The sequence below is a fragment of the Balaenoptera borealis genome (genome assembly GCF_965194805.1).
Source record: "Balaenoptera borealis genome assembly, chromosome: 10".
NCBI lineage: Eukaryota > Metazoa > Chordata > Mammalia > Artiodactyla > Balaenopteridae > Balaenoptera > Balaenoptera borealis.
Window position 1 is genome coordinate 92,917,553 of NC_138874.1, and position 221,069 is coordinate 93,138,621.

Genomic DNA, 221,069 nt, shown 5'->3' on the forward strand with positions numbered 1-221,069 from the left:
GTTGTGACAGTGTAAAGCCCTACACATTGAAAGTGGTGATGTAATATGGCCTTGGCTAAGTTACTGAGCTGTGTTCCCTACTGTGTTTAAAATGATTTTTAAAAAAGGAAAAAAAAAAGCCTCACCTCGTAGTCCTGTACCAAAAAACTTTCCATGAAAAAACTGAGGCCTATTTAAGTGCTATAAATTTAGCCATTAATCATGCTAGACTATATTTCCTTTAAGAGAAAGTCAAATTGATATCACTAAGTCAAACCTACGCCCACGGCCTTCCCTGGTGGCGCAGAGGTTAAGAATCCGCCTGCCAATGCAGGGGTCACGGGTTCAAGCCCTGGTCCGGGAAGATCCCACATGCCGTGGAGCAACTAAGCCCGTGAGCCACAACTACTGAGCCTGTGCTCTAGAGCCCGCTCGCCTAGAGCCTGTGCTCCGCAACAAGAGAAGCCACCTCAGTGAGAGGCCTGTGCACTGCAACGAAGAGTAGCCCCCGCTTGCTGCAACTACAGAAAGCTCGCGTGCTGCAACAAATACCCAACACAGCCAAAAACAAATAATTAATTAATTAAAAAAAAAAAAAAAAACACCTAAACCCACTTGAAGACCAGCAGTTACTATAGTTGTGCTACAGGAAGGGGTCAAAGTCAGTATTAGAAATATTATACTTTATTGAATTCTAGAGCAGCTAATCTACCCTCCCGTGTCGACAAATGACAGTAAGAATGGAAGAAACATATGAAGGTTAAAGTAAGAGTCTACACCACTGTGAAAAATGTTGTAACAACTTTCACTGTTCTGTGAGGCAGTTGTAATACCTTAAAGTAGACAGTGATGATGCATTCTTGTTCTGAACAACAAGAAGAGACTTTACTTGGGATTCTGAAGTGAACTTATCCACGTTGATTGTGCCCTCTGTTTTTGTAAAGGTTCTGGCTTACAAAGCCCTCTTAAGCTTGAATTTGAAATACAGCAAGAGGATACAGAAGGCTGCAATGGGGTGGCATGAGCCACACTATATGGCCCACACTAATGAATTTTACTCCGTTATGGTGTAATATAAGAAGGAGGTTCTCTTCTTTTCGGGTGGCTTGCTCCTTTGTCCTCTTTCAGCTGAATTCTTTCTATAGATTTATCCCAGATGAGAAAAAGACTATGTTTTTGGATAATAAGCATTTTTGCTATCAATCGAAAACATGTAGAAGTGGATGAAGACTTCTGCCTCAAAATGAAATTGCTGCAGTCCATTCCAGACCAGCCCTACAGCAAGTAGAGAACACTTCTGCTAAGCCACTGACAGCAGCCTGACTGGAGTCACTGAGGACACTTAAAAGCTTGTAAAGGAACCTTGACCTTAACAGAAGACTACATTTGATAATGGAAATAATATATTTCTCCACTAATATACAATACTTATGCAATGCACTGAAAAAGATGGATTTTGGAATAAGAGCACAATTTGTACCATAACAACGTTTTTGGATCACCTCTTCCCATTGTCTTCCTTGCTCCACTCTGAGACCCTTCACCACCCTTAGTGTATCTGGATACACTAGGACATACTGATGATGAAACAAGACAAGGAAACAGTGTCACAAGCCACGATGGAGCCCGCTGCATGCAGTTCAGCCCAGCTTTACCCTTACTTTCCTCCAGTACAGACTCCATTACAATTCTGAACCATCTGCAAAGAGTGCAGACACACAAAACTAAAACAAGTATCTCCCTATGATTAGAGTATTTTAAAGTCTTCAGAAACTTTCCAGATGTACCTTTGATGGAGCCCCCCCACCCCCCACTAGGACCCCCACAGGGACATCCTTTGCTCCTGTGAGTCCTGCCAGAACTTGTTTAATGGGCGCTCAGAGTTTTGATTTTCCTCCTCATTCTTCCTCTTCCTCTTCTTCCTCTTCATCATCATCTTCATCATGGCAATGTGTAATTTCCTGGGGGGCCAGTGGGAAGAGGTTGGGGGGCTTAATCTCACTAATCGACCGTGTCAACTGGTGCCGTTTGTAGTCGGTATCTTTGAAATCCACTGATGTACGGTTCCGGGTTGCAAGGGGGGACTCCATCTCATTGATATCTACATGTGTGTGTTCCACTGTTGACTCATGAGGCATCTACAACAAAGTCAGAGGTTCAGAAAGCAGGCAGAACAAAACAGCTGTCTCCCAGATCCTAATCCCTCTGCCTTTGTTAGATGGCTGTACAGAAGCACCTATAATGGACCAGAGGCCGAGCCAATTCAGATACTGAAGTATCTTCCTAGAACTTCCTAGAGCTGCCTATCCTCTTTTCTCTCCTACTCAAAACTGTGCCCACATTGTATACTATAGCCTGAAACTGGATAAGATGGGAGAGAAGAGATTATTATTTCCTATTTATTTCACAGCAAAAAAGTCTGGAAATATAGATCAGTATTAGAATATAGGAATTTAAAACTACACTTCTCTCATTTAGCACTAATAACAGAGGAAAGTCTTCACCATTCAAACAACTTTTAAACCAAGTCGTTTTCAAAGTAAAGTTAAGCTCTGTAACATTCTATCTTGATCATACTTTCTCAAAAACTCCTTTTTGTGCAACCATGTAACCTGGCTATGGGCTTTGCACATTAGAAAGAAATGATCTAAACTTTCCTGTGCCATGCCAGATAGCTAGTGGCAGATCTTGGCCTTAACAGCATTAAGATAACAGCATTATCTTAACTGCAAATGGTAGCCTTAGGCTATATAACTCACCAAGACGTGGGCAGCTCTGAAGAGGTAGCTGAACGGGTAATACAGCAGATTAATGAAAGATGCTGCATAGAGATCAGCATAGCGCATCACCTGACTGGCAAAGAGGGTCTGCCGGGAGCCACTGCGAAACAGGCTTCCCATCATCCCGTAGCACATGTCCATGTCATGAGTTACTTTCTAAAGCAAAGAACAAGATTAAGGCTCAGCTCATTCGATAAATATTTACTGAACCCTGGCTATGTGCCACTCCCTGTATAATATCAGAAATACAGAAATCACTTAGAGTTTATTTTCGAAGTTTTCTCCCAAATCCCATTTGGATACCTTAATACGTCTCTGGATGGAGCTAATGTCTGGGCGCTCATTGCTGCTGCTGTCAAGGTGCCTGGAGACAAGAAAAATCCAGTGAAAATCTCCAGAAAGGAAGTCTCTTACATCTAAGTGACTCCTGAAGAGGTAGATGGTTTTTAGGGAAGAAATTTTTAGGGTTAGGAAACTTACTTGTAGAGTTCAGCCAAGAAAATATCCAAGCTCTGAAGCTCTTCGAAAAGTGCTAAAGTTTGGAAGAAAAAGGAAAATGTTTTAAGTAAATCAAAAAGCATCTAGTTTTTAACTGTTGCTACAACTAAAGTAAAAGGTTGCAGATATGACTGAAAAGTAAAGCCATAGGTGAGTGTGTAAAATGACTTCCTTCCACCACCTTCGGGAAAACCCACTGACACTGCTTGGAATCTGGCAGCAGATGACGCCAGCATTTCCTCTTTAACTGCCTTTCCTCCTACTTAAAACCACCCAGTACATACAACTTTCCTAACTGGATGCTGATTCTGAGCTTATAAAGTGCCAATTCATACCCCATCTCAAGTGTGTCAGCAAAGCAAGTGTTAACAGTTCCATCTTTAGATAAAAGAATGAGTCACAAGTCCAGAAAACAGAACCAAATCAACTAGATTTCTAAAATTCTATAGGTGGAAAGTTGAAAATGTAGATGAAAGGCTAGCCAGAAAATCCCACCAAGAAGTACAAACAATAGCAACGGCCACTATACGTTGCATGCTTTCTGTGTGTTCTAGCCTTTCTCAACCCGGGTTCCCCAACGAGAATCAAACCATGATGTGTCCAATGTATATAACAAATCTTTATCTACCATCTTTGGGAGAACCGAGAGTCATTCAAATCATTTTTGTCTGTTCTGTGGTTCAGATGAGGAGCCTCGGTTGAGAAGGGTTGTTACTTCTATCACCTTTATGCAGGCATTGCCTCAGATAAGTCTCAGCAGCTTTATGAGAGTAGGTGTTACCCTCATTTTCACATTTGAGGTACTAAGGCACAGGGTGTTTCAGTAACCTGCCTGAGGGCTGAAGATAGTAAGTGGTGGAGCCAGGGTCACTACCTGCGGCAGGACCTTCCGCCACACTGTGAGCTATGCTAGCTAGGACTGGCTGGAGAACTTGTGTGTGTCAAACCTCTTTACATAACTAGCGTCAAAGCTCAATTCAGTGCAGAGTATAGCTCAGTTCAGAGAATGCCTCATACTCTACTTCTCAGAAGAGCAAATAAAAAAAATACCAGGTGATCAGCACTCAGAGCCATCAATGCCCCAGAATCACAGCTATGAGCTGGTAGCAGAGAGACTGGAACGAGCAGGCATGGCTGAACAAATAAGGGACTGCAGAGGTAAGCAGCGTCCACTTTCCGTTGCTACTGTAACATAACTCAGACCAGTAATATTCTAAACTTTAAAGGGATTCAAGAAGAAGGCTGAACAAGATAACCTCTCAAAATTCTGGACTTCTGTGAAATATCTGGCTATAGGAGAAGGAGGTATCCAAATATAAGGCCCCATCTTTTGACCACCTCTGACCCCCTGCATACAAAGTAATGGTTCATCAAAGAGGACTGATTCATAGCTGGCCATTCTGATATAAACTAGCTATGTCAAAGATTTATAAAGTAAGAATAATGGCTCCTTACAACTCTTATCAGTCCAGACATGCAGCTCCTGTGCAAGTTCAGGAATCACCAAAAAAGTTCGCCACCCTTGCCGTTTCTTTGATTTTAAAATGTCCCCAAAAATGTGATCTCCAATATATAAAATGTCTTTGCCCTTGGCTCCCAACAGATCACAGATTGTATCAGATGAACCTGAAACAATGGAACAAACAATGAGAAAACAATAAATGTCTCCATATTAAAAACCAGCATTCCGAGTACCATAACCATTAAATACAGATTAATTTTATTCTTTTAACTATGTGAGGAACACACTAAAAAAAGGGCGTACCTTTCTTAAAGACAAAGACTCACCATTGTCTTTTTTCATCAACCTTTTTAGTGCCTCTAAGACAACGCCTTTAGCTCCACTATGCTCACCAGAGCTCTTGATCACCAAACCCAAGAGCAACAAAACTACACGTCTCAGCTTTAGGGAACATTACCACTGCCATTTCTCATCACAGATCTGCCATTAGGTTGGCTTTGTTCCACTGCTTCTCATTCCAACAAAATACACATCTGTGTCCACAGGGGCTCCTAAAAACCCCTAGAGGACCCCTTGGGAACCACCCGACATGATTCCAGACACTGAGAAAATGCCTCAAATAGGCAAAAGGAGGATTGGAAAAAACTGATCCTTTTAGTGAAAATCAAAGGTTCACTAGGACATACTGACCACTTCTCAAAACCTTTCTCCCTGACTCCTATTGTATTAGTAGGTGATTGAAGTGTTTACCATCAGGAGACGATATCTTTAGAATTCTAAACAGTATATGTGGCACTGTGCCAGGAGGACACCAAAGTTTTCACATGAGGTCTGAGCAAAGACTTACACTAAATAAAGGGAAGTCTGTGACTCACCCCCAGAGTAGACAATGCCATGCTGTAAGGGGCCCGTGTAGGTACCAATCTTCAGCTTACCAGTTTTCTGTGAGAAAAGAACATGGACTTTGTAATGCTTTATCCTTCTATCACAATCTCCACCCAAAATGCTACTTGGCTAGGCAGCCAAATGAATGTCACTTTTGAATTATATTCATTTGAATTATTCTGCTATATCGATTAAGACCAAACTCTTAGATTAACTTCAAAAGAGAGATATGGCCAATAAGTTAAAAATACCTGTTTCCTTAGGGGGAGTAGGAGTGGGGGAAAGGAGGAACATGAAGGGTAATTGCTCGCAGATAGACCTTCCTCTCAACTTACAGTATCCACCTGACGCAGTACTGTGCCTTCTCCAAAAAAGAGTGGTTTCCGTGCGTCCACCAAGATCAGGTCAAAGTAGGACTGCCATGGTCGGTGGGAGCTCCCAGGCTGATAAGAGAGAAACAGCAAAAGCCGAAACATCACTCCTAACCTTAAAGCACTCATGTTTCATCTCAATCAGATGAATGTAGAAATACTAAGTATAACCAGAAAATCCCACTATTTTATTAAAAACATATTGTGGCTTATTATAAGCCACATCCTTTTGGAAGCAGGCAAAGTAAAAATATAAATAATGACTCTAACCTCTATATTTTAAATCGTTTCACCTACTTATTATTTCAAGCAATATAATGTATGAAAGAAAGTGTGCTCACACTCTAAAAATGGGCTATAAGAGGCTCAAAGGGGCTAAGGAGAGTTGCAAAACAAATATGTAAGAGACAGACAGGTTAAGAAAGAGGCAGATTAGCATCAGAACTGAAGTATACAACTGACGTGGAACTATTAGCAGATTTCATCGGTTATGTTCTCAGAATGATGGTTTCAGGTGCATGCTGGTCTTTGGCTTATATGGCAGGCTAATCAGCACTAATGTAGAAGGTATGCCCCTTAACATTACTTCCATCCTGAACTGGAACCATGGCATTAACCTTTTAAGGTCAAGCCAAAGAGCACTGCCATTACTCTGTTTTTAGGTGATCTCAAAACAGTTATTTATGACATTTATTCAAAGAAGCCTAGTGACTAAATTGCAATGAATATTCCTTAAATCTAAATATGGCCATACTACAGGAATGAAGACTTCTCTGCTAAGTATCAAGGTTAGCTGTTCTTTTGGCACAGAACTCAGCAATAACTAACAGCAGAATCTAGACGTTTGCAAGAATATATACATTTTCTCTCTTTCTTTTAATTACATTATCTTCTTCAACCTGAAAATTCCTTTATTTGCCACACAAATGTAACAATTCTGTATAGAATTTCTTGGGCATAAAAATTATTCTGATCCCATCCTACTAAATACCACATGAATCTCTTTTATTTCTGTCTACCAAGTTTTCAAACTGCTAGCAACTTTAAATTACAGTAGCTCCTGGCATTACTTTTTTTTTTAAATATTTATTTATTTTTGGCTGCACTGGGTCTTCGTTGCTGTGCACAGGCTTTCTCTAGTTGCAGGAAGAGGGGGCTACTCTTTGCTGTGGTGCACGGGCTTCTCATTGCCGTGGCTTCTCTTGTTGCAGAGCATGGGCTCTAGGCGCGCGGGTTTCAGTAGTTGTGGCGCACGGGCTCTAGAGCGCAGGCCCAGTAGCTGTGGCGCATGGGCTTAGCTGCTCCGTGGCATGTGGGATCTTCCCGGACCAGGGCTCGAACCCGTGTCCCCTGCATTGGCAGGCGGATTCTTAACCACTGCACCACCAGGGAAGCCCGACATTACTTCTAATATTAATGATTTCTGGATGGCTCCTGACCAATTCCTTACCCTCAACATTCCAGGATATTAAATGCATTCATTGTTACTAAAGCAACAGTCTATTAAGTTACATAGAGTACCTTGGGGCCATGTGGGAAATCAAACAGGTAAGTCATAATTTTCTGGAAAAAAAAAATCCAACATAAGGTCCATATACTACTTCTGCAAGAGATATATGACACCTAAATAAATCACACACAAGCTTTTTATAAGACATGTCTTTTTCAATACAAGATTCATCACATTCTTGTTCCCTCTAAAGTTTATGAAATCATGGCAGTGGAAGCCAGAAATGAATGCTTCATCATAGCAAACAAATGCAAGCTTCTGACATTCTCAGTAGAACACAGACTTCTAGATTTTTTTGTACAGATTCACATCCATATATTCCTATCCAGTTCTCCTAGTGGACTGGAACACATATTTGGAGGTAAGGGGTATCTGAGATAAGGGTGTAGAGATAACTAATGACTCACATGGAAAGAATATACCTTGGCCCTCTTACTACTGTTCCTAGACCAACCAAGCCAACTTACTTGCTTACTTCAAATCACCAAATTTCAAAATGAACATTTTACATCAAGAGGACTGGGGAGTGCTGAGCTTCTGGCTAGTACTGGGAACTTGTAACTGTCTTAGCAAAAGTAACATGATAAGGAGTTAAATCATCTTTTCTATATGCTTTAATCATGGCAAAATTTTTTTTTAAGTTAAGAGGTAGTAAATTTTGATGGCTAAGAGTCAAAACATCTTAGCACCATCTATTTCTGTCTGGCCCCCCAACAGCAGGGAGGGCACATATGTACACATGTGCAATAACAAAGGGCGTAACTTCTTCAGTTTTAGAAATGAAGCACAAAGAGACAACGAAGACATTTTAATCAGCACAAACGTTTTAAATAACCCCAAAGAGAAAACCTTCAAGTAGCCAATTGTAATCAGGGAAAATAGTCAAAAGAAATATTTAGAAAAATTTGAGAACCACTCTGATGTATGCTATATTATTTTTGCTTTTTTCATTCTGCTTTCAAAATGAAATGGCAATGAAATACCCTCACTTAATAAACTATCTTCCTCATTATAGTCACGGTTCTTCAGTCCTAAATAATTCCTTTGTATAAATAAACAAATATGAATATTAAGCACTTACATCTGTGTATTTATAGTCACTGTTGGTGGCAAGAAATACTTTCCCTACTTCATTCATCCGGCTTAGAAGCAAAGGCAGTTTTCCCTGAAATATAATTATGATGATGAGTGAAACACTAAAACACACAGCTATTCCTCCACTTATGTTGGGGTTATGTCCCGATAATACACCAAACATGACAGCTGGCCAAGCCTACCTTAAACGTGCTGAGAACAAACACTGGCCTACAGTTGGGCAAAATCATCGAACACAAAGCCTATTTTATAATAAAGTGGTTGAATATCTCATGTAATTTATTGAATACTGTACTGAAAGTGAAAAGTAGAATGGATGTTATCAGTTGTCTACCCCCGTGATTGCACGGCTGACTGGGAGCTGTAGCTCACTGCTGCTGCCCAGCATCACGAGAGTATCGTAGGGCGTATCCCTAGCCTGGGAAAAGATCAAAATTCAAAATTCCACATACAGTTTCTACTGAATGTGTATTGCTTTCACACCATCGTAAAGTCAAAAAATCTTAAGTTGGGGACCATCTGTATATATTCATTTACACTGTGGAGTAGTTAGACACTGGACTTTTGTCCACTGAAATAGGAATAGGGGATGCCCTTTAAGGGATGGTTGGTTGGTTGGTTTCAGAATTTTGCATTTAGAAGACCACATTGTAACTGCATGAATTAAGTATCATATATGTAGTGTATACATGGTGTATATATAATAGATTTATATATAAAATATATAAATGATTATATGCCTATTAAAAACATATCTCTAACTTCCTCATTATGTCTGCCTCAGGAAAGAGTTTAAATTACCTTGTAATCTCTAAAAGTAAGTGAATTAAGTGTGTTAGAGATGAGGATAAGCTGATTTTTAAACATCATCAGCTAAATACTCTATGGAAAGTATTAGATACGGCTTCACTGTGTATACTTTTATTTTATGAAATACCTTGCAGAAATGACATGATGTGTCATGATGCAACCTAGAAATGTCCAGACCCACCTGCAGATACATGAGGAAATTCTAACTCCTGATGTGACCAGAAAGAAAAACAGCCTTTCCTTCTCTCACAGTAAATAGCTTCCTTCACTTAAATCCTCCTGAACCCCTCAGTGTTCTTTCTTGAAACAACAATCATGGGAGTGGGAGTGGACGGGAAATAGGAGGTACAAAGAATGAAAACAATAAGAAATCTTTACCAAAGAACTTTGAGAAAATAATTGCATTCTACTTTTACTCTGTAAGAAAAGGAAGAAGTATCTCATCTCAGTGCTGTGTGTGTCTGTGTGTACTTTTTATTTTGAAATAATTTCAGACTTACAGAAAAGTTGTGAAAATAGTACAGAGGGTTTCTATATATTCTTTATCCAGCTTCCCTCAATATTAACATCTTAACCCCAGTATAATGATCAAAACTAAGAAATTAACATTGGCACAATGCTTTTAACTAAACTACAGATGTTTAAATATTTTATTAGGTTTTCCACTAATGTCTTTTGAAGTATTTTAAAGCTTTCCTCATTATTCCTTGTTGATAGGTTAAAGACAATTTAAATAACAGTCACACATATGTACATTTTTTAGATGATCTAGCACTGTGGTTATGATTCAGGATACATTTAGGTGTGACTTTACTACTTATTAACTGTATGAACTTGGGCAAGTTATTTAAGTCCCCAGTTTCTTCATCTATAAAGCAGAGGTAACAGTAACTAACTCACAGTTATATGGAAGATTAAATGGGATAACGAATGTAATCACTTAGCACAGTGATGTGCGCAAAGTAGCCACTCTAGCTGCTGTTATTGTAATTAGAGCTAAAAGGGCAAATGAAATACTGGGTCTTCTTGCCCAATAACAAACAAGAAAAACTAAAACCCATGCTCCGGCTGAAAACTCTTGGTGATTATACTCGGAGTGTGTTAAACTGCCACGACAGAGAAATATCTTCTCTTGTCCATTTCATTATAAATAAGCTTGTTATTAATTTCCCTAATAGGTAAAGGAAGCTATCATGCAGATCTATTTTTCCCTTTATTACTTACATCTTTGACTACATACTTCTCAAGATTTTCAACTGTCTTTTCCTTAAGGGAACCCTAGAGAAAGAAAAAAGGAAGCAAGAAGAGAACAAAATCAATTTTTAAGTTTATTATAAAAACTGTGACTACTGTCAGCCTAAATGCATTTCTTAACTATTTCCAGAAAAGTAGATAAACTAAACAAGGCCAGGATAAAGTGGCAGATGTGATATGCTGCAACTCCACCTCCAAAATGTATTTAAAATATAAAACTATTTTTATTTTAAACTAGAAATCAAAAGGCATTTCATATTTTATTCAGCACAATTTATAATAAATGTAAACATAATATTACTTAGTTAATGTTACTGGCCAAGTGGGAGGTTATTTGGAAAAAACAAATGGACCATGATCATTCTGAAAGGATATGGTAAGTATAATCCTAATGCTAAAATCTCTTCCAGTAAGTTTGGGAAATGCAAACTGAAATAAGATCTAGAAGCCAAGCACCACCACTGAGGAAAGACCGGCATTACCTCTGTAAGCAGGACAGCCAAAGACAAGGACAGAAGTATTCTAGACAGCTATCACCAGAGGCAAATTCCCCCCTCCTTGTTTTTAACAGATGAACAATTCTGCTCTATTTGCACTTGGAAAGTTAATGTCAGACCATAAAAAACACATGCCAGGCAGTGAGCAGGTGAAGAAGCAGCTCCTAGGTACCTTGTAATGAACCCAGTCAACTGCATCTCTTACATCCTGGAACATACTCCGGTAAGACATGAAGAGGTCCCCATCTTTAAATCCTGTTTCACAGCTACAGAAAGATAAAAAGAACATGACAGGGAATCCAAAAGAGGGTAAATAAAATGAATATCAAACATTGCCCAGGGGACCCAAAGGTTCCATTGTCACATAATAAAGGCCATGTGGCTAATTTGGAAAATAATTACTCCCTAATGAAAACCCATTCTGACCACCAGAGGTGACTGCAGTGTTCAATGGAATACAATAACTGTGAACAGATACAAAGTGGTAGAAGAATATACTGAATGGAAGCTAAAAGGCCAGTCCCAAAAATATCAGGTCCTTTATCACTTTTAAGAAACAGGTTCCCATCAAAGAAACATTTAAAATTGGTAATTTAGGTTCTCTCCACCCTCACTTTTCTGACATTGTCTCTAGGTACTAAGGTATTGTCTATTTTCTGTTTATCTTAGTGACTTAGTGCTCCACCAAATTTAGTGCCTTGAAGTGGATAAGGCCTAAAGAGGATAAGTTTGCAAACTCTGGCACATACGGCTGAACTTACAATTCTCCCTAGAAAGGAAAGGATAACTTTTTCAAGACTTAAGCAAAATTTTACTTCAGGGAGGATAAACAGTATTTACTCCTCAATTAAATCTTGCTGGGCCTGAGAATGAAACTAAATTACCATCCCTGAATGGCTCCTGGGTAGCTGCTGTGAAATGAGTTGGGGGGTTTTAGTGCAATTCTGCTTGGACAGATAATCATCACACAAACCTCCCACTCAGTTGTCACAATTAGCACCTCTGCTGGCCGTCTTCATTCCCAGGAGAAGCCAATCAGAAGTGGTCCCTTCCAAACATGGCTGCAGCACACTGGCAAGGAGAGGGCCGTGTGGGAGGTGAGAGCCTGCATGGAGCTGCTGGTGCTGTCCCATCTCTCAGGCTGGCAATGTGGCATCTTTCACTAGCACTAAATTCACTTCAGAAAAGCAGAAAAGACCTGCAGTGGCCAGTTCTCTAAAACCCTGTACATTAATTTTTTAAAAAAATCAATTGGAAAAAGAAAATTATAGTATATACATACCTGGTATATCTGGGACAATTAGTAAAAAAATCTACTAGGCAGGCCAACAGGTAGGTCTCTGAAAAATGAAGAATAGATATTCATAAGCTAGAAGTGAGATAATGAAATTGTTTCATTATGTCCTTGTGCAAAGACAAACGATTATGGAAAGAAGGAAAGGCATCAGTATATATAAGCATAGAATGAGCATAGAATATATAATATATAATATATAAGCAAAGAATGAGTCTACCTGGTAGGTTGAATAGTGTGTTCAGAATGTAAAATCTTTCAGTGTCATCTCGTTGAATAAATTTATTTGGATACTGCTCTCTAGTTTCTGGTCTGAAAGAAAAAATTTTTAATTAACTGACATTCAAAAATAACGTTATAACTCTGAGACATATTCATCATTCAAAAATTAATTCAGGGGCTTCCCTGGTGGCACAGTGGTTGAGAATCTGCCTGCCAATGCGGGGGACACGGGTTCGAGCCCTGGTCTGGGAAGATCCCACATGCCGCGGAGCAACTGGGCCCGTGAACCACAATTACTGAGCCTGCGCGTCTGGAGCCTGTGCTCCGCAACGAGAGAGGCCGCGATAGTGAGAGGCCCGTGCACCGCGATGAAGAGTGGCCCCCGCTTGCCACAGCTGGAGAAAGCCCTGGCACAGAAACGAAGACCCAACACAACCATAAATAAAATAAATAAATAAAATTAAAAAAAAAAAATTAATTCAGATATTTTGGTGGCTATGTGCAAGGCAGGGTTCCAAATAATACACATGGCAGGACTTCCCTGGTGGCGCAGTGGATAGGACTCCGTGCTCCCAATACAGGGTGCCTGGGTTCTATCCCTGGTCGGGGAACTAGATTCCACATGCATGCTGCAACTAAGTAAGGGTTCGCATGCCACAGCTAAGGAGCCCTGGAGCTGCAACTAAGGAGTCCCCGTACTGCAACCAAGACCTGGCGCAACCAAATAAAAAAATAAATAAATATAAACAAAAAACAAAAAACATGGGTAGCTCTGAAAAGGAAGAAGCTTGGTTTCAGCCCCTAAAAAGTTCTCAGTCTGATAAGGGAGGTGAGTCACATACACAAACAATTATAACAAGGTAAAAAAATCACAACTACAAGCAAGGTGCGAGGAGCTATGAGAAAACCGAAGAAGGGGAGACCATTTCAACTTAAGGGGTAGAGAGAAGTGAATGTGGGAATGTGGAGAGGAAAATCTTGGAAGAATTCATGAAAATGGTAGCATATGAGCTGGTCCTTGAAAGCTAGATAGACGAAACCAGAAAGTAGTCTGAGAAAGGGGAACAGAGAAAAATAAAGCTAGAAAGACTAATTGAGGCAATTATGCTATTGTTTTTGTACTTCATTCAGGGGCAACAGTGCCACTGACAGTTTTGGGGTTTTTTTGGCTGCACTGGGTCTTTGTTGCTGCCTGCAGGCTTTTCTCTAGTTGCCGCAAGCGGGGGCTACTCTTCGTTGCAGTGCGTGGGCTTCTCATTGCAGTGGCTTCTCTTGTTGCAGAGCACGGACTCCAGATGCGCAGGCTTCAGTAGTTGTGGCTCATGGGCTCTAGAGTGCAGGCTCAGTAGCTGTGGCACATGGCGTAGCTGCTCTGCGGCATGTGGGATCTTCCTGGACCAGGGCTCGAACCCGTGCCCCCTGCACTGGCAGGCGATTCTTAACCACTGCGCCACCAGGGAAGTCCCCACTGACAGTTTTTAAGCAGAAGGATAAAACCATCAGAGCTGAATTGTAAAAATATTAAATTAGTAGGAGTTTTAGGATACAAGGGAGGAAGAAATGTGATGTGTTGCAAAAATGGCTACAAATTCTTCCTATCCTTTTGTAATGTGACTTTGCAGTTTTTCCAATTAAGAGGCTCAGTCTATTTCTCCATCCTTGAATACAGGCTTGAATGGCAGCAAATGGGATCCAAGCAGAGACTTGGAAAACACTTGTGTATTGGGGCTTGCTTACTCTTGCTGCACTTGGAACTCTGAGACTGCTATGTGAATGCGAGTGAGATAACCTGCTGGAGGATAAAAGGTTACATGCAGAAATGAGATGCCCCAGCCAACAGGCTGCCAACTGCCAGACATGTGAGTGAGGCCATTCTAGATCAGCTGAGCAATCCCAGAATTGCCCAGCTGACTCTCAGAATTTTGAGCTAAATCAAATGGCCATTGTTTTAAGCCACTAAGTTTTGAAGTACTTTATTATGCAGCAAAAACTAACTGACACAGAGACAGAGGCCTGGGAGATCAGGGGATTACTGTAGTAGTCCAGTTGAGAGCAGGAGGGGCATGTCCTAGAGTGGGCGCAAAGGAAATTAAAGAGAAGAATTATTCAAGAGAGATTGCCAAGGTAAAATGAACAAGACAAGGCAACTGATCGGATGTGGTAGATGAGGAACACGAGAGCCAAAGATGACGATGCTCACACTAAGGTGTCTCCGAGAGGGTGGTGGTACCATCAACAGAATCATGAAAACTAGATAAAAAGTAGATACAAGAGGAATTTTATTTTGGATATGTTACTCTAAAAGTAAATATTTTTACAGGCAATTAGAAACAAAGGTCAAGAACTTAAAATAGAGATTCAAACTTGAGAGGTAGCCGGGATCATCTCTGCACAGGTAATAAATGAAGTCAGGAAGACTATTAGAGCAGAAGAGGCCACTTAAGAGTGCAGAGAAAGAAGAGCAGACTGAGACTAGATCCATGGAGGACATTCAGAGTTTAAAAGAAAAAGCCAGTGAAAATAAACAGAAGTTAGAGATGCATGAGAACCTTGAAGAGTGAAATAAAACACTGCAAGAAGAGGAAGGGGAGAGTATTAATAAAAATATTACAGAGAGGGTGGGATAGGGAGGGTGGGAGGGAGACACAAAAGGGAGGAGATATGGGGATATATGTATATGTATAGCTGATTCACTTTGTTATAAAGCAGAAACTAACACACCATTGTAAAGCAATTATACTCAAATAAAGATGTTTAAAATATATATATATTACAGAGAAACCAAAAGGGAGAAAAACTAAAATATAAAAATGCACAGTCCTCACAGTGAAATATGAAGATTAACTATTTTGAATAAAGGACACCAAATTTAAAGTTCATACTCAGAATAACTTGGGTAAATTCCTGCTTGTGTTTGTTAACTACAAATGGGCATAAACTCTAGTTAGGGATATAAAATCACATTAGCTCCCTGTCTTAGTCACCCTTCTGAAATAAGTGTTCCCAATAAAGAATAACTTTATGGAATAGCATATCTTCTAGCCTTCCAAGATTTTCTGTAATGAAAATTAAGGCAGAAGGGAATAGTAATTTATGCTTTCCTCAGTCAGGTTTAGTAAGATGACATTTTCATCATTAAAGAATAATTCCTTTACCTAAATATAGTTATTTATTAGGCAATTAGAACCCAAACAGACTTATAAATACAGTTAGAGATTACATTTTGTTTACTATATTTGTTTTTTTGGGGTTTTTTTGTTCTTTTTTTAATTTTACTTTTGGCTGCGTTGGGTCTTCGTTGCTGCACATGGGCTTTCTCTAGTTGCGGCGAGCAGAGGCTACTCTTCATTGCGGGGCGCGGGCTCCTCATTGCAGTGGCTTCTCTTGTTGCAGAGCACGGGCTCTAGGCATGCGGGCTTCAGTAGTTGTGGCACGCGGGCTCTAGAGCACAGGCTCAGTAGTTGTGGTGCACAGGCTTAGTTGCTCTGCGGCATGTGGGATCTTCCCGGACCAGGGCTTGAACCCATGTCCCCTGCATTGGCAGGCAGATTCTTAACCACTGCATCACCAGGGAAGCCCCTACTATATTTGTTTTCTTTTTTTTTTTTAAACGTTTGGCCGCGCCTCACGGCTTGCGGGACCTTAGTTCCCCGACCAGGGATCAAACCTGCACACTTGGCAGTGAAAGTACGGAGTCCTAACCACTGGACCGCCAGGGAATTCCCTACATTTTGTTTAAATTAAGTGTCAAGTCATGCTAGTATACATTTAAAATAAAAATTAATTCATAGGGAGGTAATGTATCATAAAGGAAGGGATGCTAGACTTGGAGTTGGGAAGAAAAGTTATAATACAGTACTGCTAACTATCTGTGACCCATAGAATAAAGATTTGATCTCAATATTATCCTAGTCTAAAACTTTAAAAGCCTTTACCATTGTCTGAAAAGAGGCTCCAACTCAATTGGCAAGGCATATAAGGTGATGCTTGCTGGAGCCCTAATTTTCCTTCCAACCTTGTCCACCACTATACTTCAATAATTATCTCCCTTTCCCTCCATCTTCATTCTGTCCTTCTCCATGGACTTTTTTTTTTTATTTAACTCTAAAGACTGTACAGTGCTAAGTACTGTTTGAATGATTCTGCATTTACTCATAAATGACTTATTTCTGAAACAATATTAAATGTATTTCCAAAGGAGCTTTTTGGAAACTTTATTGGCTTATTTGGGGGGGAAGAAAGGAGGTCTATGGATCTTGAGTTAGTAAATCTAATTATAGTACTAATATATAGAATTTCTTCTCTTCCTTTTCTTCTCTGACTACACCCCTATGCAGTAACACAAAAGTCCATTTCAGACGTTCATAAATAGAACCTTGGTTCATCATCATTGGGATTCTGAATTGTAGTGACAATATCTATACATAAAATAGCTTGGGTTTTTAGTACTATTTGCAGTCACTTCACATTCTAAATCCTGCCTTTTGATATTCATGAACTTGAACAAACCCCTCACGAGAGGAACAGTAAAAGGAAGATAGATATAACCACTGGCCTAACCAGATATGTCAAGGTAGGGTGTCCACTTCATACAGTTCTCACTTGGAAATTGTACACTTGGAAATTGTTTAGCCTGTGTAATGCCAGCTGAAGAGTCTTGTGACATATGATTCAATTCCAAATAGGGCATTGCTGTGACCTCAGATTTAAAGGAAACTCTGGTACAGTTTGTTAGTTTGTGTCTCTTATCACAAAATGTATTTACCAAAAAGACACTGTCTCTTTAACAATTTCATTGTAGACTGTGGTTTTTACTACTTTGCTATTGAACATAAATTACAGACTGACACTTAATCCATTTTGATTTTAAGAGTTGCTGTGATCCTAATACAGTGTCAGTAGTAAATTAGGTAATATAACAGTAGAGAAAATATATACTGTAATTGTAAAGCCACAATTATAGAAACTGTCATATTGTGGCATTGTGATTTTTAAAGAAAAAATTGAGATGTTTCACAAAAAAACACTAGATACTAAATTTTATCTGCTGTTTATTACTAGGGTGATAAGTCCAAATTAGTAAGAATAGTGGAAATATTCTAATTATGAAAATAAAACGTATCCTTATTTGTTTTAAATAGTGTCACTCTGTATTCATTTTTAACCCCATGTTTTAAAAAATTTTAACCACATGATCAAATACCTGAAGGTACTCATTGTAATATAAAAAATAATGTATTAGCTGTTAAAAATCTCAGTCATTTACATTGCTGTAGTTTTAAATTTTTCAAAGCACTTTTACATACATACCTCTTCTGAGCAGCTACCTGAGAACTGTATTACAAAGGAGAAAATAAAAATCTTAGAATTTCAAATAAGTCAAAGCCACTACAGTTCTTTTTGGGCAAGTTTCAAGATTAGCTTTGTTGTATGCTATATAATTAGAAGGCACTAATTTAAACAAAATGTAACTGCTAACTATATTTATAAGTCAGTTTGGGTCCTCACTGCCTAATAAATAATTGTTAAGTATCCTTATGTAAAGGAATTGATCTTTAACGATGAGGGAATAGGAAAGTATACTGTATTTGGGGAGACAATATCATCTTCATATTGTTTGACTATAAAAACACGAGAAAGAGGTTAAAGGTTCTTTGTACTCACCCCCTTATGAAGTTAAATCCATGTGCACAGACCAAGAGGTTTCCATAGGCATCAACTTTCAAAAGATTTCCGTACAGTGTATCAAAGACAAGCCCCCTATGTAAAAATGAAGACATCACCAATCATGCAAAGTAATAACGGCAATAATCTAATGGAGTATTTACTCCATCACCACAAACCAACCCTCACCTTATTCAGGTTTTATGGCAGCTCAAGTATGTCCCCAAACAATATAACTCTAAAGGCTAAAGTGAGTGAATAAAATCTTAAAAATGAATCTCAGAACAACTAACAAATATTTACTCTGTCCAGATAAATAATCACAACTGTTTTATGTGAGAAATAAGAGCTTAATCAAACAAGGTGTAAACAATAGTTCCTCTTAATACAGCTGGTTCTATCCTACAACAGAGTCTCTCTTAATTTCCTTGGACAACTGAGCTGCCTTATATTTCCCTCTGTTACATGTTGTATATGCGACATGTATGATGGCATCTCAAAATAAGCATCATCTTTCTTTTTTTTTTAAAAGAGTTTTTTGGTGTGGACCAATTTTAAAGTCTTCTATTGAATCTGTTACAATATTGCTTCTGTTTTATGTTTTGTTTTTTTGGCCATGAGGCATGTGGTATTTTAGCTCCCCGACAAGGGATTGAACCCACACCCCCTGCATTGGAAGGCGAAGTCCCAACCACTGGACCGCCAGGGAAGTCCCAGCATCATCTTTCTTAATGTCAAATCTTTCTTATCAAATCCAGGAATGCAAACTGCCAAGAAGCCTCCTGATTACCAAGTTAAATATATTAGCAAAACATGTAACTGCTCTCCAACAGCATAAGAGAAGAGCATCTGCGATTACTGCCCATCAATTTTAATAATCCCTCTTCTTTATCATAAATGGATCTTCTTTAATAACAATAAACTAAGTTCAAAGTTCAAGTCAGGAACACAAAATATATGGTGTACATGAAAGGTTTCATGGTCATTTCAGAATCAGCACCAACCAAAAACAAACAAAAAACACAAAAACCCCCCAAAGAATCTTTTGATATTTTGTTGTTTTTTTTGTTTGTTTGGGGGAAGTTTTTTGGTTGAGGATGCATTTGGAATTATTAATTTTGGGGACAGAAGGAGGAGTCTTAATCCAAAAATAATCTTGAAAACTTACCTGGTAGGGAATGTAGAATCATATGCAAAGCTGAGCAGCTCCTGAGGATATCCGATAGAAACTAATCTCTCCACGGTAAGCTCAAAGCCAAGGGACTCATACTCCGGGGACTTGTACACTGCACAAAGAGGAGGTTCTCATTAAAAGAACAGCCACTTAAAATAGAAGGCAAATGAGCGAATTTCTACTTTCCCAATTCCTCTCTCCTCCTAAATCTGCAATTTTTCTTCGTTTCCTTCAAACTCCATGTTTTGTACCGCCCTGAGTAATCACAGAACTCAACTGTCAGTCTGTGGAAATAGGTCATATTATAGTAGGAGGAGCAGCAACAAGATAAATTATCAGGCATTTCAGAAGAGTTCCTTCATTCTTAGGAAACCTAATCCAAAAATTTTTTCCTCTTTATTCTTTCATGCCCACAATCTAAAGGCAGGCAGGATAATGTAATATGCACAGCTGTGATATTAACCATGAGAATATAATTAATATAAAACTAGATAGGTCTATGTATGTTGAAGTCCTCACTGTTGTGCATGATTGGTGTAGGAATCCTTCAAAATTAGTTGTTGTTTTTTTCTTTTTTTTAAGACCGGTCTATTTTTAGAATTCCTATCTGGCTTAGTGGTTACTTTAAACTCCTTCTCCAATCAGCATGATTCCATTTGTTAGGATTTACTTGTTTTCTTTATCAGCCCTGACAATGTCATAGCCATCAAAATTGCATTTTGCAAATTATTAGTGCTAAAACAACCATAAGAAGACATGTCTGAGATAGGAAAATCTGGATATGAATTGGGAATTAGACATTGAAGAATTATAACTCATTTTATTAGACCTGATTATGGAAGAATGAGTATGTGCAAGTATATATATAAAATATATATACCTCCTTATCTGCCAAAGAAGAAGAATGAGTTTTTTACAGGTGAAATAAAATGGATTTTGGAATATGGGGGTTTCTCTCTAATATTATATATCTGAAGTTTTCTATAATGAAAAATCTTTTCAGAATCATCATTGCAGTTTAGTATAAAGAAAATGTTGCTCCTTTAAACAGGTTTCTTCCAAATGAAAGATGTAGGTAGGCAACCATCCATCAGTCTCTAGGGTGGGTAAGCCATATTAAAAATAAAAATAAAAAGACCTGCAATCTTGCTAAATGCCAAATGAGGATTAAAAAACACCCCCAAACATCCTATTCTTTTGTCTCAAAATAATTAAACTATTATTATTATTATAGTTCTACTTATAATTAACATATATAGCCTATGGCTCAAACTGATTCTTCATTGCAATTAGTCTGCCTATCCAAGTTAGTGCTAATGTTTTAATGAGTATGATTCAACTTTCCCTTTCCAAAAACAATCCTTTAGAATATTTCTGGAAATACATAAAAGAAAACAGCAATAGTGGTTTCCTCCACAGACGGGAACTGAGTGACTAAGAGGGGAAGGAAGAAGACTTTCATGTACCTTCTTCTGTACCTTTAAAACTTGTAACATATTAATGTATTATCTATTCTTTTTAATTAAATTGAAATTTTAAAAAAACAAGGTGAGATTTTAAAATCCTTTAATAAACATCTGTCATATTTATAAGCCTCAAAATTTTAAGGTCCTTTAGGAGATGCTTAAGTCTCATCTCACCAGAACAATGCCAAAAGAAGCTGTCATTTTGTCTGTGGTCTCAGGGGTAATAATAATTTAAGGCTAATGCTAACCCTGGCTAACATTTTCAAAACTGGCTATATTTTTGTCCTCCCCTCAATTCCAGCCCCATCCTCACCCATCCCTGCCCACAAAATTTTTTGAATCCTCAAGTGTGGAATTCTTAAATTTGAATGATGTACACTGTGGTAAAGGAAGTGCTATATATTCATACATGCTAACAGAATAAGAGCTGGTGTATTATCATAAAACCAGGAAAGCCTGGTATCCATTGATGTCAATTTGAATTATTTTGAGAGTATAAAAGAATATCTCACCCCACCCCATGCTTCCACCTCAATTGAAAGTGAATTTCATTTTGACAAAATATTCATAAAACAAAAATTACTTCTCAGTCCTAACAAAGCCCCACTTATGTCAAACAATATTTAATGGAACAAAATTCCAGTATAGCTCAGTAATTTGGATAATCCATTGACATTCATTCTCATAGGATTTGGCCCATATAAAATGTTTTCAATTATTAATTTTTCAGAAAGATAATTTGCTGGATATGCCTTAAGAATGGGAGACAGAAACAAATTAAACACCCTCCACCCAGGCTCGCCCCTAAATGAATAATTTTCCCTAGTTAGGGAAGTGATGGAGTAATAGTGATTAAAATCTATTTCTATGAGGCAATTCAGATTGAAACCCAAATCAATTTATTCAGAATTTTTGGTGAAAAAAAATGTGTGAGGGCAGAGATCTCAATTCCCCATTTTGCCACCATAAAGAATAGAATAACAGAAAATAAAACACTATACTCTTGTCACATTGTGTTTATTCCAAGGCAGAACTTCCTAGTGTTCAACTGAGATGACTTTCTAGAAATTCCACCTACAGAAATAAATACTTTAAATTTCCTTTCTCTCAATGAGTTTAGGGTGCTTCCAAAAAATACAGTGTATTTTCCCCATTTGCTAACTTGAAGTTACACAGCATGTAGAAACATCAGCTGAAGCCAGAATTTCGGTCTCCCTGAGTCTCATCCAAAGCTTTCTGTGGTGGCATATAGTGCCACTGTTAAAAATGAATTTCTAGATTAAGTAGGCCATCAAAATTTAAGCTTGGGTGTTGAAACACACTACTCTCCCTCCAATTTCTTTCAACTAGTCCAAAATAAACTGCTCTAATCACAGGTGGGAATGGATTTAGCAAAGAGAGTCCAAGTTCCACTCTGACAACACTATCTATTTCACTAAGCTCTATATTAATCAGTAAGACCTACAAGGTATTGACATTTTCTCATAAGCTTCCTGGATAATCATTTCAGTAACACGAACTCCCAGGTCATTAAATCAGCTGCTAGAGAACTGTACAGTACAACCAGGGCTGGAGAAGCAGAATTGCAGCTGCACAGAGCATGAATCTAGATGTTTTGTTCTAAGTGTCCCTTGGGAATAATCACAATTTGTTCTGACCTGGTGGTAAAAATGACAATTCCTGAACCCTACAAAGTACCATCATGCCTTAGATAGATAGATAGATAGATAGATAGCAAAATTTCTTTTTTAATCAACCAGGCCCTTCAAAGCCAGCCTGGACATCTGCGGGGAATCATATATATCACCTCAGACTAGAGCTCTATATGCCTCTCCACAGCTGCAAAGGCTCTAATTACAATTTCTCTGGCAAAACTGGCAAGTAAATGATGCACAGCTTCAAACTCAGTTCTCACAACTGACTTTCCAAAACACTGCCAATAGCTTCAAGAGTAAACACAGCCTCACACATTCACTGCTTATTTCTTTTTCAAGAAGGTCCTCAGGCCTATTCTAATTTACCCAATATCCAAAGACAAAGGAAGAGGTTATTTTAAGGGCCAGAGTCCAAAAAAGAGGACTGCTTCAGGCACCAGGGCAGCACACAGTGTTCTCAGGTTACGTAACCAGACTATAAAGAGAACAACCAAAGCTTTGAAAGCTGAAGCTACTGAGAGCATTTAAAGATATTCTTTACTCCATAATCTGCGAGGGAAAAACATTTCTTCAAAAAATATCAACTGCATGTTGTGGGGATGAAAGTTGTGGGCTGTTTTGAGTAGATTTTGTTCATACAAGATAGAATCTGGATTAGAGGAGACAGTCCCTTTGGGTGAGCCGAAAACTTTCTGCAGGGAAGTCTGGAATTCTCATGCACTTTTTACCTTTGCCACCAAGACACACTGTGTAGTAGTTTATAGATTTTAGACAAAGGAAGGGCAAACCTCTACAGAGGTTCCAGCCTAGCAGAATGCTGCTGCCAAAATGAGAACTCACATGAGGCAGATGCAGATGCAGAGTGTGTCACTCCAGTCTTGAAGGAGTTACACTGGCACTCCTGTTAAAAAACAAAACAAAGCAACAAAACAAAACAAAAACAAAAACTGGTTTTAAAACTGTTGTGATGGGCTGGAACAGAGAGATACCATTTGGAAATTGGTATTAATAGGAGTTACTGCCTCCTATTTAGAAGCCTCTGACCATCACTTAAATTCATCTAATTAGCCATAGCAAAACAAGGGTATTGAAGATAAGCTTAAGTATTATACATTATTTAACTTTTCTGGTACCCTGAGCCTGGAATACAAGCCAAGTCTGATCCTGAAATGTTAAGTCAAAAGACAAACAGAAAAATAAATTTCTTTTGTCTTAGTTTATTTTTTCTAGCACATTTCAGGTTTATATGATAGAAACTGAATGCAACTGGTAAACAGCGTTTAAAATTGAACTATAGTAAGTGAAACAGACTAATAAAGGATACAAGAATAAACCAGAGCAGTCTCATCTTACTTTTAAGTACCCATTTAAACTAAGTCTACCTGTACCTATCTACCTACTTTTCTACCCTTCTAACACCTAAATTTGTAATCTTGATAAAGATGAAAACCAACCTCACCCTACTAAAAATCTAACCAGATGTCTAAATATGAAATAGAGGGTAAAAATTTTATTTTGATTCTGTGAGTGTATATTTGCCCTCAGTAAATGGAGTCATACTACTCTACTTTCATAAAGTTAAAGAAACTACCTAGTCTAGTAAGATAACTGACTTGAAGATACATAAATCCTTTCAAGATATTGATACTTTTAAGATATGAATTATGTTTAACTTTATAGGGCGTCATCTTTCCTAGAGACATTTAGGTTTTTGAAAACATATGGTTAGATTTCTCCAACTTCTGGATTTTTTGTGAAAGGGAGATGGTACTAAATAGAAGAGCAAAAATGACTAAATACAATGTTGAAAATTTCTAAAAACATTACAACTAGGAGAAACCAGCACTACCAATCACACTATGAAAAGCAAAAATCCAACCCAACCACTCAAGAATAGTTATTTGCTTTTATGCTATGAATGTGATCAACATCAATGTTCTCTATTTATTTAGGCTAAGTGATCTTAGCTCTCTGAGACTGTAACTAGGAAAGATAATAATTCACATTTTCATTAAGGAAACTTTAAATCTTTCCATTCCCATATAAACAGACACCAGAGGACTTTTTCTACTTTTCACAACTATTTGAAAACCCCAACACAATATCACAGACATAGTCAAAATTTTTCTCTCTAACCTAAGAGACCATAAATGATCTAAAAAAAGATATTGAAAAATTCTAAAAACTACCTCAATTTTAATTTACCTAAAATACAAAAGCTAGATACCATTTAACACTTTCAGTAATATAAAATAAAACCAACTCCCACATGGCTAGACATGTAAATAAGTAAACAAATAGAGTCTGGAAGACTGCCAGTCTCAATTTATTGCAAAAGCAAAATTAAATGGTAATTAAAAGATTTGTTTTAAAAATTACCAAGAGTACTAAAAGAATGTTTATTTTAAAATAAAATGAAAAAAATTACCTAACTCAAAATTTTCCCTCTGAGAACCTGTATGCTTACTAGGAATGTGTATTTCGGCTATTGTTTTCAACTTAAAAAGTGGAAAACTGAAAATTATTGAAATAACTTTAAAAATTCTCTTTAACCAAAGAAGCTGCTTGTAATTAAAAAAAAAAGAAAGAAATAGCTAGTATATAATTTTTCCCCCAAATAAGAACAGATCATCACACTCAAATGCCTGTACTAAAGTTAGAATAATGTAACAGACATTTGGATGCCTACTGTCTACAGGTACTAGATGCTAAGAACAGAAAACAAAATAACTCATGGTCTTTGGCCTGAAGGAGCTTGTCATGCGCTACAGGGATATACAATTAGATATTTATAATAAATTTTAGAAGATCCACAATACAATGTGACTAAGGAGGTACAGAGGGACAGAAACGGGGCCAATTAACCCAGCCCAAGAAGTCTTCTTAAAAAATATGTATGGGACTTACCTGGTGGCGCAGTGGTTAAGAATCCGCCTGCCAGTGGAGGGGACATGGGTTCAAGACCTGGTCCAGGAAGATCCCACATGCCGTGGAACAACTGAGCCCATGTGCCACAACTACTGAGCCTGTGCTCTAGAGCCCGCGAGCCACAACTACTGAGCCCGAGTGCCACAACTACTGAAGCCTGCGCACCTAGAGCCCGTGCTCTGCAACGAGAAGCCAATGCAATGAGAAGCCCGCGCACTGCAATGAAGAGTAGCCCCTGCTCGCCGCAACTAGAGAAAGCCCTCGTGCAGCAACAAAGACCCAACACAGCCAAAAACAAAATAAATAAATAAATCTATTAAAAATATATATATATATATGTATCATTTACTCAGGCTTATACGGATAATTCATTTTTATAACCAGCATCTCAAGGTACTATAAGGTTTACCAAACTTTCTGAAACTCAGATTCAGGTAATATGTTCCAAACACCTCTATCACAGTCAGGCAAGTTAATTAATGTGAGAAATGGTCTAAGTGTTGGTACATGTCTTGGCCTAAAGGGGGAAGTAGCTGTCAGATGTAGCTGACTCCCCGGTGGGAATGAGAGCCAATTGTTGCCATTTATGTGATAACAACCAGCCCAGATTTTTATACTTGGAATCTCCCAATTTTTAACTACTGACTCAATTTAAAAAACCAACAAACTCCATTTGAGCCAAACTATGGGTCTGTGGTCTGAGGTGTGCCCATGGGCCACTGGTGTGCAACCTCTAATGTATACTTTAGATTAGATACTTCCACATAAGTTCTCCATCTAACTGAAATGGTTTGACTGTCCTCTTCAAAGAGCCTTTTTTTTTTTTTTTGCTGTGCCGCACAGCTTGTGGGATCTTATTGATACTTCCCTGACCAGGGATCGAACCCAGGCCCTCAGCAGTAAGAGCACGGAGTCCTAACCACTGGACTGCCAGGGAATTCCCCTCCTCAAAAAGTCTTAAAGAAATAGAATTTAAGTACTTAATGAATTGGAAATCCAGGTGGAAAAATTCATTCTTCAACAACCACAGAGTATCCTAGATAATGTTGTTGTTCTATTCACCTCAAGGAAAAATTGAGGCGGTGGATAAAAAAAATTTAGGAAATAAAGGAACCGTTATGTAGTCACTTAATTTGGTCCCCTACCACAATGCTGTAACAATTATGCCATAACAATTGTAATTATCTGAATCTGATTCTTTCATATGACTGTGAAATCAAACAAATGTTCCCAGTGATTTAAAGAATCACAATCACCTCATGATCTGCCTAGGTAACCAACTATTAGAGTTCCCTGACCCAGCAGGTTTTATCCATTACGTTTAACCTAAATCTTCCCTACACAGCTTAACTCTATAATCATTTGTCTTGTTCTCAGTGGCCATTATCCCCATGATAAAGCAAACATTCAGAGAATGTGTAAGCAGAAAAGAAATAATGAATCAAAGATAGCTATTATGTTAGGACTATTTTGAAAACAAGTTTATCCATGTTGAAAATGGCATGGGATATTAAAACAAAAAAGATTCATTTTAGTAATTTTACTGATGCAACTAATATTACATGACATTTAATCACACAAAAAATCTGGCTTACATTTGAATGCTTTTATGCCTAGCAATGGAAAACAAAGACCATAAACACTGGTAATGAATTATTTCTATCACTCACTGTGTAATATGGAGGACATGGAATTGGGTTTTATTAAGAAATCATTTGAATTTCCTAATGATCTAGAAACAAACCATATATTACTGCAATTCAGAGGATGAATCTAAAATTAGTGAAAACTCTACTGGGATACAGAAATGACATAAAGGAAATCAAAGCTTAGAAACTAAGTGTAGATAAATAAATAAATAGGCTGCCTAAAAGTAATGTATAAACCTAACACAGGTAATATATAATATAAATATATATCTAAAAATAACAGCCTTGAGAGTATTTATCTCAACTAATACAAAGAACTTTAATCCCCAAGAAGATAATACACTGGAGTATTATTTCTTTTTTAATTCTTCCCTAACATACAGAGACCACTTCAAAAGTATGCTTGGCTGGGGAAATCGTATTTCATTTCTTGAGGGAGGTAGTGTAAGAAATTCTTAAGTTTAAGAAAAAGCAGTAAGAGGAGCTAAAATAAAGATTATATTCTCAAATGGAAATGAAAAGACTAAAAAGAGACCTTAAAATTTAAACGCCCTTTTAAAAATAAAATCACTTTGTTGGTATTTGGTCAGTTTTCCCCACCTGATTTTTAAATTTAACTTTATTAAGGATATTTTTTAATTATACACAAAAGTAGATAGAATATTAAATGAGCTACTTTAAACCCATTAACAATTATCACTATTTTGGATTCTTGTTTCCTCTACCCTCGCTGATTTATTCTTTCCCAATTGAGTAATTTTATCAGATGAAAAAGTTTTTTAACTGATCGATAACAGAATATTTAAATAGCACACAAGTATCATATATATGCACCTACAGAATTATTTCATTACCTAGATCAGGTGATCCTTTAATTAAACTGCTTAAAAATCCTTCCCATTTAGAGGCCAATGTAATACCAGAATAGTCTTTTTATCAGCAATAAGTTATAATAAAAGCCTTCCAAATTAAGGATTGCTCAGAAATATTTTAACTATACTATGGCTATCAATTTTATAGTCTTGATGAGAAAACCAGTTCTACCAAAAGCACTGATCTTCTGGCATGATAGTACTGGCTTAGTACTACCATGCATTAAAACTCTTAGGAGGGACTTCGCTGGTGGCCCAGTAGTTAAGAATCTGCCTGCCAGTGAAGGGGACATGGGTTTGATCCCTGATCTGGGAAGATCCCACATGCCGCGGAGCAACTAAGCCTGTGCGCCACAACTACTGAGCCTGCGCTCTAAAGCCCATGAGCCAAGACTACTGAGCCTGCTGCCAAAACTACTAAAGCCCGCGCTCCTAGAGCCCGTGATCCGCAACAAGAGAAGCCACAGCAAGGAGAAGCCCGCGCACCAAAACAAAGAGAAGTCCGGCTCGCCGCAATTAGAGAAAACCTGCGGCCCTCCCTGCAACCAAAAAAAAAAAAAAAAAACTCTTAGGAAATCAGAGTTAACACATAGGCTGATATGTTGGGCTAAAGAAAACAGAAGTGTAAACATGTGAGAAAATTTTTATATTAGGGATGCCATCAAAAATAGCTTAGTTAAAAAGAGGATAGCTTTGTTCAGTTAAAGAAACAAACTAATAAAGAAGTATTTCTACCTAAGGATCAATGAATCTATTCCTAAGTAAGTTCTCTCTAAATGACAACTACCCCAAAACAACAGAAAAATAAACCAAAAACCTCCAAAACAGAACAATCCTGAAGTGAAAACAATCAAACTGTATTATGCCTTTTATTTTTTCCCCACCCTCTCCCCAAATAATACCTTTTAAAAGCAAATGTAATAAAATTTACCATCCAAGTGAGCCTTCTCCCATTCAAAATAATCACTTCTGAGGTAATATATATTGATACTTATTCCAGTAATGCAATCATTACTCAAAACATATCTGAAATTCTTCTTTCAAAATTACTTTCAGAGTCAACAGCACACTGTTCTAGATATATATCCTCCCTGGTGGCATATTTTCATCAACAGATGATGAATTTAATTTAAGGTGTGGGGGGCAGTTATTGAAAGCAACCAGCGACTAAGAGGGGAATTCGAGAAGGGTTAAAAAACAGGTGTGACTACTTGAAGTAATGAAGCAGGTTTTCTTGTGGGTTTATAAACTGGCTGTGGAAACAATTCCAAAGGAATTCCTAAAATTCTAAGAAATGACAGAGGTATTGCAGTAAGTTTTCCCTAATAAGGTGACTTTATGAAGGATAATATCTATTTGGCAGCATATTTTCTTATGGGCTTTCTTTTATAAAATTAGTCTTTTGACCCATTTTATATGTGTTTAATTTTGCAAGTCACCTCAAATCTCTTTTGAGGATTTACATAAAAGTAAACTTTATTGCTTTATAGGTAGCAAACCTTCCAGCTATGTAAACCCATTCAACCATAGGCCTGTGAAGTTCAGCTTATTCTAACTGGATCCTTGATACAAATCACTGATTGGACTCGAATACTAAATTATCACTTTTCATCTTCACAATTCTCTTTTTTGGGTTGAGTCCTTATAATATATTCTAATTAGATTTTTATTTTGCTTAGTTTTATGAGGCTGTTTTCCAATTTACTTTTATTGGTAATTTTATCAACCACCATCCCTGTTTTTTTCTTTTATGGAAAGGGATCATCTCTTTTTGAAAAGGTTTCCCCCCCTTTTATCTGTTACCCTAGTTTCTCTGTTCACTCAGCTTATCCTCTTATTCTACTGTTTCAGAAAAACAAGAAACAAAAAACCCATTCAAAAGTTCTTTTAAGAAAAAAGATCTAAAAAATAAAAAAAAAAAAAGAAAAAGATCACTAAGGGGGGATAATGAATGCATTTCACTTACCGAACTACACCTATTTTTATATTCCTTTAATCTTCAACTGTGAACATTAGATCCATTCACAAACTGATAAACCCCTCAAGAATAAGTCAGAGGACACACAGGTTAATAACCTTCACTGACTTGTACGCCATCATTCACTAACACAAAAACCTCCTGCACATAGACAATCTGTTTGGAGGGCTGTGGAGTACGGTAATGTGCAAGTTCTACATTTTCCAAGTTATGAGAAGGATGCTCTGACTACTATCTCATGACCTAGGACAATGAGAATTTCTCTGGCCTTTTTGATTATCTTCCTTTTGGTTATCTTCCTTGGTTTGTACAAAAAACTTTTCAGGAAATGCATTCCTTTAAGAGACCCTGTTGTCATACTAAGAACTTCAAACAGATCCATCCAGTTTATACACTATCCACAGTAAGTTCAATTCAGCTGATGTTCCATATTAATTTAATTCATCACTATTGCAAGGAGCCTCATCTTTCTTTAAGGAGAGATGTTGAAGCAGAGACATAAAAGTTTACATTGTCATATGTTTCATTTTTTTAAAAAGTGTTCTTGGGACTTCCCTGGTGGCACAGTATTTGGGAATCCGCCTGCCAATGCAGGGGACACGGGTTTGAGCCCTGGTCTGGGAAGATCCCACATGCCATGGAGCAACTAAGCCCGTGCACCACAACTACTGAAGCTCGCAGGCCTAGAGCCCGTGCTCCTCAACAAGAGAAGCAGCCACCTCAATGAGAAGCCCACGCACCACAACGAAGAGTAGCCCCCACTCACCGCAACTAGAAAAAGCCCGTGTGCAGCAACGAAGACCCAACGCAGCCAAAATTAAATAAATAAAATTTAAAAAATATATATAGAAATAAAAAAATAAAAATAAGTGTTCTCTCTGCATATATGGTCAAATGATTTTTGACAAGAATGTCTAGCCTATTCAGCAAGGAAAGAGCAATCTTTTCAACGGTGTTGAGAAAACTAGATGTCCACATGTGAAAGAATGAAGTTAGACCCTTACCTTATAACCACACACAAAAATTAACTCAAAATGGATCAAAGATCTAAATATTAAGAGCTAAAAACATAAAACACTTAGAACATTTTCATTATATTGGATTTACCAATATAATGAAATATTTCATTACATTTCAATGTATTTCATTATATTTCATTACATTGGATTTGGCAATGACCTCTTGGATGTGAAATCAGCAAAACCACAGGCAACAGAAGAAAAAATAGATAAATTAGACTTCATCAAAATTAAAAACTTTTCTGCTTCAAAAGACACTATCAAGAGAGTGAAAAAACAACACACAGAATGAGAGACAATATTTGCAAATCATATACCTGAAAAGGGATTAACATCTAGAATATTTAAAGAGCTCCTGCAACTCAACAACTACAACAAAACAAACAACCCATTTAAAAACTGGACAAAGGACTTTAAATAGATATTTCTCCAAATAAGATATACAAATGGCTAATAGGCACATGAAAGATGCTCAACATCACCAGCCATTAGGGAAATGTAAATCAAAAACCATAATGAGATACCACTTCACACCCATTAGGAAGACTATTATCAAAACAAAAACAACAACAAAAACCTGAAAATAACAAGTGTTGGCCAGGATATGGAGAAATTGGAACCCTCCTGCATGGCTGATGGGACTGTAAAATGGTGCAGCCACTGTGCAAAACAGTGTGGCAGTCCCTCAAAAAGTTAAACATAGAATTACCATGTGATCCAGCAATTCCATTCCAGGGTATAGACCTAGAAAAACTGAAAGCAAGGACTTAAGCAGACACTTGTACACCAATGTTCATAGCAGCATTAGTCACAGTGGCCAAAAGGTGGAAGCATTCAAAGTATCCACTGACAGATGATGGATAAACAAAATGTGTTATATAAATATAATGGAATATTATTCAGCCTTAGAAAGGAATGAAATTCTGAGATATGCTACAACATGGATGAAATTTGAAAACATTATGACAAGACATATAAGCCAGACATAAAAAGACAAATATTCTATGACTCTACTATTTATATGAAATATACAGAATAGGTAAATTCACAGAGACAGAAAGTATACTAGAGGTTATAGGGACCGAAGGGAAGAGGAAATGGGGAGTTATTGCTTAATGGGTACAGAGTTTCTGTTTGGGATGATGAAAAAGTTCTGGAAATGGATAGTGGTGAAGGTTGCACAACACTGTGGATGTATTTAATGTCACTCAATTATACGCTTAAAAATGAAGAAATAGTAAATTTTATGTTATGAATATTTTACCACAAAAAAAAAAGGGAAGAAAAAAGTGCTCTACCTTGTTTGAGATGTCTTCAGTGACAGTACACCAATACTATATAATACTTGTTACTTTAATTGTTTTTCCTCACCCCTTTAAATGCCTCTAATGCCAATAAGTTTGGTAGGAATATACAATTGCTGACAGAAACATGATCTGAGTGCTCTGGACTTTAGTCCAAGTAAATACACCATGCAAAAAAATGTTCATTTAAATGTCAAGTGAATTGAGTCAATTCCAGTTAACAATAAAACAAGATCAGAGTGCATCTACTATGCCTGAGAGGATAGGATGAGAGATCAAAAGTCCTGAGATGCTTCTGCTAGTAGCAGATTTACCAAAACCAAGGACTAGTTTCTCTTAATTTCTTCCTTGATATTCCTAATAGCTTTATTCTATCTTCTCTCCCCACTTTAGGCTTGTTAATGAGAAGTGCTTAGCTTTGGCATAATTAAATTTCATCCCCAGCGGCTAATGACATGGCCTAGAAAGGAGAGGAGGACAGAAAAATTCAAAAGGAGTCTAAAATATATTTTCAATCCCTCCCAAGATTTTTTAATTGAAAATAAGCATAATTTTATAATTCTAAAAATAGAATACAGTATTTATACAGTACTCTTAAGGCTTCATTCCTTTAAGATTGCTTCTAAAAATTAAAGAAAGAAAAACTGCGTAAAACTATAGTAGTCCCCCCTTTATCTTTGGTGAATTCGTTCCAAGAGCCCCGGTGGATGCCTGAAACCGTAGACAGTACCAAACCTTACATATACTATGTTTTTTCCTATACATACATATCTCTGATAAAGCTTAATTTATAAATTAGGCACAGTAAGAGATGAACAATCATAACTAATAATAAAATAGAATAATTATAACAATATACTGTAATAAAAGTTATGCACACTCTCTCAAAATATCTTATTGTACATATTTAATGCCTTTTCCATCTTAACTAAGCACTCATCACACAAACGGTGGCCAGACTTTTGTAGTTTGAGGTGACAGCAGAACTAGCACGAGTTTCTATTTCCTTCTTCACAATTTCGCAAATATTCATTCTTACTGTAGATCTCAGTAACCTCAGCATGATTGTTTTCTTTCCTTATGAAGTTGAGAACTTTCACTTTTTCACTCAAAGGAAGCATTTAAAGGCTTCTCTTCAGCAAATATGAATTGCCAGCATCACTACTCTTGCTCTTTGGGGCCATTAATAAAAAAAAAAATAAAGGTCACTTGAACACAAGCATTGTGATATCATGACAGTTGAGCTAATAACTGAGAGGGCTATTAGATGACTAACAGGGAGGATACACGGGACAAAGGGATGATTCACATTCTGGGTGGGATGGAGCAGGAAGGTGCGAGATTCCATCGTGCTACTCAGAACAGCGTGCAATTTAAAACTTATGAATTGCTTATTTCTGGAATATTCCATTAAAAAAAATTTTTTTTTCTGACCACAGTTGACTGTGGGTAAATGAAACCATGGAAAGTGAAAGTGTAGGTAAGAGGCAACTACTATATCTGCAGTCTAAGAATGAGGATTACATTTAAATAGATACAAGAGCAAGATGGATTTCGCCCTAGGGAGAATTCCTATTTTGGGAACAAAACGAAGGATGATCTTTTATGCTTAAGAGTTTTTTTCTCTTATTAAGTTATCATCTAGAGGTAAGTAAATAATTTCTATACCTCTGATAGCTGGGAGCAGCATGAGAAATGGAAACTGACCTGGGTTTAAATTTTAGCTATGAGTCTTAAGCCAATGTACAAGCTACATACAGGTCAATTTACCTGTTGACTTGGTGGCCTTATATGTAAAATGGAGCTAGTAATCCCTACTTCAGAGGGTTGATATGAGGATTAAAAGCTATGCTGTACATAAAGTACATTTTCTAGCTCATAATAATACATGCTTAATAAATGTTTATTCTCTTCCTCCTGACAATTTTTCAGAAAAGATGGGGGAGACTAGACACTGCCCATGGCATCCACTATTTCTGAAATGGTAACAGAAATAAGGAACTTATTACTGGACTTAAATGGCTCAGAACCTGAAGGTGTTGAAGTTGGTAAAATATTGGAATGTGTCTCTTTGGGATCTTTGAGCCCAAGAGGGGAAACAAACAAACAAACAAAACAAACAAACAAAAAAACCACCAGACTTCTTAATTGAAAAAAGAAAAATCAAGATGATTTCCTAAATGAACCAAGTTAGAAATAGTAATACATTGTCATAATCCTAAACCAAGAGTCACTCTGTATTTGTGAAGGGCATTAAGTAAATATTAACAAATCTTCCCCCCACCCAAAAATGTTGTACTACTCTCCCTTAGGGTAAAACCTTCCGAAAACTTAACAATTCTACATATATAATTTTGATGTTAATTCCATGGAACTTACTGCATGTTTAAGTCTTTCATGCACCTGCAAAGGTCAACTAGTTCTTTCCACTTAAAAGAGTCTTATTGTTTCAAAAAAGCAAATAACTCCCCTTGCATTTATTAGAAGCATATCAGTGATATCTTTGTCATAAAGTAAAATTTTTTAATTTAAGTAAGGATCCTTTCTCAGAAATCTATTCCTTCAGCATGATCCTGCTAAGAAATAACCCTTCACTGAAAACACTGCTTTATTTCTACGGAAACATAATCTGATGCCAAATACCCCGTCATTAAAAATTTACTCAGAAAAGAACTTTAACTTTCTGTTAAGTTTGTGATCATTTGCAATACTTAAGAAGAAAATTCAAAAGAATGATTAAATATTCCACTACCATCTGTTTAGCACTCCAGGTTTTCCCACAAGATATAGGAGTACAAATGAGTTTAATATTGACACTTTTCTCCTTAGAGTTTCCCTACACTCAAGTTCAGTATATTAATATTTTGGTATCACCAGTCAGAGCAAGAAAACTACTTTCATTGCATTTATCATTTTATATACATTATTCCATTCAAACCTTATACCAATAGTTTATCCCTATACTCACTCTTTCCTTCTTTTTGGATTAAATGAAGGAACTGAGACTCAGGGAGGCTAAGTAACATGTTGGTGGCCAAGAGCTAGTACAAGGTAGAGCTGGGATCCAAACCCAAGTCTATCACACTCTGAGGTTTCTTCTTCTTCTCCAACCACATAAGCCTCTAAGGTAAAGATGAAAAACAAGACTGGGCCTAAACTCAGAGTGTTATGGGACTTATCCCTCAAAACAGAAAGAGGGTTATTCTGGCTTTTTTTTTTTAATCACTTTTTTATACCCAGATTACTCTCACTTAACAGCTACTGACTAGCATTTTGCTTGTTAAAGAAACCACATTTTGTAGATTAGCAGTCTGTCAGAAAGTGATGATCTGTAACTGTGAGGAGGTGATGTAAGTACATTATGTCACTCATTTAATCACGAAAGATTTTCTTATTTGAAACCTCAGCAATAAATTTCTGGGTATAATATTATAAAACTAAGTAACAGAATACTAAGAGTAATGGAAACCACAGGTCTTTTTATGCCTATATGCCACTTGAAAAATAAACAAGCACTAAACCTTAAAAACTCCAATCCTCCTTTTGTTTTCTATTTTCACTCTTCTGTCCACTCTTAGTAACAACAAATTCAGCAACATAACATTTTTAGGAGTCCTCTATGCAAACAAAATCAAAGAAACAAAATTCACAAATAGTATAGATTGGTCCCTTCATTCTGTGGAGAGGGAGTAATTGGGTTAAAAACAACTTTCTTGCTCTCTGACAAGTCCAAAGACCTAATCTTAGGTCGACTATCAAGACCTTTTTTGGCTTGATTTGTCCTGGAGAATGCACTTACAAGTCTGATCCATCTGTCTGTCCCACTTAAGCACAAAAAGGCTAAAGATCACTCTCAGAAAAAGACCACAAACAAATTCTGAGGTCTAGAAAGGACCTACACTAGGGCAACTTAATAAAATAGGAAACCAGAGCACTCAACAGGTCTAATTAAGGGGAAGAGAAGCCAAGGGAAAAGAAAAACACTTATCTGCAGAGGAAGCCAAAAATGCAAAGGACCAGTTTCTAATATACATCATGTGGAAAGAATGTTGATAAAGTAATTGGGGTGAGAGAGGAATTATAAATAGGCCTAATAGGTACTTTTTATTTAAAACTTAGTCCACCATTAGTCAGTGGCAAAGCTAATATACAAGACTAAGTATGACCTAGATTCTAAACATTGACTTTCATATATAAACTCATCTGTACTTAGTAGAAAAACTGGTTATACCATAATTAACGTACATAATCCCATTAGAGAAATAAAGTGTTAATCTACAGTATTACAGAGATGGAGCTAAATAAATACGAATACTGGCATTAATTCTCTAGGCAGATTTCAGGATTAAAACTGATTTAGGTCCAAAAGTTTTTTGTTTGGGAGTTTTAATTTTTATCTTATATAAAAATGTCAATCTTACATAGATATCCTGCAAATAAACTAATAAAAACAAAAATGTATAGCTTGCTTTAATTATAGGGATAGCTGATGATAAAGGGATCTTCTCTAAAAAACTGTGCTATGAGGCTGACATTCAGATCAGATGAAGATAATGAGGTTCCCATCAGAATGGATTTGATACTGAGCACTGTGATTCACTTCATTCAGGGGAATAAATGTACCAAACTGTAAGCAAAATCATAAAATTTTTAAAAATTAATATAAGTAAGGCCATCAATTTCTCTTTTAATAAACTAAACAAACAAACAAACAAACAAAAAACGCCACAACTTAACTTCATTCTACCAAAGGTCCATATAATTTACTTTTGGAAAATTACAAGTTTGGAATAATTATATACATACAGCTTAACATTCTTAGAGTCCATGTATGTATTCTTGCCTCAATTATCCTCTTCCTTATTTATTAATGACAAATCAAAGTTTTAAATGATTATTCATCACTAAATCTATCAACCCCAACATTTGACATGAAGAACATGAGGATTATTCAAAGCCAATTTTCTTACCTATCAATATGAATTAAAGGTGAAAAATCAGAGCTAACCCAAACCATGACACCCCTCCTCCCAAAGAAGGTCTCCTGTGGCCATTTTCTAGACCAAAAACAGAACTGTATCCTTATGAAAATAGCTTAAGTCTCCACAATTAGACCCCATTCCCAACACTTTCTATGAAAAAGACATGTATATTTCAAACATTTGTAAACAGGGGAAAAGAAACTTTGAGAAAACCTATGTAACTGTTTTCTGAGAAGAAATTTAGGCAAAGTTTACAGCGTGATAAGGTAGGACCTGAGCTGGTAACCACCCTCTCTCACTGAATGTACCAATCCAAAACATGACTGCCATTTGAGATGTGATGTCCTATCCAGACACTTCAGAAGCATCAATCCTAGTCTTACTATCAATTTCACTACATTCTAACTCTGAAAACTAGTAATCCATCTATGCTGTAAATGATAACTCTGTATCACTCAAAATATTGTTTGCCAGAATAGCCAATTCATAGATTATGCTAATAGCAATTTTAGAGCATATCTAATAATTTCATTTCATATAAAATGAACATTTATTGGCTTGTTCCTTCCCCCAATAAAAAAAAGCAAATGGTTATTGAATGTCTTCTCTAGTTAGGAATAGTATACAAGAGAGTAGCTATTTATTGTAACTGCTACTATTTATTAAGCACTTAATATACACTGAAATTATACTGAAAAAAAGGGTAAAACAACCAATTCCCTAATCCCCCGAACTCTGAAGTCAAAATATACAGGGGGAAAAAAATTGAAAGAAAGTGCATTGTGCCACATTTCATTCTGCACAAAGAATCAGCATTTTCCAGTAACACCTGAAGCAAGAAAGTAGGCCAACAACATAAAAAATGTTAACGGTGCTAAGAGTTAGAATACAGAAGCAAAACAATCAAACTTAAAAATTATCATCAGAAATAAAAATGGTTAATGCCTAGGTCCTAATAAAAAATATAAACCAAATAAAGATAATGATGTCTGGAATATCTGGATAATACTTTATTAATTTTATAAGTAACTACCTTTTTTTTTTAACTACTGTTTTTACAGTTAACAATTATCATAAAAGCAGGTTGTAACCTCAGAGTTATAAATAATTACTTTAAAATCACCTTGGGGCTTCCATGGTGGCACAGTGGTTGAGAATCCGCCTACTAATGCAGGGGACACAGGTTCGAGCCCTGGTCTGGGAGGATCCCACATGCGGCGGAGCAACTGGGCCCGTGAGCCACAATTACTGAGCCTGCGCATCTGGAGCCTGTGCTCCGCAACAAGAGAGGCCGCGATAGTGAGAGGCCCGCGCACCGTGATGAAGAGTGGCCCCCGCTTGCCGCAACTAGAGAAAGCCCTCGCACAGAAACGAAGACCCAACACAACCATAAATAAATAAATAAAATTTAAAATCACCTTTAAATTTAAATCTTCCTCATCCTCATGCACTCACTGAAACCAAAAGGTGGTTCTTTGGGGGAGGACTGATAACATAGATAAACCTCTGGCTAGATTGCTGAAGGAAAAAAAAAAAAAAAAGGCACAAATTACCAGTATCAGGAATGAAAACAGGAACATTACTACAGATCCTACAGACATCAAAAGAATAATAAAAAAAATTATGAATAATTTGATGCCAATAAATTTTAAACTTAGATGAAATGGCACAAATTATCAAAATTAATCCAAGAAGAAATAGAAACTGACTTGCCCTATATCTATGTTTAAAAGTTGAATGTAGGGCTTCCCTGGTGGCACAGTGGTTGAGAATCTGCCTGCTAATGCAGGGGACATGGGTTTGAGCCCTGGTCTGGGAAGATCCCACATGCCACAGAGCAACTAGGCCCATGAGCCACAACTACTGAGCCTGCGCCTCTGGAGCCTGTGCTCCGCAACAAGAGAGGCCATGATAGTGACAGGCCCGCGCACTGCGATGAAGAGTAGCCCCCACTTGCCACAACTAGAGAAAGCCCTTGCACAGAAACGAAGACCCAACACAGCCAAAAATTAATTAATTAATTTAAAAAAAAAAAAAAAAAGCTTCTTTCCTTCTGCCCCCCCTAAAAAAAAAAAAAAAAGTTGAATGTATAATTTGAAACCTTCCCACAAAAAGATAACTCCAGGCCTACATGGTTTCACTCCTATCAAATATTTAAGGAAAAAATAATACCAATCCTACCCAAGATTTCCAAAAATAAGAAAATGAAATGGGGGAATTCCCTGGCAGTCCAGTGGTTAGGACTCTGTGCTCTTACTGAGGAGGGCCCAGGTTCGATCCCTGGTTGGGGAACTAAAATCCCACAAGCTGCGAGGCACTGCCAAAATGCAAACAAACAAAAAAAAAAAAGAAAAGAAAAAGGGAAAGCGAAATGGTTTCCAACTCAGTATATGAGGTCAGCATTAACCTAAACCAAAATTAGACAGACATTACAAGAAAACTATCAACTAATAACCCTCACGAACAGAATGCAAAAATCCTCAACAAAATATTGGCAAATCAAATTTGCCAATAAAAAAAAAAAAAAGGTACATGACCAAGAAGGATTTATTCCAGGAATGCAAAATTGGTTTAACATTCAGAAATCAATCAATGCCATTCACCCTTTTAACAGACTAAAATAGAAAAACCATATGATCATCTCAATTGAGGCAGAAAAATATTTGATGAAATTTGGCACCCATTCATGTTAAAAAAAAAAAAAAACTCTCAGAAAACTAAGAATAAAAGGGAACTTCCTCAACCTAACAAAAATCATCTACAAAAAACCTGCAACCAACATCATACTTAATAGTGAAAAACTAAACATTCTCTCCTTAAGATCAAGAACACCCAAGGAGGTCAATTCTCAACACCTCTATTCAACATGGTATTATGGTTTTAGTCAGTGCAATGGGGCCAAATTTTTTTTTAATAAGCTATATATAGATTGGAAAGGAAAAAGTAAATTATTTGCAGACCATATGATCATATATGTAGATAATTCTAAGGAATCTACAAAAGAGCTCCTAGAACTATTGAATAATAAACAAATTAAGCAAGTCACAGGACACAAAAATAAGCTGCATTTCCAAATGAAAATGACAAAAAAATAGAAAATGAAGTTTAAAACACCATTTACAACTACATAAAAATATGAAATACTTAACAAATGAATTTGACAAAATATGTATAAGACCTTTACACCAATTATCACAAAAAAAATTGCTAAAAGATAAGAAAGAAGATTAGGTAAATGGAATGATGTATTAACGTTCATGGGCTGGAAGATTCTATGTAGTTAAGATGTCAATTTTCCACAAAGGGAACAAGGGATCAAGACAATCCTAATCAAGATCCCACCGGGCTGTTTTGAAAAAGTGATAAGCTTATTCTAAAATTTATACAGTAATGTGAAGGACCTAGAATATCAAAACAATTCGAGAAAAGAATAAAGTTAGAGGACTTAACACTACCTGACTTCAAGACTAACTATAAAACCCACAATAATCAATCAAGACCATGTGATATTCACTTAGACCAATGGAATAGAATGTCAATAGACATACCAACACATATTGGTCAATATATTCAGAAGGTATATATCTGACAAAGGACCAGTATTCAGAATATATAAAGAACTTCTATAGCTTGAAAATAAAAAGACAAACAACCCAATTAAACCATGCACATTGGAACAGGCACTTCACAAAAGAAATACAAATAGCTAATAAGTACATGAAGATTTTCAACATCACTAGTTAACAGAGAAATACGAAGTAAAATCACAGTGAAATAACACTACATATTCACTATAATGGCTAAATTCAAAGGACTGACAATGTCAAGTGTAAACAAGGAGTGAAGCAACTAGAAATCGCATGTTTGCCGAGTAGAAATTTAAAACGGTATCACTACTTTGAAAAACCATTTGTCAGTTCCCTACAAGGTAAACATAATCTGGCAATTACACTCCTAAGTATTTTCCCAGGAAAGAAATAAAAATATATATCCACAAAAAGACTTGTACACCACCAATGTTCTTAACAGTTTTACTCACAATAGCCCCAAACTGGAAACAACCCAAATGCTCATCAACAGATAAAAGGATAAACAAATTGCAGTATAAAAACAAAGGACTACTACTTGGCCTCCCCTCCAAAAAAAAAAGTAAAGTTTAAAGAGAAAGGAGAATTTCATAATTTTGACTGGTTAACATCCCTAGTAGTAAGACCTATCAACATTATGTACCCCTGGTATCATGCTCTAAGAAGGGCACATCACTTCTGTGGTATTCTTCCCAAATATGCATAATACTTCAATCTATTCATGAAGAAACATCAGACAAACCCGAATTGTGAAATATGCTACAAAAATACCTAACCAGTACTCTTTAAAGTGTCAAAGCAATGAAAGACGTAGGAAGTGTCACAGAAGAGACAACGGATATATGACAACTAAATGCAATGTGAGATTCTGGTTTGGATCTTGGATTGGAATAAAGGACTTTAGTGTAAAAACTGAATAAAGTCTATAGTTCAATTAACAGTACTGTACTAATGTTAATTTCTTAGTTTTTATAATTGTACTACAGTCAACCATGGTCAAGTAAGATGTTACTATTAGGAGAGACTAAAGGCAAACTCTTATTTTTGCAGCTCTTCCAAAGGTCTAAAAATATTTGAAAATAAAAAGTTTAAAAAGTTAGGGGTAAAAAAAGAATGAACTGCCTACTGACAGACACACATGAATAAATCACGAAAAAAATTATGCTAAGCAAAAGAAGCCAGAAACAAGAGTACATTAGAATATGATTCCATTTACATGAAATTCTGGAAAGGTAAAATTAATCTGTAGTGACAAAAAGCTCTGAGGCAAAGAGTGGGGCCGGAGAGAGAAGTAACTTCAAAAAGGCAGTGAGGGAACTTTCTGGAGTGATGGAAATATTCTATATCTTGATTGTGGCAGTGGTTACACAGGTGTATACATTTTATCAAACTCAATCTATATACTTAAAATGCATGTATTTTATTGTATGTAACTTATTCCTCAATACAGTTTATTAAAATTTTAAAAATAAGTTCATATTTGAAAGTATTTAACTTGAATTATTAGTGTATATTTTATACTGGGTAAACTAAAATACTATGATTGATTCTTAAACTGATATATTAAAACTTATGCACCCAAATTGTTCATTCAATAAATATTTACTGGGCAACTACTATATGTCAGGCTTTAGGCAACACAAAGGATATAAATGTGAAAAAGAAAGCCCTTACCCTTGAGGAATTCACAGGCCAAAGGGGAGGCATGCAAATGAACAAAAGCTGCAAGTGACATACAAATTGCTCTGGGGAATGATATAGCAAGGTGTCAGGATTGCACAGAGAAGGCAATGTCTCAGAAAAGTCTTCAGAAAGAATACAGGCCCTTTCCATGAATTCACCCTGTGAGGCTATTACACTTATTTCAGGGATATTTATCGAAGCTTTCAAAAAACACTTCTTTTAGTCTTGTCTCTCTACTTCATGGCATATTTTTCTGACGAAAAGTCCTTAGCACTTCAAGGGTGCAGTTTGTTTGTTAAAATTACCAAAAGTTATTCACAGACAAATTTAATGAATACTATTCTGGAAAACAGGTGACAGGTATGAAGTCAATAAACTTGTTTTCCTACATGCTTTATGAAGTGAAGGCAATACCACAGGGTAGTACCAATGTTTTTCATCCAACATAGAACTGTTGGAAGAATATATAGTCTCTCAAGGGGGCTACTTTAAAGAGCTTTGCCCTTTTGAGTGCTTAAGTCTTGGTTTGTTTGGGGGGGGTACTTATTACTTTGAAATTATACCTCACTATAAACTGTCAATATTCAAAATAATAATTTAAATTTATTATATACATATATATCATATACATATATAAACACGATGCTTAAGTTTGAATCGTAGTTCAGCTATATCACAGCTAAATGTTTTGAGACAAAGTCCTTAAAAAATCAGCATCTGCTGTAAAATGAAGACAATAATAGTAGTATCTGCCTCATAGGATTTTGTAAATATTAAGTAAGTGATGTGAATGAGATAATCTACGTACTAAATGAAATAACCTATGTAAAACACTTAGAACAGGGCTTGGCATATAATAAGCACTTAATAAATGTTAATAATTATTGTTACGTATAAGCAAAGTATATTAGTGTCTAGACTAAGAGTAAGCATTAAAATATAAAGTGGGATTACAAAAAAAAAAGCATATAAAAAGAAGAAACTGTAAGGTAGCTTTAAAGTTTAGAAACTAAGATTCAGTGACTTTTTTGTTAAACAAGAGAATTCTTTTTTAAATTATTCTATGGGAATATACATTTATCTCAATGTTCAGTAACAAAATGTGCCAGGCACATTACAGGTTTCCAATAAATACTTATTGAATTGAACTACTTCAATACAGTGAGACTGTCTTAATAACCAAAAAAAAAAAAGTTTGTCACGTTTCAGCCCCATTAACTTCTACTTCTGCTTTAGTTAATATCCCTTTCAGCTGCCAAACTACCTTGCCATTCTTTTCCCTGAAGAGTAGAATTCTAGAAAGGAGAGAAAATGCAAGATTTTCTCCCAATTTGGACAGCAAGATCTACATTGAGAAAGTATAGCGCTTCGAACTGCTTTCTGACAAGTATACCTAAAAGTGTCTGTGTCCAATTAGGAAAATATAAAAGAATCTAACTGCTGCAAAAACAGCTTTAAGGCAATAGAATACCAAATAAATAACAAAAAATATAGAGGGAAGAAAGAGAAATTCAAACCAAGTCAGTGTATATTTTCAATACAGAACTTGTTTGGTAAAATATCATACCCACATATATGTGGCAAGTACCTATAAACTACATGTGTTCATTTTTGTACATTTATATTATTCACTTATATTTGTAGCCTAAATTGAACATCAAATTGAGATTTGTCTAATTTGAGATGATATAAACCTTCTAATAATGTTATATAAAGTTTCTGAACATAAGTAAACTAATACATCTTAATGTTTTTGTGTACTTAAAGACAGTATTTTTTAGAGAAAATTTCTGAAAGATTCTTTTCTGAGTGTCACAGTTGTCTACATGTGCGTGTACATACATATATGCACATGTGCTCAACTCAGTTCTTCATCCCTACTTTTCTTTTTAGTTTTTTTTTAACTGAAGTACAGTTAGTTGATTTACAATGTTGTGTTAGTTTCAGGTGTACAGCAAAGTGATTCAGTTATATATATATATATATATTCTTTTTCAGATTCTTTTCCATTATAGGTTACTACAAGATATTGAATACAGACTATAGTTCCCTGTGCTATACAGTTGATCCTTGTTCATCCCTACTCCTTCTTAAATTAAATGACATTTTTGTCAGACTGCAAATATTTTAATAAAAACTTCATAAGTTCTGAACAGATGTTGCAACTATTGGCTAGTACATTGAGTATTTCAAATATATCTCAGAGATATGAAGGGAAAAACAGCAGAATGCGGGTGTTTAAGGTCTATTTGATAATGAACAAAGTAATAGCTCTAGTTTTTAAAAAGTCTTTACATAGTACATGTGCAATCACTTCAATAGAAAATCAACACATTTTTCATTTGTCTTAAGAAAATATTAAAAATTTTAACTGATAAACATTTACCGGTGGTAGAGAGATACAAAATTCCATCCTTGAAGAAAAGCTTAATAGAGTAAAAGTCAAAAGTGCCCAAATATACACATTAATGTATAATTTCATCATATTTCTTACCAGGGTCTCTAAAATAATTTAGCACTTGTTCTACCTATCTCTACAATCTAGATTTCAAGGACATCTGGTAATTTCAATATTCACAAATCTCAATGAAAGAGATTGAGCTAAATACATGACTGGCAGCTAAATATATGACTACGTCAACAAGTGTTTATTGAATGGCCTACTGTGTTATATCCAAAGTAGTAGTTCTTAAGCAATCAGAAAGTGCTACTTACCAGCAAGTGTATAATCCATATCAAAACCAAAACACTTTATTTTTTCCATGGCTAAACTTCGGTTCACAAACACCCTAAAGAAAGGAGTAAAAAATGATATCTCAGTTAACACTGAAACAACAAAAAAAATTAAGTTCAATGGAATTATTGGGCTCTCTTTCTAGAATTCATTTAAATACCAATATTAAGATTCATAATATAAATTATTCAAGTCCTCCTTATACCATAAGTGACATCAGATATTATACAAAAGTACGTAAATTTCCTTATTGTGTCTTGATTTTAATGATGCCATGTACTCAAGTTTTCAGAGAATCAGCTCTCCTTTTCTAAGTCAGACCCCATAAAATAAGCTTATTTCTGAGATTTTATAATTCATTCACTCATTCATTTATAATTTATTTAATAAACAGAGGTTCATTTAAAGCCTACCACATGCCAGACACTAAAGACACAAATATAAACAGATTCATGTGACAAATACTTACTGAATGCCTATTATATGCCAGATACTGTGATATGACAGAGAACAAAAGAATACCTGCCCTCATGGAACTTATATTTTAACTTACAATCTCTATCCTTGAGGAATTCAGCATAGCAGAAGAGAGACTTATAAGCAAATAATTATAGCAATTCAATAAATGCTATAAAATAACATGCAGGAGAGAAAACAAGTTGTTTAGAGACCAGATGAGATATCTGAGCTGATTTTAACAATTAGTAGAAGTTTTCCAGTAGGACAAAGCAAGAAGGGCATTCCAGACAGAATGACAAAGGAAAGACAGGGTTTGTAATGAACCAAAAAACATTTACTGAGGCTGGAGCTGGGTTTTCTTTGGTTTTACTTTTGTTTGTTTTTGCAAACAGAAGTTTTCCAGAGGAGAAGGGAAAGAGGCAACAAAGGTTATGAAGGTAAAAAAGGATAGCAAGGGTCAAATTAATGAACACTTTGTATGTCACATTAGAGAGTTTGGACTTTATCCTGCAGGCAAGAACAAATTATCAGATTTTGATGAAATGAAATAATCAGATTCAAATTTCAGAAAGATCGCCATGAAGACACAGAGAAAACTAAACATATAATAGTAATGGTGGATCATCACCATGACGGTGCTTGCGGTAAGTTTTAATCATCTCTGAAAATAAGGATACCTCTCCATCTGATCCCAAAGTATGGTGGCCAAAATTACTGAACGGTTTATCCTCTTATTACCAAACCTCTTCTTTGCCTTCATTTCATAAGTAGCTATAAGAAATGAGAATGCTACAAATCACCCAGGAAACGTGGTAGAAATAAAGATACCTGGGCTGGGCTTCCCGTATTAACAATATAGGTCAGTAGTCTCCAAAGAGGAGTGACTGCACCTGGGGATACAGAAGACTCCACTGGGATACAGAAGAAAATATTACAGCTTCTACTCAAATTTATCTCATCATTTTAAAATGTCTAATTTGTGTATGTTTTCTACTACATACAAGTAAGAATAGTAGTATAGATAATTTATAAATAAGCACACACAGGGATGAATGCTCCATATTTTAACTGTGAAATACTCAAGAGTTTGGAAACCACTAATCTAGATAATGACTTTTTAAAAAAACTCTTCACCAACTCAAATATTACTGTTTTAAACTTTAATAGAAAACTTTTCCTCTCATCTCAGAATGTATGCACCAATTTTATTATTTTTTTAACTTTTTATTTTATATTCGAGTATAGGCAATTGACGATGTTGTGATAGTTTCAGATGCACAGCAAAGGGACTCAGCCATACATATGCATGTATCCATTCTCCCCCAAACTCCCCTCCCATCCAGGCTGCCACATAACACTGAGCAGAGTTCCCTGATATGCACCAACTTTAAATGCAGACAAATAATCAAATATTTGCTTAAAAATATTTTAACAGGGGACTTAAAAATCAATAGGTCCTTGAATTCAGAAATGTTATCTTCTAAAAAATATGAAAATCATTTCTTACCTCATAGTGCGCTATGCACACTAGATTAGCTTTATAAAACTCTTAGTTCTTGAGAGAGATGTTATATAAAACATCTACACTTTCTTTCCCTAAGAAAACCTGGTATTCTGTAAAATCAACATTTACTTTGATTAGATTAATAATGGATGGGAGGGGAAGAGTAGGGAATAGCTGAAAGATACAGGGAACTAGAGGATAAATGACACCTACCCAAATCTTAAAAAAAAAAAAAAAAAACCCAAACTCCAACTATATCACCATGACCCTTCTACCACTTCATCAAACTTCACTCTATTTCTACTGATTGGAGGATCTACTTTATTATCACCTTTTTCCAGTTATATAAATCCTTATGAAGGCACAAGAGGGAAAAGACACCGAGTAATGGTTTTAACTCTAGAAACACACTGAAGCTCAGGCTTTTCAAACACACTCTCAATTCAGGCTAGGGGGCCAACTGGATCAAATCCTTGATCAGAGCCCAAACAGCTGACATGCCTAAAATATTCTATGGGAATTCAGGCAGGAACAGACTGGGAAGATTTTTCTATCCAGGAGAGATATATGTGGAGCCACATAATAAAAGAAACAGCTTTGATTCTGATAGAAGAATGATGCAAGCTGGTTTTAGGCACAGCTACAATCACAGAAAAAAAAGATACTTTGCTAGTATCACTCAATCACTGATAAAGGTAGAAAGAAACTATCAACAGACCCAGCTAGATAGCTTACCCGTTTCTTTCTCGTCCAGAAGAGAGGTTAAGCCTGTATTCCTTTTCATATTTTTTAAGGATATAGAGATCATAATGTACCTTAGGTATTATCCACAGAAACTCTGGGAATGATATATATCAGGAATAAGAAAATCTGTTTTTTCTGTGAAAATAATCGTTGCTAAATATCCATCAAATCACACTCTTTCCTTGTTGACTAACTGGTCACTTTATTCAATCAACACATTTGTTGAATGCTTATTACAAAGCAAGTACCATTTTATGACATATATCCTAGAAGCTGTCCTTCAGGAAGTAGCTAAAACTAGCAAAGACTTTCTAGATGTCTAAAATTAGAAAATAACACATTTTTCTATGAAACCAAATATCCTTTATCTTTTCATTTTCATTTAAAATAAGTACCCTCACCCACAGAAGCAACTCCTGAATTTAAAAAACAATCACTCCTGTCTCCCCATCTAATTTACTCCTATTATGAAACAAAAAGAAAAACCTCACATATATTCTCATCTCTCCTTTTCTTTCCCTAATTTATGCTACAACATGGGAGATGGGGGCAATAGGGAATTAAATCTAATTCGTACCTGAATATCTAAAGTGCATAAGCAAAGCTATGATGACAAAATGGAACAGCTGCATTATAGAGAACTGTAGTAATATATATGCTATGATTTACAAAGATAATAAACATCCAAATGCTGAAAGTATGCACTGACTTCAGCAGAGAGGCAGCCTTGAGCCAGAAATACCACGTCTCCAGAACATAGTCTTAAAGAGAAACTGATCTCTTGGCCTCAAACTAATAACTATTCTTTACTATTATAATAAAAGAAAGTGTTAGGTACTATATCAATTAAAAGACTGGCTCACTGTTCCACCACACATTTAAAACGAAAATATCATATCTGCTTGGGGAATCCAAAAATTTCTATTGGTCCCAGGACCTTGACTGTATCTTTGTCAATGCCAGTCAACTTGTGTCACTTTTCTAAATTATTAACCAGTGGAACATACTCCACCTCTATCTTCAAGAGCCTGGATGTATTTGTGAAACTAACTTTCCGAAGCTTGCTTTAAATAAAGCACAAAGTTGCCACCCTAGAAAGCATGACTGAACTAAAAGCATCCAACCTTAAAATGCAATTATCAGCCAGAAATTCCTACATACTAAGTCATTTGCAAGATATAGATTTGAGCATTAAAACAAGAGACACAATCTTTAGGAGACAGACCCATAAACACTATAAAACCAGGCACAGACTTCAACACAAAGACAAATGTAACAGTTTTTACTATCATATAACACTGCAGTAAGGCATAAAACTTGAAGAAATGCTATCCAAATAAATATAGATATTAATAAAAAGAAATAGGACTATTAACATAACGTGCTTTAAGAACAGGGATCTAGAATTCTTACACTTAAGGAACATGAACATGCAATTTACTAAATTTGGAATTTTGTAAATAGCAAGCTCTTAATGGTTTTGAGATATAACTCATAATTCAAAGCAGTATTACCTCATCTGTCACTGGTTGCCGTTCTGCAAAGTGTGAAACTATCAGAGTCAACTAGTTCTTGAAGTCACATAACAAAATTCTTCTTCAAGACCCTAGTATAATTTTTTGTGTGTGACTTTAACCTTACTTGAAAAAGACTGTTTTAGTCTGAACCAGGCCCCCTCAACAGCATGTATCTTCTGAGACGGTGTTGGAGAAAACACCTCTGTGTCTAATTTAACTTGTCATTGGATATCACTGTTGCTCCACACAAATCCATTTGGAATAGAATTTCTTTGGCACTGGTGAACTTTATCCCTAGCTCCTCCCCCTGCCTAAGAGTCACAAGTTCCTGGCCAAAGGCCCAATAACAGTTACTGCAACAATAAATGAGAATAAGGATACAAGTAAAAAATCTTCCTAGGCATGTTTTGGTTATAGGTTTGTGTAATTATATTACTCAAAGTTTGTTACAATCAAAGAAAAGAAAAAGTTACAATGCTTTTTGGAGAGTGCCAAATTTAGATTACCAACCAAATGGTGCGTGGGTGTGTGTGTGTTAATTAACAGAAAAATGCTATAATGTGAAGTTTTGTTGAAAACCTAATTTAGTATCTTTTCTCCCCAACTAGTTTCTATTTCTGCTATGGCACTCTCATTTTCCCCTCAAGCCTAAAATCTAGGTAACATCTTTTGATTCTTTCCTCTCCCTCAAATCCATATCATCTCACTTGCCTTCATTTAAATTTCCAAATGTCTCTAATCCAGATCTTCCATTCAACTTAAACTGCTAACAATTTGTCCAGGTCCTCATTAACTCTCCAGCAATCATCTCTCAATTGCTCTGCCTGCACACTAATGCCAAATTAATTGCTTTGAAGTAGTGCTACTCAAAGTGTGGTCCACAGACTAATGCTGGTTTGTGAAGTATTGTTACTAATTCAAGAAATTGCAAGTATTTAGAAACTTCTATAGCAATTCGACAAAAAAATTTTGTTTGTTGAACACAGTAACAAAAAATGTATACTTACATTTTATGTTTTCATTTTTCTAGTAATTCATTTTTATTATAAGTGTATCAATTTGAAACAACAGAATTAAAAAAAAAACTGGTCCTCTAACATACATGAGAAGTACTGTCCTAATGCCCAGCTCTATAATCACCTACTTAATAACCTTTAGACATTCCTCACTACCTACCACCAGACTAATATATTGCAAACTTTTATATCTTCAAGGAGTTCAAAGCCTTGGAAAGATGGAGATCTTTCCAAAATCAGTTTTATCTCATGTTGCTCCACATCACGCACCATTTGCTCTAATAATCAAAATGAACTACTTGTTATTTCCTAAAAGTGCCCTGAGGTTTTGCTTATACTGTTCCCCATACCTGAAATGACCTTCTCAGTTATCTCCATCTTATTTTTCAAGACCCAGCAATTTCAAGTGATTTCTTTAAGAAACTATTCTGGCCATGCCAGAGAACTATATAACAGTGATGCCTCTGGGTCTCAGATTACTTTTTTAGTTAATGAAAGAGATTTCACCAACAACTAAAATTCTATAAAGTTGTGATCCGTGTGAGCAGTATGAATATTCAAAATCATTAATTTCTATATTTTATCATATACATAAAGTATGTGTTTAATTCTCTTATTCTTTACTGGATTATAAACTTTGAGGCCAGGATTTATTGCCTTCCCAAAAACTAGCATAGGGCCTGGTAAAGACCGGACACAGTATTTAACAGAACTAAAAATTAAATTTAAACTAAAACCTTAATAGCAATTAGTGGTTGCCAGAGGCTGTGGGGGAGAGGGAATGGGGAGTTTCCCTCGGGGGATAATAAAAATGTTCTAAAATGAGAGAGTGCTGTTGGTTGCACAACTCTTGTGAATATACTAAAACCACTGAACTGTACTCTTTAAAGGGTGAACTGAATGGTATGTGAACTATATCTCAATAAAGCTGTTCTTTAAAAAAACATAATGGCAAGACCTCATTCTGCCTTTATGTCTCCATTCTTCAGTAAAAGAATGTTAGTGATTAAAAAAAAAAAAGGTAAAAACTTTCTAATTTATGAAATGGATTCTTAAAAATTCAAAGTTTAAATACCATGGATATACAGACACAACAAGAAATTTTAGACTAGATTATAGAAACAAAAGTCATTTAAGCATAAGTTTTTGTCTTCATAAATTTCCAGCCAATAACTTCTTACTAATTTGTCTGAATATTTTCTCTGAGGATCATCCTCAGGGGGGATACATTTTGTTTATCAGATTATACCATGAAAATAGTACCCTGTACTTTGAAAGTCTGAACAAGCATATTATCATTTCTAAAATAATATGTGAATTAATTATAATATTAATTTTTCTCAAATACTCAATATAAATAAGTTCCAGTGAAAAGAAGAGAATGTGGAGGCATGCACAGAACAAAATTAAGGATGATTAAAATTTAAGATGCCATCAATTGTAAAACTCACCCATATCATATGTCACTAGCAAAGGGCAAGGGGGGTGGGTGGGAGGGATGCCCAAGAAAAGTCAGCCTCATAAAGCTAGGATTATCAAAGGGCAATACCCATAATACAAGGAAAAAGGAGAAATAAATCTGCAACAAAGAAAAAGCATATAAGGACATTTGTACATCTCAGCCTTGACAGTGAGTCCAAGGAAGGGGAAAATCCTCCCCCTGAGAATTTGAACAATTAAGTCAGGTAGGTTTGTGGTCTGAATTTACACTACTAGGGTGGTTAATATTGCCCCTAAGTGACTGAGAGAAATTAAATCCTTTCTAGAAGAACTCAACTTAATTCTAGGTGGTATATTGCTAGATGTAGCCCAAATTCAGAGATGTCTAAATGTGAAAAAAAATGTGTATCTTAAAAGCGATAAAAGACTAAGAGTAGTGATCATGCTATCTTTCCCCCAAAGACTTCAAAGCATACTTTAAGGAGATCTCTCTCTTTAAGAAACAGACATTAAAATTCCCTTCACCTTCAATCTCAAATGAAGAAACTGCAGTAATGAGAGCAGAATGGTGGGGAATAAAAAAGAGGACTAACAAATGAAGAATACATAAATTAAGGGAGAAACCAGAAACAATGTCAGTACTTCTGAAAATAAATTTACTGTTCTAAAATCTCAGTTGAATTAAAAACAGGTTTTTCCAACCTTTTTTTCCTATTTCCCCCTAAACTCTTTACTTTCTCTCCCCAATTCTTTAAAATTAAAACCAGTGTATAGAAGATCATTTATAAAATGCAGCAAAATATTAAGGTTGAATTCTGTGGGATAAAGAAAGATTAGAGAAGAAAATATATTTATCCATGTTATCATTAGGCCAAATTAACAAGTGTACTGACTGTACCTATAATGGAAAAGAGAGGTCAAAATCTAGAATTTAAAATAAAAGCAAATGCCAAAACTGATTCTGGCCTCTCATCTAAAGGACAATAGCTCTAGTAATAAAAGGCTTTCTAACAGCTTTAGAAGACTAGAGTTCAATCATGACACTGAAAGGAGAATGCATTTTTCCTTGCATTACACATCCTAGAGCACCTGTATCTTCCCAAATATATTTCCCTGAATATACATAAACAATAACTGTTTTATTTACAAAATTTAAAATAAACAAGTTGAGGTATATACTTTATTGAGGTATAATTTACTTAAAGTGAAATTCACCCACTTTAAGTGAGAAGTTTGGTGAGTTTTGGCAATTGTATACACTCATGTAACAACTACCCCAATCAACCCAAAATATTCCCTCATGTCCTTCTGCAATACCCTCCCCAACCCACGGCCCCAGACTACCGCTGATCTATGCCTTCTGCCACTAGAGCTTTCAGATAAATGGAATCAAACACAGTGTAGTCTGTGTCTGGTCATTTTTCTTAGCACAATACTTCTGAGGCTCATTCATGTTGTTAGATGTATCAAAAATTAGTTCTGAATTCCCTGGTGGCACAGTGGTTGGGAGTCCACCTGCCAATCCAGGGGACACGGGTTCGAGCCCTGGTCCGGGGGGATCCCGCATACCGTGAAGCAGCTCGGCCCATGCGCGCCACAGCTGCTGAGCCTGCGCTCTGGAGCCCAAGGGTCACAACTGTTAAGCCCGTGAGCCATGACTGCTGCGGCCCACGTGCCTGGAGCCCGTGCTCCACAACGAGAAGCCACTATGATGAGAGGCCCACGCACTGCAGCGAAGAGTGGCCCCCGTTCTCCACAACTGCAGAGAGCCCATGCGCAGCAGCAAAGACCCAACACAGCCATCCATAAATAAATAAATTAATTAAAAAAAAATTTGTTTAAAAAAAATTAGTTCTTTTATTCCTGAGTAGTATTCCATTGCATGGATATACCACAATTTGTTTACCCATTCAGTTAATGCATATTTTGAGTTGTTCCCAGTTTTTGGCTATTGTAAATAATGATGCTATGAACACTCATGTACAAATCTGTGTGGGTATACGCTTTCATTTCTCTTGGAGTAAATACCTAGAAGTGGACTCATTAGCTCATTAGTAAGTGTATGTTTAACTTTAAAAGACATTGCCAAAATGTTTTTTTATTTTGCATTCTCATGCAAAATGCGTGAGAATTCCAGTTGCTCCACTGTCAGTGTTTTTAATTTTAGTCATTCTAGTGGGTCTGCAGTGATATATCACTGTAGTTTTAATTTGTATTTCCCTAATGACTAATAATGTAGAGCATCTTTTCAAGTGCTTATTGGCCATGTCTTTTTGTGTGAAGAACCATTTATAAACTGGGTTGTTTGCCTCATTATCATGTTATAAGAATTCTTCATATATTTTGGATAAAATAAGTCCTCTATCAGATACATATGTATTGAGAATATTTTCCCCCAGTCTATGGCTTGCCCTTTCATTTTCCTAACATTGTCTTTCAAAAAGCAGAGGGTTTTAAAAAAATTTTGATGAAGCTCAATTAATTTTGTCTTCCATGTTTTTATTTTTTTATGTATTTTTTCTGAGAAGTCTTTACCTAATTCACAAACATTTTCACCTACACTTTACTTTTAACTTTATATTTAGGTCTATGATCCTTTTTGTGTTATTTTTTATATATGGTTGAGGCAAAGGTTGAGGTTCATTTTTTTCTATATGAATGGTTAGTTGTTTCAGCACATCTGTTACAAAGACTAACCTTTTGCCATTGAATTACCATAGCCTCATTACTGAAAATCAATTGACTATATATATGTGGGTCTACAAATTCCCTATTAGGTTTCATGATCTATATATATTTATCCTTACACTAATACCACACTATCTTGATTACCATAGGTTTACATAAGGCTCAAGTATAATTTTTGATGATTTAACTCTACTAACAATCCTTTCCCATTACTATTAGGGAAATATTTTATAGATATCAAAATATCACACATACCAAAATTCTGAATATAAGAATTCTTTTCATCCCAAAGTAGAAGATTTATCCATTTATTTCTAAAGGTAGCAAAGGAAAATAAAAGCTAACTCATTTCATATATATGATCCATGCATTTCAAATGCACTTGTTCATTACCTATTCAGGCAGTACAAGAACTGCCCCATGGGCCCCTGGAAATAAATCTAAAAGAATATCTCAGGCCTTATGGTGTCCTCTGACTTATACAGAGCCCTTTCTAACTAACCAATTCTAGCATATGCTTTACCATAGGGGAGAAAGTAGTACTAATTTTGACTGCATCTAGAAATATAGTTCTTCTTAAATCTATAAACCAGCTTTATAAACAACCCCTTGTACAAGCCTGACAAATATTACCAGCATCCATGATAATATTTATCATAAAAATTGTTTAACAAAAACTGCAAATTTGTAGCCAGTACTGGAAGGAAAGAAAACATACAAACCTGAAGAGGCAGTCCTCTCATAATTTTCACATTTAAAGAAACCTTAAAATTCTAGTGATGTCATGAGAGGTCTAAAAATAATACAGAATTATTTATACCCATGGCTGTTCTCTTTAACCAATAATGAGGTTTTAAAATAGCAGTAAAATGGGCCAATTTTATTCTGCTCATAATCAATACATGATTAGATTAAAATAAATTCTAAACACGAGGCTCTGAAACTATTTCAAAATTTCTATTAGAAAAAAGAAATAGAAAAAAATTAAGAGCTTCAAGAAAATAAAAATTTAAATTGCACTGTATTTTTAAAGATTTATTTTTGAGGGAATCTATGTCCTATGTGATCAAAGGGAATGTCTCTCTAAAATTAACCAGGTCTAGTTATGCTTGAAGGCTAGAAATGAGATAATTAACAGTAGGCAGCTATTAACTGACATGTCACCTATTATAGTGGTCACAAAAAGAATATCAATAATAATTCAGACTCTGAAACATAAGAGAAAATAATATAAAGACAATAAAAAAACCTAACACAGAACTATTTTATATTGCAAAATAAAGAGGAATAGGGGATTCCACTTGAAATTATTGTTTGTCTACACTGCCCAGAAAGAAAACAAAATCACTGGCTGCTTTTCAATCTTTCACACCATTTTCTAAAGGTACAAATTATTTTAAAATGCATTTGAATTTTTAAACTTCATTGATTTCTATGTAAAATTCTTTGGTAAGATACTACTGCTTGCTTCCAATCTTCATAAACACTTTCTACTGAAAAACAAAATGAGTTTACCACAGGGTAAACAGGGTGCTTATATCTCACTAAATTTCTATTAAGATCATCCATCCTCAGTGCAGTCTTTCAAAATAGCAACAGTAACTTTGCAGCAGATTACATGTGAAACACTAACAATGTAAACTTTCCGCTGAATTTCTTTCAATCTCTCACCCCCCATCTCCACTCTCAGACTGGTAGCACTGCTTATTAATCTCCCAATTCACTCAGATGACTAGAACATCTCTTCACTGAGAAAAATGAGAAGAAAAGAATAATAAACTCACTTACCCTTCCTTAGACATTCTCAAAGATCTACTTCCTCTGGAAGAGAATACAGGATCAACAAACAAGCTTCACTGATCTCTAGAGAACTGTAGCTCATTTGTTAAAGCACAGAGAACTCAGGCCCTGAGAGGCCCAACAAATTTGGGCATGATGCCGAACCCTAACCAGGCAATATCTCAGAGACCAATATCCTCAGCTTTAAATACTTGAAAACCAAAGAATAATAGGAAAAAATTGGAGAGCAGGAAAAATAACTAATGGTCTGTGTGTAAGACTGGCCAGTTTAGGAAGGAGACAATCCAAATGGTAAGTTCCCGTAAGAGACAGGAATCGTTACTGGCAAACACACAGAAAAAGCAAATTTACCCCCTAATGAGGCCCGCCAACAGTACGCAAACAATGTGAGTTTCACAGAAGGGAGCAGCCCTACTCAGTCCAAATCATTTAGTTTACTCTGGGAGAAAAAAACAAACAAACAAACAAAAAACCAACATAATACATAATACTATGTTTTAATTATCAGTTTAGTTATTTCCTCCCCTTAGAAAATGAACAATGTGAACTACAAGAGAAGGAAGTATTTATGTGCCGATCATATTACAGGAGGAACCTAAAGTATTTCCACACTGTGGTCTTTTTTCTGATCATTAACTGCTTTTAAGGAAAACATCTGTGTTCACATATATTTTACCCAAACGTCTGAAAATTTCAGCCCATGTGAAAAGAAATTTACAGATCTTTGGCATGTGGGGATATACCCAGAACATTCTAAAAGTTAATTTCAAATCTTAGAGCAAGCTGAAGTTCGAAAGAAAAACATCTGCAACATTCCTGCCTCCTGACCAATATAATGCATAGGGATTATGCAACAGGGGAAGAAATAAACAAGTGTGCTAAAGTCTAAGAACACTGATATGGCAAATAAATCCATCTATTGATGATTCAAATTAAAAATAAAATATATATACCTTAAAGAAATACTAGTTGAATTTAAATTTTAACTTTAAAAAACTTTATCTTTAAATAGTATCTAAATATCTTACCATAAAGGTTTCTATTAGTTACTAAAATGTTTAAATAGTCACCAAGTAACTAAAAGCACTACTAAATACTATAAATTCAAACTAAAATTATTTTCAGTGTATTTAGAAAAACAGTATGGTGTAATGGAAACAGAACGAGCACGGGAGCAACTAGGTTTGAATTCAGCTTTCTGGCTGAATAAGTTAATTAACCTAAGCCTGAGATTTTTCATCTATAGAAGACAGATAACATCTGGTAGGGTTGTTGTCTGTCATTGGTAAGCACTCAAAGAACTACTGTAACTTGGGGGGTTGGGGTACAGGGAAAGCAACTCGACTGTCAAGCATTATCTCACCAAAATATCTCTTGAGAAATACATTTTAAAAATCCAATTCTCAAATTATACATGAATAAGGACTTTCACTATCCTCAAACCAAATTCCATAAATACAAGAATACAAACTGAATATGGAAAAATGATCTAATCCCTGAGAGTGCCAACTTCCCATGGCTTCCCTGTATTTCCAGCTTGTGGCATCACAGCTCAGTGTGGTGGAAATAAATGTAATTACTATTTTAAGACTTTACTACTTGTAAAGAGAAAGGAAAACAAAAATCTCACTTGAACGGAAGGTATGCACACTTATATGAGCTTCCTGTGCAAAAGAGACTGCACTGTCTAGCTATTTCAAACTCATATATTTAAGAAATATTTACTAAATATCTACATGCCAGTGCCTGGTACCAGTAATACAGAAACAAACATGACAGTCCTTGATTTTAAGGGGTTCCAAGTCTAATGGAGGAGACCCACTCAAAATCTGTGAAAAAGTCGTGTGTAATTGTAGTATTAGAGATATGCACAACAGAGAGGTGCATCTATATTCTCCCGACTCAGTCTTACTGAAAGACAGGATGCCCAAGTTGTTGTTGTTAAACTGACACTGTGCTAAGCACTTTATATATTTATTATCTCATTTAATCTTCAAATAACTCTATGAGGTAGAAATTATTCCAATTTCACAGATGACAAAACAAAGTTTACAGCAGTTAAATACTGTGATTCTAAAGAAATTAAACGAAATAATCCAAAATGTTAACCCAAGGCCCAGGTTCCTAACCACCACACTAAAAAGATTAGCAGGTGTTAATCAGACTAAGAGGAAAAGAGAGGTGGAGAACATTCCAACAGAAGGGAAACTATGAATGAAAAGCAGAGTGACACAGACATTATGATGTGTGGAAAAAACCTAGATTTAATTCAGAGTTGATGGAATACAGAGTTTGAGGAAGGGAGCTGCTCAAGATGAAAGTGCAAAGGAAAGGATCAGTCCTCACAGGGCCTTAAATGCTATATTAATGGGCTTAGAATTTATCCCATAGCATGCTGGATGTGATGCCACTAAAGGTCTTAAGCAGGGTGATAAACATGATTAACAAAGCAGATCTGAAGAGGACAAGGCTAAAGGCAGGGAGACCTAATGGGGGTTACTTTTGTAAACCACAACAGTGATGACCAGAGCCTGTACTAGCACCATCAGGAATGAAAAGAACAGGCCAGAATCTAGAAAGATTAGGAGGCTGTATTAAAGTGCACACGTGTGCATGTGTGTTTAAATGTATTGAAAGGGGACTAGAAGAATGATCTCCAAACTACTGACAGTGTTCATCTATGACAAAGAGGGCTGGGGGGTGAAAGGGTAGATGAAGGGGAATGTTCATATTTTACTCTATATATTTCTGTATTCCTGAATATTGCACAATAAGAATTTATTTGTGTATTACCTAAATAATTTCAAACACTTTAAAAAAATAATTAAGAGATTAAAATTTGGGATTGATGATTGTATTACTCTCCATTTCTTGGATCTATGGTAGTTACATTCCGAGATGGTTTGACTTCCTAATGGGAATAGTAACAATTACAATTGTCTTTAAAAAAGCTTTGAAAAGGAAGTGGTTGGATACAGAGCCAGGAAACTTCAGGTGTTTTTGATTCTTAAACCAAGTTCATTAAGATTTAAATGTTTAATATATAACTGGAAATATAAAAAGTAACAGAGCATATTTGAAAAAAGATTCCAAAATGAAATTCTGAAGAAACTAAAAAATCATAAAAACTAAAATTAAAAATGTGATGAATACAAAAAATCTACAAACAATAAATGCTGGAGAGGGTGTGGAGAAAAGGGAACCCTCTTGCACTGTTGGTGGGAATGTAAATTGATACAGCCACTATGGAGAACAGTATGGAGGTTCCTTAAAAAACTAAAAATAGAACTACCATATGACCCAGCAATCCCACTACTGGGCATATACCCTGAGAAAACCATAATTCAAAAAGAGTCAGGTACCACAATGTTCATTGCAGCACTATTTACAATAGCCAGGACACGGAAGCAACCTAAGTGTCCATGGACAGATGAATGGATAAAGAAGATGTGGCACATATATACAATGGAATATTACTCCACCATAAAAAGAAACGAAATTGAGTTATTTTTAGTGAGGTGGATGGACCTAGAGTCTGTCATACAAAGTGAAGTAAGTCAGAAAGAGAAAAACAAATACCGTATGCTAACACATATATATGGAATCTAAAAACAAAAAAGTGGTTCTGAAGAACCTAGGGGCAGGACAGGAATAAAGACGCAGACATAGAGAATGGACTTGAGGATACAGGGAGGGGGAAGGGTAAGCTGGGAAGAAGTGAGAAAGTGGCAATGACATATATACAGTACCAAATGTAAAACAGATAGCTAGGGGCCTCCCTCGTGGCGCAGTGGTTAAGAATCTGCTTGCCAATGCAGGGGACACGGGTTCGAGCCCTGGTCCAGGAAGATCCCACATGCTGCGGAGCAACTAAGCCCATGCACCACAACTACTGAGCCTCTGCACCTAGAGCCTGTGCTCCCAACAAGAGAAGCCACCACAATGAGAAGCCTGCGCACTGCAACGAAGAGTAACCCCCGCTTGCGGCAACTAGAGAAAGCCCGTGCACAGCAATGAAGACCCAACGCAGCCAAAAATAAAAATAAATTAAATTAAATAAATTTAAAAAATAAAAATAAAAAAAATAAAAAATAAAACAGATAGCTAGTGGGAAGAAGCTGCATAGCACAGAGAGATCAGCTCGGTGCGTTGTGACCACCTAGAGGGGTGGGATAGGGAGGGTGGGAGGGAGACGCAAGAGGGAGGGGATATGGGGATACATGTATACGTATAGCTGATTCACTTTGTTATACAGCAGAAACTAACACAACAATGTAAAGCAATTATACTCCAATAAAGATGTTAAAAAAAACAGTGATGAACAGATTCAGGTCAGACCCAACCAAAAAGAGAATTAGTGAACTGGAAGGTAGCTCAGGAAAAACCTTCCAGAATGTAACATGGAGAGAAAAAAGGATGGAAAATATGAAAGAAAGGATATGAGAAGAGAGGAACACAGTGCCAAAGTCTAACATATGCTTATTAGAGTTCAGAAGGAGAGGAGAAAGAGAATGGAGCAAGGACAACACATGAAAAGATAATGACTGAGAATTTATAAACCAATTAAACACAAGCATAGAATCAAAAACTCCAATGACTCCCAAGCATGATAAATAAAAAGAAATCCAAAGTTTATTACCTACCAATTTTGGGAGGAATATTAGTGAGAGTGACATTTCTGATAGGCCTTTTGCATACTTTTGACTTTTGAGAGCATATTACTATTATATATAATAATATAGTTGACCCTTGAAAAAGGAGGGTGTTGGGGCACCAAACCCCACAGAGTCGAAAATCCACATATAACTCTGCAGTCAGCCCTCTATTTCCTTGGTTCTGCAAACTAGGAATAGAAAGGGACCTCAAACTAGGGATAGAAAAGAACTTCCTCACATGGAAACAACCTAAATGCCCATCAACAGATGAATGGATAAAGAAGATGTAGTATGTATATACAATGGAATATTACTCAGCCATAAAAAGGTACGAAATTGGGTCATTTGTAGAGATGTAGATGGACCTAGAGACTGTCATACAGAGTGAAGTAGGTCAGAAAGAGAAAAATATCATATATTAATGCATATATGTGGAACCTGAAAAAATTGGTATAGACCATCTTATTTACAAAGCAGAAACAGAGAACAAACATATGGATACCAAGGGGGGAGAGGGGGTGGGATGAACTGGGAGATTGGGATTGACATATACACACTATTGATACTATGTATAAAATAGATAACTAATGAGAACCTACTATATAGCACAGGGAACTCTACTCAGCACTCTGTGGTGACCTAAATGGGAAGGAAATCCAAAAAAGGGGGGATATGCGTATATGTATAGCTGACTCACTTTGCTGTACAGTAGAAACTAACACAACATTGTAAAGCAACTATACTCCAATAAAAATTTTAAAAAGTAAAGAAAAGAACTTCCTCAACCTGATAAAGGGCAGCTATGAAAACCCTGCAGCTACCATCAAACTTAATCATTAAAGACTGCAACCTTGGGACTTCCCTGGTGGCACAGTGGTTAAGAATCCGCCTGCCAATGCAGGGGACACAGATTCAATCCCTGGTTCGGGAAGATCCCACATGCCGCGGAGCAAATAAGCCCGTGCGCCTCAACTACTGAGCCCACACACCACAACTACTGAGCCCATGTGCCACAACTACTGAGCCTCTGCTCTAGAGCCCATGAGCCACAACTACTGAGCCCGCGTGTTGCAACTACTGAAGCCCGCGCGCCTAGAGCCCGTGCTCCACAACAAGAGAAGGCACCACAATGAGAAGCCCGCGCACTGCAACGAAGAGTAGCCCCCACTCGCCGCAACTAGACAAAGACCGCGCGCAGCAACAAAGACACAACGCAGTCAAAAAAAAAAAGACTGCAATCTTTCTTCCTAAGATGAGGCAAAAGAAAAGGATGTCCACTCTCATTAGTTTTATTTAGCACGGTACTGGACATTCTAGCCAAGGCAATCAGGCAAGAAAAGGGGCCTCCAAACTGGAAAAGAAGAAGTAAAACTATCCTTATTTGCAGATGACATGATCTTATATATAGAAATCCCTAAAGAATACATACACATACACACACACACACACACACACACAATTAGAGCTAATAAACAAATCTGGCAAAGTTGCAGGATATAAGATCAATATGCAAAAACCAGTTGTATTTCCATAAACTAGCAATGTACCATCCAAAAATAAAATTAAGAAAACAATTCCATTTACTATAGCACCAGAAATCATAGACAAATTAGAAATGAACTTAACAAAAGTAGTGTTAAGACTTATATACTGATAACTACAAAAACTGTTGAAAGTGATTAAAGAAGGTCTAAACAAATGTAAAGACATCCCATGTACATCAATCGGAACACTTGATATTGTTGAGATGATGATACTCCTCAAACTGATATACAGAGTCAATGCACTCCCTATCGAAATCCCAGTTGGCTTTTTCACAGAAACTGACAAGCTGATCCTAAAATTCTTATGTATATAGAAGGTCCCCAGAATAGTCAAAACAATTTTGAAAAGGAAGGAAAAACTAACTGGAGGACTCACATCACAATTTCAAAACTTAATACAAAACTGTAGCAATTAAGACTGTGTAGTACTGACATGAGGATAGATAAACAGACCAATGGAATACAATGGGGAGGCCAGAAAGAAACACATATATCTATGGCTAACTGATTTTTGACAAGAGTATCAAGATAATTTAATGTGGAAACAATACTCTTTTTCAGCAGAGTTAAGATAACTGGATATTCACGTGCAAAAGAATGAATTTAAACCCCTATCTTGCACCATATACAAAAATTAACTCAGAACGTATCCAAAACCTAAATATAAAACATGAAACTATAAAACTCTCAAAGGAAAATATCGGTGTAAATTTTTGTGACCGTAGGTTAAGCAATGATTTCTTAAACATGATAACAAAAGCACAAGCAACAAAAACCATAGATAAATTGGACTTCATCAGTATTAAAAAACATTTGTCCTTCAAATGACATTACCAAGAAGGTGAAAAGACAACCCACAGAATGGGAGAAAATGTCTGAAAATCATATACCAGACAAAGGTTTAGTATCTAGAAAACATGAAGAACTTATACAACTCAATAATAAAAAAAAAAACTCAATTAAGAAATGGGCAAAGGATCTGAAGAGATATTTCTCGAAAGAAGATATACAAATGGCCAATAAGAGCATAAAAAGATGCTCAACATCATTAATCATAAGGGAAATGCACATCAAAATCGCAATGAGATACCACCACACACTAGGATGGGCTATAGTAATTTTTAAAAACCCACTAACAATAGCAAGTGTTATTTTGAAGGGCGTAGAGAAATTGGAAGCCACAAACATTGTTGAAGGGAATGAAAAAGATGCATTTGTACTGGAAAACAGTTTGATAATGCTTCAGTAAGTTAAACTTAAAGTTACCATATGACCCAGCAAATTCTACTGCTAGATATATAATCCCCAACACTGAAAACATGTCCACACAAAATGTATACACAAATGTTTGAAGTAGCATTACTCATACCAGCCAAAATGTGGAAACAATCCAAATATTAAGCAACAGATGAACAGATAAAACAAAATGTGGTATATTCAGACAATGTAATATCATTCAGCCATTAAAGGAATTAAGTATTGGCTCATGCTACAATATGGATGAACCCTGAAAACATTAATTGAAAGAGATAGAAAGAAAAAAAGCCACATATTTTATGATTCAATTTATATGAAATGTCCAGAATAGGTAATTCCATAGAGACAGAAAGTTGATTAGTGGCTGTCAGGGATTGAGGAGAGAAGGGAATGGGGAGTAACTAATAATGAGTGTGGGGTTTCTTTTTGGAGTGATGAAAATGTTCTGGAATTAGATAGTGGTGATGGTTACATAACTCTCGATATACTAAAACCCACTGAATTGTATATTCAATAGTGTTCCTTTTTCTGAGTTATATTTCATTGTGTGGATTTACTGCATTTTATTTATGCATTCACCCATTAAAGGATATTTGGGTTGTCCCTTGTTTGAGGCAATTATAGACTGATATACTATAAACATTATTCATGTACAGTTTTTTGTGTGAGCATAAAGTTTTCCTTTATCTAGGGCAAGTATCTAGGAGTAAGATCTCTGGGTCATTGGCTAAGGGTCTCTAACTTTATAAGAAATTACCAAACTGTTTAGCAGAGTAGCTGCAGCAATGTATCAGAGCTCCAACTGCTCCACATCCTTGACAGCACTTGGTATCGGCAGTATTTTTTATTTCAGCCACTGTAATAGGCATATACAATGTGGTTTTAATTTGTATTCCCTAATGGCTAGTGATGTTACAAATATGCGTGTATGCCATCCATATATCCTCTGTAGTGACATGTCAGTCTTTTGCCCATTTCTTCATTGGGTTGTTTTCATATTATTGAATTTTAAAAGTTGTTTTTTTTTTTTATTCTGAATACAAGTTCTTTATCAGATATGTGATTTACAAGTATTTTCTCAGTCTGTAGCTAAAAACTGAAAAAAGCCCAAAGGTCCATTAACAGAAAATGAATAAACAAACTGTGGTATAATGATACAATGGAATGCCAGATAGTAATAAAAAGAACAAATTACTGATATACACAAAAACATGGACGAATCTCTCAGACATTACACTGAATAAAAGAAGCCATATCCAAAAGAATCCTTGAGGGAGATCCCTGGTGACCGAGTGGTTAGGATTAGGCACTGTCACTGCCATGGCCCAGGTTCAATCCCTGGTCAGGGAACTGAGATCCCTCAGGCTGCGTGACACAGCAAAGCAAAGCAACACACACACACACACACACACACACACACACACACACAAGAATCCTTGAAGGTGAAATACACTATCTAAATATGATTAACATTTCCTCAGCCTGAGTTTCTTACTGCAGGATTTCATTAAATCAAAGACCTGCTATCATTTATTCTTTCTCTTCCTTGATGCCGCCACCACCACTACTTCCTGTTTTATTTTACTCTTAGGTATATTGTTTTGGGAAGAAGCATAGAGGGAACGGTGGCAGAGAAACAAATTGAGCATGTTTTAGGATCCAGCATCTTCTTTTGAACAATAAAGTTTAGAGAATTTGTATTCCATAAAGTAGTATCACTGCTCATTATAAAGCGTACTTGTATCTAGAACAGACAATACCTATGATGTAAGAAAAGGTATGTCACTGACAGAATTTTTTCAATTCATCTTTTTATGTTGAGATAATTGTAGATTCACATGCAGTAGTAAGAAATAATACAGAGAGATTCCCTACACTCTTCACCCAGTTTCCCCCCAGTGGGAACATCTTGCATAAACATAGTACAATATCAAAATATCACAACCAGGAAACTGACATTGACACAATCCACCAACCAGATTTCACCAGTTTTACATGCACTCATTTGTGTGTGTGTAGACTCATGTAATCACCACTCGAGTCAAGATAAAAAACAGTTCCATCACAAGGATTCCTTGTACAACTTTTTATAGCTACACCCACCTCCCACCACCCAAGCCAATCCCTAACCCCTGGCAACCACTACTCTTTTCCCAATCTCCATAATTTTGTCATTTCAGGAATGTTATAGACATGGAATCATACAGTAAGTAACCTTTTGAGATTTGCTTTATTAACTCAGCATAGTTTACTTGAGCTGTACTAAAGTTGTGTGTATCAATAGTTAATTCGCTTTTATTGCTGAAGAGTATTCCATCGATCAAATGTTTTGGGTCAAAATAAATAAAAATTTTAAATCTTATCAATTCCTGAATCCCCATTTGTCATTCCTTAGGAATATGAAACTCTAACCAAAGCATTAGAATGATATACTAACAAAAATATTTAGTACAGTTCTGATACTCTACCTCACTCTTCTTTTTTTTTAAACATTTTTTAAAAATTTATTTATTTTATTTATTTATTTTTGGCTGCGTTTGGTCTTCATTGCTGCACGCGGGCTTTCTCTAGTTGCGGCGAGCAGGGGCTACTCTTCGCTGCGGTGCGCAGGCTTTTCACTACCGTGGCTTCTCTTGTTGCGGAGCACGGGCTCTCGGCACGTGGGCTTCAGTAGTTGTGGCACGCGGGCTCTAGAGCGCAGGCTCAGCAGCCGTGGCACATGGGCTTAGCTGCTCCGCAGCCTGTGGGATCTTCCCAGACCAGGGCTCGAACCCGTGTCCCCTGCATTGGCAGGCGGATTCTTAACCACTGCACCACCAGGGAAGCCCCTCACTCTTCTTATTCTGACAAGATGTATGTACATTATTTAAGGATGGCTCCTTGGCATTCCTGAGGACCTATATTTCCATGTGATTTTCAATTTATAATATGGCTACAGAAATGTTAACAATTTATCCATTTGAATATTTGAAACCATACTGAAATGGCAGGTTAATTCGGCTTGATTGATGACACAACTAAAAAGCTGAATGACATTCATGTGCTATCCATAAGTGGTTGACAAAAAAATTAAAATTTATCAACCTGTACTCTTTGCATAAAACCTGATACCTACTTTTTTTTAAACATCTTTATTGAAGTATAATTGCTTTAAAATGGTGTGTTAGTTTCTGCTTTATAACAAAGTGAATCAGTTATACATATACATATGTTCCCATATCTCTTCCCTCTTGCATCTCCCTCCCTCCCACCCTCCCCATCCCACCCCTCTAGGTGGTCACAAAGCACCGAGCTGATCTCCCTGTGCTATGCGGCTGCTTCCCACTAGCTATCTATTTTACGTTTGGTAGTGTATATATGTCCATGACACTCTCTCACCCTGTCACATCTCACCCCTCCCCCTCCCCATATCCTCAAGTCCATTCTCTAGTAGGTCTGTGTCTTTATTCCGGTCTTGCCACTAGGTTCTTCATGGCCTTTTTTTTTTTTTCCCTTAGATTCCATATATATGTGTTAGCATACTGCTGATACCTACTTTTAATTTGAGGTTAAAAAAAAAACCATAAACATTTCTACTTCTACTAGTGTGCCAAGCTATAGGTACTAAAAAATAATTTTATATATGTATGCAAATTCCTTTTTATTACTTAAACATATATAATAAACTTATTTTGACTGGAGAATTATTATTCAAAAGATTTAAATAAATACTGGTATGAAGGCCAAAATTTCAATTTAAAAAAATAATTTCAGATAAATATATAAAGAACCTTAAAGACAAAGTAACTGCAGTGCCTTTCAAAATAAGGCAAGGGAGGGTGGGATGAATTGGGACATTGGGATTGACATATATACACTACTATGTATAAAATAGATAACTAATGAGAACCTACTGTATAGCACAGGGAACTCTGTGGTGACCTAAATGGGAAGGAAATCCAAAAAAGAGGCGATAAACGTATACATATAGCTGATTCACTTTGTTGCTGTACAGTAGAAACTAACACAACATTGTAAAGCAACTATACTCCAATAAAAATTAATTTAAAAAAATAAAAATAAAAAAAATAAGGCAAAAGACTGGATAACCAAAAATTCACAAGCCCAATTACTTACCAAATTTCAGTTCAACATGATAAAAACCACTGATCAATTCATAAGCTGTGTTCATAAAGAAAGAGCAAATTCATATACAAAAATTCTTTCGTACTGTAATCATTGAAACTTTAAAAGGATAAAACCAAATACCTGACCTCAGCATCCTGGACACTGTCAACAGGGAAAGCAGATGAAAATTCTAATTGTTCCATTCCTGGATATGGTAGATACAAACTGTGATCTGTACTCATCACTATCAGATTTTAAACAGGATACTATTTAAGAGCTAAGTGTCTAACCTGCCTCCTTCAAGCGACAGTAACATATGAGCAGCTCAGCCTGTCTCTGACCATACACCAAAACATATTCCAAAGAAGGGTTTGGCCTGATGATTAGCTCCAGCCTAGAAGACTCAACAACCATAATAAGGAAATGGAAGAAGAACAAGTCATACATTCTGAAGGCCAGTTTCTTAATAGTGACATATGACCATTATTTCCATATTGAAACTTAGAAGACCAATATTAAGCAAGAAAAAAAGCTAGAAGTTAGATATTTATTTACTTAATTAAAAATATTTAGCTTCTTCTAAAAGGGAATTCAAAAGTATCACATACAATGTACAGTTATGATAAATGATCATCATAGCCTGCCTAATTTAACCAATGATAAATTACCAACCCCAATAAATGTCTTTAATAAAAAGCCCTGGAATAGAACACTCTACAAATTGACTTAACTAGAAAACTAAAACAAATTTCTTTTAAATGCTTTCTATTTAAAAATTTTAATTAACAAAAGCAAATACTTGCAAGAGTTCAGGAACCTAATTTTTTATATTAAAAGGAAATTCTGCAATATGCTACATCATGGATGAACCTTGAAGACATCATGCTAAGTGAAACAAGCCAGTCACAAAAAGACCAATACTGTATGATTCCATTTATATGAGGTACTTAGGGTGGCCAAAATCATCAAGACAGAAAGATAAAGGTGGTTAGTTGCCAAGGGCTGGGGTGAGGGGAGAATGGAAAGTTATTGCTCAGTAGATGTAAGGTTTCAATTTTACAAAATGAAAAGAGTTGTGGGGATGGACAGTGGTGATAACTACATAACAATGTGAATGTATTTAATACTACTGAACTGTATACTTAAAAGCAGTTAAGATGGCAAATTTTATGGTATGTGTACTTTATTAAAATTCTATTTTAGTAAAAAATAGGGGGAAAATAGGGGGAAAAATAGAAAAAAGGGGGGGAAGTTTTAAATGACTTAAGAATTCAAACCCTTCAAGATGCTTTTTCTATTCTTTCTATTATTTCAGATTGCACTCTACTATATGAAGAATGTAGGGTACAGAGCCTGTCCAGAATCTTCCAGGAAGTATCATTCTAAATGAGTCAGAAGTGCTCTCAGGCTGTGAAATATTAAATACAATGAGGACACTTGATGTTTCCTAGATGATCTCTCTTCATTGCATAATTCTAGCCCTTGTTTCCACTGATAAATATGTTACATCACAACCAAATGTATACTTCATGAATATAAAGACTGAGCAAATAATTGAACAGAAAGTATACAACACCTCTACATTTTATCTCTTCCAAATGCATATGTTATGTGTTTTATTTATACATACACACATAAACACTCTGTTTTACACCTTTAATTCCCATGCACATCTAGCAACACGTCTCACACACTGCAGAGGATCATTGGTACCCACTGATTGATTCTGAGTCTTCATATCTTAATGGGAACCTGAAATGTTTTTACTCTTTCCGGTTTAAGAAAAAACAGCAGCCTAAAATCTAGAAATGCTACATAGTCAGCAAATGTTTCTGCTTAATAGAGTTAAATCAATTTGTTATGGAATACTTTGTTTCCTTCACATAAACACATTCACCAGAGAACTGCCACCAAGGTGAAATCACAACCTGCTGGGCCAGTGACTGGGAGTTTATTCAGTAAATGCTCAGCTTGTTTTCACTTGTGGATCAGTTGATTAAAGACTCTTACATGCAGTGTGTATCATAAGCTCCCAAGTAAGCAATTATTAATTAGCAATTATTAAGTTCAAAGCAACAAACATTTATTGAGCATAGAATTTTTAAAGCTAGAAGAAGACTTAAAGATCTTCCTCTTTAATCTTATCATTTTATAGCTAAAGAAATCACCACCCAGAGAGGCTAACTGGTCTCCCCAGGATCACAACAAAACCTGAACCCAGCTCTTCCAACTCTGACTCCAACTGTTTACTCCTTTTCCATTGCTTAGAAAAAATTTCAGAGACAGCATTATAAACTTATATTTTGTCATCTTCACTATGTTCCTAGGTCCAATGTATCATAAATATACAATGTATCTGATTCCTAGACATTTACATTTTTAAAGTAGATGACTTGTGTATATTTCCTTTTGATCTTGATTATTTAAATTATGTACAAATATTCAATATAAATGTTTTGGCTACTTGAAATATACTACTAATATAAATATGGCTTATTTTTCTTTCTGGTAGATTTGTACCACTAAGTGATCAAAATAGAAAACTTATGGGGGCCTAAAACAAGGTAAATGGGTACTGCCTACAGTGGGACGGACTGGAGATTCCACCTTGCCAAGACAGAGATTTCTTGTCAGCTCCTGTGCTTAATTTAGTTCATACTGAGCTCAGGACTATGTGAAATATAAATATGCATTAAATGAAACTGACAAGAAAGGACAGTTTATAATGCATGAAGCTGTTGTTCAACAAATACTGGATGGTAAGAGAACATAAAACCCTTTTGACCAAACCGAACCAAGAATGTAGAAGTAATGGGTGTTCCCAATGAACATAACAAGCAAACAGAAAAACCAGAATAAAAGATTTGGAATTTGGAAAAGGCAGTACCCATGTTTTAAACTCAGAGTACAAAAATTAGCACTTTTTGTGGGGTTCAGGATTCATCCTTTGCATCCTTCTAAGAATGTGACACCAGCTGGCAGACAGGTGTGTTTTTCACCTAAAAGTGATAAAAGTTTGTGTATATCATAAATTAAATGATTTGAATACAAACCTTTTTGCTTTTGGAAGTCAGTTTTTAATTTTTCATCTTGATCTCTCTCTTGATATAAGTTTCCAAAATTTTATTCTTTAGTACAAGTAGTATTTACAACGTTTGTTCTTACATTAATTTTTTTCTTAATGTAAGCATTAATGAACTGGAAAAAATGCTACCTAGTGACCTACCATCCAGGAAATATCACCAACCTACTTTAAAAACCAACTAGTGATGCAATAATTAACTTTCAAGATAGTCAATATCAAGTAACTATTTTCTTCAAAATATTAATGCTTACTGAAGCACTAAAATGTTACCTAATTCTGACCTAGCTTTCCTACACAAAGAATGGAATCAGAATTATTTTTTTGTCTGCTTACAAGAACTTATCTGTATAAACTAGTTTAACCATCCCAGAACAGATGAGTAATTATGAGTTGTTGTAGACTTCCTGGAGTTCCTAGGCAACGTTTTTGCACTACCAGTACACCAGCATTTCCACTTTTCCTGGATTTCCCAGGACAGAGGCAGAGACAGTACTACTAGGGCCCAGATCTTTCTATCCTACAAGTATAAACTTCTAATTTCTGTCTAAAACCAAATGATTCCTAATTGCAGTATCTACTTCCAAGTATCTCAGTCACTAAAGATTCAGGTAGCTATTAAGATTTAGAAGCAGTCATTTAACTGAATCTATTAAAACTGGCAAATGAATTGAAAATACTTACTTTTTAAACTTTTAAAGGAAAAATGATTTATGGAAAATATTAAAGTCTTAAATCAATATAAGAAAACACTGCTAACACCCAGAATTATCCACATTCAATGTAATGCAGTCATCAGTAGGCACAATTCTAAAACTATTTAAAAACTATAATCAGTTTGTGGCAAATGGCAACTAAAAACTGCATTATTGAGAGGGCAGACAGCACAAGCAAGAAGAACTACAATGCTTCAGCCTGTGGAACAAACACCACATTCACAGAAAGACAGACAAGATGAAAAGGCAGAGGGCATTGTACCAGATGAAGGAACAAGATAAAACCCCAGAAAAACAACTAAATGAAGTGGAGATAGGCAACATTCCAGAAAAAGAATTCAGAATAATGATAGTGAAGATGATGCAGGACCTTGGAAAAAGAATGGAGGCAAAAATCGAGAAGATGCAAGAAATGTTTAACACGGCTTCCCTGGTGGTGCAGTGGTTGAGAGTCTGCCTGCCAATGCAGGGGACACGGGTTCAAGCCCTGGTCTGGGAAGATCCCACATGCCACGGAGCAACTGGGCCCGTGAGCCACAACTACTGAGCCTGCGCGTCTGGAGCCTGTGCTCCACAACAAGAGAGCCCGCGATAGTGAGAGGCCCGCGCACCGCGATGAAGAGTGGCCCCTGCTTGCCGCAACTAGAGAAAGCCCTCACACAGAAACGAAGACCCAACACAGCCAATAAATAAATAAATAAATTTAAAATGTATTTTCAAAAATAAAAAATTAATTAAAAAAAAAAAAAGAAATGTTTAACAAAGACCTAGAAGAATAAAAGAACAAACAGAAATGAAAAATACAATAGCTGAAATGAAAAATACACTAGAAGGAATCAATAGCAGAATAACTGAGGCAGAAGAACAGATAATTGACCAGGAAGACAGAATGGTGGAATTCACTGCTGCGGAAGAGAATAAAGAAAAAAGAATGAAAAGAAATGAAGACAGCCTAAGAGACCTCTGGGACAACATTAAATGCAACAACATTCACATTATAGGGGTCCCAGAAGGAGAAGAGAGAGAGAAAGGACCGGAGAAAATATTTGAAGAGATTATAGTTAAAAACTTCCCTAACATGGGAAAGGAAATAGCCACCCAAGTCCAGGAAGTGCAGAGAGTCCCATACAGGATAAACCCAAGGAGAAACACACCAAGACACATAGTAATCAAACTGGCAAAAATTAAAGACAAAGAAAAATCATTGAAAGCAGCAAGGGAAAAACCACAAGTAACATACAAGGGAACTCCCATAAGGTTAACAGCTGATTGCTCAGCAGAAACTCTACAAGCCAGAAGGGAGTGGCATGATATACTTAAAGTGATGAAAGGGAAGAACCTACAACCAAGATGACTCTACACGGCAAGGATCTCATTCAGATCCAATGGAGAAATCAAAAGCTTTACAGACAAGAAAAAGCTAAGAGAATTCAGCACCACCAAACCAGCTCTACAACAAATGCTAAAGGAACTTCTCTAAGTAGGAAACACAAGAGAAGAAAAGGACCTACAAAAACAAACCCAAAACAATTAAGAAAATGTTCATAGGAACATACATATCAATAATTACCTTAAACGTGAATGGATTAAATGCTCCAACCAAAAGACACAGGCTCACTAAATAGATACAAAAACAAGACCCATCTATATGCTGTCTACAAGAGACCCACTTCAGACCTAGGGACACATACAGACTGAAAGTGAGGGGATGGAAAAAGATATACCATGCAAATGGAAATCAAAAGAAAGCTGCAGTAGCTATACTCATATCAGATAAAATAGACTTTAAAATAAAGAATGTTACAAGATACAAGGAGGGACACTACATAATGATCCAGGGATCAATCCAAGAAGAAGATATAACAATTATAAATATATATGCACCCAACATAGGAACACCTCAATACATAAGGCAACTGCTAACAGCTACAAAGGAGGAAATCGACAGTAACACAATAATACTGGAGGACTTTAACACCTCATTTACAACAACGGACAGATCATCCAAACAGAAAATTAATAAGGAAACACAAGCTTTAAATGACACAGTAGACCAGATAGATTGAATTGATATTTATAGGACATTCCATCCAAAAACAGCAGATTACACTTTCTTCTCAAGTGAGCATGGAACATTCTCCAGGATACATCACATCTTGGGTCAGAAATCAAGCCTCAGCAAATTCAAGAAAACTGAAATCATATCAAGCACTTTTCTGACCACAACGCTATGAGATTAGAAATCAATTACAGGGAAAAAAAACGTAAAAAACACAAACACATGGAGGCTAAACAATACGTTACTAAATAACCAAGAGATCACTGAAGAAATCAAAGAGGAAATCAAAAAATACCTAGAGACAAATGACAATGAAAACATGATGATCCAAAACCTATGCGATGCAGCAAAAGCAGTTTTAAGAGGGAAGTTTATAGCTATACAAGCCTACCTTAAGAAACAACAAACATCTCAAACAATCTAACCTTACACCTAAAGGAACTAGAGAAAGAAGAACAAACAAAACCCAAAGTTAGCAGAAGGAAAGAAATCATAAAGATCAGAGCAGAAATAAATGAAATAGAAACAAAGAAAACAATAGCAAAGATCAATAAAACTAAAAGCTGGTTCTTTGAGAAGATAAACAAAATTGATAAACCATTAGCCAGACTCATCAAGAAAAAGAGGGAGAGGACTCAAATCAATAAAATTAGAAATGAAAACAGAGAAGTTACAACAGACACCAAAGAAATACAAAGCATCCTAAGAGACTACTACAAGCAACTCTATGCCAATAAAATGGACAACCTGGAAGAAATGGACAAATTCTTAGAAAGGTATAACCTTCCAAGACTGAACCAGGAAGAAATAGAAAATATGAACAGACCAACCACAAGTAATGAAATTGAAACTGTGATTAAAAATCTTCCAACAAACAAAAGTCCAGGACCAGATGGCTTCACAGGTGAATTCTATCAAACACTTAGAGAAGAGCTAACACCCATCTTTCTCAAACTCTTCCAAAAATTGCGGAGGAAGGAACACTCCGAAACTCATTCTATGAGGCCACCATCACCCTGATACCAGAACCAGACCAAGATACTACAAAAAAAGAAAATTACAGACCAATATCACTGATGAATATAGATGCAAAAATCCTCAACAAAATACTAACAAACAGAATCCAACACATTAAAAGGATCATACACCATGATCAAGTGGGATTTATACCAGGGATGCAAGGATTCTTCAATATACGCAAATCAATCAATGTGATACACCATATTAACAAACTGAAGAATAAAAACCATATGATCATCTCAATAGATGCAGAAAAAGCTTTTGACAAAATTCAACACCCATTTATGATAAAAACTCTCCAGAAAGTGGGCATAGAGGGAACCTACCTCAACATAATAAAGGCCATATACAACAAACCCACAGCAAACATCATTCTCAATGGTGAAAAGCTGAAAGCATTTCCTCTAAGATCAGGAACAAGACAAGGATGTCCACTCTCGCCACTCTTATTCAACATAGTTTTGGAAGTCCTAGCCACGGCAATCAGGGAAGAAAAAGAAATAAAAGGAATACAAACTGGAAAAGAAGGAGTAAAACTGTCACTGTTTGCAGATGACATAATACTATACATAGACAATCCTAAAGATGCCACCAGAAAACTACTAGAGCTAATCAATGAATTTGGTAAAGTTGCAGGATGCAAAATTAATGCACAGAAATCTCTTGCATTCCTATACACAAATGATGAAAAATCTGAAGAGAAATTAAGGAAACACTCCCATTTACCACTGCAATGAAAAGAATAAAGTACCTAGGAATAAACCTACCTAGGGAAACAAAAGACCTGTATGCAGAAAACTAGAAGACACTGATGAAAGAAATTAAAGATGATACCAACAGATGGAGAGATATACCATGTTCTTGGATTGGAAGAATCAATATTGTGAAAATGACTATACTACCCAAAGCAATCTACACATTCAATGCAATCCCTATCAAATTACCAATGGCATTTTTTATGGAACTAGAACAAATCATCTTAAAATTTGTATGGAGACACAAAAGACCCCGAATAGCCAAAGCAGTCTTGAGGGAAAAAACGGAGCTGGAGGAATCAGACTCCCTGACTTCAGACTATACTACAAAGCCACAGTAATCAAGACAATATGGTCCTGGCACAAAAACAGAAATATAGATCAATGGAACAGGATAGAAAGCCCAGAGATAAACCCACACACCTATGGTCAACTAATCTATGACAAAGGAGGCAAGGATATACAATGGAGAAAAGACAGTGTCTTCAATAAGTGGTGCTCGGAGAACTGGACAGCTTCATGTAAAAGAATGAAATTAGAACACTCCCTAACACCATACACAAAAATAAACTCAAAATGGATTAGAAACCTAAATGTAAGACCAGACACTATAAAACTCTTAGAGGAAAACATAGGAAGAACACTCTTTGACATAAATCACAACAAGATCTTTTTTGATCCACCTCCTAGAGTAATGAGAATAAAAACAAAAATAAACAAATGGAACCTAATGAAACTTAAAACCTTTTGCAAAGCAAAGGAAACTACAAACAAGACGAAAAGACAACCCTCAGAATGGGAGAAAATATTTGCAAACGAATCAACGGACAAAAGATTAATCTCTAAAATATATAAACAGCTCATGCAGCTCAATATTTAAAAAACAAACAACCCAATCCAAAAATGGGCAGAAGACCTAAATAGACATTTTCCAAAGAAGACATATGGATGGTCAAGAAGCACATGAAAAGCTACTCAACATCACTAATTATTAGAGAAATGCAAATCAAAACTACAGTGAGGTATCACCTCACACCAGTTAGAATAGGCATCATCAGAAAATCTACAAACAACAAATGCTAGAGAGGGTGTGGAGAAAAGGGAACCCTCTTGCACTGTTGGTGGGAATGTAAATTGATACAGCCACTATGGAGAACAGTATGGAGGTTCCCTAAAAAACTAAAAATAGAATTACCATATGACCCAGCAATCCCATTACTGGGCATATACCCAGAGAAAAGCATAATCCAAAAAGACACATGCACCCCAATGTTCACTGCAGCACTATTTACAATAGCCAGGACATGGAAGCAACCTAAATGCCCATCGAAAGACGAATGGATAAAGAAGATGTGGTACATATATACAATGGAATATTACTCGGCCATAAAAAGGAACGAAATTGTGTCATTTGTAGAGACGTGGATGGATCTAGAGTCTGTCATACAGAGTGAATTAAGTCAGAAAGAGAAAAACAAATATTGTATATTAACGCATATATGTGGAACCTAGAAAAATGGTACAGATGAACCGGTTTGCAGGGCAGAAATTGAGACACAGATGTAGAGAACAAATGTATGGACACCAAGGGGGGGAAAGTGGAGGGGGGGGTGTGATGAATTGGGAGATCGGGATTGACATATACACACTAATATGTATAAAATGGATAACTAATAAGAACCTGCTGTATAAAAAAATAAAATTCAAAAATTCAAAAAAAAAAAAAAAGAAAGTGCCTGTTTCCCCGTATCTATACTAATACCTAATCTTTTGAATCTTTGACATTTGTGATAAATTAAAAATATATCTCATTTAAAAACAAAAAAAACAGAAAAAAACAAACTTCATTATTCATAACTAAAGCACAATTTTCTAGCAGCTGAAGACTTTCTGCTCTTAAGGACTTTTATTAGTAGATATAAGAAGCAGAAAGAATTTTTTTAAAAAAGCAGCAGCAGTGTGGTTGTAAAATTCTGGCAATAAAATTCTGGACTTTGGACAGGGTTTGAACCATGAACCAGCTATGTGATCTAGAGTAAATTGCCTAACTACTCTGCACGTTAATTTCATCATCCGTAAAATGAAGATATTATACGCCCACTTTATAGAGCTGTTTTGAGGATTAAATAGACAAAATACTTACCGATGATAAGCTTCTCGTCGATACTTTTTCAGGGCATGTTTATCCATGTTAGCAGGCATATCTGCTGCATTTTGTAACCGATCACTCCAGGAAGTTGTCATTTTATTTTATTTGTATGCTCAATTCTAGAAAAGAAAATCAGTAATTTAGTAGATTAACATTAGCATCTGTATATTGATACCAGAATTTTTTAAAAAATTAGTAAAACTCTAGCTTGCAAATTGTCTGATATAACTATTTAAATATATTGAATATGGAAATATACTGAAAAATTAAACTAACACTTCTAAACTATGTAAATTTAGGAAAATAATTTCATATAGTAATTTCTATCCAGAACGATCATATATAACACCTTCAAAAAATTAAGAATGATTGCCAGTAATAATTTACTTTAATCCTAGATTCTAGAAAAGGGGCTGAGACCACAGACATGTGAAAATATATAATTTTCAGTTAATGTATGTTCAAAGTATGTAAAGTAAGCAACCTTTTAATTCTGATAAACATACTAAACTCAATCAATGGTAGTACAAATATGTATGAGTATTTGACTTCTAATTATATTATGCTTTTATATTTTTCTATGATAAATTATCTTGCAGCTAGTACTACAGACTGAACTAGAAGAAGCAATAAACTAAAACATTTCATCTCATTAGAATAAACATCTAAAACGAGGTGAGCAGATAAGTGTCTTTACTGTATTTTTACTATAGGCACTGATACAGGTTTCACTTCTATTTTTGCAGTTTTCATCTGCAGCTTTAAATAAGGATGAAAAATAACCTTTTAGAGTTAAGAAGTTTATTAACATTTTATTAAAATACCAATGTTTGTGAAAACATCTGCATTCTAATTTATTTCCGATTTTGAAAATGCTAACATTGTTTATGACATTATGTCAATTTTAAAGTAAGCCATCTTTGTAGCTTTTTAAAATAATAATTTATTGAGGTGAAATTCACATAAGAAAACTAACCATTTTAAAGTAAATCAAGGACTTCCCTGGTGGCGCAGTGGTTAAGAATCCGCCTCCCAATGCAGGGGACACAGGTTCAAGCCCTGGTCCGGGAAGATCCCACATGCCGTGGAGCAGCTAAGCCCATATGCCACAACTACTGAGCCTGCGCTCTAGAGCCTGCAAGCCACAACTACTGAAGCCCGCACGCCTAGAGCCCGTGCTCCACAACAAGAGAAGCCACTGCAACGAGAAGCCCACGCGCTGCAACGAAGAGTAGCCCTCGCTCACTGCAACTAGAGAAAGCCTGCATACAGCAACGAAGACCCAATGCAGCCAAAAATAATAAACAAATAAAATTAAATTAAAAAAAAAAGTAAGTCAATGGCATTTAGTATGTTCATAATATAGTGCAACCACCACCTCTATCTAGTTCCAAAATACTTCTGTCACTCCAAAGTAAAACCCTTTACCCATTAAGCAGTTTCTCCCCATTCTCCCCACCCCATGGCCACCCCAATCCCACTTCTGCCTCTTTGGGTTTATCTATTCTGGATATTTCATATAAACAGAATCATATAGTATGTGAGTTTTTGTATCTGGCTTCTTTCATTTAGCATGTTTTCTAGCTTCATCCATGTTGCATCATGTTTCAGATACTTCCTTCCTTTCTATGGCTGAATAATAAATATTCCACTGTGTGCATGTACCACAATTTGTTTATCTCTTCATCCGCTGATAGACATTTGGACTATTTCCACCTTTTGGCTACTGTGAATAGTACTGCTATGAACATGTACGAACAATGTATTTACTTGAGTACCAGTTTTCAATTCTTTTGGATATATATTTAGGTCTGTAATGTTTCTGAAGTAATCAAGATTTCCAAACACTGTTTAGATAACAAAAGTACTGGCACTTGCAAAAGACTCTAGTTAAGGGACTTCCCTGGCAGTCCAATGGTTAAGACTCCATGCTTCCACTGCAGGGGGCACAGATGCGATCCCTGGTAGCGGAACTAAGACCCCACATAACTTTTTTTTTTTTTTAATCAGTCATCAATTTTATACACATCACTGTATACATGTCAATCCCAATCGCCCAATTCAGCACACTACCATCCCCACCCCATCACAGTTTTCCCCCCTTGGTGTAGGACCCCACATAACTTAAGAGAAGTTATTTGCTAGGCCACTATAACTGAATCTAGATATACTATGGGTTTTTTTTTTTTAATTCATGTAGCAAATCCAGACTATTTTGTGGACCAAAAAAGGGTGAAATTTTGAAAAGTACAGAATTACAATGGAACTTCAATGGTTTTCAGTGGGGGGAGGAGTGGAGGTTGAGGGAAGGACCAGGACTATATCTTACATAAGTTTAAATAAGACTCAGAAATGAAATTTGTATTCTATGATGAATTAAGAGAAATCAGAATAGTCATGCCATTAAAGAAAAACTTTAACTTGAGCTCTACTGCAATTATAGTCCATATAATAGGAAATAAATTTTGTTTATTTATTGTTAAGGCCTTAAGTGAACTCCAACTTTTAAAAAATCTCTAATAGTATTCACAAAAGTCTACCTCTTTTTATTGTTAAAAAGTTAAGGAGGGATTCCTGGGTGGCGCAGCGGTTAAGAATCCCCCCGCCAATACAGGGGAAGCGGGTTCGATCCCTGGTCTGGGAAGATCCCACATGCTGTGGACCAACTAAGCTCATGGGTCATAACTACTGAGCCTGCACTCTAGAGCCCGCAAGCCACAACTACTGAGCCCGCATGTCACGACTACTGAAGCCCGCACGCCTGGAGCCCGTGCTCCACAACAAGAGAAGCCACCACAATGAGAAGCCTGCGCACCGAAACGAAGAGGAGCCCCCACTCGATGCAACTAGAGAAAGCCCATGCACAGCAATGAAGACCCAACACGGACATAAATAAATTAAAAAAAAAAAAGGGACTTCCCTGGTGGCGCAGTGGTTGAGAATCTGCCTGCCACTGCAGGGGACATGGGTTTGAGCCCTGGTCTGGGAAGATCCCATAGGCCACGAAGCAACTAAGCCCATGTGCCACAACTATTGAGCCTGCGCTCTAGAGCCTGTGAGCCACAACTACTGGAGCTGGCATGCCACAACTAGTGAAGCCCGCATGCCTGGAGCCCAAATTGGAAAAAATTAAAGACAAAGAAAAATTATTGAAAGCAGCAAGGGAAAAACCACAAATAACATACAAGGGAACTCCCATAAGGTTAACAGCTCATTGCTCAGCAGAAACTCTACAAGCCAGAAGGGAGTGGCATGATATACTTAAAGTGATGAAAGGGAAGAACCTACAACCAAGATGACTCTACCTGGCAAGGATCTCATTCAGATTCGATGGAGAAATCAAAAGCTTTACAGACAAGAAAAAGCTAAGAGAATTCAGCACCACCAAACCAGCTCTACAACAAATGCTAAAGGAACTTATTCTAAGTGGGAAACACAAGAGAAGAAAAGGACCTACAAAAACAAACCCAAAACAATTAAGAAAATGGTCATAGGAACATACATATCGATAATTACCTTAGACGTGAATGGATTAAATGCTCCAACCAAAAGACACAGGTTTGCTGAATGGATACAAAAACAAAACCCACCTATATGCTGTCTACAAGAGACCCACTTCAGACCTAGGGACACATTCAGACTGAAAGTGAGGGGATTGAAAAAGATATTCCATGCAAATGGAAATCAAAAGAAAGCTGGAGTAGCTATACTCATATCAGATAAAATAAACTTTAAAATAAAGAATGTTACAAAAGACAAGGAAGGACACTACATAATGATCAACGGATCAATCCAAGAAGAAGATATAACAATTATAAATATATATGCACCCAACATAGGAGCACCTCAATACCTAAGACAACTGCTAACAGCTATAAAAGAGGAAATCGACAGTAACACAATAATAGTGGGGGACTTTAACACCTCACTTACACCAATAGACAGATCATCCAAAATGAAAATAAATAAGGAAACAGAAGGTTTAAATGACACAATAGACCAGACAAATTGAATTGATATTTATAGGACATTCCATCCAAAAACAGCAGATTACACTTTCTTCTCAAGTGAGCACGGAACATTCTCCAGGATACATCACATCCTGGGTCACAAATCAAGCCTCAGTAAATTTAAGAAAATTGAAATCATATCAAGCACCTTTTCCGACCACAATGCTATGAGATTAGAAATGAATTACAAGGGGCTTCCTTGGTGGCGTAGTGGTTAAGAATCTGCCTGACAATGCAGAGGACAAGGGTTCGAGCCCTGGTCTGGGAAGACCCCACATGCTGCGAAGCAACTAAGCCCGTGAGCCACAACCACTGAGCCTGTGCTCCACAACAAGAGAGGCCACAACAATGAGAAGCCCGCGCACCACAGTGAAGAGTGGCCCCCGCTCACCGCAACTAGAGAGGGCCTGCGCACAGAAACGAAGACCCAACACAGCCAAAACTAAATAAATTAGTTAATTAATTAAAAAAAAAAGATGTGTACTCAAGGACAAAGATTTAATAAAATTATTGAAAAAAAAACAAATTAATTACAGGGAAAAAAAACATAAAAAACACAAACACATGGAGGCTAAACAATACGTTACTAAATAACCATGAGATCACTGAAGAAATCAAAGAGGAAATCAAAAAATACCTAGAGACAAATGACAATGAAAACACGACGATCCAAAACCTATGCGATGCAGCAAAAGCAGTTCTAAGAGGGAAGTTGATAGCTATATAAGCCTACCTCAAGAAAGAAGAAAGATCTCAAATAAACAATCTAACCTTACACCTAAAGGAACTAGAGAAAGAAGAACAAACAAAACCCAAAGTTAGCAGAAGGAAAGAAATCATAAAGATCAGAGCAGAAATAAATGAAATAGAAACAAAAAAAAATAATAGCAAAGATCAATAAAACTAAAAGCTGGTTCTTTGAGAAGATAAACAAGATTGATAAACCATTAGCCAGACTCATCAAGAAAAAGAGGGAGAGGACTCAAATCAATAAAATCAGAAATGAAAAAGGAGAAGTTACAACAGACACCAAAGAAATACAAAGCATCCTAAGAGACTACTACAAGCAACTCTATGCCAATAAAATGGACAACCTGGAAGAAATGGACAAATTCTTAGAAAGGTATAACCTTCCAAGACTGAACCAGGAAGAAATAGAAAATATGAACAGACCAACCACAAGTAATGAAATTGAAACTGTGATTAAAAATCTTCCAACAAACAAAAGTCCAGGACCAGATGGCTTCACAGGTGAATTCTATCAAACACTTAGAGAAGAGCTAACACCCGTCTTTCTCAAACTCTTCCAAAAATTGCGGAGGAAGGAACACTCCGAAACTCATTCTATGAGGCCACCATCACCCTGATACCAGAACCAGACCAAGATACTACAAAAAAAGAAAATTACAGACCAATATCACTGATGAATATAGATGCAAAAATCCTCAACAAAATACTAACAAACAGAATCCAACACATTAAAAGGATCATACACCATGATCAAGTGGGATTTATACCAGGGATGCAAGGATTCTTCAATATATGCAAATCAATCAATGTGATACACCATATTAACAAATTGAAGAATAAAAACCATATGATCATCTCAGTAGATGCAGAAAAAGCTTTTGACAAAATTCAACACCCATTTATGATAAAAACTCTCCAGAAAGTGGGCATAGAGGGAACCTACCTCAACATAATAAAGGCCATATACAACAAACCCACAGCAAACATCATTCTCAATGGTGAAAAGCTGAAAGCATTTCCTCTAAGATCAGGAACAAGACAAGGATGTCCACTCTCGCCACTCTTATTCAACATAGTTTTGGAAGTCCTAGCCACGGCAATCAGAGAAGAAAAAGAAATAAAAGGAATACAAACTGTAAAAGAAATACAAACTGGAAAAGAAGAAGTAAAACTGTCACTGTTTGCAGATGACATGATATTATACATAGACAATCCTAAAAATGCCACCAGAAAACTACTAGAGCTAATCAATGAATTTGGTAAAGTTGCAGGATGCAAAATTAATGCACAGAAATCTCTTGCATTCCTATACACTAATGATGAAAAATCTGAAAGAGAAATTAGGGAAACACTCCCATTTACCTCTGCAACAAAAAGAATAAAATACCTAGGAATAAAAAAAAAAAATTAGCAGCATTCAAAGGAAAAGGAAACTATGATACATAATGAGGAGAAAAATCAACTGAAGCAGGGACTCCCCTGGTGGTCCAGTGGTAAAGAATCCACCTTACAATGCAGGGGACACGGTTTTGATCCCTGGTCAGGGAATTAAAATCCCACATGCCATGGGGCAACTAAGCCCACATGCCACAACTACCGAGCTGGCGTGCCTCAACTACACCCCACGTACCACAAACTACAGAGCCCACGCGCCCTGGAGGCTGCGTGCCACAACTAGAGAAGCCTGTGCACCACAATGAAGAGCCCGCACACCTTAATGAAAGATCCCACATGTCTCAATGAAGATCCCTCGTGCCTCAACTAAGACCTGACGCAGCCAAAAATAAATAAAATAAATAAATAATAAATGAATAAATCTTTAAAAAAAAAACCAACTGAAGCAAACCCACAAATGACACAGATGAGAGAATACTCAAAGACACTAAGTTATTATAATTGAACAAAATTCAATATATAATATGCAATTCAAATAATATGTCATTCAATATATAATTGATAATTGAATGTATTTCATATGTTCAAAAAACTAGAAGACTGAAAATGTTAAGTACAGGCATGAAAAGTCTTTTTAAAAGACCCAACTCAAACATCTAGAAGCGACAACCACAATCTGAGATGAGAAATACACTGAATAGATTAATGACAGATTAGACTTTAAAGAAAACATTAGTAACTTGAAGACATAGCAATAGAAACTATCCAAATTAAAACAGATCAGTGACCTATGCAACAGTTTCAAGTGTATTCTGATTTCTAATATATGCATAATTGGAGTCCACAAAAGAAAAGAGAAAGGGAGAAGACAGAAAAATTATTTAAAGAAATAGTGGGGGAAAATTTCCAAACTTAATGAAAACTATAAATCTACAGGTCCAAGAAAACTCAGCAAACCCCAAGCACACAAAACAAGAAAACTACACCAAGGCACATCAAAATCAAATTACTTAAAAGGAGTGATAAAGAAAAAATATTAAAGAAGCAGCTAGAGAAAGAAGACATCATACAGAGCAGAAAAAAACAAATTCCTCATCTGAAGCAGTGAAGCCAGAGAAAAGTGGAGAAACACCTTTAAAGAACTGAAAGAAAGTGTCAACCTAGAATTCTTTCCCTGACAAAAACATCCTTCAGAAATAAAGACTTCTTCAGATGTACAAAAGCTGAAAGAATTAATCACCAGCAGACTCTAAAAGAAATTTTAAAGGAAGTCCTTCAGGTAAGAGGAAAACAATACCAGATGGAAATCAGTCTACACAAAGGAATGGGTAACTATAAAAGATTTTTCCCTACTATTAAGTCTTTCTAAAAGATAACTGTTTGAAGCAAAAGAAACAGTAATATATTGTTAGGTTTATAACATATATAGAACTAAAATATGTGACAGTAATAACCCAAAGGTGGGTAAGAAGAGAACAGAAGTATACTACTTTGACTCCTATAGTACACAGGAAGTAGTATACCAGTTGAAAGCAGACTGTGATAAGGCAAAAATGCATACTATACACCCTAAAACAATCACCACAGTAACAAAGTTATAGCTAATAAGGCAACAAAAGAGATAAAATGGAAACAAGAAATAATCAACCCAAAATATGAGATAAAAAGAGAAAAAGGAAACAACAAAGTAAACAAAAAAATAGCAAGGTGGTAGAATTTTACTCAACCATATTTTAAAACTTACACTATGTTTTAAATATTTACCCCAATCCAAAAAAAAAAAAAAAAAAAAGCTGTAGGACCTAAATATAAGACATGACACCACAAAACTCCCAGAAGAGAACATATGCAAAACATTCTCTGACATAAATTGTACCAATGTTTTCTTAGGTCAGTCTCGAAGGCAATAAAAATAAAAGCAAAAATAAACAAGTGGGACCCAATCAAACTTATAAGCTTTTGAACAGCAAAGGAAATCATAAACAAAATGAAAAGACAACCTACAGACTGGGAGAAAATATTTGCAAATGATGCGACCAACAAGGCCTTAATTTCCGAAGTATATAAACAGCTCATACAACTCAATAACAACAACAACAAAAATAACCCAATCAAAAAATAGGTGGAAGACCTAAATAGACATTTCTTCAAAGAAAACATACAGATGGTCGATAGGCACATGAAAAGATGCTCAACATCGCTAATTATTAGAAAAATGCAAATCAAAACTACAATGAGGTATCACCTCACACCAGTCAGAATGCCCATCATTTAGAAGTCTACAAATAACAAATGTTGGAAAGGGTGTGGAAAAAAGGGAACCCTCCTACACTGTTGGTGGGAATGTAAACTGGTGCACCCAGTATGGAAAACAGTATGGAGGTTCCTTAAAAAAACTAAATCTAGGACTTCCCTGGTGGCACAGTGGTTAAGGATCCGCCTGCCAATGCAGGGACACAGGTTCAAGCCCTAGTCTGGGAAGATCCCACATGCCACGGATCAACTGATCCCATGCGCCACAAGTACTGAGCCTGCGCTCTAGAGTCCGTGAGCCACACTACTGAGCCCACATGCCACAACTACTGAAGCCCACACACCTAGAGCCCATGCTCTGCAACAAAGACAAGCCACCGCAGTGAGAAGCCTGCGCACTGCAACGAAGAGTAGCCCACACTCGCTGCAACAACAGAAAGCCTGCGTGCAGCAACAAAGACCCAATGCAGCCAAAAATAAATAAATAAATTTATATTAAAAAAAAAAACAACAACACGAAAAATAGGGAATTCCCTGGTGGTCCAGTGGTTGGGACTCCACGCTTTCAATGACAAGGACGCGGGTTCAATCCCTGGTCGGGGAACTAGGATCATGCATGTCACACGGTGTGGTCAAAAAATAAATAAAATGGTTAACATAAGTAAGCAAGTAAATAAATAAATAAATAAAGTCTGTCCTCCATCCTGAGGTTTAAAAAAAAATAAACAGAAAACTAAAAATAGAGTTGCCATATGATCCAGCAATCCCACTCCTGGGCATATCTCCAGAGAAAGCTGTAATTCAAAAAGATACATGCACCTCAACGTTCATAGCAGCACTATTTACAACAGCCAAGACAAGGAAGCAACGTAAATGTCCATTGACAGATGACTAGATAAAGAAAATGTTGCATATATATATACAATAGGATACTAGCCATAAAAAAATTAAATAATGCCATGTGCAGCAACATGGATGGACCTGGAGATTATCATACTAAATGAAGTTAAGTCAGAAAGAGAAAGACAAACACCATATGCTATCACTAATATGTGTAATCTAAAATATGATACAAATGAACTTATTTACAAAACAGAAACAGACTCACATAGAAAACAAACTTGAGGTTACCGGAAAGGGGATGGGAGCAGGATAAATTAGAAATTTGGGATTAGCAGATATAAACTACTATATATAAAATAGGTAAACAACAAGGTCCTACTATATAGCACAGGGAACTATATTCAATATCCCATAATAAACCATAATGGAAAAGATGAAAAAGAAAAAATATATATATTTATATATATATAAAACAATCACTTTGCTGTACATCAGAAACTAACACAACATTGTAAATCAACTATACTCTAATAAAAAAAATGTTTAAGTTGGCATGGTTACATTAATATTAGACAAAGTATACTTCAGATCAAAGAATATTACCAGGTTTAAGGAAGCCCATTTCTTAATGATAAACAGGTCAATTTATCAAGAAGACATAATAATCATAAATGCTTATGTATATCTAATAACAGAGCTTCAAAATACATGAAGCAAAAACTTGTAGAACTGCAAGGAGGAAGTGACAAAACCACAATTATAGCTGGAGATTTCAGTAATATTTCAATAACTGATAGAACAAGTGGACAGGATGTCCGTTAAGAATAGAAAAGACTTGACCAACATTATCATCCAACTTGACCTACCTGACATTCATAAAACAGTCCACCCAACAACCACAGAATACACATTCTTTTCAAGTGCACATGGAACATTTACCAAAATAGATCATGTTCTGGGTCATAAAACAAGTCTCAATAAATTGAAATTGAAAAAGAATCAAGTCTTACAAAGTATGTTCACTGGCCACAATGAAATTAAATTAGCTATAAATACAGAAAGATATCTGGAAAATCCCCAAATACCTGCAAATAAATGAACACACTTCTATATAACCCAAGGGTCAAAGAAGAAATCAAAGGAGAAATTAGAAATTATTTTGAACTGACTCAAAATGAAAATACAACATTATTAAAATGTGTGAGGACTTTCCTTGGTGCGCAGTGTTTAAGAATCCATCTGCCAATGCAGGGGACACGGGCTCGAACCCTGGTCCAGGAAGATCCCACATGCCGAGGAGCAACTAAGCCCGTGCGCCACAACTACTGAGCCTGTGCTCTAGAACCCACGAGCCACAACTGCTGAGTCCACACACCACAACTACTGAAGCCCATGCTCCTGGAGCCTGTGCTCCACAACAAGAGAAGCCACAGCAATGAGAAGCCTGCGCACCACAATGAAGAGTAGCCCCCTCTCGCCACAACTAGAGAAAGCCCATGCACAGCAACGAAGACCCAACACAGCCAAAAAAAAAATTTTTTTTAATTAAAAATAAAATTTGTGAGAAGGGAATCAAAACAGTTCACTAAAAACATCAACTAAACACAAAAGGCGGCAATAAATGGAGGAAATGGGGAACAAAAAGGGTTTAAGTCATTCAGAAAACAAATAGCAAAATGGCAAAAATAAGTCCTTCCTTATTAGTAATTACTTTGAAGGCAAAGTTTCACAGAAAGGATTAAAAAGACATGATCCACCTATATGCTGTCTACAAGAGACTCACTTCATATCCAAAGACACAAATTGGTTTTAAGTGGAAGGACAGGAAAAGACATTCTATGCAAATAGTAAGCAAACAGAACTGGAGTGGCTACACTACTATCATGCAAAATAGACTTAAAAAAAAATTTTTATTTATTTATTTTTGACTGTGTTGGGTCTTCCTTGCCGCACGCGGGCTCTCTCTAGTTGCAGCGAGCAGGGGCTACTCTTTGTTCAGGTGCACAGGCTTCTCCTTGTGGTGGCTTCTCTTGTTGCAGAGCACGGGTTCTAGGCGTGCGGGCTTCAGTAGTTAGTTGTGGCTTGCAGGCTCTAGAGTGCAGGCTCAGTAGTCGTGGCACATGGGCTTAGTTGCTCCATGGCATGTGGGATCTTCCCAGACCAGGACTCAAACCCATGTCCCCTGCATTGGCAGGTGGATTCTTAATGACTGTGCCACCAGGGAAGTCCCACAAAATAGACTTTTAAGTAAAAAAAAAAACAAAACTGTTACAAGAGACAAAGAGATGCATTATATACTAACAAAAGGGTCAATTTGCTAAGAAGATATAGCAATTACAAACATAAATGCACCCAACAAAAGAGCCTCAAAATACATGAAGCAAACACTGACAAAATTGAAGGGGGAAATAGTTGGAAACTATTCCCAACTATAGTGGGAAATAGTTAGGGACTTCAATACCTCACTTCCAACAATAGATAGAACATTTAAAACTAATATTGATAACGATATACAGGGCTTGAACAAGTATAAACTAACTAGACCTAGGAGACATATATAGACCACTCCACCCAACAACAGAATATACATTCTTCTCAAGTGCACATGGAACATTATCCAGGATAGACCATATGTTCAACCATAAAATAAGTCTTAATAAATGTTTAGGGACTTCCCTGGTGGTGCAGTGGTTAAGAATCTACCTGCTGGGCTTCCCTGGTGGCGCAGTGGTTGAGAGTCTGCCTGCCAATGCAGGGGACACGGGTTCGAGCCCTGGTCTGGGAAGATCCCACGTCGCGGAGCAAATGGGCCCATGAGCCACAACTACTGAGCCTGCGCGTCTGGAGCCTGTGCTCCGCAACAAGAGAGGCCACGATAGTGAGAGGCCCGCGCACCGCGATGAAGAGTGGCCCCTGCTTGCCGCAACTAGAGAAAGCCCTCGCACAGAAACGAAGACCCAACACAGCCAAAAATAATAAATAAATAAATAAATAAATAATTTTTAAAAAAACTAAAAAATAAGAATTTATGTCCCCTTTAAAAAAAAAAAAATGAATCCACCTGCCAATGCAGGGGACATGGGTTCAAGCCCTGGTCTGGGAAGATCCTACATGCCGTGGAGCAACTAAGCCCATGTACCACAACTACTGAGCCTGCACTCTAGAGCCCACGAGCCACAACTACTGAGCCCGCGTGCCACGACTACTGAAGCCTGCGCACCTAGAGCCCGCGCTGCGCAACGAGAAGCCACCGCAATGAGAAGCCCGTGCACTGCAACGAAGAGTAGCCCCTGCTCTCCACAACTAGAGAAAGCCCGTACGCAGCAACGAAGACCCAATGCAGCCAAAAATAAATTAATTAAATTAATAAATTTATTAAATAAATAAATGTTTAAAAAATTGAAATCATACAAAGTATCTTCTTCTATTGTAATGGAATAAAGCTAGAAGTCAATAAGATTAGGAAAACTACAAAATTCACAAATATGTGGAAGTTAATCAACACACTCTTAAACAACCAACAGGGTCAAAGAAGAAATCACAAGGAAAACTAGAAAATAGTTAAGAGACAAAAGAAAACAAAAACACAAAACACTAAAAACTTATGAGATACAGGGAAGGCCGTACGTACTCAGAGGAAAATTTACAGCTGTAAATGCCTTCATTAAAAAAGAAGAAACATCTCAAATCAATAACCTAACTTTATACCTGGAGGAACTAGAATGGCAAAAAAAAGATGAACAAACTAAGCCCAAGCCCAGCAGAAGGAAGGTAATAATAACAATTAGGGAAGAAATAAATAAAATAGAGAATAAATAAACACAGAATCAATGAAACCAAACGTTCATTCTTTGAAATGACCAACAAAATTGACAAAACCTTAGCTAGAATGACTAGGAAACAGAGATAAGATGCAAATAACTAGAATCAGATGAAAGCAGGGAAATTATTACTGATCACACAGAAATAAAAATCAAATCCAACAATATTTTAAAAGAATAATACAACCAAGTGGAGTCAATCCCAGGAATGCAGAGATGATCTAACATGCTAAAATCAGTCAACGTATTAGCCGACTTAAAAAAAAAAGGAACAAGAAAAACTGTATGATCATCTCAATAGATATAGAAAAAGTATAAGACAAAATTCGACATGCTTTACTGATAAAAACTCTCAGCAAACTAGTTATAAAGGTAACTTCCTTAGTATGATAAAGTGCATCTACCAAAAACCTACAGGTAACATCATACTAAAAAGATGAAAGACTGAATGTTTTCCCCCTAAAATCAGGAAAAAAGATGTACAGTCTCACCACTTCTACTCAAAGTTGTACTGGAGGTTCTATCCTAGCCAGTACCATCAGGCACCTCTCAGCATATACAAAAATTAATTCAAAATGCACTGTAGGCCTAAATGTAAAATCTAAGACTATAAAACTTCTAGGAGAAAACATAAGAGAAAGTCTTTGTGAGCTTTGGGTTAGTCAAAATTTCCTAGTTCCAAAACCTAAAGCACAAAGGATAAAAGAAAAAAAGTTGATAAATTAGATTCCATCAAAATGTAAAACTTCTGCTCTTCGTAAGATACCAAAAAGAGGAGGAAAAAACAAGCTACAACAGAAGAGACAAATTCTCAGCCTCATGGAGCCTACATCTTAGTGGAGGAGTAAGACAGTAACCAAACACACTGTGCCAGGTAGTGGTAAGTGGTATATGGTATAGGTAAAACAAATAAGGTGAAGAGATAAAGAATGACAATAATATTGTAGGAAAACCTTGGAAGGTATCTATAAGGAAATAATATTTATTCAGAGACCTCAGTAAAGTGAGGGGATGATAGACAAAATAAAACAAACAATAAATCAACTTACTACTAGGCTGGCATTACAAGTCATGTTAATCTGTTTTGCACATTATGGTTTATACGTATATGAGTGATGCAAAAACATTTTACTCCCTTAGGAAGTTTAAATATTGTCTCTTCAATCTTGTTTGTACACTTAACTTGTCCCTCTTCATGGCTAACAGAGGAATATAAACAAAACAAAATTGTATTTTCATATTATGTTTCCATTAAAATGTTTTCTATCACTCTTTGGTAGGAAAAGCAGAGGAGATAAGCTACAGTCTGAGGGAAAATATTTGCAAATCACAAGTCCGATAAAAGAACATGTATCCAGGGGCTTCCCTGGTGGCGCAGTGGTTGAGAATCTGCCTGCCAATGCAGGGGACACGGGTTCGAGCCCTGGTCTGGGAAGATCCCACATGCCACAGAGCGACTAAGCCCATGAGCCACAATTACTGAGCCTGCGCGTCTGGAGCCTGTGCTCCGCAACGGGAGAGGCCGCAACGGTGAGAGACCCGCACACCGCGATGAAGAGTGGCCCCCGCTTGCCGCAACTGGAGAAAGCCCTCGCACAGAAACGAAGACCCAACACAGCCAAAAATAAATATAAATAAATTAAAAAAAAAAAAAAGAACATGTATCCAGAACATATACAGAACTCTCAAAACACAAGACAAAGAATCCAATTATTAAAATATGGGCAAAGTGTTTGAATAGACACTTCATCAAAAAAGATATATAGATGGCAAATAAAGACATGAAATGATACTCAACATCATTTATCACCAGGGAAATGCAAATTACAACCATAACGAGATTCTACTACATGCCTATTAGAATGTTTAAAATTAAAAAGTCTGACCAGGGACTTCCCTGGCGGTCCAGTGGCTAGGACTCCGCACTTCCACTGCAGGGGCCACGGGTTCAATCCTGGTCGGAGAACTAAGATCCCGTGTGCTGTGAGGTGCAGCCAAAAAAAAAAAAAAAAAGACTGACCATGCCAAATTTGATGAGGATAAAGAGCAACTAGAACTCCAATACACTGCTGGTGAGAATATAAAAATGGTACAAGCACTCTGGAAAACAATTTGCCATTTCAGTTTTTTTTTTTTTGACGTGCTGCTGGTCTTGCAGGATCTCAGTTTCCTGACCAGGGATTCAACCAGACCCATGAAGTTAAAGCCCGGAATCCTAACCATTAGGCCACCAGGGAACTCCCATCATTTCTTTAAAAGTTAAATGTAACATCTACTCTATGTCCCAATCTCTCTACTCCCAAGTAATTGTCCAAGAGAAATGAAAGCATATATCCATATAAAGACTTGCACATGAATATTCAGAGCAGCTTTGTTTGTCATAGTCAGAAACTGAAAACAACCCAAATGTCTATGAACAGATGAATGGATACATGTTGTGTTATATCCATACAATGGAATATGATTATGCAATAAAAAGGAATGAACTATTGATATACAACATGAATAAATCTCAAAATTATGCTGAGTGAAAGAAGACAAAAAAATGAGTGCACACTACATGATTTTGTTTACATAAAATTCTAGAAAATGCCAACTAAGCTACCGTGACAGAAAGCAGATCAGTGGTTGCCTAGAGTGGTGGCGTGAGGTGGGGAGGGGCCCAAGGAAACTTTTGGGTGTGATATGTTCATTACCTCAATTATGGTGACTGTTTCATGGTTATATACATATGTCAAACTTATTGTACCTTCTAAATATATACAGTTTGTTGTATGTATTTATACCTCAATAAAACTGTTTTTTAAAAGTCAGGCTTTTCTTTCCCTCTTTCCTTACAAATTAGAGGTAGTAATTACACTAACAAAAGATTTCCCCCATATATTTTAACTTCTTTTTGTATTACTTTCTTCAAATTATTTGTAGGAAAAATTCAAAGCACTTTCTTGGATCATCCATGGACTAAACAGAATACGTTTTATTTTAAAAATTCAAGTTACAGAGTCTCAGCAAAGATAACACAAGATTTTATTCAACTAAAAATGTAAACATAAATGATTAAATAACCATATTATCACTAATATGAAATAAAATTTGCCATGAAGTCTGTATAGTTATGTGAAGGTACAGGGGTGAGATTTTTCTTAAATCATCATCTTCAAAAAGTTCCTTATTTGACAGTTTTCCTATGATCTTATCTAACACATGTTAGCATTACTATGACAGACTTTTGGACTCTATTCACAGTCAGTCTATCTAATACTTAACTATTTTTCACAGTGACAGTAAAATTATAGACGTTGATTATCATCTGGCAAAAAAAAAAAAAAATGTTCCAATAAGTAGGTAAACACTTTGTCACCTGTTTACAGTGTCAAGCTTAAGAGTAGTTTTTTTCAGCAAGGTACAGCAGTGACTAATGCTGAATAAAAAGCTCAAATTTTAATTCCTTCCAAGCAATAGTGGTACAGTTTATATTGAAACAGTCCTTTGTTTCAATATAAAATATCCAGCCTGCAAAGTAGTTGTATCTGAAGAGTAACAACTGAAATGAACTCTCAGGCATTTAAAATATTTTAGTTTCACACTTTAAAAATATTTCATAGGCAAAACATACATAGTTCCCTTCACCACTAACATCATCCTCCCCCAGAGAAAGGGAAACCAGCTGCCCCAAAAGCTTCAGGCAACTTCTGAAAACAGGAAGCAAAGAGTAACTGAAACTGCAGGGTAAGCCTGGTGAGCAATCTGCAGCCTGGCTAGCAAGGCCATTTTAATGTCTCTTTCAGGTCATGTCAGTAGCTCCCTTAGAAAGAAGTAAGTAGCACTTAAACACAGTATGTAGCACAGGTCCATCAGGCAAAGTGTTTTATACACATGGCAGTTTGAACCAAATATTCATCTTTCAATGGGATTAGTGTGTCACTATAGATAGTAGGGTAATGATAACAGTTAAGTAAATATGAACACTCAGTGTTTTACTAAACTTCGCTGGAATTTATCTTGTGTTTGAAATATAAAACTAGTAATTTATATGTTTTATAATCAACCACTGTCATTCTAAGAACAATGAACACTGCTCTGAGACTTGAGTGGAAAGGATAATTTTGAATGGCTTTTTTGAATTTTCTCACCAGCCTGAAATTTATTTTATTTTCATAAATACAACTTTACTTGCATATGACACATATTAAACGAGTTTACTTTATGGGAAAAGAAAATTTAAAGCTATATCGTCCATCTGTATGCCTGGTATCATACTAACATTTTACACATAGCCCCTGATAATCCTAATCCTTGACAGATGAGCAAGTAAAACCAAGAAAATATAGAGGTAAATTAGATGGTTAGATCATTATGTTGCCATCAAGGGTCCCCTCTGTAACAAGACCACAAACCAATTTACTTACAAATACATTCCCTGGAAAACAAGGGAAGTCAGATCCAAATTTAGATTAATTTGTCTAACAATACTGCTGAAAACCTAAATCACAGTATCTGTAGTTAATAGGGTCACCCCTAACTCAAAGAACAGCACTTTGAAATAAAATTTAGCTTTGAAAGTATTCTTGTAACCTTTGTTCCTTCTAATCATAAAATACATGAAAGAAAAAAATCACATATTTTAAGATGAAGGAATATTAATTTTTCCCAAAAAGTAAGACTCCTAAAAGTGTGTTAGGTATAAATTGTGTTAAATGTTTCATTAACTCCTATCTTTTAATTTATGAGGAACGGTTTTTTGTTCATTTTTCATTTCATTATTTCTATTCAGAATTCTTTATATCATTTGCCCCAAGTTATACTCTACATTTGTGTAAAAGACCAACATTCACAGTTTACACACCAAGTGATACAGATGGCTAACAAATTCCAACTAATAAAATCGCACTTACCTATCCACACATATCACTTGCTATCCTCTCACCCCATTTTGTTTTTCTTTTTTGCACATTTACACTTCCAGACATAATGTATTTGACAGTTTGGTACTATCAGGTCCTTTTCTCTAAAATGTAAGTTTCATGAGGGTGACACTTGTTTTGTTTGCTGCTGTATCCCCAGTTCCTTGAACTATAGACTTGATATACACAGGCAGAAATAAACTCCTAAACCTCTACACTTGGAGCGCTTTGCTTTCCAGAAGCTAAGTTCTGTGTAAGCCTGAAAATGCAAGAATATTACACAAGTTCTTTTTAATGCTCTAAATGAATCTTCATGAAATCGTACTCTTGGTTCAGAAACGAATAAGATTCTTAGCTTGATTAATGTAGTATTTTGCTAACATTTCGACACCAGGCCTTGGAACAAAAGGCTCCTTGTTCTCTGATAGAAAATAAAGCTGAGAAGAGATCTTGTCAAATAAGAAATGTAGTACCTGTTGCCTGGACAATTTGTTTTTCCTCTTCAAGCAACAACATGCTCCAATCTCTAGTTTGAAACTGTAACTAGAAAATGTAAATTTATTGCATACGTTCCTAACGTTCCAAAAATATACAAAAAAGACCCGAATTTTAGTTATCCTGAACACTTTACTGCTGCTACTCCTAGAATTCCATTACCTCTGCCATATCACACAGAATGCAATATTTGTTCTACATCCTCATATGAAGGTTGCTTCCAACTGAATGTTTTGAGTAATACCAAACCTTCAACAATAACATGGTTGTTGACAAAAAGGAACAAGAGAGCATGTAAAGAAAACATTTTAAATGACTGGGCTTGAGAATATGTAGTGCAGATCTCCAGTGGATGCCTGAAACTGTGGATAGTACAGAATGCTATATAAACTATATTTTTCCCTATATATACATACATACATATGATAAAGTTTAATTTACAAATTAGGCACATAAGAGGCACATTAACAACAATAACTAATAATAAAACAATTCCAACAATACGCTGTAACAAAAGTTATATGAATGTGGTCTCTCTCTCTCTCTCTCTCGAAATATCTTACGCTACTGTACTCATCCTTCTTGTGATGATGTGCGATGATAAAATGCCTACGTAATGAGATGCAGTAAGGTGAATGACACAGGCACTGTGATACAGTGTTAGGCTACCATTGACCTTCTGATGATATGTCAGAAGGAGGATCATCAGCTTTGGGTGATCCTGGATTACTGAGCCATGAGGATGACTGTGATTGTGGATCCCAGGCAGGATGGTGCACGATTGCATCACACTACTCAGAACGGCACACAGTCTAAAATTTATGAATTGTTTATTTCTGGAATTTTCCATTTAATATTTTCAGACTATGGTTGACTGCAGGTAACTGAAACTGTGGAAAGTGAAACTGCAGATAAGGGGGGACCACAATATGATTTTTATTTCTTCAAAACATTGCTATAATTAACTAAGCTATAATTAATTAATTATAATTAAACTATAATTTCAAAAGCATAAAGGTAACAGAGCTGAAAAGTTTTTACATTCAGCTAATATGTAACACTTTGCACCTTTAGTAATCATTCTTGAATATTCTTTTAAAAGGCAGATAAAAAATTCTGCTATATTTCAAAAAGAACTCATTCTCTTACCAATGAGCTCCTGGCTCATCATTCAATTTTGTTTTACCTGTTATCTTTCCTCTTTCAAAATAATAAAGAGATAAAAATCAGAAAGGCAGAAATAATCACCATGGTATTTCTACTTTTTTGTATATATACACTCATATTTATGGCGTACTTCACTTATTTGGTAAAAATTCAGAGATACGCATAAGTTCAATGCCTTAGTAATGCTAACATAATAATGGCTAACATTTATTGAGTACTCACTTTTTTTTCATGTATTATTCTAAGCTCTATACTTATTTTATCTAATTAACTTCTCACAACAACCATATGAATTAGGTACTATTATCTTCATTGTACAAAGAAGAAAACAGCATAGAGAAGTTAAATAATTTGACCAGGGTCACAGAATTATCACACAGAAGGGTCACTTGTAGTGAAGAGTGCAGATTCTGGAGCCATTCTGTCCGGGTTCAAAACCTGGCTCCAACACCAACTTAGCTCTATGTTTGAGCAAATTATACAATCACTTCAGTTTCTTCAACTCAAAAATGGTCAGAGTTGGAACAAGGATTTAATGCATTAATAAGCGCAAGGTGCTAAGAACAGTGGCTGACACACAGTGTGTAATAAATTATTATTTATAATACTAGAGCCCACAGTGTTTAATACTTGCGGCCTCTACACAATGTAGGGGCCTCTGCACAATGTAGTACTTTATGTTTGGAGGAATGTTATAATAGGTTTCTACTTTCAGAGTCAAAACTTCAGAGTGTCAATTATGTGGCAAAGGCTATACAATTTCACACATTTTTTCACGTCAATGTAAGTATCCTAAATCTAATCTTAATCTACTATCTGTAGGTTTCTTTTGTTCCCGAAAGCTTAGTTCCACATAGGATTATCTCATCAAACCTACTGCAAAAGTCAATAATCCAAGGTTAAACATATGGCATTTACTGATTTCAGATTTGTGAAAGATGCTGATGTTTCATCTGGGTCTTATTTACAGCATACCGTGCTTAAATTCTTACAAATATATCTTAAAATTTTTACAATTTTCACACAGAATGTTTCAGCTGTTTCAACCTCTACACCTTTAGCATGATCAGATAACTCAAAATTTTCACAATTTAGTGCATAACAAAAGCCATCCAGTCTTTATGAATTTACAGAGTAATTTTATGACAAACACAATGGTAGAAAAAGAATGTGTAACACAAATGCTAATTGAACACCACATTAAAGGTAGACTAAGCACAAAAAATAAACAGCATTTATAAGCCTAAATATAAAAAAAGCAAAACCATGCAACTTTTAGAAGAAAACAGAGACGAAAAGCCCTATGACATCAAGGTAGGGAAGGTTTTCTTGGATAAAAGACAACACAAACCATAAAGGAAAAGATAGACAAATCTGAGTATGTTAAAATTTAAAGCTTCTTCCTGCCAAAAACATTTAGTTTGAATTTAAACATCTAAGGAAATGATCAGACAAATCCAAATTGAAGGACATTGTACAAAACAACTGACCTGGACTCTTCAAATATATCAATACTATGAAAAGAAACAAAAGTCTGGGGACCTGTTGTCGATTAAAAGTAACTAAAGGCGGGCTTCCCTGGTGGCGCAGTGGTTGAGAATCTGCCTGCCAATGCAGGGGACACGGGTTCGAGCCCTGGTCTGGGAAGATCCCACATGCCGCGGAGCAACTAGGCCCGTGAGCCACAATTACTGAGCCTGCACGTCTGGAGCCTGTGCTCCGCAACAAGAGAGGCCGCGATAATGAGAGGCCTGCGCACCACAATGAAGAGTGGCCCCCACTTGCCACAGCTAGAGAAAGCCCTCGCACAGAAACGAAGACCCAACACAGCCATAAATAAATAAATAAATAAACCCAAAAGTTTAAAAAAAAAAAAAAAAAAAGTAACTAAAGGGACATGGCAACTAAATGCAACTCATGATCCTGGATCAGGGGTGGGGTTGGAGATTAAGTATAAAGGTCATTATTGGGACAATTGAGAAATTTTTAATATGCACTGTATATTAGATAATAATGTTGCATTCATATTAAATGTGATAATCATACTGTAGTTTTGTGGGACATCCTTGTTTTTAGGATATTCAAGTATATCTTTTAAGAGATGAAGTGCCATGATGTCTGCAAATTACTTTTAAATGGTTTAGGAAAAAAATGTATATATGAAATAAAAAGTAAATATGACAAAATGTTAACAGTTGGTGAATCCAGGTGAAAGATACAAGTGTATTCATTGAACTATCACTGCACTTTTCTGTAGGACTGAAATTTTTCAAATAAAAAGTTGGAATAAAAACGTAAAACTTATGCACAACAAAAAGTAAAGAGCAACCACTGAGAAGATTTTTGCAACATCGTAACTGAGAGAGGATTAGTATAAAGTCGAGATAAAGAGAGCTGCAAACTAATGATGGAAAAGAAAATGGAAAAAAAAAAAAAATGAGCCAACAGAAAAAAGAATGAAGCAATTTATAGAAAAGAAAACCTTACAATAAATGGATGCAAATGGAATAAATCCTTACAATAAATGGAAAAGCAAATTAAAATGAAATTTAATTTGATTTTAAAATTTAAGAGTCTGGCAATATCAATGTTTGTAAGGATATGGTAAAAAAGGAACTCTCACAACCTGCTGATGGGTGTTTTGTGTTTAGTATTTTGGAAAATAATTCAGCTTTATTTAATAAAGGTGAAGATCCTCATACCCTACCACCTAAGAATTCCCTAGGCTTAGAATTCTCTCTCACACATGTAAACAAGATGACATATCCAAGAATGTTTATTACAGCACTGTTACTAACAGCAAAAAAGGCAGAAACCCCTAAATATTCATAAACAAACTGGCTTATTCATATAATGCAATATTATAGAGAAATTAAAATGAATGAACTAAAGATATATCTACCAACATGGATATGTAGCAAAAACAATGTTAAATAACATCACTAATTATTAGGGAAATGCAAATTAAAACCACAAAGAGATATCACCTCTCACCTGACAGGAAGGCTACTATCAAAAAAAACAAGAAATAACAAGTGTTGGTGAGGATGTGGAGAGAAGGGAACCCTCATACACTGTTGGTGGGAACGTAAATTGGTGCAGCCACTATGAAAGACAGTATGGACATTCCTCAAAAAATTAATATGATCCAGCTATCCCACTTCTGGATATTTATCCAAAGAATACGAAAACACTAATCTGAAAACAGATACATGCACCCCTATGTTCATCCCGGCATTATTTACAATAGCCAAGATTGGAAACAACCTAGTGCCCATCAGTGGATGAAAAGATGTGGGGTATATATATACACACATACAATGAAATACTACTCGGCCATAAAAAGATGAAATCTTGCCATTTGCAACTACATTGATGGACCTTAAGGATATCATGCTAAGTGAAATAAGTCAGATGGAGAAAGACAAATACCACATGATTTCACTCATGTGGAATATAAAAAACTAATAAACAAACAATAAATAAATGAACAAACCAAACCAAACAAAAACATAGAACAGAGTAGTAGTGAGCCACAGGGGGAGTGGGAGGGGGAGGGCAAAATGGGTAAAGGGGAGCAACTGTACGGTGATGGACGAACACTACATTTTTGGTGGTGAGCAAAGGGTATACAGAAGTAGAAATAAAACACTGTACTTGTGAAACTTATATAATGTTATAAATCAATGTTACATCAATAAAATAAATTAAAAAAAGAACGAATAGCCCCAACATTGGGACAGACTTGGAAACACAGGCTGGGCAAGAAGTTAAACATTGCCCACCCCCCCAAAAAAAATCTTCATATGAGCTTCTTTCATCAGTGCTTTATCATAAAACCATATCTTCAAAAAAAATAAAAACAATGTTGAATAAAAAACCAAGTTGCAGAATCATGTGCATAATACATTAAACAAGAGTATATGCACTTTCAGGGATATATACATATTAGTAAAAGTATACAAACATAATGGGAATGATAATTACTGAATTCATGACAGGGAAAGAGAGGGGAATAGGATCAGCAAGGATTCATACAGGCCTCAACTGTATCTGTAATTTTATCCCTTTGAAAAATATAGTAAATTGAAAAGAAAGACTACACAATTAGAAAATGGGTAAAAAAAACCCACAAAATAAATATGATGGCCTATAATTAAGATGATCATTACATTATTTCCTATATTTTGAAATATTTCATATTTTTGAATAAATTTATATTAAAACATTAAAGAAACCACATTAAACTGAACCAAGGTGCATTAAAAAACATATACTCCACTGGACATTGGAAACAGAAATACTAATACAGCGGTCACTCTGTATCCGTGGGGGTTGGTGCCAGGACACCCCCCCCAATCACAGATACCAAAATCCAGGATGCTCAAGCTCCTTACATAAAATGGTGCACTACAGTCGCCTCTCTGTTTTTTTTCCCCTGCTCTGCATCCAGATACGACGGGCCTACTGTACCCAACAAATTTACCAAGATGTATATTCTATATGTATATAAATATAAATGTATATATATTTATATATATATACACACACATATTTTTAGCCATTAAACTTCAGGCACCAGATTTCAGTCTTCTCTTTCCAAGGAGATCCTGACACAGCAGGCTTTTTCATCTCACACTCCTGATAATGCTTCCCAATCAAAAGAAACACACAAAAGATAGGAACAAATAGTTCAACACTCTCCAAGGCAATTTAATCCTTTGGAGTATGCATTCCACCTAAAAGGGGGGCTATTTTGCTGCTCTGCTGGCAATTTTGCTATTTGGTGGGGGGTGGGGTGGGGGTGGGAGTTGCTGCTAAAGTTGTTTTCCACAGAAAGGAAAAGAAAAAACAGCCACTGCAAACCTTGGTAACCAATCATAGAACACAAATTTCAAGTGGTAAGAAGTCATATAAGATTTACTGTGCGGCTTCCCTGGTGGCGCAGTGGTTAAGAATCTGCCTGCCAATGCAGGGAATACGGGTTCGAGCCCTGGTCCAGGAAGATCCCACATGCCGCAGAGCAACTAAGCCCGTGAGCTGCAACTACTGAGTCTGCGCTCTAGAGCCTGCGAGCCACAACTACTAAGCCCATGCGCCGCAACTACTGAAGCCCACGCGCCTAGAGCCAGTGCTCCTCAAAAAGAGAAGTCACCACAATGAGAAGCCCGCGAACCGCAACGAAGAGTAGCCCCTGCTCGCCGCAACTAGAGAAAGCCCAGTCGGCGCGCAGCAACAAAGACCCAATGCAGCCAAAAATAAATAAAATAATTTTTTTAAAATGCTTTAAAAAAATTATTTAAAAAAAAAGGATTTACTGTGTCAAATAACAAGGACCTTAGCACTGCATAACAATTTGCTATCAATTTCCTTAAAGCAAATAATTTTTCAGGTCCGAACTTAAAAAACGAAACAAACACCAGCTACTCATAAATAAGAGTTGTCTTACTTTATTAATTCTGCCCTATCTTCAAGAAACCCATGTAGCATATCTTGTAAACAGTTTACTAGAATTTCTCTCTCCAGGTTTTTTTTTTTATTAATTAATTAATTTATTTTTGGCTGTGTTGGGTCTTCGTTGCTGCGCACTGGCTTTCTCTAGTTGCGGCGAGGTGCGCGGGTTTCTCACTGCGGAGGCTTCTCTTGTTGCGGAGCATGGGCTCTAGGCGTGCGGGCTTCAGTAGTTGCGGCTCGCAGGCTCTAGAGTGCGGGCTCAGTAGTTGTGGTTCACGGGTTCTAGAGTGCAGGCTCAGTAGTTGTGGCACACGGGCTTAGTTGCTCTGCGGCATGTGGGATCTTCCCGGACCAGGGGTCAAACCCGTGTCTCCTGCACTGGCAGGCGGATTCTTAACCACTGTGCCACCAGGGAAGTCCTCCCTCTACAGTTTTATCTCATAGTATTGCTCTACCAAACCCTTTGCTTTAGTGAGAACAATCTATTCAGTAAACCCTCAATATATCCACTTTTGCATCCTCTCCCTACTCTCAAGTGTCACCTTCTCTATGATGTTTTCCCTGATCCCACCAACTTACAGTAATCTCTCCACTTTGAATGAAAAAAAACAGAATAGCTAACATTTACAGAGAATTTAATGTGTGCCTGTATTGCTTCAATGGAATTACCCCAGTCACCCCACACAACTCTGTGAAATTTGAAATTTGTTCTATTTTTCCCTTTTTCATGGTGAGAGAAACTGAGTGAAGCTCTCTACGGTTAAGTTCTCCAAGGGTGCATGGATGGTAAGTGGCAAAGCCAGGTCTCAAACCCAGACTCCAAAACCCAGGTCCTTAAACATATGTGATGCTGCCTCCTGGCTCACGTGCCTTTGCATTGATGGCCTTTGCTGCTCACATGTCATTTAACATATGCCTTGTGATATTTAACATTTTGTGTTCCGAGATGTCTAAGCAGCTCAAAATATTACATTCATTCAACAAAAATTTACTGAGAGCCTGTATGCCAGGCATTGTTGACTACTGGGCATAAAAGCATGTTACAGAGCCTCCACAAATGAAAAGTAGATGAATTCTCTAGACACATGGACATCCCAAAAATGTGGGGAACTGCAAAATTTTAAATATGTACACAGCAATTATAACTACATAAAAATTATATGTACATAAGAACTGGAAAAGATATGATATTTATTTATCATAAATAACATGATAAAGTTGGTTGTTTTTTTTTTAACTATTGAATTTAAGCTTTTTGGTAAGAGAGGTAAGCAATAAAAAGATGTACTTTTTTAAAAAAAACATGTTTTGTGTGCTTTCTTTCCCCCATTAAACAGTAGAAATAGCCTAAAGACAGATGAATGAACATTCCTCCTAACATTCTACTGTAATTTGGCTTTCTTTAGGAAGATACACCTGGTATCACTAGTAAGGTTTGCAGATACCCTATGTAAATATCTATATAAATCTTCCTACAATTATAAACTTTTGGAAACTTGAGGCTGATTGTAAATTTGCAAACAATGGAATCAAATCTTAGAACGGAATGAACCCTTGCAAACAACTCCTTTGGCCCTCTCATTTTACAGATTAGCTAATCACTGAATTCTAAATATCTAAAATCTGGGGACTTCTCTGGTGGCGCAGTGGTTAAGAATCCGCCTGCCAATGTAGGGGACACGGGTTCGATCCCTGGTCCAGGAAGATCCCACATTCCTTGGAGCAACTAGGCCCACGTGCCACAACTACTGAGCCCCCATGCTGCAACTACTGAAGCCCGCGTGCCTAGAGCCCGTCCTCTGCAACAAGAGAAGCCACCGTAAGGAGAAGCCCGCGCACCGCAACGAAGACCCAACGCCGCCAAACATAAATAAATAAAATAAATAAATTTATTTAAAAATTAATTAATTAAATAAAATCTAAAGTCTGGGTTGATGAGAGTAATGCAGCACCTATACTGAAATGTAGTGGCTTACACTGCAATAGAAATGCATTTCAAAAATAAAGTCTGTGTGCGCTAGCATCAGCCCAGCATGTAAAGTTCTGCTTTTAATTACAAGCTGTGTCTTCTTGAACTTAACCTCTTCAGGCCTGGATGTCTTCATCTGGATAAATTCTAACCAGTGCTGAAAAGTGTCGAGGTAAATATCTAAAAAGACCTCAATAACATTAAGTTTCCACGGTAAATAGCACTGTTTCACATTAGTTACCAGAGTCTGCATCCGCTGCCTTAAGAGGCAAAATGAACAGTATATACGCATTATGAAACAAGTTCAATCAAGAAGAACCTGTCCGCACCCGAACACGCACACGCGCGCACACACACAACCCTATAATGGTGACTAGTCATTGCAGAGCACTGCACTTAACAATGCATCCTCAAAATAACGGCCCAAAGCCGGGAAAACAGTCTGACCTCCAACTCTACCTATTGCCTTTATTTTTATTTTTTTATTTTTTCCTACTGCCTTTAAAAGCTAAGGCCTACCGAAGTAAAAGCCCCCAAACGTCATGCTTACAACTAATGGTTTAGGCCTCAGATTTGCATCTCACTCTCGGCTCTCGAGGCCTTCAGGGTACCCCAGGAAAAGGAAAGGAATAGACTGCCACCGGACAGTTGGCCCCTGACTTGGGAGCCATTGGGAAACAACTAGCACTTTTTTTTGCGGCGGCCTGCAATTCGGTGTGAGCTTTCCAGGAAGTGCTGCAAACGACGAAACTGGCATGTGGGCTTTCAGTTGGCAATTTCTGGTGGTTCTTGCTACAACGCTGTCAACCTTGCATCCTAACACAGCGGCTGGCTAGTTCCTCGGGGTTGACCGGGAACGCGCAAGGGGTGGGGAGGTCCATTAACAGGGCGGAAAGGCAGGCTTCGGGTGCGGACGGGAGGAGGCCAGGCGTCGGCCGTAAAATATACGCAGAACTGAGTAAAGAGGTGTCCGTCCGAGGCGGGATGGGGGCTGCCACCAGCGTGAGGGAAAAGCGGGGCACCGGGCCGGAAAGCAGCGAGGCGAAGGGCCGCGCTCCGAGGGTAAGGCGGCTCCCAGCGAGCCCAAGGCCAGGAAACAATGGCGCAAGCGTGACGTGGGGCCGGGGGCGTCGCCGCGGCGCGGAGCAAGGGGCTGCTCCGAGGCCGGGGCGACCTGGGGCTGGAGACGTGCGGGGTCCGCTGGCTCTCAGGCGGGCGCCCGGACGAGCGGGGCCTGAGGGGCGTAGCGGCCGGGTAGGGTCGAGGCGGGGGCAGGCGGGGGGCCCTGGCCCAGGTCGCGCGCTCTGCCGCGCACTCTCCCTCGCTCCCTTGCCCGCCCGCTCCTTCCCCTCCCGCCCGCGGGTCCCGCCGCACTCACCGGCCCCACCGCAAGGCAGCAAACCCAGAGCGCAACTGCCGCAGCCGCCCGGGCGCGCGCCCTCCCAGCTCCCGCCGCCCCGGCACCGCCCCCGGCTCGCGCCCGGCCAGGGACCAGCGCGCTGTTCCGTCCCCCAGCTCCGCCGCAGAACCCGGCCTCCGCGACGCTCCCTGGCCGCGCTGCGGGAGTGGAACCGCGAGGCGGGCCTGCGTCCTGGTCCCTTGCCTGGGTCTGGGGATCTTCAAACAACAGGACATTGCCCGCTGCTGAGCTGTGGGGTGACGCACGTTGACAACCCTTCCATGTCCTTTAGGTCTCCATCCCTGGGCCTTCTGCAGGGCCCTGGACTACCTCACTTATACTCCGACGCTTTCTCTTAGGGGGGTGGGGGCATCCGTTTTCCCAGCCACAGAATCTTCCAGTCGAATCGGACCTCAAAAACCCTCTGGTCCAGACTCCCATACCACGCCTGAATCCCAATGATGACTGAAAGTACCGGCTTTGGAGTTTGTCAGAAAGGGTTGGAACCCCAGTTCCACAACTTGCCAACTGTGTCACTTTGGGCGATACATCTAACTTCATCATACCTAGTTCCCTCATCTTCAATATAGGGGTGGATAACAACAGTACCTACCTCATGGGGTGGTGACAGGATGAAATAAGATAACAGAGGTAAGATCCTCGGCACAGTCCTGGCACATGGCACTCAAGAAATGTTCATTATTATATCAACTCCCACCCACCCACCACCAACTCGCATCTGAAAGAAGACTCCTCAGTGACAGAAGGCCACTATTTCCAGAGCAATGCATTCCTTAGTCTCGGCAGTTCTGACCAGCCAGAAGGTGTTTCTTAAGCGTCCACTCTCTGGCCCAAGTCCTATCCTTTGGAGCCTCAGAGAACAAACAGGTCTAATCTCTCTCCCACCTTCCACTTTTCAGATACTTGAAGACTTCTGCCCAAGGTCTTCTCTCTTCCAGACCAGTATCTCCCATTCCTTCCATTGTTTCTCCTTTGTCCTCGTTTTGAGGGTCTTTGTCCTCATTCTTCTCACGCACCTACTCAGTTTGATTGTGGCTACTCTAGAGTATGTTGCCCAAGACTGAACCAAATGTTTGTGGTACCATCAGAGCAGAGCAGGACTGTAGCTTCCTCCTTATACTGCCTTGCATTCAAGCAATAAAGTTCTTGGTGCCTGCACTACTGACTCATTGAACTTATAGTCAGCTAAAACCTCCAAGACTTTTTAATAAGTGTTCTGCTGGAGCATTTCTACCCTCTCGTGTTTTTGAGCCAACTTCAGGTCGGCTGAGGACAGGGCTTGGGGCTCTAACCTACTAGATTTTTCAGGATATGTGGGGAGAAGAAATAGGAGTTGGAAGGTAGTCTGACACTACCTTTAAACCAAGGGCACATGGAAAAAGGCCAGAGTTTGTGTCTAAAGACCATGGCACTAAGCAAATAGAAAAAATATATATATGCAATGTGATCTCATCTGAGCAAAAAATGTGCATGCACACACACACACAAGAGTAGAAAGAAATATGTAAGTATGTTCATAGTGGTTTTCTTTCAGTGATAAGACTTGGGGTGGTTTCTTTTATTCTTTATACTTTTTCATAAATTTCCCAGATTTTCTACATTGTTTATATTACTTTTATAATCAAGAAATTTGTTTCCAAAAGGAAAAAACCAGAAAAAAAATTTTTTAAATCAGAGAGATGAAATAACTTGAAAAAAATGGGAAACAAAGTTAAGAGATAACAGGCTAGGAGAAAACATTTGTAATATATAAAACAAAGGATATGTATGTGGAACATATAAAGGACTCAACAAATCAATAGAGAAAAAATTCACTAGAAAAATGGGCAAATGTAAATAGGCAGTTCACAGAAAAAAAAATATAAATTGCCAATAAGAATACAAAAAGATGCCCAACCTCAGTAGTAACCAGGGAAATGGAAATTAAAACAGAAATTGGCAACAATTTTTAAGCTTCATGATATCAAAAGAATGTAAATTGTCACAGCCATTTAAAGGGCAATTGGACAACATCTATTAAATCTGCGTCTCAGCAATGCCACTTCTAGTTATCTACCATAACTCCATGTTATGGAGGTATGTACAAGGATAATTACTATGATACTGCTAATAAAGAAAATTAGGAATCAGCCATAATGCCCAGCAATAGGGGAATGGCTAAATAAAATGTAGAGTACTCATATAATGGAATTCTGTAGAGAATTTTAAATAAATGACCTTGATCTATATTTGTTAGTATAGATCTATCTCAAAAGCATATTGTTGAATGAAAACAGCAAATTGCAGCATGAGATTGATTGACTGATTTGATATTTTTTAAAAACTCTCCCCAAAATGCATAACTTTAGTTTAATCATGAAAAATCATCAGACAAGCCCAAATTGAGGGATATTCTACAAAATACCTGACCTGGACTCTTCAAAAGTGTTAAGGTCATGAAAGCCAAGAAAAGACTGAGTATTATTACAGATTGAAGGAGACTAAGGAGACAAGACAACTAAACACAATGTGGGATCCCGGATTGGATCTTGGAAAAGAAAAGGAACATTAGTGGGAAAACTGGTGAAGTTCTAATAAAGTCTATAGTTTAGTTAATAGTATTGTTCCAATGTTAACTTCTTCGTTTTGATGACTGGAGTTATGTAAGCTGGTAGCACTAGGACAGGCTGAGTGAAAGGTACACTGAAACTTTCTGTACTATCTTTGTAACTCTTCTGTAAATCTTAAATTATTTCAAAATAAAAAGTTAATATAAAACACAGAAATACCATTATTTCTTATCCTCCCTGCTATAGACAATATTTGTGTCCCCTCTAATTTCATATGCTGAAACCTCATCCCCAGTGTGATGGTATCTGAAGGTGGGCCTTTGGGAGGTAATTAGGTCGTGAGGGCAGGGCTCTCATAAACGGAATTAGTGTCCTTATAAAAGAGATCCCAGAGAGCTGCCCACTCCCTTCTGCCCTGTGAGGACACAGCAAGAAGACAGCTGTCTCTGAACCAGGAAGTGGGCTTTCACCAAACACCGAATCTGCTAATACCTTGCTTTTGGGCTTCCCAGACTCTAGAACTGTGAGAAATAAATTTCTATTATTTATAGACCACCCAGTCTCTGGTATCCTGTTATAGCAGCCTGAACTAAGACAATTACATATTAAGTTTGTAAAAGATTTTCAAAACAGATTGTAAGGCTACCTGCCAAACTCTTTTATCAGAGGTTACCTTTAAGACAAGGATAAAGGACCAAGATTGTGGATAATGTTCAAAGGGGGTATTAGCTTTAGTTTTAATGTTTTAGAAGATAAATGTACTCATGCATTCCATTTTTTTAAAAAAATAAATTTATTTATTTATTTTGGTGGCATTGGGTCTTTGTTGCTGCACGCGGGCTTTCTCTAGTTGCGGCGGGCAGGGGCTACTCTTCGTTGAGGTACGCGGGCTTCTCATTGCGGTGGCTTCTCTTGTTGCGAAGCACGGGCTCTAGGCGCACGGGCTTCAGTAGTTGTGGCGTGCGGGCTCAGTGGTTGTAGCGCACAGGCTTAGTTGCTCCGCGGCATGTGGGATCTTCCCGGACCAGGGCTCAAACCCGTGTACCCTGCACTGGCAGGCAGATTCTTAACCACTGCACCACCAGGGAAGTCCCATGCATTGCTTTTTTAATCAAAAATTAATTTTACAAAGGCAAAAGGACAAGATACCTGGTCTCATGACTTTCAGGAGTAAGACAAGCCATGCCAACTACGAAACAACCTTCTAACAGAGGGTTGGGGAGCCTGAGGAAGCAATGAAGAGCCTTAAGTGGCTTGCTTGGTGTCTCTGACTTGACATTGGCGGAAGGGCCCAGGCAGTACTTGGCAAGAAAGGCCATCCCACTGTGGCCTTGGATGGCTTCTCACCAAACTCCCTGCCCAAGCACCCACATGGCTACCCTACCCCTCTGATTAACACAATTTCCCCCTAGAATACCATAAACTCTGAGTCACCCAGAATGTGAGCTGCGTTTACAGGTCACTCATCAGTTTTCTGCTTCTTGGCAGAATCCCTCAGAGAAACGCAAGCATTGCTCAATACCCTGGCCTACGGCCTAGAAACAGCCTGCCCCCAGATCTTTCTCCCAGGAAGTATTCAGTCATAGATCTCCAATCAGCCACCTTGGAAGTCTCCTCTCTTTTTCATCCATCTTTCTCTAACAGCACAGGGTCAGCACTTACTGTGATAATGCATTATTCGAGGAGACAATCAGAAAACATTTAGTCCAGCTAGAAACATCTAGTCCAAGTTGAGAGACAGGACATCCATGTAAGACTTAGGAGCACCTACATGTCTTCAAAAATATGCACTAAACTCCTTCCATATGCCTAACACTGATCAATAAAGACATGAGTTTCTGCCCTCATGTAGGTTTCTGACTGCCTGGAAAGATGGGCTTTAAACAAACAAAAAATTATTTTACTACAATTAGTAAGTGCTATGCAGGAAAAGTAAAAGATGCTTTGAGGGAGAACAAAATAGGGGCTCGGCTTTGGGGTAGGGAGAGGGTCAGGAACATCTCAGCTGAGCCCTGAAGGATGAATAGGACTTTTTTAAGTAAAAAAAGTGAGAGAGAGGCTTACTTGGAAGAGTAGAGAATCCCTGAAAAAGGGACCAGTTGGCACAAAGGCCCTGAAGTAGGGATGAGCCTTGTATTATCTGCAGAATGATCAGCAGCCTAGAGGGAAAGGGGGAAAGTGGCAAAAAATGGTCCGTAAGGAGGCAGAACCAGACCTCACAGGGCACTATAGACCATATAAATCATCTGCAGCCTTATCTTAAGTGCAATGGAGAGTACTTGACGGCATAAAGCAGAGGAGTGGCAGAGATCAGGTATGCAGTTCAAATGAATGGAATGTAGTAACCAACCGATCAATTGCCTCATATACTCATGAAAATTAATTCATTTGAATCAAGCAAAGATCTCTGAGGTGCCTGTTGGAAACTTCCACTGGGTGTTTACAACATGAGGGAGATAAGATCTGCAACCTCTATCACAATTGTTCTATTTATCAAACATCTACCAGGTAGTAAATACTGGAAATCTAAATTGATCCCCCGGGACTTCCCTGGTGGCACAGTGGTTAAGAATCCGCCTGCCAATGCAGGGAACACGGGTTCGAGCCCTGGTCCGGGAAGATCCCACATGCCGCAGAGCAAATAAGCCTGTGCGCCACAACTACTGAGCCTGTGCTCTAGAGCCCGTGAGCCACAACTACTGAGCCCATGTGCCACAACTACTGAAGCCCGTGCACCTAGAGCCCGTGCTCTGCAGCAAGAGAAGCCACCGCAATGAGAAGCCTGCGCACTGTAATGAAGAGTAGCCCCCGCTCGCCGCAACTACAGAAAGCCTGCGTGCAGCAACGAAGACCCAACGCAGCCAAAAATAAATAAATAAATTGATTCCCAACCCACACTTTACCCCAGAGTTGCTGAATATCTATTTAGGAAATTAGACACTTAGGTAAAAGATGAAGGCAGGTCGTTATAAGCCCCATGCCAGATCAGTGGTCCCGAAAAACTTCAGAGTTTCAGGATAGATGGATTCCTGAGGAGACAGAAGAGTCAGAATCGAATACACAGAGATACTACTTCATACCTACATTAAGGAAAAAAAAAAAGGAGGTAAGTGTTGGCAAGGATGTAGAGAAACTGGAACCCTCCTGCACTGCTGGTAGGAAAGCAAAATGGTGCAGCCTCTGTGGTGGTTCCTCAAAAAGCTAAACATAGAATTACCATATGACCCAGCAATTCTACTTCTGGGTATATTCCCCAAAGAACTGAAAACAGGGATTCAAATGGACATTCATATGCCAATGTTCACAGTAGCATCATTCATAGTAGCCAAAAGGTGGAATCAACCCAAATGGCCATCAACACATGAATGGATAAACAAAGTATGGTACATCCATACAATGGACTATTACTCAGCCATACAAATAAATGAAGTTCTGGTACTGCTACAACATGGATAAACCTTGAAAACATTATGCCAAGTGAAATAAGCCAGACACAGAAGGACAAATATTATATGATACTAGTTTTGTGAAGTATCTAAAATAGGCAAACTCATAGAGACAGAAAGTAGATTAGAGGTTACCAGAGACTGGGGCAGTGGGGAGGAATGGGAAGTTATTGCTTAATGGGTCCAGAATTTCTGTTTGTGATGATGAAAAAAGTGTTGAAACAGGCAGTGGTGATGGTTGCACAACACTGTGAATGTACTCATGCCACTAAGTTGTACACTTAAAAATGGCTAAAATGGCAAATTTTGTGTTATATATATTCTACCACAGTAAAAAAAATTCAAGGGAGGGTGGGCTGGAAGTCTGGGGTTAGCAGATGCAAACAATTACATATAGAATGGATAAACAACAAGGTCCTACTATATAGCACAGGGAACTATATTCAATATCCTAAGATAAACCATAATGGAAAAGAAAAAAAATAAGTGTTCATTACACAGATACAAATTTTTTTTAAATAAAATGGAAAAAAATTCAAAAACACTTAAAAAAAAGAAATCAAATACATAAATAGGACCATTTCCTCCATGTTCACTGAGCTCCTTCCAAATTGCCACTTTTCAGTTGCTGGTCCCCACGTCCCTCCATAAAAGCTCTTTTTACGTTTTGAACTCTATTCATCCTTTCGGCCTTAGCTCAAAAGTAACTCAGAGAGGGCTTCCCAATCTCCCTACCCCAGTATTCTTTCATGTTGCCCGTACCTTCCCTTCCCTTCCCTTCCCATCCCACAATTGCAATTAAATAAATATTTGTGTGATTATGTCTTTAATATCTGCCCTTTTCATTAGGCTGTAAGCTCCAGAGGAGCAGAGACAGTCTTGTCCACTGTGTCTGTCTCATCCCGTGAGAGAGGATACAGCACCTAGCCCAGGGTTTGGCACATTGGGGATTCCATCCATATATATTTTTACATAAATTAATTAATAACTAAATGAATGTGTGGTAGGATTGTGAGTGGATTTTATTTTAATGCCTTTTACAATGCTTTGAGTTTGATTAAATTATTTTAAAACCAAAAAAAAGCACATCAGGGCTTATATCCCTGCATTCTACCTTGTGAAGTCGTCAGCAGTCTCTTGGAGCAGGAACCTGAGTGAGACCACAGTACAATTTGTTTCCAGGTAGATCTGCTACAACACCAACCATTCCAATCTTGGTCTCTAAGTGGTAAGTTGTTGGGCTTAACGATGGAACCCCTCTTCACTGTGGGACCAGACCTGCCAGCCCCCTATAGAGCATTTCACGTGTTCAGGTTAAGCAGCATCTATATTAGGACCAAAAAGTAAGGCATACTAATGTCAGAATGAGAAAGAGCGTTCACTCGTCTATTGGGAAAGCCACTTCTTTGATAAGCTTAGGTAAGTTTAGGCTTTATGCCATTACTCAATGAAGGCACTTCCTAACTGAATGTCCCCATCTTAGCACTCTGCATCAACCTCAGTAAACAATATTCTGTGCTAAAAGGAAGCTAGACACATATAATTAATTCTGAGACAAGAAATACAAAAAGAAACTGATTTAATGAATTTGTCTTCTGGATGTGGACACTTGTGGGAACTGAAAGGCGTGATAATACAGGAAGAAGCACACAACTCACAACAGCTTTTATATAAACAAATTTTGTCCCACCGATCATTATTCTCTCAGCCCACAATCTAATCTTCTTTCTTTTTTTTTACGTGTTACATATAAAATGCATAAACCAGAGAGTACAAAGCAAACGAGCAACTGTAGACATTAGGAGATTTTTTGACCATAAGTAACAGAAAACCCAGTTAAAACAGGCTTAAACAATAAGAAAATCCAGAGGTATTGTGGACTCCAGGGTACACGATTCAGTCACTGACATTGCCACAAGGAACAGGTTTCATTTCTCTGTCCTGCAACATTCAGGGTTGCCTTCATCCTAAAACATGTTCCCCTCATTGCTTGTAAGATGGCTACAAGTATCCTTGTTTGTGTCAACAAAAGATTCTAAGTCCTTCCCTTCAACCTCACTGGGATGAATTAGGACACATGCAGACCCCCAGGACCAATACTCATTGCCGAGGAAGGATCATACACTGGTTAATCAGATTTGTCCCTGGGTTTTGGGGATGGAGAGGATATCTGAGCAAAACTGGGATTTTTGACAGGGAGAAGGGGTGGGGAGTGGATGCTAGGTAGGCAGTCAAGAGTGTCCACTACAACTAGCAAATCAGAATTTGCCCACACCTTGAGTTACAAGTATTGCAGTAGTATTAGAGAAATATAAAACACTTTGAATTTCACACATCCACTAATCCACTTGTTCTTAACTCATGTAAGGTATAAGAACACATTCTCATCAGCAACAGTGGCTCATGACAGCAGTGATTCTTAGAAAAATCAGGAAGCCTGTGTGGTGTTCTTTATGTATACGCTATAGTCCCACCTTCCTAGAGGAAGAATGGTATCTCTCCATCATATCAGAGGCTCAGTCCTGCATCTTAGCCATCCTCTCCAGTCCTGGGTTCATATCGAAACCTGCTTGGGTCCCACCCTAGTCCTTCCCAGTGATATTGAACAGCATTTCACCCATTTGGGAAATTTATTTTGGGAGTCCCAAAGTATATTTTGACATGACTAGTTCTGTGAGATGTTACTAGATGTTCCTTGGGGAAAAAAAAAAACTTCCATTCTTGCAGAAATCATGAAAGGACTATTTAAACTCTTAGCACTTGTAAAACTTGGGCATTTGTCATTATCAATTCCTGGGACAGCACATCTACTTTGTCTTTTGAGGACTGGGCCTTCGTAAGCAAGAAAGTGTCTCTGGTTTTCACAGCAAAGAGGTGAGGCCTCATCCAAGGATATACAACAAGGGTTTGTATACGGACTTGTAACAGGGATGCATTATTTTCTTCAATCAGTGGTTCTTAAACTACAATCAAGAATAAGGGCTGGGCTTCCCTGGTGGCACAGTGGTTACGAATTCGCCTGCCAATGCAGGGGACACGGGTTCGAGCCCTGGTCTGGGAAGATCCCACATGCCGTGGAGCAACTAAGCCTGTGCGCCACAACTACTGAGCTTGTGCTCTAGAGCCCATGAGCCACAACTACTGAGACCGTACACCATAACTACTGAGACCACGCACCACATCTACTGAAGCCTGCACACCTAGAGCCCGTGCTCTGCAGCAAGAGAAGCCACCGCAATGAGAAGCCCGTGCACCGCAACGAAGAGTAGCCCCTACTCGACGCAACTAGAGAAAGCCCGTGCACAGCAACAAAGACCCCAACACAGCCAAAAATAAAATAAATAAAAACAAATAAATTGAAAGAAAAAAAAGAATAAGGGTTGCCTTTCAAAAAGGCAGATTCCAGATCTCATCCCAATCTCTGGCTGTGCAGCCTGGGAATTCATATTTAAACTAACTCTCCAGGTAATTCTGATGCAGGTGGTCCATGTGTTCTCTGAAATTGCTGTCTACCTACCACATGCCTGCCTGTGACAGTAATCAATGTTGCCACGGCAGCAGCCAGTCTGAGCCACCTCCTGCTGCCTGCTGCCTGGGCAACAGCTGACTTTCTGGGTCTCTTCCTTCTTTGCTAGTCCAAGGAGCCACTGTGAACAGCAGTTTTTCAATACTGTGGAAACTATTAAATTGACCCAAACAAAGAAACTGACTCATAATTGTATGATCAGGGATTACAAACTATGTCACCTCACCTTCAGAGCACCAGTCTTTTAATCCCCTTTCTTGGCTCCACTTCAGATGTCAGATACTAGCCCTCAATGATTACATTTCATTGGCAGGAAGAGGGTGCAGTCCCTGAGACCCACACAGTTTTCCAAGCCTGCCACAAACTGGGGTCCTCCCTTACCTGGCATCTATAGCACTCTTGTAACAAGTGTCCTATTGGGTTAAAAGTAAATAAATCTCTCATTTGAGTGATGGATAGTTGAGTTCATTACTTTTACTTTCAGCAAACCCAAAACAATTATTTTCAACTAATTTTTTGGTCAGATGCTAACTATCTGAAAGAAAACCCATGGTAATAGAAGAGAGAATAGGTTAAGTACTAGGATCTGTATCTAATCCCTTAGCAGGTGTGGTAAACAGAATAATGGCCTAATCCCCAGAACCTGTGACGGTGTCGCAATTATAGAGCAAAGGAGAATTAAGGTAGCAGATGGAATTAAGTTTGCTAATCAGCTGACCTTAAACAGGGAGTACATGCCGCAGGGCAACTAAGCCCACGCACCACAACTACTGAGCTCGCGGGCCTCAACTAGAAAGCCCATGTGCGGCAAATTACAGAGCCCACATGCCACAAATACAGAGTCCACGCACCCTGGAGCCTGCGTGCCACAACTAGAGAAGAGAAAACCAGTATTCCACAACTAGAGAGAAGCCCACGCACCACAACGAAAGATCCAGCATCCCTCAACAAAGACCCCGCGTGTGCAACTAAGACCCGACGCAGCCAAAAATAAATAAGATAAATAAATAATAAATAAATCTTAAAAAAATAATAAATGTAGAAGAGGGAAGGACAAGAGTCAGCGTCAGTGATGTGATGTGAGAAAGAGTTAGCTGGCCATTGCTAGCTATGAAGACGGAAGCGGACCATGAGCCAAGGAATACCTGCAGCCTCTAAAAGCTGAAGAAGGCAAGGAGACTGATTTTCGCCAAGAGCCTCCAGAAGGAACGTAGGAACATAGCTGGATAAGACCTTGATTTTAATCCGCTGAAACCCGTTTCAGACTTCTGATCTCCAGAATTAAGATAATACTTTTGTGTTGCTTTAAGCCACGAAATTTGTGATAATTAGTTACATCAGCAATAGGAAACTAATACACAGGGAATTGGGAATGAAGACCAGAAACAGATACAGACTAGAGAGTCAAATAAATGTGGGCCTCCTTGCTCAGTGCATACTATAATACCTTTTCTCTAGTGGTGGTCCAGGGGAAACCCTTCATCCTATGAGTTTTCCAGGAGGCCTGCCTTTGAACCAGATAACCTGATTCAGAAAAACTGCAGTATTAAAAAATATATATATATATTTTTTTAATGAGCTAAATTCATGTACATTTCTTTTTGGGTCCCTTCTATGTTGGTATTCTGTTTGCTTTTCCCTTTTTTTCCTGAAGCATAACATAAACATATATATATGCAGAAAAATGCACAAATCATTTTCACGAAGTAAACACACTTATGTAACCACCACCCAAATCAAGATATAAAATATAACCAGAAGCTTCAAAACTCATCTCATGCCCCCTTCCATGCACTATGTCTCCTCCCACCTCATACAGTAGACATGCCTTTGTGTCTGGCTTCTTTCACTTATTAGTATAGTAGTAAGATGCATCCATATGTAGCAATTGTTCATCTATTTTCATTGCTCTATAGTATTGCACTGTGTAAATATAAAACAATTCACCCATTTTTTTTCAATTCATCCATTTTTTTTAAGAGGAAAATTGTGGATTAAAAGTGGTTTCACCCCCTTCCAGACTTCTCAGACTCTTTACCCGCTAATAAGTAACTGTAAATCACAAAGCAAGGATGAAACAACCTGAGTTTCCCAAATGTATTTGACCACGAAACTTTTTTTTTCCTACAAAGCATCTTACAAGACTAATATTTTGTAGGACATACTCCAGGAAACCATGGTCTGGAGCAATGGTTTTTAAACTGTGCTCCTCAAAGCTCTAAGTTCCCAGATAGTGACTCAATACTGCATAAGGGATCAGAGTAAGATCAACTGGATCCCCACTTCTGCTTCAACACACCCTCCACTTGTATCTGCTTTAAGAAGGGATTTCACATAGACGGGGTGTATGTGTGTATGTATTAACTGCCCATGTGTCTATGATTGAAAAAAGCGTTTGGTTGCTTTAAAAAATGTGCTTGAAAACCACATGTCTAAGCTCTAGGGGACCTCTCAGAAGGCCTTTGCACAGACCCAGGTTCCAAGCTACAAGGACTTGCTGACCTTATCCAAAGTTCACTGCTTTCACCGTTGCTTACTTGCCAGGCTCTGTCCAAGAGCCATCTGCCCACTGATTCTCCCAGTGGTGTTGTGAAAGGGCTCAAAAGAGATCACTGACAGCTGCTCAATACAGATCAGGCAGCTTAGTCCACAGGCAGCTTCTGTCTATGGAGTCAGAGGCTGAAAATAGATCATTACATGCCACAAAAGTCTGAAATTGCTTCTAACCAGGCAGCATGGTTTAGGGATTAAGAGCATGGACTCCAGAGCCAAACTCCCTGGCTTTGACTTCTGGCTCTGCTGCTAACTAGCTGTGACCTTGGGCAAGTTTCTCAATGCCCTCACATCTTAGTTTCCTCATCCTTAAAATGGAAGTGAAGATAATAATAGCATGTACCTCAAAGGCTTGATGAGAATGAAATGAGATCACGTCTGTGCAGCAGTTGAGACTGGGCTGGGCATTTAGGAAGCACGACATAAATGTCTGTTAAATAAAACCAAAGTGGTTCTGCGAACTTATAGGTGGCAAAGTCCAACTCCAGGCATTATAGTTATTTTACTGTTCAATTTTTACCACTGCCCTCGAGGTGAGGCTCTCTCTGTGGCCTCCCACGCCCCTGAAGAGTTGAGATCACATGGCCCTCCAAAATGGTGAGTGTTACCAAACTCAGGATTCCTTGGATCAATAACATTTCAAAAGCAATTTTAGGAATTCACATAGGGTGGCTATTTTAACTATGCCATTCAGGACATTAAAATAAACTGCCATCTACCATTACCACTATTTTATGAAAGGCAATTTTAAGACCAAAAAAAGTAGGAAAGACATAATCTCAGAATAAAAGACAGGGCTTTAAATTAAATTGAGCTTAGTTAAAAAAAAAAAAAATCACTACCCTGTTCTGGTTTTTCCATTTCATCTTGAGCCAGTGGCCAAGGGCCAACCCCTGTCTGTGACCCAGCATTTGCATTTGACTAACAGTGCTCTACAGGCCCTTGTGAGTGTCCCTGGACACATGGGCCATTACAACTAAACACCTCCCTGAGTGTCCAAGCCTCAAAGCTAGTACTGAACACCCCAAACTGCAGAACTGAGGGCATTTGCTAATGATCCCATTTAGCACTGCTATGCTCAGAGGCGAGGGATCACAGGGGAATTGGGCAGAGTTATTTCAGTTGTTCGCGGTAGCATTTGATGGGGCCTTTTAGAACCACAGCTCCAACTCCAAGGAGCCAAGAAAGACTGAGCTACCTGGGTGTTTTAGATAAAACCTCAGTCTTTCCACCCGTGTTTTTCATTGCTCTCACACCACTACCGCACTCACAACACTTCTGACACCAGAGGTGTGGGGTTTTCCCCCACGCCAACCAATTCTCTGTGACACAGCAGGGTGTTCTACAATTTAACTCAATCCTGACACCAGCTACTAGAGACAGCGTCAGATCCCACAGGTTAAGGGCTCAGTCCCACGAGACTGCCCCCACCCCCCCCATCCCCACAACCAAGATTCAGATGCCAATCACAAGTAGTAGGCCACCAGGATACCCACATCTTCTGTCTGACTTGGCTACAAATTGGAGGTTCCCATGACGTCTTCCTCCTTGGATTCAATTATTTGCTAGGGTAGCTCACAGAACTCAGAGACACATTTACTTACATTTACCAATTTATTAAAGGATACAGATGAACAGCCAGATGAAGAGATATATAAGGTGAGGTCTGGGAGGGTCCGAGCACAGAAGCTTCTGTCCCAGTGAATGCAGGGTGTATCACCCTCCTAGTACTTGCATGTGTTCACCAACCTGGAAACTCCCTGAGCTCCATACCTTTGGGATTTTTATGGAGGCTTCATCACGTAGGCATAGCTGATCATTAACTCCACTACCAGCTTGGGGAGTCAGGACACAGGGGCTGTCATGCTGGTCCTGCTGCTAACCCAACCGTGTAATTTTTTGTGAAGTCCTCAACCATTCAGAGACTTGTTTTTCTCTTCTACAAAATGGGGGCAGTAATGCCTGCTTTGTATTTCTCAAGGTTGTTCTGGGAATCATATAAGTAATGGCTGTGAATATGGTGTTAAAGCACCCTAAAGGAATGCATATTTGTGACTCTCAGCCTCCATCCCCTTCTAGTCAGGGCCCCAAGTTTCCCCACTAAGTTTATACCAAGGACCTTTCCCTCCACCCTCTCCTGCAGCCTGACTAGGACTCCACAGTACAACACTCCAAGGTAGACTCCAGGGCCTTGGTTTAGAGCAGTGGGGTAAGGAGAAGCCAATTTTTTTCTTTCTCAGAGTTCTGGTCCCCCAGGTCACTCCAGGATGGAGGGAGCTGCTAAGTATAAACACTCAGGAATCCACAAATACTCTTGGAATTCCAGCTTAGTGAGCCTGTTCAATAATGCTTCCTGCTAAACTAACAAAGAGTGATAGCAGAAAAACGCTGATAGACATTCCATCCACCCCCCACCCCCACCTCCAAAGAATCCTGGCAGCTCAACTTGTTATATCAACGTGTTATATCTGGAAGAAACTTTAGATCAGTGGTTCTTAATTCTGGCTAAACATTAGAATCACCAGGGGAGCTTTTTAAAAATACCCTTGCCCGGCTGTACCTCACACCAATTAAATCAGAATATTTGGGAGAGGGACCTAGACATCAGTATTTTTAAAGCTCCCCAGATGATTGCAATGTGCAGCCTAGTTTGAGAACCACTGCTATAGAGGATCCAGGTCAAACACTTCACTTTACAGAAGAAAAAACTGAGGCCCTGAGAGTTTAAGAATTTTGTCCGAAGTCATACAACTGACTAGAGCTTGAGATATCAATTCAACAAGTTGATGATAATAACAGCTCATTTTTTTGTTGAGCTTTTACTCTGGCCCAGAGTAAGCACCAAGCACCTTCCAAATATAATCTCAATAAATCCTAACGATTTTATGAGAAAATTGAGACCCGGGGAGTTTAACTAGTTTTCTCAAGGTCAAAACAACTGAACAGTGGCAGAGATTCCGGTACAATTGTTCAACTAAGTTTGAGCAGCATGCAGATGACAAGACAGGGATAGGGCCCTGCCCTTAAGGAATTTACAGTCTACCTGGAGGGACAGGACACAGGTGAGCCGACATTTAAAACACATTCTGATAAGTGTTACAGTAAAAGTCAACAATGGAAAGACAAGGAAGGCACCTAACTCTGGGAAAATTCAAAGAAGTCTTCTTAGAGGAGGAGGTATTGAAGAAGTCTTAAAAGGTGAATGAAAGGTAGTTTAGTGAAAAACGAAGAGAGAGAGAAAGTGGAACCAGCCAGTGTAAAGAATGGTGAATGCTCAGAGCTATGCAGTAATTCATAGTGACTTGATAAGTATATTTGGGTGGAGCTATCGCCAAGAGGTGAGACTGAAGAAGGACAGAGACTAGATCATTAAGGAGTTTAAAAGAGGGAACCATAGCAGGATTATAAACGGACAGTGGAAGGATATAAATGTATGTATTTAAAAGGTTATTGGAGGATATGATACCAAAAGCACAGGCAACAAAAGCAAAAACAGATAAAGTGGACTACATCAAAATTGAAAACTTCTGTGCATCAAAGTACACTCTTAACAGAGAAAAAGGGCAACTCATGCAATGGGACAACAAAAAACAATCTGATTCAAAAATGGGCAAAGGACTTGAATCAATCTCTCTCCAAAGAAGATATACAAATGGCCAACAGGCACATGAAAAGATGGTCAACATCACTAATCATTAGGGAAATTCAAACCAAAACCACAATAAGGTATCACCTCATAGCCAGTAGGATGGCTATAATCAAAAAAATAGAAAATAATAAGTGTTGGTGAGAACGTGGAAAAATTGGAACACTTGTGTATTGCTGGTGGGAGTGCAAAATGGTGCAGCTGCCATGGAAGACAGCAGGGCAGTTCCTCAAAAAAGTAAAAATAGAATTACCATATGGTCCAGCAATTCCACTTCTGGGTATGTACCCAAAGGAATTAAAAGCAGGGTCTCAGATATTTGTCTACTCATGTTTATAGCAACATTATTCATAATAGCTGAAAGGTAAAAGCAACCCAAGTGACGAATGAATAAATAATCAAAATGTGGTGTACATATATACAACGGAACGTTATTCAGCCTTAAAAAGGAAGAAAATTCTGTTACATGTTACAACGTGGAACCTTATCGTGCTAAGTGAAATAAACCACCCACAAAAGGACAAATACTGTATGAAGTACCTAGAGTAGTCAAATTTACAGAGACAGAAAGTAGAATGATGGTTACCAGGAAGGAGCCAGGGATATGGGTAATGGAGAATTACTGATTAATGGGTACAGAGTTTCAGTTTGGGAAGATGAAAAAGTTTTAGAGATGGATGGTGGTAGTGATTTCATAATAACGTGAATATACTTGATGCCACTTAACTGTATGGGTTAAAATGGTAAATTTTATGTTATGTGGATTTTACCACAAAAAAATTATGGCAATAGCATTAAAAGATTAGCGGGTGATAGCATAGGGAGATCAGCTCTGTGCTTTGTGACCACCTAGAGGGGTGCGATAGGGAGGGTGGGAGGGAGGGAGATGCAAGAGGGAAGAGATATGGGAACATATGTATATGTATAACTGATTCACTTTGTTATAAAGCAGAAACTAACACACCATTGTAAAGCAATTATACTCCAATAAAGATGTTAAAAAAAAAAAAAAGATTAGCGGGTGAAAACTCAATGAGGAGACCAGTTAAAAAGCTAATGCCCAGGGGCAAAGAACCCAATAAGAGCCTGATAATGTAAGACAGTGGCAGGGGAGACGTAGGGGACAGACACTAGAGATCTCTAGGAGGTGAGTGGCTAGATGGGGCGTCAGGAAGAATGAGGAGCCAAAAGGCTACTCCCAAAGTCCTGACCTGAGGGAGTGATGAAGAGTGGTGTCCGTCACCAAGACAGGGCCCACAGAGTTGGTGGGGGAGGAACAGGTTTCTGAGAAGGTGGTGAGTTCAGCTTTGAACAAGCTGAGTTTGAAGTACCTGGAGAATATCCAGGTGGCAATATCTTAAAGGAATCAGATACACTACAAATTGATCTCAGAAGGTTGGATATTTTTTTAAGTATGATAATAGTATTATGGTTATTTTTTAAAGTTTGTATCTTTTGTAGAAAATATGGGTGAATGGGGCAGGGCTGGCCATGGGGCAATGGTTGTTAGGGCTGAGGCATGGTACACAGAGATCCTTTATGCAATTCTGTCTACTCTGGAGACCGGTCAAAAATCACCATAATAAAAAGTTTAAAAAACAATAATAGCCCTGCTCGCCATTCCTGTAATGGCTGCTTCCTTGAAGGTGCTGTCACGTGGAAGCTCTTAGCCTCAGCATCCTGAACTGATAGAATTAAACAAATACCGCTTTCTTTGAAACCTTCTGCCTTTAAGAACTGGTCACCTCAAGATCTCAACATCAAGATCTCAGTTTCAACACAATTGTTCCTAGTTCTCTTTTCATTGCTTTTGGTGCTGCCTGTTGTTGAAGCAGTAGAAGCCGGAGATGCAATCGCTCTCTTGCTCAGTGTGGTTCTCAGCATTACAGGCATTTGTGCTTGTTTGGGGGTGTATGCACGAAAGAGAAATGGACAGATGTGACTTTGAAGGGCCTCCTGAATCAAACCTTGCCCTGAAAACCTTTGTGCTATTGAGGTTCAGAACTGAGTTTTGGTGACTGAAAGTTCCCAAGAAACAGTAAATAGGGTAGTTCATAGTCTTGGTTATTTCCCTATAAATAGGAACAAATTGATATACTATGTTAAATGGAAAACAAAACGTTTTCTTCACCGCAAAGAACGCACTGAAAAATGCCGTCGGTAATTTGCGTTTGCTAGTTAGAAAGAAGGTCAAAGAAGTGAGATGGCTGAACTTTGCATAAGTAGTATTTCATAGTTTCAGAATTCTCAACAGGAAGAAGAAAACTCTTGCCCAGAATCCTGGGAAATTGCCACTGTTTAAGTTATAATCACTGCCTCCTGCATCATTGAGGAGTCTTTTCTCCATATTTTTAATGGAGTTTTGTTTTGTTATCTCCCAAGTTAATACTGTACCTAGATATTAAATACAGTTGGTCAAAAATTAAAACTTATCTCTTCGTTGGGGAAAACGTTTAGAAAATGTATTCGATGTATCTAACGTTGAAATGGAGAAAAGATTTAATGTAAAAAAAATACTTTATATTGACATTGAAATGGAGAAGAGATTTAATGTTTAACAAAAACAAAAAAAATCTTTAGGGTCTCCCTGGTGGCGCAGTGGTTAAGAATCCGCCTGCCAATGCAGGGGACACGGGTTCAAGCCCTGGTCCGGGAAGATCCCACATGCCGCGGAGCAACTAAGCCCGTGCGCCACAACTCCTGAGACTGTGCTCTAGAGCCCACGAGCCACAACTACTGAGCCCGCGTGCCACAACTACTGAAGCTCGTGTGCCTAGAGCCCGTGCTCCACAATGAGAGAAGCCACCGCAATGAGAAGCCCGCGCACCGCAACGAAGAGTAGCCCCCTCTCACCACAACTAGAAAAAGCCCGTGCGCAGCAACAGAGACCCAATACAGCCAAAAATATATAAATAAAATAAATAAATTTATTTAAAAAAATCTTTATATTAACTGGTAACATCTCCATGGTGAGAAGTACTATATCAAATATAAACCCATTAGGTAAGTTAAAAAAATAATAATAATAAAGAGAGATGTAAACCTATAGGGCAGAGATAAAGATATTATTTTATTATTAACAATAATAATACAAAGTACTACCATTTAGGGAGTCTCTACTCTGTGGCAGGCACTTTGCTGAGCCCTTTGCAAGCCTATGTTGTACTTTTCATGACAACCCTCATTTTACTAAAGTTCAGATGTCCTGCATACCAAGTGGCAAGCTTCAGATTATATGAGGTATATCAGAGGGAACGAATAAAACAAGAAGCTAGAAGGGCTAAACAAGGAAAGGTATGGACTGCTGACGTCTGAGAATAGGAAAAGGACCCCATAAAGATGGTGGTAGGTAGAGTGCTTTGCAAACCAAGGAAGAACAGAGATTCAAGAAGAAAGGAGTGGCTCCTCGTGTCAAATACCACACAAAGTGCAGGCAAAATAGCAACTAAAAACTGCTCAGTGAATTTTACAGTTAGGAGGCTGGGAGTACCTGGGGTCTTGGAAAGAACCACTGGAATGGTGGGGACAGAAACTGGGCTGGGAATGAGTGGGTAGCAAATTAGGCCTACTCTTGATAAGCTATGCTGTGAAGGGAACTTGAAAGATTGGTGTGATACTGTGATTTATAATAAGAAATATATATTTGGTCTTCATATGTTTCTGGCAGAGCGTCTAAAGCCCTTGGAAATTCCTAAGTGATGAAAGTGATAAAGATGTCTTCTGTTAATGAGGTCTCTTGGACCACACCTAAGGATGGGGCTGGCTGCCAGGAAAATCAACCATGTTTCTAGAGGGGTGGAACCTTTCCACGCCCCTGAGCTCTGGGGATGGGAGAGGGGCTGGAGGTTGAATCAATCACCAATGGCCAATGATTTAATCAATCATGCCTATACAATGAAGCCTCCATAAAAACCCAAAAGGATGGGGTTTAGAGCACTTCCAGGTTGGTGAACATCTCTTTCTATCTGGCTATCCATGAGTTATATCCTTTTAAAATAAACCGGGGATCTAATAAGTAAAATGTGTCTCTGAGTTCTGTGAGCCACTCTAGCAAATTAATCAAACCCAAGGAAGGAGGGGGTCGTGGGAACCTCTTGACTTACAGCCAGTTGAACAGAAGCACAGGTCACAACCTGGGCTTTCAATTGGCATCTGAAGGTGGGTGGGCAGTCTCGTGGGACTGAGCCCTTAACCTGTGGGATCTGATGCTATCTCTGGGTAGATAGTGTCAGAACTGAGTTGAATTGTAGGACACCCAGCTGGTATCCAAGAATCGCTTGGTGGTGTGGGGAAACCTCCACACAATCAGAATTGGTCCCAGACCTTAACTGGCTAATAGCTAGAGGAAGGTAGCCAAAAAGGTGAGAGGAGCTTGACTGCGTTGATGTGTGGTAGGAAAACAGCAGGGGAGAGACTGAAGATGGAGGAAAGGGAGGTGACGACATGACGCAGTGCTGAGGGATCGGGAGGGATGGAGTCCAGCGCCCAGGCGAGGGATTGCCTGGGATGGGAGGAGGGGCACCTCCCTGTGGAAGGGGAAGAAGAAAGGAGGCTACTTGTGGGTTGGGGCTTAGGAAAGAGATCAGGGAGTCATGATGTCAGAGAGCAGGTGAACTGGGAGTGGAGGAAGTGAGTAAGCTGAAGGCAAGGAAGTTCTGGCCAGAGACTGGCATGTTGGCATTTCTGAGCTGAAGCAGTCATGACAAGGTCCAGGGTGTGCCTGGCTGAGGTGGCAGGTATGGCGCTAGAGTTAAAAGGTCAAGAGTTATGAGATGGATGATCCTGAGGAACAGATCTGAGGTGGAGAAAAAGTCTGGTGAGTTCTATCCTCAAAGCAATCAGGAGAGAGCAGTTCCTTGGCTTAAGACAGAATCACATTTTGAGATTTTAAAAAATAGTAATTCTAAGTCCTAACTCATGGCTAATCTAAATAGCTCTTGCCAAAACATAAATCTGTAGCTTCCTCAAGAGTAGACTAAATATTTAGACCAAGTAACAGACTGAAATTGTGAAGCAGGAAACCTGCACGATTAATCCTGACTCTTGTCAGTTACAAAATGGGTTAAATCTACCTTTCTGACTTAGACTGGTCTCCATTCATTCACTCATTCATTCATTCAGCAAACATGCTTTCTGTCTGCCAGGTACTTTGCTAGGTCTCTGGAATTTAAAAACGAATTATCTATGGTCTTTATGGAGTTCACAAACAAGCAGAGGAACCAACCCTGACAATATGAAAATTCTAGGGCAGAGGTAGGTAGAAAGTGCAGTGGGGTTGTGTGAACACAAAGAAAGGAACCTAGATTTGGGGTGAAGGAGCACAAAAGAGCTAACATGAGATAAACCTTAAAGAAGGAGCAGAGTGCACCAGCCTGGGAAGGATAGGAAGGGTATTCTAGGAAGAGGAACAGCATGAGAAAGGGCACCGAGGGCCCAGATAGTCATGAAATAACAATCTGGTTTGGCAGAGCAGTAGTTTTTAAATGGCAGTCTGCACAAGAATCAGCCTCAGTATCATTAAAAAGCAGGTTCCCAGGCCCCGGGAGCAATGGATCTGGTAGGCCTAGGAATCTGCATTTTTAAAAACAAGTGTCCCCGATGCTTCTGAGGACAGTTCATGCTGCAAAACCCTGAGCTATAGTACAGGGTACCTGGTGGGAGGAAGGAGTGGGGGTTGTGATGAGGCAGAAATTTTGGTCAGGACCACATTGTGCTAAGGATGACAGCTCAATTTACAAGCAGTGAGGCATCTTTTGGGAGTGCCCTGATGACATCTGTTCTAGAAATCCCAGTCTGGAGATGGCACCGACAAGAGCCTGCAGAGAAGGAGGGCTGCTGTATCCAGACAAAACATGAAGGGCTTCTTCAAGGGAAAGTACATTATTTAGAGATGAAACCACAACGAGGACCCTGGTCCTACCACCCACTTTTTAGCTGGGGGGTGGCCAGGACATCCTCGGGCTCCTAGGAGACAAAACCTCCCCTCAGGAGACCTACAGTAACAGCCACGGTGGCCCACATAGTGCGCACAGGCCTACGCAGAATCCAGACTGCAGGACACTCCCTGTGGTTCTGAGGTCTGTGCTGAGTCACCTCTCACTGGAACAAGCTTCTCAGAGCCCCTGGGATCTTGCTTCACATGGTGCTGCTTGAATTCCCCTTGGTTTCCAGACCAAGGAAGGAGAAAGAATAAATATTAACCAAAGGTGTTGCTAGGGCTAGGTGCCCAGAGCCCCTCCCCTTGCCTCTCTCCCCTCACTCCCCACCCTAGAAGCTAGGATAAACAGCTGATTTCCCAGTTTCATGATCCTCTTGGCTGCTCCTGCAGAAAAAGGGCAGAGGTGAGCACCTCTCAGAACAAACCCAAGGCTGGAAGGGACTTGATGACAACCTGTTTTCTGGGAGAGGCCCCAGGCTGGCTAATGTGAAGCTCACATCACCACCCAGGCCTGGCTCCAGGGGCGGGGCTTTCACCACCCCAGACTCCTTCTCAGGGTAACTTCCTGGCTGACTGACACAAAGGGTGACCTCGCACAAAACTACTCCCTTTCCTGGGCTTTGGCTTCCTCTGTAAAATGATGGAGTTGGACTCAAAGAAGCTTATCCAGTCCTGTCATTCCTGGACTGATTGGGCTAAACTGATTGGGACTGAATATCCTCCCTCTAACGTGCCCAGGAGGGCCAGGAGCTATTTCAGGTACTCTCAAGACACATCGATCCATTTACTTATTATTTTCTGAACACTCTACTATGTGCAAATAGTAAGAACGGCCATCGTTTTCAAGTGCTTACTATGTATTGGCATTATGCTAAGCATTTTACACTTATTTGCCCATTGGGTACTATTATTATCTTTATTGCATAAATGAAAAAATTGAAGCTCAGAGAGATTAAGTATCTTGCCCAAGAACATTCAGCTGGTAAAGCAGCAGAGCCCATATCTGCTCCAGGTCGGTCAGTTTCAAAGACCATGGTCTTTCCACTCCATCACACTTTAAAATGCTGGTCAAACAAGGATTAGTTAGATGCAGATCATAGCCTATACTGGAGTTGTTGTGGAGGAGGGAGGGAGGAAGGACAGACCAAGTGATTAAATTATTTTATTTTATTTTATTGTTTGGCCGCACCGCACAGCTTGTGGGATCCTAGTTCCCCCAACCAGGGATGGAACCCATGAAAGCGCAGAGTCCTAACCACTGGACCGTCAGGGAGTTCCCGAAATTCTTTGTTAAATGGGAATAAGAATAGTACCTACCTCAACTGGTGGTTGTGAAAATTAAATGATTAACACCTTCATAAGTGCTTTAAAAAGACAGCTACTAATATATAACATTAACTACTGTTATTAATGAATGTTTTAAAATTCTGGTAACATATACATAACATAAAATTTACCATTTTAACCATTTTTAAGTGAACAGTTCAGTGGCATTAAGCACATACATACTGTTGTGCAACCATCACCACTATCCATCTCCAGAACTTCATCTTCTCCAACTGAAATTCTGCCATTGGTTTTTAATAATTATTAATACAACTCATTATTATGCTAAATACCTATATGCTCCTATCCCCTTGACAAAAGGCTGCAGGTTGTAGCGGAGGGCACGGGTTGGAGATCGTAGCCCTGGGTTCAAATTCAGATTCCCTCACAGTCGGTTTGAATTTAAACCCCTCAACATCAGTTCCTCCATGGGGATGAGACAAATACACGGAAAACACACAGGATTGTGATTAGTATTAGATGAGATCACCGAGGAAAAGGTACATTGCAACCTCCATGCAAAGAGCTCCACAAACGTTAGACCCTTAGATTGTTGGATAGATACTTTTAAGCTCCCAGCTCAGCTCCTGGCACAAAATAGGAACTCAGAAAAAGTTCTAAATGAACCGGAGAAGCTCTAACTTGTTGGGCCATACTGCCCCCTGGTGGTAGCCCAAAACTGTGCAGCGTCTCTGGCCTCCCCGGTGCTCTTTGGGGCTAATTGGGTAAGACCACGGGGCCGGCTGGGAACGCGAGGGAAACCAAAGGTTACTGCCTGGAGGGGCTTTTCCTGAAGACTCTCGTTATCCCAAGACATTCTCCAGGCTCAACTCTATGTTCCAAATGGGCTGGTCTCCTTTTTGTACTGCTGACTTTCTCTTACCGCTTTTGCTCATGTTGCACCATCTTCCACCGGTGGCTCTTTCAAACCCTAAATCTCCCTCAGACCCGCTCAAATCTCACCTCCTCCAGAAGGCGGCCCTGTAGCACTCCAGCCAGTCTCTCCTTCACTCCTTTTTTTAACCTCTGCAGAACTCACAGCCTGTACTTAATTATGTGCTGTGTGTATTTCTCTCCAAATTTTGGTTCCTTGATATAATTTCCTTGTTTTCTAATGTTTCCCAGGTCTACAGAGCAAGAACTGAAGTGATGGATAGAGCTCCTTAAAAGCTATATATTTTTTTGGAGATACAGTTGATTTACAATATTAGTTTCAGGTATGCAACATAGTGATTCAAAATTTTTATAGATTATACTCCATTTAAAGTTATTATAAAATATCAGCTATATTCCCTGTGCTGTACAATATATACCCTTGTAGCTTATTTATTTATACATGGTAGTTTGTACCTCTTAAGCCCTTGCCCCTATCTTGACCCCCGCCTTCCCTCTCCCCACTGGTAATCACTAGTTTGTTCTCTATATCTGTGAGTCTGTTTCTGTTTTGCTATATTCATTCACTTGTTTTATCTTTTTAGAGTCCACATAGAAGTGATAACATACACTTTTTCTCTGTCTGACTTATTTCATAATACCCTCCAGGTCCATCCATCCATGTTGTTGCAAATGGCAAAATTTCATTCTTTTTTTATGGCTGAGTAGTATTCCAGCATGTGTGTGCGTGCGTGTGTGTGTGTGTGTGTGTGTGTGTATCACATCTTCTTCATCCATTCATCTGTTGATGGACACTCAGGTTGCTTCCATATCTTGGCTATTGTAAATGATGCTGCTATGAATATTGGGGTGCACATAGCTTTTCAAATCAGTGTTTTTGGTTTTTTTCAGATATATACCCAGGAGTGGAATTGCTGGATCACTGGGAGTTCTATTTTTAGTTTTTTGAGGAATCTCCACACTGTTTTCCATAGTGGCTGCACCAACTTACATTCCTACCAAGAGTGCATAAGGATTCCCTTTTCTCCACATCCTCACCAACATTTGTTATTTATTGTTTTTTTGATGATAGCCTTCCTGACAGATATGAGGTCATATCTCATTGTGGTTTTGATTTATCAATACATTTTTCTTATGATTAGCAATGTTGAGCATCAAAAGCTATACATTTTTGAGTTCAAAATACAGACCAGGTACAGCACTGGGTACTTGGTACTTTTACAAACATAACAATCCCATGATAATTCTAATGCAACTCTAGTGCAAATTACATAGTATTTCAATTTATAGATAACAAAACTGAGCCTCAGAAAAGTTAAGTGACTTGCCCAAAGTCATACAGCTAGTAAGTGGTAGAGTATGGGTTTGAACCCATGTGTGCCTGCTTACAAATCCACAGAATACGTTTTATCTCCCCTGTTGACTCCTCTCAGTTGTTGGCACATGCCTGGAACAGTGACTTGGGAAAGAATTCAAAACACCTAGGCTTGGAGGGTTACATGGTGGGTTTGATTAGCAATGTCTGCCATGAGTGACGAACGATGAGTGGTGATGTGTGCACCTTGTACTTGCCATCCGTTCATTACCCCATGCTGGATGGGTCTAAGTGAGGATACTCCACCTTATTCTGAACATGGTTTTAAGAAGGCATAATATGTTGAATAAACATGAGCTTTTTAAAGTAAGACTGACCTGTATTAAAATTAAGCCCCATCAGTTTCTGGAACTTTGAAACGTTAGTTGGTCCTTTCTTTATGCCTTAGATTCCATATGTGTGAAATGTTTATAATAACCCCTGAGTTGTTATGAGGGTTTAATGGGATTAATTCTGTAAACACCCTTGGCATGGTGTCTGGAATAGAGTAAGTGCTCAACTGGTGTTACTTCCCTCTCCCTTCCTATTAGAAATAGAGAGCCTTATTCCTCTTAGGCAGTAGTTTGGAGGGCACTGTCCTTCCTAGGAAATAATAATTGTATGTCAAAACTGTCACAGAATAAAAGTTTTAACATGATGAGACCATCTGATATCACTAGCCTCCAAACGTGATGCACTAGGAAGGACACAACATTGTCTAGGTAGTACTCCTGCCAAAAGTGTCTAACTTGAATCTAAACACAAGGAAAGAATCAGACAAAGACAAAACAACTGGCCTAGATGCTTCAACAAGATCAATGTAAGAAAAAAAAAAACATTCTAGATTAAAGAAAATATAAGAGATATATCAACCAAATGCAATGTATGATCCAAAACCAAAACAAAACAAAACAAAACAAACCAGCTATAAAAGACAATCAGGGGAATTAGAATATGGATATATCTTAAATATAGCCTTGCATCAATGTTAAATTTCCCAAGGGTGATAATTATGTTGCAGCTATGTAGGAGAACGTCCATGTTCTTAGGAGATACTTGCTAAAGTATTTGGAGTGAAGTGTCATGATGCCTACAACTAACTCAGTGGTTTAGGGAAAGCTGTATGTATGTATATGTGTCTATATAAAGAGTTAAAGCAAATATGGCAAAATGTTAACAATTTAATCTAAGGAAAGGGCATCCAGTGTTCATTGTATTACTCATAACTTTTCAGAAGATTTGAAATATTTCAAAATAAAGTCAAGAATAAAATATATATTCTAGTTAGCAAAGTTTTAAAATTATAATGCTTCATGTTGGTCAGGGTATGGTAAAATAAACACACTAATAAATTCCAGATGATACACTGGCACAACCATTATAGAAAACAATTTTGCAACAAATGTCTGCGCACTTTAACACAGTGATTCTGCTTCTGGGAGTCTGCCTTAAGTAAGTAATTGAAAAGAAAAAAAAAATGGGGAGAAGTATTCACTGCAGTGTTTTTTACAATGGTAAAAACTGAAGAACAAAAAAACCTAAATGTCTAGCTATTGAGGAATGACTAAGTAAACTATACCAATCTGATGGGCTCTAATGCAGCTATTAAAAGTGAAAATTATGAATAATAATTCTTAAAATATTTGAAGACTGTACAGCAACATGAGAAATAGTAAGTACAAGTTAAATTTTTAAAAAGCAGAAGAGAGAATTAGAACAAAGAAATGGGAGGAAAAAATAAACTTTTGTTCTTTTCACAAGGCTGGGTGGAAGCTCAGTTTGAGACTTATTTCTCTAATTATCACAAGAGCCCTGGGAGTCCCCCGTGGTCTAATGGTTAGCATTCCGGGCTTTCACTGCCGTGGCCCCGGTTCAATCCCTGGTCAGGAAACTGAGATACCGCAAGCTGCACGGTGCAGCCAAAAGAGAAAAAAAAAAAAAAAATAGAGCCCTAATTCTGAGAGAATCTTTGAAGGAGTAGCTACAAGCTACTTATGACTTTGAACCTATTTTTATGAGAGAGAGAGAGGGAATACATTGTTTTAAATGAAGAAACAGAGGGGAAAAAAGCTTTTGAATTAGGGCCTGACACTGCCTGCATGTCCAGGACTTTAAATGCACCAAGTCATTAATCATGAGCTCCTAGAGCAGGAATAATCCATCCTAATTAATTTCTTAAAAAATGAATTTATTTGAGCAATAGAAACGATGGATCACTAAACATTCATTACAGACCACTAAGCATGTGTCCACCTATGGGGACTAAGAAGAAGCAATGAGGATGAAAAGGCTGGGAAGCAAACTGTCTCAAATGATGAGAAAATCACACATCCATGGTGAGTGGGAAGGGGGCGCGGTCACATTTTACCGGATACTAAGATACATGGGGGCATTCCTCTCTGAAGGATAAGGGCCCTTCTATTCACTTTAGAAATCTGGTTTTCCACTATCCTAGCCCTGTTCTCCAAAGAAACAAGGAAAGAAATAATGACAAAAGATACGAAGCAATTGTGTCTCAGAAGCCCAGCTTGAATTTATGTAACCAGCATAACCTGAAACATCCAGAATCATCAGCCTGGAAGACACACAAGGTCACATGTTTTCTACTTTTCAAAAGAAAACCAGCTTGATCACCCACATGCCAGACAAACAGGAAGTCTAATATCCCTTTCTCCCCTTGAGTTGTCCTGCATCCCCGGTCCTACACAAACCAAAGAGGCCAGTGTTGCTAAGGACAGAGAATGGAAGGCACATTTCCATTCACCAGAGAACCTGTTTGGGGGAGCAGCTGCCTCTGTCACTGCTACACGTGTGGCTGATGAAAACCCTCCATGCACAGCCTGACACATGCCTGCCTCTTCCTGCTGCAGGGAGCTTGCTGCTCCGGATCTCTGCGGTGTTCCGTGCCGGGCTCCCAAGGTCACCCTCACATACTGAAGTGTGCACCCCCTCCCCACAATTCATGTGTTGAAGTCCTAACCCCCAGTACTTCAGAATGTGCCTGTATTTGGAGATAGGATCTTTAAAGAGGTAATTAAGGTTAAATGACATCATTGTTGTGGGCCCTAATCCAATATGACCGGTCTCCTTATAAGAAGAGGAGATAATGAAACAGGGACGCATAGAGGGAAAATGGAGGGAGAAGATGGCCATCTACAAGCCAAGGAGAGAAGAAATCCACTCTGCCAACATCTTGATCTTAGACTTCTAGCCTCCAGAACTGTGAGAAAATACATTTCTGTTGTGTGAAGCCATCCAGCCTGTAGTATTTGTTATAGCAACCCTAGCAAACTAATACAGGTCAGCTTCGTTCTTTTGTATGCATCCATATAGTAGACCCAAAATCACTTGTTGAAAAGACTATTCTTTCCCCATTGAATGGTCTTGTCAAAATCAAGTGACCTGAGATGTATGCGATTATTTCTGGACACTTAATTCTAGTCCACTGATTTATAAGTCTATCTTATGCCAGTACCACACTGTTCTAGTTACTATAGTTTTGTAGTAAGTTTTGAAATCAGGAACCATGAGTCCTCCAACTTGGTTCTTCTTTTTCAGAATTGGTTTGGTTATTCAGGGTTCCTTGTAATTCCATATGAATTTTAGAATCAGTTTGTCCGTGTACAGCTGCAAAAAAGGCAGCTGACATTTTGATAAGGATTGCATTAAACCTGTAGATCAGTTCAGGGAGTATTGCCATAGTAACAATGTTAAGTCCTCCAATACATGAACATGGGATATCTTTTCATTTATTTAGATCTTTAATTTCCTCCCATGATGTTTTGTAGTTTTCAGTGTCCTGAATTTCGTTTGTTAAATTTATCTCTAGGTACAGTTGACCCTTGAACATGGGTTTGAGCTACATGGATCCACTTACATATGGATTTTTTTCAATAAGTACTACAGTACTATACAATCCACAGTTGATTGAATTCGTGGATGTGGAACCCCGCAGGGCCAACTATAAAATTATACATGGATTTCCAACTGCATGCTTGGGGCAGGGGTTGGCACCCCTAACCCCCATGTTGTTCAAGGGTAAACTGTATTTATTCTTTTTAATGCTATTATAAGTGAAATTTTTAAAATTTAATTTTTAGATTGTTCATTGCTAGTTTATAGAAGTACAAATGATTTTTGTACATTGATCTTATATCCTGCAACCTTGCCAAACTTGTTTAGTAACTCTAATAGGTATTTTGTAGATTCTTTCAGATTTTTCATATATGAGATTATGTCATCAGTGAATAGGAATAGCTTTACTTCTTCCTTTCTAATCTGAAGGCTTTTAAATTTCTTTTTTCTTGCCTAATTCCTTGGCTGGAACTTCCAGTACATGTTGGACAGACATGGCAAGAGTGGATATCCTTGTCTTGTACCTGATCTTTGGTGGAAAGCTTTCAGGCTTTCACCATTGTGATGTTAGCTATGAGTTTTTGTAGATGGTTTTAATAGGCTGAGAAAGTTCCTTTCTATTTCTAGTTTGTTGAGTGTTTTTATCATGAAACAGTGTTAGATTTTGACAAATACTTTTTCTGCATTTACTGAAATGATCACATGCAGTTTTTGTCCTTTATTCCATTAATGTGGTGTATTACGTTGACTGATTTTCATATGTTGAGCCACCACTGCATTGCTGGGATAAATCTCACTTGGTCTTGAGGAGTAATCTTAATGTACTGCTTGAATCAGTTTGCTAGTATTCTGTAGAGGGTTTTTGCATGCGTATTCATATGGGATATTGGTCTGTAGTTTTCTTTTTATGTGTTATCTCTGGCATGGTATCAGGACAATACTGGCCTCATATAATGAGTTAGGAAGTGTTCTCTCCTTTTCTATTTTTTGCAAGAGTTTGAGAAGAATTAGTGCTGATTCTTCCTTAGATATTTGATAGGACTCACCAGTGAAGCCATTTGGTCCTGGGATTTTGTTGTTGTTAAGAGTTTTTTGGATTACTGATTCAATCTCATTATTTATAGGTCTATTCAGATTTTCTATTTCTTCTTGAATCAATTGAGATAGTTTGTGTGTTTCTAGGAATTTTCCCAATTATTTAAGTTTTCTAATTTGTGGGCATACTCTTGTTCACAGTATTCTCTTAAAATCCTTTTTATTTCTATATAGTCAGTAGTAATGTCCCTGCTTTCATTTCCAGTTTTAGTAATTTGAGCATTCCCTTTTTTTCTTGGTCAGTCTAGCTAAATGTTTGTCAGTTTTGTGAATCTTTTTGAAGAACAAAATTTTGGTTTTGTTAATTTTCTCTGTTGTTTTTCCATTCCCTATTTCATTCAAGTCCCCTGTAACATTTATTATTTCATTCCTTCTGTTGCTTTGGGTTTAGTTTGCTGTTCTTTTTGTAGTTTATTAAGGTAGAAGTTTAGATTATTGATCTGATATCATTCTTCTTTAATGTATGTATTCACAGCTATAAATTTCTTTCTGAGAACTTCTTTTGTTACATACCATAAGTTTTGGTATGTTGTGTTTTCTTCTTTGTTCATCTCAAAGTATTTTCTAATTTACCTTGTGATTTAGTTTTTTGTTATTTAGGAGTGTGTCATGTAATTTCCACATATTTGTGAATTTTCCAAACTTCCTTCAGCTATTGATTCTAGCTTAATTCCATTATGGTTGGAAAAGATACTTTATATGATTTCAATTTTTAAAAAATTTACTGAGATTTGTTTTCTGGCCTAACATTTGGTCTATCCTGGAGAATACTCCATGTGCACCTGTCTAGTTGTTCTATTGATTATTGAAAATGGGGATAATAAAGCATCCAACTATTATTATTGAACTATTTTTCCTTCCAATATGGTCAATATTTGCTTCATTTATTTTGAGGCTCTGTTGTTAAGTGCATATATTTTTATAAGTGTTATATCTTTATATCATTATATAATGTTCTTCTTTGTCTCTTGTAACAATTTTTATCTTAAAGTCTATTTTGTATGATGTTAGAATAGCCATTCCAGCTCTCTTTTAGTTACTATTTGCATGGAATATCTTTCCCATTCTTTTAGTTTCTACCTATTCCTGTCTTTGAATCTAAAGTGAGTCTCTTGTAGAAAGCATATAGTTGGATCACTTTTTAAAAATCCACTATAGCACTCTCTGCCCTTTCATTGGAGTTACATTTAATGTAATTGGTCATAAGGTAGGAATTTTATCTGTTATTTTTCTATTTGTTTTTTATATGTTGTATATCTTTTCTGTTTCTCTTATTTTTCCATTACTATCTTCTTTCTTGTTGATTAGCTATGTTCTAGTGTACCATTTTAATTCCCTTGTTTACTATATTTTTGAGTTAATTTCTTAGTCATTGTCATTGGACCATGGACAATGTATAATTGGACAGTTATAATTGGAATTACAATGAACATCTTAACTAATAACAATCTGGTTCTGATTAATGCCAACCAATTTCACTATTATACAAAAATTTTGCCCCCATATACCTCTGTTCCCTCTCCCCTTCTTTGTACTATTATTGTCATACAGACTACATCTCTTAATATGTTGTGTGCCCATCAATGCAAATTTATTATTATTGCTTTATGTAGTTATCTTTTAAATAAGATAGTAGAAAATAAAGAGTTACAAAAAATACATTTGTACTGTCTTGTATTTACCTATGGAGTTACCTTTAATGGTATTTAATTTTTCATGTGGTTTCAAAATAAGGTAAGTCCTTTGAGCCAATTCTTGAGGGAGCCACCAGATAGGTCAAAACAAACAACCACAATTTCTTGTGAATGAGATCCATTCTATTCCTTCTGTTCCCAATACCTGTATGGGGAATGAAGCTATTTTCTTCAAGGCCACTTCGAACCCTGGATGGGACCAGGATAAGTTAAAACACCACAAAGGGGCTTCCCTGGTGGTGCAGTGGTTGAGAACCCGCCTGCCAATGCAGGGGACACGGGTTCGAGCCCTGGCCTGGGAAGACCCCACATGCCGCAGAGCAACTAAGCCCATGCACAACTACTGAGCCTGTGCTCTAGAGCCTGCGAGCCACAACTACTGAAGCCCGTGCGCCTAGAGCCCGAGCTCCACAACAAGAGAAACCACCGCAATGAGAAGCCTGTGCACCACAGCAAAGAGTAGCCTCTGCTCGCCGCAAGTAAAGAAAGCCCAAGCGCAGCAATGAAGACCCAACGCAGCCATAAATAAATAAATAAATTTAAAAAGAAAAAAACCCCACAAAGCTTGCTATTCTTACTGAAATTCAGCTGGTTTTTCTTGAAAACGTTCCCGATTGTTGGAGGCTTTTAGTTAGTGTCCAGTGTTCTGAAAAAGTTGATCCTGACAGTTTTTGCTGCATTTTTTGTTACTATTATGAAAGGATCAACTTTTGGTGTTCTTCCTTTGCTGCTCTGCTGATACCACTTCAATATGACTTATTACTGGCAATGTTAACCTTGATTACTTGGTTAAGGTGGGGACTGCCAGGTTTCTCCACTGCAAAGTTACTATTTTTTCCTTTCCATGCACTATTCCAGAGGTCAGTAAACTATGGCTGGAAGGCCAAATCAAGCCCACTGACTGTTTTTGTAAATAAAGTTTTGTTAGTACACAGCTGCACTCAGTTTTTTAAAACATATTTTCTGTGGCTGCTTTCATGCTACAACACCAGAGGTGAGTTGCTGTGCAAAAGGCTGTATGGCTCACGGAGACTAATACAGTTCCTCTTTGGTTCTTCACTGGCTCTTGCTCTATTTGTTAGAAACATATCACTAAACCTAGCCCACATCCAAGGTGAGAGGAATTAAGCTTTACCTTATGGAGGGAGGAGTATCCAAGCATTTTTGGACATATGTTAAAATCAAGATAATTAAATATTTGGGAGTCTATACTTTGAGGCCATGCAAATATTATGTTTCTCCTTAAACTTTTGCTCACTAGTATTACCTTCATCAGTAGGTCTTGCCTACAGCAATTATTACTGTGGTGCTCTAATCATGATTTGCTGTTTCTCTCATTCCTTTTACATGTCTTAATTTGAATTCTTCTGTAAGGGAGATTTGTTCCTTCTTCCCCACTTATTTATTTACTCAATCTTTTAATTACATCAGTATGGGCTCACAGATACTTATTTTATTCTTTGGGTCATAACCATTACTATCATGATTTACTTCATGGCACGGGAGTTGAGGTACTTTCTCTTGTTGGAGGTTTTATGTTAGAAGCCTGAAGGTGATTTTAGGCAAGTCTCTTGACCTCTCCTTCTTTTTATCACCATCAGAATAAAAATATTAATAGCCACCTCACAGCGTTCTTGTGAAAATGCTGTTTGAACTAGGAGGTAGGATATAAATGTTAGATTCTTTGGTAATGTACTTCCTTTACTCCCATTTCTTTCTTCACTTTCCTTCTCTCCCTCTTTCCTTCCCCTTTTCTCATTCCTCCTTTTTCCTCCTCAGCCTGTGTGTTGCACCCACCAGGGGTCCCCTGTGGCACTAGGGCTGAAGCCAGTGGAGTCTGAGTCACAGCACTTCTTTGAAGGAGGGCTGTACCAAGGTCAGCCCAAATAACCAGTTTCCCTTTGCTGTGTCCCCAGGAAGCCACTTCAAGGACTCCTTTGCTGTTCTAAGCAGACCTCTTCCTGCACACATGGCCCCTACACCCTTCATCTGCTGGAGGGCAGGGACCTTGCCTTACATCTTTCATAACTTCCTTACATCCCTTACTGCACAATGCCTTTCAGATAGTCTTTCATCAACCTTGAATGCAGATCTGAACACACACAGAGTCTGCATGTTTCCACCATGCAGAACATGGGCGTGCTAACTGCCGAGCATCATCACTGAAATTCACTGGGCGGTTTCTATCACTTTCTCAGGGCTTCATTCCTAGTTTGGAGATATTTGATGTTCTATGTTAATAGTCATTAACTGTGTGGGAGGCTATAAAGTGAGTCAGACATGCATGGTTCTGAAACTCAAGGAGCCCACAGTACAGCTGGGGGGAGAGAGCTCTGCACAAATAACCAACCACAGATTATCAAGGACTTCAAATGTCAGACATCACATGGATTTTGTTCAGTAGGCCGTGGGCAGCTAGTGAAAGCTTTTGAGGAAGAAGATGACATAATCGGGCTTCCCTGGTGGCGCAGTGGTTGAGAGTCTGCCTGCCAATGCAGGGGACGCGGGTTTGCGCCCTGGTCTGGGAGGATCCCATATGCCGCGGAGCAACTGGGCCCGTGAGCCACAACTACTGAGCCTGCGCGACTGGAGCCTGTGCTCCGCAACAAGAGAGGCCGCGATAGTGAGAGGCCCGCGCACCGCGATGAAGAGTGGCCCCGCTTGCCACAACTAGAGAAAGCCCTCGCACAGAAACGAAGACCCAACACAGCCAAAAATAAATAAATAAATAAAATGCTGGCTTAACTCCTAGAGAGTTTCATTATAAAAAATAAAGTAAAATTTAAAAAAATAATAAAAATAAAATATAGTTCTTAGAATTCTTAAAAAAAAAAAAGATGACATAATCTATATTGAAAAACTAGGAAGGCTGAAAGGCATGAGCCTGGAGACATGGGTGGGGAGGGGGCAATTAGAAGGCTTTTGGAATGACCTGAGTGAGAAATAATATACCTCAATGGCAGTAAGAATGTTAAGAAATGGACAGAAACCTCTCCCAGGAAAAGTCAACAGGACATGGTCAGCTAGCAATCAGAGAATCTTAGAAGGTGACCTTTGAGACTATCCGGGGCAAGCTGAAGGTTTGTGGCAACCCTGCATCAAGCCAGCCTACCGGTGCCATTTTTCCAACAGCATTTGCTCACTTCATGTCTCTGTGTCACATATTGGTGATTCTCACAATATTTAAAACCTCCCATCAGCAAAAAGACTGTGATTCACTGAAGCCTCAGATGATGGTTAGCATTTTTTAGCAATATTTTTTTAATACTTTATTTTTTTAAAATATTTATTCATTTATTTGGTTGCACCAGGTCTTAGTTGCAGCAGGCGGGCTCCTTAGTTGTGGCTCACTGGCTCCTTAGTTGTGGCATGCAAACTCTTAGTTGCGGCACGCATGTGGAATCTAGTCCCCTGACCAGGGATCGAACCCGGACCCCCTGCATGAGGAGCACAGAGTCTTAGCCACTGCACCACCAGGGAAGTCCCTAGCAATATTTTTAATTAAGGTATGTACATTGTTTTTTTTAGACAAAATGCTATTGCACATTTAATAGACTACAGTATAGTGTAAATGTAACTTTTATATGCACAGGAAAACCAAAAAATTCGTGTGACTTGCTTTATTGTGATATTAGTTTTAGATAGTCACTCTATTACAGTGTTCTGGAACTGAACCCCCAATATCTCTGAGCTATGCCTGTATAATCTAAAAATATGTGTAGAAATATCTGCATAGTACACATTACCCCAGACATTTACACCTCTGCTCCATGACTTGAGAAGTCACAGAAGTAGATGCAGGCCATAGGGTTAAAGTACAACAGACAGCTCCACAGCAGAGTGTGGGAGAGCTGATGTAGAAGAATTAAGTCAATGATTCTCTGGGCGCCTGCCTGCATTGCTCTCAACCTCCTCCTGAGAGAGGCAGGGGTTTACCATTAAGAACCATATTTAATAGCACGTGACTTATCACAGTGGCCACAAGTGATCAGAGCAGGGGAAGATGCTTGACTCAAGGGCAGCTAATTTCTGGGCAGGCAGGTGGCTCATGAGATATGAGATGATTGGAGACTGACCAGGCCATCAGAAAAGAGAATCAGATTTTTGGAGAAAGCTTGTCAGTTGACAGTGGGCACAGGAGATGAAGGGCACAGAGGGATAAAAGATAGCATATCACTGAAGTGGTAGAAATCTGGAGTCAGCAAAAGCCTGAGCATTGCTTTTCAGAGAGTAAGAAGTTGGTGGTTGGTAGTGCCAGACCATACAGGAGCTGTGGAAGCAGATTGCTAAGATGGCAAAATGGCCAAGTATCAGAAAACAGCAAACTCCTACCACTATCGGGGCAATGAGATATTTTGGTCCTTAGAGCTGTGCTGATCAGATTCTAAATTGTATTTAAGTCCGAAGTAAGCCCAGCCGTATGGCTGTTCCTGAACGTCTAGCCTTGCAGCTGAGATTTCTGTCTTCCTTAATTCTATAAGGTTGCTTACAATAACCTCTCATTACTTCTGGTGGCCTGCGTCAATCTGTCCTTTGCAACCACAAGACCCTATTAGGCCATAAAAAGAAATGGAACTCTGGTGCCTGCTACAACACTGATGAACCTTGAAAACGTTACGCTAAATAAAATAAGCCAGGTACGAAAGGACAATCCTCTATCATTCCACTTATATAAGGTACTTAGAATAGTCAAAATCAAAGAGACAAAACATAGAAGTTACCAGAGGCTGGAGTCTGGGAGGTGGCAGGGGGAGTTATTATTTAATGGTTACAGAGTTTCTGTTTAGAGTGATGAAAAAGTTTTAGAAATAGATAGTTGTGATAATTACACAACATTGTGAATGTAATTAATGCCACTGAATTGTACACTTTAAAATGGCTAAAACAGTAGAATTCATGTAAAACAGTAAAATTCATGTTATATATATTTTACCACATGCACACAAAGACCCTGTTAGAGATGCAGTGTGATGGAAAGAACACCAGCTTGGAGTCAGAGAAACTGAGTTCAAGACCCAGCTCTGCATTTTCCAGCTGTGTCACTTTGGGCAAGTTACCCAACCTCTCAGGGTCTCAGTTTATTCATTTGAAAAATGCAAATAATAAAACCCTTTCTAGGGTTTCCCTGGTGGCACAGTAGATAAGAATCTGCCCGCCAATGCAGGGGACACAGGTTCGATCCCTAGTCCAGGAAGATCCCACATGCCGCGGAGCAACTAAGTCCGTGTGCCACAACTACTGAGCCTGTGCTCTTGAGGCCACGAGCCACAACTACTGAAGCCCGTGTGCCTAGAGCCCGTGCTCCGCAACAAGAGAAGCCACTGCAATATAAAGCCCACACACCACACCGAGGAGTAGCCCTGGTCGCCGCAACTAGGGAAAGCCCGCATGCAGCAACGAAGACCCAACACAGCCAAAAATAAATAAATACAAAATTTTAAAAACCCAAAACAAACCCTTTCTAAGTTTATTGTGAGGAACAATGAAGACAAAAATGCATTAAATCATTACATAAATATCTTTTGAAAAGGAGTCTGGTGACTTTTGCTATGTGTATTTGGAAGAGGAGACAACAGCCCTCTGTATTCTTCTTAAGAAAGCGTGAGGCTTCTCCTTGGACTGTGTGTTCAGGGTACACTTGGGGCCAACAGTGTGAAGCTCACCACATCTGCCCAGACTTCTCTGAATGCCCCTCTTCTTTACTTCCTCCTGCCATTTCCTCTCCAGCCCCTTTTGGGCTCCCAATGCTCTGTGCTCTCTCTTCCTTTAGTACCCTTCGAGACAAGCCCTCAGGAGGGATTATTTTCTCATTCAAACTGGAGTCCCTTTGTTCCCCTTCCCACAGCATATCTGTATTTAGGCCATACCTCTTTCCAGGGAGGAAAAAGCTTGATCCACATAAGTTTGCTGAGTTGAGCTGAAGGATTTTTTTAGGCATCAGCAGACATGTAGGTACAGGAAATGCCAGGGGTGTGGGAGCCCTCCAAGCCCTTTGTATCTCCCACAGCCAGGAAGTTAATAATCCTGAAACATTTGCTGAGTGGGATCCTTTCTCTAGGCATCATCAAAAGGCGGGGGCGGGGGGGGGGTGGACCAAATGGCTTCTCCAACTTGATTCCATCCTGACGTTCTGTGAGGTCTAAAAAAGTAGGCGCCCACACCAGGAAGGCTGAAGAGCTGTCCTAGGTCCTGAAGTGCAACTGAGCGGGCAAGCCTCCCTGTTTCTCCTAACCCTGGGGCTCTGGCAACTCTGGTTCAGCCTGAACTCGGATTTAGAAGAGGTAAACAAAGAGCTAATTCTGGGAAGGGGGAAAGGAAGAGAGAGAGAAGTACTCAAACACACAGAGCCTTCTGGATCAGCTTAAGCATGGAGAGACTGCTAAGGCCAAAACATAGAAACTTTTGTTTTTATTTTATTTTTAAATTAGAATGGTCACCAAGAAACCTCTAAGAAAAAATCTGGAACAAGTGCAAGGGGACAAAAGGCTGTGCATCAAACAACGCAAAGCAAAACTGTGTAAACACCAATTTGTAAGCAAAACTACAACCACATAGATTGATGTGTCACCATCAACTGAGCCATACTAAAGAACTCAGAGCTCTTTTGCCTTTTCTTGTAGATAGAAACAGTTTAATTTTTATGGACAGAGGACAAATAAGTGTATGACTTAGTTTGATGTCATTCATGCTCTTTCACGTGTCTTTGTTAAAAAAAATTTCCCGCTTCTCCAGAAAGTTTGGGGCATAATCCTCCCCACCTGCCTTAATGACATGCTCACGCAAGCATCTTTTCATGGGGCTGAAGAAACTCGGCTGAACAAATATTACTAGTATAAAACCAGACACAGAAAAGGGGTGGGCTTCCCTCTAAGTACTTAACACACATGGTCTGCAGTCAAATACGTCCTCCCTTATTGTAGTCCGTAAGTTAGGACCTCAAATTAGCCATAACTCTTCAACTTCACTCCTTAGAGGTAGTGACCACATCGCATGTCTTCTCCTACACAAACAGACACAAGCAGCAAAAACATTTAACTGGACACACAGTAGGTGTTCAATAAATGTTGGTTGGTTGACTGTTTAAGGCAAAGGAGACACGGAGGCTGGATTTCACTCAGGTAATATATTTTCTTTTTCTTTCAGGTCATGTATTTTTCTTTCTTTTAAAAAAATTATGGTGTTTTTAATAGTGGAAAAATTAAAAACAATATTAGGAGTCCAACACGAGATTGATTAAACAACTTATGGCACATCCATATAACTGCACACCACACTGAATTGTAAAATGAAGTAAATAGATCTACATAACTGATGTGGGTAAATGGCTACAATTTATGAAGTAAGAAATGAAAGTTGTAGAACATATATAAAATGCGTATGATTCTATATTTACTAAAAAAAATTAATCTGAGAAAAGGACACTTTTTATCACTTCTAGCTATATTCATTGCTATAATTCCAGCAGCTGGCACATAGCTAGGGTTCAGTAAATATTTGTTAATTGGCTATGGTAACACCAAGGATTCAGTATAGCACTTAAAATACTCCCAACACAGTGTAAATTCTGACCTTTTTGTTGTTGTTGTTACTCCAGAACAAGCAGGATTTTCCTATTGTTGGGCAGGAGGGGATTGGGGAGAGCACTCTGTAATTAGACAAAGCTGGTACAGCATTAGATTGAAGGTTCTGGATAATACATTCTTTTTTGCTTACTTTATCTTTCTACCTATCTACCTATATATTAATCAATTTTCATAACTTTTTATTTTGAAATTTCCAAACCTATAGAAAAGTTGCAAGACTAATACAATAAACATCTGCATTCACCAACTGTTAACTTTTTGCCACATTTGCTTTATCTCCCCTGAATCTGTGTGTGTGTACTATTTTTGCCAAACCATCTGAGAGTATGTTATATAAATCATGACATTGCAAACCTAAATACTTCAGCATATACCTCCAAAGAACATTTGCCTATTTTTGATATGTATATAATTTTCAAAGAACTATTTCTTACTTTGAAATAGTTTAGGACCTACAAGAAGTTGCAAAAATAGTACAGAAAGTTCCCAGGTACCATGCATCCAGCTCACGCTTCATGATAATATCTTACATAACCTTAGTACATTATCAAAACCAAGAAAATGACACTGACACAACAAATTAATTCAACTACAGACTTTATTTGGATTTCACTAGGTTCCTCCCTCTCTCTCTCCTCTTTCATTCTATGAATTTTTATCACGTGTATAAACTTGAGTAACAGAACTCAAAGTTACAGAATAAAACAACCTTCATGTTACCCCTTTATAGTCGTATCTTCCCCGCAACCCTAATCCATCAACCATTGATCTGTTTTCAATCACTACAGTTTTTTCATTTCAAGAATGTTACATAAATGGAGTCACATAATATGGAGCACTTTTTCACTCAGCATAATGCCCTTGTGATTCATCCAAGTTGTTGAGAATTATTCATCAATAGTTGCTTCTTTTTAATACAGATTAGCATTCCTTTGGACGGACGTATCACAGTTTGTTTATCCATTCACCTGTTGAAGGACACTTAGGTTGTTTTCTGTTTTTGTCTATTATAAAGAAAGCTAATGTGAACATTAGTATACAAATTTTTCTGTGAACATAGGTTTTCATTTTTCTAGGCTAAATACTCAGGATTGAGATTGCTGAGTCATACAGTAAATGTATTTTTAACTTTATAAGAAACTGCCGAAGTGTTTTCCAGAGTGGCTGTACTATTTTACAGTCCCACCAGCAGTGGATAAGAGATCCAGATGCTCTGAATCCTTGTAGGCACTCGACAGTGTCAGTATTTTGTCTCTGCCACTCTAATAAGTATATATCATTGTGGTTTTAATTTGCATTTCCCCAAAGGCTAGTGATGTTGAACATATTTTTCATATGCTTATTTGCCATCTGTATATTCCCTTTGGTAAAATGTCTGCTCAAGTCATTTGTCCATTTTCTAATTGGAATGTTCATTTTCTTACTGCTATGTTTAGAGTTCTTTATATACTATGGATACACATCCTTTGTTGGATATGTGATTTGCAAATACTTCCTTCCAGTCTGTGGTTTGTCTTTTCATCTTCTTAAATGGGTCTTTTACAGAGCAAAAGATTTTTTAATTTTTATGAAGTCGAGTTTCTTGATTTCTTTTATGGATCGCACCCTTGTCACGCCAAAGAGTTTTCCCAAGTGGTTGTACAGGAAAAAATTCAACCATCTTTTTCTCCTCACATGTGTTTAATACTGTGACAGATGCTGAGAGAGATACAGAGATGTAGAAGTTGTGTTCAAGGAGCTTCCAGTTCAGTTTAGACAAACACACAAATAATTACAGCAGAAGATGGGAGGCAATTATGTCATGTGAGTACTACAAAGGCTGTGGGGAGGAGGAGGAGAGTTCATGAGAGGGAAGGATCACTTTACATTGGAAATATCAGGGAAGGCTTCATGGAGGAGGCAGCATTTGAGCCTTAAGGATTTCAATAGCTGAAGTGGGGGCACAGGAAAAAATTCCAAGGAATTTTAAAGGAATTTCTTGAGCATGCACATGGCAGGCACTGTGATACCCACTTTGTATACATAATCTCATTTAAACCTCACAGTAGTCTCATGAGAGAGAGGTCAAGGGTTCTCAAACCTAAATTCAATGGGTCTGGGGTAATGCCTGGGATTCTGAATTTAAGTTCCCAGGTACTTCTAATGAGCAGTCAGGTTTGGAGACCCCTCAGGTGGATGGTTTTATTGAAATTTTACAGATGAAGAGACTAAGATTCAGCAAATAATAGCAACTTGTTCAAAGTCCCATGGCTAGGAAGAACCGTGATGCAAAACTAGAGCTCTTATGGAGAGAACTTTATCACAAGGCTCCCTGCCTCTGGGAGGCATCATACCTAAAAAAGAATTTATGAGGGAAGAGCAGAGGCCAAAGACTAAGTCCTTGAAACCCAGGAGAGTAGTGAGCACTGCCAAATGCAGAGGCCACAGAGGATGTGGCATGAGGGAGAACCTGGGGATAACTGAACAGCGTGTCTGCCTGAGTCTGACATTACAGGAAGATGAATACACACCCCTTGCATAGGGCAGGGCACTCCCTCAGGAGACCCGGCCAGCTGGAAGGAGTTGTGGTTTGAGATTCAGCCAAGATCACTCCTTGGTAGTACAGCTTTGTGCTAAAATGATTAAAGCCAAACATCTGGGCCTACGGAGTGGTATGCCAAGAAAGGGGAGGCAGGGAGACACAAGTCTCACTGGGGAATCTCAGTATGCAATCTCAGGTAAGCTATTCAGAAATTGCAAAATGAGCCCACTTTAGATTTTCCAGGGCCACCACCCCTTTGATGGATTATTCAGGCCTTTTGCCTCACCTTCTGCTCTATGTGTGTTTTGCCTTTGGATTACTGCTTCTATTGGAGGATGGAAAGAAAAAGAAAGGTGAAACTCCAACTAGGACATTTTGCTGATTTTTGGTAGTCCTGATAACATGGTTAAAATGAGATCGGAACAACAGCCCAGATGTAAGATCTTCTAATTATTTGTGGTTGTTTCCACTTAGCCACACTCACATCGGTCCCTGGTAGCACAGTCAAGTGGGCTGTATTCTCACTCCCAAGGGGAAGCCTGGAGGCCTGTGCAAGGATACTGTGGACAATTCCATCACAAAACCCAACTCATTTGCTGTTGATGGTAGATGCAAAGCAATGTCTGCTATTTGAAAGAGGACAATGATGACAATAACCCCTTATACCTGCACAAAGCACCTTCACATGCATCAACTCAGTTTTTTATGACCTTGCCGAGGTAGGCGTTGTTATCCCCGCATGCTTAGGAAGTGGCAGGAGCCACAATTCAAACCCATCACCTCTGATTCTTTGAATTACAAACCAGCCTGCTACTTTGTTATTGGCCAAAACTTTTCTGAAGCCTACTTAGCCTTACTCTGGCTGCATGGAAATTAATAAGACTTCAAGAGTCTCACTTTTCTAAGAAGTAGAACTATGCAGTGAGGAAAGAATGTATGTCTGCTTGCTAGTGACCTTATGCAGAGTGCTGCAGCTAAGCCTTGGTTTCTTATCTGTAAGATGGGGGTAAGGGCTACCTTGAAAAGTGGCCAGAAGGAGGTAAACCTGTACAAAATTCCTGGCACAAAGGCTGGCAGAGAATATTCATTCTGTGATGTTAGCACTCTTCCATCCTTCACATCACCAGGAATTTCTGAGCCCACTGAACTCAGCATTGAGTCCCTCCAGCTCAGGTCTTGGTCTCTGATGAGGAACCACAGAGACAGGCTGTGGCAGGGCCTGACCATCTTACATGACATAAAGCACAAAGCCAAGAATATGCTCCGAAGTCCCATAGGCCTCTATTCCCCCCTTCCTTTAGTGGCCTGTCTCAGGTAATATTTCCTCCATGAAAGTAAAACTTATTCTAGAACTACATCCTTGAGATTCCAAGATCAAGAAAGGCCTTCAGTTTGGAATTCTGGAATCTACTAAAAAGTTCTTCATCCTCCCTCTTCAAAGCCATAGCCACATCCTGAGAGATTATAAGTTTGAAGACCCCACCCGACCTCCTCCCAGCCTTCATCTTTACAGATCCCATTCTTGGAAATCCACCACTGTGTACTGAAGGAGGCCAGCTCAGTCATCAGCACTCTTCCCCACTTTTGGAGTTTAATCTGTTTGCAGGGACCTCTTTTGTCCAAAGACAGATCTCCACAAGAAGGGGTCCTCCCTAAACCAGATGAACATTTACACAGACTGAAATCTCAAATGCCTACAGGGCCAGACAGGTAAAGTAGATGAATTAAGAAGGTGGACGTTATTCAACGGAGAGTGGTGGGGGACTGTGGTGAACAGGAGAGCACGTTTAAACAATTGGCAGGCGCACCTCAGCTCTGTCGATCGTGGCCATCCCAGCTCTTTCCTCCGCTTCTCTCCACTCTCTGCAACTCAGGCCCACTCTCTTTACCTTCCTCCCCTCTCTTCCTGGGCGTCGCAGGCTTTCAGCACAGCCACCCAACCCCGGGCGCTCCGGAGAGCTGCAGAGGAACAGCTGATGAGATGCTCTCTGACGTAGACCCACTTCTCCCCTGGGAACCCCAAGCGGGCACTGGGAGGGGCCAAAGCCGCGCCCTGAGGGTCCACACTCTGTCTGGAAAAACAGGGCCTCACGCTCGGGAGCTCCAGGGTGGCGATGAGCGTACAGCATACCTCCCAGAAAACACTAACCTCCCAGTGGATTAAAGGGGGCAAGGAGGACAGGGGCAAGGCACGCGATGGAGCCGTGTGGTTTCCGGATGGGAAACCCCCATCGTTTAGGCACCCTTCCGCACAAGTCACTTCCAAACCAGGCAACTCTCGGGGACGGACGCTTCAGACAGGCGGTGGCTCCTACGAAAATGGCTCTGTCCCCGCGCCCTCGGTCCATGGCGCGCGCAGCTGCGGTAGTCACTGCGCTTCCCCGCCCCCGCTCCTGGATGCCCCCCTTCCCTCTCTCCACCAGACCCGGAGCAGGAGCTCCGCCCCCAACGCGCCGCCCCAGGCCTCCACCCTCCACCCCACGCCTTAAAATACGCTGCACACCGCTCCACCGCATCCCGCCCGGCTCACCTCTCTTCTCCTCGTCAGCTCCAGCCGCAGCCGCTCTCCCGGTCCTGGTCCCGGCACCATGAGCTTCGGCTCGGAGCACTACCTGGGCGCCGCCTCCTCCTACCGCAAGGTGTTCGGAGACGGCGCGCGCCTGTCCTCGCGCCTCTCCGGGGCCGGCGGCGCGGGTAGCTTCCGCTCGCAGTCGCTGTCCCGCTGCAATGTGGCCTCCTCGGCTGCCTGCTCCTCGGCTTCGTTGCTCGGCCTGGGCCTGGCCTACCGCCGGTCTCCGGCGTCCGACGGGCTGGACCTGAGTCAGGCGGCGGCGCGCACCAACGAGTACAAGATCATCCGCACTAACGAGAAGGAGCAGCTTCAGGGCCTCAACGACCGCTTTGCCATGTTCATCGAGAAGGTGCACCAGCTGGAGACGCAGAACCGCGCGCTCGAGGCCGAGCTGGCCGCGCTGCGGCAGCGCCACGCCGAGCCGTCGCGCCTCGGCGAGCTCTTCCAGCGCGAGCTGCGCGAGCTGCGCGCGCAGCTGGAGGAGGCGAGCTCGGCGCGCTCGCAGGCCCTGCTGGAGCGCGACGGGCTGGCGGAGGAGGTGCAGCGGCTACGGGCGCGCTGCGAGGAGGAGAGCCGGGGCCGCGAAGGGGCCGAGCGCGCCCTGAAGGCGCAGCAGCGCGACGTGGACGGCGCCACGCTGGCCCGCCTGGATCTGGAGAAGAAGGTGGAGTCGCTGCTGGATGAGCTGGCCTTCGTGCGCCAGGTGCACGACGAGGAGGTGGCCGAGCTACTGGCCACGCTGCAGGCGTCGTCGCAGGCCGCGGCCGAGGTGGACGTGGCTGTGGCTAAACCAGACCTGAGTTCGGCGCTGAGGGAAATCCGCGCCCAGTATGAGTCCCTGGCCGCCAAGAACCTGCAGTCAGCTGAGGAGTGGTACAAGTCCAAGTTTGCCAACCTGAATGAGCAGGCGGCGCGCAGCACCGAGGCCATCCGGGCCAGCCGCGAGGAGATTCACGAGTACCGGCGCCAGCTGCAGGCACGCACCATCGAGATCGAGGGGCTGCGCGGGGCCAACGAGTCCTTGGAGAGGCAGATCCTGGAGCTGGAGGAGCGGCACAGTGCCGAGGTGGCCAGCTACCAGGTAAAGGTTGGAACGCTGCGTAGGGAGGGAAGTCCTGTTCTCTCCCGCGCATACTTCCCGCACAGTTGGGGCCCTAGAAACCAAGGGGAGGATAAGGGTGGGGACAAAAAGAGCCCCGCCTGGAGGCATTAGCAAACAAAAAGCCCTGGAGCCTCTCTCGCTAATTTTAGGGGCCTGGACGCCGTCTTTCCCTGCCCCTCACTTAACGTCCCTGCCCAAGCCCTTCTAACAAAGAAGCCCTCAAGCTTCTGTTCTTCGGAGTCTTAATATCTACCTCATGCCTCCCTGTCAGCAAGTGGGCATGAACACGCTGGCGACCTGAAGAACAGCACCCACCCAAAGTAGGAGTGAGCCCAGCGGGGGTGGGTCACAGCCTCTCCATGGCTGGTGGTGCTGTTTCCGCTGTCTGGCTTGTTTGATTGACTTTGAAAGGCTTTCTGTGCGCCCTGGAAATAGTTCTGTCCTTGGGTTGGGGGGAAAATGAGGTACTAAACTGGGAAGGGTTCTATCCCATTGTCTTGACTTTTGCCCTCAAAGGAGTAGAGATTGGGAGCCAACAAGATGAGTGATTGGGCTGGTAATAACCGCTCTGCTCTGTCCTCCCCCAACACACATACACGGTTCCCTCCTCGACCGAGTAATGTTACTTCTTCCTAAAGAAAGCTTTGCAGCCGTTAGCAAATGAGAGCGGTCGGTCGCTGTCCTCGGTGCTGATCTCTAGTTCTTTCCATCTCAGAATTTCCCTCCTGTCTCATGTCCCAGTTATGAGTCTCTAGGCAATTAACTGCTTTGATTTTTTTTTTTCTCTTCTGCAACACCAACACATCAGTCTTGGCTACCTGCAATCAAAAAGGTCACCTCGTGGACAGCATCAATTTTCACTTTCATGGATGGCTTAGCACTTAACAAAAACCACTTAATTTGCTCAGAAACAGTGAAGTCCCACTCGAAAATGCCCATTTCCTTAACATTTTTCCATCCTAAGTGCATGTGATAAATCACAGAGATGGGTTCATCTTTGTTATAGGTCACTTATTTTTTTTCCGTCTTTGCCTGTCCTCTAAGCCCCTGTGAAGGTATCGATTGGCTCTTTCCTCCTTTTCTCTCCAAACAAAGGCCACTGCATCTTCAGTTTTACCACATAGAACATTCTGGGCTTATGACCACAAAGGACACAGAGGCAGGAGAAAAGTGTAGAAAAGAATCTAAATAGTGTGGTTCAGTTTCAAGGTGCAATAAAAATTCCATGGGATAGAATGCTAATAATTTGGAAACTTGCAATAATTCATTCTAGCCAAGATCAAAGTTTACATTTGATAAAATTAATGGGGTTTGGGGACATTAATAAAATACAATCAAAAAAGGAGTGAAACCTCAAAATGCTAGTTGAGTCTGGAGCTATTGATGTGCAGTATTTGCTGTTCATTATAAATTACTCCCTTTGATAAAGGAAGGAAGCTTGCTTAGACCATTTGTTTTGGTGTTTGGAATTACAGTAATATTCAAATACTTCTGTTCCACTTCAATATCTGTAACTTGAACTTTTCACTATATGGCGTAGGTCCCAGATGGCCTGAACTAATCACATTTAGTTAATTGAGACTTCATGTTTTCTTCTAGAAGCTTCAAAGGATGAGTTAGGTGGTCTGGAGGGCTAGCCCAGTATTTCTCTAAAAAGGATAACTTACGCACAACCGCCATCTGAATTGGGCTTTGCCATGTCCTCTGTTTGCTCATTATAGCCCCTGTATTCTGAGAGGTAGTGACAGTATTGTCTGGCTTGTTTTGTTTGCTTTAAAAGGCTTTCAGTGTTAGACAATAGTAGGGTCATGGAGATGTAGTCTGCAGAAAACAAAAAACAACAGAAACTGCAGCTTCTGCAGCTCTGCAGTGCTGCCTCCATCAGCTTTAGCCTCAGAGCCTCAGTGGACCTGCTTTGAATGGAAGAGAAGATCAGACAACATATATACATATATATATGTATATATGTATATATATGTGTGTATATATATGTGTGTATATATATGTGTGTGTGTGTGTGTATATATATATCCTACCTACCTTTTAGGACCTAAGGCTGAGGTGGGGCTCACATCTTCACCTGGGGATCCTGAAGTCCTGAAGCCACAAGGGAGTCCTCGGGCTATTCTCTGTAACAGTCTTAGCAGTGCTGACTGAGATGAAAAGCCTCCTCCACAGTGAGATTCAGCCATTGTTTCCTTGCCCTCTAACCCCATCCCCCTCCCCTTTCACTGCAGTAATGGAGGCTGTTCTTTCTTCTGCTTCAGAGATTAGTGCTAGGCTCATCTTCCTTTGCAAGTTTGCCACCCTCTTAGTGGCAGAGGAGGGCCCCATTAAAGTCACGTTTTCCCTGCTCCTGAGAGCTAACAGCCTATTTGAGGAAAGAAAGCTTATCACACTTTTGAAAGGGTGACGAATGATTCAAGGTGACATCGTAAGTATACAGTGGTGTATGAGAGAGCCTGAATCAGGTAACAGGAAAAATTATGAGGAGTTGGGGCTGTTGTCCTCAGAAGCCAAACAGAGCCACCCTCTTTAGCTGAAGGCTTTCCATTTCTGACACAGGGTGATTCTGGTTCCTGCATAGCTGCTTCACCACCATTAGAGTCCTTGCTCTGCCAAAGATGTCTAAGGACATTTTTGCAGGGTACTGGGGGCCCTGGCCCTATACTATGGTCAGTCTTGGAAAGCTGAAGCTTTCCTTGAAAGACCTTGCTGAACAATCAAGATCACACCATTAGTTAATGCTCTCCAGGGAGATGAGCCAAGTCTGCCCTCCTCTCTCCAGTATGAGATTGGAATGCAGCCTAATTAAATAGGAGGAAGGGGCTGGCCCCTTGGAGATTAGGGGTGGCAGTGGCTGAGTAAAAATCTATAGCTTGATAGATCCATTTCTGAAATTAGAATTCAAGAAAAAAGCTTCATTTGGTCCCTCTCTTTTTTTTTTTTCAACTCTTCCATGTGCTTTTTGCTTTCTTTTGTTCTGTTTTTGCCCCCTCTACCTCACTGTATTATTGTCACCTGGGCCATCCTTATAGAGCCTTTACAGAAAAAAAACCTAGTGTTTCCTAAACCCATTGACCCACCAAGGTTACTTGGGCGCTTAACAGAAAGATTCTCAGGCCCACTCCCAAAGATATGGATTCATCAGTTTGCAGGTGGGGCCCAGGAATATGCAATTTCAATTAAAGCACCGTCATTCCTCAGACTGATTTGGGTGTGCATTGACTTAAACCACATTTCCCAGTGTAAACCAGCCTACAGAAATACATATAATGCAACATTTTAAAGTATGGTAGGAAAAAAAAAATATGGGATGAAGCAAAGACAGGAGTGAGAAAAGGCAGCACAGTGACCTGTGAGTGTACCATATATAGAAATCCTCTCTCCCCACCTTCATTTATCAGGCAGAGCAGTAATTCTGAACAGCCTCTTTCAATCAGTGAGTGCCGCACTCACTACTGCTCACCTGGCTGAGGGCCCCTCAAAGTGATGAAACCCATGGCACTGTCTGTTGTTCCTGTGCTCCACTGCAGATGCTAGCGTGGCCGGTTCTCTCTCTTACTCCCAGCCGGCATCCTTCCTTCCGGCCCTGAGGAAGATGCTCAGCACTTGGTTTAGCCATTCCAGGAGAGACCCCCGCAGGAGCTGGGAGTGCCTCTCTCCCACTCCCTCAGGCTAATCCAGCAGTAGCTGCGTGGTTGGGGGAGGGAGCAGACTGCAGCGCTCTGCTCACATTTCCAGCCGGAGGCCATCTTTGGCAGGGCTTTTGAAGGGCAATGCAAGACAGCCTGGTGTGGGGAAGAGAGCGCAAACAAGGAGACTGGACATGGAGGAGCAGTGGTCAGCAGTCAGCACAGTTCCTTCTAACAGGAGCAGAGTCGTGCTTTTTGTCTACACTGGTCCATAAAATAGACATGTGAAATGTGTAACAGAAAAGTTTAAGGAAATTTCATCTATCTGGAACTCAGGTCCCCAACAACCTCTTATTCAGAAAACACAGCTGTGAAACAAAAATAATTTTTTTAAAAGGACCTAATTAACCTGCTGATGTGACAAAACGTCTATCTCTAAATCACATATTGGGAAGTTGGCCCTTCTGCTGCCCCCAGCCTGTTTATTGTAAACTTTACATGATTCTAAAGTACTTTGCTATTTTGGATTTCAAGCCTGCAGCAAGATACAGAAGAAGAACCACTGGAGTCAGGCATTGCCAAGAATGAGTAGAAACAGATCAGTTAAACTTTCAGGACAAAGAAAACCAATATGTAGCAAACACTAACTCAAACACTGCTCTATGAATTGGGAGATTGGGATTGACATATATACACTAATATGTATAAAATAGATAACTAATAAGAACCTGCTATATAAAAAATAATAAAATTTTTAAAAATTTTTTAAAAATTAAAAATTAAAAAAAAATACTGCTCTAAGGGGCCATTTAGGGTAGAAATAAACAGTCTGATGTATCTTAGTTGACCTAAAAGATAAATCACATCACAGAATTATAGAAAAATAATTGATCATTATCTTAATCCTTAGTTGCTGAGAAAGGTTGCATTATGTTTAGTGTCCTAGGTAAGAGTGCTACAAACCACTTTAGAAAGGTTTTTATTTAAAATTGTGATTTTTAAAAAATCTGTTACAGAGATGTACATCTTCGTGAAAAACAAACAAAAAATAATAATCTGGTGCTTTAAGGGGTTTGCCTCCAACTCTCCAATATTAAAATTTTATTTTACGTTGCCTTCCTTAGTTATCTAAAGGGTTGTAGGGAGGGCTCGTGATTAATTTGTCCATATCGTTAAAAAGGTAGAGAGTCACATGGTATGATATTAACAATAATAAAAATCACTAACATTTATTGTGCATTCCTAGGTGCCGAATGCTGTTCTAATGCCTGTTATCTAATTTAACAGATAATGGATTCATCACATAATAATGTGAGGTGCATTAAATTGGCATCCTAACTTGAGGATCTCAGAACACCTCAGAAAATAATAAACACTGTAATTTCCCATATACAGACATGGAAGTTTCAAAGAAACTAAAATATAGAAAACTGACTGAGGTATGTTAGATGTTTGTGGCAGGGCAAGAAATGCAACCCAAAGATACTGATGAAATCCTCTTTTTTTCCTCATATAACATTTCTCTTGCTCCTTTGCATAATGAGTGTGCTCCCTCCCCTTTCTCCTTTTTCCTTCACCCTAGACTCTTTTCCCCCTTACCACAATAATATTGATTTTCTTACCTCTAATGAGTCACTAGCAGACTTGCTTGTAGGCTAGTTTAACCTCAAATATAGCAACCATCCAGTAAAATTTCTTGGTAAAACTCCTTTTAAACTCTCATGATCTCTTAACACACTTTGGAATATTTTCATCACTGTCCAGTGTATTATGTGTTTTCCCCACTGCTTATCATCCCTTGCTCTGTACCCATCAGTTAATTGAGTTTCTTCTTTGTGGTATTCCTGTCACTATTTATAGAACAGGTAGGTGGTATGAATTTTTGTTCTTTCTGCAGATTCTCTTGATTTGGAAGTTTGCACCCCCAGTGTATCAGCCCTGCCTTTCACCATCGCTTCAACATCCCCACAAGGGAAGTTCAAAGGGTTCCTCAGCACTTAATTTCCTGAGGTTTCTGATATGTTTATCTGCAACACTATTTCATAAAAATAACTCTCAGTCACTGTGCTCTTCATGTTGACAGAGTTGCAACTGAATTATATAAATTATTTGCTCAGAATAAGAAAACAAATGCTTATGTAGCATCATTCATTCATTCAACAGTCATTCACTGAGCATCTACAGTGTGCATTGTGCTAGGCTGTGGGCTTCCAGGGGTGAACTAGACAGAAGGGGTCCAGGTTTCCATGTAAATTACATCCTGGTGTAATAGTTCTCTAATAGTGACTCACCCTCCAGGGAACGTTTAGCAGTGTCTGGAGACATTGTTGGTTATCACAACTGGGAGGGAGAGCACGTGCTACTGGCATCTAGTGGATAGAGGTCAGGGATGCTGCTAAAAATCCTACGTTCATAGGACAGCCCCCCACAACAAGGAATTACGTAGATAATGATAAGAGCTAAAAAGCAGAGTGGGGACTTCCCTGGTGGCGCAGTGGTTAAGAATCCGCCTGCCAATGCAGGGGACACGGGTTAGATCCCTGGTCCGGGAAGATCCCACATGCCGCGGAACAACTAAGCCCGTGCGCCAGAACTACTGAGCCTGCGCTCTAGAGCCCGCGAGCCACAACTACTGAGCCCGCGTGGTGCAACTACTGAAGCCCACGCGCCTAGAGCCGGCGCTCCACAACAAGAGAAGCCACCGCAATGAGAAGCCCGCGCACCGCAATGAAGAGCAGCCCCCGCTTGCCACAACTAGAGAAAGCCCGTGCACAGCAATGAAGACCCAATGCAGCCAAAAATAAATAAATAAATCTATTTTTTAAATATAATAAATAAATAAATAAAAAGCAGAGTGGCCAGTTTCAAGTGGGGGCTTTTTTCTAATTTGTCTTCCCACTGGAGGTGCCTTTTTCTAATTTACACAAAGTTCCTTCATGGGCTAGCAGCTGCCCTGGTTTAAGGTAAAATCACGTGCTAGATCAGTGTGGAAAGGGTACTTAAACTGGATGCTGAGGAAGACCTGTCTTAGTAAAGGGCATTTGAACTGAATCTAGTATGACATGAAGTCAGTCATGTGAAGACCCACCACAGAGCATTCCACACAGAGGAAATAGCTAGCCTAAAGGGCCTGGGATAGCAATGAACTTGGTAAGTTTAAGGAGCAAAAGAGAAGGCCAAGGTAGCTGAAACACATTGAGCAAGGGGAAAAGTATAGGCCATGCTGAGGAGTTTGGACTTAATTCCAAAGCTGTTGGAGGGTTTTAAGAAGATGAGCAATAGGATCTACTGTGTTTTTAAAAGATCCTCTGGTTTCTCAAGAATCACAGATTTAAAGCTATTTTTCTTCTGTGCCTGGGTTTGCACCTGGAGGAACTTAAAGCAAAAGTATTATATGAACTTAGTTTCTTTTTTAAAAAATATTATAGGGACTTCCCTGGTGGCACAGTGGTTAAGAATCCGCCTGCTAATGCAGGGAACACGGGTTCGAGCCCTGGTCCAGGAAGATCTCACATGCTGCGGAGCAACTAAGCCCATGCGCTACAACTACAGAGCCTGCGCTCTAGAGCCCGCAAGCCACAACTACTGAGCCATGTGCCACAACTACTGAGCCCACAAGCCTAGAGTCTGTGCACCACAATGAAGTATAGCCCCCACTCACTGCAACTAGAGAAAGCTTGTGCGCAGCAACGAAGACCCAATGCAGCCAAAAATAAATAAATACATAAATTTTAAAAAAAATTATAATTTCCATCTGCCATTTGGATTAAAAAAAAAATCCCTTGGAGTGTTTATGCTTCCTCCCTATCTGTCATGTAAAATGCTTTCAGTAAAGTGATTGAGTAGCAGACTTTCAGGAAACCATCAAAACAAATGGAGGCAGAGAAGACTTGCCATCCCCTCTGTGCTCTCCACAGTTGGAATTTTCTGAATCTAAGCTCCTAACCTGAGCCTTTGGTTTTGGAAAGTACATGTAACTGAGTGATTCAGCAGTAATACAACAAGCAAGGGAGGGACGGTAAGTAAGTAAAAAATAAATATTTCCCCGGTATTCAGTTTAGAACCGTGTGCTCCGTGGTAGAAATGTATCCAAATCTCTTGGGGACCTTTATGAAAAAATGCAGATGCTGGGACCCCACCCTAGAACAAATGAATCAGAATCTGGGCTGGGGGACAGGTCTGGATTCTTAATGTGTAGGCAGGGTTGAGAATCCTTGCTTTCTCAATCTCAGTCTCAGTCTCCATGAATGTCAGCTGGTTTGGCCTAAATATGTTGGACATGCGTTGCTTTTCAGGATAATATTGGGCAGCTGGAGAATGATCTGAGGAACACCAAGAGTGAGATGGCCCGCCACCTTCGGGAATACCAGGACTTGCTCAATGTCAAAATGGCTCTTGACATTGAGATAGCAGCTTACAGGTATGTCACAGGGCATGCTCACCCAAGCAGATCCCATCACCTGGGGCATCTCTACCCAAATAAGTGGTTTTAGTCTCTCTGATTTCTGATAGGTGAGGGGGGGTTAAGGAAAGGCATCACAGGCTCCTTCCAGGTGAGCTGACCCTTATGTCCCTCGACTTGGTTATATCCCAGCTCCACCTTACTAGGCCTGGAGTAGTCTACCTACCTCTGCAAGGATTTAAGGGGATAAAGTGAGTGCACAGAGGTTGAAATAAAATCTATCAGACTCTAACTTTAAAAATGGGGTTCATATAACATAGAAAGTCCCAATAGGTGAGGTATCCCCCTGGATTCCTACTCAAGCAATATGTAAGTGAACATTTACCTCTAAAAAAAATAAATACGGGGTGAGGGTGGTGGTGGTGTGATGAACTGGGAGATTGGGATTGACATGTATACACTAATATGTATAAAATAGATAACTAATAAGAACCTGCTGTATAAAAAAATAAATAAAATAAAATTCAAAATAAATAAATAAATAACAGCAGCTACTATTTTTTGAATGACTGCTGTGTGCCAGGTACTATATTAGATACTGCATATAAATTATCTAGGTATCAAGTCATATTATTCCCATTGTGCAGATGAGAAAACTTGAACCACAGACTGTGCAACATGCTCAAAGTCACAGTGCTGGTAATGGAAGAGCTCAAACTCAACCCCAGATCTGTCTGAGAACTTTTTCTATTTTTCCTTACGCTATGTATACTACTTCAAAACAAAGCTCCAAGAGGAGTTGATAGTGTTTTGAGTTTCTGATTTTAAAAAAAATGATAAAAATTATTAGAGTTATGAGAAAAAAGGTATTGGGGCCATGCTTTTATGATGCTGTTTAAGCCAGGCTGGGAAAAAGCTTGGTATCTGAAACAGTTTAATTCACTGGTTTCTGTTATTGCTGATTCCATTTCCTTTGTACCCCTACACGTTGAAAAAATACAAATCTCAAGTTCAGGCTGAATTAGGCAATTCCTTTGTGGACTTCTTACCTTCTTATCCCTGTTGCACTTAAGGTGTTAATTAGTAAAATTCTCCTTAGAGCTTTGTAGACTCTAAGTGCCAAAAATGGGTGTGATGAGACCAAGGGGAGTTGTAGGCTTTTTTTAAATGTATTTGCGAATAGGATAGGTTTCCCCTTGACAGTGCTTTAAACGCAGCTTGTGCTAAAGATTTGTGAGTGTGTGTCTGTGTGTGTTTGAGTGTGTGTGTGCACGTGCCGGATAAAGTCCGGGTCTTTGAGCCTTGAAATTCACTATTTATTGGCCTCAATCTCATGAAGAAACTGCGAAATCTTTCTAATCTTTCTAAAATGAATAGAGGCTGGAGGGTTAAATTCTTTAAAAAAAAAAAGTTTCAAGTTGACTTCCTGAGAGTTTTTCTCTGTTGGATTTACAGGAAACTGCTGGAAGGCGAAGAGACACGTTTTAGCACCAGTGGATTAAGCATTTCAGGCCTGAATCCACTTCCCAATCCAAGTTATCTGCTCCCTCCTAGAATCCTCAGTTCTACCACCTCCAAAGTCTCATCCACTGGGCTGTCTCTTAAGAAAGAGGAGGAGGAAGAGGAGGCTTCTAAGGTAGCCGTGAAGAAAACCTCCCAGTTAGGGGAAAGTTTTGAAGAAATATTGGAGGAGACAGTGATATCTGCTAAGAAAACCGAGAAATCAAATATAGAAGAAAACACCATTTCAAGCCAAAAAATATAATTCTGTTGCTTAAAAAAAGTTAATGCTTAAGAGGGGATAATATGCATTTGACTTGTTAAACAGCCTATTCCTGATCCAAAACACCTGTCGCCACTATACAATGTCTTCAAGGCTTCAGTCTCATATTTAGCATTGAATACTTACTTTCTCTAATAAGAAAACCACACCTTAGATTGGAGCAAACAGCAGTCCTAGAGCAATCACAGAGGAGTTATCTAAGAATGCAGCTTTCTCACCTAAACCTTAGGCTTCACAGCAATAGATGATTCAGGTACAGAGGAAGTACAAACTAAGGTACTAAATCTGTGATCATCATTGCTGTGAATTGAAATTAAAACCTATATTCACTCACCATACCCAGCCATTACCCAGCTATTTAATCTCACTCTAGATACCTAAAACATAAGGTCACTGCCAAAGATAAACCCACGGTCCACACCTGACACCACTCTGATAGAACTGTTTCACAAATGATAGGTGTTTGTTTAATGCACTCTTTCCCTCCCATCCCCCCTCAATTCCATATATCCTTTTCTTCCATTCAGAAAAAAAAAGGCTAGTGTAGTATTTATCCCTTTGAAATACATTTCGGTTCTTCTCCAAAGAACTTACCCCCTTTAGCTCTCTCTGCTCAATAGGTAGAATTAGATGCATGCTGACCATTTCTGTGATTTGTGTAGTGACTTCTTCCTGTCCATTTCATGTCCTTCTATTGCTATAGTTTAAAAGAAATGGCAGTGATAAGTTTTATGGGTTGCCCCCAACAAATAAAATATTGAAAAAAGTCTCTAGATTTTGGCTTTTAGCTTATTCAAATCCATTTAATTAGGAAAAAGGAATACTTTATTGAGTGTAGCTTTTCACCTTAACTTTAGAAGCACAGTCCTAGTTAATCCCAAACTGTGATTAAGCTGACCTTAGATTTAGTAGTATAAGCTAGAAGAGGTGAGTATTTGTATGAAGGGGAAAAGCCAAGGTCTCATTTATCCGTGGCAGTTCATTTGTGGTGATAGAGAATTAGCTGTTTCATGCCTTTACCCTTAGACAGAATCCACATATTCCCCTTCCCACTAGTCTAGGTCCTAAGGAGGCCTTGTTTTCACTCTTATGCCTTTTAAGAGCGCTAAGTATAGATTATGTTATCACCAGGACACAATGCTCCTGCCCAAAAGTAAAAGAAGTCACTTCTGGTCAATCAACACCACCAGCAAATATAAAAAAGAAATATTTCTCTTTTCTGCAAGAATCTTGCCCAAACAGTTTTCCCACTGCTGCATGGTTAGTGGGGTCTCCCTTCCCTGCTGGAGACAAAGATACTCAGGCCAGAGAAGGGGCACACATGCTCCTACTCACATGCTAGGAAGTAGATTCTGGGGAGGCCAGTTTTCATCTGCCCAGCTGTGTAGCAGCTGCATTGCCCAGTCTTCCATGTGTGCCAAGTTTGATGCAGAATTAATTCTCTGTTGGAGTCACTTCCACCAGATCTAAAGATTTGCTATATCTCTGTCACACATCTCCATTAGGAACTCTGTGGTGAAAAGGACATGATGCTTTTACTGAACTTTCTTATCCTAGCACATGCTTCAGTCATTCAAGGAACTTGAAAGAATACTTTTCTCTTCTTCCTTTCCCTTACTCCACCCCATCTTTACTCCCCACACTTACTGTAAAATGTTAGTAAAATGAGAATTAAAAGTCACATGAATCCCACCAACATGACTTGTGTTTCGTGGTTTCTGCTGCTTTAACTGAGAGAAGCACTGTTTTGGTTCAGTGAGACAGGTGTACCCCCAAGTCATTCAGAAATCATATGTTGTCTGTTTCCTGCATCCACGTTTAGTTTCGTTTAATGTTCTTTTGTTTGTTTTTTGTTTTTTCCCTGCCAAGGCCTTGGGGCAGTCTGCAGACTGTCTGGTCTGAAACACATAATGCACTAAGTGGACAGTTCCTGGCAGGAAGTGGGGAAATCAATCAAATGATGAAAGACAGTGTATTCTGTACCTGGATAATAATTTTTTTTGAATTTTATATTTTTTTAAACAGCAGGTTCTTATTAGTTATCTGTTTTATACATATTAGTGTATATATGTCAATCCCAATCTCCCAGTTCATCCCACCACCACCACCACCACCCCCCGCTTTCCCCCCCTTGGTGTCCATACATTTGTTCTCTACATCTCTGTCTCTATTTCTGCCTTGCAAACTGGTTCATCTGTAGCATTTTTCTAGATTCCTCATATATGCGTTAATATACAATATTTGTTTTTCTCTTTCTGACTTACTTCACTCTGTATGACAGTCTTTAAGTCCACCCACATCTCTACAAATGACCTAATTTCATTCCTTTTTATGGCTGAGTAATATTCCACTGTATATATGTACCACATCTTCTTTATACATTTGTCTGTTGATGGGCATTTAGGTTGCTTCCATGACCTGACTATTGTAAATAGTGCTGCAATGAACATTGGGGTGCATGTGTCTTTTTGAATTATGGTTTTCTCTGGGTATATGCCCAGTAGTGGGATTGCTGGGTCATATGGTAATTCTATTTTTAGTTTTTTAAGCAACTTCCATACTGTTCTCCATAGTGGCTGTATCAATTTACATTCCCACCAACAGTGCAAGAGGGTTCCCTTTTCTCCACACCCTCTCCAGCATTTGTTGTTTGTAGATTTGCTGATGATGCCATTCTAACTGGTGTGAGGTGATACCTCATTGTAGTTTTCATTTGCGTTTCTACAATAATTAGTGATGTTGAGCAGCTTTTCATGTGCTTCTTTGCCATCTGTATGTCTTCTTTGGAGAAATGTCTATTTACGTTTTCTGCCCATTTTCTGACTGGGTTGTTTGTTTTTTTAATATTGAGCTGTATGACCTGTTTATGTATTTTGGAGATTAATCCTTTGTCTGTTGATTCATTTGCAAATATTTTCTCCCATTCTGAGGGTTGTCTTTTCAGCTTGTTTATAGTTTCCTTTGCTGTGCAAAAGCTTTTAAGTTTCATTAGGTCCCATTTATTTATTTTTGTTTTTATTTCCATTACTCTAGGAGGTGTGTCCAAAAAATATCTTGCTGTGATTTATGTCAAAGAGTGTTCTTCCTATGTTTTCCTCTAAGAGTTTTATAGTGTCTGGTCTTACATTTAGGTTTCTAATCCATTTTGAGTTTATTTTTGTGTATGGTGTTAGGGAGTGTTCTAATTTCATTCTTTTACATGTAGCTGTCCAGTTTTCCCAGCACCACTTATTGAAGAGACTGTCTTCTCCATTGTACATCCTTGCCTCCTTTGTCATAGATTAGTTGACCATAGGTGCGTGGATTTATCTCTGGGCTTTCTATCCTGTTCCACTGATCTATATTTCTGTTTTTGTGCCAGTACCATATTGTCTTGATTACTGTGGCTTTGTAGTATAGTCTGAAGTCAGGAAGTCTGATTCCTCCAGCTCTGTTTTTTCCCCTCAAGATTGCTTTAGCTATTTGGGGTCTTTTGTGTCTCCATACAAATTTTAAGATTTTTTGTACTAGTTCTGTAAAAAATGCCATTGGTAATTTGATAGGGATTGCATTGAATTGGTAGATTGCTTTGGGTAGTATAGTCATTTTCACAATATTGATTCTTCCAATCCAAGAACATGGTATATCTCTCCATCTGTTTCTGTCATTTTGATTTCTTTCATCAGTGTCTTGTAGTTTTCTGAGTACAGGTCTTTGACCTCCTTAGGTAGGTTTCTTCCTAGGTATTTTATTCTTTTTGTTGCAATGGTGAATGGGGTTGTTTCCCTAATTTCTCTTTCTGATCTTTCGTTGTTAGTGTATAGGAATGCAAGAGATTTCTGTGCATTAATTTTGTATCCTGCAACTTTACCAAATTCATTGATTAGCTCTACTAGTTTTCTGGTTGCATCTTAAGGATTATCTATGTATAGTATCATATCATCTGCAAACAGTGACAGTTTTACTTCTTCTTTTCCAGTTTGTATTTCTTTTATTTCTTTTTCTTCTCTGATTGCCATGGCTAGGACTTCCAAAACTATGTTGAATAAGAGTGGCGAGAGTGGACATCCTTGTCTTGTTCCTGATCTTAGAGGAAATGCTTTCAGTTTTTCACCATTGAGAAGGATGTTTGCTGTGGGTTTGTTGTATATGGCCTTTATTATGTTGAGGTAGGTTCCCTCTATGCCCACTTTCTGGAGAGTTTTTAATCACAGATGGGTGTTGAATTTTGTCAAAAGCTTTTTCTGCATCTATTGAGATGATCATAGGGTTTTTATTCTTCAGTTTGTTAATATGGTGTATCACGTTGATTGATTTGCATGTATTGAAGAATCCTTGCATCCCTGGGATAAATCCCACTTGATCATGGTATATGATCCTTTTAATGTGTTGTTGGATTTTGTTTGCTAGTATTTTGTTGAGGATTTTTGCATCTATATTCATCAGTGGTATTGGTGTGTAATTTTCTTTTTTTTTGTAGTATCTTTGTCTCGTTTTGGTATCAGGGTGATGGTGGCCTCGTAGAATGAGTTTGGGAGTGTTCCTTCCTCTGCAATTTTTTGGAAGAGTTTGAGAAGGATGGGTGTTAGCTCTTCTCTAAATGTTTGACAGAATTCACCTGTAAAGCCATCTGGACCTGGACTCTTGTTTGTTGGAAGATTTTTAATCACAGTTTCAATTTCATTACTTGTGATTGGTCTGTTCATATTTTCTATTTCTTCCTGGTTCAGTCTTGGAACGTTATACCTTTCTAAGAATTTGTCCATTTCTTCCAGGTTGTCCATTTTATTGGCATAGACTTGCTTGTAGTAATCTCTTATAATGCTTTGTATTTCTGCAGTGTCCACTGTAAGTTCTTCTTTTTCTTTTCTAATTTTATTGATTTGAGTCTTCTCTCTCTTTTTCTTGATAAGTCTGGCTAAACGTTTATCAATTTTGTTTATCTTCTCAAAGAACCAGCTTTTAGTTTTATTGATCTTTGCTATTGTTTTCTTTGTTTCTATTTCATTTATTTCTGCTCTGACCGTTATGATTTCTTTCCTTCTACTAACTTTGGGTTTTGTTTGTTCTTCTTTCTCTAGTTCCTTTAGGTGTAAGGTTAGATTGTTTATCTGAGAGTTTTCTTGTTTCTTGAGGTAGGATTGTATTGCTATAAACTTCCCTCTTAGAACTGCTTTTGCTGCATCCCATAGGTTTTGGATCATCGTGTTTTCATTGTCATTTGTCTCTAGGTATTTTTTTATTTCCTCTTTGATTTCTTCAGTGATCTCATGGTTATTTAGTAACGTATTGTTTAGCCTCCATGTGTTTGTGTTTTTTAAGGGTTTTTTCCCCGTAATTTATTTCTAATCTCATAGCGTTATGGTCAGAAAAGATGCTTGATATGATTTCCATTTTCTTAAATTTACTGAGGCTTGATTTGTGACCCAAGATGTGATCTATCTGGGAGAATGTTCCATGTGCACTTGAGAAGAAAGTGTAATCTGCTGTTTTTGGATGTAATGTCCTATAAATATCAATTAAATCTATCTGGTCTATTGTGTCATTTAAAGATTGTGTTTCCTTACTAATTTTCTCTCTGGATGATCTGTCCATTAAGTGAGGTGATAAAGTCCCCCAGTATTATTTTGTTACTGTCGGTTTCCTCTTTTATAATTGTTATATCTTCTTCTTGGATTGATCCCTTGATCATTATGTAGTGACCTTCCTTGTCTCTTGTAACAGTCTTTATTTTAAAGTCTATTTTATCTGATATGAGTATTGCTACTCCAGCTTTCTTTTGATTTCCATTTGCATGGAATATCTTTTTCCATCCCCTCACTTTCAGTCTGTATGTGTCCCTAGGTCTGAAGTGGGTCTCTTGTAGACAGCATATATATGGGTCTTGTTTTTGTATCCATTCAGCAAGCCTCTGTCTTTTGGTTGGAGCATTTAATCCATTCACATTTAAGGTAATTATCAATATGCCTGTTCCTATTACCATTTTCTTAATTGTTTTGGGTTTGTTTTTGTAGGTCCTTTTCTTCTCTTGTGTTTTGCACTTAGAGAAGTTCCTTTAGCATTTGTTGTAGAGCTGGTTTGGTGGTGCTGAATTCTCTTAGCTTTTTCTTGTCTGTAAAGCTTTTGATTTCTCCATCGAATCTGAATGAGTTTTTTGCTGGGTAGAGTCATCTTGGTTGTAGGTTCTTCCCTTTCATCACTTGAAATATATCATGCCACTCCCTTCTGGCTTGTAGAGTTTCTGCTGAGAAATCAGCTGTTAACCTTATGGGAGTTCCCTTGTATGTTATTTGTGGGTTTTCCCTTGTTGCTTTTAATACTTTTTCTTTGTCTTTGATTTTTGTCAATTTGATTTCTGTGTGTCTCGGTGTATTTCTCCTTGGGTTTATCCTGCCTGGGACTCTGTGCTTCCTGGACTTGGGTGGCTATTTCCTTTCCCATGTTAGGGAAGTTTTTAACTATAATCTCTTCAAATATTTTCTCCGGTCCTTTCTCTCTCTCTTCTCCTTCTGGGACCCCTATAATGTGAGTGTTGTTGCATTTAATGTTGTCCCAGAGGTCTCTTAGGCTGTCTTCATTTCTTTTCATTCTTTTTTCTTTATTCTGTTCCGCAGCAGTGAATTCCACCATTCTGTCTTCCAGGTCACTTATCCATTCTTCTGCCTCAATTATTCTGCTATAGATTCCTTCTAGTGTATTTTTCATTTCAGTTATTGTATTGTTCATCTCTGTTTGTTCTTTAATTCTTCTAGGTCTTTGTTAAACATTTCTTGCATCTTCTTGATCTTTGCCTCCATTCTTTTTCCAAGGTCCTGGATCACCTTCACTATCATTATTCTGAATTCTTTTTCTGGAAGATTGCCTATCTCCACTTCATTTAATTGTTTTTTGGGGGTTTTATCTTGTTCCTTCATCTGGTACATCATCCTCTGCCTTTTCATTTTGTCTATCTTTCTGTGAATGTGGTTTTCATTCCACAGGCTGCAGGATTGTAGTTCTTCTTGCTTCTGCTGTTTGCCCTCTGGTGGATGCAGCTATCTAAGAGGCTTGTGCAAGCTTCCTGATGGGAGGGACTGGTGGTGGGTAGAGCTGGGTGTTGCTCTGGTGGGCAGAGCTCAGTAAAACTTTAATCCACTTGTCTGCTGATGGGTGGGGCTGAGTTCCCTCCCTGTTGGTTGTTTGGCCTGAGGTGACCCAGCACTGGAGGCTACAGGTGCTTTGGTGGGGCTAATGGCGGACTCTGGTAGGGCTCATGCCAAGGGGCACCTCCCAGAACTTCTGCCACCAGTGTCCCTCTCCCCACAGTGAGCCACAGCTGCACCCTACCTCTGCAGGAAACCCTGCAACACTAGCAGGTAGGTCTGGCTCCATCTCCTATGGGGTCACAGCTCCTCCCTGGCTCCTCATGCGCACACCACTCTGTGCTTGCCCTCCAAGAGTGGAGTCTCTGTTTCCCCCAGTCCCGTTGAAGTCCTGCAATCAAACCCTGCCAGCCTTCAAAGTCTGATTCTCTGAGAATTCCTCCTCCTGTTGCTGGATCCCCAGGTTGGGAAGCCTGACGTGGGGCTCAGAACCTTCACTCCAGTGGGTGGACTTCTGTGGTATAAGTGTTCTCCAGTTTGTGAGTCACCCACCCAGCAGTCATGGGATTTGATTTTATTGTGATTGCGCCCCTCCTACCGTCTCATTGCAGCCTCTCCTTTGTCTTTCGATGTGGGGTATCTTTCTTGGTGAGTTCCAGTGTCTTCCTGTCGATGATTGCCCAGCAGTTAGTTGTGATTCCGTTGCTCTCACAAGAGGAAGTGAGCACATGTCCTTCTACTCTGCCACCTTGAACAAATCGCGTTCTGGATAATAATTTAACTAGCTTAACTTGGTGAAGATTTCTGAGAATGAACTGGCAGAAGGCACATGATAAAAAGTTCTTCAAAATAATAAGAATGTTTTCCTTCCTTGAAAATGAGGCTATACTTTTGCAGAACCCAGATGTCTAGGTAGAACATGGGCAGCAGTAATAGAATTTTCCTCTACTGTAATGATTCTTAACCTTTTTGGGATTAAACACCCCTTGGAGAAAGCTATGGATCATCTTCCCAAAAAAGAATACACACACAAAACTGTAAAGATCAAGGGGCTTGTGACTCCTTTAGGACTATCTACTTGGGGTATCCAGGAGTCCATGGATGCCAAGTTGAGATTCCCTAATGCCATGCCAGGTTCCAGGATGGAGACTGCAAATGAGGGGATATATGGATGCAATTCACAGCTGGTGCTAGTGGTTGAAGCTGGAGCTTGCTGAATCCTGAACAATACTGTCATTCTTAGTCCATCTGGCTAAGGGCAGTTTCATGCCACTTGAAGATACATTAGTGGTACTGCTAGTGAAAAAAGATGTTAGTTGCACACTAACAATGAGAGTTTTGTAGTAATCAAAACATCTTTCAGGGCCTATTAAGGAACAACAGTCTCAACAATACACGGGTTTGTAATGTAGATGTTGGTTGCCACTTCTAAGAATAGTACTAGATGGTTAATGGATCCTTCTCTATGCAAGACCAGAGTCCTTTCATTAACTTATATAATTTCTGGCTCTGACTCATTTGTATCTCCTGTTTTCAATGAGTCGCCACTAATTGCCATGAGCTCGTTTATAAAAGAAAGACATTAAAAGAATATTATAGGGGACTTCCCTGGTGGCGCAGTGGTTAAGAATCCACCTGCCAACGTAGGGGACATAGGTTCAAGCCCTGGTCCAGCAAGATCCCACATGCCGCAGAGCAACTAAGCCTGTGTGCCACAACTACTGAGCCTGCACTCTAGAGGCCACGAGCCACAACTACTGAGCCCTCGTGCCACAACTACTGAAGCCCGTGCACCTAGAGCCTGTGCCCCGCAACAAGGGAAGCCACCACAATGAGAAGCCCACGCACCGCAACAAAGAGTAGCCCCTGCTCGCCGCAACTAGAGAAAGCCCGCCCATAGCAACAAAGACCCAACGCATCCAAAAAAAAAGTGTATTTGTAAAAAAAGAAAGAATGGCAGAAGTAACACTGTGATTTAAAAAAAAACAAAGCATATTATGGAGTTGATAAATTATTAAATCAGAACAATTATAGTAACAGGGAAACATGGTGTTCAGACTCATAAGTCAGGGAGGAGAAGGAAAGGGAAGCAGCAACATCAACTATTATGATGGAACAGGTCAACAAAGTGAGTCTGTGAGATTGTGGAGAAGTCTGTCCACAAAGCACATTAATGATATCCAGTATGACTTTCAGAGTCACTAGGCAATGTGATCCTCTGCATCCTGAGATGTATTAATAACAGCTATTATTTATTCAGTACCTACTTACTATGTGCCAGCCACGGTACTAGGCAGTAAACATAGAATGATCTCATTTAAGCCTCACAACCCTCGTTAGGTGTAGTATTTGTATACCCATTTGACAAATGAAGGAATAGATCCTTGGAACGACAAGGTTAAAACCCTTGTCTGATGCCACATAGTGAGTAACAGAGCTGGGAGTTGAACCCTGGTCTTCTGACTCTACAATGCTTGCTTTTCTTTCCTTCGTTGCCTTTCTATGTAAAAGAAAGTCCACTCACTTGAGGGAATAAAAATCTTTCTTTTTATCTTCTTTTTCACTCCTTCCTCACCAGGTTTCACTTAAGGTTTCTCTGCCCCAGAAATCCTTGGCAACACCAAGTCCCAAAGGCAAACTGCTACACTTTGCAGACTTCCTGAGCCTACTGCGTTCCTGTATTGCAGTAAGGTGGTGGCAGACCAAAACTGGGCTCTGGGTCCATCCAATCATGAGTCTCCTCTTGCTCCTGCTAAAAGTTATATAGAATTGGGGGCTATTTACCTATTTTTTAAAAAGGAGTTTTAAAAGATAATTTAAAGGACTTCTGTAGCTCAGTATCAAAGAGTCTGGAAATAAGGGAATATTAACAGAAGGGACCACTCCTCAAGAGGTAATAAATCCAGGATACTTATAATTCATTTTACTGGACTGGCTAAAGAGGGGGGCAAGATTTGAACAATAGTCTGGAAGCTAGAGTCCAAATTTTACCTCCAGAGATAATGCAAATTAGACAAAGTTCTGGGGATGAACTTCTAGAACTTACCTGTGAACATAAGCAGGGAGCCCAGAACCACCATTCATGGATCTAAAGGCAAACATGAGACAGTTTTTGAAATGTATTTAAAATCCATCAGAACTGGAAGCACATTGGTAGTTGCTAGGGCTGGAAAAAGGGGGTATAGGGATGTGGTTTTACTGTGGAATGATGGAAATGTTTTGGAACTAGATAGAGGTGGTAGCTACACAACATTGCGAATGTACTAAATGCCACTGAATTATTCACTTTAAAATGATTAATTTTATGTCACGTAAATTCACCTCAATTTTAAAAATCCATTGATAGACGATTTATGAAACTATCAGAAAAATATAATTATGAAGTCTGCCATACCTTCTGCTCCAGCTGAGACCATTATGTACAGCCACCTGGGTCAACCCAGTTAGAAGCAATTCCATTAGGACAACATAAGCCAGATCTAATAAGAGTAGTATTGATTTCAAAACAGAGCCTGGAGAAAAAGCCAGAAATCTCCCTGGATGTAAACGAAAGAAGCTAGAAATGTTGCTTGCTTATGAGTGGTGATCACTGATTTCCAACTAGTTTTATTTTTATTATTATATCATCAGAAATCTCTAAGTTGCTTTTAAGCAACATCTAAATCATGAGAATACATTTTGTTTCTTAGAACCAAATAAATTGGTATACCTGAAAGCACAGTACTAATTTAAAATGGAAATAACTGAGGGGAGCTTTGCAGGATTTTAAAACAGAGCTCCTATGTGAAATTTTATTTTTCTTTATAGACAACACATTACTGGCTTTGCTGCATATTCAGATTTAATGTACAGGTTAGATTGATGTCACCCATGCCTTTTGCTATTTTCAAATATCTCACATGGCTATGCCATTTGCAAATGGGGTGAGTGCTCCTGAATCCAGCCAAACAAAGGACTGTTTTTATTACATTTCCAACCCCTGCCACATACACTTAAAGGGAGAAAGGAATGGTTACTATGTAGATCAAAAGGCTTCTCTACTCCTCTGTCCATCTCCTAGAAGATGACTTGGTTGCCCTCATGTTTTATGCTATTTCACAAGCTTACTAGGTGGGGGTGGGGACGAGCTAAAATTCATAAATTCTTTGTTTCAATCCCTTGAAATATACACACACATCCACACACACCAGGATTGTCATAAAACAGTGAGTCACACCACAGATATTTGAAGAATTATGTTTCTACAGTGCTTCAGTGATTCTGAATAAAACAAAATAGAGAAAGCTCAGGCTACAAAGAAAAATGAAGATTGATCTTGGAAGGGTCTCCAGGCTCCCTTCCTCATTGATTAATTACTGTAGATCACCACATGGCTACTCTCTCCCCTGATGAGACAAGTGGTCTCTGTTCTGAGACATTTCATTCCAGTTTTATCACGTTCTCCTAGGGGTTAGAGAATGCTCAGCAGAGTGTAACCAAAATCATTAATATGAGGGCTGGAATTTTGGAATACAATCAGTAGCAGGTCTAGTTAATTGCTGATTATTACGCAGGGCAAAAAAAGCATTTTTCCTTAGAAGGGCTTATGAAAACAAATTTAACTCAGATTTATCTGCTATGCCATAAGTATGAATAAATGAAAGGGGTAACTTCCATCTCCCATGATTTCCTGGCATAAGGATTCATACATGACATACAGAATTCTTGATGTCCTTTAGGGCTAGACAATCTTTTATCTTTATCTTAAGCCAGATGTAAGCTCAGCAAAAGGAACTCCTTTCTGGCAACTGAAATTGTCCATGGACTGACCTAGTCTGTGAAGTAGAAATAGCAGAGGTAAGATTAGAATTAAGGTGAAAGCAGAATTCAAGTCCAACTTCAGAGCCTGTATCCCCACCCCTCGTCCAGTAATTAATAGAAGGAAGTGAATAGAGAAAATATGTAAGAAAGAAAAAAGGGGGAAAAAGATGGTTTAACATCAATCTTTTAATAATAATGGACCTACTTATTCATTAGAAGCTAACTCAGCAAAGTAATCTAAGAAGTGACTATATAGGGACCATATTTGAATTTGAAAATAGACTATATGCCAGCCACTGTTCTGAGTGCCTTAATTCTCATAAGTCTTTGAGTTAGGTACCATGTCCCAGGTTACAGATATGGAAAACTAAAGCTCAGAGAAGTTATATAACATGTTCAAGATCACACAGCTTGAAAATAGCAAAGCTGGAAGTCAAAGCTGTGAGTCTGGCTTCACAATTCATGTCCTTAACCAGTGTGCAATACTGCCTCTGTGTCTTTTGGGGGGTAAAATCTGTTCCTGGCAAACACTGTCTTCTTCATCTTCTGATTTAAAATGTTTCAACCAGCTTTTCTTTTGGGAGAACACTTTCTTAGAAACAGAGGAAAAAAACTTTTCTCTCTTAAATGAAAATAGTATCACAATTATAACCTCTGTAAAACCATAGACACCAACAAACTGAAATCAAAATTCAGTAAAGATCAAACCATAATATCCATTCTATGTAAGTAAATACTTGGCAAGCTTTCAGAAGATCAATATGGCATTTCATTTATGCATGGACTATTAATGTCAATAGATAATAAAATTTAGATTTCATCAGTCCAGTTTTGAAGAGAGGCCAAAAATAAAACTCATGTACACAGCAACATATTGAAAAAGGTTAAAAATGAGGACCTACCCTTTGGTCATGATCTGCTGAAGACAGCAAAAATAAACATTCAGAACCAGCATCTGCTTGAATCTTCTCTACTGCTAGGGCTTTCCAAGATAACAAAATACACCACAGAGGTTGCATCTATTAGAACTTGAAAGGGAAAAAAAATTTTAATTAGTCACACATATATCTAATAAGCAATTATGACCTGGTCATCCTACAAGAATATTCATCTAGGATTGAATCACTGAGATTATACTTTGGGTAGACTGAATAGGACAAGTAAACTGGTCAATGGCATTACTTTCAAGAATTCAAAGCCAAAGTTGCTGTAGGAGAGTCACTATGTGAGTGTGTGCAAGGTCTGTGTCAACTTTGAGTCCAGAGGAGAGACTGTCAGAAACTAGATAAGAATGTATTTCACTCAATCAGGAAGGAAGGGCAATGCAGTGGAAACAGAGGGGAAGCTCAGTGAAGCCCAAGGTCAGAGGAAATGACGATACCAGAGAGAAAAGATTGGGATGGCATTTAGGGAGGAACTGAGAAACCTGCCAAGCGCACATTCTGCCGAACTATTTCCACAGCCCAGCCCTCTGGGCATCTTTGCTCAGAGAGGGCTTAAACAAAAACAGAGGGACCTGCAAGATGTACCAACCAAACAAATCTTTCTCTAGCCATTGAAGTTAGGCTCTGGAGTCTGCACTTCATATAGTCTCATTTGTGCAGATTTGGGTATTTAGTTCTGTTTCTGCTTATGTTCCTAGCAAAAATCCCTCTTGAAAAAAATTTGATCTTATCTCAACTAAAGTAAATGCATGCTGCTGGTGACGGCAGTAAGGCTAACTCAAGGCAACAAGACAGGGCATTTGTCTGTTCTTGCTTGTGCTTTTTCCCTCATCTAAGTCTTTGACCCTCTGGTTATTTGAAGACAGCTATCATGTATTGCCTCTCACAGCTAAGTTTTTTGCTCTCCAACATAGAAGCAATTGCTCAATGCTTGCTCTTTTTTTGTTTCTGAGTTTCTCCCTCTGACTGTTCCCTATCCCACTGCCTTCCCATCTGTCAGTATCCTTGAGGTATGCTACCCAGAACTGGATACAAGGTGCATTGGAGATTAAAAGTATCAACTCCCTTGATCTGAAACTGTATTTCTGTTGATGTAGCCAAGGTCACATTGGCTTTGGAAGTACAGATTTTCAAACCAGTCAATCAGCATTCTTACTTAGTTTACTGTCTGGTAGTAACAAGTCAAATAAAAATAACCAGATATAAATTCATTCTTTGGGATTCTTGGAGGTCAAGTCCAGGAGGGAGGAAAAAAAGAAAGTGTGGAGCTTCGTGACTCTTACAGTATTTACCAGTATCTGCCCTTTAAAATTCTGAGATGTGTATAACCCACAGGCTGCAAGTTCCTTGAAGGTAGACCACCTCCCTTTAGTGTTGTCCATACAAGTGATATTCTTTTGACTTCTTTATTGCAGAAATGTTTATCAAATAATTACATTTAGTATTCTACTTTAAAAAAATGTTTCCCCATGTTACTATAAATCCTAACTTCTGAGCCCTCAGAATATCCTATCTTTGTATGCCTGAGACCGTGGGCTGCACCAGATAGTTTATGCTGACAATGTGATTTATGGTGAATGCCTATTTTTGTACACCTGGGGCTCTGGGACATGCCATATCAGTTTGACTACTGGGAGGGTGCTGGGGTATCAATGCTGCATGCCTATGTGACTGACTCCAATAAAAACTCTGGACTCTAGGGCTCAGGTGAGCTTCCCTGGTTGGCAACACTTCACACATGTCACACATCATTGTTGGGAGAATTAAACACTCTCCCTGCATCTCTACCGGGAGAGGACAAATAGCAGCTTGTGCCTGGTTTCTCCTGGACTCTACCCTATACATCTTTTCCCATTGCTGATTTTAATCTGTATTCTTTCACAGTAATAAACTATAACCAAGAGTATAATGGCTTTCTGGGTCCTATGAGTCCTTCTTGTGCACCATTAAACCTGAGAGTGGTGTTGGGGATCCCCAACACAGATGTTAACATGGGACAAGAATAAAAATAGTAAGCAATTTGTGCAAGAAACATTTAAGAGGCAATGAGTTCCATAGTTGCTATTCTGTCCATTGTCAAATACAGGCATCTAGTATAACCAGTGAAGGTAAAGATGTTTATAAAATATCTATTTGATAGCACAGTTTAACTCTGATTTGGCTATGTCATCTCTTAAAGAGTTTTGGTTATTTTTTTAAATTCCACAATAAACACAAACATTTCAAAATAGGTTAAAATAAATTTTTATTAAAAAAATTGTATTAAATGTTAGAAGAGATTTATACACAATTCACAAATTCTTTATAAAACATTGCCAATCTTTCTCCAATTGTAATTGTTTTTATGCAGACTTGGAAATTTTGCAGTGAAATAAGGTCTACAAAATATTTCTTTTAGAAAGCATCACAATGATAATTTTAGGCAAAATAGTCTTTAAAACTGAAATCTTTGCATGTAAGTGAGTGAGCTCTCAAACACCCGTATTCTTTATCCCAGTGACAAAGTAATGAGAAAATGAACATTAAACTGACTTACTGAGGAAACAATGAACAAGTTTCTGTAAACTTCTCAAATTCACTCAAATTTTTAAATTACTTTCAAAAGCAGTGCCATTACAAGGTATTGACAATCACATTACGTACTCAAAATGAATGTTAATCAAACTAACATTCAAAAAATAAAAATACTGTTGCAAAGAGGCGCCCCTTGTTGTAAGGTATGTTAAAGGAGTCTTTATTACACTGAAGGCTTATGGTACGGGCCGTAAACCCTACAGGAGACAGTCTCTTCACACAGAAAAATTATAATCCATCCCTTTTAGAAGTGAATAATATCTCTTTAGTAGTGTTGCTGGTTGAAAAAAAAACAGCTACAAGTTCGAAATAAGATGGCAACATACAAAAGTGGCCCATAGTTTTGGTCTTTGTATAAGAGGTACATTCTGTAACTTAACAAAGACTGGCTTTAAATCTTCAGTTCAAAAGCACACTTCTTTTCCAAAAGGATGACTGCCCAACTGATGCCATTTCAGAGAGCAGAATCCTAACCACCAACTTGAAAGGGGTATGGCTCAGTGAAGACAAAAACAAAAACAGTAACTGATTTACCTCAAAGATTAGGAAACAAAATCAATGTCAAAGTATTTGAAATCATAAAAATTCACTGCTTTAAAAATTTCCCCCTGAGCTGTGGATGCTTTTTATATATAGTCTCTAGTAAAACAGATGCATTCTATAATACCAAGTTGTAATTATAAATCCTATGATTCTTGGTGCTGAAAATAGATAAGTTATGTCTCGAACAGCACAAAGTGATAGCAATTACACATTTCGTGGAAATCTTTGGTGAGATGCAATCCTGCAGAAGTCTCCTTATTTTGTTTCCCTCCTCATAATACCCTTAGAATCTTCAAGTAATTTTCAAAGGAGAAACCACAAGTCCATAATGAAGGACCAGCAGACCATCCTGAAAAGAAAAAAAGTGTTCTGCAGTTATTTAAAAATCAGTTACGTAAATGATCAAATCAAAGATAGTTTATTTTTCATAACCCAACACTAATGTGAAATTCTTTGATTTAAAGAGAATAAAGGGTCCAAGATATATAAACTTGCTTGTTCACTCACCTCATTACCAAACACTCCCTGTTAATGTGCCTTTTTAATGACTCTCAGAAGAAAATTCTGAAACTACCAGGTATCCACAGTTAGTCAAGGTTGTTTATGGCAAAACAGTTCTTCAAAAAGAACTAAAAGATACACATTTCATTCTGCACGGATTACTTAATATATGACCCAAGCACTGGACTTCTCTAAAAAAGACTCAATTATCATAAAGTATCATGGATCTGCTAAGAAAATAAAACGTTTATTTCCCACATAAATGCAGCTTACAACTAAAACAAGTGAGAAAATTTTGGAACTCTTACCCATGTAATGTATCATACATTTTACTTCCTCCTTGAAGTCTGTTCAATACAATTTACCCTTTCTTTGATATCCAGAGTCATCCTTATGAACAGTAAATACACTGTGCTGTAACACAGTGATGTCCTCTGGGGTCATGGGAAACTTAACCTGACAGTAAATGACTCCAGATACTTTGTTTCTGAGTCTTTTTGTGTCTCCTCTCTTGATATCAGGTCTTAATTCCTTGTGCTCTCACCAAGGCTGCTTAAAAGTGTGCTTTTTAAGGTGTTATTTCTAATCTACTATGAACTGGAAAACTAGCTTAAAAGGAAGGCTCACTGGGGAAGTATGCCATGGGCAATGGACCTACTTTGAGCAACATATAGAGGGAGTGGTGGCATGCACGCCTTGCATTTCCAACCCTTTGCTAGCTATCGCTCGCTCTTTCTTCTTTATTAAGCTTTTTCATGGCTCCACTTCCTCATTTCTCATTCACTATTCAACTCATTGCAATCTGGCTTCTGTTACTGGCAACTTCAGTGAAAACTCACCAAAATTCTAGAAAGGGGTTCACCAATTCAAATGCCCACAAAGGCCAGAAAAGTAACATAAATGAATATGTGAGTCAGGTATGTAGTCAAATAGGGTATGTTGAGACCAGTGGTAAACCAGAGAGCAGACGCTTAGCTAAAGGAATTTAAACTCAAAAATATTTAAAACATAGAATAAGCCAAATAAAGTATAGTCCCATACCATGTTTGGCCCACGGACCATCAGACCTGTTCTAGACTAACTAGTCTAATCAAAGTAAATGAATTTGTATTCTAACACACACAGAAGGATCCTATTAACACTTTTACATGAATACAAATTACATTTTACATAATGTCAATTTTTTTGCATATAGTTATGTTTCACAATTACAAGCTGTTTCAAAATCTCAAAACTTCAATACATGTATAAAATCGCATTTTATGAAATGAGATAATTCCTTATAATTCAAATTTAAATCTATGTCTATTATGTTTATATTCCATATAAATATATAGGAATATATAAATATTATTTATATTTTATCTTTAGATGTCTCCATTCATGGTCTTCTTAAACTATCCAACCAGAGTGAATCTTCTAAAAGGTAAGTTCAGATTATGTCTCTTCTGTCCGTGGCTCAAATCTCTCCAATCAGTAGTCTCCCACTTCACTCAATTAAAATCCAAAGTTCATACTACGGCCTATAAAGTCCTGCATGGTTTTATTCCAACTGCTCAGATCTCAGCTCCTACCATTCTCTCCCTCACTTGCTACCTCCTAGCTTTCCCACTGCAGAGATATGTTATTCATTTAGCTAAGAGGTCCTGAGATTACATGACACATTGTTATCAATGAGGACTTTAATTTAAAATATTTCAGGTTATTTAAGTTCTGGGACTTGCTCATCTCTGAATCTCCCCATGTCTAGAATAGTGCTCCGTAAATATTTTTTGAATTGAAGTCATATTTTCTACCCACTCCACTGACTTTGCGATTTTACTCCTAGATTCTTACATTTCTAATCAAGCTTAACTCTTAAAAAGACAATCGGGACTTCCCTGGTGGCGCAGTGGTTAAGAATCCGCCTGCCAATGCAGGGGATGCGGGTTTGAGCCCTGGTCCGGGAAGATCCCACATGCTGCGGAGCAACTGAGCCCGTGCACCACAACTACTGAGCCTGTGCTCTAGAGCCCATAAGCCACAACTACTGAGCCCACGTGCCACAACTACTGAAGCCTGAGCGCCTAGAGCCCATGCTCCGCAACAAGAGAAGCCCGCGCACAGTAACGAAGAGTAGCCCCCGCTCGCTGCAACTAGAGAAAGCCCGTGTGCAGTTACAAAGACCCAACGCAGCCAAAAAAAAAAAAAAAAAAAAAGACAGTCATTTTCTAAGATTTCTGAAGTTTGACCTTATAAAAATTTTAAGAAATGTTTTGTTTATATCTTTAAGTATGCTTTACTTAGCCAAGAAACAATTTTGCTTTTGTATTTTATGAAGAATCTTTTGAATTATTTGTTGCCAAAATGTAGACAATTGGTATGGTGCTATATTTCTAAAAACATGTAAGAATAATCAAATAATCACCCAAATAAGTATTCAGCTACTCTTTTGTTAAGATTCTAAGCTTTAAGTTCAACGTTTTTAAGAGGTGAACCTTGATTCTACCACTAACTAGCCAAGTGACCTTGGGCAAGTTACTTAATCTCTCTACACCAGTTTCCTCATCTATATGATCCACCAACGGATTTTAGAATTAGAGGGTAAAATTCCAGGAGAAACTTTCTCTTCATTAAAATTGTAAGTCTTATCTTGCTTTTCATGTATCCAGACCAGATTTCATATTATATTCCCACTCGCATTATAGGCTAATTAAAACATCGTAACAGTTACCATGGCTTCTTACCAATTGAGCAAGGAATGGTATGTGAATCTCTATAGCCTAATGAGTATCTACAAATTTTTCTTAAAGAAATGTCCTTGCAGATACGTTTGCCCAGTAGTCTTCAAAGCTCTACTGCAATACTGGACAGAGAAAAAAAAAAGGCCTCTAGAATCAAACTGCCTGGGGTTTGAGTCCTGGCTCACTCACTCACTCACTGTGGGTAAGTTACATGTCCTCTCTGTACCTTGGTTTCCTTATCTTTAAAATTGGGAATAAAAGAATACCTACCTCATAAAACTATAAGGCATAAGACAGCTAATCGATACAAATCATTTAGAAGAATGCCTGACACACAATAAGCATTCAATAAACATTAGCTTTATTATTTACAGTCCAGATAATTTTAAGAAAATTATAGAATATTTATTAAAACTTTATTGATAACATGGAACATTTTTCTTTCATTAAATAACTTGTCCATTCGGCATAAATATGGTAAAGTCAAAGACCTACCTGCATTGCTGCATCACCTATTGCACGTCGAATTTCCCTTAGAGTTTGATACCGCTCTAACAAGTGATCACCACAGATGATATCTACCTACAGGCAAATAAGAATGTAAGTTTGCTTTCCTGCTTCAAAAAACCATATGACAAAATGAGGAAGATCAACATAATTATTTTTAGACTAGACTTTGCTATTTTAGACTGATTAAACACTCTCAAGAAAGATTTTAGAAACTTTTTACAAATAAAGTAAAATGGAAGGAGCATTAGAGGACATAGCAGGACAAAGAACACTACAACAGACATTCAAAATGATTTCCTTGAATCTCTGAGAACAAGTTAAATCATATTTGATATGTTCAGCACAAGGCACAGAAAAGTCTATTATTTAAAAAAGTTTCATGACACAATGATTAAAAGGGCTTATAATGCTTAAAAAGGCAATCTTTAGTTATTTGAATAATTTTCTTAACGAGGAATATCTCATTTTCCAACAGTGGAAAGTCTACTACTGACATAAAGTACACAATAAGGGAACTGTTTTACAGATGGAACAATCTTAACAAGGTCTTTTCAGCCCTTTTAGTAATGTCAAAGCTCTAAGATAAATCTACTTTTATATAGAATGCTCTAGAAAGAACGATATGGTTGTACAGTTATATACTATATTGTAATATGATTCCAGTATACTCACTTGCTAGAAACAGAAATGCAAATCCTTATATTCTCTTTCACTGAGTACTCCTTTCCCATTGCCTTAAAATGGGAACAGGTCCTCAACATCTTAATACATATCACTTAACAGGCTCCCTCTCCTAATGTCCCTATTTAGCTTATGGCATGAAATTTCTCCTTGCTCCAAACCAAAATATCAGCTAACTCCTATTTCTCCTTTTCCTTCTCACATGCAGTTACCAAGTCCTGTTGCTTCCTTCTTCACCATACCTTTTCAGTTCATATCATTCTTTCAACTGCTGCTCTTAGGCTTAAACCACTGAAACCGTCTCCTAACCAGATTTCCAACCTTCAAATTCCGTTTACTCTAAAAATCCTATGCACTGCCAACATGTTAGTCTCCCTAAAACCTTCAGCATGGTTGGGTAAGAATAGTAAAAGCAGTTGCATTTAACTGAGCAGCCTCTATGCACAGCATTTGTTACACTATATATTTGACATATGTTATCTCATCTCATTTTCACATTCCTGTGAGCTAGGTATTATAATTCCCATTTTACAGATAGGACGCTAAGAAGTAAAGACATTAAACTTTCCTAAGGTCACAAAGCTAGTTAAGTAGCAAAGTTCAGATCGGAACCCAGGTCTGTCCCCAGGTCTATCTTTCTCCAAAGATAAGTGCATGTCAGGGGTTGGCAAACTTTCTACAAAGAGCTAGATAATAAACATTTTAGGCTTGTGGGAATCAGGATCACTGTCACATGTGCTCAATTCTGTCACTGTAGCATGAAAGCAGCCATAGTATGGCTGTTCCAATAAAACATAATTCATAAAAAAGATGGCAGGTTAGATTTGGCCCATAGGTCAGTTAGTCAAGCCCTGTGGTATCTCACAATGAATAAACTCCGATTAGTAACAACTTTTGTTTTACGCTTACCAGTTTTAAAGTCAGCAAAGCAATACTTGTTTGCAAAAGGACTTGAAAGCAATAATAGCAGATCTTGTGCACAGAACTTAGGTCCATGAAAAATTAAAGAACTTGGAAACTAACATTATATTTTTATTAAGTATCCAGCAATCCAGAGACCACCACTCTTAGTGGGCTTCACCACATGGTATACATTTATGAGTTGGTTACTACAATTTTCTTTTCAACTTAATCTTAACCCCCAGAGGTTAGCCATTTACTAACAGTTTGATGCATATGGTCCTAGATGCAATGTGTGCATGTGGGGATTTTGGTTTTGTTTTTCTAGAAATGGGATCATGTCACATATTTTGTTCTACATATTCTTTTTTTTTTTTTTGTTCTACATATTCTTAAAACACACACAGACACACACATACACACAAACAACAAAAACTTAATATACTATGGAATCTTTTGGAATGCATAGTTAGCTCTCTGTGTTTAATAGCTGCATAGTGTTCCATTTTATGAATATATCATAAACTATATATCCATCCTCCTGATAAACATTTAAACTGCTTCTCATTTTACATGATGATTTTTAAGTTACTTGACTGTAAATACTTCATAAATTAGTTCATTCAAACAGAATCACATCTCTGAGGGTGCCACAAACATGACCCACATATTTGATAATTTGCTAGAAGGACTCACAGGACTCAGCATGATTACAGCTATGAGTAATTACAGCAACACACCAAGGATACACAGTCAGATCATCAGTAAGGCAAAAAGATGTAGGTAGAGTCTGGAGAAATCCATGCACAGGCTTCCTATGCTCTTCCCTCCCAGTCCAAGAGGAGATAACACCCACACACTCTTTTCTCTAGCAGTGGAAATACAGCCAATTTGTGCAGTGTTTCTGCCCAGGGAAGCCCATTTGAGGCTCAGAGTTTAGGGTTTTTATTGAGGGATGGTCATGTTGGCATTCTCTGCCTAGCAACTACCAAATTCCAGACACCCAGAAGCAAAGCAGGTATTCATCATAGATCCATTGTTTGTACAGTCTAGGTACAGGGAAACACCCTCAATAGTTAGGTAACTTTTCATATTAGTACAGGGAACTTTTTACAAGCCAACTTCCTATATGCTAGGCAAGGGCCAACCTTGGAAGCCAGCCCTTCTAAAGGCAGCAGCCTCAGGTCTGCTTTGTTAACTCTTTTCTGCATAATCTTTCTACCCTTTGGAGTATTAAGTCTTAGTTAGGAAGAATAACTACGATATTTCTGAATCTCAGAGCAGAAATCGTAATGTGAAGATAGTCTTAAGGGAAGAAAAACCCTTATCTTTTTAAAAGCAAGATCACACTAAAGCTTTCAAGACAGGATTTTTCACTGATTGAGCCAGTGCCACACTCATTCCTCTTTGTTCATACATACTTTTCTTTGATAGAAAGTTCTTTTTTTCTTTGCCTGTCTGGCAAAAAAAAAAAAAAAAATCCATTCTTCAAATCCTTTCTTTGACCCCTCCAGAGTTAAATCATTCACTCTGTGCTCTTGTGGCACTCATCATATCCTATTGTCATTCAGTTGTTTACTTTTATATCTTTCCCACACAACTCGGAGTCGCCTGGTGGCATTTTCTGTCTCATCTTTGTACTGGAGGCCAAGCACATAGATGCTCAATTTAGTACCAATAGATAGTAAATGAATGGTAGGGATACACCATATGACATGTTAGAGTCTCTGAAAAATGATTTGGAAACAATTCAATGATAGGGTTAAGGTCATATACTAAATAAATAATAATAAAAAGGAACCTGGGCTTCCCTGGTGGCGCAGCAGTTAAGAATCCGCCTGCCAATGCAGGGGACACGGGTTCAAGCCTTGCTCTGGGAAGATCCCACAAGCCGCGGAGCAACCAAGCTCGTGCGCCACAACTACTGAGCCTGTGCCCTAGAGCCCGTGAGCCTCAACTACTGAGGCCAGCACGCCTAGAGCCTGTGCTCTGCAACAAGAGAAGCCACCGCAATGAGAAAGCCAGCGCACAGCAACAAAGAGCAGCCCCTGCTCGTCTCAACTAGAGAAAGCCCGCGCACCAACGAAGACCCAACTCAGCCAAATAAATAAATAAATTTATTAAAAAAAAAAAAAGGAACCTATCTTTTAAGATGGAATTAATTATGGTAGGATTAACAACAAAATCTACTACCACATCTTTTATATAGAGAATATTTAGTGATCAATGTGGTAATCATTTCAAAAAAGCAAAATAAGGTCGGAAGATCAAATAATGTACAAAGGAACACAAGAGTTATTAAAAAACAAGATACAATAAGACAGCAATAAATTCAAAACACCACTAAATCAACCATGGTGATCCAGAGGCACTGGGCTCTCTTATGTGAAAGAAATCTACTCAGATAATTACTGATTTCTGATTTGAATTAACTTAAATCTCTTAAGAACACATGTCTACATTTTTTTTATCTTTCAGAACTGTCTTCCTTTTTTATTTTTATCTGCCACAAATAAATAATACTTTTAAAGGTATTTTATCATTTAACAGTCCCCTAGTAATCATTCATTCCTGCTAGTAAATAACCATTTATGAAGGTCACATATCTGTAAACAAAGAATACATTTTCTATTTGGGACTAAATGGTTTTAAGGAAGGTCAGCACAGAAGGCTCAAGTGACTGGGTTGACCAAGAATTTTATTTTGTTTAATGGTTAACTAGCTCAATGTTTTCTTCATATTAGAAGTAACTCTTGTTTATGTTCTCTTGGATTTAGAAGGCTTAAACAATTTTAGTCACAAATGGGTCTGCATATTTGATAATTCTCTGTTCCACTATTTTAACATTTTGGTGAAACAGTAATTTATGAATGTTACCAGCTATATAGTACCTGAATTAGAAAAAAATATTTACCTAAAGAGCGAAGAGCTGAGAGACAAACTTAAAGACTGAAACAAGTTTTACATCATTTTGTTTCAAAATGTTAAAAGCCTTGAATTTTGGGATATGAGGAAAAAATAAACCCACATTTTTACACAATAAAACCAATTTAGAGCTTTGGCAACCAAATTTCTTAAAACACCAGTGTGAAACTTATAAATGGCTCTGATCAATATCTAGCCACAGAGGAAGTAATCTATATCCTAAAGAAAGCCCTCTTGGGTGCCACTTCTTATTCTATATAATCAGGTGCAAGTCTTCTGATTTCTGCTTTTAGAAATAATAGACTATTATGAGATTACTCACAATTCTTCGTTCAGGAGTCCCTAAACAGCTGTCTATTTCTAACCAAAAGGCTAAGAATAACCTCAAGTATGCTTTGGCTACAAGGTGATAGATAGGTCATTTCCAATTTTCAGTTGCCATGAGATACACCTAGCATTATGTCAAAGTCAGTAAGAGAAATAACATTTAATTGAATTTAATATATATTTAGTACCGGCAGATATTGATACTAAAAACATTAGCAAAATTTCAGATCTACAGCAAATAGACATTTTAGATAAAAATTATTCTATAAAATTTTACACATGATGGAGAATAACAAAAATTCCTTTTAAATTTGACTAATGAAAAAGCAGAGCTATATAAACGTGCATTTTCACTGGCCCACATTATTAAACTACGAGTTTATTTAAACTTTATATACAACGATACATGAGGTTTGAGATTTCCATCTTACAACAAGAAAGTTATTATATAGCTAGAATGAGATATCTTTTTCAATCCTTAGGAAACTAACAGAGTCTATATTAGACAGCTGTTTCACTTTTCTAGGTGTCTTGAGCTAAACATGGATAAATCCAAGGATGTCCTCTGAAGAGAAGTGAATGGATGGAAAAGTAAACTTTTGCTCTACTATCAAAAAGAAAAGAGCTGGAGCTGAAGCTCCAGAAGCTCTTTAATCGTTCTCACACCCTCAGCTTTTCTCTGACACCCATAGATGGTGATCAATGGCAGCAAGTCAAATGTGATTAAATTTGGGGGTGGGGATCACTGTGTACCAATATTCAATTAACATTTACAATATCTACAATGTCATAAAACAAAAGCCACTGCATGAAATCCTAGAGACGGTTCTTTCTTCAATATGTTAAAGGTAATCGCACAACTTCCTGTCTTTTTACACACATATACTCTACCTGACAAGCTGGATCAAGACCCATTTTTCTTCTGAGGAATTTTTCTACATGTCCAATAGTTGCTTCTCCTGAAACTCGGACAAACTTCTTTTCCAATGGCTAAAAAAGTAAACAAACAAACCAATTTCAGATTAAATATACATAAAATGTATAAACCTTAAAGCACATTTTATAGCAAAGATAATTCAATAGATTTATGAAAGAAAAATTACTATGAAATTTGAGTTAATTTATCTATCAAACAAGAAAAAAAAGAATTTCTGCTTAGCTTCACCTCTCTAAAAAGTATGTCAACAATTTTTTTTAATAGAAAGGCTTACTGATTTGTTTTACTACCTCATCAAGAATAAAACTTAGAGTAAAATTTATTGACAGCAAATACCCAAGATTCAATGTCTAAAACAACCTGGTTTCTTCAACGAAAAAACTTCAGGGAAAAAAAAAAAAAAAACCAACCAAGGCTGAGGAGGAACCGCTAGACTAAAAAAGATACAAGGCCTATAAATAAGAGATATATCAACCAAATACAATATATGGATCTTATTCGGATCCTGATTTTTAAAAATCTTTAAAACAATTTTCATAAGACAATCTAGGAAATTTAAATAGCATGTGGATATTTAAGGAATTACTGTAAATTTTAAAAATGATAGTATCGGGACTACCCTGGTGGTCCAGTGGGTAAGACTCTGCACTCCCAATGCAGGGGGCCTGGGTTCGATCCCTGGTCGGGGAACTAGATCCCACATGCATTCCGCTACTAAGAGTTTACATGATGCAACTAAAGATCCCATGTGGGACCTCCCTGGTGGCACAGTGGATAAGACTCCATGTTCTCAATGCAGGGGGCCCAGGTTCAGTCCCTGGTCAGGGAACTAGATCCCATATGCATGCTGCAACTAAGAGTTCTCATGCCACAAATAAGGAGCCCACGTGCTGCAACTAAGACCCGGTGCAACCAAATAAATAAATAAATATTAAAAAAAAAAAAAAGATCCCGCATGCCACAACGAAGATCCCACATGCTGCAACTAAGACCCAGCGCAGCCAAAATAAATAATAAATAAATAAATAAATATTTGAAAAGCTGTTTTACACATTCAGATACAAGTTTTAAAAATAAATAAATAGGGCTTCCCTGATGGCGCAGTGGTTGAGAATCTGCCTGCCAATGCAGGGGACACGGGTTCGAGCCCTGGTCTGGGAAGATCCCACATGCCGCGGAGCAACTGGGCCCGTGAGCCACAACTACTGAGCCTGCGTGTCTGGAGCCTGTGCTCCACAACAAGAGAGGCCGCGACAGTGAGAGGCCCGCACACCGCGATGAAGAGTGACCCCCGTTCGCCACAACTAGAAAAAGCCCTCGCACAGAAACGAAGACCCAACACAGCCAAAATATTAATTAATTAATTAATTTAAAAATAAAATAAAATTAAATTAAAAAATAAAAGTAGAAAATAAAAAGATTAACATCTAGACGTATATGGCTGGAATCTGATCCAACGGTCTAAGGTGATAGGTACAGAGACCATAGGGTTTCAAAGTAGAAATTAATGCTTACCTAGCCACTCTCTCTCTGAGGCAATTTTAAGGATACTACTATTAATAAAAATGAAAAGCTGGGGTAATAAGAACTAAAAGGGTACCTTTTAGGAAAACGTGAACAATGTTTTTCTAGCACTAGCAGAGAGGGAGCCCCGAATTGCTACCAAGAGGACCCAGGCAGGTTAGGCACACATTTCTTCCATGTAACAGCACTCAGCTCTCTTATCTGTAATTTGGTTTCTTAAGAACTTTCCTAACAATAGATCTATCCCTTATTACCACAGTGCAGCAGATAGCATGTTAAGTGCAGATATTCCAGAGACAGACTGCCTGGGTTTAAACCCTGGTTCTGCCATTTTCTAGCTGCAAGTCTTTGGACAAGTTGCTAAACGCTTCTGTGTCTCCATTTCCCCATTTGTATTGTTAAAATAGAGATACTAACAGCACCTACCTCATAGAATTATCATAAGGAAAGTGTGTTAATATATGTAAATAACTATTAATAATTCCTGGCACATAGTAAGTACTTAGTTATTACTAGTGTATTGATTTATTCTGTTCTTTATGTAAAGGAATCTAATTAGAGGACCTAGTTGTCATCATGGATACTGATATAATCTAGACAAAAATGACAAAGGTTCGTGTTCTTTTAACGCAGGTTTAAGAATCATCTTGAAAATCTAAGGCAGTCTTTCTCACTAAGGAGTAGATACAGCAGTGCTCCTCCAGGTGAAGTCTTGATGAAGGTACCGCATTGTAGGTGGCACTGCCTGATTACCATGAGAATCCCATCACGTGCCTTGAGAAGCTGCTATTCTGGGTAATCTAGCTAGATGCCTGGGTAATCTAGCTAGATGCTAAATGCCTGGCAACCAGTGCATTTCTGAAGGTCAATTTCTGGGGCTTACCATCTCAATAGTAGGCTTCAGGTATACCAACAGAGGACAATTCAATATTCATCATTTCTAGTTCTTGGTGAGCACTTCACCCCAAGTGTTTATTAAGATTAATCCAACTTAGCTAAAGTTATCAATACTGTACTTTTTAGACCACCCAGAACAGAATTATGAGATCTGCCAGTATCTGAAAGAAAAACATTGGTCTTGGCTTTCAAAGTTGGGTTCTCACGTGGTTAACCTTAGTCTTCATACCCCAGGCTCACAAGTTAACAGAATTTTTTTCTGATATAATTCAGATCCAGCTTTTTTAACAATTTGTTTTTTTTGTTTTTTGCCTTTTTTTTTTTTCTTAAGGCTACAAAGCAGGTTCTCACCTAAATGGTCAACTCATTTTTTTTTCCTGCTGCATCTAATAGCCTCCTACCATCTGCATATAAACAGGAAAGAAAAATTCCACAGAAGAATTTTACTTCTTTGAAATTAAGCACAGCAATCTTCCCCACCATCTATAACACAAAAGGTCAATTTGAGAAGAAAGTATAGAATAAGGTAGAATCTATAGGGAGATTTAAGAGACATTGTTATTTTCTGACTATAGAAAATGCATACCACTAAAAATATTGGGTCAGCCAAAAAGTTTGGTCGTGTTTTTCCAAGTGAACTTTTTGGCCAACCCAATATCTTTTAAAAAGATGGTATCAACTCATTTTACCTTGAAAAAATTCCTACCTCTGTCAACTGAAAATAGTTACCAATCCAGTCGCAAGGTAAATCCCTAGCAACCAGATGGTGAATTTGAAACACCACCAAAAGACACCTTGGAGAAATAACAGATTCTGTGTCTGGGGCAAGAGATGTACGAGTTGAGCATGGAACATCTTGTCATATCAGATAGCAAGGAAGCTATTATAGACCATGATTATCTATGATAAGACAATTTGAACATCAATAAAGATAATAATTAAAATGGGTTTAAACCACAAATATATTTAAATGCATGAGTTCACATTAAAGTAAAAACAAAAACAAAAATACCTAATTGATTATGACCGGAGCATGCTAATGAACCAACTCATTATTTTGAACCTTGTAAGTCAAGGGAAAGAATCAGCATTTACTCTTTCTTTCCTATATGAATGGTACCACTGGCTAATCAAATAGAAGTTTCTCATTATTGAAGTATTTTAATAAAAGTCGGAATGACAGCATCATTTTCCAAACCCTATTAAGTTAATGGGCTTAGACATCGAGTACCAATTGTTGCTAATAATACAAAGACACAAACAACCAGACATTAATGTGCCTCCAGATGGACAAAAACACCACCACCTATGAAGTATTCTTGGTCCCCTCAAATCAAACCTGTCTGATTAACACTCAGACTTAACTACTAGTTTATGGGAAAGACAGAGGACAGAAGAACATGTTAAATCATAGCACAGAGATGCAACATCAAAACCCAATCTGTAGGAAACTATAGTACAAATGACCCAGCTTTGTCAACAATGAATTGCAAGAAAAAAGAAACAGAAAACTTACAGACTTAAAAACCTATCAACCAATCACAATGTATGAACATTATCTGGCTCCTGATTTACGATGTTAAAAAAACAAAACACCCACTACGATTGAGATAAAAACTTGTACACTGACTAGATATTTGGTAAGAAACTTATTTTCTTTTTATTTGCCACCTTCAACCTTTTGAAAAATCACAAACTTACAAAGAAGTTACAAGACTAGTAAATGAAGATCCAGATAGCCTTCACCTACTTTACAAATGATTAACATATTGCTATATTTGCTTCATCTCTTCCAATGTAATATGTGTGTATATACGTGTACATTTATTATTTAAGTTACTTGCAGACATTGAGATATTTAACCCCTAAATATACCAGCAGTTATCATCTCAGAATAAAGGGACTCTCCTCTATAACTACAATTATCAGGAAATTTATAACATTAATACAATGCAATTATCTAAATGGGCCCAAATTCAAATTTCTCCAGTTGTCCTAATAACATCCTTTACAAGTTGTTCTTATTTCAATCCAGAATCTAATGAAGGACTACACACTGCATTTTGTTGTCATGTTTCTGTAATCTCCTTTAATGTAGAATAGGTCTGTCACTTTATTTTTATCTTTCTCAACACTGACATTTTGTAACTTTTTTGGTATGCTACGTGGTCATTAAAAAAAGAGACTCATCTTTTAAGAGTACTGAAACACGTTACAGATGAAATGGCAAAATGCCAGGGATTTCTTTCAGAATAATATTAGAAAGAAGGGACTTCCCTGGTGGCACAGTGGTTAAGAATCCGCCTGCCAATGCAGGGGACATGGGTTCAAGCCCTGGTCCAGGAAGATCCCACATGCCGCAGAGCAACTAAGCCTGTGCACCACAACTACTGAGCCTGCGCTCTAGAGCTCGCGTGTCACAACTGCTGAGCCTGCGAGCCACAGCTACTGAAGCCCGCGCCCCTAGAGCCCATGCTCCGCAACAAGAGAAGACACTGCAATGAGAAGCCCGCGCAACGCAACAAAGAGTAGCCTCTGCTCGCCACAACCAGAGAAAGCCCATGCACAGCAACAAAGATCCAACGCAGCCAAAAATAAAAATAAAAAATAAATAAATTAAAAAAAAAAAGAAAAGAATCTGCCTGCCAATGCAGGGGACACGGGTTCGACCCCTGGTCCGGGAAGATCCCACACGCCAGGAAGCAAATAAGCCCATGCACCACAACTACTGAGCCTGCACTCTAGAGCCCGTGAGCCACAACTACTGAAGCCCATGCACCTAGAACCCATGCTCTGCAACAAGAGAAGCAACTGCAATGAGAAGCACGTGCACCGCAACGAAGAGTAGCCCCCACTCGCCACAACTAGAGAAAGCCCACATGCAGCAAAGAAGACCCACCACAGCCAAAAATAAATAAAAATAAATTTAAAAAAAAGAAAGAAAGAAAGAAAGGAAGTGTGGGAATTCCCTGGTGGCCTAGTAGTTAGGATTTGGCGCTTTCACTGCTGTGGCCCGGGTTCAATCGCTGGCGGGGAAGTGAGATCCCATAAGCCGTGTGGCAAGGCCAAAAAAAAAAAGAAAGAAGGGAAGTGGATGGAGGTATAAAAGAAATTAAATTGGTCATTAGTTAATTGGCAAAGCTGTGTGATGGATGCATGGAGGTTCTGTTCTGTCTACTCTTCAGTACGTTTAAACACTTTCATAATTAAAAGTTAAAGAAAAAATTTTCTCAACTACATTACTGCTTAGTGAAACACTTTTAAATTAAATGTAGCAAACAGACTTTATGATTTTCATGCCATAAGTGTACATGGTGAATAGTTTAACTAGGCATCATCCTAGTCAGACATATTTATTTGAACAATAAATAAAAGACAAGGTATAAAAACAGCTTTTTAAGTAGTAGAGAATACTGAGCTATAATATCAAAAGCTATAACTAGAACTCCCTTATAAATACAGAATTAAAAAAAAATGTTAAGATTGCCAATGTGTTAGCTAAGAAAAAGACTGTTTTAGCAAAGTAAAAATAGTCAAAATATGCAGAAAGAGGATCATTTGTTTCTAAAACAATATATTCATTACCTCTTATAGACATAAGCCTGCAAAGTAACATCAGTATCATTAGTTAACACTGAAAACTTAATGCCTCAAAACTATAAGAACAGTATAATACACTTCTATAAACCTAGCTTTATCAACTCAAAGCCAATCTTGTTTTAAATATACCCCACCCATTTCCTACCCCAAATGCTTCCTGGCCCCCATTCCCCAGTTTTGTTTTGAAGCAAACCCCAGACACATCATTTCATTTGTAAATACTTCAGTATGTATCTCTAAAAAATAAGAACTCTTTTTAAAAACATAATACCACTATCATACTTTAAAATTCCTTGATATCAGAAAATAGACAGTAAATGTACAAATTTCACCATCTCAATTTTCTTACCTAGTAGAAAATGATTTTATTATTTTTAGGGTTGTCATTACAGAGAGAATAAAAATAAAACAAAGATTTCACACACAAAATATAATAACCAGTGATGGACTCAAGCTAAAATTCTAATTTATGCATATATTATTTTTATCAGATATATTTTTGTATTCTCAAATGTATACACTAAATATACTACAAACAATGCTTCTATTTGAAATTTCTATTGGATTTTGGCTTGTTTTTTAAAATTTAACAGCTTTATTGAGATATAATTCATATATCATTAAATTCACCATTTTAAAGTATACAATTCAATGGTTTTTAGTACATCTATAAAGTTGTGCAACTATCACCATTATCTAATTTCAGAACATTTTCATCACCCAAAAAGAAATCCATACCAATTAGTAATCACTCCCAATTTCCCCTCTCCCCCAAGCCTCTGGCAACCACTAATCTACTTCCTTTCTCTATGCTTTTGCCTATATTGGACATTTCATATAAATGACATCATATAACATGGTCTTTGGGTGTCTGGATTCTTTCACTTAACATGTCTTCAAGGTTCATCCAGGTTGTAGCATGTATCAATATTTCATTCCTTTTTAATGCCAAATACTATTCCATTGTATGGATATATCATATTTGGTGAACCCATTCATCAGTTGATGGATATTTGGGTTACTTACAGTTTGGGGCTATCACCTCATAAATTTTTTAGTTTATTTTCAAATCCAATCCAAATAAACGCCATACACTGATGTCCCTTGAGTCTCTTTTAATCAGTATGTTCTATCTACATGTTCCCTCTTTACGTCTTTCCCTCTTATTTGCTGAAGAAACAGAACTGTTTGTCCTGCAGTTTTCCACTGTCTAGATTTGGCTTATTATATATTCTTTTTTTTTTTTTTTAAATATTTTATTTATTTATTTATTTTTGGTTGCGTTGGTTCATCGTTGCTGCGCGCGGACTTTCTCTAGTTGCTGCGAGAGGGGGCTACTCTTCAGTGCAGTGCACGGGCTTCTCATGGCGGTGGCTTCTCTTGTTGCAGAGCACAGGCTCTAGGTGCGCGGGCTTCAGTAGTTGTGGCATATGGGTTCAGTAGTTGTGGCTCGCGGGCTCTATAGCACAGGCTCAACAGTTGTGGCACACGGGCTTAGCTGCTCCGCGGCATGTGGGATCTTCCCGGACCAGGGCTCGAACCCATGTCCTCTGCATTGGCAGGCGGATTCTTAACCACTGTGCCACCAGGGAAGTCCTATTATATATTCTTACAGAGAAATTTAATAAGTTCCTGTGTCCACTGGATTTCCTGTAAATTAGTAATCTAGGGGTATGATCAGCTTCACATTTCTTTTGGCAAGAACACTTCATAGGTGGTAGTGTCATATTTTTTTGATGTATGAGGATCAGAACTACATAAATATTCTAAGCGCATATGTGCTTTCGCGGAAGCAATAGGCTAATATTTTAATTTAATTTTTAGTTCTTTCTTCACGAGATTTTTATACTCTGTTGGCTCGTCTGGCTACTACAGGTCACTGGACAGGTGTCTTCAGTGAACTCTAGGAGCATATGACTCTATACTTGTCCCATATAGAAACTTATATGCTACTTTCCCACCCAGCACGCTATGAAAGGACTTCCTAAAGTTAATCACCATAAGTTTGGTATTTTACAACTTAGAAGAGGTAAAAAGTTACCAAACCTAACACTGCATTCCCTCCATCACAATGATCTCTGGGAAAAACCTATAATATACTTCATCCAGAAAAGTACTCATTTATTCCTATGCTTCAACTCATGTTCCCTAAGCCATTATAGTCACAAAACAAAACACTATGCCCAACCAGGTATAATTCACCCATATTTTAGTATAGACTTTGACAGTCACTGAAAATCTAAGCAGATGATCAAAGTCAGCTATTTCCTTATATATTTATAATCCCAAGTAACTATAGGCCTGATTTACCCCTTTTAAAAAAGTCGCCTTTTCCTGAACGACTCATACTATAGGAGCAACACTGTGTAAAATGGCACCTGTGATACTGAAGCCTTTAAGACAACTCTGAACTTATGTTACAAAAGAGTTCATTCTTACCTTTAAAGTTTCAGTAAATGATTGAAGTAACAAGTTGGGGCAGGCTAACTTCAATCAAAGATGTTACATGCAAATGAAATTTTAAGCTCATATTTAACTCTAAATGCCAAATATGCAAAAAATGCTTTGAAACATTTTTTTAATCACCTAATTAACACAGCATTTGGTTTCAGTTCTAAAAATTACTCACTTATTTTTCCTTAGACCACTGTTCTGAATAACAAATCCCTACTTAATAACTCTTTTCTCATAAACCTATTATAAGAGAGCATTACTGAATGTACTTCATATTTCAACAAGTTTTATTTATAGAACAAATTTTATAGACTGTAATCGAAGACAGTCTCCATATGACTGCTAATGGTAAATCTGTGTGCTACAGGGTCCTCTTGTAAAGTAAATGAAAAATAAAAGTAAAATACCTTAAAATGTCCCGTGCCTTCATTAGCACTGAAAAACGAAAGCAAAATTAATCAATTTTTGAACTATATGTTTAATTATATAACACAGAAAAATAATATAAATACACATATTTGAGGAACATCAATTTTAAAACACGGTCACCTAACCCTTTATGAAATAAACAAATGTAGTTAATTGTCATATCTGCCACCTAGTGGTAAGGCAAAGGCAGTTTTATACAGTATTTTACATTGCTTTGTACATTTACTTCCAGGAGTTAAAAGTATACTATTAATATTTATATTTCCCCCACATGTAGCATCCTAACATTTTCTAGCTTAAAGTAAAACTTCTTTTTTTTCTGTCATAATTAATGTGTTTTTTTCTTGATAGCAACGTTTACAAGACAGAGTCCTTACAAGAAAGCTGCTACATTTCCTGTTGTTTTACTTCTAACATAATCACCTGGGCATGATTTACTCAGTTTGCTTTTCCCCTAAAAGTACAAAGAGATTTCTTGGTTAACTCAATTACTTTTATATCATGAGGAGACAAGGAACAAACTTTTTTTGACCATCTACTATGCACCAGGCATTATATTAGGTCTTCATATATTATGCATGTTTTTCATTCAGTTCTCACAGTAGCCCTTTAAGTCAGGCATTAGAATCACCATTCTACAGATAAGGAAAATTAAGCTCAGAGAGGCTGAATAACTTGCTTAAGGTCACACAGCTAGTAAGTAATAAAGCTGGGTTTCAAACACGGGTATACATATCAAAGTCCATTCTTTGTTTTTTTCGGCGATGCTGCACTGGATCTTAGTTCCCCTGACCAGAGATTGAACCTGGGCCAGGGCAGTGAAAGCGTCGAGTCCTAACCACTGGACCGCCAGGGAATTCCCAAAGCTCACATTCTTTCTTCCCTATCATGTTGTGAAGAACAGGTAAGATCACGAGTGCATCATCTAGAGTATTCTTATAATACAAATATAGAGAAATATATTAATATACAATATAGATAGTATACGTATCTATTTATAGAATATGTTATATTGACAAGCATAAAACATAATTTATGTATACACATTATATATAGATGTAAATCTAGGATTATAATATCTTAAGAGTTACAAAATAAAATATCCTCGTGAATTCCCTGGTGGTTCAGTGGTTAGGACTCCGTGCTTTCACTGCCAAGGACGCAAGTCGATCCCTGGTTGGGGAACTAAGATCCTGCAAGCTGCGCAGCCAAAATAAATAAATAAATAAAATATCTTTTTCATTATAAGAATTATCTCTATAGAATCCATGATATATGGGTATCTGGCTTCTGCTTGAATATCTAAAGAGATAGCTTCTTAACTTACAAGTCGGTTCATTCCATTTGTGGGAAACGTTGTTAGATATTGCTTGCTTGCACTGAATCAAATATGTTTCTCCCTGTAACTTACACCTATTGGTCCTAGTTTTGCCTTTTGGTACTCTTGTGAATTAGATTCAATCTTTCTGCTACTACACATGACATGGTTTTCACACCTTTTACTATTCTGATTACACCTCAATTTACTAACATCTCTCTTAAAATGTAGTGCCTAGAGCTGAACATCAGACCCCAGTTGGATAACATAGCATACAGTGGGATAGCACCTCCCTGGTTTATTAAACACCACTGAGTTTAAGATTGCATTAAGTTTTTGCCATATCTTCTCTCATACACTTATTTCATGTGAGTCCATTTTCTTTACTAGGCAGATGTTGTACACATTACAGCACCACAGACTACTTTAACCTTTATTTCTGAATGACCCTGCACTATTTCAATATTCATATACTGATAATAGTTTAGACATGTTAGGAATACCATATGTTGATTCTTATAACAATCCTGTGAGTTGGTATTATAATCCCCAATTTAGAAATATGGAATTTGATGATCAGAGAAGTTAAGCTACATCCTAGGGGTTACATACCTTGAGTTACACTCTTCAAAGTCTATGCTCTTTCTATATACACTATACTGCCTAAAGTTATTTCTTTTTATAATCTTCTACTTTACACGTAGAAACTGAAGAGCAAAAAGGAGAAGTACTATACAGGACTATCTTAAGATCACAAAACATGCATACCAAATTTAGGGGGGCGGGGAATCTCATATTCATTCCAGTGGTTGAAAAATCACTTCCACAGTCTGAACCTACCTCAGGATTTTTGCTAATCCAATTCAAGCAGGGTCACCAGCTGGACCAAATTTGCCCTTGTACTTGCATCAGGTTAAAACTCACCTGCCATTTGTCCTGCCATGAAAGAGCTTCCTATGGGTTACCCTCAGTAGCCTGACTTCAGTGGTAACACCAAGCTTTTCAATGTAGTAAACATGTGGGAATTTAACTCTGAGGACTGGCGACTTCTTCAAAAGGACTCTTTGCCACAGTGGAAGCTTTCTTCCCCATAACCATTTGAAAACAGATAAAAGACTATTTTATGACGTAGACAGACTACTCATCATAATCATCAACATATAAGGTTCAATTCTCTTGTTTTACAGATAGGGAAGCTGAAGCTCTGAGATGTTAAAAATACAAGTTCCATGAGGGCAAGGGCCATGGCTGACTTATTCCAATTACATTCCCAGCAGCTAGCAGAGGGCTGTGCTGGTACACAGCAGGATCTTAATAAACATCTTATGAATAAACAGAAAGCGATTAGCTCAATTTTACAAAGCTATATAACAAAGGAGCTAGGACTTAAATAGAGATGTTCTTATTCCAAGTGAGGGCTCTTTTTTTCTACAGCAGGGAATGTGTTAACAATGTAACAACTCCAGTAAGTGGTAATGACTGCTTTGACCACAGTACTCAAGTCTCACTCATTAGGAAAGCCTGCCATGATTAAGTATTGATTTCTCCTTTGGACAGACAGAGGTAATGTAGCACACTTGTCACATATTTGCCATCTTTGCATTACTGCCACTTTTCAAAAAAGGTATAAAAAAACTGTCAGTTCCAACTGTGCGTTAGTGGAAAAGGTTACATTTCCCGAAAATATTTTTTTTAGAAATATAAATTCCTTTCAATTTTCAAATTTTAATTAACTAGACTTACTAAAAATCAAGTTACATGGTAAAAAGTCAAATACAATGAAAAGTAAGACTTTTTCCAATCCTATACTCATACACTCCAGTGCCCTTTTCTAGAAGCAACTGCTATCAACATTTTCTTATATGTCCTTTCAGGAATGGTCTGTGCCTGTGGGGAAAAAATATATATATATGTATATATGCCCACCACCCACTTTTAAAAAAAAACATAAAGAGCACATGCTATATACTCTCTTCCGCATCTTGCTTTTTTCACTTGAGAAAGTGAATTTTGGCAATTGTTCCATATTAGCACATATGTTCATGTTCTAGCACATGTTCATTGCTATATACCATTATTTTACCAGCTCCCTTTTGGACATTTAGGTTGGAACACATTCTTTAATAACAGAAATTGCTGGTTTAAAGTCTGGTATTACATGATTTCTTCTCATTGTTCTAAAGAGATCTTTATTTCATTATCATCAACCACTACTACGTAGGCTCTGTGGAGGTATAAGAAAGGTTTCTCACCTCTCAGGGATCCTTAATATCAGTTGAGAACACAGGATGAATACATAAAGAGATAAATACAACATAGTACAAGCTAGATACTAAATAAATAATACAGGCAAGCTAGAGTTATAAGGAGGAAGTGATTGAGAAGTCAAATAGTCATCAGTGACATAAAATGGAAGATCTAGATCTTCCAAGAAAGGCATTTTAGTTTATCCTGCAAACTATGGAATTATTTTGAAAACTACAGTTTGATACAGGCCAACTCTATGATGACAGTCGGCCTAACAATGTTGCAGGATAATGGAGTACACCATATGCTACAGTGTTTGAAAGAAGCAATTTTTATTAATTAGGGAGATATCCAACTGCTTTGGAAAATAATTTGGCAAAACCAAGTAAAGCTGAAGACGAACATATCCCAAGACACAGCAAATCTACACTCTTAGAGAAATATCTCATATATACATAAGGAGATACGTAAAAAATGCTTAAAGCAACAGTGTTTATAATAGCAAAAAAAACTGGAAACAAAGTGTTCCACAGTACAAGAAAAGATAAATTATGGTATATTTATTTTAAGGGAATACCAGGCAATGGTGAAAATGAGTGAACTAGTTATACATTTTAGCATGGATGAATCACACAATGCTGAGTGAGAAAAGCAAGTTAGAAAACATGGTATGACACCATTTAAAGTTTTTAAGTGGCCAAAACCAATTCTACTATTGTTTAGAAATAGATACACATGTGGCAAACACATAAAAAAATGCATGGGAATGACAATCATTACTTTTAGGAGAGTAGTTATTAACTTCTAAGGGAAGGGGGGAATGGACAGGAAGAGGCAGCCAAGTGCCTTCTGCCATATTAGCATGATTTATTTCAAAAGCCAGATGATGGAGATACAAGTGGTTATTTTACTACTCTTTAGTACCTTTTTCTAAGTCTTAAATATTTCAGAATTATTTTTTAAAAGGATATCAGAAAAACTCGATATGACCTTAGTTCAGGATGATATTGTAACTGTTGGGACTTAAAAAATTCTCTATTTTAAAGTTTAGAGGTAGAGGTTTAGGGTACTCACCCAATAAACTCTAGTAATAAAGACATGTCAAGTTCAGGTGGAATACGAAACACTGATTCTAAGACTTTCTTAGATCTTCCTTTGCTCGAAGGGACTGGCTGTGGAACAGCTATTTAATAGCCAAACAAAAAAGTTGAGTTAGAATATAAATATCAGAAACTGAGATCTTTGGAAAATAATTACAGAAATTTAACTATGTTGACTATTTAAAATATCACAAAGCACTCACTCTCCCTTTTTTAAATAATATCAGTTAATCTGTCAAAGCCAGGGAAATTAGTGACAAGCCTGGGGAGCACTCCACAGTGGAAGGCAGACATGTATGGCTGGTTTATCAGGGCCACAGAGAGAGCTCAGCATAACAGCAACAATAGCTGTAGGTAGCCCTTAATAAGCACTACTATGTGCCAGGGCTCAGGGCTCATGCTTAGCACTTTACATGCACCATCTCATTTAGCCCTTATTAAAATTGCATGACATAGGTACTAATGCTTTTTTTTTTTTAATTTTATTGGAGTATAGTTGATTTACAATTTTGTGTACTTTAACTGTAAAGAAAATGAGATTACAGTTTAATGAGACTAGGCAATTTGCCTAAAGTCACCCACATAGTAAGTGGAAGAATGAAGATTTAAACCCAAATCTAACTTCCATACTGTGACATTACCATCATCATAAAAACTAATGAGCAGTTACTATGTTCCAGGCACTGTTTTAAGTGCTTTGTATTACTCAATGTATCCTTACAACAATTTTATAAAGTGTTATGATTATCCCTGCTTTATAGAAGAGGAAACTGAGACATTGAAGTAATTTGCCAAAGTCATACACCTAGTAAGGTGGCAGATCTAGGATCACACTCAATATAGCTCCAGAGCCTGTACTCTTTAATCCTTATAAATAATTAAATTGGATTACAGTAAATCATTATCTTCAAAATCTTTCTCTCTCTTTGATCATAAAATAACCAGCTATCACCAAAAAGAACCTCAAAGGGAGTAAATTTTATTAAGTTAGTATTCTTTAATCTATAAATACATTATGGTATACACCCAAACTTACCAGGTTTAGGTACTTCTAGACCTCTTTCTTTATAGAAATCATGCATTTGCTTTTTTTCTCCTAAAAAATGATAAAACACAGACTAAATTACACTTAAAATGTAACTAGCAGAGTCAGAAGAGATTCTGGGATTCACAACTATGTAATAAAATAAACTTACTTTCCTCTAGATTGATCACTAATTTGTACACTATGTCTTGTAACTGTCGGTCCAACCTAATAAAAGGAAAGGATGGAGAACACCTCAGAATTCAGAAAAATGCATTTGGTACAGAGTGAACGATGCTCTTTGTAAGTAACTGTTTTCTCTTAGGGGTGACTATATCCTTTCTCAGAGCTGAGTTACTTTTAGGAAGCACTCATGGTTCTCATCTGAGAGAACCTCAAGTAATTGTATGCGGTCATAATTACAAGTAATTATAGACTCCTGAACTATTTGCTAAATTGTTCCATGTGAACTGGTCTTATTCCCTTAATAAGAATGTGAGCTTGAGGGCAGAGACTGTATTTTGAAATTCTGTGTATCATCTGCAAAACACTCTTCTATGAAGGTAGTAAAAACATAATAGTGTTTGCTAAACAAATGAAAGCAGGTCACCTTTACTGTTTTTCTTTCCTTAGGAAACTGAGCATGAACTGAAAATTTAATAAGCCACAATGACCTATGACAGACAGGCTTTTCTAAAGAGGCCAGTTATTTCAGGTATTAGTTTTAAAAATAGAATTCTAGATACACAGAAAAGGATAAGCCTAAACTAGCCTCATCAACTTGACTGATGAAATTAAAATCTTCAAGAAAAGACATCTGTGCCTTTTTTTTTTTTAAAGTTCCCAGCGGATATCACAGTGCCTGGTACACAGTAAGTGCTCTATATGTATTTCTATGTATTTCTTTAAAGAATATGTATTTCTCTTTCTCGTCATTTTGAGATAGGCCAAGAATTTATTACCAACTACACAATTTCAAGCTTTCAGGAAAAGTATACCTAAAATATAAATTTTACTTATATATTCTTCTTACCTTATGTTGTAAAGAGGTTGTGTCTGATGTACTACTATGTTGCATTTTGGACACCTGTTGCTATAGTAAAAGTGTCTTACAATGCAGCTTTTACAAACTGTTGAAAAAAAATGTTTAAATTAGGATACTTTCAAGACATTTCAAAAATTGAACATATTATTTGGAAATATGATGAACTATATGCTTACATGTATGAAGACATTCTGTAATGGTAGTTGCATCTATTAAGTAACCTTTGCAAATGGAACACAAGATGTATGGGGTCAGCTCAGAGAGATTTATCAGGCGCTGCAAATGCAATGGAAATAGTTTTAAAATACAAGTCCTTGCCTTTTCAAATTCTTAAGCGATAATCCCCAAATTTTATTATCAACAACGTGTAGCTTACTTTGCAACATGGAAACATGTCACAGTACCTCCAACCCTTCAAACACTCTCATCAAAGTTACAATAACACAATATAAACCAATGTTCCGAAAAGATCTCATTCTTTTGGAGATACTGTATATTGCCAGATGAGGGGCATCTTACTACATGAATTATCACGAAATGGACAAACTTTCCAGATACTGGTGTTTAATATTAATTCTGACTGGCTAGGTATATTGTCTAACTTTATGAAGTATGCGCTGCCCCATTAAAAAAAAAAAAAAAAAATCTCCCAATTAGAGACTGACTAGGTGAGGAAGGGTTTCCCATCCTCTCAACACCCTGTAGAAATGTACTGTTTCCCCGGCCCACCGTAAGCTCCTGGAGGGCAGCAGGCCGGTACCCTTGGCGCCTACATCCCTGGCACGCAGTAGCTTCGATAATCAGTGAGTCGGACCCAGAGAGCTTAAGGGAGTGCAGTAACGTTACAGTATGAGTCGGCAGGGAACCGGGCCGGGACAGAAGGCCGGTCCGCGCCACAAGCAGGCAGCGCAAGGAGAGGTGAGGGTCCGTACAAGTGCCAAAGGCTTCAGCGGCGAGCGGGGAACCCGGCCCTAACTGAGAAGGCCCGGCGTGGTCAAACAGGGACTATCAATACCTCCTCCTCGTCCTCGGAGTCCGGCCGGCCCCCCTCCAGCCTCAGCGAGAAGTGGCTCATCTCTTCCTCCTCTTCCTCCTCTTCTTCCTCCTCCAGGTCCTCATCCTCTTCCAACTCCTCGTCCTCGTCCTCGAAGCGGCCCCTCAAGCGGCCCAGGCTGCGCTCCGGCTCCAGCTCAGGGGGCCGGGAGCCCGAGCAGCCGGGAGCCCCCGCCTCGGGCAGTGGCGGCTGGCCCTCCTCACCCGCTGCGGGCGCCGGGGTAAGAGCAGGCGGGGAGACGGGAGGCGGGGGCGGCATGGCTGCGGCTCCCTCGGCCTTAGCAGCGCCCGCGGTGCCTGCCGTTATCACAGGGACCCCCTCCATGCCGGGGGTAAAGACCAGGCGAGGCGAGACCGAGACCAGGTGGCTGGATAGCGCGGGAGTTCCGCCCGCCTGCCTGAGTTGACAGTGCGCAGGCGTGGAAGGCCTGCAAGGCTCGCTGGGAAATGTGGTTCACCACCCCGCACCTAAGCCGGGGCGTAGGCGGAGCCGGTCAGGTATATGGGGTGGGGCTTGCAGGCCGCATCTTAGAGGAACCTCACCCATTTTTTTACTTTGAAAGGCTGTCGCTCTCTGCACTGCCTTCTGAAAACGACGGAATTGGTACCTTTCAGACAACAATATTCTGTTTGCACTGACTGATGCACAGAGCACTGAAATAGGTGCTATAACTATGTTGCATTACGAATAACAATGATTTCAATTTGAGTACCAATTATGCGTTTCTTCCATGCAAGATTATTTCCGTTAGGAAGTATGAAGTTTCTATTTTGAAATATGCAAGTTTATTTATTTGGAGGAATTAACGCTTGTATTGCCACAGGGTGGAAATTTAATCACAATTTGAAGGCCATCTATAATTCCCCATCACATAAAGGAAAGTCAATTATATTTAATTCAACAAACACTTATTAAGAGTCTGCTGTAGGGACTTCCCTGGTGGCACAGTGGTTAAGAATCCGCCTGCCAATGCAGGGGACACGGGTTCCAGCCCTGGTCCGGGAAGATCCCATATGCCGCAGAGCAACTAAGCCCATGCACCACAACTACTGAGCCTGCGCTCTAGAGCTCGAGAGCCACAACTCCTGAGCCCACGTGCCACAACTACTGAAGCTCGCGCGCCTAGAGCCCGTGCTCTGCAACAAGAGAAGCCACTGCAATGAGAAGCCCCTGCACCGCCTCGAAGACTAGCCCCCGCTCGCCGCAACTAAAGCCCACGAGCAGCAATGAAGACCCAATGCAGTCAAAAATAAAATAAATTAAAAAAAAAAAGAGTCTGCTGTAGCAGGAACTGAGACCTACACATGGACCCCAAACCCCCAATTTTATTAAGAGAGAGATTTGGAGTTGATATACTGTATTCTTGGTAAGATAGTGCCAACTAATGTCGTGAAGTTTGGAAGCCAGATTCAGGGAGGAGACAAATGCTACTTAATTAAATAATGCTGGGGGGAAATCATGTTTGTGAGAGAATGTGTTGTCACTGAGTAAAATTAATGATAATTTGGGAATGGTGTACATACCTCTTAGGAAACTGGATATCAAGATATCAAGTCACTATGCTCATTTGGGGAAAACTGAACCAGATTTGGTGCTGAAACCATACAACTCAGATTGGGACTCGAACCTATGGACTGGGTCTCTAACCCAGACAAAACCCAGGTTGGGACTTGAACTCACAGTCTTTTAATTGAGATCACACACCTGGTCTCAGGGCTTAATGAAGCTCAGGTTCTTCATGTCTCATCGCAGAAAGAATTCAGTGAGAGACAAAGTGATAGGTAAGAAGTAGATTTATTTAGAGAGAAACACACTCTGCAGAGTGTGGGCCATCTCAGAAGGCAAAAGGCCTCAAAATATGGGGTGGTTAGTTTTTATGGGCTGGGTAATTTCATAGGCTGAGTGGGAGGATTATTCCAACTATTTTGGAGAAGGGGTGGAGATTTCCAGGAATTGGGCCACTGCCCACTTTTTGGCCTTTTATGGTCAGCCTCAGAACTGTCATGGCACCTGTGGGTGTGTCATTTAGCATGCTAATGTATTACAATGAGCATATAATGAGACTCAAGGCCTACTGGAAGTCTAATGGACGTAGTTGGTTCTAACCAGTTTTTGTCACATCTTCAAGGGCTATGTCATTCTTTTAGAGGTTGTGCCCTGCCCCCTTCCCTCCTGTTTCAGTACCCACCCATTGCTCCTGGACTAGGCCTCACCTCTCTGAAGTCCCCAAAGTCTGGTCAAGCCTGAGATACTGAAGTTTGCAAAATCCAAGAAGAAATGGAAGGAAGGAAGGAAATGTCTCCTTCTATATGGAGGAGTGTAGATCCTCAAGGGAGGGGGATGGAAACTGGGCGAGGATATTGAAAGAGGATGATTGAAGACACTAAAAGAGACAGACCTAGACACCTGAGATGCTCTCCTTCAAAGGCCTAAAACTGCAAGAGGCGCCACATAATTACATTAAAGTCATAGCTTTAACCTTGATCAATATTGTAAGAGCTATCTGACAAAAGAATTGCTTGTATTGTGCATTTCAATGATATAATTTTGAATTAGTATGATATGAAAATGTTAACAACATTAATAAAGTTTTATTTTATGTAAAGAATATGAAATATTGAAACCCTAAAATTTTTAAAAATGCAATCAAGAATTGCAGTATTTTCAAAGCTAGTAAGCTTAGTGAATTATGAACTTGCATTACTACCACAGGGGGGTGTCAGTTTAGTTGGTAAACTGAAATATCTGCAGCCTTTGTCAGTCCTATGGTGTGATGACTAGTTTTATGTGTCAACTTGGCTAGGCTATAGTATAGTTATTCAATCAAACACTTATCTAGGTGTTGCTATGAAGGTATTTTGTACATGTGATTAACATTACAATCAGTTCACTTTAAGTAAAAGATACTATCCTTTATAATTTGAATAGACCTCATCCAATCAGTTAAAGAGCCTTAGAAGCAAAACCGAGGTTCCCCTGAGGAAGAAATGCTTCCTCTTTACTGCAGCATCAGCTCCTGCACAGGAGTTTCCATTCTGTTGGCCTGCCCCACAAATTTCAGACCTGCTTAGCAAGGCCTCACAGTCGTGTAAGGAAATTCCTGATAATAAATCTCTTAATAAACATTGGGTGGGCCAAAAAGTGCCTTCAATTTTTAAGTAAAAATAAAAGACATTTTTCATTTTCACCAAGAACTTTATTGAACTACGTAGTCACCCTTTTTTCCACTACCTTCTGCCATTTTTCAGGCAACTTCATTATTCCATCTTCCCAAAACTTCTTACCTTTTTGAGCAAAGAACTGTGCCAGGTGCCTTTTACAGTCTTCCAGGGAATTGAAATTTTTCCCATTAAGAGAATTTTGTAACGACCGAAATAAACGGAAATCTGAAGGTCTGGTGAATACAGCAGATGAATCAGAACTTCCCAGCCAAGTTTTTGTTTTTATTTTTTTTCAAATTTATTTTATTTATTTATTTTTGGCTGCGTTGGGTCTTTGTTGCTGTGCGCTGACTGGGCTTTCTCTAGTTGCGGCGAGCGGGGGCTACTCTTCGTGCGGTGCGCGGGCTTCTCATTGTGGTGGCTTCTCTTGTTGCAGAGCACGGGATCTAGGCGCACAGGCTTCAGTAGTTGTGGCACACAGGCTCAGTAGTTCTGGCTCGCAGACTCTAGAGTGCAGGCTCAGTAGTTGTGGTGCACGGGCGGGCTTAGTTGCTCTGCGACATGTGGGATCTTCCTGGACCAGGGCTCGAATCCATGTCCTCTGCATTGGCAGGCGGATTCTCAACCACTGCACCACCAGGGAAGCCCCAAACCACTTTTGACACGTTCAGTCAGTCACAGCACCTTCTCCACATACTGCACAATTCTTTTTTTGTGTTTCAGTTGTGTTTTTACCTTTCTTGAAATAATAATGCTTAATATGCTGAAAATTTTGCTGTTTTTCTTCCATCTTCGATATTAAAATGGCTACACAGGGACTTCCCTGGTTGCGCAGTGGTTAAGAATACGCCTGCCGCAGTGGTTGAGAATCTGCCTGCCGATGCAGGGGACACGGGTTCGAGCCCTGGTCTGGGAAGATCCCACATGCCGCAGAGCAGCTGGGCCCGTGAGCCACAACTACTGAGCCTGCGCGTCTGGAGCCTGTGCTCCACAACAAGAGAGGCCGCGATAGTGAGAGGCCCGCACACCGCAATGAAGAGTGGCCCCGCTTGCCACAGCTAGAGAAAGCCCTTGCACAGAAACGAAGACCCAACACAGCCATAAAAATAAATAAATAAATAAATAAAAAAAGAAAAAAGAATACGCCTGCCAATGCAGAGGACATAGATTCGAGCCCTGGTCAGGGAAGATCCCACATGTTGCGGAGCAACTAAGCCCGTGTACCACAACTACTGAAGCCTGTGTGCCTAGAGCCCGTGCTCCGCAACAAGAGAAGCCACGGCAATGAGAAGCACGTGCGCTGCAATGAAAAGTAGCCCCCGCTCGCCACAACTAGAGAAAGCTCGCGTGCAGCAACGAAGACCCAACGTAGCCAAAAAGAAAAAAAAAGCTACACAAAAATTCACCAAAGTCTGTTTTTTAAATACATGCTGATATGACAGCTGTCACATACAATCTAACAAAATTGTTTTGAATGAAGTTAAAGACAACTAAGTGCTACTAGAACCATCTTATGGAAAAAAACGAACGCAAATTTTGGCCCACCCAATATATATATCCTACTGATTATGTATTTCTGGTAGAACTCTGAATGATACATATGGCAAGTGGCTTAATTATGTGATATTTATAATATGCAGGCCTTCCAGAATGTATCTCTTTTGTCAAATGAGAATTTCTTTTTAAAAATATTAATTAATTAATTAATTTGTTTGCGCCGGGTCTTAGTTGCAGCAGGCGGGCTCCTTAGTTGTGGCTTGCATGTGGGACCTAGTTTCCTGAGCCGGGATGGGACCCAGGCCCCCTGCATTGGGAGCATGGAGTCTTAACCACTGTGCCACCAGGGAAGTCCCTCAAATGAGAATTTCTTGTATCTCCATTGTGATCATGTGTGTTACCACATCCAAGTTATATTTTGGGTGCTTATCTGGGATCTTTATGTTTTGACAAGGCACCAGAACTGAGTCATGCCCTAGATTGAGCCAGAACTTCACTCTCACCCTGGATGCTAACTTGTTAGAATGGTGTAAATGTAAAATAGCAAAAGTGGATCTAGCACAACCAGTAATTGTACTCCATATATCATGATTAGTCTGAGAGAGATGTTGTAGAAAAGGTAAAATATCAGTATTAGAAGGTCGTTTTTGTTTGTTTGTTTGTTTTGTGGGGGGAGAGGGGTTTGCTTTGATATTTCAAACTGAAAGGCGTATCTAAAAATTGTTGGGAATTTCCCGGTAGTCAGGTGGTTAGGACTCCAGGCTTTCACTACTGAGGGCCCAGGTTCAATCCCTGGGTCGGGGAACTAAGATCCCGCAATCCATGAGGCGCGGCCAAAAAATAAAAATAAAAATTGTTATGTGAGGTTCATACACTAATTCTCTATCTCCTTTAAGAGACAGCAGAGGCTGGTTGACTGTAAAGAACAGTGGGTCTCTGGAAACCAATTTTTTTCTTCTTGTGAATTTGTTTTTATGGGGATATAGGGGATGGGTTGGGAAATATCTCCGTGGGTTATGCCCCATCAGGGACATGTCCATTCTAATCTTCCTGGTATAGCTTTTGGAACTCTCTTTTTCTTGGAGCTGCTGTTCTTGCTGCCAGCACCCTCTTCAGGTCCACTCCTTCTGAGTACCAAAATTTTAAAGCAGATCCATGACCAGCATGGTAGGCTGGGTGGGGAGTCAAGAAATCCATAAATGCTCCTTGGGACTTGGAGTGATTTCCCAGTACTCTTTGTTTGTAAATAAATAATTCACCAAAGACTTTAATCAGTCTGACAGTTCTCAAAAGGTTAAACTAAGAGTTATCGGGCTTCCCTGGTGGCTCAGTGGTTAAGCATCCGCCTGCCAATGCAGGGGACATGGGTTCGATCCCTGGTCCGGGAAGATCCCACGTGCCACGGAGCAACAAAGCCCATGCGCCACAACTACTGAGCCTGCGCTCTAGAGCCCGCGAGCCACAAGTACTGAGCCCACGTGCCACAACTACTGAAGCCTGCGCGCCTAGAGCCCGTGCTCTGCAACAAGAGAAGCCACCACAATGAGAAGCCTGCGCACCACAATGAAGGGTAACCCTGGCTTGCCGCAACTAGAGAAAGCCCGCGCACAGCAACGAAGACCCAACACAGCCAAAACTAAATTAAAAAAATAATAAATTAATTAAAAAACAAAAAAAACTAAGAATTACCTTATAGGGAATTCCCTGGCCGTTCAGTGGTTAGGATTCCACGCTTCCACTGCAGGGGGCACAGGTTCAATCCCTGGTTGGGGAACTAAGATCCCGCATGCATGCCAAAAAATAAAGTTACCGTATAACCTAGCAATTCCACTCTTAGATATATACTCAAGAGAAATGAAAATATATGTCCCCACAACACCTCTTACATGAATGTTCATAGCAGCATAATTTACAGTAGCAAAAAACATTCCTATATCCATTAAGATAATGGATAAATAAAATGTTGCATATCCGTTCAGTGGGATATTATTTAGCCACAAAATGAAATAAAGTACTGATACATGCTTCAGCACGGATGAACTTTTAAAACGTTATGCTAAGTGAAAGGAGTCAGTCATAAAGGACCACATATTGTATGGCGTTGTTTATATGAAATGTCCAGAAGAGGCAAATCTATAGAGACAGAAAATAGAGTAGTGATTGCCTATGGCTGACGTGATGGGGGTAAATGGGGTGTGTATGTTTAATGAGTACAGGGTTTCTTCTGGGGGTGATGAAAAGCATGAAAATTTAATGTGATGATGGCTCCAAAAAAACATTGGATTGTACACTATAAATGTGTGAATTGTATGGTATGTGAATTATACTCAATAAAGATAGTTAAAAGTGAGAGTAAAATGGCAAATATGAAAATAGTACATTATGATTACATTAAACTTTTTCTTCAAAATTATGTTCAAAGACTTTGAAGACAAAAAAGAAGTCATAAAAATTGTGTAATAGAAATAATTCCCGAATTTAAAAAAAGTCTTCACATAAGATGACACTGGACCAAAGAAACAGAGACTAAATAAGACTAAGCACGGTTTTTCTAACATGCTTTCGTGAACCCACAGATATATGTCTGGTACACATCATCATGTGTTCAGGAATGTTAGATAGCCCCTTCCTGTTCTTAAAAAATAAATAAAATAGTTAAAGGGGGTTTTGTGTGTGTGTGTGCTAATGAAATGTCTCCAACTGATAGTTCTGAGATCCAAATATTTTAAAGTGTATAAGGAAGAGTCTCGTCATTTGGGGTGGGTGTGTGGATACATTGGTAGACACAATGTTGGTTTAGCTTAATTTAGATACTCTGCAAGATACTTAAATACTCCGCAAGATAAAGCAACCCATGGCTTCTTGGTTGAGACTACTATCAGAAGGGCCCACTGAGGAAAGAAAAGGAGCCAGTTTGTGGCAAACCACTGCAAGATAGTTAAGTAAAGCAACAATCTCCTTAAGATCACTTTGGGTCCACATAGGTAGAGAACACTTTAACCAACAGCTGAAAGTGAATACTTTTGCATATCCTGCATAAGTCATCCAAGGAGCAGTTTCTCAGGTTTGGGAGTTTGTTTTCACTTCATTTTCCCCTTGTAAGAACATATGCTGTTGTTCCACTGGAAAATATTGGAATTCTGAAGAAAAACCTCTACCAGGTGGGAGTCAGAAAAGACTTGAAGAGCTGATAGCCTCCTTTCAGACATGGCTTTGGCCAAATCCTATAAATGCTTGTAAATGGCAGAAGAGCTTGCACTTTGGAGCATAGTGGTACATGCCCTGCAGGATATTCAGGCAGGAGGGGACAAAGCATCAGTCAGCCACACACCCCAGTAAGGACGGGCTCCCACAGAAGAGCCAGGTCAGGGCTCCAGCGTTGTAGGAGAAGTGGGTCACGCTTATCTCGCTCCATGAAGAACAGTGTATCTGGACAGAGAGAGAGACAGTTTGATGCAAGTACCGAGTCTGCAGGGCAGCAACATTGGCTTTGGATATAGGCACCTGCTGGGCATAGTAAACAGGGCATGCTCTTTCATAAGTCAGGGCCTGTCACAGACCCAGGCACAGGAGCTGGAGAAGTGGGGAAATGGTCACTCCTTTATAAGATAAAAAAGTGCTAGTCATTTAAATTCCCTCATGATGGGCAAGATCACCCCTTGTCTTTATTATGAAGGGCTGTGTTGGCATGGATGAAGATCACTGGCTGCCTGATGTCTGCTGCCTGTTCCACAAGTCACACCATGTCCTATTAATAGACCAAGCAACACAATCTACAATAAACACAAGTTATCGAAAACTTAAGAGTATTTACTAGAGGAGGCAGCAATAGCACCTGGAAAGACGTTGAGGAAACCAAATAGTGGACCTGAGAGCACTAAATAGGAAACCAATACCCTAGAACAGAGATGGGCAAATTTTTTTTCTGGAAAGGTCCATATGTAGTAAATATGTTTGGCTTTGTGGGCCATACAGTCTCTGTTGCAACCCCTCGACTCTGCTACTGTAGCACAGAAGCAGCCATAGATAATACATAAACAAAGAATTCAGTGTGCCAATAAAACTTGATTTATAAAAACAGGCAGGTTTGGGAATTCCCTGGTAGTCCACTGGTTAGGACTCCATGCCCTCACCCCGGGGGGTGTGGGTTCAATCCCTGATCAGGGAACTAAGGTCCCACAAGCCGCGTGGCACGGCCAAAAAAAAAAAAAGGCACGTTTGCTGACTCCTGCTGTAGAACAACTAACATCCTAGAATTAGGTGTGGACTCCCACACCAGCTGATAGGCTAACCTACGGAGAGAGAAGATATAATAGGAGTAAACCGTATGAAAATGGAGGTTGGGGGAAGTGCTGCTTAGGTAAAGTGGGTAGCAGATGAATGGGAGATGAGATTGGAGAGAGAGGCTTCAGATTAGGCAGGAGCCTGGGGACTAAGGGAAAGAATTTGTATATTATTATAACTGGGGTGAGAAGGCACTGAAGGGTTATAGGCATGTAAAATTTTAAATAAAATTACATTTCAAAAAATCACTCTAGCTACTGGGTGAAAAAGAGGGGATGTGGTAGGCTGAAACAAGGCCCCCAGGAGGATATCCACATTGAATCCCTGGAACCTGTGAATGTTACCTTATTTGGAAAAAGGATCTTTGCAGATGTAATTAAAATCTTGAGATGAGGGCTTCCCTGGTGGCGCAGTGGTTGAGAATCTGCCTGCCAATGCAGGGGACACGGGTTCGAGCCCTGGTCTGGGAGAATCCCACGTGCCGTGGAGCAACTAGGCCCGTGAGCCACAATTACTGAGCCTGCGCATCTGGAGCCTGTGCTCCGCAACAAGAGAGGCCACGATAGTGAGAGGCCCGCGCACCGCGATGAAGAGTGGCCCCCGCTTGCCGCAACTAGAGAAAGCCCTCGCACAGAAACGAAGACCCAGCACAGCCATAAATAAATAAATAAAAATAAATAAATAATTTAAAAAAAAATCTTGAGATGAGGATCTAACCCTGGGTTATCCAGGTGGGCCCTAAATACAATGACATGTGTTCTCATAAGGAAAGGCAGAGGGAGATTTGAGACAGACAGAAGAGGAAAAGAAACAGACACACAGAGAAGGTGATGTGAAGACAGAGGTAGAGATTGGAGTAGTGTGGTCACACGTCAAGGAACACCAAGGAATGCTAGCAAATACCAGAAGCTAGACAAATCAGGTTTCAATTCACACCCCCACCCCCACACAGAACTTCCAGAGGGAACGCGGCCTTGAAAACACCTTGATTTCAGATTTCTGGCATCCAGAACCGTGAGAGAATAAATTTCTGTTGCTTAAAGCCACCAAGTTTGAGATAATTTGGGTTTTACTGGCCATGCCGCACAGCTTGTGGGATCTTAGTTCTCTGACCAGGGATCAAACATGGGGCCACGGCAGTGAGAGAGCCAGGTCCTAACCACTGGACCACCAGGGAATTCCCCTGTGATAATTTGTTATAGCAGCCTCAGGATACTAATACAGAGAGTAAGAAAAGAAGTAAAGAGATCCTTTAGGAGCCTCCTGCAATAACCTAGATGACAGTTGCTAATTAATGGTCTGGTCTAGGATGATGGCAGTGAAGAGGGAAATATGTTGCCAAAATAGAGATCTATTTCAAACTAGGACTTGGAGAAGATTGGATATGGGTTAATGAGTACTGGCTTGAGAAACCTGGATGATGGCAATGCCGATTACTGAGACAGGAAGGGAGCAAGTGTGGAGTTCAGTTTTGGATACACTGGGTTTAAAATGCTGGATAATCATCAAGAGGAAATATAGAACAAAGTGTTAGAGATACAGGAGAGAGGTATGGGCTAGAGATAAAAATTGGATAGTCCTTGGTACTTAAATCCCATGGAAATCAGTGAGATAACGTAAGGGGAAAAACACACAGAGTGAACAGGGTCCTGGATCTAGCCCTGAAGAACATCAATGTTTAAAAGCCAGCTAGATCCAGCAATTACACTTGGGGGTATATACCCAAAATAACTGAAAGTAGGATCTCGAAGAGACTTTTGTACACCCATATTCGTAGCAGCGTTATTCACCAAAACCAAAAGGTGGGAGCAACCTAAGTGTCCTTTGATGGATGATGGATAAAGAAAATGTAGTATATATATATATATATATATATATATATATATATATATATATATATATATATATATATATATATATATACATATACAATGGAGCATTATGCAGCCTCAAAAAGGAAGGAATGCTTTTTAAACATTGCTTCAATATGCTTCATGCTACAACACGGATAAACCCTGAGAACATTATGCTAAGTGAAATAGCTAGATGCAAAAGGACAAATATTATATGATTCCACTAATATGAGGTATCTAGAGTAGTCAAATTCCTAGACACAGGAAGTAGAAGGGTGGCTTCCAGGGGCTGGGGAGGAGGGACTAATGGGGAACTATCATTTAATTGTTACGGAGTTTCATTTTGGGAAGATGAAAAAAGTCATGGAGATGGTTGCGCAACAATGTGAATGAACTAAATGCCACTGTACTGTACACTTAAAAATAGTTAAAATGGTAGATTTCATGTTATGCATATTACCACAATTTTTAAAAAAGTAATACATTCTCAATACTGTGAAGAATTAAAATAACACAGAAGTGTATAAAGTAAAATACAGAAGTCTTTCCTCATGATCATCCTCTACATGGACTTTAACACACTTATGTTTATAGGGTACCTGGTATCACACTGTCATATTCTTCAGTGGACATCCTTGTATGTGCATATCAGATAATTATTTCCCTAATTCTAGAGGTGGAATTGGTGGGTCAGAAGGTCGAAACATTTACATTTTGGTCACACATTGAAATGGACAAGTTTTTATTTTATTTTAAGCCAGGGTATACAATGAAAGGTAAGAATGTAGTGAAAATAGGCCCTTTTATTGCTGGTGGCAGTTTAATTAGTACAACCTTAAGGAAAGCAATTTATTAACATTTATCAGGAGACTTGAAAATGCTCACACCTTTTACCTTATAGCAATTCCACTCGGGCGTCTCTACCCCAAGGAAATAAAATAAATGAATACGTAATATTTAGCATTGTTTATAATAGCCAAAATTTGGGCATAACAAATATTCTTCACAAGGGAATGATTAAATATGTCATGAAAAAAATTATGACTATCTCCTTGTTCAAATACTCCTCAGTCATTAAAAATGATGTTTATGAAGACTCTAATAACATGATTAAAATATGTATAATTACAGTTGGGTAAGAAGAAATAGTAACAAAATGATATCAATGGTTATGTTAGAGTATTGGGATTAATGTGGTTTTTCTTTGTAATTCTTGCTGTCATTCTTGCTTTCTATTCTTGTAGAAAAAAATGATATTTGTTTAAAGATTAGAAAATAGATAGAAATTATCAAAGGAAAAGAAGCCCTAGGTAGAAACAAGTTTCTTCATGGAAATAGATATGTTGATGCTAAACTTCAAATGGAAAAACAAACATGCAAGAATAACCAGAAAAACACTAGGAATGGACAATCTCTACAAATATTAAACACATTATAAAACCTTTCTAATGAAAACATTGTGGGGAATTCCCTGGTGGTCCATTGGTTAGGACTCTTTGCTTTCACTGCTAAGGGTTCGGGTTCAATCCCTGATCTGGGAACTAAGATCCTACATGCAGCATGGTATGGCCAAAAAAAAAAAAAAAAAAAGTCATAGGATACCAGGTCAGCATGCCAAAATCACTATTATTCCTATATACTAGCAATGAACATATAGCTATATGTTAGTAATTTGGTATTTTGTTATGCCACCCCTGGGAAACCAATACACAAGGGTAAAAAAGATAAACTGTGGTACATCCATACAATGGAATGTTATTTAACAATAAAAAGAGATGAAACATTGAAACATGAAATAACATGCATGAATCTCAAAGGCAAAGTGAAAGAAGCTGGTATCAAGAAGCTACAGGGACTTCCCTGGTGGTCCAGTGGATAAAACTCCACGCTCCCAATGCAGGGGGCCCGGTTCGATCCCTGGTCGGGGAACTAAGATCCCATATACCACAACTAAGCCCACGCACCGGAACTAGAGAAGCCCTCATGCCACAACGAAGACCCAGAGCAGCCAAAATAAATAATGAAAAAAAAAAAAAAGAAGCTACATACTGCATGATTCCACTTATATGATATTCTGGAAAGGGTAAAACTATAGGGACAGAGAAGAGATCAGTGGTTGTCTGGGGTTAGAGGTGGGGGAAGGATTTGACTCCAAACAGCCAGCATGAGAGAGTTTTTTAGAGTGATGGAATTGTTCTTTATCCTGAGTGTGGTGGTAGTTACACAAATCTAGAAGATGTGTGGAAATTCACAGAACTGCATGCCAAAAAAACAGTTCAATTTCAGTCTTCTAGGAATTTATTCTGAATATATAATCCAACAATATAAAAATACATATACAAAAGGTTATCCACTGTAGCTTTGTTTGTAATTACACAATATTGGAAACCAGCTAATGCCCCATACAAAAGAGTTGCTGAATAAGCAATTGAACACCCTTGAGGTGGAGTACTATACAGCTCTTAAAAAAAAAAGAATGAGGAAGTTCTCTAAAAACTGTTGTGGAGTGATTTCCAGGAAACACTGTTAAATGAAAAAAGCAAAATACCAAAGAGTATGTATAGCATACCACCTTTTGTTCAAGAAAAGAGAGAGAAGGAAATACACATCTATTTGCATATTTGAGCAACAATTAACATAAGAAAGATAAGCCAGTTACGATTTAAGATTTGCGTAACTGAGACTTCCCTGGTGGTCTAGTGGTATAGAATCCTCCTTCCAATGCAGGAGACGTGGGTTTGATCCCTGGTTGTGGGAACTAAGATCCCACATGCCTCGGGGCAACTAAGCCCGTGAGCCTCAACTAGAGAAGAGAAAACCTGTAAGCCACAACTAGAGAGAAGCCCAGTGCCTCAATGAAAGATCCCACATGCTGCAACAAAGACCCAACACAGCCAAATAAATAAATAAATATTAAAAAAAAAAGATTTGCAAAACCACCCTCACACTCAGGCTATGGTTGGAACCTCTGGGTTTGGTAAGAGTCGGGTGGAAAGGATAGAGGGAGTGGACATAACACTTCTCTCTATATACCTTTTCACATAGTCCTGCCTTTCACATCAAAAAAGGAAAGGAAAGGAAAGGAAAGGAAAGGAAAGGAAAAAGAAAGAAAGAAAGAAAGAAAGAAAGAAAGAAAGAAAGGAAGGAAGGAAGGAAGGAAGGAAGGAAGGAAGGAAGGAAGGAAGGAAGGAAGAAAGAAAGAAAGAAAGAAAGAAAGAAAGAAAGAAAGAAAGAAAGAAAGAAAGAAAGAAAGAAGGCTTCCTTGGTGGCGCAGTGGTTGAGAATCTGCCTGCCAATGCAGGGGACACTGGTTCGAGCCCTGGTCTGGGAAGATCCCACATGCCGCGGAGCAACTAGGCCCGTGAGCCACAATTACTGAGCCTGCGCATCTGGAGCCTGTGCTCCGCAACAAGAGAGGCCGCGATAGTGACAGGCCCGCGCACCGCGATGAAGAGTGGCCCCCGCTTGCCGCAACTGGAGAAAGTCCTCGCACAGAAACGAAGACCCAACACAGCCATAAATAAATAAATAAAATTTAAAAAAAAAAAAGAAAGAAATCAACAAGGATGGGGGAAACTTTTAAAACTGAATACAAAGAGAAATAAATGAACCAAAGCATATTTCAAATGAAAAAGATAACCACTGTGAATGGTTATCAAATTACTTTTGAGTACAGGATTTGGACTATATGCCTTCAGGCTAAAGACAAAAAAGCACAGAAAGTCCTCACATTTGCTCCGTTCTGATATCCATGAATTTCAATTACCATATTTTAGTCAAATAACACCAGTACCCCAATAACAAGGTTCAAATTTCAAGTTATCATAGTATAAGAACCATGAGTAATTGTATAAGCTTTGCTATACAATCCTTCAGTCCACAAATTTCTAAGTAAACAACAGAGGCACACTGTGATCAGTGACCATCACCTCACTACTTTTAAAGTCGGCTGGTCGGTCATTGGTCACTGCACTTTTGTTATCAGCTGTAGGTGTCTTGTCTCCTTGTCTGCCAGTGATAAACTAACTTGACAGTTTACAAAACTGGATAATTGAAAGAAGGAATTGGCCAACAAAGATGAAAGTACAGCAAAAAAGGAAAAGTGATAAAGCTAGAAGGGAAACTCCCATAAATGGAGTTAGTGAATGCAAACTTATAGACAGAAATGAGGAATATAGTTGCGATGAAAAGGGTGATATCCCAGAGGAAGTGACACCAGGATAAAATTTTACACTAAAGGAACTCTCAGAGATATTTCACATCGAAAGATAAAATGTTGGAAGCTGACCTGTGAGTCTTTCAAGCCCAACTTAGGCCGCCAGCTTCTTGCGGTCGGGCTTGCTGATGTACTTCTGCTTCTGGAACATCTTCTCCAGCACCTTGCGCTGCACGTCGGAGAACACGGCTAGACGCAGCAGGCCCTGACGAGGCTTGCCGCGGGCGGCCAGTGGCCAGGAGAAGGTCCCCGGGATGGGCACGACGCTGGAGGACACTGCGGAGGCCAGGGGTGCGAGGACTGCTCTTGCTAGGATCTACCTTTGGCAGATCTTCTGTGTGTTTTGACCAACCATCCATCCATGTCAGGTTCCTCGCTCTCTATCACCCGGCATCCTCCTAGCCTCAGGGTACCTATGGTCCCAAGCAGACACTGCAGCCCCAGGTCTGCCTCAAGACCTTTCTGCTCAGCTCTAGCAGCTACTGTCTTGTTCTTGTTCTGAAAAGAAGAATCTGGATTGGCACAGCTCAGTTTTGCTAACAAGTTTTTTAAGCACAAGTCACAGCTTACCAGACAGGATGCTCTCCAAGGCCACCTCAGTTCACCTCAGCTGAGGCATAGAGCAGTGTGAGAAACACGTGGTGCAGAACACAGCTCTTTAGAGCAGTGAGGACTGTAGCTCTTGCTGGGCTCGTCTACACTCGGTTCTAACCTAGGTTATGTCTAGGACTGCTCCACGTTCATTGTCTTCTTAGCCAACAAGAATAAATGCTAGGGGACTTCCCTGGTGGCGCAGGGGTTAAGAATCTGTCTGCCAATGCAGGGGATATGGGTTTGAGCCCTCGTCCAGGAAGATCCCACATGCCGCGGAGCAACTAAGCCCGTGTGCCACAACTACTGAGCCTGTGCTCTAGAGCCCGTGAGCCACAACTACTGAGCCCATACGCTGCAACTACGGAAGCCCGCGCGCCTAGAGCCCATGCTCCGCAACAAGAGAAGCCATGACAATGAGAAGCCCGCGCACCACAACGAAGAGTAGCCCCCACTCTCTGCAACTAGAGAAAGCCTGCACGCAGCAACGAAGACCCAACGCAACCAAATAAATAAATTAATTAATAATTAATTTTAAAAAAAAGAATAAATGCTAGCCTCCTTAGCCACACATTCAAGGCTGCACCCTCTTAAATGTGCCCACTTTGCTGATCATGCCTCCCACTCTCACCCTCTTTGCCAGACTCACTGTTTACTGCAAAACCCACCATAGATATTTCCGCCTCCAGGCCTTGGTCATGCTGTGCCTACCTTCCCTCCCCGACCTCTGCCATCCTTCAAAGGCCAGCTGAAGTTATTCTTCCTTTATACCGATAACCGCTACCCTGTTGAACATCTGCCACGAACCAGGTATTCTCCCAGATACTTTACATACATAACGTCATTTAATCCTTTCTATTTACCTTTCAAAGTAGGTATCATTATTCCCATTCTACAGGTAGGCAAAAGGAGGCTTGGAGAAGTTAAAGTACTTAGCCAAATTCATGCAGGGAGTAAATGTCAAAGTTGGAATTCTGGCCCCAGAGTCTGATGCAGAGTCTATACTTTTTCTTAAACCATGCTTAGTCGTGAAGGATTTCCTGATGAGTTGAAACCCCTTTTTTGAATAGTACTTGATGTCTATTCTGCATGAATGATTTGACATTTAATAAATGACTACTTATGATAAAAAAAAAAAGTTGGAAGCTGATCCAAACTTCGAAAGGAGAATGACAATTTGCCAAGGCATAGAAAAGATACCCTGTATTGTAAGTAATATGAGAGAAGGCAAACACTATTCAAACTAAAGTTTTTTTTAAGAATATTTATTTATTTATTTATTTATTTATTTTTTGCCGTGGCTTGAGGGATGATAGTTCCCAGACCAGGGATTGAACCTGTGCCCTCGGCAGTGAAAGCATGAAGTCCTAACCACTGGATTGCCAGGGAATTTCCTCATACTAAAGTTTATTTGTTTTGTTTTGTTTTTAAACAAAGAAATAAAGCACTTTAATTTTCAATATTTCTAAAGTTTTAAGTGACAGTGTACCAAATAACTAATAGTTTTATCTGGTTTTCCATTTCTCCATA

At 38.6% G+C, this 221,069-nt stretch overlaps 3 protein-coding genes and 1 pseudogene across 10 annotated transcripts; 2 read left to right on the forward strand and 2 right to left on the reverse strand.

The window, feature by feature from the left end:
• Nucleotides 1–647: 647 nt before the first annotated feature.
• On the reverse strand, nucleotides 648–106,397 carry NT5C2 (5'-nucleotidase, cytosolic II). Of its 7 annotated transcripts, XM_082408362.1 has the most exons (19): nucleotides 106,304–106,397; nucleotides 77,859–77,983; nucleotides 45,334–45,407; nucleotides 19,490–19,607; nucleotides 18,322–18,417; nucleotides 17,968–17,991; nucleotides 12,656–12,747; nucleotides 12,424–12,481; nucleotides 11,314–11,407; nucleotides 10,615–10,668; nucleotides 8,567–8,650; nucleotides 7,497–7,538; nucleotides 5,940–6,047; nucleotides 5,595–5,661; nucleotides 4,713–4,883; nucleotides 3,240–3,291; nucleotides 3,063–3,123; nucleotides 2,739–2,915; nucleotides 648–2,117 (listed from the first exon to the last, which is right to left on the reverse strand). In XM_082408362.1, the coding sequence occupies exons 2-19, from the start codon at nucleotides 77,957–77,959 to the stop codon at nucleotides 1,878–1,880; spliced, it is 1,713 nt and encodes a 570-aa protein (XP_082264488.1). In that variant the 5' UTR covers nucleotides 77,960–77,983; nucleotides 106,304–106,397; the 3' UTR covers nucleotides 648–1,877. The 7 variants fall into 7 exon arrangements, with proteins under 7 accessions (XP_082264488.1, XP_082264489.1, XP_082264490.1 ...); XM_082408363.1 differs by lacking the exon at nucleotides 17,968–17,991; XM_082408364.1 differs by lacking the exons at nucleotides 77,859–77,983; nucleotides 106,304–106,397 and adding an exon at nucleotides 56,509–56,802.
• A 7,191-nt stretch (nucleotides 106,398–113,588) lies between these two features.
• LOC309635430 (small integral membrane protein 30 pseudogene) lies at nucleotides 113,589–142,823 on the forward strand (annotated as a pseudogene). The gene is made up of 3 exons (XR_014249620.1): nucleotides 113,589–113,683; nucleotides 123,758–126,881; nucleotides 130,455–142,823. The product of XR_014249620.1 is annotated as a small integral membrane protein 30 pseudogene (transcript).
• An 8,032-nt stretch (nucleotides 142,824–150,855) lies between these two features.
• Nucleotides 150,856–163,511, forward strand: INA (internexin neuronal intermediate filament protein alpha). Its single transcript, XM_082408405.1, has 3 exons — nucleotides 150,856–151,978; nucleotides 159,930–160,054; nucleotides 161,492–163,511. The coding sequence occupies exons 1-3, from the start codon at nucleotides 150,914–150,916 to the stop codon at nucleotides 161,799–161,801; spliced, it is 1,500 nt and encodes a 499-aa protein (XP_082264531.1). The 5' UTR covers nucleotides 150,856–150,913; the 3' UTR covers nucleotides 161,802–163,511.
• Nucleotides 163,512–176,852: 13,341 nt separating this feature from the next.
• On the reverse strand, nucleotides 176,853–214,738 carry PCGF6 (polycomb group ring finger 6). Its single transcript, XM_082408453.1, has 10 exons — nucleotides 203,899–214,738; nucleotides 203,060–203,159; nucleotides 202,872–202,968; nucleotides 202,011–202,066; nucleotides 201,851–201,910; nucleotides 200,789–200,897; nucleotides 196,128–196,155; nucleotides 187,200–187,298; nucleotides 181,461–181,547; nucleotides 176,853–178,090 (listed from the first exon to the last, which is right to left on the reverse strand). The coding sequence occupies exons 1-10, from the start codon at nucleotides 204,259–204,261 to the stop codon at nucleotides 178,034–178,036; spliced, it is 1,056 nt and encodes a 351-aa protein (XP_082264579.1). The 5' UTR covers nucleotides 204,262–214,738; the 3' UTR covers nucleotides 176,853–178,033.
• Between the last annotated feature and the right edge of the window lie 6,331 nt (nucleotides 214,739–221,069).

Coding starts and splice junctions, on each gene's coding strand:
- NT5C2 (XM_082408362.1), bottom strand. CDS start 77,959: ATGACAACTTCCTGGAGTGATCGGTTACAAAATGCAGCAGATATGCCT. Junction 12,748..17,967: donor CAGGTAGCTGCTCAGAAGAG/GTATGTATGTAA, acceptor TTTTTCTTTCAG/ACCAGAAACTAGAGAGCAGT. Junction 2,916..3,062: donor CCATCCAGAGACGTATTAAG/GTATCCAAATGG, acceptor TCTTTGCTTTAG/AAAGTAACTCATGACATGGA.
- INA (XM_082408405.1), top strand. CDS start 150,914: ATGAGCTTCGGCTCGGAGCACTACCTGGGCGCCGCCTCCTCCTACCGC. Junction 151,979..159,929: donor CCGAGGTGGCCAGCTACCAG/GTAAAGGTTGGA, acceptor GTTGCTTTTCAG/GATAATATTGGGCAGCTGGA. Junction 160,055..161,491: donor ATTGAGATAGCAGCTTACAG/GTATGTCACAGG, acceptor TTGGATTTACAG/GAAACTGCTGGAAGGCGAAG.
- PCGF6 (XM_082408453.1), bottom strand. CDS start 204,261: ATGGAGGGGGTCCCTGTGATAACGGCAGGCACCGCGGGCGCTGCTAAG. Junction 203,160..203,898: donor ACTCCGAGGACGAGGAGGAG/GTATTGATAGTC, acceptor TTGCATTTGCAG/CGCCTGATAAATCTCTCTGA. Junction 196,156..200,788: donor TTATTACTAGAGTTTATTGG/GTGAGTACCCTA, acceptor TTCGTTTTTCAG/TGCTAATGAAGGCACGGGAC.